This window comes from Mastigoproctus giganteus, chromosome 5 (genome assembly GCF_048544385.1).
Source record: "Mastigoproctus giganteus isolate SK-2022 chromosome 5, ASM4854438v1, whole genome shotgun sequence".
NCBI classification, from domain to species: domain Eukaryota; kingdom Metazoa; phylum Arthropoda; class Arachnida; order Uropygi; family Thelyphonidae; genus Mastigoproctus; species Mastigoproctus giganteus.
The window spans coordinates 15,202,167-15,490,524 of record NC_143579.1 but is presented as its reverse complement, the minus strand read 5'-3'; the positions used below and the strand labels follow the sequence as shown (position 1 = coordinate 15,490,524).

At 38.1% G+C, this 288,358-nt stretch overlaps 1 protein-coding gene across 3 annotated transcripts; it reads right to left on the bottom strand.

The window, feature by feature from the left end:
- Positions 1-76,668: 76,668 nt before the first annotated feature.
- On the bottom strand, positions 76,669-273,115 carry LOC150085198 (lipoma-preferred partner homolog). Of its 3 annotated transcripts, none has more exons than XM_090373083.1 (11): positions 273,006-273,115; positions 242,879-243,106; positions 181,581-181,810; positions 149,574-149,817; positions 141,770-141,805; positions 141,393-141,494; positions 136,393-136,460; positions 121,123-121,170; positions 102,411-102,541; positions 97,433-97,553; positions 76,669-77,114 (listed from the first exon to the last, which is right to left on the bottom strand). In XM_090373083.1, exons 2-11 carry the CDS (start codon positions 243,090-243,092, stop codon positions 76,983-76,985), a joined length of 1,326 nt encoding a protein of 441 aa, XP_090229209.1. In that variant the 5' UTR covers positions 243,093-243,106; positions 273,006-273,115; the 3' UTR covers positions 76,669-76,982. The 3 variants fall into 3 exon arrangements, with proteins under 3 accessions (XP_090229209.1, XP_090229210.1, XP_090229211.1); XM_090373084.1 differs by lacking the exon at positions 273,006-273,115 and adding an exon at positions 272,887-272,987; XM_090373085.1 differs by lacking the exon at positions 141,770-141,805.
- Between the last annotated feature and the right edge of the window lie 15,243 nt (positions 273,116-288,358).

Here is a 288,358-nt window from a genome sequence, read left to right as displayed (position 1 = left end):
ATCATTGACAAAACCCCATGACCTGCCCTGGCAGCCTGTCTGCATTGCTCAGAAAACTTCATATCTGACTGCACAATTACTCCCAAGTCTTTTTCATTTTCTACCACCTTAAGTGTAGTACCACACAGTTGGTACGTTTCTCTGGGGTTACTTCTACCCATATGCAGTACTTTGCATTTGTCAAGGTTAAACTTCAGTTGAGACTTCTTACCCCATCTGCCCAAATTATCTAGATCCTGTTGCAGTAGCACACTGCCATTACTGTCATTAACAACCCTGCCAACCTTTGTATCATCTGCAAACTTCGACATTAAGCCTGATATACTTTCATCAATATCATTGATAAATATACAAAACAACAGTGGACCTAACACCGAACTCTGTGGGCCTCCACTAATAACATTAGTCCACGAAGAGCAGCACCCATTGATTACCACCCTCTGTCTTCTTCCACTTAACCATCCTTTTATCCATTGTAGCAACTTACCCTTAATACCATTCTGCTCCAATTTGTACAATAGTCTTCCATGCGAAACAGTGCCAAGAGCTTTCCTGAAATCCAAATATATGATATCAAAATTATTTTTTTGCATCCAGTTCCTTTGTAACCACATCATAATAATAGTCTTGTCTTACAAATTTGATAATATCCTATCAAATTTGTAAGACAAGACTTTCCCTTAACAAACCCATGCTGCGTCTGAATTATTGCTGCAGTCTTGACTAGATGATCCTGCAATGCATCTTTAACCAGTGACTCCATTATTTTACCCGGAACAGAAGTTAAACTAACAGGTCTGCAATTACTTGTGTCACCCTTCGATCCCCCTGTTCATCTATATCAATTGGATGCACTTCTTTTGATTTTATGTTTTTCTTAATTAACAGCATAACACCTCCTCCCTTTCTATCCTTTCTGTACACATTGTACTCCCCAAATTCCAGTTCAGCCTTCCTTATATCTGTGTGACACCACGTCTCTGCTATCCCAACAATATCTGCCTTTGATGTCTTGACCAACACTTCAAATTCATCAAATTTATTTACTATACTTCTAGCATTGGTATACATGCAAGCATACATGCTCCTATTCCTATTCACCCTAACACATCCCATATACCCACCTATTTCAGGATGACTGCCATCCATCCCTGAAACCCCCAACACCCCTCGCTCCAAGTCGCTACTTATTCTAATAGAAGTTGTGCAAGGATCACCTTCACATCTGCCTATGGCTACTGTTAAACAATTAGTCCTTGTATCCCCCAAGCTATCAGTTTTCCGACCCACCTAACACTGCCTTGATAGCATCAGCAAATATTCTTGCACCCTATCTATTTAAGTGTATCCCATCCCTGTAGAAGCAGTCTCTCCTGTTAAAAAGTACAGTCCAGGCTGAAAAAAATTCTATCCCTTGAGCCTTGCACAATCTTTCCAGGGCCGAATTGATCAACAAGGCTCTCATCATATACTCCCTCCTATTGTGTCTGGGCAGAATTGCATATAGTGCTGGTCAACTGGTCAATAATGAATATAAAGTGACTCCATGATTCCTTTTGGCTGTGAGACGACAAATATAGCATGCTCTGGTGCATGTACATTTAAAATGTAAGAAATTAATTGTAGTAGGATATCTTTGGAATAGCCCCCAAACTTTATTTTGAGCCTTTTTTGCTGTGCATTCTGCATTCCACCATGGTTTGTGAAATGGCGGAAACCGATAGATGCTTTCAGAAATGTAATTGTAGCTGCATGGACAATATTTTCTGTGATGCACACCACTGCATCACTGATAGGCTCCTATCATAAAAACTAATTATAGTTTTGTCTTCCTTTAAAAAGAAGGCAATCAATAAAATTTTCTGTGTTCATTTTATATACTTTTACTTTGCATTTATACTCCTTTTTATTATGGTTCTGCACCACAACTGATTTAATCAGTGAGAAGCTACAACATTTTCATTAATTTTGCGGGATCTCTCCTGTTACTTTTGTAACAGGAGAGATCCCACGAAATTAATGAAATAATTCCCTGTCTCAATAACTAAATAAAAATTAGTTATGTTTCAAGATTTCTATACTGATATCTTTTTTGATGTAAGTTTATATATATTAAGATATGTCTTTCTATTTTATGTGTCGTTCTCTAATACCTGTCCTTGTGGGAAGTAAGTGTATGTTCTACCATAAATCAAATCAGACTTAAAAAACAAAAATTGACAAAAATTTGCAAAATATGAAAAAAAAAAAAATTTTTTTTTTTTATATATATATGCAGTATTTTCTACATCTACTTAGATGTCATATGATTCACTTTCATCAACTTATAGTTCAGAATTCCAAAGATTTTATTCAAGCTCAGCTTTTGCATAGCGAAATGGTCCTTGAGGCTGTCACAGATATTCTCTCAGATATGCCAGACAAGCTGTACTTGCTACTTGAGAGTCTAAAACGCTGATGGAACTGATATTGGGTGACACTCAAGTCAAGTGGACCCAATTTCAGCGAAGTCCGGACGGTCTGTGGCAGCTAAATCCTCTGCATGCACCTTCACGATGGTGGGACTGTTAGTAATCCTGGGTATAACCTCCATGCACAAGTACATGGTGGGTAACCACTCAGGTGTGAACCAACATAAGCAGGGGTCGAGGTGTGGCACCCACACCACATGCAGGAATGACGCCCCTCTATGTTACCAGGCTGTACTGGGTGGTAGATGACTCTCATCAACCGGTGCAATACCACCACTTTGCTTATTGGAGGCTTGAAGAGGTGGAACCCATGTTTAGTCTCTAGAGCTAAGTTCCGGTCAACCCTTTCCATCTGTTCCATCATGTAGTATGATTGACAACTTTTGATGTTATGATGAACATCATGGCAAGATCCAATATTCCTTACATTTCAAGGGTACAGCTCTAAAACGGTGTTCGCAAGCCAGCCGCTAGTTAGTATACCGGACCGAACCTATTGGTAACTCTCTAGAAGGCTTCCGGATCAGCTAGTGTATAATCTTGCAACTTCTACTCTGCCAGATAGTGACTGGAGGGAGTCCGAGTAGTGTGTATGCAGGGAGCATTGTCGAGGCCACATTATTAGCATTAGCATTAGTAGAGGCATTTGATGCAAGAAAGCAAGCTTATGCAGCATCAGCCAAAAAAAAAAAACAAAAAAAAACCCACTTCCACTTCACCCCTCTGTTCGTTCAAAATACCTGTCCAGCTGAGCCTTAAACTTATTTACGCTATCAACCTCCACGACAAGGGATGGAAGTCTGTTCCACCAACCAACCACCCGCTGGCCAAAGGCAAATTTCCGCACGACTATCCTACATCTGTCTTTCCTCATTTGAATTTATACCCTCTCAGGTGATTATTCTGAGCTAGAGGAAGAATCCCATCAGCACTGAGCATGCTCAAACCATTCAAGGCTTTATACACCTCTATCAGATCACCTCGCTGGTGCCTAGTCTCCAGACACTGTAATTTGCAAAACTTAAGCTTTTCTTCGTAAGAGCACCCGTTTGTTCAATTCACTAATCTTGTTGCCCTTCTCTGTACTCGTTCCAACAGCTCTATATCCTTCTTGAAATGAGGCCTCCAGACCTGTATACAGTACTCTAGGTGTGGAGTACTGTATACACCTCCTTATCCCTGACCATTGCCTTATACAAGGGAATAATCACCTCCTTATCCCTGCTGGAAAAATTCCTGTATATCATTGACAATACTCCATGAGCTACTCTTGCAGCCCGTCTGCACTGCTCAGAGAACTTCATATCTGCCTGCACAACCACCCCCAAGTCCCTTTCATTCTCTACCAATGTCAGTGTAGTACCACAGAGTTGATACGTTGCTCTGGGGTTGCTGTTTCCCGTGTGTAGTACTTTACATTTGTCAATGTTAAACTTCATTTGCCACCTCTCAGCCCATCTGCTCAACCTTTCCAGATCCTGTTGCAGCAGCATAGTGTCAGTAGTGTCCTTGACAACCCTGCCAACCTTTGTATCGTCTGCAAACTTGGACATTAAGCTTGATATACCATCATCAATATCATTTATAAATACAGAAAACAATAATGGACCCAACACTGAGCCCTGAGGAACTCCACTAATAACATTAGTCCACGATGAGCAGTGTCCATTGATTACCACTCTCTGTCTTCTCCCCCTCAACCACCCCTTTATCCATAGCAGCAATTTGCCTGCAATGTCACAATGCTCCAATTTGTGTAGCAGTCGTCCATGTGCAACAGTATCAAAAGCCTTTCTAAGATCCAAGTATATAATATCAAAGCTATTCCCTGCATCCAGTTCTTTTGTGACCGCATCATAGTATCCAATCAAATTGGTCAGGCAAGACTTCCCCTTAACAAAACCATGCTGTGTCCGAGCTATAACTGAAGTCTTGTCTAGATGAACCTGCTGTGCTTCTTTAACCAGTGCCTCCATTAATTTTCCGGGAACAGAAGTTAAACTAACAGGTCTATAATTACTTGTGTTGCCCTTTGATCCTCCTTTGTGAATTGGGGTCACATTTGCATATCTCCAGTCCATGGGTACCTCCCCTGAGTCCAAGGAAGCTCTCATAATTATGGCTAAGGGTTTGCTTACTTCCTTTGCTGCCTCCTTTAATATAACTGGATAGATCCCATCCACCCCATGTGCCTTTCTTGTGTTTATCTTCAACAATTTCTCCTCCACTTTACTCTCGGTTATTACAAGATTCTCTAGCTTACTGCCAGAGTTGAATACACCTCTGGCATTCCCCTCGCTGAATAACTCCTCATGTGTGAATGTCGATGCAAAATATTCATTTAGTTTGTTAGCTACCTGAGCAGGATCATCAACAGTTGACCCATCGATATCAAGTGGGCCGATCTGATTCATCCCCTTCCTTCTAGAGTTTACATAAGTAAAGAACTCTTTGCTGTTTTTCTTTGCATCCCTTGCCAAAGATTTCTCGTAATCTGCCTTCGCATGCCTAACCTCCTTTGTAACTTGGTTACAGATCAACTTGTATCTATCATAGGCTTCTGTGTCACGTGTTAATTTATATGTATCCCATGCATTTTTCTTCTCTGCCATATGTCTCATTAGTTCATCTGACATCCACTTAGGCCTAAACCTTGAACAATATTTGTTGTTGTTGTTTGTTTGGTTTTTAGGAGCATTAGCAACTAAGGCCATATTGCTCCGGGAATATGCGGTGGTCATTGCCTTGATCTTTCTGCATCCTCCGTATTTGGTGGTGACGGGCTCGAACCCCGGTCTAATCAAGAAGCGTGTGCTCCTTCCCACCTGGCTACGGAGGCGCCTTGAACAATATTTCTTAGTTGGTATGTAAAGCCTAGTAGCTTCCAAGATAAGTTCTTTGAATGCTTCCCATTTTGAATTTGCTGTTGGTAACATCATCAGTTGGTCCCACTGTATAGAATTTAAATACTGTCTCAGTCCATCGTAGTCGCCTTTACGAAAGCAATAATCCTTCCCTTTTCCTCTAATGGTAGTTACCTCTTTGAGTAAATCCCACTTCAGCACACTGTGATCACTGCCACCTAGTGATTCATTTACCTGCAGATTCTTAATGCATGAAGAATCACTACTGATAATCAAATCAAGAGTATTACTCCCTCTAGTTGCCTCCCGAACATGCTGATGTAGAAAACAATCATCCAATAAATCCACAAAAGCCTTGCTAGTGTGTGAGTGACCAGCCCCCAAATTCCAGTCAATATCTGGGAAATTAAAATCTCCCATTATAAGACTGTCTGATTTACTGGCCCATTCTATTTCCCTGTACAGTTTCTTATTATACTCATCAGAGTCATTAGGCCTATAGCACACTCCTACTCTCAATTTTGATCTCCCAATGCTTATGTCACACCAAACTGACTCGACACTGCACTGTCCAGCGATGTCGACTGGCTTCACTTCCTTGGATTTTATGTATTTCTTAACTAATAGCATAACCCCTCCTCCCTTCCTATCTGTAGACATTGTACTCCCCAAATTCCAGTTTTGCATTCCTTATATCTGTGTGACACCACGTCTCTGAAATCGCCACAATATCTGCCTTTGATGTTTTGAGCAATACTTCAAATTCATCAAATTTATTTACTAAACTCCTAGCATTGGTGTACACGCAAGTATACATGCACCTGTTCTTTTTCTTAGCTACCCTAACACAACCCATGTGTTTACTTGTACCCAAATGATTCCCAGCAGTCTCTGAAATATCCTGCATCTTATTTTCCAGAATATTATGTTCCCCATTTATGGACTAATTCAATGGAAATGTTTTATGACATTGCCCTAGTAATTTACCAGATTTGTGGCGAAATTTCCACTTCACTAACTATGCCATGTTACCTTTAGGATTCCATTCTTATTGAGATGGTCTTTTATGATGTCCTTAAACTAGAGATTCCATTATTTTACCCATTAGTCAAACTAGCCATGATTTCTACCTCCCCTCTTAATGATAATCTCATTAACATTACTAATGGTTTGATGCATTCATTATACCACTTCTTTTAGTACAACTGGATGGATATACACTGTCTACCCCTAAACTTTACTCTCTCTTATTTTATGACAACCTGACTCCTTTTCATTGTTTCCACCTGCTTTGAACATGCTCCAATTGAAAAGATCACTGCAAAATATTGCAACATGCTTGCTCAACTCATCTGCCACTTCATCTTGGTTCTCTATAACTCTGCCAAGTTACTGATTTATGGTAGAGTTGAGTATCTTAATGCTCTAAGTCTGAAAAAAATGCAACCAAAAACTGGAGATCCATCACCAGATAATTAGCACAGTAATTGGACAAAGTTAAAATTATAAATGTAATGTGAAAACTAAAAAAACATAGATATAAAATAAGAGGCACAATCAGAAACGTCAGAGAGAGAGAGTTGTTGTTATTTGGTTTTTAGGAGCATTAGCAACTTAGGCCATATTGCTCCGGGGATTTGCAGTGGTCATTCCCTGACCTATTTGCATCTTCTGTATTTGGTGGTCACGGGCTCGAACTCCAGTCTAATCAAGAAGGGTATGATACGCACTGCTGCTCCTGCCCACCTGGCTACGAAGGCACCTGAGAGAGGGAGAGAGAGAAAAAACAAAATCTCTCTCTCAACTTAAAAACATAGATAAAAATGAAAATTAATAACAAGGTATGCCATTTTGAAGATGGTTTTTGAAATACTGAAAAGCAATATAATGTCCCAACTTGGCATTGTAGGCTCCAGCTTTGAAAATATTTTACTCCAAGCCAGCCTGGTTTATGTGTTTCCCGTTTTACCACTTCAAATTTTACACAAATCAAATTTAATATGTACTGAACCCGGCATCCACCTAACTAGCATTAAAATAGAAATAAAGTAGATTTTCTCATCTACAACCTTTATTTATTTGTCAATTCTACCTCTTATCCTCTACGTCGAATTCCAACCGAGTCTTTGAGATGCTAAGATATACATATACACTGCCTGGTCATTTTATTAGGAACATGAGCATGACAAAATGCTGCTGGTCCAAATGACTGCTCTAACATAATGTAGTATGGAGCTAATAAGTACTGAAAAGTGGCACAAGAAATAAATATTGGGCTATTTGTGTAACAGAGTCCTCAGTTCCTAGGTTATACAGGCAGAGGACTGTGCAGATGGACATTTCCAGTTCATCCTACAGATGCTCAAATAAGATTGAGATTTGGGCTAATCAGGGCAACCACTTGAGTCCTTGTACTAAAACCACTTGTTCATACATTTGGAGAAAAGCATGGCTGCACTGTCATCCTGAAAGTAGCCCTAACTATAGGGAATTAAACATGCTATACTGCCAGATGTACTGTACCTGATTTCTAATAATGTTCAAATATATGCTGGCATTCACAGTGCCCTTTGACAGGATCAGAGGCCCCAAGGGTGTGCCACAAAAATATTCTTCACAACATTACACCTCCCCGCCTCCAGCAGGACAGTTCCAGTGGCACATGTGGTTTCCTCCATATGTGCACTCTTCCACCAGCACCTGGGTTGTTTCCAAGGTCATTGCTCCATTGCCAGTGTCCTATTCCCATAGCATGTTCTTTGGATGGTGCAGGTGCTGATGCCTTGTGATGTTCCTACATTAAATGCAGACATTAACTGTTCCATAGTTTGGCAATGATTACTTGAAAATCGGCCCCACATGTCAAGCACTTTTCTTTGCTAACATTTTCAGCTGCAGAAAAATGTTTTCTGGGCTTCTGTATTTATTAAAGACTGAAATGGCACTAGTCTTTGAATGGTCAACAAGTACAACTATCTAGCCTGTTTCCCATTGCTGGTAAACTGATTGAGTACTACTCAGGTCAGTGGCCTTATAATACTTTACTGCTTAATTTGATTATTTAATTATTTATATTTTACTTTAATGTACCGGTAAGTTGTCGATTTTTTCGTTTTTTCCGTTTTAATTTCTGGAGGGTATCATACGGAAGTGTTCCACATACTATATTGAGGTAAACTCCTCTTATTAATTTACTAATACTTTACTGCATAAGTCACATATACCATGTGACTTCTTCAACACATGTTTTACACAGATTGTTGCATATGGCCCAAATATTCGTGGTCCTAACAAAGTGGCTAAGCAGTGTACGAGAGAAAGTGGCAATTTGGACCACCTTTAATATTCTAAATAAATACATTCATAAATTGGCGGAAAATAATACCATGCTTTCTGGCAATTTCTTGATAGGTGCATAACACAACTGAAAGAGTGCAGCAAACAGATCTCCAACATGATGAGGAAAAATAAGACTTCCCAATGTCATCTGTTCATAAGAGGAAATAAGGCCAGCTACACATGCTACTAAGCAATAATACATCTTCCAAGGTGGATATTGTTTTTTTGAAAACTCAAGAAAATTATAATATTTTGATTTTTGCTGTTGAAGAATTCCAATGCCTTTTAAAAGGTTAGGTAGGATACCCAATCCAACAACAAACTGAATAACAGTTAAGATTATTTTCTGTTGCTTGATACTAAGTTCGCTGCCACTGTTGCTTGATAACGTAAGATGTTTCGCTGCCACTTTACACTGGGGATCCTGTTGATGTTCTGTAAACTTGCTCTTTCCTGAGATGCCAAGTTTAATGCACACTTCAATAACTCTATGAAACCAGACACATATCAAAAATTGCATTCTACATCGTCCGTCCTTGGTGGTGAAAATTGTGGAATACATCTTCTACAATGACTGAAGAGGAGGAATATTTAAAGAACTCTCTTGCCAGAGTCATTTTGACTTGCAAACTTGCTTCTCAGTGAAGACCCATACTAAGCATTCCGATACAGCTGATCTGTAAAAGAACAACAATATATTAAATGTTAATCAATAATTAGATTTCATAGAAATCAATTTGATTTCAAACAATAAAATAAACAAAATTTTAAATTAAGCTCATTATTACATAATTTCAATAATGACATCTCTAATAACTAACTGAATAATGCTTATGACTGTAATTTTCTAAGAATAGATTGTCCAAACTGTAATTTATTTGTAATACCTATAAGTATTTTATGATTAAATTTAAAAATAAAAAAAAAGACAGAATATCTTCATCAATATCACCAAAGAATATGTGATTGTATTCTTTACATACTGCAGGTACAGTTAAGGCTCCTGCACTTGGATAGACTATATTAAAATGGCAACTATATATGCATTTGCATATGCAAACATGCATATAGTGGTTTTAATCACTAATGCATATAAATTTAGGGGTAGATGACTCTTATCAACTGTGCAATACCACTACTATCTTATTGTAGTTTGATGTGTGGAACCCATGTGTAGTCTCCAGAGCAAGCTCCGGCAACTCCCCATCTCTTCCATCATGCATTACGATTGATGTCTTTTGAGGTTATGATGGACGTAATAGTGAGATTCAATTTCCTTACATTGAGTACAGCACCAAAAGTGTCACAGGCTGGCCAACTAGATAGTCCTCCAGACCAAAGCTTGTAACTCTAGAAGCTTCCAGATCAGCTATGTAGTAATCTCGCTGCCTCTACTCTGCCAGATAGTGACTGGAGGGGTTCAAGTAGAGTATATATGTGGATGGCATTGTCGAGGCCACATTATGTGGTTGGAACCACTGTGTTTATGCTGTATCCAAAAACTACATTACTTCATACAGTCCTCCTTACTACTATACATTATGAATAGTAAAACTAGTGAACAAACTTATCTGCAAAACGATCTAATCCTCCCAAACACTTTTTCATTCATTTTACAAATATACATGGTCTCAGTTCAAATCTCAATGATGTCCATTTTCACTTACAGTCTGCCAAGCCCCACATACTTTCTAACAGAATCTCAATTACCGGTTGATTCAACCACTGCTCATATCAGTTGTCCTATTATACGCTGTACGATTCCTTTTGCTTCTATTCAACATATGCATAAGGTGGTACTTGTGCATATGTCCACTGATATTCCTGTCAGAGACTTAGTAATTGGGTATCTCCTCTTTTCGATCTTCTTTGGCTTATCTTCTTTGGCTTAAAATCTCTCTCTCTCTCACTCTCTCTCTCTCTCTCTCTCTCTCTCCAAAAGTCTATCATTTTCCTAACTCCACTAATCACTTGGAACTCTTTGAAACTTGACTTTTCTCCAGTCCAACTTTCCCTAATAATCAGGTAATGTAATTTTCCTTGGTGATTTTAACGTTCACAACTCCAGATGGCTTTGAGGTGTATAAGGCCTTGAATGGGTTGAGCACGCTGAATTCTGATGGGATCCTTCCACTTGTTCAGATTACAAACCTAGGGGAACATATCAAATTAAGAAAGGACAGATGTAGAATAGATGTGCGGAAATTTGCCTTTAGCCAGCGGGTGGTTAATTACTGGAACAAACTTCCATCTGTCGTTGTGGAAGTTGATAGGTTGAATAAATTTAAGGAGGAACTGGACAGAATAGTGTGATTTTTTTGTAATTGATCATTAGTAAAGCCTCAGATGCTGAGGCTTTTGCAATTACTAATGATCTCACACTGATTGTTCATTTACCTACTAGAATACTAGACAATCCTAACTACACACAGCAAAACTCTTGATCTTTTTCTAACAAACAGGCCTTCTAAGTACACAGTCGAGGTGAGTGGTCCTGTAGGAATGGCAGATCACAACTTGGTGATAAGCTTTCTTGGCCTTTCCATCCTCGTAATGTTTGCCATTACAAGAATATGATGATATGCAAGATTTCTTTTCCTTGGTCTGATTACTGTTTCAAATTTTCTGATGTGAATATTTTCTCAGATCACGTCAGTGAAATTATTCTTTCATTTATTCCACAATCCATATTAAAATCTTGTCCTCTAACCAAAAAAAAAAAAAGAAAAAATTTTTTATTGGAAGGAAGCACTGGGCCAAACAAACCCTTAGCCATAATTATGAGAGCATCGCTGGATTCAGGGGAAATCTGATGGAGCTGTTTAAGGCCTCGAATAGGGTGTGTATACTCAATGATGGTGGACCATTTCTATTGCTTAGACTACTCGCATGAGGATATAAATTCAAATTAAAGAAGGATGGTTGCAGGATCAATGTGCAGAAATTTGCCTCAGCCAGCAATTAGATGACTGTTGGAACATACTTCTATCTGGTGTTGTAGAAGAGTGGATAAGTAATAGTAATATAGTAGTAGTAGTAGTAATAGTATTCACCATACAATGCAAGGAAACCACAGGCTTTTGCAGCACTGGCAAAAAAAAAAAAAAAAACCCCAAGCAGATAATAAAATGGAAATTACATGCTTCCCTCCTCACACAGGTAACTATCCAGTTGACCTTTGAATTTATTCAAACTGTCAGCCTCAACTACCTGCAAGGGCAACTTGTTTCAGCAATCAACAACTCAATAGCTAAAAGAAAACTTCCTAGAATCTAATCTAAACCTCAACTCCTGTAATTTGAATTTATGATCTTTAGTTCTGGAATTCTTTATAACAGGGAGAATTCCACCTTCATTCCACCTAATCCCTCTCAGAGCCTTATAAACCTCAAACAGGTCACCCCTCAAGTACCTGGATGCCAAGCTCTGTATGCCTACATAACTGGAGTCATTCCTCACACAGTAGTCCTTCTGCCGATCTCACCTTTTAAGAAATTGAATGTCTTTTTTTCAGGTCACATCTCCATACTTGAACAAAAGTATTCCAAATGCATCTCACAATTGCCTTATACAGTGGGATTGTGATCTCCCTATCTCTACAGAATAGCAGTTGATAAATCATTGATAGGACACATGAGCTTTCCTGGCTGCCTGTTTACCCCGTTCAGTAAACTTCTACTCATATTGTAACTCCCAGATCCTTTCCTCCTCCACTGTTTCAGTAATGACAGTATGCAACAGGATCTAGAAGACTTGGGAAGATGGACTGGGAAGTGGGAACTGAAGTTTAACATTTGACAAATGCAAAGTACTGCATATGGATAGCAGTTACCCCAGAGAAATGTGATTATCCTTTGTATAAGGCAATGGATAGGCCACACCTTGAGTACTGCATACAGGTCTGCAGGCCTCATTTTAGGAAGGATGTAGAGTTGCTAGAACGAGTACAGAGAAGGACAACAAGATTGGTGAGGGGAATAAAGGGGTGCTCTTACCAAGAAAGGCTTAAGTTCTGCAAACTACAGCATCTGGAGACTAGGCACCTGCAAGGTGATCTGATTGAGATGTATAAGGCCTTGAATGGTTCAAGTAGGCTCAATGCTGATGACATTCTTCCTCTTGCTCAGATTTATGAACCTGAGGGAGCATAAACTCAAATTGAGGAAATATTGTTGTAGACTAGATATGCAGAAATTTGCCTTTAGCCAGCAGGTAGTTGATTGCTGGAACTAACTTCCATCTGTTGTTGTGGAAGTTGATAGCTTAAATAAATTCAATGAAGAACTGGACAAACATTTGGAGCAAATGGATGGGTGAAATAAGAAGTTTTTTTGTTTTTTTTTGGCTGATGCTGCATAAGCTTGCTTTCTTGCATCACATGCCTCTACTAATGCTAATTCAACCCCACCAAGTGTATAATATATTTGTGGGTTGCTATTCCCCAAGTGAAAGACCTTGCATTTAGAAGCATAATACCAGATGTCTGTTTATCTGATAAACAGATAAACAGACAACTGGGATAATGGGATAATTTATGGGATAAATAGACATTCCACACCGTACTTCCCATCCTCAGCATACAAGACACCATACTCTCCATGCATTAAAATGCAGCATACGAAGCAGTCTGCCTCGATATGATCACCGGTTGTGGCCTGATGTAGGGTCTGCATGATCTCGTTAATCAAGAATTCATAGTGTATGACAACAACAAAACCTAGGCTAGTAAAACAGGTTGCAAACTTGATTGTGTCTTTCTCGATTGAGGACATCTTTCAGTGGGGAACACTTTTGGAAGATTTTGTTACTAAAAATGATGCATGTACCCTGTCTGAAATGTGCCATGGAGTATATCATGTCTTCGACTGGCATTTTAAATGGGATTTATTGCCCCTTTCCCTGGTGGAGGTTCCCTCCATTGAAAAATGGCATAGTTAATTCATAAAGCTGAGTAATTTCCGGCTGCTCCACCACCAGTTGTGCTATCCTGTCAACTGGTCAAATCTTAAATCCGACATTACCAAGGTTGAACATTCTAATGTCTATAGATTTTTAAAGACATTCAAAACCATTGTTTCTGCACTTATTTCCAGATAATGACTTAAAGGAATGCCTGCTCGTGGTAAGGCTCTTCCTGTACATCCATCTGGGATGCGAATTTGAAGATCCGTTTGAATGGTGACCCTCGACAATGGTGGCATGAGGTATACTCTAGGACTGTATCGATTGAATGCAGTGCTCTCTGGAGATTATCCTGGTAGGTGAGTATGCTATGGTTGATAACTTGGTTGATAATTAAGGAGGGGAAAAGAGGACATTTCCAAACTTCCTTTACCCCCTTTCTTTTCCCTAGAAGAAAAGAAGAGAAGATTTTTTTTCCTCATCTTGCCTCCTCATTTAGACGTTACTTTTGCGCCTTATTCTTGTTTCTTAACTTTAAGCATTTGCTTAACATGACAACTGGTCTTGATACAACCATCAGGAGGGATCACTTCAAGCAAAATTGCTGACGGATTTACCATTCCACACCTACAAGTGCTCTGCTCTACCTTGCAACCTTCCATGCTGGCATGGGTGATTACACCACAAATCACGTATACTGTAACCAGAAATGCACCTCCTGAACTGATCTTCATTTTTTTTTTTTTTTATTATCGTGACCTTGCTTTTCTCAGCATGTATGAGACAGAGGGGGATATATTAAGATAATAATTATAAATCACAGTTTATACAAAAACAAGCATTTCAAACATTAACAGTAACTAATTCACACTATAAACCTACCTTTCGAAATTATCAAAAAAAAAAAAAACCCACACATGCTAACAAACTAAGAGACAAAAATACTTTATAAAAATACTCATGCTAAGACCAGCTTAGCAACAAGCAGCAACTTAAATTCACCTTCAATAATTATGCAGAGAGAAACGAAACGCAAAAAAATTTATTTTTTTTTTTGCGTTTCGTTTCGCTCTGCATTATTGCCGTACTACTGGCTGATGTTTTTATTTTAAATATCATATTTATTTTAATTATCAGATATAATTAGGCATCATGTGGAGGATGTGCATTTGCTGCCTCTAATGATAGCTACATAGCCATATTTATTTATTTTTATTACTTTTGCCTAACTTTTACCTCACATAATATAAATTAATGGTAGTAGTGGGTTGATATGCTAAATAAGCAGCGCCTGTGCCGCCATCTATTCTTTTCCTTTCTATTATATAAGCTGGTTAAGCTTGCATTATGTCAGTGGTGTGGCTCTGATCAAGAGTGCTGTCTGTTCTATAGATTATTTTTCGCTGCATAAGGACCACCGCCATGCAAATCCTCTGCATTGGTTGATCTATCGGGGAATGGAGGGGTGGTTGGGTCCTTCGATATTTCTGCCTTTGCGATGATTTGTATGACGATTGAAATGCAGCGATTCCATGACCATTATTGGCCTCGTGGTCCTCTGTCGATATGGGGCATGATGGTTAGTCTATCATTTTGATATTTTAGTTTTTGGTAGTTTCTTTAACCCTTTTTTGGTGATATTTCACGTCTTTTGGAACTGGTACCTTCGAGGGGGGTACCGCTAAATTATTTATCATTGGCATTATTTTAAATTTACATCATTTTATTAATTGGGTTTAATGACTTAATTGACTAAATTATACAGGGGATTATCGACTACCTTTTTGTCCTATTATCTGTACTTTCCCTTCCCTGTTTGTTTATTTTATATTTTTTTTGCGTTTCGTTTCGCTCTGCATTATTGCCGTACTACTGGCTGATGTTTTTATTTTAAATATCATATTTATTTTAATTATCAGATATAATTAGGCATCATGTGGAGGATGTGCATTTGCTGCCTCTAATGATAGCTACATAGCCATATTTATTTATTTTTATTACTTTTGCCTAACTTTTACCTCACATAATATATATATATATATATATTAAAAAAAATTATTATAAAATATAAGAAAAAAAGTATAAAAATAGAATGCAAGTAGAGTGAGAATGCATACTATGAATGAAGTAAATGTCTGTCTCTCCCACTCCCCACTGTCAGTGAACATATCCTACCCCCGGAACAGGATGGGCAGTCTGACCATCGTACTGGAATTGACACAACATGCCATTTGGGGATCTGAACTGGGTACTCAAACCCAGTTCCCTTTAAAACCCCATCCACAGGCAGGGGAGGAGATGAGTCTCTGTCTCTTCCACTCCCTGCCTCCCCCATACTTTTCCTGGTGGGGCACATCCCCACTAACCTCTTTGGGGATGCCAACTCTATTGACCCCATCCTTCTACCTGTTTACCCCCAATCTTCAGTTTCTCCCCCAATATAACTAAATTGACCAAGAATGCCCCCTTAACAACGTCACCATATTCTAATCAACATCTAAATTCAACCATTGTCTCGAAAATCTCTTTTGGCCTTTCCAAACTCTATTCTTCAACCCCTTCCCCCTTTTTTTTATATAAATAGGTCTTGTTACTGAAATACTTGGAAATTAGGTGGCAGGGCCCACCAGAGTACTTAAATAATCTACTGGGTACCTGACCTGCCTCCTTGTGGCAAAGTGTGGGCAATGGTGGGTCCCAATAGGAGCTCAATGGCTAAATGGACAGAGAAACAACAGAACATAACACTACATGGCATTCCACTCCCCACACTTTTTAAATCTCTGGCCTCCAAAGAGTTCTGTGTCACAAAAACAGAATATACAATGCGGAGATGGGAGAAACCCCTGGTGCCGTCAGCCAATTAACACACTTTACTTTACTGGGTTGTCATGTTTGCAATGCCAGGGTGCCTGACCACCCAACGATGAAAGGCCAACAAGCCTTGAAACAGTGCCGTCTAGCTGGTGGTGCCCACTGAAAATAAGTAACAATAGTCTTCTCTATTAGTGAAGCACTACTTATTCGAGGTAGTGCAATACAGTAACTAGTTGTGAAGAATGAGCACAATATGAGATACAGTTAAAATGATGCCCTTTACACTACTATCGTAGTTTTTTCCTTTAAGAGTTGTCTATGGTGTTTTCACACCTATATTATGTAGATTCTTAATGTATGAATAATCACTGCTGATAATCAGATCAAGAATATTAAATGCTGCTGTAGAAACAGTCATCCAATATGCAGGTGACCAATCCACAAGTTTCAGTCAATATCTGGAAATTTAATAATTCCCTATTATAAGACATTCTGATTTACTGGCCCTCTCGATTTCTCTGTACTACTCTCATTCTTGCTTTCCTAGTGCTCATGTCTTTTTTTTTTTATGTTTTATTTAGTTGTTGGCGCATCGGCTTCTGTGGCCATAATGCACCTCCCATGGTTTTTTTTTGTAGTACAGTAAACCCCCGCTATTCGCGATCGCCGATTTAATATAAAATGAAACCTAAAAAAAATGTGAATTTTAAAGCGCCGTGAATATTTTCCGCCATAAAAACCATGGGCGTGGCTAAAATTATCTTTCCCGGTCAAAATAGCGCTCGGTGGGTGGGGGGGGAGACGGGCGACAAAATTGTGAGCGTGGATGTTTCTCGCTAATCCTTGTTCAATATGTGTTATGCATTTGTCATGGAAGGTTTCGTCGTTTGCTTTTAATTTATATGTTTATAAATTGAATAAATTTATCAATTTATAAATTGATATGCTTACAAAAATGATAAATCTACCGTTTTGCAGTGTAAAACAGACTTTTTCGTCAGATTATACTTTCAAACCCCTACAAAAATATGGCTATGAATAAAAAGAGAAATGTGAAAATATCAAAGAAGGTGATGACATTAGCGAATAAAATTGAGTTATTAGACAAAATTTCTAATGGTGAAAGTGTCTCCTCAGTGGCAAAACATTATAAAATCAATGAGTCAACGGTACGATCAATCAAAAAATCAGAAGAAAAAATCCACCGAAGTGTCCGTGAAAACGCGCTAATTGCTTCAAAAATTTTCTCTGTAACTCGTGATGTTAAATTAGAAAAAACGGAAAAAGCTTTAAATCTGTGGACAGAAGACCGAACTCAAAATAAAATTCCGTTAAGTTCACTCATCATTCGCAAAAAGGCAAAACTCCTTTATCAACACTTTAGCGAAACTGGTGATAGCACTGGCGGGATGTTTTTTTTGCTAGCAAGCAAAGGCACTGGTTTGAAAGATTTGTTTGAAATTTCTAATAAACATACATTTAATATTAAATTGTTTCCTATTTTCATTTCGATGCCATATGCTTGCATTTCACTATGTACTGTCTATGTACATAGTCATATTATGAAGGTACACATAATACATACATGGACAAAATTTTAGACAAGGTTTTCTTATATATTTCATATGTTGGAACGGAACCCCTTTATTACTATGGGAGCCATAACTCAGTATTCGCGTTTTTGGTATTCGCGACATTTCTCAGGAACATAATCCCCGCTATTCGCAGGGGCTTACTGTACTGTGATCCAAGCCCAAGGCGGGATTCGAACCCGCGACCTTTGGGTTGCCAGGCAGACACTTTACACACCCGGCTAGACCAGTCGGCAGTGCTTATGTCATACCAAACTGACTCTACATTGTGCCGGCCATATATATCTACTGGACAAACTGCCTTTGATTTTATGTGCTTCTTCACTAAGGCATAAACCCTTGCCTATCCTTTCTGTACAGATTATACTCATCATACTAAAATCCTGCATCCCTTATATCAGAGTAAACCATATCTCTGATATCCAAACAACGCATTTTATGTCTTAAACAATTCAAATTCATCAAATATTTTTATTATGCTCCCAGCATTGGTGTATGTATATGCAAATATACATGTACCTGTTCTTCCTTTGAATTAATTCACACCCATGTATTTACTTGTTCCATGATTAGCATTAGCATTAGTAGAGGCATTTGATGCAAGAAAGCAAGCTTATGCAGCATCAGCCAAAAAAAAAAAAAAAAAATCCACTTCACCCCTCTGTTTGTTCAAAATACCTGTCCAGCTGAGCCTTAAACTTTAGGCTATCAACCTCCATTAGCATTAGCATTAGCATTAGTAGAGGCATTTGATGCAAGAAAGCAAGCTTATGCAGCATCAGCCAAAAAAAAAAAAAAAAAAAAAGTAACATAAATAAATAAAAATAACCACTTCCACTTCACCCCTCTGTTCGTTCAAAATACCTGTCCAGCTGAGCCTTAAACTTATTAAGGCTATCAACTTCCACGACAAGGGATGGAAGTCTGTTCCACCCACCAACCACCCGCTGGCTAAAGGCAAATTTCCGCACATCTATCCTACATCTGTCTTTCCTCAATTTGAATTTATGCCCTCTCAGGTGATTTTTCTGAGCTAGAGGAAGAATCCCATCAGCATTGAGCATGCTCAAACCATTCAAGGCTTTGTACACCTCTATCAGATCACCCCGCTGGTGCCTAGTTTCCAGACACTGTAATTTGCAAAACTTAAGCCTTTCTTCGTAAGAGAACCCCTTTGTCCCATTCACCAATCTAGTTGCCCTTCTCTGTACTCGTTCCAGCAGCTCTACATCCTTCCTGAAATGAGGCCTCCAGGCCTGTATACAGTACTCTAGGTGTGGCCTGACCATTGCCTTATACAAGGGAATAATCACCTCCTTATCCCTGCTAGAAAAATTCCTATATATCATTGACAATACACCATGAGCTACACTTGCAGCTCGTCTGCACTGCTCAGAGAACTTCATATCTGCCTGCACCACCATCCCCAGGTCCCTTTCATTCTCTACCACTGTCAGTGTAGTACCACAGAGTTGATACGTTGCTCTGGGGTTGCTGTTTCCCATATGTAGTACTTTACATTTGTCAATGTTAAACTTCATTTGCCACCTCGAAGCCCATCTGCTCAACCTTTCCAAATCCTGTTGCAGCAGCATAGTGTCAGTAGTGTCCTTGACAACCCTGCCAACCTTCGTATCGTCTGCAAACTTGGACATTAAGCCTGATATACCATCATCAATATCATTTATAAATACAGAAAACAATAAAGGCCCCAATACTGAACCCTGAGGGACTCCACTAATAACATTAGTCCACGATGAGCAGTGTCCATTGATTACCACTCTCTGTCTTCTCCCCCTCAACCACCCCTTTATCCATAGCAGCAACTTGCCTCCAATGCCACACTGCTCCAATTTGTGCAGCAGTCTTCCATGTGCAACAGTATCAAAAGCCTTTCTAAGATCCAAGTATATAATATCAAAGTTATTCCCTGCATCCAGTTCTTTTGTAACTGCATCATAGTATCCAATCAAATTGGTCAGGCAAGACTTCCCCTTAACAAAACCATGCTGTGTCCTAGCTATAACTGAAGTCTTGTCTAGATGATCCTGCAGTGCTTCTTTCACCAGTGCCTCCATTAATTTTCCGGGAACAGAAGTTAAACTCACAGGTCTATAATTACTTGTGTCAGCCTTTGATCCCCCTTTGTGAATTGGGGTCACATTTGCACATCTCCAGTCAATGGGTACCTCCCCTGAGTCCAAGGAAGCTCTCATAATTATGGCTAAGGGTTTGCTTACCTCCTTTGCTGCCTCCTTTAATATAACTGGATAGATCCCATCCACCCCAGGTGCCTTTCTTGTGTTTATCTTCAACAATTTCTCCTCCACTTTGCTCTCAGTTATTACAAGATTCTCTAGCTTACTGCTAGAGTTGAATACACCTCTGGCATTCCCCTCGCTGAATAACTCCTCATGTGTGAATGTCGATGCAAAATATTCATTTAGTTTGTTAGCTACCCGAGCAGGGTCATCAACAGTTGACCCATCGATCTCAAGTGGACCAATCTGATTCATCCCCTTCCTTCTAGAGTTTACATAAGTAAAGAACTCTTTGCTGTTTTTCTTCGCATCCCTTGCCAAGGATCTCTCGTAATCTGCCTTCGCCTGCCTAACCTCCTTTGTAACTTGGTTACAGATCAACTTGTATCTATCATAGGCGTCCGTGTCACGTGTTAATTTGTATGTATCCCATGCATTTTTCTTCTCTGCCATATGCCTCATTAGTTCATCTGACAACCATTTAGGCCTAAACCTTGAACAATATTTCCATGACAAGGGATGGAAGTCTGTTCCACCAAACAACCACCCGCTGGCTAAAGGCAAATTTCCACACGTTTATCCTACATCTGTCTTTCCTCAATTTGAATTTATGCCCTCTCAGGTGATTATTCTGAGCTAGAGAAAGAATCCCATCAGCATTAAGCATGCTCAAACCATTCAAGGCTTTATACACCTCTATCAGATCACCTCGCTGGTGCCTAGTCTCCAAACACTATAATTTGCAAAACTTAAGTCTTTCTTCGTAAGAGCACCCCTTTGTTCCATTCACTAATCTTGTTGCCCTTCTCTGTACTCGTTCCAGCAGCTCTACATCCTTCTTGAAATGAGGTCTCCAGACCTGTATACAGTACTCTAGGTGTGGCCTGACCATTGCCTTATACAAGGGAATAATCACCTCCTTATCCCTGCTGGAAAAATTCCTGTATATCATTGACAATACTCCATGAGCTACTCTTGCAGCCCGTCTGCACTGCTCAGAGAACTTCATATCTGCCTGCACAACCACCCCCAAGTCCCTTTCATTCTCTACCAATGTCAGTGTAGTACCACAGAGTTGATACGTTGCTCTGGGGTTGCTGTTTCCCATGTGTAGTACTTTACATTCGTCAATGTTAACTTCATTTGCCACCTCTCAGCCCATCTGCTCAACCTTTCCAGATCCTGTTGCAGTAGCGTAGTGTCCTTGACAACCCTGCCAACCTTCGTATCGTCTGCAAACTTGGACATTAAGCTGGATATACAATCATCAATATCATTTATAAATACCGAAAACAATAATGGACCCAACACTGAACCCTGAGGGACTCCACTAATAACATTAGTCCACGATGAGCAGTGTCCATTGATTACCAATCTCTGTCTTCTCCCCCTCAACCACCCCTTTATCCATAGCAGCAATTTGCCTCCAATGTCACACTGCTCCAATTTGTGTAGCAGTCTTCCATGTGCAACAGTATCAAAAGCCTTTCTAAGATCCAAGTATATAATATCAAAGCTATTCCCTGCATCCAGTTCTTTTGTGACTGCATCATAGTATCCAATCAAATTGGTCAGGCAAGACTTCCCCTTAACAAAACCATGCTGTGTCTGAGCTATAACTGAAGTCTTGTCTAAATGATCCTGCAGTGCTTCTTTAACCAGTGCCTCCATTAATTTTCCTGGAACAGAAGTTAAGCTCACAGGTCTATAATTACTTGTGTCAGCCTTTGATCCTCCTTTGTGAATTGTGGTCACATTTGCACATTTCCAGTTTATGGGTACCTCCCCTGAGTCCAAGGAAGCTCTCATAATTATGGCTAAGGGTTTGCTTACTTCCTTTGCTGCCTCCTTTAATATAACTGGATAGATCCCATCTACCCCGGGTGCCTTTCTTGTGTTTATCTTCAAAAATTTCTCCTCCATTTTACTCCCAGTTATTTCAAGATTCTGTAGCTTACTGCTAGAGTTGAATACACCTCTGGCATTCCCCTCGCTGAATAACTCCTCATGTGTGAATGTCGATGCAAAATATTCATTTAGTTTGTTAGCTACCTGAGCAGGATCATCAACAGTTCACCGATCAATATCAAGTGGACCAATCTGATTCATCCCCTGCCTTCTAGAGTTTACATAAATAAAGAACTCTTTGCTGTTTTTCTTTGCATCCCTTGCCAAGGATTTCTCGTTATCTGCCTTCGCCTGCCTAAACTCCTTTGTAACTTGGTTGCATATCAACTTGTATCTATCATAGGCTTCTGTGTCATGTGTTAATTTGTAAGTATCCCATGCATTTTTCTTCTCTGCCATATGCCTCATTAGTTCATCTGACCTCCATTTTGGCCTAAACCTTGAACAATATTTCTTAGTTGGTATGTAAAGGCTAGTAGCTTCCAAAAGTAATTCTTTGAATGCTTCCCATTTTGAATTTGCTGTTGGTAACATCATCAGTTGGTCCCACTGTATAGAATTTAAATACTGTCTCAGTCCATCGTAGTCGCCTTTACGGAAGCAATAACCCTTCCCTTTACCCCTAATGGTAGTTAGCTCATTGAGTAAATCCCACTTCAGCACACTGTGATCACTGCCACCTAGTGGTTCATTTATCTGCAGATTCTTAATGCATGAAGAATCACTGCTGATAATCAAATCAAGAGTATTACTCCCTCTAGTTGCCTCCTGAACATGCTGATGTAGAAAACAATCATCCAATAAATCCACAAAAGCCCTGCTAGTGTGTGAGTGACCAGCCCCCAAATTCCAGTCAATATCTGGGAAATTAAAATCTCCCATTATAAGACTCTCTGATTTGCTGGCCCACTCTATTTCCCTGTACAGTTTCTTATTATACTCATCAGAATGATTAGGCCTATAGCACACTCCTACTCTCAATTTTGATCTCCCAATGCTTATGTCACACCAAACTGACTCAACACTGCACTGTCCAGCGATGTCGACTGGCTTCACTTCCTTGGTTTTTATGTGTTTCTTAACTAATAGCATAACCCCTCCCCCTTCCTATCCTGTCTATCCTTTCTGTAGACGTTGTACTCCCCAAATTCCAGTTCTGCATCCCTTATATCTGTGTGACACCACGTCTCTGATATCCTAACAATATCTGCCTTTGATGTTTTGAGCAATACCTCAAATTCATCAAATTTGTTTACTAAACTCCTAGCATTGGTGTACACGCAAGTATACCTGCACCCGTTTCTATTCTTAGCTACCCTAACACAACCCATGTGTTTACTTGTACCACAATGGCTCCCAGCAGACCCTGCTGGGAGCCATTAGACCCTGCTGTGGGTCAATGATGACCCACAGCAGGGTCCAAAATCCCAGACAACTTTCTTTCCAGGCTGCTGCATGTACCAATGACAACAGTGCAAGAATCACTTTCACCTCTGCCTGCTGGTCTAGTTGAACAATTATTCTGTGCATCTCCCAAGTTAGCAGTTCTCTGGCCCACCTAACACTGCCTCGAGAGCATCAGCAAATATTCTTGCACCTTTTCTATTTAAGTGTAATCCATCCCTGTAGAAACAGTCTCTCCTGCTAACAAGCACAGATCATGCCGAGAAAAAGTCTACTTAATAAGCCTTGCACAATCTCTCCAGAACTGAATTGAATGGCAAGGCTCTCATCATGTTGTCCCTCTAAACGTGTCAGGGAAGGATTGCAGACATTAAGTGATTCTTGCACTACTTCTATTTGAATGGGCAGCAACCTGTAAAACAAGATGCAGGGTATTTCAGAGACTGCTGGGAGGTCATTGCGGTACAAATAAACACATGGGTTGTGTTAGGGTAGGTAAGAATAAGAACAGGTGCATGTATACCTTCGAGTACACCAATGCTAGAAGTTTGGTAAATAAATTTGATGAATTTGAGGTGTTTGTCAAAATATCAAAGGCAGATATTGTTGGGATATCAGAGACATAGTGTCACACAGATATAAGGAATGCAGAACTGGAATTTGGGATGTACAATGTGTACAGAAAGGATAGGAAGGGAGGAGGGGTTATGCTATTAGTTAAGAAACACATAAAATCCAAGGAAGTGAAGCCAGTCGACATCGATGGACAGTGCAGTGTCGAGTCAGTTTGGTGTGACATAAGCACTGGTAGATATAAATTGAGAGTAGGAGTGTGTTATAGGCCTAATGACACTGATGAGTAGAGTAAAAAACTGTACAGGAAAATAGAGTGGACAAGTAAATCAGAGAGTCTTATAATGGGGGATTTTAATTTCCCAGATATCTATTGAATGGAATTTGTGGTTTGGTCACTCACACATTAGCGACACTTTTGTGGATTTATTGGACGACTGTTTTCTACATCAGCATGTTCAGGAGGCAACTAGAGGGTGTAATACTCTTGATTTGATTATCAGTAGTGATTCTTCAAGCATTAAGAATCTGCAGATAAAGGAACCACTAGGTGGCAGTGATCACAGTGTGCTGAAGTGGGATTTACTCAAAGTGGTAACTACCATGAGGGGTAAAGGGAAGCGTTTTTGCTTTCATAAAGGAGACTATGGATTTCTGAGATCGTATTTAAATTCTAAACAATGGGACCAACTGATGATGTTACCAACAGCAAATTCAAAATGAGAAGCATTCAGAGAATTACTTTTGGAAGCTACTAGGCTTTACATACCAACTAACAAATATTGTTCAAGGTTTAGGCCTAAATGGAAGTCAGATGAATTAATGAGACATGGGGCAGAGAAGAAAAATGCATGAGGTACATATAAATTAGCAGGTGACACAGAAGCCTATGATAGATACAAACTAGTCTGTAACTAAGTCACAAAGGAGGTTAGGCAGGCAAAGGCAGATTACGAGAAATCTTTGGCAAAGGATGCCAAAAAAAACAGTAAACCAATCTGAAGCACTACAGGATCGTCTAGACAAGCGGACACAGCATGGTTTTGTTAAGGGAAAGTCTTGTCTGATCAATTTAATGGGATACTGTGGAAACTGGAAGGAAGGGGATAAATCAGATTGGTCCACTTCATATCGATGGTTCAACTGTTGATGATCCTGCTCAGGTAGCTAACAAAAAACCAATATTTTGCATCTACATTCACACATGAGGAGTTATTCAAGGAGGGGAATGCTAGAGGTGAATTAAATTCTGGCAGTGAGTTAGATGATTTGGTAATAACTGAGAGGAAAGTGGAAGAGAAATTGTTGAAGATAAAAATAAAAAAGGCACCCAGAGTGGATGGGATCTATCCAGTTATATTAAAGGAGGCAGCAAAGGAAGTAAGGAAACCCTTAGCCATAATTATGAGAGCTAACTTGAGCTCAAGGGAGGTACCCATGGACTGGAGATGTGCAAATGTGATCCCAATTCATAAAGGAGGATCAAAGGGCAACACAAGTAATTATAGACCTGTTAGTTTAACTTAGGTTCCAGGGAAATTAATGGAGGCACTGGTTAAAGAAGCATTACAGGATCGTCAAGACAAGACTTCAGTTATAGCTCGGACAGCATGGTTTTGTTAAGGGAAAGTCCTGTCTGACCAATTTAATGGGATACTATGATGTGGTCACAAAGGAACTGGATGCAGAAAATAACTTTGATATCATATACAGTATTTGAATCTTAGAAAGGCTTTTGATACTGTTACACATGGAAGACTGCTGCAGAAATTGGAGCAGTGTGACATTGGAGGAAAATTGCTGCTATGGATAAAGGGAAGGTTGAGTGGGAGAAGACAGAGAGAGTGGTAATCAATGGACACTGCTCTTCGTGGACTAATGTTATTAGTGGAGTCCCTCAGGGTTCAGAGTGTTGGGTCCATTGTTGTTTTCTGTATTTAAAAATGATATTGATGATGGTATATCAGGGTTAATGTCCAAGTTTGCAGACGACACAAAGGTTGGCAGGGTTGTTAAGGACACTAATGACTGTACACTAACGACTGTACTTTTTTAGATACAAAATCTAACAGTCCATCAGCTCAACAAAAAAAGTTGAGCTGATGGGCTGAGAGGTGGCAAATGAAGTTTAACACTGACAAATGTAAAGTACTACATGTGGGAAGCAGTAGCCCCAGAGTAATGTATCAACTGTGGTACTACACTGACACGGGTAGAGAATGAAAAGGACATGGGGGTAATTATGCAGGCAGATATAAAGTTTTCTGAGTAGCACAGACGGTCTGCGAGAGTAGCTAATGGTGTCTTGTAAATGATATACAGGAATTTTTTTAGCAGGGATAAGGAAGTGATTATCCCCTTGTATAAGGCAATGGTCAGGCCACACCTTGAGTACTGTATATACAGGTCTGGAGGCCTCATTTTAAGAAGGATGTAGAGCTGTTGGAACGAGCACAGAGAAGGGCAACAAGATTAGTGAATGGAACGAAGGGTTGCTCTTAAGAAGAAAGGCTTAAGTTTTACAGATTTACAGTGTCTGGATACTAGGCACCTGCGAGGTGATCTGATTGAGGTGTATAAAACCTTGAATGGTTTGACCATGCTCAATGCTGATGAGATTCTTCTTCTTGCTCAGAATAATCACCTGAGAGGGCATAAATTCAAATTGAGGAAAGGCAGTTTTAGGATAGATGTGCGGAAGTTTGCCTTTAGCCAGTGGGTAGTTGATTGGTGGAACAGACTTCCATCTTTTGTTGTGGAAGTTGATAGCCTAAATAAATTTAAGACTGAGCTGGACAGGTATTTGGAACAAACAGAGGGGTGAAATGGGAGCGTTTTTTTTTTTTTTTTTTTTGCTGATGCTGCATAAGCTTGCTTTCTTGCATCGTATGCCTCTACTAATGCTAATGAACTCTTAATTTGCGACATTTTTCAACATTGCTCTGTACTTGTTACATATGTCTGCAGATCTCCTCTTAATTTCATCAGTCGCAATGTGAACAATATCACCTTTTGTGCCCTTAAAAGATGATATCTGCTCTACAACATCTCGTAGGTTGCCTCTGTGTTGTCTGATGATCAGACAACTAGTTGGCACTTAGTAAATGTATCCCCAATTCACAAACGGGGTTCAAAGGGTGAACAAATAATTATAGACCTGTTAGTTTAACTTCTGTTCCTGGAAAATTAATGGAGACACTGGTTAAAGAGGTGATACAGGATCACCTAGACAAGACTGCTTGTTTGTTTGTTATTTGGTTTTTAGGAGCATTAGCAACTAAGGCCATATTGCTCCGGGATATGCGGTGGTCATTCCCTGACCTTTCCGCATCCTCCGTATTTGGTGGTGACGGGCTCGAACCCCGGTCTAATCAAGAAGCGTGTGCTACACACTGCTGCTCCTTCCCACCTGGCTACGGAGGCGCGCAGACAAGACTGCAGTAATAGTTCAGACACAGCATGGGTTTGTTAAGGGGAGGTCTTGTCTGAACAATCTGAAAAAGTCTGGGTACGAGAGTAGCCTGTGCGGACGAGCTCTTTGAAGCTCTTGGAACAGAGAAGTTTTTCCTGATTTATTTTCTGATTTATTAGCTTAAATTGTCATATTAACTTATTTCTAGAGTAGCTTTATATTCCTAGTTACGATACTTAGTTTAAAGTTTAACTTAGAGATTTTGTAGGTATTACTTAGTATCGGTAACGGTATCAAATCCACGTGTTAAGTACCGTTCGTGAATTCCCGCCATTTTTACACGATAGCATAACCTTAGTGTAGTATAGTGCACAATATAATATTGATAAACTTTATTGTCAATTAAATTGTACTTTTAACTCTATACATAACGACTTAATCGTAACAAATAATTAATACATATAACTGTTTTGGGATATAACTTCAGGATTTAATTTTGTTTTGAAATTTTATTGAATTAAATCGGATTCATGACTCAGACCAGAGCAGCAAAGCAAAAGGCTCAAGCTAATGGGAGTGCTGTGACTCAGGGGAGAACTGAGGGGGAGAGTTGCCCTCTGAATCACAGTCTTTTTAAATGCACTGTTTGCTTGATGTTTGCGGAGCAGTCGGGTACGGGACATGATACTGCCAAGGGGGATGTCTTTGTGTGTGCACGATGTAAGGAGTGCAAGGAAATCAGGCGACAACTCAGCGTTGTTATGGGCCTTTATGAGAGCTTGAAGGACACGGTGGATACCCTCGAAGGAAATAAATTGAGGGGCCCATCAAGCTCTCAGCCGCCCACATCAACGCCAGAGCTTGCACTTGGTCATCAGGCAACACAGAGGCAGCCCCCTAGGCAGAATGCGCTGGTCCCACAGGAACTAGTAGTTGTTGGTGACTCTATTGTCAGGGAAGCGGGGAATATGCTTTGCAAAAAGGATAGGTGGAATAGGACCAGGGTACGTCTGCCAGGGGCAAAGGTTGATGACGTTGTACAGCGAATATCATCTTTTAAGGGCACAAAAGGTGATATAGTTGTACACGTTGGCACTAATGATATTAAGAGTAGGAGACCGGCGGAATTACTTAGCAAGTACAGGTCACTGTTGAAAAAAAGCCGTGAATTAGGGTTGAATTTGAAAGTGTATGCAATTCTGCCCAGACACGACAGGAGGGAGTATATGATGAGAGCCTTGTCGATCAATTCGGCCCTGGATGGATTGTGCAAGGCTCAAGGGGTAGAATTTTTTTCAGCCTGGACTGTACTTGTTAACAGGAGAGATTGCTTCTACAGGGATGGGATACACTTAAATAGAAAGGGTGCAAGAATTTTTGCTGATGCTGTCGAGGCAGAGTTAGGTGGGTCGGAAAACTGCTAGTTGGGGGGGGATACAAGGACTAATAGATTAACAGTAGCCACTGGCAGAGGTGGAAGTGATTCTTGCACTGCTTTTATTGAAATGAGCAGAAGCCTGAAAAACAAGATGCAGGATATTTCAGAGACTGCTGGGAGTCATTGCGGTACAAGTAAACACATGGGTTGTGTTAGGGTAGCCAAGAATAGAAACAGGTGCATGTATACCTGCGTGTACACCAATGCTAGGAGTTTAGTAAATAAATTTGATGAATTTGAGGTATTGCTAAAAACATCAAAGGCAGATATTGTTGGGATATCAGAGACGTGGTGTCACACAGATATAAGGAATGCGGAACTGGAATTTGGGGAATACAATGTGTATAGAAAGGATAGACAGGACAGGAGGGGAGGAGGGGTTATGCTATTAGTTAAGAAACACATAAAGTCCAAGGAAGTGAAGCCAGTCGACATCGTTGGACAGGGCAGTGTCGAGTCAGTTTGGTGTGACATAAGCATAGGGAAATCAAAATTGAGAGTAGGAGTGTGCTATAGGCCTAATGACTCTGATGAGTATAATAAGATATTGTACAGAGAAATAGAGTGGACAAGTAAATCAGAGAGTCTTATAATGGGGGATTTTAATTTCCCAGATATTGACTGGAATTTGTGGGTTGGTCACTCGCACACTAGCAAGGCTTTTGTGGATTTATTGGATGATTGTTTTCTACATCAGCATGTTCGTGAGGCAACAAGAGGGAGCAATACTCTTGATCTGATTATCAGTAGTGATTCTTCATGCATTAAGAATCTGCAGATAAATGAACCACTAGGTGGTAGTGATCACAGTGTGTTGAAGTGGGATTTACTCAAGGAGGTAACTACCATCAGAGGTAAAGGGAAGGGTTTTTGTTTTCGTAAAGGCGACTATGATGGTCTAAGACAGTATTTAAATTCTATACAGTGGCACCAACTGATGATGTTACCAACAGCAAACAAAATGGGAAGCATTCAAGGAACTAATCTTGGAGGCAACCAGGCTTTACATACCAACTAAGAAATATTGTTCAAGGTTTAGGCCTAAATGGTTGTCAGATGAACTAATGAGACATGTGGCAGAGAAGAAAAATGCATGGGATACATACAAATTAATGGGTAACATGGAAGCCTATGATAGATATAAGTTGGTCTGTAACCAAGTCACAAAGGAGATTAGGCAGGCAAAGGTAGACTACGAAAAATCCTTGGCAAAGGATGCAAAGAAAAACAGAAAAGAGTTCTTTACCTATTTAAACTCAAGAAGGAAAGGGATGAATCAGATTGGTCCAGTGGATATTGATGGTTCAACAGTTGAGGATCCTGCTCAGGTGGCTAACAATCTAAACGAGTATTTTGCATCTACATTCACGCATGAGGAGTTATTCAGTAAGGAGAATGATGTAGGTAAAGTAAACATTGGCAGTGAGCTGGATGATTTTGTAATAACTGAGAGGGAAGTGGAGGAGAGATTGTTGAGGATAAACATAAAAAAGGCACCTGGGGTGGATGGGAACTATCCAGTTATAATAAAGGAGGCAGCAAAGGAGGTAAGCAAACCCCTAGCCATAATTATGAGAGCTTCTTTGGACTCAGGGGAGGTACCCATAGACTGGAGATGTGCAAATGTAACCCCGATTCACAAAGGAGGATCAAAGGCTGACACAAGTAATTATAGACCTGTTAGTTTAGCTTCTGTTCCAGGTAAATTAATGGAGGCACTGGTTAAAGAAGCACTGCAGGATCATCTAGACAAGAATTCAGTTATAGCTCAGACACAGCATGGTTTTGTTAAGGGCAGGTCTTGCCTGACCAATTTGATTGGATACTATGATGTAGTCACAAAAGAACTGGATGCAGGGAATAACTTTGATATTATATATTTGGATCTTAGAAAGGCTTTTGATACTGTTGCACATGGAAGACTGCTGCACAAATTGGAGCAGTGTGGCATTGGAGGCAAATTGCTGATATGGATAAGGGGATGGTTGAGTGGCAGAAGACAGAGAGTGGTAATCAACGGACACTGCTCAACGTGGACTAATGTTATTAGTGGAGTTCCTCAGAGTTCAGTGTTGGGTCCGTTGTTGTTTTCGGTGTTTATGAATGATATTGATGATGGGATATCAAGTTTAATGTCCAAATTTGCAGATGATACAAAGGTTGGCAGGGTTGTTAAGGACACCACTGACACTATGCTGCTGCAACAGGATCTGGAAAGGTTGAACAGATGGGCTGAGAGGTGGCAAATGAAGTTTAACATTGACAAATGTAAAGTACTACATATGGGAAACAGTAACCCCAGAGCAACGTATCAACTCTGCGGTACTACACTGACAGTGGTGGAGAATGAAAAGGACCTGGGGGTAATTGTGCAGGCAGATATGAAGTTCTCTGAGCAGTGCAGACAAGCTGCAAGAGTAGCTCATGGTGTCTTGTCAATGATATACAGGAATTTTTCTAGCAGGGATAAGGAGGTGATTATTCCCTTGTATAAGGCAATGGTTAGGCCACATCTTGAGTACTGTATACAAGTCTGGAGGCCTCATTTCAAGAAGGATGTAGAGCTGCTGGAATGGGTACAGAGAAGGGCAACAAGATTAGTGAATGGAACAAAGGGTTGCTCTTATGAAGAAAGGCTTAAGTTCTGCAAATTATAGAGTCTGGAGACTAGGCACCGGTGAGGTGATCTGATAGAGGTGTATAAGGCTTTGAATGGTTTGAGCATGCTCAATGCCAATGGGATTCTTCATCTTGCTCAGAATAATCAGCTCAGAGGGCATAAATTCAAATTGAGGAAGGACGGATTTCGGATAGATGTGCGGAAATTTGCCTTTGGCCAGCGGGTGGTTGGTTGGTGGAACCGACTTCCATCACTGGTTGTTGAAGTTGATAGCCTAAACAAATTTAAGGCTCAACTGGACAGGTATTTCGAGCGAACGGAGGGGGGAAATGGGAGTGGTGTGTTTTTTTTTTTTTTTTGGCTGATGCTGAATAAGCTTGCTTTCTTGCATCATATGCCTCTACTAATGCTAATGCTAATTTGATTGGATACTATGATGCGGCCAGAAATAACTGGATGCAAAAAATAATTTTGATATCGTATATTTGGATTTCAGGAATGCTTTTGATACTGTTGCACAGGGAAGACAGCTGTTCAATTGGACCAGTATGATATGAAGGGCAAGTTGCTGTTGCTTTGGCTATAATGCACCTATTCATTTATGATAAAAAGAAATTAAAAAGTTTTATAAATTCAGAATTGATTAAAAAGTCCAGTTTGCTTTAAGAAGTTGAAAAATTCGGAAATATCTTCATCATCTCCAATGAGATTTTCTAAAGTTATTGGTCTACGAAGATTAACCAGTGATAGCAGGGTTGAAGTTCTGTCTTGTTCATAGTAAGGGCAGTCAATGAGAATGTGTTTAATACTCAGATTTATATTACAAAGTGGACATTGTGGCGGGTCATTCCCTGTGAGGAAATAAAGGTGGGTCAGGTAAGTATGTCCTATTTTTACCCTTGAAAGGACTACCTCTTCTCGTCTTGATGTGTGGACACTGGAGCGCCATATTTTTGGATCATGTTTAAATTGAAATAGTTTATTATTAATTTGAGAGTGCCATATTGCTGTCCATTTTGACAGGCATGCAGCCTGAATGGTTAATGCATAGTCTGATGGCGGAACAGGGATATCAGTTAAGTCGAAGCTAGTTGGATTTTTTGCAGCTTTATCAGCCAGTTCATTGCCCAAAATGCCAGAATGAGCTGGAATCCAGCAGAAGGTGACCAGTTGATGGCGTTTTTCAATTTTTAGTAATATGCTTTTTATTTCGTCTAGAACAGGGTGTACTTTATTTAAGGAGTTACATAAAGCCAAGATTGAGCTGAGGGAATCAGTGTAAATAACATATTTTAAAGCACAGTCAGAAGAGAGATTCTGTAAAGCTAGTTTGATAGCATATAATTCAGCTAAAGTGATGTTCTGAAAGCACCGAGTGAAAGTCTCAAGGCACTGTGCTGAATTGGATCAAGCCAGCGCAATGCACTCAGTCTGGCTGAATCATAGATGGGAGCTCCATAATCAAGACGGGATCTGATTAATGCCCGATATAGCCGAAGCAGAGATGTACGATCTGCGCTCCACATTTGGGAGGATAAAGCTCTGAGTATATTTAACTTTTTTAGACAGGAAGTACGTACATTTTTTATGTGGTCTATAAAATTTAACTTATTATCAAGTGTTAATCCTAGAAATCTGATGCTATTAGTGACCGGGATGGAGACATTATAAATTTGAAGTTCAGGATCCGGATGAAGTTTGCGCTGTCTACAAAAATGGATGGCAACTGTTTTCTGCTGTGAGAGTCGATAGCCATTGAGGCTGGCTCACTGTTGTATTTTATTAAGTGATATCTGGAGCTGCCGTTCAATAGACCTCATGTTTTGGGAATGGCAGGAGATGGAAAGATCATCTGCATAAAGGTAGGTCTCAACTGTATTTGGAAGCTGATTGGTGATGGAATCTATTCTAAGAGCAAACAAAGTGGCACTCAGTACTGATCCCTGTGGTACTCCTTCTTCCTGTATAAACGTTTTGGAGAGGGAATGTTGGTACTGAACTTGAAACGATCTAATATGTAGGAAGTTCTGAACAAATATAGGAAGGTTGCCTCTCAGACCAAGAGAGTAAAGATCACTAAGTATGCCATGCCGCCACATAGTGTCAAAAGCCTTCTCAATATCTATTGAAACCATTACAAGATGTTCACGTTTAACAAAGGCATTTCGAATGGCGAATTCAGCCTTGACCATAAGATCTAAGCACGACCTATTTTTACGAAAGCCATATTGGCTATGGCTCATTAGATGTTGTGACTCAATGATCCATACGAGTCTTCTGTGGACAATTTTTTCAAGGATTTTGCTCAGGCAGCTTGATAGAGAGATCGGTCTATAGCTATTTCCGGCCCCGCCACAGGGAGGCAGGAGCAGTGCCGCTAGGAGGCCAAGCGGTGCAAGTTGCTGCAATGGATAAAGGGATGATTGAGTGGGAGACAGCAAAGAGCTGTAATAAATGGACACTGCTCTATGTGAACTAATGTTATTAGTGGAGTCCCCCAGGGTTCAGTTTGTTTGTTTGTTATTTGGTTTTTAGGAGCATTAGCAACTAAAGCCATATTGCACTGGAATATGCGGTGGTCATTCCCTGACCTTTCCGCATCCGCCATATTTGGTGGTCACGGGTTCGAACCCCGGTCTAATCAAGAAGTGTGTGCTATGCATTCCTGCTCCTGCCCACCCGGCTACGGAGGCACCATGGGGTTCGGTGCTGGGCCCATTGTTGTTTTTGTGTATTCATCGATGATATCAATGGAGGTATATCAGGTTTAATGTCCAAGTTTGAAGATGATACAAAGGTTGGCAAGGTTGTTAATAGGTCTCACAATACCAGTCAAAATCTTAATACCAGTATTTTGGTATTTTTAATTTATGAAATCGGGATACCGGTATTCCAAAAAAATATTTTTCGCAATAAATTTTGATGACAATTAAGTGCAATAAAGTAAGGAAAAAACAAGTAATTACTTGAATTCACATTTTAAATCAAACTTTTATTACAATAATAAATATTCTAGCAAAAATTAGAATCATCCTTCTTCTTCGTTGGGCGGGAAAAACAGAATATTTTTCCCACAAAACAAAACGCTTTCACCTTTTACCTCAAGATCACCTGTTCGCAATACCTTTGAACTGCTCCATACCGACACCCTTTCCCAAAATGCACTAAGTGTCGCATCCTCAAGTAGCGGTATAATAGAGGGATTAAACTATTGTTCAGAAGCTTTTAATTTTAACCCTTCAGCACCTGCTATACCATTGTTCACCATATTCCTTAAGTGCTTTACTTCTACACACACGCACTCTACTTACTATGAGAAATATATTTGTAAGATTTTGTCTTACAGTTTCGTGACATTTTCAGGTTTCATTTGTACTGCGTATAAGAATCCTCATTTGCGAATTCAGCAGTATTAATGATTTACTGTTGTCAATTTTATAACCTTTATGTGAATAAATCATGGATAATTATTTTTTAAATTAGTACCGAAAAACCGGTATTTTTGTATCAATACCGGGATTTGAATACCATAAAAAAATTACCGAGATCCCGGTATTAAGGATCCCAGAATCTCGGTATTGTAAGCCCTAGTTGTTAATGGCACTAAAGACAGTATGCTACTGCAACAGGATTTAGAAAAGTGAGGGAGAGGGGCTGAGACGTGGCAACTGAAGTTTAACATTTACAAATGCAAAGTACCGCATATGGGTAGCAGTAACCTAAGAAAAATGTACCAACTGTGTGGTACTATACTCAAGGAGGTGGAGAATGAAAAGAACTGGGGGTCATTGTGCAGTCAGATATGAAGTTCTCTGAGCAGTGCAAATGGGCTGCCAGAACAGATCATGGAGTTTTGTAAATGATATATACGAATTTTGCTAGCAGAGACAAGGTGATTATCCCTTTGTATAAGGCAATGGTCAGGCTACACCTTGGGTACTGAGTACAGGTCTGGAAGCCTCACTTTAGGAAAGATGTAGAATTTCTAGAACGAGTACAAAGAAGAGCAACAATATTGGAGAGAGGAACAAAGGGGTGTGCTTACAAAGAAAGGCTTAAGTTCTGCAAGTTGCAGCATCTGGAGACTAGGCACCTGTGAGGTGATTGAGATGTATAAGGCCTTGAATGGTTTGAGAAGGCTCAATGCTGTTCAAAGGGATACTTCCATTCGCTCAGACTAAGAATCTGAATGGGCATAGATTTAAATTGAGGAAAGACAGTTGTAGAATAGATATGCAGAAGTTTGCCTTTAGCCAGGGGGTAGTTGATTGTTGGAACAAGACTTCCATTTGTTATTGTGGAAGTTGATAGCTTAAATAAACTTAAGGCAAAACTATACAAACGTTGGGAGTGACCGGATGGGCGAAATGGGAAGGTTGTTTTTTTTTTGGCTGATGCTGTATAAACTTGCTTTCTTGCATCATATGCCTCAATTAATGCTAATACTAATCAAGTGAAAGCTCTAGCACTGATGTGAGCAGCATCATGTATTAGGTCCTTGAGGTTGTCACAGACATTCTCTCAGATATGCCAGACAAGCTGTACTTGCAACCTGGGAGTCTAAAACGCTGATGGAACTGATATTTGGGTGACACTCAAATCAAGTGGATACAATTTCGGCGAAGTCCGGACGGTCTGTGACAGCCAAATCCTCTGCTTGCACCTTCACGATGGTGGGACTGTTAGTAATCCTGGGTATAACCTCCATGCACAAATACAGCCAAATCCTCTGCTTGCACCTTCACGATGGTGGGACTGTTAGTAATCCTGGGTATAACCTCCATGCACAAATACATGGTGGGTGACCACCCAGGTGTGAACCAACGTAAGCAGGGTCTAGGTGTGGTGCCCACACCACATGGAGGAACGCCGCCCCTCTATGTTACCAGGCAGTACAAGGTGGTAGATGACTCCCATTAAACCAGTGAAATACCACCACTTTGCTTGTTGGAGGCTCGAAGTGGTGGAACCCATGTTTAGTCTCTAGAGCTAAGGGGTAGTAGTAGTAGTAGTACTAGTAGTAGTGGCATGTGATGCAAGAAAGCAAATGTATGAGCTTATGCAGCATCAGCCAAAAAAAAATTTTTTTTTTTTTTTTGGCTGATGCTGCATAAGCTTGCTTTCTTGCATCAAATGCCTCTACTAATGCTAAAATGCTAATGATAAAAAAAAAAAAAAAAAAAATCACACCATTCCCTCCATATGCCTGTCCAGTTACGCCTTAAATTTATTCAACCTATCAACTTCCACAATGACAGATGGAAGTTTGTTCCAGCAATTAACCACCCGCTGGCTAAAGGCAAATTTCCGCACATCTATTCTACATCTGTCTTTTCTTAATTTGAATTTATGCCCCCTTAGGTTCGTAATCTGAACAAGTGGAAGGATCCCATCAGAATTCAGCGTGCTCAACCTATTCAAGGCCTTAAATACCTCAATCAGATCACCGCGCAGGTGCCTAGTCTCCAGCCACTGCAATTTGCAGAACTTAAGCCTCTCTTGGTAAGAGGATCCCTTCATTCCCCTCACCAATCTTGTTGCCCTTCTCTGTACACGCTCAAGTAAATCTACATCCTTCCTAAAATGAGGCCTCCAGACCTGTACGCAGTACTCAAGGCGTGGCCTGACCATTGCCTTATACAGAGGGATAATCACCTCCTTTTCCCTGCTAGCAAAATTCCTATATATCATTGACAAAACCCCATGACCTGCCCTGGCAGCCTGTCTGCATTGCTCAGAAAACTTCATATCTGCCTGCACAATTACTCCCAGGTCTTTTTCATTTTCTACCACACAGTTGGTAGGTTTCTCTGGGGTTACTTCTACCCATATGCAGTACTTTGCATTTGTCAAGGTTAAACTTCAGTTGCCACTTCTTAGCCCATATGCCCAAATTATCTAGATCCTGTTGCAGTAGCACACTGCCATTACTGTCATTAACAACCCTGCCAACCTTTGTATCATCTGCAAACTTCGACATTAAGCCTGATATACCTTCATCAATATCATTGATAAATATACAAAACAACAGTGGACCTAACACCGAACCCTGTGGGACTCCACTAATAACATTAGTCCAAGAAGAGCAGCACCCATTGATTACCACCATCAGTCTTCTAGCACTTAACCATCCTTTTATCCATTGTAAGCAACTTACCCTTAATACCATTCTGCTCCAATTTGTACAACTGTCTTCCTTGTGCAAGTGTCAAAAGCTTTCCTGAAATCCAAATATATGATATCAAAATTATTTTGATATCATATATAAGTTCCGGTCAACCCTTTCCTATCTCTCCCATCATGCAGTATGATTGATGACTTTTGAGGTTATGAAGAACGTCGTGGCGAGATCCAATATTCCTTACATTTCGAGGGTACAACTCTAAAACGGTGTTCGCAGGCCGGCCGCTAGTTAGTACACTGGACCGAACCTATTGGTAACTCTCTAGGAGGCTTCCGGATCAGCTAGTGTATAATCTTGCTACCTCTCCTCTGCCAGATAGTGACTGGAGGGAGTCCGAGTAGTGTGTATGCGGGGGAGCATTGTCGAGGCCACGTTATGTCAAGGATCTGGGTATATTCTTACCACATGTACGCCATATTCAAAAATTTCATTACTTCATACAGCATGTCCCACCCACTTTTTCTTACTATTGAATACACCATGAATTGTCAAACTAATAGAGCAAGCTTATCTGCGAAAAGATCTAAACCTCTCAAGGACTTCCTAATTCATTTCACAAATATACGGGGTCTCAATTCTAATCTCAACGACGTCCATTTCCACTTGCAGTCTGCCAAACCCCTTGTACTTTTTCTGACAGAATCTCAGTTATTGGTTGATTCAACTACTGCTCATCACAGATGCCCAAATTATTCACTGTGTGATTCCTTTCCCCTCAAATGTGGTACTTGTGCATATGTCCGTTCTGATATTTCCTGTCAGAGACTTGGCAATTTGGAATCTCCTCTCTTTGATCTTCTCTGGCTTAAAATCTCTTTACCTCATTGTGTCAAATTCATCTGTTGTCTCTACCATTCTCCCAACTCCACTAATCATTTGGAGCTAGCATTAGCATTATCATCAGCATTAGTAGAGGCATTTGATGCAAGAAAGCAAGCTTATGCAGCATCAGCCAAAAAAAAAAAAAAAAAAAAACACCACTTCCACTTCACCCCTCTGTTCGTTCAAAATACCTGTCCAGCTGAGCCTTAAACTTATTTAGGCTATCAACCTCCACCACAAGGGATGGAAGTCTGTTCCGCCAACCAACCACCCGCTGGCTAAAGGCAAATTTCCGCACGTCTATCCTACATCTGTCTTTCCTCAATTTGAATTTATGCCCTGTCAGGTGATTTTTCTGAGCTAGAGGAAGAATCCCATCAGCATTGAGCATGCTTAAACCATTCAAGGCTTTATACACCTCTATCAGATCACCTCGCTGGTGCCTAGTCTCCAGACACTGTAATTTGCAAAACTTAAGCCTTTCTTCGTAAGAGCACCCCTTTGTTCCATTCACTAATCTTGTTGCCCTTCTCTGTACTCGTTCCAGCAGCTCTACATCCTTCTTGAAATGAGGCCTCCAGACCTGTATACAGTACTCTAGGTGTGGCCTGACCATCGCCTTATACAATGGAATAATCACCTCCTTATCCCTGCTAGAAAAATTCCTGTATATCATTGACAATACTCCATGAGCTACTCTTGCAGCCCGTCTGCACTGCTCAGAGAACTTCATATCTGCCTGCACAACCACCCCCAAGTCCCTTTCATTCTCTACCACTGTCAGTGTTGTACCACAGAGTTGATACGTTGCTCTGGGGTTGCTGTTTCCCATGTGTAGTACTTTACATTTGTCAATGTTAAACTTCATTTGCCACCTCTCAGCCCATCTGCTCAACCTTTCCAGATCCTGTTGCAGCAGCATAGTGTCAGTAGTGTCCTTGACAACCCTGCCAACCTTTGTATCGTCTGCAAACTTGGACATTAAGCCCGATATACCATCATCAATATCATTTATAAATACAGAAAACAATAATGGACCCAACACTGAGCCCTGAGGGACTCCACTAATAAATAACATCAGTCCACGATGAGCAGTGTCCATTGATTACCACTCTCTGTCTTCTCCCCCTCAACCACCCCTTTATCCATAGCAGCAATTTGCCTCCAATGTCACACTGCTCCAATTTGTGTAGCAGTCTTCCATGTGCAACAGTATCAAAAGCCTTTCTAAGATCCAAATATATAATATCAAAGTTATTCCCTGCATCCAGTTCTTTTGTGACTGCATCATAGTATCCAATCAAGTTGGTCAGGCAAGACTTCCCCTTAACAAAACCATGCTGTGTCTGAGCTATAACTGAAGTCTTGTCTAAATGATCCTGTAGTGCTTCTTTAACCAGTGCCTCCATTAATTTTCCTGGAACAGAAGTTAAGCTCACAGGTCTATAATTACTTGTGTCAGCCTTTGATGCTCCTTTGTGAATTGGGGTCACATTTGCACATTTTCAGTCTATGGGTACCTCCCCTGAGTCCAAAGAAGCTCTCATAATTATGGCTAAGGGTTTGCTTACTTCCTTTGCTGCTTCCTTTAATATAACTGGATAGATCCCATCCACCCCGGGTGCCTTTCTTGTGTTTATCTTCAACAGTTTCTCCTCCACTTTACTCCCAGTTATTTCAAGATTCTGTAGCTTACTGCTAGAGTTGAATACACCTCTGGCATTCCCCTCGCTGAATAACTCCTCATGTGTGAATGTCGATGCAAAATATTCATTTAGTTTGTTAGCTACCTGAGCAGGATCATCAACACTTGACCCATCAATATCAAGTGGACCAATCTGATTCATCCCCTTCCTTCTAGAGTTTACATAAGTAAAGAACTCTTTGCTGTTTTTCTTTGCATCCCTTGCCAAGGATTTCTCGTAATCTGCCTTCGCCCGCCTAACCTCCTTTGCAACTTGGTTGCATATCAACTTGTATCTTTCATAGGCTTCTGTGTCATGTGTTAATTTGTATGTATGCCATGCATTTTTCTTCTCTGCCATATGCCTCATTAGTTCATCTGACATCCATTTTGGCCTAAACCTTGAACAATATTTCTTAGTTGGTATGTAAAGCCTAGTAGCTTCCAAGATAAGTTCTTTGAATGATTCCCATTTTGAATTTGCTGTTGGTAACATCATCAGTTGGTCCCACTGTATAGAATTTAAATACTGTCTAAGATCATCGTAGTCGCCTTTACGAAAGCAATAACCCTTCCCTTTGTTCCTGATGGTAGTTACCTCTTTGAGTAAATCCCACTTCAGCACACTGTGATCACTGCCACCTAGTGGTTCATTTATCTGCAGATTCTTAATGCATGAAGAATCACTGCTGATAATCAAATCAAGAGTATTACTCCCTCTAGTTGCCTCCCGAACATGCTGATGTAGAAAACAATCATCCAATAAATCCACAAAAGCCCTGCTAGTGTGTGAGTAACCAGCCCCCAAATTCCAGTCAATATCTGAGAAATTAAAATCTCCCATTATAAGACACCCTGATTTACTGGCCCACTCTATTTCCCTGTACAGTTCCTTATTATACTCATCAGAGTCATTAGGCCTATAGCACACTCCTACTCTCAATTTTGATCTCCCAATGTTTATGTCACACCAAACTGACTCCACACTGCACTGTCCAGCGATGTCGACTGGCTTCACTTCCTTGGTTTTTATGTGTTTCTTAACTAATAGCATAACACCTCCCCCCTTCCTATCCTGTCTATCCTTTCTGTAGATGTTGTACTCCCCAAATTGCAGTTCCGCATCCCTTATATCTGTGTGACACCACGTCTCTGATATCCCAACAATATCTGCCTTCGATGTTTTGAGCAATACCTCAAATTCATCAAATTTATTTACTAAACTCCTAGCATTGGTGTACACGCAAGTATACCTGCACCTGTTTCTATTCTTAGCTACCCTAACACAACCCATGTGTTTACTTGTACCGCAATGGCTCCCAGCAGTCTCTGAAATACCATGCATCTTGTTTTTCAGGCTTCTGCTCATTCTAATAGAAGCAGTGCAAGAATCTCTTTCACCTCTGCCAGTGGCTACTGTCTTTGACGCTCTTTGACTTCCTCTCTTTGCAACTTGACTTTCTTCAGTCCAACTTTCCTAACAGTGAGGTAATTTTCCTTGGTAATTTTAATGTTCCCAACTCAACCTAGCTTCCGTTTTCTAGTCACACCAACCCAGCTGGTCGAGATGCTGTGGCTTTTGCAATTACTAATGACTTTGCACAGATTGTTCATTTACCTATAAGAATACTGGACAATCCTAACCATACAGCCAATATGCTTGATCTTTTTCTCACAAACAACCCTTCTAAGTACACGGTCAAAGTGACAGGTCCTTTAGGCACTTCAGATCACAATTTGGTGATTGTCTCTTCTCCAATGGAACCTTTATCTCATGGCTATTCCCAACCTCGTGTTCTTTGGCATTACAAGAATGCAAAATGGGATGGCCTGCGAGACTTCTTTTCTTCTTTTCTTTGGTCGGATTACTGTTTCAAAACTTCTGATGTCAATGTTTGTTCAGATCGTGTCAGAGAAATTATTCTTGCAGGAATAGAATCCTTTATCCCACACTCCACTTTCAAATCTCGCCCTTTAAATAAACCTTGGTTTTCCAATAAATGTGCTAAGGCTCTTCAAGAGAAGAATGTTGCATATCGTAACTGGCTTGTTTCTAATTCTTCAGTTTCATTTTCTGCCTACACCAAAGCTCACAACAATTGTAAAGCAGTTATTAATCAGTTCAAACTAGAGTTTGAACAGGCTAAGAGTAGAAAACTTGCTTCTTTCCCTAATGGTAGCCGAGCATTCTGGTCTCTTGCCAAAGCTATTGGCCGCAACTTTTGCCCATCTCTGCTCCCACCTCTGTCCAAACCAGATGGTTCTGTTGTCACTTCAGCCAAGGATAAAGCTGACCTGCTAGCATCCCATTTTTCTTCCAGCTCATGTATTAATGATCTTGGTAAAACACCTCCCACCATTTTCAACACGCTCCATTCAATGCCTCCTGTGGTCTTCCGTCAAAAGGATATCAGAAGGATTTTGATGAATCTTGATGCTAAGAAAGCTCCAGGTCCTGATGGTATTTCTCCACTCGTTCTCAAAACCTGTGCTCCTGAACTTACTCCTATTCTTTGCCGCCTTTTTTCACTTTCTTATTCCAAAGGTGTTTTTCCTTCTGCTTGTAAATTTGCTCATATCCAGCCAGTTCCTAAAAAGGGTGACAAATCCCTCCCATCCAATTATGGTCCTATTGCAATTACTTCTACTCTTTCTAAAGTAATGGAGAAATCAATTAACTGCCAACTCTTAAACTACCTAGAAACCTTCCGTCTGATCAACGATCGCCAGTATGGATTGCCTCAGTGTCGATCCACTGGAGATATTCTGGCTTATGTTACCCATTTATGGACTAATTCAATGGAAAGGTTCGGCGAAACACAAGTAGTTGCTCTTCACATCTCAAAGGCTTTTGATCGCGCTTGGCATAAAGGTCTTCTAAACAAGCTTCCATCTTATGGTTTGCCAACCATTTTTAGTAATTGGTTATCCAGTTTTCTCTCTGATTGCTCACTGAGAGTGATGGTAGATGGCTCTCTGTCTTCTAACTTCTCCACTAATGCCGGTGTCTCCCAAGGTTCAGTTCTTTCCCCCACTCTTTTCCTCTTGTATATCAATGACCTTCTTCCATTGACTGGAAATCCTATCCATAGTTTTGCCGATGATAGCACATTGCATTCAACTTTCCATTTTGAGAAACCTCGTCCTGCTCAATCAGCTTCAACTTCTCGAAAATCTGCTACCAATTCCTTAAATGCCGATCTTCAGGTAATTCTCCAGTGGGGCAAAGACAACTTAGTTGATTTCAACCCTTCTAAAACTCAGTCTTGTCTTATATCTCGCAAAAAGGATTCTTCTGCTCCTATGCTTATCTTTAGTGACACTCCGAATTCTAGGCATTCCGATTTCCTGACTTCTAATCTCTCTTGACACAAGCACATTACAAATATTGCTTCCTCTGCATCTAAAAAACTTGGTTTTCTCTTTCGCACTCGGCGTTACTTTTCTTCCAAACAGCTGCTCACTCTGTATAAATTGCAAATCCGCCCTGCCATGGAATATTGTTCCCACATCTGGGGTGGTGCCCCCAAAACCTCTCTCAGGCTTCTTGATTCCATTCAGAAGAGGGCAGTTAGGTTAATTAATGATTCATCTCTAACAGAGTCTCTCCACTCGCTTTCTCATAGATGCACTGTTTCAGCTGCATGCCTCTTCTACAGATACTTCCATGGGCACTGTTCTTCTGAATTGGCTTCTATAATTCCCGCTCTCTCTTTCAAAACAGTCCGAACACATGCCGCCACCAGCCAACATCCATTTACTGTCCAACTTCAAACCCACAGAACCAACTTTTCATCTTCCTCATTTATTCATTCAACTGCCGTTTTCTGGAACAACCTTCCTTCATACGTATTTCCTGAAAATTACAATCTACAGAAGTTCAAGTCCAATATCAACAAATATCTTCTGTCGTCTTCTCAACCTCCAACCCAAGCACAGTACTAAGTACTATAGGTTCTAATACTTCTTGTGTTTGGGGTTCACATAAAAAAAAAAAAATGTATACAAGTTTAAGCTCTCATATATGCCCATAACAATACTGAGTTGGCACCTATTATCCTCCCACCACTTACATCGAACACACAAAAACCCTTGGTAATACATGTTCCATTTCATATCCACAAAACATGCAATGCATTTCAAGAGGCCATGATTCAGAGCCAACTGTTCCCTCAGTTCTCTCCCGAGCCATGCCACTACCTTCAGCTTTTTGCTTTGCTGCTCTGGTCTGAGGTTCATGATACACAATACTGTTCAATACATCAGATTTGTAAATTGCACATATTCTAAGAATGTGTCAGTGTGCAGAATTGAAAATTCCAGGGAAATAATCCTAGCCTTAAGTGTTTTCATGGTTGTAACCTCGTTAAATGTGTTTTGAACTAACAGTAAGTCAGCCTAGTCCACAGTTATACACTCAGTTGACAGGAAAATAACATAATACACTTAGAAGGGATTACGTGAGACTGATGCAAAACATTTTTATTTTTATATCCATCAAATATAGTTCTACCACTTAAATTACCTAGAAGCCAATTTCATATCAGCTGAGCTTTTACACTGATAAATGTAAATTTCAAATACATAATGAGTGGTCATTTTTCTACTCTAGCTGTGTTTGGATATGGCTAACTGTAGTGCAATCCAATTCTAAGGGAAGGGGGGAAGAGGGGATTACTTAAAAAAAGAAAAACTCTTCTGATTCCAATTAACAATCATTTCATCTATTAACAGGATGATGCATTTACTTCTTACCTGCACTTTCGTTAGAAACAAGTGATTCCAAACAACTGCAAATGGCTTGAATTAAATCAGTGGGAACAAGTGATGGCTTATTGACAATCTCCATCATGAATGTTTGCTATTATCTAAAAAAGCAAAATGAGTGGTCTTAATAAACTGTTACAATTTTAAATTTAAATAATATATATTGATAAAATAATATGTGTTGTTATGACCAATAATGTATAGTTAGGTAAGATAAGAAGTCAATATTTATTCTATAATATATATCAGAATGTGATATTCATTTCAAGATAAGGTTTAAGCAGTGTTTCCAACTTTACAGTTCAGGAAAACTGGATAGATATTGGTTTCCACAACTTCTGCTTTCACTTATTTGCAAGTTCTGGTTTTGTATGTTTCTATCAATTACTTCAAAATAGATTTTCTAAATTTAAAGCAAAATCGGTTTCAACTACAAGAGATTACTTTTTAAAGAGATTGGGTTGCTTTACACTGAGGCAAGTTGTTTAGACCTGTTAATGGCAAGTTGACATATTCAAAAGAATATACTACACAAATAAGTTATTACAACTTGAGCAACTTATAACATACATTTCAATGAATATTTCTTGCAGTCACATCTATGATCGTTTACATAATTCTGTGTTCACTGATAAGGTCATCAGCTTTGGTTTTTTAAGAAACTTAAGTCAATGTTAATGAAATTTAGTAGACCTCTTAATTGAATAATTTAATTTTTGATGGCATCATGTAGATATTTTTATGAATGACTGGAAAACAATACAGAGTAAAGTTGGAACAGAAGGTGCATTTGCTGAAGGGAAAAAAACCTTTTTTAAGAAAATAGGTTTATTCAAGAATGAAAAATTCCTGACAAATGAATTTTCACACTATAATGTCTTATTTTAAAAAAATAATAATAAAACAATTTATTTTCAACAAAATAAAATCTAAATAAAAGCTTAAATTCATCCAACAGTTTATATAACATATTTGCCTCCATAGCCGAGTGGTCAGGAGCGGGAGTGCAGTAGCACACGTTCCTTGAGTACATCGGGGTTCAAGCCCCTGACTGCTAAATACAGTCGATCTGGCAACCCGCACTGGACCAGCGTGGCAGATTATGGTCCATTTCCCTCAGCATGAATTGTTGACGAGGCTTCCATCCTGCAGTGGGTTGATAGTGGCTGCATTTTTTTTTTATTCATTTTATATAAAATAATATTTGCATATATAGTTATTTTTTTCCCTGCTTATGTTATACATAATAACAAAAATGGAAAAAATATGTTTATGCATATGGGAAAAAATGTTTATTATGAAGAATAAGAGTGGTCTGAAATTCCAAATTAATAAGCAACAATTATGTTTTCAGCAATGAATTTTGGCAGCAATCTTTCTAAAAAATCAGAGTGTGACTCTTATCTAACATCACTTCCAACAATCTGCTTGTGGCAAAAATGTATTACAAGTTCAATGTTATAAAAATCAGACAGAGTGCATCTACTCCAAGATATAAACTTGACATTTTGGTTGGAAACAGAACAGTTAGCAAATATAGGTTTAAGCCTAATCTTGTTTTTATTGATAATGCAAATACCTTAAAATATTTATGGATACAGGTTGTAATTCGCACTAGCTGTGTCTCCTATTTCAATTCATACAACTGATTAATGCACAGGGCATGTTTTTAAGTACTAAGACCACCAAATATTTGTCAACTATTGTCTAATTTTTTAAAGAAAAACACCAGACAATAACTGAGGGCTATATTTTGTTAAACTCTGTTTAATTTTTTTTTTAATTCACAACTTTCTAGGGGGTAGTGGATATACAAGTCTGACAGCCCATTCAGAGTCATCCAATAGATGTGTAATGGAGTTCAAGTTAGGGGGAAACAAGAGAATTTTTTTTTTTTTTTTTTGGTAGTTGTTGGTGCACCTGCTTCTGTGGCCATAATGCACCTCCCAAGTAAGCTGATCCAAGCCCAAGGTGGGATTTAAACCCGCGACCTTTGGATTGCCAGGCAGGCACTTTACCCACCTGGTTAGCCCAATCGGCACAAGAGAATCAGAGCATGAAGTCTTTAGAGTATTCAGCATGCCATTCTGGCACACCTCTGATCCAGTGGCATGGTGCATTATCCTATTGGAAGATACTGTTACCATCAAGGAGCTGCAGGAACATCAACCGTTATAGGTGATCATCAATGAAGGCACAAGTGGTCTTCTCCATCTAAGGTCTATGCAGGTATCAGATGATCTAGAATATCTCAGCAAAACATTATCCAGACAAGAAACTGATGCCACTGGTCTGATCTATTTTCCTTATGCATGTGGGTCACTTCTTGTTGTCACTGCCACACTCCTTCCATCTGTATCAAATGTTTGTGACATGGTACAATCAGATGTTGCACTGGCTTTCTACTCTGATACCCACATCTGAAGAAGAGTGCATCAAATAATCCTGCTGCAAAGTTCTCTAGACTTCTCACATTATACTTTGTGGTTAATTGTACCGGTTACTCAGTATGGATCACAATGACATGACTGCAGCTCGTGGGGACATGGTCTACATGAGCTTCTGGATCTCTCATCACATTTATACTAGTTCATATGTTTGTGACTGCTGGTTGCTTTGCCCCTTGTCTGGCACACTTGCACAGCTGTCAGGAACAGCTCACCAGATCTAGTTTCAGACATAGACATACCTCCTCCACCTTGCACCAACTGTACATTTAACCATGTATCAACTAATGATTGCATTCGTGCCTGGCTGAGTGTTCATTCCTTTAGTGCAGTCCACTTTCTCTCATTAGGATAAATGATCCTATTTCAATGTTCTTTCAGAATGTATATACAAATATAAAATACAACATTGAAATTTATCTATTTTACATAATCTGAAAATTATCTTTAATGCCACTGCAGTGGCTACTGGCAAATATTTTACGTAAATTGTATTGCTGTTTTTAATTCAGTGAGTTTATGGGGTCTGAGTGAAGAAAACAGTGGATAGCACTTTTTACATATACTGTATGTACTATTTGCCAATAAAGTGAATATCGTATGTCTAGTACTACTGCAATGAGACTTTCAATCACCCTGCAAAATTAAACATTTTCCAGTCATTAATCATTAAAGTAACTATAACTGTGGTGTGATTATAGGAAACCAAACCAATCAATACAGTATATGAAGTATTGTCAGTTAAAAGAAATGAAAAAAAAAAATAATAATGTTCTAGCAAAAGTGAAAGGAAATCATCAGTTAAGGAGACATAATAATATAAACATAACATCAAAGAAATACAAAATCAATAAAAATCCAATTACCAGTTCTGCACACAGGTACACTTTCTGTTGCTTCCCTTAATTATGCAAACGATGTTAGAAATAGCAAATGTTGCAAAAAAACCAAGCGGATTTTTTTTTTGTTTTCCTGATGGTATTTATACACCATCAGCAAAAAAAAAAAAAAAAAAAAACTTCCCACATCACCTGTCCAAATCTTCTAATAATTTGTCAAGTCCTTCATTAAACTTATCAAACTATCCACTTCCACAACACCAACTGGAAGTTTGTTCCATCAATTAACTACCCACTGGATGAGGGTCAATTTCTGCACATTTATCCAACTTCACTTTAAACTTACGTTCACTTGTGTGTTATCTGAGAAAGAGGAAGAATACCATCAGTAATCAGCTTATTAAATCCATTCAAAGGCTTAAACACCTCATTCAGATCTCCTTGCAGATCCCTGTTTACCAGATGCTGCAATTTGCAATACTAAAAACTTTCTTGATATGAATATCCAGCTAAGATAAAGAAAGCCAACACGAGAACGACAAGAAACATTGGATAACTTACACGGAAAATTAGTTTCCCAACACTGGACCCTAGCGCTGCTCGCTCGGTAAACAGATGGTAGGTGTTATTGGTCTGGATACAGGTAGGCATGGCAAACGATGAAATGATTGGTGGTGGGTGCGACAGAGGACAAGCTACTGTGTAGTCATTGGTTGGCATTGTGTATTACATAATAGTTTTGTAATTAACGGTAAGCAGGTAATAGTAGCGATGAATCTTTTAAAGATGGAAGATATTTGTAGGGAAAATAAAACATTGGTTAATTTTTTGATGAAAACTAAATTAATAAAAGTTTCATTCTGTTCATTTTTAGTTCTTCATTTATGTTTTTTTCTCATTATTAAAAGCAGACTTTTGGAGGTCATGAGTGTTTTTACTATACTGTTGTTTTAGGTTTGGTTATGAAAAAAGGAAAAGGTTTCTTTATTTTTCATAACCTGACCTTAAATGGTAGGCTAGGAAATAATAGAAACAGTTTCCTTATATTTATTGACCTAACCTTAAATGTTAGGTTGGGAAATAATATAAGAAAAGAAAGAAAGATTCTATATATATATATATATATATACCAATATATATATATATATATATATATATATGTGTATATATATATATATATATATACCAATATACATATATATATATATATACATATATATATACATAGCGAATAGCTGTTGAAGTGTTGATTGATGTTATGATACATGTGTATCCGCATGAGTTTCTTTAAAAATAAAAGTACAGTAATAAAAAAAATATTTTGCTAATAAACAATTTATGCGCTAGTCCACATGATTCTAAAGAAAAAAGGTTAGATTACCCCCTCCATTTCGGGAGGGGTTCAAGCTCCCACGGATTCAAGTGGAGGTAACCTGACCTTTTTTCACCATTAGGGCATATCATTATTATTATTAGCCATATGGTGCAAGGAAGCCCGAGGCTTATGCTGCACCAGCCGAAAAAAAAAATTTCTCAATTACCCTGAGATAGATAGAGTCAGAAGCAGAAGGGAATCATCAAGAAAGAGAATGATGATGATATCCAGCTCAGGATCCTGGGTGTGCTAAGCCCATACTCACCATACGTGAGCCCCTATATTGAACAAGAGAATAAAAATACAGTAAAAAAAAAAATTTATTTTTTTATGAATGTATTTCTAAATATGACTGATTCTAAAGAAAAATGTTAGGTTACCCCCTGCACTTTGGGAGGGGTTCAAGCTCCCATGGGATATAAAGTGGAAGTACCCTGACCTTTTTTCACCATTATGGAAAGTGTTCATTAGAGAAAGTTACCATTAGTGCTTCTGAGTGCTACTAAAATGATACTAACCCGATGTTATTGTGTGTTGTGTTCGTGCACCAATCAGCACATCGTTTGCCACGCCTACCTGTCAATCAATATATCGTTCTCGACTTTGCTCCAGACTGATAACACCTACCACCTGTTTACCAAGCGAGCAGTGCTAGAGTGTCGTATCGGGAAACTAATTTTCCGTGTAAGTTATCCAATGTTTCTCATCGTTCTCATGTTGGCTTTCTTTACCTTCACCGAATATCCTTTTATTTCCCTCAATAATCTTGGTGCTCTTCTCTACAACTGTTCCAACAAATACATCCTTCCTAATATGAGACTTCCATACTATGCACTCACGTGTGGCGTAACTAACTGATACAGCAGAATCAATTACTTCCTTACCGCTGCAGGTGAAGTTCTTGTATATCAAAAAAAAAATAAAAAACCTAATCAGCTGTCCTATACACCTGTTCAGAGAACATTACATCTGACTCCATAATTACCAACCCCCAAGGTATTTTTTCTTCTTCTACAACCTACTGTGGTGCCACACAATCAGTATGTATTTCTGGGATAGCTGCTACCAATATACAGTACCATACAGTTATCAATGTTAAAACTTCAATTGCCACTTCTTAGCCCATCTGCCTAATTTTCCTCAATCTCGCTGTAGAAGTATATCTTGATTACTATTATTAACCAACCTGCCAACCTTAGCACTACCTACAAAGTTAGACGTTAAGCCTGATATGCTTTCATCAATATCATTAATAAATATTTAAAACAACCATGAGCCCAGTACTGGGTGATTCCAGTAATAACAATAGTCCATAATGAGCAGTGTCAATTGATAACAGTCTTCTCTCACTCAACAATCCATTTAGCACAGTGTCTAATGCCATAATGCTCCAATTTATACAGCAGTCTTTTAACGTGGAACAGTATTAAATGCTTTTCTGAAATCTAAATATATGATATCAAAATTATTTTTTGCATCCAGTTCCTTTGTTATTGTACAATTAGATTGGTCAAATCCATGCTGTGACTGCAATATAACTATATTTCTCTCCAGATGGCCCTGCATTACTTCTTTAACTACTCCATTTTTTTTTAAGCGACTCCATTATTTTTGATGGAACAGAAGTCAAGCTTAAAGTCTGTCATTACTCACTTCACCATTTCATCCCCCATTTGTAAATCAGGGCTACATTTACACATCTCAAATCCATAAGGACAACCCCCTGAATCCAAGGATGTTCTTGCATTTATGGCTAAAGGTTTGGTGACATTTTTTTCTGCCTCTCTTAATATATTTGATAGATTCTATATGCACCAGATTACTTATTTGTGTTTAACCTGTGCAAGTTCTCATCCATTTTCCTGTCAGTTATCACAAAATCATTTAATCCCCTGTTAGAATTTGACGTACTCCTCATAATCCCAAAAATAGCAGGTTGATATGATTACATATGTAAAGAAGTCTTTGTGATTTTTCTTTGCATTCTTTGTCAGAGATTTCTTGCAATCTGCCATATTTTGCCTAACCTACTTTGTGACTTGACTGCAGACCAGTTTTACTGTAGGTTTCCATCCTGTGCTAATTTATAATCATCCCACACATTTTTTTTCCCTGTCATTAGTCTCATCAGTTCGTCTGACAGCCATTTAGGTCTAAACTTTTAACAGTATCTCTCTCTCTCTCTCTCTTGGTTAGTATAAAAAGCCTTGTAGCTTCTGTGATGACTTCCTTGATTTAGAATTTGCTGTGGGTAATGTCAACAGTTAGTCCTATTGCTGCACAGAATTTGAAAACTGAGTCCACTGTGGCAACCCTTATGAAAGTAAAAGCCCTTCCCTTTGGCCTTGACAGTGTCTTTAAGTAAATCTCACATCAATACACTATAATCACTGTTGCCTAGCGGTCTTTTTATCTTCAGATTCTTTATGCATGAAGAGTCACTGCTGATAATAATCAGATTAAGATTGCAGCTTTCTCTCATTGCCTCTGCAATGTGCAGAGGCAATGAGAGAAAGCTCGTTTTGCTACTCTGTGAGTAACCAATCTACAGAAGTTACAGTCAATATCTGGAAAGTTAAAAATCCTGCATTATAAGACATTCTGATTTACTAGCCCACCCTACTTCTCTGTATAGAAAATCAGGAAGAAATTTTTGAAACTGAATTTATTTATCACACAAGTAAAGTGTTTAAAATGGCCATGGAGTAACATTCATTGCTACCAACACACACATTCAAAGATTGAGCCTATAGCTGCCACAAAAAATACACAACCCATCATAATGATTATGGTCCATTCCAGGGTTTGGAATGGTCTAAAACCATGGTGATTTTGTCATAATGTGCATGGACACTTATTAGTATATTACCATATTGAACTTAAGCTGTGATGCCAAAAGGGGAAAAAAATGCACAGCCCACCATTATTCACCACAAGGTGTGCCAAGCTCACCACTGCTAGGGCAATCCAGAATACTCCCCACTCCCTGCTAACCCCTTCAGAGATAAGATAAATGAATATCTGTGCTACAGAAACTACTACAAACCCTTTATGGGGAGAATACATGCTAGCAGCCACTTTAGAGTGTGGGATCACTGCGGGCACTCAACTGGGTGAGGGATCAATACACAGAGTGCTTGGCCAATGGCATTTGCAGAGGGGTACCTCCTCCTGGGACTTTTAATCCCCTTCCCTACCCCAACTTCGGCTAAATCCATGGTGGACTGTTTTCACTATTGGTCCACCTTTTTTCACCCCTCCTCCTCTCTTATTCTTTGTGAACTCTCTTCAACAAAAAGTTCTTTTTTTTTTATTGTGGCCTCTGCCAGGAAGCTCAGGCAACACTGGTTGAGGCCAGTCAGAGTATGATGGGCAGCCTGACCCACCTCCAAACAGTGCTGCCAATTTAGCAGTTTTCCTAGATTTAGCGGAATTGCTTCAGGTTTGGCAGATTAAAATATGTAATAGCAGATAGCAGTTTTTTTTAGCGGAATGAGTTTAAATGTAAAAATTTTAAATATGTTTAGCATTTTATATATTTTGGCAATGTAACATTTAAATTAAGAAATATTTATTTAACAATATAAATATTTAATAATTGAAATGTTTTATTGATATACATCGTTAAAATAGTAGGGATATCTTATTTAATAGTTTTTTTTTTTTTTTATAAAGCGAAGAATCAGTTTTATATTATTCAGGGATCCCCCGAGGGGAACCACAACAATTTCAATACATAGTTACACTTGCAGTCAAACGATATGATGGTTGGTTCATAGTTTTAAATTGTTGAATCAAATCTAAAAATGTGGAAAATATTCTAATGAATTAGCCCCACATTTTTTTTGAAACCGCGAAGGAATGCCATTGGATTATTTTTATTCGTCGTAATTGAATCATCTGGAGAAACAAAATTATAGCGATGAATAACCTCATCGTGGGTATAATTAATGTCTCGGTACAGATCTTTATATGCAAGCCATCCATCACTGATGATTCTTGTACCTGACAATATTCTCTTTCTTATAATTGATAATAGAGTTGTTTTATCTCTATTTTCTACCAGAACTAAAAAAACATCGTTTGGTAATTCTTTCGAATGCACCAAAAATACATTGTGTTCCTATTAGTTTTCCTCTATTATTTTATTATTATTATTATACGGTGCAAAGAAGCCCGAGGATTATGCTGCACCAGAAGAAAAAAAAAAATCGCGAATTATTGAGAAAGAGAGAGAGAAGTAGAAGGGAATCACCAAGAAAGAGAAGAATGATGATGATATCCAGCTTAGAACCCTGGGTATCCCAAGCCCATACTCACCAGATGTGAGTCCCTGGGGTTATTATATGTTTTCTTTTGAAAAATGCTGATTTATCAATTTCAACTTCGATAGGTATTCCATTTTCTGAAATCCCCCTAGTTAACTATCTTAATCAATGTATATATTAAGTGCAATAGCATCTTAGTCTATCTTAATCAATTATTGATATCATGCAGATTTCCCTCAGATCTTTGCATTTTCCAATAACAGTGTTTTTTTTTTTTTTTTTGTATTGATATTTAAATCAAGAACAACGCGATCTTGAGACCAATCTTAGGACCAGAAGTATAGAAATAATAAATTTTGAGATAACACTAATGTACTATCATCAAAAAATGATTTATGTCTAATACTCTTTGTTTTACAGCAAGGTTTCTTACAACCCCTCTAAACATATCAGTTTTACATTTACTTTGTTAGCCGCATTTCAAGTTTGCAAACTCCACCAAAAGCTGTACTTTGCAAAATGTGATTTTTTGCCAACCAAGAAATCAAGTGATTAATATTGCCACTGCATAAATTCATCAACTCCATTAAACGGTAGTTGTTATTTTTGACTTCTTCTTCAGAATAAACTGCATTTGATATGCAATTTGGAGGTTTTTGTCTGGCCATAATGTAGGGTCTTAATTTTTTATGACACCCATTAATAGGATTTAACCCAAATAAAAATTTAAAAAAAGACAGAACCCAACACAATACTATACACATACAGATGGCGCAGTTGTAGGAGACCACTGGTGGCGCTTTACCCTAAACACTATGCAACTAGCGCATTAATTTTTGCACCGTATTTCCTGAAATCAAGCAGTAACGAAAGGGTAGTGAATTCTTCTGGTTACTAGTGCCGGAGTGAAGTATAAACGAAAAACGTAATGACATAATGGTTATATTAATTTCAAATTACGTTTATAAAATCAGAATTTTCAGTCTTAATTAACAATTCACTGCAAATTGTCTGATACGAAAGGCTTACATGTAATGCTTACCACTAGTGCAGAAGAGTTTAACTAAGGAAGAGGGAAATGTTTCAATGTAACTATCACTATTTTATTTTAATTGACATGAACCATGTGCACAGAGCATTAATATCATATACGGCTGTTTACATTTAATGACTGATGAAAATCAAAGAATCTGATTACTAAAGACTTAATAACTGTTACGCCAAATATCTTTTCCAGTTTCAACATTGAGAAAGTTGGGGGAAAACCAAATTAACACAAAACTAATAACTGTTGAAGGCATACACCGTTTCTACAAACAAGCAAAACCAGCACACCCGAAGCGCCGCCTATATTTCAGAAAACTGAAACAAGAATCTGGTGTTGAAAAACATTTGGTTTGTTGTTGTTATAATGCACCGATTCCTAAACTGTGTGCCACGGGATATTTTAAATTTTCCAGGAAAACATAGCAATACTCGACATCTGTCGGACATCTGTTGGTTGGCAGGGTTGTTAATGACGGTAATGGCAGTGTGCTACTGCAACAGGATCTAGATAATTTGGGCAGATGGGCTAAGAAGTGGCAACTGAAGTTTAACCTTGACAAATGCAAAGTACTGCATATGGGTAGAAGTAACTCCAGAGAAATGTACCAACTGTGTGGTACTAACTTAAGGTGGTAGAAAATGAAAAAGATCTGGGAGTAATTGTGCAGCCAGATATGAAGTTTTCTGAACAATACAGACAGGCTGCCAGGGCAGGTCATGGGGTTTTGTCAATGATATATAGCAATTTTGCTAGCAGGGAAAAGGAGGTGATTGTCCCTCTGTATAAGGCAATGGTCAGGCCACGCCTTGAGTACTGCGTACAGGTCTGGAGGCCTCATTTTAGGAAGGATGTAGATTTACTTGAGCGTGTACAGAGAAGGGCAACAAGATTGGTGAGGGGAATGAAGGGATCCTCTTACCAAGAGAGGCTTAAGTTCTGCAAATTGCAGTGGTTGGAGACTAGGCACCTGCGCGGTGATCTGATTGAGGTGCATAAGGCCTTGAATGGGTTGAGCACGGTGAATTCTGATGGGATCCATCCACTTGTTCAGATTACAAACCTAAGGGGGCATAAATTCAAATTAAGAAAAGACAGATGTAGAATAGATGTGTGGAAATTTGCCTTCAGCGGGTGGTTAATTGCTGGAACAAACTTCCATCTGTCGTTGTGGAAGTTGACAGGTTAAATAAATTTAAGGAGGAACTGTACAGGCATTTGGAGGGAATGGTTTGATTTTTTTTTTTTTTTTTTTTTTTTGGTTGATGCTGCATAAGCCCATACACTTGCTTTCTTGCATCACAACCACTACTACTACTACCGCGCGAACTACTAGCTCGAGGTAGTTCACAGTTTCAACATTATCACAGTTTCACATTATTTATTAAGTTGTTGTTTGGACCTAATTACTTAATAAACGGAACTGTTGTTATGTATTTCTTTAGGCCTAGGGGCGCCGTGAACCGAGAATGTTTGACCCCAGGGGCTCACATCTAGTGAGTATGGGCTTGTCCAAACACATATTCACATCTAGTGAGTATTTGCTTGGACCCAGGGTCCTCAGCTGGATATCATCATTATTCTCTCTCTCTCTCTCTCTCTCTCTCTCTCTCTCTCTCTCTCTCTCTCTCTCTCTCTCTCTCTCTCTCTCTCAGGGTAATTCAGAAATTTATTTTTTGATTGGTGTAGCATAAGCCTCAGGCTTCCTTGCGCCATATGGCTAATGATGATTATAATAATAATACTTCGAGGTCATAGATTGGACTAACACCGAGCTGGAAGATATCATGTGAAAGACAAGGACAATGATGCTCAAGAACCGCAAACACCAACCGAAATCTATCGTGGAGAGACTGACCGGGAAAGGAGGAAGGGGCCTGATAAACCTCATTGAGCAACAGAAGACAGTGATAGTTAACCTGAAGGACAACTTCCAGAAGCACACAGCAGCACTTCATCAGGCCAGAAAGCAGACAGACAGTATACCCCACTCAACCTAAGCGAGGAGTCCCCCCCAACCAGGAAGTTCAAACGAATCTAGAAAGATGAGCAGAGAAGACACTCCATGGCAGACACTACAATGCTCTCCATCAAGATCACGTAGATAAAATTGCTTCCAATGTAGGACTCACGAGCGGGACGCTCTTCTCCGTGACTGAAGGATTCATGCTCGCCATCCAAGACCAGGTAATCAACACCAGGAACTATAGAAAATACATGGCCAAGGAACCCTGAGTGTCCGATAACACATGTCGATGATGCCACCTGGCCTCCGAAATGATCCATCACATCACTGCGGGAGGCAAGGTAGTTACACGACCAGGTAGCTAGGATAATACATCAGAAGCTAACAAGGAAATACCAGTTGAACGAAGAAAGTGTACCGTACTACAAGTACGAACCCTAGGCAGTACTAGAGACCCCAACTCACACGCTCTATTGGTACCGCGCCATAATAATGGATAGGACAATCCCGCACAACAGACTGAACATAACCCTTGTGGACAAGAAGGAAAAGGCTACCTATCTGATTGACATAGACTGGTAACACTGGCAATCTGCAGAAAACCCATGGGGAAAAAATCAGGAAGTACACGAACCTAAGACAGGAGTTCAAAGAGATTTGGCAAATGCAACAAGTAACGACCATCCCGATTATTGTGTGAACCACAGGTATGGTTCCAAAGACCCTCCATAACAGCCTAGCAGAAACAGGTCTAGGTGGTAGATGACTTTCATCAACCGTTGAAATACCACCACTTTGCTTATTGGAGGCTTGAAGTGGTGAAACCCATGTTTAGTCTCTAGAGCAAAGTTTCCGGCATCCCCCTGCCCCCATACTTCTCCTTCAACCCATGCACGGTACTAAGTACTATAGGTTTTTATACCTTTGGTGTTTGGGGTTTTCATTAAAAAAAAAAAAAAAAAAATAGGCCTCCCAGCGAACACACACAAGGAACTCTAGAAAGTCGCAATCCTGAACACCTGTAGGATAGTCAGAGAGTTTCTCGACCAACAGTAACACCAGCATAACAACAACCACCCTGTGTAGTTGGTAGCAATACCCGTCACGAGGTGGAACCCGCAATCAGGCAGAAATAATGTAAGAGCAACAATAATAATAATAACCTCTGTTATAATGATTTAGACACATCGGTAACTAAGGCCATATTCCGCCGTATATAATGTTTGAAATTGCATATATTCGCTTTATTATTTGCGGGGAAAAAACCGAGGTTTCCCGGAGAAAAAACTATACTGTCCTCGCCTGAGACCGATTAACTCAGCAACGTTGTGAGAAAGTCCCATAAAAATTCCCGGAGTCATTGACAGAATTTGAACTCTCATCTTTTCCACATGATGTGGGGAGGACGGTGATTATACCAACTGTGATACCCGCAAGAGCAAAATTTTAAATAAATAAAATAAAAATTAGGGAAAGAAAGGTGTGAGATATAGATACTCAGCCTTTTTCGAAAATATATATAATATTTTGCAACAATAAAGAAAGGGACGTTATAAAAAAATTAAATCGAAACGTATTATCTTTTTATACATTAAAATAATTTTCGTCCTAGTGATATTTATTCAGCCAATTGGAAGCCAAGTGGGATGCAGGCACGTAACAAATACTAATATACGTAAGAGAAGCTTGTTTTACTGTGGTAAAACAAGCTTCTGTTTTAGCGTAGTCATGCTAGATAAACCTCGTGCACGCACTTTGTTTATTGAGCATGACAGCGCGGTACCATTCTTGATTTCCACATGTAACATATTAGAATTAGCATTAGCATTAGTAGAGGCATTTGATGCAAGAAAGCAAGCTAATGCCGCATCAGCCAAAAAAAAAAAAAAAAAAAACCCACTTCCACTTCACCCCTCTGTTCGTTCAAAATAACTGTCCAGCTGAGCCTTAAACTTATTCAGGCTATCAACCTCCACCACATGGGATGGAAGTCTGTTCCACCAACCAACCACCCGTTGGCTAAAGGCAAATTTCCGCACGTCTATCCTACATCTGTCTTTCCTCAATTTGAATTTATTCCATCTCAGGTGATTCTTCTGAGCTAGAGGAAGAATCCCATCAGCATTGAGCATGCTCAAACCATTCAAGGCTTCATACACCTCTATCAGATCACCTCGCTGGTGCCTAGTCTCCAGACACTGTAATTTGCAAAACTTAAGCCTTTCTTCATAAGAGCACCCCTTTGTTCCATTCACTAATCTTGTTGCCCTTCTCTGTACTCGTTCCAGCAGCTCTACATCCTTCTTGAAATGAGGCCTCCAGACCTGTATACAGTACTCTAGGTGTGGCCTGACCACAGAGTTTAACATTTGTCAATGTTAAACTTCATTTGCCACCTATCAGCCCATCTGCTCAACCTTTCCAGATCCTGTTGCAGCAGCATAGTGTCCGTAGTGTCCTTGACAACCCTGCCAACCTTTGTATCGTCTGCAAACTTGGACATTAAGCCGGATATACCATCATCAATATCATTTATAAATACAGAAAACAATAATGGACCCAACACTGAGCCCTGAGGGACTCCACTAATAACATCAGTTCACGATGAGCAGTGTCCATTGATTACCACTCTCTGTCTTCTCCTCCTCAACCACCCCTTTATCCATAGCAGCAATTTGCCTCCAATGTCACACTGCTCCAATTTGTGTAGCAGTCTTCCATGTGCAACAGTATCAAAAGCCTTTCTAAGATCCAAGTATATAATATCAAAGTTATTCCCTGCATCCAGTTCTTTTGTGACTGCATCATAGTATCCAATCAAGTTGGTCAGGCAAGACTTCCCCTTAACAAAACCATGCTGTGTCTGAGCTATAACTGAAGTCTTGTCTAAATGATCCTGCAGTGCTTCTTTAACCAGTGCCTCCATTAATTTTCCTGGAACAGAAGTTAAACTCACAGGTCTATAATTACTTGTATCAGCCTTTGATCCCCCTTTGTGAATATTTATGTATTCATATGAAATGAATATTTATGTATTCATAGCTGAGAAAGAGAAAGACACACACACACACACACACACACACACACACACACACACACACACACACACACGCGCGCGCGCGCGGTGTCAAAAGCTCCTGTAAGTATTTTATTTTATTTTATCAAAAGAAGCGACCGCAGCCAGCAGAGTGTGAAGCCTCCTAGTTATTATTAAATATATATTTGGTAACACGAAAAAGGAACAAAACAAGGTCCAAACATCTCCACATTATAAATTCACAAGAAACACACATTAGTAATCTGTAACAAGAAACACTGTCACCCAAGAAAAACTTTGTAAGAACCGGATAGACCACTGGGAAATGGAAAATTTCGCGAAGAACAAATTTCAGTATTTGTATCTTAGATTACCAGGCTAAGAATATTGTCTTTGACCAATCTCACTGGCTATTGAAATGCAGTAACAAAATAACTAGATGCAAAAATAATTTTGACAACACATACTTAGATTTCAGCAAAGCATTTGATACTATTCCACAAGAAAAACTGCTTTACAAATCGAAGGAGTGGAGACTTGGGACAGGTGTACGAACGGGAACGAGTACAGAGAAGGGCAACAAGATTAGTGAATGGAACAAAGGGGTGCTCTTATGAAGAAAGGCTTAAGTTTTGCAAATTACAGTGTCTGGAGACTAGGCACCAGCGAGGTGATCTGATAGAGGTGTATGAAGCCGTGAATGGTTTGAGCATGCTCAATGCTGATGGGATTCTTCCTCTAGCTCAGAAGAATCACCTGAGATGGAATAAATTCAAATTGAGGAAAGACAGATGTAGGAAAGACGTGCGGAAATTTGCCTTTAGCCAGCGAGTGGTTGGTTGGTGGAACAGACTTCCATCCCTTGTCGTGGAAGTTGATAGCCTAAATAAGTTTAAGGCTCAGCTGGACAGGTATTTTGAACGAACAGAGGGGTGAAGTGGGAGTGGTTTTTTTTTTTTTTTTTTTTTTTGGCTGATGCTGCATAAGCTTGCTTTCTTGCATCAAATGCCTCTACTAATGCTAATGCTAAAGGTGGATGAAGGGATGGACAGTTGAATAAAAGAAAACAGAGAAAGCTTATTAATGAGCACTGCTCTTCTTGGAATATTATTGGTAAAGTACCTCCGGGTTCAGTGTTAGACCCTATATCGTTTTCAATCTTTATTAATGAGGAACAAGTGACTACATGGCCTGTGCTACGGTAACTGAGAGTAATAACACATGTATGTGTATTTGCATGTATACCAGTGCTAGGAACATTGTAAACAAATCTTATGAATTTGAAGTATTGATTAAGTAATCACATGCAGACATTATGGATGGTGATATTGGAAACATGGTGACACTCGGACATAAGACATACTGAATTTGAATATGGGGAGTAAAATGTGTGCATAAAGGGCAAAACAGGACAGGAAGGAGGGGGGGGGTTATGCTTTTAGTTAAGAAGCATTTTTAATTCGAGGCTTTGCATCCGGTCGACATGGGTGACTAGTGTAAAGTTTATTCAGTTTGGTGTGACATGACCACTGGGAAAACGAAAATGAAAGCAGAAAATGTGTTTTAGGCCTAATCACTGTGATAAGTATAACAAATAACTATAAAAAGAAATAGAGTGGGCAAGTAAATCAGAAAGTTTTATAATGGGAGATTTTTACATTCCACATATTAGCATTAGGATTAGCATTAGTAGAGGCATATGATGCAAGAAAGCAAGCTTATGAAGCAACAGCCAAAAAAAACGCTCCCATTTCACCGCTCCATGGGTTTCAAACACATGTCCAGCTCACCCTTAAATTTAGTTAGGCTATCAACTTCCATAACAAAGGATGGAAGTCTGTTCCACCAACCAACTACCCGCTGGCTAAAGGCAAATTTCCGCACATCTTTTTTTTTTTTTTTTTTTTTATGTGAACCCCAAACACGAGAGGTATTAGAACCTATATTACATAGTACCGTGCTTGGGTTGGAGGTTGAGAAGACGAAAGAAGATATCTGTTGACATTGCACTTAAACTTCTGTAGATTGTAATTTTCAGGAAATACGTATGAATGAAGGTTGTTCCAGAAAACGGCAGTTGAATGAATAAATGAGGAAGATGAAAAGTTGGTTCTGTGGGTTTGAAGTTGGACAGTAAATGGATGTTGGCTGGTGGCGGCACGTGTTCGGACTGTTTTGAAAGAGAGAGCGGGAATTATAGAAGCCAATTCAAAAGAACAGTGCCCATGGAAGTACCTGTACAAGAGGCATGCAGCAGAAACTGTACATCTATGAGAAAGCGAGTGGACAGGCTTTGTTAGAGATGAATCATTAATTAACCTAACTGCCCTCTTCTGAATGGAATCAAGAAGACTGAGAGAGGTTTTGGGGGCTCCACCCCAGATGTGGGAACAATGTTCCATGACAGGGCGGTTTTGCGATTTATACAGAGTGAGCAGCTGTTTGGAAGAACAGTAACCCCGAGAGCGAAAGAGAAAACCAAATTTTTTAGATGCAGAGGAAGCAATATTTGTAATGTGCTTGTGCCAAGAGAGATTTGAAGTCAGGGTAATCCCCAAAAGAGATATATCATTTTGCCTAGAAATCGGAGTGTCACTAAAGATAAGCATAGGAGCAGAAGAGATATAAGACGAGACTAGTTTTAGAAGGGTTGAAATCAACTAAGTTGTATTTGCCCCACTGGAGAATTACCTGAAGATCGGCATTTAAGGAATTGGCAGCAGATTTTCGAGAAATTGAAGATAATTGAGGACAGGGTTTCTCAAAATGGAAAGTGGAATGCAATGTGCTATCATCGGCAAAACTATGGATAGGATTTCTAGTCAATGGAAGAAGGTCATTGATATACAAGAGGAAAAGAGTGGGGGAAAGAACTGAACCTTGGGAGACACCGGCATTAGTGGAGAAGTTAGAAGACAGAGAGCTATCTACTATTACCCTCAGTGAGCGATCAGAGAGAAAACTAGATAACCAATTACTAAAAACAGCTGGCAAACCATAAGATGGAAGCTTGTTTAGAAGACCTTTATACCAAACACGATCAAAAGCCTTTGAGATGTCATGAGCAACTATTTGTGTTTCACCGAACCTTTCCATTGAATTAGTCCATAAATGGGTAACATAAGCCAGAATATCACCAGTGGATCGACACTGACGGAATCCATACTGGCGATCGTTGATCAGACGCAAGGCTTTTAGGTAGTTTAAGAGTTGGCGGTTAATTGATTTCTCCATTACTTTAGAAAGAGTAGAAGTAATTGCAATGGGACGATAATTGGATGGGAGGGATTTGTCACCCTTTTTAGGAACTGGCTGAATATGAGCAAATTTACAAGCAGAAGGAAAAACACCTTTGGAATAAGAAAGTGAAAAAAGGCGGCAAAGAATAGGAGTAAGTTCAGGAGCACAGGTTTTGAGAACAAGTGGAGAAATACCATCAGGACCTGGAGCTTTCTTATTATCAAGATTCATCAAAATCCTTCTGATATCCTTTTGACGAAAGACCACAGGAGGCTTTGAATGGAGCGTGTTGGGAATGTTGGGAGGTGTTTTACCAAAATCATTAAAACATGAGCTGGAAGAAAATTCTAGCATGTCAGCTTTATCCTTGGCTGAAGTGACAACAGAACTATCTAGTTTGGAGCAGAGATGGGCAAAAGTTGCGGACAATAGCTTTCGCAAGAGACCAGAATGTTCGGCTACCATTAGGGCAAGAAGCAAGTTTTCTACTCTTAGCCTGTTCAAACTGTAGTTTGGACTGATTAATAACTGCTTTACAACTGTTGTGATGGGGTAGGCAGAAAATGAAACTGAAGAATTAGAAACAAGCCAATTACGATATGCAACATTCTTCTCTTGAAGAATGTTGCATATCGTAATTGAAGAATGTTGCATATCGTAATTGAAGAATGTTGCATATGAAATAGCCTTAGCACATTTATTGGAAAACCAAGGTTTAGATAAAGGACGAGATTTTAAACTGGAATGTGGGATAAAGGATTCCATTCCTGCAAGAATAATTTCACTGACACTACCTGAGCAAACGTTGACATTAGAACTTTTGAAACAGTAATCCGACAAAGGAAAAGAAGTCTCGCAGGTCATCCCATTTTCCATTCTTGTAATGCCAAATAATACGAGGTTGGGAATAGCCATGAGATAAATGCTCCATTGGAGAAGAGACAATGACAAGTTGTGATCTGAAGTGCCTAAAGGAGCTCTCACTTCGACCGTGTACTTAGAAGGGTTGTTGGTGACAAAAATATAAAGCGTGTTGGCTGTATGATTAGGATTATCCGGTATTCTTGTAGGTAAATGAACAATCTGTGCAAGGTCATTAGTAATTGCAAAAGCCTCAGCATCTCGACCAGCTGGGTTGGTGTGACTAGAAAACGGAAGCCAGGTTGAGTTGTGAACATTAAAATCACCAAGGAAAATTGCCTCACTGTTAGGAATGTTGGACTGGTGAAAGTCAAGTTGCAAAGAGAGGAAGTCAAAGAGCTCCAAGTGATTAGTGGAGCTGGGAGAACAGTAGAGACAACAGATGAATTTGACACAATGAGGTAAAGAGATTTTAAGCCAGAGAAGATCAAAGATAGATTCCAAATTGCCAAGTCTCCAACAGGGAATATCAGAACAGACATATTAGTTTGACAATTCATGGTAATGAAATTTTTGGATATGGTATATACCTGGTAAGAATATGCCCAGTTCTTTGACAATTCTCCCTGCATACAACTACTCGGACTCCCTCCAGTCACTATCTGGCAGAGTAGAGGGAGCAAGATTATACAGTAGCTGATCCAGAAGCCACCTAGAGAGTTACCAATAGGTTCGGTGTACTAACTAGCGACCAGCCTACGAATACCGTTTTAGAGCTGTACCCTCGAAATGTAAGGAACATTGGATCTCACCACGATGTTCATCCTAACCTCAAAGGTGATCAATCATACTGCATGATGGAAGAGATAGGGAAGGGTTGACCGGAACTTAGCTCTAAAGACTAAACATGGGTTCCACCACTTCAACCCTCCAATAAGCAAAGTGGTGGTGTTGATGAGTCATCTACCACCTAGTGCTGCCTGGTAACAGAGGGGCGGCATTCCTCTATGTGGTGTGGGTGCTACGCCTCGACGCATGTTCACACCTGGGTGGTCACCCACCATGTACTTGTGCATGGAGGTTATACCCGTGATTACTAATAGTCCCACCATCGTGAAGGTGCAAGCAGAGGATTAGGCTGTCACAGACCATCTGGACTTCGCCGAAATTGGGTCTACTTGACTTGAGTATCATCCGAATATCAATTCCATTAGTGTTTTAGAATGCCAGGTAGCAAGTACACCTTGTCCGGCATATCTGAGAGAATGTCTGTGGCAACCTCAAGGACCAAATGCTCATAGTATCTACGGAAAGTGGTACGATGGAAAACGCACGAACGATCAGTGAGGGGATGGATGACCACGGTTCAATGCTCAAGGTGAGCAAAGGCTCCCCCGGATGGTACGGAGGCAACAGAAGTGTAACTGTGACACTAATTGCCGGTAATTGGAATGCTGGTGATGGGAGTAGTGTGTCTCAACCCACGTACATCGAACCCTGTTGAAAACGGAGCTGTGAAACTGCAGGCTGCTCCGAGTGCTCATGCTAACCAAGGCTCACTGGCGACTGCCTAGAATTGGCACGCAAGCATCGAAACTGACTCGACCCTGGTCAATTGGAAGGTCGTCTGGTCCGATGAATCACGTTTTTGTTGTGCATATGGCCAGTTGTGTGCGTCGTTTACCTGGGGAAGTGATGACGCTTGGGTGCACCATGGAATGAAAACACGCAGGTGGTGGTGGCAGTCTTGCTTTGGGCGATGTTCTGCTGGGATACCCTGGGTCCATTCATCTATGTGCCAGGTACTCTGATGTCTACTACCTACCTAAACATCATTGCTGACCAGGTACACCCTTTCATGGCAATGGTCTTCCCCTCTGGCAGTGCTGTTTCAGCAGGATAATGCGCCATGCCACTGCCAGGATTGTTTGAGTCTGGTTGGTGGAAAATGAGTAAGACTTCCAGGTATTGTCCTGGCCACCAAATTTCTCAGACATCAATCCCATCGAGCATGTGTGTATTGGAACAGCAACTTCGATCTGCGGCATCTCAACCATGGACCTTACAGGCGTTAAAGGATCTGCTGGTTTTGTTGGTACCAGATACCACAAGACATTTAGAAACCTTGTGAGGTCCATGTCTCGCCAGGCTCGAGCTGTTTTGACTGCAGGTGGAGGACCAACATCATTTTAGGTAGGTGGTCATGTTTTGGCTCATCTATGTATTCTTGTACCCTGTCTATTTAAGGGTATCCCCTTAAATAGACAGGATACAAGAATAATGTAGAAGCAATCTCTCGTTAACAAGCACAGACCACGTTGAAAAAAAATTATACCAGACCTGTTTCCTTCTTGCTGTTAGAGCATGAGTGTTCTGTTCTAGTTGCTGTAACCCTATGCCAGCTCTCCTTGCAATGCTTCTGGTCTCCTGAAACTGCTTCCATAGTGCCAAGACACTGTTACACATTAAGCCATGCCACCTACACTTGCCTGCTTTAAGTCATCCAGTTTCACCATCTGAAAGAATCATGGAAAGGATGACTTACAATCCTGAGTACTGGAGATGTGGCTATCCTACTGAGCAAGCCAAAAAACAAGAATCTGGTCACAACCTGTTTTTTTATAAGCTTGAATAATTAGCATAATATGCGATTGTATGAGGTGGCAGATCAATTTTTATTGGATACTTGGGAATTGCATGTAGGATACCTATTATATCAAATATACGCTTTTGGTGACAGTGTTTACAAAAAATATTCATGATAAACATTTTGTTCTGTTAATTTTGTCAATCAGTGGTTTTATTTGCATCCTTTGCCAAAGATTTCTCATAATCTGCCGTAGCTTGCCTAAACATTCTTTGTGACTTGATTGCTGACCAGTTTATATCTACCATATGTTTCTGTATTACCTAATTATTTTTATGCATTTCTATTCTCTGGAAGAAATCTGATTAGTTCATGACATCCTGACATTTAGGTTTAAGCCTTGAAATATTTCTTGGTACGAATGGCCTAATAGCTTCTGATTATTTCCTTGAGTGCTTCCAATTTAGAATTTGCTGATAGTAACATCATCAGTTAGTCGTACTGCATAGAATTTTAACTGTCTGTAGTTGCTTTAAGAAAGCAAAAACGCTTCCCTTTACAGTAGTTATATCTTTAAGTAAAACCCAATCAATACACTGCAATCACTATCTAGTGGTTCTTATCTGCAAATTCTTAATGCATGAATAATCACTGCTGATAATTAGATCAAGAGTATTATTTCCTCATGTTGCCTCTAACATGCTGCTATAGAAAATAGCCATCCATTAAATCCACAAGTCTTGCTAGTCTTTGAGTGACTAACCCATTACAAGACACTGACACAACATTGCATTGCATTGCATTAATCACCCATTTCAACTGGATGTACTGCTCTAGACTTTAAGTGCTTCTTAACTAAGAGCATAAAAAAAAAGGTAAACTGCAAAAAAAAGTAAGAAAAGGTAAAAAAAGGTTATCAATCCATTGCAGGTTGGAAGCCTCCTAAACGATTCGTATTGAGGAAAATGGACCATAATCTGCCATGCTGGTCCAGTGTGGTGTGGCAGATTGACTGTATTTAGCAGTTGGTGGATTGAACCCCGGTATACTCTAAAGAGCATGTGCTACTGCACTCCCACTCCTGGTAAAAGGAGGCTGTGTCAACTAAGAGCAAATCCTTTCCTATCCTATCTGTCCACATTGTACAGGACTGGGCAACTTGAGGATGCAGTGAATGTGTCCACTAGTTTTGCACTACCTCCAGTGGATGCAATAAGACTGGAAACAGGTCTGGCTCCATGTGCCGAAGCCAGGCACTGGACAGAATTTGTCCAGGTGATGGCTGATCCCTGGTAGCAAAGAGGCCTGACACTCATAATGCATACAACAGCACATTCATTAACACTGCATATACATTTATTAACCACACATAGGACTATTTTAAATTTTTCCAGACTAATGTTGAATTCCAGTGGCACTAAGGTGGAGATGGACATTAGTCTGGGATCCACCAAAGACAGGGTCCCAACTTCAAATTCTGCATAGTTAAGTTACAAGAAAGTCTTCAGTTATAGCAGTTATTATTAACTGTCTCTTTTAGAAGTTAAGCTGATATAAATTTAAGGGAGGATTAAACAAATACATAGAGGGAACGAATAACTCTTCCCTTCTCTCTTTAAGGAAATGTTAAATAAGCCACACTTCCTTACACTGGTTTGCCATTACTACAGTAATCCCAATAGTGCTATAAGCAACCTTTGTCAAGGCATTATATACTATAGCCAAAACACAGGACGCAATTTAAAAACTTGTATATTATTGTATATACACAAGATCAACAAAACGAATGGTAAAACTTAATTTCAGAAATGCAATTGCAACAAAATAAGTATTTTAATGCTACTTGTATAAACTGTTGACAAATTATAAGTTTCTATGATTGTAACCAATGCGTATATGGTTAAAATCATGTGATTAACTATGATTAAACCAAATAATTTCTAATTTCTATAGTAATAATTTCATAATTTCTATAGCATAACATGAATTCTACTGTCATAGAATATTTACTTTCAGATTGCTAAAATAATAAAATTAACATTAAAATGTAAAATTATGTTTAGTAATTTTGAAACATGTAACAGAGTTGTTCTAAGGTTTGATAAAATAAAAGATGCAAAAGGATGATTCAGTCTTTAGCATTCAGCATGGAAGACATTCCATGTCTGTTTATTGTAATTTTCATTATACATTTTTAATACATACCTTTTTAAATATATTTCTTGCATTATATGTTTTTATATAATGCATCTAGCAAACAAATGGAAATAACTGACATTATATAAAATTTTTAAAAAATAAGGATGGTCTCTTTATTTCAAAAACTTAAATTAAATAAAACAGTTGGTTACGTAAAGTCGTACAAAATCACAGGGTGTTTTCAAGTTGTAGTTAATTAAAAGGCAAAACCATTATGCAGCCACTTCAAGCATTTTGGAGGTTCAAAACAACACCAATTTTCAAAGAAACAGTGATCCTCTTCTCTTTGATCTTCTGGTTTTGGGTCATAAGAATGAACTGAAAACTCATTTCAAATGAGAAATTATTGAGATTTTGTGGATAACTGTCAGAGGTTAACCTGGAAAATCACTCTAGTTGCTAGTAAAAAAAAAAAAATGCTTTAATGATAAACAGCATCAACACAAGAGAAGCAAATTTCTCATTAGATAAACTATTACAACAATAATTAAAATTTTTATCTTCCTCGTGCAGGTCTATAAATTTTTTTTTTAAAAACAACCAGCTGAGATTTGAACTGCAAGACAATCTAAATCAAAGCTTTCACTACATAGAATTTTTTAAATTCCTACCAAGACACTACCAACAAGGAACAAAATCACCCTTTTCTTTCCAAATGTTTTAATTCACATGTGCATTTCATTGCTTATTTTCTAACAACATAACAATGAACTTGATTCCCTGCACAAAAATAAAAATATTCTTTCTAATGATCATGACTGATGAGAGTCAATGCTAATTTAAGTACCACTTTTTAATACAATCCCAGTGACTTAAAATTTACCTCTCAACAGGCAAATAGTTCCCTTTCACTATTTACACAAAACAATCATTATTAAAAAAAAAATAATCTCAAAACATGACAGGCTGCTGAAATATCTATTACTCTTAGTGCTTTGAACAAGAGTTGGAAAGAGAAGCAGCTTGCTAACACTGGACTGGAATTTCTATAGGTTGTAATTTCATTATACATGAGGGTAGGTTGTTCCAAATATGGAAGAACAAATGAAGAAACAGAAAAGTTAAATTGGTCAGTCTGGAATGAAACTACATATTTTAACAGTTAAAAGAAAATGGTGCAATTACCAATATGAATTTGGAAAGAACAAGAAGTCCTTTGCAGGGCTGACCATTAATGGAACTGGGAACTTCAAATTTTTTCATATGATGCAACCATAATTAATACACTGCTCAACAAAATTAAGAGAACATTTTCACAAATATTTTATTGTGAAATGCTGCTGCTGAAGGAGAATATTTGACAATATAAGCATTATGGCATGCAAAGTCCATGTATTCAACAGAAATCAACCTACCATCTTAAAGAGCTGCACAGTATACAAATTATTCATGTCTAGAAAAACATGGGTTGCAACATCACTTCATTCCCTTTTTTGGCTTGCTCAGTGGGATAACGACATCTTCAGTACTCAGCACTGAAAGTAATCATTCGGATGATTCTTTGAGATAGCAGACTGTCGGATAACTTTAAGATGGGGAGTCGTGGCTTGTTGGCTTAATGTGTCATGCAGTGTTGTCTGCATTATGGAGATGCGTTTCAGGAGACAGGAACCATTACAAGAGCTGGCCAAGATTACCTGAGAGCTATGTCAACCAGAACAGACCCCTACCTGGCTCTTAACAGCAAGACGGGAACCCTATGGTGTCCTCTCATTAATTCTCTTGAGGTTGCTCAGCCATAGGAAAACATTTCACCCGGGACCATGCCGTTAAGAAGGCTCAATTCAAGTGAACTCTATATAAGGAAGCCAGTAGTTTGTATCCCATTAAACCCAAACCACCGGAGAGTTTGTCATAACTGGTGCTACGAACGTGTGACTTGGAGCCCTTGAGTCCCGTTTTAACCTACGTATTCTAGACATTTCATCTGAAGACAAAGAATGTGGCCACATCCCTCTAAAATCAGAAAAAGGGTTACAGTGGAGGCGGCCTTCTTGTGTGGGTAGAATAATGGGCTACACCCTTCATGTTTTTGATAGGGGTACCAAGAACAGATTCTTGAATCTGATGTGAAACTTTTTAGGGGTGCGGTTAGCCAAGATTTTCTTTCATGCATGACAGTGCACATTCGAGCATCTTGTATCAACTTACGTAATCTAACATTGTTGGAAATTCTTATGCAATTCTGATAAATGTCCCTTATACCTGTCTGAAGCTTCTCGCTCTCTCATTTCATCATTATTCTATGATACACCACCATACCAAATTTTGTCCTGCTTCAATGCAAGCTGCATGAATTATACCACGTTTTCTACAATTTAGTCACACAGTGTAGAACCTATCAATTTTGGCACTGAAAACAGCTGGAGAATTTTCATGTAAAACTACTGAAATTTACATTAATTGGGATAGAGGTCACTACTCATTCAGCTTTTGAGTGTGTTGTGCTCAGAAGAAATAAATAAATACTGACAGCTTAATACTCTTAAGTTACTTCTGGCTCAGACAAATATGCTAGTGTCTAATGTCTCATGGGACAGTGGATCCATGATCCATTGTACTTTATTCTGTAATGTAAAGCCTGCTTTATTTATATAAGTATTGTTATTAAGAAAGAAAACTGATGTCAGTGAAAAACTATAGCAGCTGTTTTTTTTTCCCTTTCAAGTGGAAAATGCAAATATGGTAGGTGTTAGAAGTTATAGTATAAATTTCCATTAAAACAAACTTCTCAGAAGTGCACAAAGCATTTTTGTTGTACCGAGTAAAATTTGAACTTTTATAACAGTGACATAGAAAAATCCATTTTATTTAAATATCAAATTTAACATCAATAATAAATAAAGTGACAAAATATGGAAACTACAAAAGTAAAGAGTATTTTTTTGTTAAAAAAAAGTATAATTTTTGAAAGCATCTTTTATTTTTAAAATGCTGCACATTCAGAAATACAGTACATACAACTTGTTCCTTATCATAAATTAATGATTTTTTTATTGTTTAATTTTTCCCTCACTTTTCTTTTATTTATAATTATTTTTATTTATTTTTCTTTTATCTTATTTATCTATATTTTATAGATAAAATATAGATATTTTATACTATATTTTATTTTTAAAAATTCTGCATATTCAGAAATACAACTTGTTCCTTCATATATTAATGGTTTTTTTAATTTTTTTCCACGTCAATAAGAAAATCCAACTTAAGTCCAACTGAAAATGCATAGGTGCAGCTTGCATAAATTTCATTTTTGTACATTTTTTGCAGATCAAGTGCACCACTTATGGGAATGTTACTAGAACAAAAGATTTAAAATCATAAAAACGTGCCATCTTTTGTCGATATCCCCCCATAACTGATTTTGCATGTTTCATTTGATTTGCACTCCCCCCCCCTGTACAAAGAGAAAGAAATTACTAATATCCAAATTCTTCACACATCTGATTTTCTCCTGTCTTTTTTGTGACAGTCATGGTACATTATACAAAAAACACACACAACAATAAAAAGTACATTCAAAAATGTGGAAAACAATGTGTGGCACTGAATTCTTCTGCTACATCTTTTAACCTACTCCCACCCACCCACCCACCCATCAAGTAAATGCTCCCATAAACATATTTACAATGTAGGTCCCACAGTGCCATTCATGATTTTCCAATAATTTTTTTTTTTTTTTTTTTTTGTCAAAAACATTTTAGTACAACTGGACTTTGAAGATTCACTGCTAATGAATTTTTTGTCAAAACTCTTTCATTCAAAGAATGACTTAGAAAGCATTGATAACAAAAGAAGTTGGCTAGGACCTACAAATATTTTCATTATAGTGAAATTTTCATTAAAACATCATTCACTGTAATAGGATTTTAACACACGATAGTGTGTATGTGGGGGGAAGGGATTGAAATTTTAGAAAACATAAGATACTCATTGACACTGGTCACGAATATCTGTAGATTGTAATTTTCTGACAATAAATGTGAAGAAAGGTTGTTCCAGGGAACAGAAAGGATAAACAAGGAAAAGGTTTACTTTTAGTGTGCTCTTCATTTATATAATTTAATGTAGTTTTAATTTTCTGCAGTAATTATTTTATTTCATTACTATTAATTCACATAAAAATTTTTTTAACCAGCATTCTGTAAAGGGAATATTTCCAACCTTTCAGATCTTAAATTCTTGCAGAAACATCTCTAGAAAAGGCACAGAGTAGAAACTTATTAAAATTTGTGTCCATAGGATATGAAGTGAACCTGTGAAATGGAGAAAAAGTTAAAGTCAACATGTAATAAACATACGGTTAAAATCAGTAAATATTTATATTTAATGGCACGATGACACTGGACAGATCTTCATTTGTATCCATAATATTCTTAATTTTCTCAAGAAAACTGCAATAATAATCTGTGTTTTAAGTAATACCCCACATTGGGGAAATAAATATTGAAAGAAAAAAAAAACAATGCAAAATGTTCGGAATATTATATGATGTCATAATGCACAAAGATTGTATGCCTAAGGATATCATGAATCAAGATGAAAGGACTGTCCTTTCAAAATGTTGGCATGTATTTATAAACAGCTGAACCCCCCCACTAGAAAAAATTCTCTATGGGATTTCTTGGATTGGATTTTAAATAAAAATGATTCTAGCATTCTCAAAGTTTTTCTATTTGCAGAAAGTAGGTATGCTAAGTATAGGTGATTACCCCTTTGTAACTTGTTAAGAAAGACTGTGAAAACTAACACTATTTTCCAGTTACTTATTAATCTGAATCACCCTGTCAATAAAATTAGCCTGGAATTTTATAGTCTGTTACAGCCACCTGTCAATCAGTTGGATTTATAAGCTTATTGACTGTCACAATACGTAACATTAGATTCTGCACTGAAGACATGAGTTGAGTAATAAATGAATCACATAAATTCAGTGAATTCATAAATTACCAAAAAAGAAATATCACACACTACTCTCATCAGCAGCAGGAATCACACTTCACAGCATAAAATCCAAAACTTATGGTCTAACTAATTTTTATCAATGACACAATGGGCCAGACGTCATAATAGCAGGGGTTCTCAAAACTCTGCTACACCCTCTAAAATGTTAAATGAATTTGTAGAGCCCCATATATAAAATTGATTTCACTTCAGTTTCCCAAGAAATAAATATATCACATTTGATAATTAAATTTAAATCTATATAATAAATAAAACAATGAGAGCTGTACTACTCTATAAAATAAAATTGTAGCATTGAAGATAAACAAAACAAACAAAAAAAAAAAAAAAAAAAAAAATCACATTCAAAACCTGAGGCAAAATTTTAAAAATTTTGTAACCCCCTTAAGTTGCTCACAATCTCTCCCTCGAGAGTGGTTGCAACCTACAGTTTGAGAACTCCTGCCTTAAGGAATTGTTTTATACTTTTAGATACAGGAAGGAATCCCCTTAGGCTGCTTTAAAAATATGAATGTGCTACATTAGAATGAGGTAATGAGTGCAAAAAGAAATGCGACACTTTTTTTCAAAAAAAGCAAGTTTTCTGTTTTATCAACCAATAAAAAAATTACAATTTTTTTTTTAAAAATTAGTATGCTCTGATTGTATATATGTAATTTAATAAAAGTTATACAAAACAAATTGTGTGTATACAACTAATTTTCTTAAAACAGTAGTTTTTTTCTAAATGCTCAAAAAACTAACAGTTTCGGTTTAGTGAAACTTCTCTATAACAAAATGTTTATGGTAATTTAGGCACTTCATTGGAGAGGATTTCATTTGTATGTACAGAGTGCCCACAAACCTCCTTTATAATACTATAATGTTACTGTGTGAATAGGATAATACATATACAAACCTAAAATATCATCCAGGCGTTAGAAGATATCTTCAAGTTTTCCTTCCCCAAGTTTCACAATCATGAAACTGTAATCATGGTGGAATTTACCAACAAAATTCCATCCTCTTAGTCTTGTCATCAATCAACAACAGCTTCAGTACAAGCTGTAACTTGTACAGTTTCATCCTCAGATAGCAGAGTGACATATTATACATGGCTGACTTTGATGTGAAGCTCACAACTGCCACATCATATGGATTTCACTGGGCTTTGTGTAAAACTTCTTTGAACCAGCTCCACTGTCTGTCCTCACTGACACTTTGTTCAGCCACCACCACAGCCAGGATGACTGCACAAACAAGTGCCCTTTTAAGAATTTTCCGCACTATTCAGAACTGTAAGTGGCACCTCCGTAGCCAGGTGGGCTGGAGCAGCAGTGCGTAGCACAAATACGGTAGGTCAGGGAATGACTACCGCAAATACCCAGCCCGGATAAAGGGTGAGGGATGGCGTCAGGAAGGGCATCCGGCCGTAAAAATTTCATGCCAAAACAGTAAAAACGCTGACCTCATATATATAATGGGAAAAAGGTGAGGACAAAAAAAAAAAAAAAAAAATTCAGAACTGTAAGTCTACCTGGTAGCATCTTTTTAATCAATTTTGAAGTTCATGTAGAACAGTGGCGGCAGACTGCAGCTCATCGAAAAAGACTATGCATTGTGCCTTGTTGGGGTTGGCATTTTCTGCAATGCACACATTTTCCAGGTAATGAATAAAAATCTGAAGATATCTATCACCTGGATGTGATTTCAGGTTTGTATAATATTTTCACATTTTAGTTTTGTAAAAGAGTTTGTGGAAACCCTGTATTTCATATATACATATATATGTATGCATGGAGGAATTAATGGGTTTGATAAAAGTGCAAAGAATATATATATTCTTATTTTATATGGATTACACCCATATAAATTATACTATTTTACTTTATTATATATTTATTAAGGAGAATATTTTCAGTTATTTAATTAATATATATTTTATTATTTAGGTAAATTCATTTATTTAAAATGTTTAAAACTTTAAAATATTATATAAAATAAAGTAACTGTGGTTCTTCATTTTATATAATATTAATAAAGTGGTTCTTGTTCCAGCTGTTCACATGACATTACTGACTGACATGTCACCTGTATAATTAGGTGTATGCATTTTTAATAAAAAGTCTATGATAATGAAGTAAAAGTAATGTATAAGTACTCATCTAACCTCCCATTTAGGACTAATTATTAGAATCAATACTTTATATATTTCCTTTCCACAAAAAACATATATAAAATACTTGTTACAATTATCCAGTTAAGAAATTAAAATACAACATAAATAATGAAATCATGTTTTTTTCCCCCTTTGGCACCTCTTAGACATTTCCCCAATCCAGTCACTCTAAACTATACAAATACAGAGTTCTTATTTTAACAGTCCAACAGAAAGTACACTAATAATAGAAAAAGGTAGCCAGTAAACTGTTTGAGGGGAGGAGGGACAAAACTAATGACATATAAACATCTACAAATTCTCTTTGAAACACTGAAGCTAATTTACAAAGGGAAAAAAAAAAAAAAAAAAAAAAAACACCTTTAACATATACAAAGGGCAGAATGCACTTAAACACATTCAGCTGTGAAAAGTGAAATACATATATTATGGCACAGCCAGCTGGCCTTGAAAATATTCTCACATAAAAATTACAGTACTGTAATACTTCGTGGCTACTTCTACACATTCTTTAATCAAGTACAAATTTCACAATATTGAATGTTAAAAACAATAAAAAATAGAGCTCAAAATAGTACATATAAAAAGTATTTTACTGCTTTATATAAATTGCCATACCAAACATCTTTGATTGTAAAATTAACTGAAAGTGCAATAAAGATATGCACCAAATTCCCATGTAATGTAGGAAATGTCAAGTTGAAGACTAGTATCACTCAAAACCAATACTGCACAACACATCTGCAGTAAAATTAGCTGCAAATAAGCATTTTTGTTTTTCTTACAGTGATTTCTTAATGTGGAATATATACTGCAGCTCTCAAGAAATACATTTCTGTTATAAACAAAAGGGGGTTTATTTCTTTATTGCAGTATATTAAAGCACTACCAAATAGGTCACACATTTAAAGGTTAGGGAAGGGAATACAAGTCACATCTAGAGCTCAGTGGTCATACGGGATGTCAAAGCTTGAACTCTTTTTGCATTGCAACTACGGCATAGAATGTGATCATCTAAAGGATAACATCCCCTGCCTTCTGCTTCTGAAGAGAGCAACATAGCACAGTCCTGAAATAAAAATAGAAAACAATGTACCATGTGCATATACAGAAGTATAAAATTTGAGAACTCAGTAATCTTCACAAGGAAACAGTTAATTTCATACCAGCAAAACTTTTTTGACTATGTACATAGAGTGAACCTTCAATATTTTTTAATACAATGGTGTTTAGTAATCATAAGTCACACACAGCTAAAAGTCACTAATAAGCATTATTACATGATTGCATAATTAATACTAAATAAATTTTATTACAATTCAGTGTGCTATATGAGTTTAAAGTGGAATGAACCAAAAGTTAGAACATACAAAGTTTTCGGAATTTTGTATTTATATAGGTTTATTTATTAATTTTTAATTGTATGTAATTTTTGTTTTATTTCATCACTGCTGATGGATCATTATCGGCAAAGTTCTATTATTCTTACTGGTGGTGATAGTAGTAGCAAATTATGCAAGAAAGCAAGCTTATATACTGCACCAGCCACAAAAAAAAAAAAAAAAGAAAAAAAAAAAAAAAAAAAGCAACACTGCTCATTTCACCTATCCATCCAGAGGTAACTACCATCAAGGGAAGGGTTTTTGCTTTCGTAAAGGTGACTACGGTGGTCTGAGACAGTATTTAAATTCTATACGGTGGAACCAACCGATGATGTTACCAACAGCAAATTCAAAGTGGGAAGCATTCACAGAATTAATCTTGGAAGCTACTAGGCTTTTCATACCAACAAAGAAATATTGTTCAAGATTTAGGCCTAAATGGATGTCAGAAAAATTAATTAGACATGTGACAGAGAAGAAAAATGCATGGGATACATATAAATTAACATGTGACACAGAAGCCTATGACTGATATAAGCTGGTCTGTAACCAAGTTACAAAGGAGGTTAGGCAGGCGAAGGAAGATTACGAGAAATCTTTGGCAAAGGATGCAAAGAAAAACATCAAAGAGTTCTTTACTTATGTAAACTCTAGAAGGAAGGGGATGAATCAGATTGGTCCACTTGATATCGATGGTTCGATGTTGATGATCCTGCTCAGGTAGCTAACAAACTAAATGAATATTTTGCATCGACATTCACACATGAGGAGTTATTCAGTGAGGGGAATGCCAGAGGTGTATTCAACTCTGGCAGTAAGCTAGAGAATCTTGCAATAACTGAGAGTAAAGTGGGGGAGAAATTGTTGAAGATAAACACAAGAAAGGCACCTGGGATGGATGGAATCTATCCAGTTATATTAAAGGAGGCGACAAAGGAAGTAAGCAAACCCTTAGCCATAATTATGAGAGCTTCCCTGGACTCAGAGGAGGTACCCATGGACTGCAGATGTGCAAATGTGATCCCAATCCACAAAGGATGATCAAAGGGAGACAAAGTTAATTTCAGACCTGTTAGTTTAACTTCTGTTCCAGGAAAATTAATGGAGGCACTGGTTAAACAAGCATTGCAGGATCATATAGACAAGACTTCATTTATAGCTTGAACACAGCATGGGTTTGTTAAGGCGAAGTCTTGTCCGACTAATTTGAAACTATGATGTAGTCACAAAAGAACTGGATGCAGGGAATAACTTTGATATTATATATTTGGATCTTAGAAAGGCTTTTGATACTGTTGCACATGGAAGACTGCTGCACAAATTGGAGCAGTGTGGCATTGGAGGCAAATTGCTGCTATGGATAAGGGGATGGTTGAGTGGCAGAAGACAGAGAGTGGTAATCAATGGACACTGCTCAACGTGGACTAATGTTATTAGTGGAATCCCTCAGGGTTCAGTGTTGGGTCCATTATTGTTTTCTGTATTTATAAATAATATTGATGATGGTATATCAGGCTTAATGTCCAAGTTTGAAGACAATACGAAGGTTGGCAGGGTTGTTAATGACACTAATGACAGTACACTGCTGCAACAGGATGTCGAAAAGTTGAGCAGATGGGCTGAGAGGTGGCAAATGAAGTTTAACATGACAAATGTAAAGTACTACACATGGGAAACAGCAACCCCAGAGTAACGTATCAACTCTGTGGTACCACACTGACAGTGGTAGAGAATGAAAAGGACCCGGGGGTAATTGTGCAGGGAGATGTGAAGTTTTCTGAGCAGTGCAGACGGTCTGCAAGAGTAGCTCATGGTGTCTTGTCAATGATATACAGGAATTTTTATAGCAGGGATAAGGAGGTGATTATCCCTTTGTATAAGGCAATGGTAGGGCCACCTTGAGTACTGTACACAGGTCTAGAGGCCTCATTTTAAGAAGGATGTAGAGCTGTTGGAACGAATACAGAGAAGGGCAACAAGATTAGTGAATGGAACAAAGGGTTGCTCTTATGAGGAAAGGCTTAAGTTTTGCAAATTACAGTCTGGAGACTAGGCACCTGCGAGGTGATCTCATTGAGGTGTATAAAGTCTTGAATGGTTTGAGCATGCTCAATGCTGATGGGATTCTTTCTCTTGCTCAGAATAATTGCCCGAGAGGGCATAAATTCAAATTGAGGAAAGATGGTTGTAGGATAGATGTGCGGAAGTTTGCCTTCAGCCAGCGGGTGGTTGATTGATGGAACAAACTTCCAGCTGTTGTTGTAGAAGTTGATAGCTTAAACAGAATCAAGGCAGAACTTGACAAACATTTGGAGCGAGTGGATGGGTGGAATAAGGGTGTTTTTTTTTTTTTTTTTTGGCTGATGCTATGTAAGCTTGCTTTCTTTCATCATGTGCCTTTGCTAATGCTAATCTCCTCTAACAGTTTGTCTAGTTCTTCCTTGAAGAACTCAAGGAAGAAATCAACTTGAAGAAAGTTGATTCCTCATTTACCTTATAATTAATAATTACTAATAATTATTGTTATTTATTACTAGTAATAGTAATCGTAATAATAATAATAATAATTATTACTAATTATGACTCATTATAGGTAGAGCATTTGTATCAGTGATTTGACCTCAATACCGTATGATTGATTGATTGAGTTTTATTGGCGCATCAGCAACTATGGCTATAATGCGCCAAACCCTTGTCATAAAAAGTAAATACTTTCAGTGACCTACTGAATTAGGTCACTACGTCAGATTATAAAAACAAGTATAAACTGTAACAGATCAAGTAACAATAGTAAATCTTAAAATAATAAGATTTTTTAAATATGAATAAAAAGGTTTACTAAATTTAGGAAATTAAAAATAGCAGACACATGGTCATTGTCGGATAAAATCTGACTGAGTGTATACGGCTCAGTCAGGTTAAAAGTGGTAAAACGAGCATTTCTAAAACTGGTACAGTCAACTGAAATGTGTCTGATTGTTAAGATTGTGCCACAGGACTCACACATAGGAGGGTCATCAGCCCTCAGCAAAAACGAATGTGTCAAATGACTATGTCCTATGCGGGTCCGGGCAAGAACAACTTCCTCCTTACGATTCCTGCGCAGACTAGACTGCCACGGTTCAATTACAGGCTTTATATGATATAGTTTATTCCCAGTCAGTCTATTCCACAAATCCTACCATTGGGAATGTATCTTCTCGTTTATTATTTGCCTGTAGTCTGTATAGGGGACTGACAGGCAGCGATTATTATTGGGGATTGCTGATTTGGCTGCGGTGTCAGCCAAATCATTTCCCCTAATCCCAATGTGGCTGGGAATCCAGCAGAAGCGGATATCATATTCACGTTCTCGGAGGAAGTGAATCTTCTGCTGAATGCTAGAGAGAACCGGATGAGGATTATATCTCACAGATATTAAAGCCTGTAACACACTGAGAGAGTCAGAATATAAAATGAACCATTGGTATTGGCATTTACTAATGTGATCCAAGGCTAACTCTACAGAGAGCAGCTCTGCAGTAAATATGCTGCATTCAGAGGGAATCTGCTCCGATGTAATGCTGTCTGTAAAGACAGCAGCAGATCCCACATATGATTCCGACTTCGAGCCGTCTGTGTAGACTGGTGCGAAGTCCGAATTTTAAGTTCGGTGTGCTGAATGAAGCTGCAGGTAGACCGATGATGGAGTGTCCGACTTTCCCCAATTTCTAAGGGAAAAGTCACATGCCGGGACATGAGCAAGCCAGGGTGGAAGGGGTTGCTTTGGTGTTTGGGCAACCTTGTCTACCTTGATATTAAGTTCTATGAGTAGCTCTTGGAGGCGAATACCAAAAGGGCGATTGGTAGTCTTACGGGTGTTGTATAAATTTTCCCATCGTGGCTCAAAAACGAATGGCCACATGGGATGGTCTGGCAGGGATTTCAGTTTTAAAACGTACTTTAAAGACAACTGCTTACGTCGAAGCGATAACGATGGTTCGTTTGCTTCGACGTACAAACTCTGGACAGGAGATGTGCGATATGCTCCAGTAGTGATACGGAGGGCCTGATGATGGACAGGGTCCAGCCATCGAAGGACACTGTCTCTGGCTGAGGAATATACCTGGGACCCATAATCTAATTTGGACCGCACAAGTGCACGGTAAAGCCGTAAAAGGGTGCATCGGTCTGCTCCCCAAGATGTAAAGGAGAGCGAGCGGAGAATATTTAGCCCTCGTGTGCACTTTGTGCGGAGTTGACGGATATGATCCAGAAAGGTCAACTTTTTGTCAAATACGAGTCCCAAGAATTTTGTGTCCGGTGCTACTGGAATAGCGTTTTGTCCGAGCCTTAATTCAGGTTCAGGATGAAGATTACGCTTGCGACAAAAATGTACGCAAACGGTCTTCTCCGGCGAGAACCTGAAGCCATTAACAAGTGGCCAGGAATTGAGACGATCAATGGCTTTCTGCAGTTGTCTTTCAATAACCCTCATGTTGCATGACTGACAAAATATGCTAAAGTCATCAACATAGAGGGCACTGTTTACAGTTGGAGGAAGTTGTTCTGTGATGGAATTTATTTTGATGGCGAAAAGCGTGACACTTAATACTGATCCTTGTGGTACTCCCTCCTCCTGGCTGAAGGAACGAGAGAGTGAGGATCCCACACGAACTTGGAAAGATCGATTGGCTACAAAGTTTTTAATAAAAATGGGGAGTTGCCCCCTAAGACCAAGGCTATGCAGATCTTTTAAAATGCCAAATCTCCAAGTTGTGTCATACGCTTTCTCCATATCAAAGAACACCGACACCAAGTGTTCGCGTTTTAGGAAAGCATCCCGGATGGATGTTTCCAATCTAATAAGATGGTCCAAAGTGGACCGGTTCCTTCGGAAGCTGCACTGGATGTTGGAGAGAAGGTCATTTGATTCTAAGTACCATATTAAACAAGAATTAACCATTCTCTCCAGGATTTTGCACAGACAGCTAGTCAGAGCAATAGGACGATAATTGGTGATGACTTTTGGATCCTTTCCTGGCTTAGGAAAAGCAAGGACGACTGCCTTCCGCCAGGAGTCCGGAAACTGCCCTTCAATAAACATTCTGTTAAATAGAAGGAGCAGATAATCCATAGATTTTGGTGAAAGACGTTTAATCATTTCATAATGGATGCCATCTGGTCCAACAGCACTTGCATTAGAAAGAGTGAGGGCTCTCTTCAGTTCTTGCATAGTGAATGCCCCGTTGTAGGGATAGAGGCCCTTGGATTTGAAATTAAGTGCCTGCTTTTCGATTTTATGTTTCAGGACCAGGAACTGTGGGGAATACGAAGATGTTGCGGAGATGTTAGAGAATGTTTCCCCAAGAGCATTGGCTATTGCAGTTGGATCTGCAATAGTGCATCCATTATAATCTAGGATTGAAGAAGGGTGGGATGTATATTTTCCCTTCATTTTCCGGATTTTATCCCAGACTACCTTAGAATTGGTAGCCTGGTTAATAGATGATGTAAAACAGATCCAAGATTCCTTTTGACTCTGACGGCGAATGTAACGTGCTTTGGCTCGTGAACGTTTGAAGGCTATTAGATTAACAGTGGTAGGATATCGGCGGAATATCCCCACACTTTGTTTTGAGCCTTTTTTGCTGCTGTGCATTGGGAATTCAACCAAGGTTTGGGAAATGGTGGAAACCGGGCAGATGTTTTTGGAACAGCGTTTGCAGCTGCTTGGACGATAACTTCTGTGATGTACGTTACTGCATCATTGATAGGCTCTTGGCTGACGGTACTGAGATCAAAATTTGCCTGATGTTGGAAGGCAATCCAGTCAGCCTGATCAATCTTCCACCGTGGTAACCTGAAAGGAAGACATGGTCTCCCACTGTGTAACAAGGTTATCACAGGGAAGTGATCGCTTCCGTATGGATTCTCCTCCACTTCCCAAGTAAGTGAAGGGAGTAGAGAAGGGGAGCATATAGAGGGATCAATGGCAGAAAAGGTACAGGTAGGCATGTGGAAGAAGGTGTTTGTTCCAGTATTTAGAAGGGAAAGGTCATTGTCATTGAGTATACGCTCTATGACTCGTCCCCTTCCATTGATGTTAGCACTACCCCACAGGGTGTTATGTCCATTAAAATCCCCGAGAAGTAAGAGAGGTGGAGGCAACTGTGTTAGAAGATCATCAAGGTCAGTGCCAGGTGTTAAATAGATAGAGCAGACTGTTAATAAAAATCCCACCGTAAAGCAAATTGCAACAGCTTCTATGCTAGTTGTAATTAGCAAGGGCTGCACTGGGGTCTGGTTGCCCACAAGGATAGCCACTCCCCCATGAGCAGGACCATCCGCAATTCTATCCTTACGAAAAATGGTGATGTTATGCATTGTGGGATCATCATTTGCCTTTAGATAAGTCTCCTGCAAGCAAAAGCAAACTGGCTCGTGCTTTTGCAGGAGAGCCTTGATGTCATTAGTATTTCGCCGGAATCCACGACAATTCCATTGTAGGAATTTAGCCATTATTTTGGCTTGGTGGGTCCATCAGGCGGCTTCCGAGGTGCTGAGGGCTTACTTTTATCAGTCCTGGCTTTATCTTTTTTGGGGAAGAATGGACGCTGTCCCGTGTCCATTTCTTCCTCCGCAAAGAGTTCCAAGACTGATTCATCTTGTACCTCCTTGTTCTCTACATCCATTGTTTCTGTTATTACTGGAGGCTCTTTACCACTTGGTTTTGGTAGTGGTGGAGCACTAGGAGGTACAGATATAGGAGTGGCAACTGTGTTTTTTTGGTGGGCTTTTGTGAACTCAATAAATAGCGTGCAATCGGGGTGAATGACTCTCTTGGTGGTATAGTCATCTCGGTTTGGGTCCCGACAGTGCACTTTGCAGAAACCTTCTGGGCATATGAAGGTTTCCCGCTATTTATTGGTTGCATACGTTTTCTAGCCTCTGGGTAGGAGATATTCAACTCTGTTTTCAGTTTTTGTATTTCTTTCTCATCCTTCCACCGCTGGCATGCTCTAGAGTAGGCAGGGTGCTCTCCTTGGCAGTTGACACAGATCGGTTTTGATGCTGAACATTCCTTGCTCTCGTGGTCTTTAACACCACATCGAGCACAGGCAAGGTTACCACGACAAGATGTTTGTGAGTGGCCGTATTTTTGACATCTAAAACACCGCAGTGGGTTTGGGATATAAATCCTCACTGGGCAGTTTAGATAGCCTGCCTTGATGGAACTTGGAGGCCGTGGGGTGTTGAAAGTGAGGATAAGAACTCGGGTAGGGACGAGATTCCCATCCTTGCGTATCGATATACGCTTGACAGCTGTCACTCCTTGTTCTTTTAATTCAGAGCAGATCTCTTCTTCAGAAACGTGAAGAAGATCCCACTCTGATATGACACCTCTTGAAGAATTCAAAGTTTTGTGTGGGGTTACGATGATGGGTATTCCCCCTATTGATGTAGCTTTCAGGATTTTTTCCGCCTGTTTAATAGAAGTAGCTTCGACCAAAAGGTCACCAGAACGCAGTCTTTTTACAGTTTTAGGTGAACCTGCCAACCCTTCTAATCCTTTCTGGATAAAGAAGGGTGACATCTTCCCAATGGACTGCTCTCCGATGGAATGGAGAATGAGGAAAAGCGGTGTCACTGATGGTGGTGGTGTATAATCAGTCCTGGCTCTTTTTGCAGAGGTGTTTTCTGCGTCTTCATTTCGATTAGGTAGGGCCTTGTTGGGGCCCCAGAAGAAAGGGGATTTAAATTACTCATATGAGTAAAGAGAAAATGTCTGATGCCTAAGTACCTCACCCACCACGGAGCCCTATGAGGGGACACCCACTCGTGAACTAGCAGGTACTGCGTACACGAATGGGACGCCGAGTTCGCTTAGAACACCATACCCACGTTACCAATAAGTCTTTATCCCGTCCCAGGACCATAGGGAGGGAGACTTATTGGAACGCAGTTGACCCTAGCAGTATAAAACCACCCGCCGATTAATCCCAGTCGAGCCGGTCCGGGACCACCTGTCTTGTCGAAGCAGGGGCCAAAGTGGTGTATTAAAGCTGGGTCCCTCAACCACCAGGATCCCCCTTTCCGCTTCCACGGGTCGCGGCGCACGGCTGCACACGCCGGATTCCAATGGTGTAACCCTGGAACCAAGGTATGGGCGTTGGATCCCAGTGATGCTAATCTGGAAAACCAGCAGCATCACTGGGAGGTCCCCTCACCACGTACAGGTGCCCACGTTGAGGGGCTCAATACCGTATCACATAATGTAGTTCATAGGGGAATTCTAGAGTACTAATTGTGGTATCTCAATAGTTCAAATCACATAGGTTGGCATTAGATAATTTTCTTATCTATTATAATTAACTTAACTTTACAAATGTAACATTATAGCATAATACATGTTTTTATTAAAAACTTGATAGTACATATGATTGTTGCATAACTAGTAAATTAGTGTAGTATTCAAAATTATATTGAATTTTTTAAGCAGAAATCATGTGCCAGACTACAGCAGCAAAGCAACGGGCTCATAGCAGCAAGAGTGTTGTGGCTCAGTGAACAGAAGGGCCTAAGAAACGGGGGCTTGAAGAAATTTGCTGTTTGTGCAATGTTTACAATTCTTTGTGGAACAGGATATGATATAGTCAAGAGTCACTGTGAGGAAATGAGTTTACAAGCTTAACTCAGTCTACTGTACAAGAAATCCAGTTTTGGCCATCTAAGCTTGATAGGAGGACGCAGTCTTTGATATTTCTGTTTTTATATATTTTTACAAAAAATAATCTATTTGTAAAACCTGTAAAAATACAAAACAAACTAGAAGCACCTCCATCTTTTTTTTTTTGTAGACTGGTGCTATCTTTGTTACATTTATTATGTAACAAAGCACTCTTACATAACACAAACAATTCAATTTAATTTTACTGAGTACTTATGACCTAATTAAGCTAAATTTAATACAATGATGACATTTCGAGACCCTTGCCATCCTATCATCAGACCAATGCATGAGTTGATAACGGCTCCTCATCCCATGGCTGTCAAGATGAGATTGCTACATGCAGCAGTCATGCTACTTTTTATTGGACAACTAATCAATTTGATCCATTTATAAACGTATTTTAAAATTTTCAAATCTATTGCTCAAAGCCACATTTGTTTTTTAAAGCTAAATTTTATTACCAAATTGTTTCAAGTGCCAAATCTATCCAATTGCATATATCTCTGGTTATACTTGCAAGAACAATGCATAATTTGGCTGCTTAAAGAAAGATGGCACTGCACGTTGTGTGCATACAAGAGTAAGCCACCGTGTTAAACTTACAACAGAAATGCTTTATTGTGGACCAATAACCCCAGGGTCCTGAGCTGGCTGGATATCATGATTCTTTTCTTTCTTGGCGATTCCCTTCTACTTGTGACTCTCTCTCTCAGGGTAATCCAGAATTTTTTTTTTTTTTGGTTGGAGCACCAAAAAGCCTCGGGCTTCCTCGCACCACATGGCTAATAATAATAATAATAATATTTCAAATAATTTCTTTGCAGAAGTCAGACATGAATACATACAATATATGGCAATACATACAAAATACATACAAAATTCAAGACATGCAAAAGATACCAAGTAAAGCCCACTATATGGAAAGTAATTAAAAAATCAACTCCCATATGGTGTCATACCAGGTTTAGCAACTCACGAGACCAGCTGCGTAACTGATAATCTGTGCAGCAGCACACCTGAAATGTTGAATGTATGATTGCAGACATCCAAGGATGACAAAAGTTAAGTCTAAACAAACTGCTTTGAAGGTTATTTCACAAGATGTGTATTTTCTATACAAGTCCTAACAAAGAGCTTCTATGGATTAGCAGTCAAATAGTAAAAAAAAAAAAAAAAAAAAAAAAAAAAGACGACAAACTGGAAGAACTAAATCTGTATTTAAAGACTGCATAATTTCTAAGGGACTCTGACTGTCACAATTATCATACCTGAGTCTCTCGACTTTTTTCTGAGGGAATAAAAAAGTGGAAATTTGGGAACAATCCACATTTTACTGAAGAACTAAAAGATACCACAACAGAGTTAAATGATGACATTCTCAGGGACATGCTTCACCACTTTCTGAAAACAAATGTCATCTAGTTCAATCATATTAGCACAGAATGACAGGCATTTTCGACATCTCTTATAATGCACTGTGACTTTATACCAGAGGTGTACAAGTCAATCAAATCACAGGCAGTTCTCGCTTTACGAGTTCCTGGGTTTACGTTTTTTCCCCCCCAAGTATCAATAAAATCGAAAATATGAACATTAATTGCAAAAAATGAATGTTAAACATTCATAAATACAGAATTCCAAACCATGTGCGTAGCTATACAATAGTGTACCCCACTACACAATATTAATCTGTTCCAGAGACACCACCGTATCGTTAAAATATCGTAATGTGAACTCAATAACACACTGTTTTTTGGTAATTTGTTTCAAGATCTCGGAAGTTGAAAGTTTCACCGTATAACTAAGCTATTTATCTCTCTAAAATGTCATTTTAAGGTCACGAGCGTGGCTAATACAATTTAAAATGTCATTTTAAATTGTATTAGCTACCAATTCAAATCATTAAAATGCACTACACTTTCATCGTTATCATATGTTCCATTATAAGAATCAATTTTAAATGCCTTTGTGATATTTTCCCCCACATTTCTGCATAAAACAATAAAAACAATTTGCACTTTCCAGTTTATTGACCTTTTCTGTTACTGCAAGCAATTATAAATAGGTAGTAAACTCGATCTTCATGCATTTGCAGAAATATCAATAGCTGGAATTGTATGTTTTTTTTTTTTCATTATTATGGTGAAATGTGTTTCCCCTTTACTGAAATCTTCAATCGTATAAAAACATAAATAAATTTTCAGAATCTTGTTGTTATTTGGTTTTTAGGAGCTAATAGCAACTAAGGCCATATTGCTCTGGGGATATGCGGTGGTAATTCCCTGACCTTTCCGCATCCTCCGTATTTGGTGATCACGGGCTCGAATCCCAGTCTAATCAAGAAGCGTGTGCTACGCACTGCTGCTCCTGCCCACTTGGCTACGGAGGCGCCTTCAGAATCTTCTCTTCATTCCTTTTTTTTATGCTTCGTAAACTTGTTACTCCACGCGAATCGTGTTAGTTGCAATTTGTGTGTCAGTTAAAAAATGCTTATGCACGCAATCGTAAAATTTATAATTAAAAGAGATTATCTTGGAAACAAATGCCTCTTGAAACATTTCTGAAGACGACGACTCCTTGTGCAACAAACCAATGAATGCCAAGCCAATAATGAGTTATCAATGAGTGTGCATTTAGTCGATGATGTAAGTAACATTTGCAAGTCGTAAATAATTTCTTTATTATTATAATTTGCTTGATTTTACAGGCTACATTTTCATTTCTTTGGATAAATCAATCATTGTTTAAACAAACTAATTAGCTAACTAATTTCATTGTTGAGAATGTAACCCCTATTTTTAACCTTATGTCTATGGGAAATAAATTCCCGCTTTACGAGTTTACACTTTACGAGCGCGCGCTAAGAATGAATTAACTCATAAAGTCGAGAACTACCTGTATATCTTGTTCCCATAAGTTTAACTGGCGATATACGCAAATGTGTCAGATCAACAACCTTAAAAACACATTAGGTATGTTTCAACAGTAATTCAGTTGTATTCATGAATTTTTTCATTTATAACTTGTTAATAAATATACAGGGTGTTTCAAAAGTGAAGGTCAATAATTTAAAGGTGAACTGTACAGACTACAATATGCAAAAAAGCCTAGTAAACATGGGTCCTTAAGTGAATTGTTTTCAAGATATTGCACATTTCTAGTTGGGATCCACAATTGACAAGGTGAACTGTAGAGAGTTGGGATCCACCTCTCTTGTTTGTTTAGGTTAGGTTATGCTCATTCTCTCCATTTCCCCTCTCTCAATGCTCTGAGACAAAGCAGACATACTAGTACTTGTCAAAGGATAGTCAACATGGAAAGAGGTTACAGCAACGAAGAGTATGCGGACATGCACTTCAAATATGGTAAAGAAAACGGCAGTGCACTCGAGGCTCCATGTTTGTATTAAGAAGCATTTCCCAGCCGAAGGCAACCCAACAGGTGCACATTCATCAGGTTACATCAAAGCCTTAGAGAACATGGGTGCTTCGCACATGGAGTACAAGCAGGTAGGCCCAGAAGCATACCTGATGTTGAGGAAAGGGTGTTAGAAAGAACGTCCTGTAACATGTAACATCTGGGAAATCCTGTTATGTTGAAACCAAAAATTAAAAATGTACTATCTTATGTTTAATAAAACCATCCTTAGCAAAGGATTCACAGCTTTTTGCTAAACTAGTCTTCCATAGTCAGTGGCGGATCTTAACGGAAAATGTGCATTATCTTGAAAATGGTTCATTTGTGGCTTGATGTTCACTGGGACTTTTTTTGTTTATTTTAGTTTGTACTTTTCAACTTTAAATTATTGACCATCATTTTTGAAACACCCTGTATATTGATTAATTATGAAATTAAAGAGGCCTGTGGTACTGGGTTCCATATATGAGAAAGAAATTCAGTGCGACTGGAAGAAGAGTAACTGGGTGTAGGACTAGGTGATTGTTGTGGATGCTAGCTGCATATATGGGCTGATTGCCAGCATTTGTCATGCTGCAACACTGCTTTGCAAGTTGTCATAGCAGTTTTTAAAAACTGCTATGATAACCAGATACTTGTAGTTACTCAAGTCACAGTCATTGATAGTAGTGGCAAGAATGGCCAACCACCTCAGTATCATATCTGCGATTGAGGTTGTGTTGCATCGACCAATAATGCTCTGAAACTGCAGAGTGTGCAGAGTCAGCTAATCGAATAGCCTTTTTGTGTTCTGAGAGGCAGTCCTGGAGCCTTCTGGCAGTTTCCCCACACAGCAGCTGCCACAGTTGTGGCATGTGACGCAGTATATTGCACCGCTGCGTAAAAGAAGGGGGACGGGTATCTTCACCCTCGAGACATGAGATCACAATCCTCTACCACGAACTTGCAGGCACTTTTATCTTGTACCCACATAAGATCTTAGAAACACGATCTGAAGCACCCAGGTGATATGGGGTGTAAGCGGTAGATATTGTCTCGTTGCTATGGGGTCGAGGGCTCAGATGTGTGGCGAGCTGTTGTTATTTGGTTTTTAGGCGCATTAACAACTAAGGCCATATTGCTCCGGGGATATGCGGTGGTCATAGGCTCGAACCCTGGTTTAATCAAGAAGTGTGTACTACTGCTCCTGCCCACCTGGCTATGGAGGCACCTGTATGGCAAGCTGACGGGCTTGTAGGCCACACTTGTTCAAGACATAGGTGGGATTAGCCACAGTTGGTGAGGTCAGCTCTTATTTTAGAAACTTCATTGCGCCTGGCGTCCATGGAGATGGAATGAGTCTAGGCTCGAGAGAGAATAGTGTGTGTGTGTGCGCGCAGTACTGAACAGATGACAAGAGCTGACCTGTACTTGGTAAATTGGCCAAACCACATGGGCTTTCAGTATACCAAAGTTTCCAGATGCCATCCTACCCGTTTCACCAGGAAGGAAAGGGTGTTACTCGACTCTAATTCTATTGTGAACCGGATAAAGGGAGATAGGGAGTTGAGATGTTGTAGTAATTGTGTTTCTGAACCTCGGGGGGATAATAGTGAACAACACCAGAGGGTGATGGGGACCTGCAGGTTCGGGAATGTGTGTTCTGCCAACTCCTCCATCGCAATGTTAGCAACGACACAACTGATGGGGCTACCCATAGCTGTGCCATATATTTGTCTGAAGAGAGAGAGAGTCACGAAACGTGACCATGCTGCCGGACAAGCACAAATTGAGGGCAGTACAGATACCCTCAGTGGTATCTGTATTGTTGCCCTCAATTTGCACCCGGACAGAACAGATACCATCAGTGGTATCTGTTCTGTCTGGTAAGCTGGTGTCTCTATTCAAAAGGTGCTTTGTATATATGATGGCTTGCTGCATAGGAATGGAAGTAAATAAAGAGACAACGTCAAATGACGCCATGATCTTGTCTTCAGGAACGGCGAGGTGTTTGATGAGGTGTAGGAATTCCTCACTGTTCGAAACAGTGTGACTGGTAGGAGTCTTACTAGACGGGCGACATACTTCGACAGTTCGTATGTTGGAGAATTGCAGCAAGAGACAATTAGTCTTAAAGGAATGCCTGGCTTGTGCACTTTCGGTAGGAAATAGAAATGGGGGAGCTGGCAGCCTGTGGCGTGTAATTGCCAATGTGTTGATTCGAAATCTTCCTGGACTTGAACCAATCATTAACTCATTTATTTACTTTGGATTCCAATCGCTCCAAGACTTTGATGGGAGGGGTCCTGCACCAGTTCACAGACGTTAGGATTAAGTAGAAGAGAGAGCTTTATGTAGATATTCAGGACAATCCATCACAACCATACGGCGTCCTTTTTTGGCAGCTAGAATGACGATGGAATTGTCGTTCCTGATAGAATTAAGGGTAGCATGTCAGCGACGGTTGGTTAAGGAGTTTATGGCGCATTAGCATCTAAGGCTATAATGCAACAAGTCAACGTCGGCGACGATTGAGATTGGAGGCAGTGGGGCCGACACGCTGAAGAATTGAGGCTGTCTTAAAGCGAATTTCATTCGCAGTATGTTCAGGAGATGGGTCAAGGATCTCTACTCCCATAGCAAGTTGTGTGATTGGAGGCCTACGCAGTAGAACAGCAAACTTCAAACCGAAGGAGAGGAGTCTGGTCATCAGATAAGATTAGAAACAAAATGCTTGTTGCTGAGTTTTAAGACAAAGTGAGAATTGTCCGCTGAGGGATCTTTGCGGGTATTGGAAGTATGAACCTCTCAGAGTAGACCAACAAACTTATGCTGCTGGCATGAGTGGTAAATATAAAATTTTCAGATGGCATGGGAACAAAGAGTGAATCAGGTTTCAAAAGGTTAATGGAGAAACCAAATCTCTGAGTTCCTGGATAAGTCTGGGCTTGTGGCTCTCTGCAGCTGTAGGTGTAAGTAGGCAATCCATACTCCCAAGGTTCAAATGCCAAAGTTGACACAGGCACGCTCCACATGGACATGGTTGAAGGTGTTTTATAACGGAAGCCTTTAAGTATGATGCGATGTGATTTGCATCGATGTGTGAAGGAGATGCTTTTTGTTTCTAGCTATTGAAATGGTTTTCTGCAGTTACAATGTAACACTGTAGGTATAAGGGCCATGAGTCGAACAAATGAAATTAAAGAGGCCCGTAGTACCGGGTTCCATATATGAGAAAAAAATTCAGTGTGATCGGAAGATGAGTTTAATAAGTAATTAACAAGCACTTTCGAGATTTAATTTTATCTTCATCAGCTGCATGAATAAATACATATACAGTAAACCCCCGCTATTCGCGGAGGTTACGTTCCTGAGAAATGCGGCGAATACTGAGTTATGGCTCCCATAGTAATAAAGGGGTTCCGTTTCAAAGTATGAAATATATAAGAAAAACTAGTCTAAAATTTTGTCTATGTATGTATTATAGGTAACTTCATAATATGACTATATACATAGTGAAATGCAAGCACATGGCATCGAAATGAAAGTAAGAAACAGTTTAATATTAAATGTAATATTTATTAGAAATTTCAAACAAATCTTTCAAACCAGCACCTTTGCAAGCTAAAACCTTATCCCGCCAGTGCTATCACCAGTTTTGGTAAAGTGTTGATAAAGGAGTTTTGCCCTTTCACAAATAATGAACTTAACTTAATAATGAACTGAATGAATGAACTTAACAAAATTTTATTTTGAGTTCGGTCTTCTATCCACAGATTTAAAGCTTTTCCATTTTTTCTAATTTAACATCACGAGTTACAGAGCAAATTTTTGAAGCAATTAGCCCGTTTTCACGAACACTATGGCGGCTTTTTTTCTTCCGATTTCTTGATTGATCGTACCGTTGACTCATTGATTTTATAATGTTTTGCCACTGAGGAGACACTTTCACCATTAGAAATTTTGTCTAATAACTCAATTTTATTCACCATTGTTATCACCTTCTTTGATAATTTCACATTCACATTTCCCTTGTTATTCGTAGCCATATTTTTGTATTGGTTAGAAAGAACTTGTCCAAATAAAGTCACTTTCTTCCGTTAACACACTCGAAAAAGTCTGTTTTACACTGCAAAATGGTAGATTTATCAATTTTCTAAGCATATCAATTTATAAATTGATAAATTTATTCAATTTTAAAAGCATATAAATTAAAAACAAACGACGAAACCTTCCATGGCAAGCGCATAACACATACCGAACAAGGATTAGCGAGAAACATCCATGCTCGCGATTTTGTCACCCCTCTCCCTCCACCCACTGAGCGCTGTTTTGACCGGGAAAGATAATTTTAGCAACGCCCATGTTTTTTATGGCGGAAAATGTTCACGGCACTTTAAGATTCACATTTTTTCAGGTTTCATTTTATGTTAAATCAACGGCCGCGAATACGCAAATAGCGGGAGTTTGCTATATATAAAAATTAAAATGTTACAAAGGAAATGGCAGAGATGGGCCATGTTGAATGAAAAGAGAGCGTGCACGAGGATATGCGAATGCTAAAGCATCACAGTGTAGGACTAGGTGATTGTTGTGAATGCTTGTTGTGAGGGATTTGTCATCCTTTTTAGGAAATGGCTGGATGAGCAAATTTCCAAGCCGAAGGAAAAACACCTTTGGAATAAGAAAGTGAAAAAAGGCGGCAAAGAACAGGAGTAAGTTCAGGAGCACAGGTTTGAGAACAAGTGGAGAAATGCAATTCATGACCTGGAGCTTTCTTAGCATCAAGATTCGTCAAAATCCTTCTGACACCTTTTTGAAGGAAGACCACAGGAGGCATTGAATGGGGCGTGTTGGGAATGGTGGGAAGTGTTTTACCAAGATCATTAATACAAGAGTTGGAAGAAAAATGGGATGCTAGCAGGTCAGCTTTAGTTGTTGTCACTGTTGTCACTTCTTGGCTGAAGTGACAACAGAACCATCTGATTTTGACAGAGGTGGGCAGAGATGGGCAAAATGCAGTCAATAGCTTTGGCAGGAGACCAGAATGCTCGGCTACCATTAGGGAAAGAAGCAAGTTTTCTACTCTTAGCCTGTTCAAAATCTAGTTTGGACTGATTAATAACTGCTTCACAATTGTTGCGAGCTTTGATGTAGGCAGAAAATAAAACTGAAGAATTGGAAACAAGCCAATTACGATATGCAACATTCTCTTCAACAGCCTTAGCACATTTATTGGAAAACCAAGGTTTAGATAAAGGACAAGATTTTAAAGTGGAGTGTGGAATAAAGGATTCCATTCCTACAAGAATAATTTCACTGACATGATCTGGGCAAACGTTGACATCAGAAGTTTTGAAACAGTAATTCGACCAAGGAAAAGAAATCTCACAGGTCATCCCATTTTGCATTCTTGTAATACCAAACAACACGAGGTTGGGAATAGCCATGAGATAAAGGCTCCATTGGAGAAGACACCATCACCAAGTTGTGATCTGAGGTGACTAAAGGCTCATTCACTTCGACCGTATACTTAGAAGGGTTGTTTGTGTGTAAAAGATCAAGCCCGTTGGCTGTATGGTTAGGATTGTCCAGTGTTCTTGTAGGTAAATGAACAATCTGTGCAAGGTCATTAGTAATTGCAAAAGCCTCAGCATCTTGACCAGTTGGGTAGGTGTGACTAGAAAATGGAAGCCAGCTGGAGTTGTGAACATTAAAATCACCAAGGAAAATTACCTCACTGTTAGGAAAGTTGGACTGAAGAAAGTCAAGTTGCAAAGAGAGGAAGTCAAAGAGCTCCAAGTGATTAGTGGAGCTGGGAGAATAGTAGAGACAACAGATGAATTTGACAGAATGAGGTAGAGAGATTTGAAGCCAGAGAATATCGAAAAGAGGAGATTGCAAATTACCAAGTCTCTGACAGGGAATATCGGAACGGACATATGCACAAGTACCACCTTTGAGGTGAAATGAATCATACAGTGAATAATTTGGGCAACTGAGATGAGCAGTAGTTGAATCAACCAATAACTGAGATTCTCTCAGTAAAAGTGAATGGGGTTTGGCAGACTGCAAGTGGAAATGTATATCGTCGAGATTGGAACTGAGACCACATATATTTGTGAAATTAGCATTAGCATTAGTAGAGGCATTTGATGCAAGAAAGCAAGCTTCAGCCAAAAAAAAAAAAAAACCCACTTCCACTTCACCCCTCTGTTCGTTCAAAATACCTGTCCAGCTGAGCCTTAAACTTATTTAGGCTATCAACCTCCACCACAAGGGATGGAAGTCTGTTCCACCAACCAACCACCCGCTGGCTAAAGGCAAATTTCCGCACGTCTATCATACATCTGTCTTTCCTCAATTTGAATTTATGCCCTCTCAGGTGATTTTTCTGAGCTAGAGGAAGAATCCCATCAGCAATGGGATTAGAATGAAATGAACTAGTAGTGTTTGGGAAGTTTAGATCCTTTTGCAGATAAGCTTACTCTATTAGTTTGACAATTCATGGTGTATTCAATAGTAAGAAAAAGTGGGTAGGCAGGGACATGCTGTATGAAGTAATGAAATTTTTGGATATGGCGTACACATGGTAAGAATATACCCAGATCCTTGACATAACGTGGCCTCCACGATGCCCCCCCGCATACACACTACTCGGACTTCCTCCAGTCACTATCTGGAGGGAGTCCAAGTAGTAGCAAGATTATACACTAGCTGATCTGGAAGCCTCCTAAAGAGTTACCAATAGGTTTGGTACGGTGTACTGACTAGCGGCTGTCCTACAAACAGCATTTTACAGCTGTACCCTCGAAATGTAAGGAAGACTGGATCTCGCCATGATGTTCATCACAACCTCAAAAGTCATCAGTCATACTGCACGATGGAAGAGATGGGGAAGGGTTGACCAGAACTTAGCTCTGATTGCCATCGTTTGAAATGCTGTAACACTACAGAATCCACGATTGGATGTAACCACATGCCTCTATTGCGGTTAAAAACGCTATGACAACCAGATGTGCAGTGACTCAGATCACAGTCGTTGATAGTAGGATTGGTCAACCACCTCAGTAACACGTCTGGGATTGAAGTTGTGTTGCATCGACCAATAATGATCTGCAACTGCAGAGTGTGCAGAGTCAGCTAATCAGATGGCCCTTTTGTGTTCAGAGGCGTGGTTTCCCCCATATAGAAGCTGCCGCTATTGTGGCATGTGATGTGGTATATCACACCGCTGATTAATTATAGTTGCACTGTATTCATAACTTTTTTGAATGGATATGCTATTTTTTTTTTTTTTTTTCTCTGCCAAAACTGTTCCTCTGGCATTCTTTAAATACCAACACTTTCATTTAGATATAAGCTACACTAGGCTTGTGACAATACTGAAGTTTCACAACAAATACTTGAGGGCTTCAAAGTTCTCCCTTCTCTATTACTGCAAGCAAGAGGAGGTTTGCTGTTATCTGTATGGACGTACTTTGTTTACTGCTTGTTTTCCTGAAGATATACACCTAATAACTGACAGCCATGGACACTTGGTAACTGTGATAATCTGTGGATTAGCCACAGGGTTATCGTCCCACCAACAACTTAGTCATATATCTTTGTTCCTCTGTAACTTGGAACATCCTGCAAGCAATCTGTTAAAAAAATAATAATAAAAAATTAGCAGTATCAATGATCCCTCCACCCACCAACTCAATAATACATCTTGGAACTGTAATGAAACTGTCATCTTTGTATCTCCTTTTATAAGGTGTCTCAGATGCACAAAATTACACAATACTGTTCAATGAGCTTGCTTTTTAATATGATGGTGGGATGCATAATATAAGAGAGTTCAAATTTATTTTAGCCAGTATTATCCATAATACTTGTCAAAATGACTCTTACCTCACACCTGTAGCAAGTTACGTGGAAGCTACGATCCAATGCAACCACTCTTACAGTTTCCTCTTGTCCAAGTTCTGGCATGATGGGCTGTTTACAAACACAGCAACGAGGAGCAAATTTTCTGAAAAACATTACAAAAGCCATGAAAATAATTAGATATAAAGGTCATCAAAAACAAATGTATGGTTATATTTCCATTAACTGATATTTAAATAAGCCACTGTCTTTCAAATTAGTAATTCTATAATAATATTTATTGTTGGACACTGACAATTTTATTCTACTTGACAACTGATCGAATGGCATATCCTTATAGAATTTCTCTAGGGCAGATTGTATATAATACCGTATGAGTGTAGTTTTTTTTTTTTTTTTGAGATAAAGATAACATATATGCATGGAAAACTACAGTAAATATTGCCCAGTAAACACAGTATACAGTAAAAATAAAATTACTGCGTATATTTTGAAATAGATAGTATGAATCAGCTGTAATACTCAATATGTTCTACGTTGATATTAATATCTGTAAAATAATTTGAGCCCAAAGCAGATTCCATCGTTGAATATTTATAGGCATTTAGAAATGCCTATAAATGTACTCTAATGTAAGTTTTCGATTTTTTCATTTTAATTTCTGGAGAGTATCACATGGAAGTTTTCTACGTACTATATTGAGGTAAACTCCTCTTATTATTTTACAAATATTAATATCAACGCAGAACGTATTGAGTATTACAGCTCTGATTCATACTATCTAATTCATTTTTTAAACTCTAATTGACTATTTCATTCACTTCCTGTCTCTCCAGGTGTAACCTATCGATACACACAATTATGGGAGATTTTTTGAATGGCTTGGTGCAAAATTACATTAAATCAAAACTAAGATACTCGGCCCAAAGTTACCATATTTATTTTCTAAAATATTGCCTTCAAAACAACATCATTCCGAAGTTTTCCAGAGTTAATTTAAATCAAAAAATTTCAGGCAGAAAACAACTAACAGTGGCCACATCGCGTAATATTGTTAAGCTTGCCTTAAAATCTCGATATTCGAATAAACAAAAATACCTTTCCCAGGTTATGAAGGTTCGCGATAAATTAAAAAAAATTATCTACATCCGAACGATTGGTCTGTATTGAAGACCTCCATAGATTTGCGACGGGAAGCACAGGCCTCAGAAATAAAAAAACAGACACGTTAATAAATTGCAAACATTATCGGATAGGTCAAGCCTTCATGCGAATTCTAACACATTGTCATGGGCTTGCGACGAAGTACATATGAGTTCGGTGACAACCCCCACACAGACACACAACATTCTACTACCACATTGTACTACCACAGAATACATCAGCTAGTTCACGAACACCGCCTCACCCAGTATTCAACGAACCGACATATCAACAGGTTACAAATCTTTCCTCATGTACGCTATCACAAGACCAGATTTCATTTTTATCCAAAGGACTAAATTATCATTTGCCGCCTCGAAAACTAACTAAAAAACAATGCGTAATTGAAAATGAATTTGATTTCGTAATGTTCCACAAAAAGATTTATTTATTCAACAAGTTAACCAAGTAGTGAATAACATAAAAGAAATGCGACTTCCTAAATTGAATACACAACTGTTCAGCTTTACGAGAACTTCGGGGAAATAAGGATATTATTATACAGAGGGCAGATAAAGGAGATACTGTGGTAATACTACATAAACCCGATTATATTAATAAGTTAGATTCAGTTGTTTCAGATACCTCCACTTATCTTGAAGTAGACCCGGCACTGTTTACCAATTTGGTCAATCAATACAATAAATCGTTAACCACGTATCGAAAAAAAAACGACTATATTACTATGGCTCAGTTAAAGGAATTGAAGGCCAGAACATACAATATTCCTGCACTTTTCAGTCAGGTAAAATTACACAAGACTGAATTTCCTATTCGACCTATTGTTTCCTACAGTAACTCGGCATTTTCATCCTTAGCCACACAGGTATATAGCATTATAAAACCTTTTAGACAGGTAATACAATTTGGGATTAAGAACTACGTTACATTATTTAATAATCTTAAAGACTATTAAATAATAAATAGAGTATCATATGGAAGTTTTCTTGTAGACTTGGCGACAATGACAATTTATTCTCACTAGATGTTACCTCGTTATATACGAATGTAAACGTTGAATACACATTAGATATTATTTGGGATATGTTAAATAAAAACTGGACACCAATTAATTATATGAAGCTACCTATTAAGGAAATTTTTCGCTTAATTAAACTGTTAGTTGAGGCCAACTATATCATCTTTTGAGGCAAGGTGTATAAACAAATTTTTGGACTGCCAATGGGTTTGAGCCTGAGCGGCTTACTGTCAGAGATCTATCTCTCAACGATTGAGCATATACATTTGACACCTTTTCGACCCTGTATCACATAATATGGGAGGTATTTAGACGATGTTCTAGTTATTACTGATAGTAGTACTATCCAAGACATTTTACAATTTTTGAATATTCATTCTAGACTCAAATTTACATTGGAAAGGGAGGATACGGATACAAAGTCATTAAACTTTATAAATTTCACGCTTACTCGGGACCCGAATAGAATCCAATTTAGCATCTATCGAAAACCTACAAACACCGGTATGCTTCTACGTTATAATAGCTATCACCCGTTCACCTACAAAAGAACAATTATCTTTAATCAATTTCTAAATACCTATAAATACTCAACGATGGAATCTGCTTTGGGCTCAGAAATACAAATATTAGGGTACAGGCTAAGGATAGGATACAAAATACTACACCAACCAACAATAGTAATATCAAAAAATACTTTATTTCTGTCCCATAGGTTGAACAGTGGCACAAACAGCTTAATAGATTCTTTAAAGATACCGAATTTAAAATTGTGGCCAGACCAATACGGAAATTACACACTATACTGAACAATCGCTCGGTTCTTTCCGCATTTGCAACACAAATTAATGATCTGGTATACATTTCTTGCGGTGATTGTGACTCGTCTTAACAAGGTTCGATGCAATTTTCTCTGAATATTTGTGTAAATCAACATGAAGCCTCAGTTCATGCTTCTCGTTCAGCAACATCAGAATTAGCCTCTCATGCCATTAACGAAAAACATACTTTTTTATTTAACGAGACCAAAATACTTAATATTCAACATAATTATACATGACTATTAATTGCAGAAACCGTAGAAATTAAATTACACAAGAATTCTGTTAATGTTCGGCGGCGATATTTGATCTCCGATGCGCGGACCTTTACGCACATGCGCGAAGACAAATAATCATTTCAGGTTCAACCCTATTCAGTAATTTTCATTTCTGTGATCACGACATAGGGTCGAAAAGTGTCGTCAGCTACGGGAAGGAAAATCGTTTTGAATATTTTCTTTAGATTCTTTTTAATTGCGTTAAATTGGTTTTTTAATTATTTATTTTTTACTCTAGTGTAAGTTTTCGATTTTTTCATTTTAATTTCTGGAGAGTATCATATGGAAATTTTCTACGTACTATATTGAGGTAAACTCCTCTTATTATTTTACAAGTACAATTTGAAAGGAAAAGTAAAATATTTAGCTTAAGTGGCTTCACAGAATTTATAATGTTGAGCATCTTGAACAATAAAACCGTTACCAAATTGGATAAGAAATCTGTGTATGCGTTGTGAAAGGCTATAATCCTCTGGGCCATTAAATTTTTTTTTAGTTGCCCAATAACGAAAACCTAGAAGTTCTAAAAACATTCAGTAAATGTTTTTAACTAAACACAGCCGGAAAACGGCTGGTACCAAGTAACGGTACTGCTAAATTTGGGAGGTGTGACTAAACCAACAATAAAATTACAAAAATGGTCTTTTTTTTTATTCTTTTTTTTTATGTAAAACCCAAACCGTGCTTGGGTTGGAGGTTGAGAAGACGAAAGAAGATATTTGTTGACATTGGACGAACTTCTGTAGACTGTAATTTTCAGGAAATATGTATGAAGGAAGGTTATTCCAGAAAATGGCAGTTGAATGAATAAACGAGGAAGATGAAAAGTTGGTTCTGTGAGTTTGAAGTTGGACAGTAAATGGACGTTGGCTGGTGGTGGCACATGTTCAGACCATTTCGAAAGAGAGAGCGGGAATTATAGAAGCCAATTCAGAAGAACAGTGCCCATGGAAATATCTATAGAAGAGGCATGCAGCAGAAACAGTATGTCTATGAGACAGCAAGTGGAGTGACTGTTAGAGATGAATCATTAATTAACCTAACTGCCCTCTTCTGAACGGAATCAAGAAGTCTGAGAGAGGTTTTGGGGGGCACCACCCCAGATGTGGGAACAATATTCCATGTTAGGGCAGATGTGCGATTTGTACAGAGTGAACAGCTGTTTGGAAGAAAAGTGACGCCAAGAACGAAAGAGAAAACAAAGTTTTTTAGATGCAGAGGAAGCAATATTTGTAATGTGCTTGTGCCAAGAGAGATTAGAAGTCAGGGTAATCCCTGACAAAAACTGATAGCAATAATGAAACTGTTTATTTGAAGTCCTAGAAAATCAACTCATTGAACTAATTGTGCACTTGCATTATTACAGCCTACCACAAAGTTGCTAGTATTCACGTAAAACTTAGCATGTTTGACAAGGTGTACCAGGACAGTAACTTGCGCGCGCGTGTGTGTGTGTGTGTGTAACCCGTGGTCGTCATGTTGAGATATTGTAATCATCAATAAACTTTAAGGCTATGGATTTAATCATGCAAAACTATAAATTTTGGTGCTTCATATGTTTTGATAAATTCAAAATTCATAAGGTTGTGAAGCTACTTTTGAATTAGCAATAGTTATCATAAAAGTAATACAACATAGTCACTATAACATTTGAACTGGGCATTACAAAATAAATCAGATTCTGATTTAATTTAAAAATACATATTACACACAAAACCTACTTGTGAAAGTCATCAATGCAGTGAATTTGGTTTGTTGCATCAACTGTAAAAGGAATACCATCCAGACATTTTCCACAAACTACACAAGTAAAACAAGCAGGATGATAGGGCTTCCCTGTGGCACGTAGGATCTGTATATTAAACAAATTTATTGTAAATAAAATAAACAAAAAATAAAAAAGCTGTTTATTTGTATGTGAATAAAATTTACCAGATATCCAGCCTTACATACCAGAAGGGTTCACAAAGATCTTAACATAATATACAAGGTATATATACCAGCCATTCTGAAACTTTTTGGTGTCAGGACCTCTTTATACTCTTAAAAATTATTGAGGACCCCAAAGTCTCAGTACAACGTCTTAGTATTATTATGAAAATAGTTCTGACTTCACGGACCCACTGAAAGGGTCTAGGGGACCCCCAGGGGTCTGTGGCCCACATTTTGAGAACTGCTGATATATACAATACATACATAACTATAGCATATGCCTATAATGACACAAACAAATATTACAGTGCAAACATTAAATACCAATGATAAACTATTAGGCACTAATACAAAGCAATGCAAAAAGCAGTAGCAGCAATTATTCCAGTGGAAAACTGTGAAGCATTTCACCTTTTATACTTTTTATCATTCATAAATAGTGAAAGATTAATCATTAAATGCATTAACAAGGTCCAAGGATAGTCCCAGAAAAGTTAACCTTCTAAACGGAGCATATCTAAAAGTCACACCATTTGTCACATATGAGTCCTCTATGATACCATGAAATATTTTGAATAAAGCATTTTTATGCTTTATATGCTGATGGGAAGACCAGACATTTGTTTCTGAACCTTTTTTGGCAAAGGTATACCCTTGGAAGTTTGGCAAGGTCCTCAGGTTCCCCTAAGATTACTATTGCCATTGAACACTAAGGGCAGTTTTTCGGTTTTTTGCATGTGTGTGGGGTGCATTATAGTAGATGCAAAAAAATAAACACTACTCTTAAAAGCTGTATTATAGTGGATCCAAAAAAAAATAATCACTACTCTTAAAATCTGAAACTAAAAAAAAAAAAAAAAAAAAAAAAATTATTACTAATATTCCAAATTCCTCACACAGGTCAACAGTGCATGGCAATATCACCATTAAAAAAGTCTTACTCAGTGAATCTAATGAGAGACCTGCTACGGCAGATCTTCGGCGATTTTGCTGAAGTTAGGTGTAAAAGCTGATAATTGACAGTGGATGTCTGCTGAAGAGTCAAGTTTGATTCTCTTGTTTTGGTTTTATGTCACAATATTTGGCAAACCCACCCACATTCACATAAATAAGTCGTCACAAATGGTAAAAGTTTACGAACTGCTTTGTCCAACAAACTAGCCCAGAATGAAGATAGTGGAACACTACATATCAATCGGTTCTTCTTCTTCTTCTTTTGTGGTCAGGTCAGAGGAGTTAACATTATTGAGTCAACTACTGAACAATTTTCTTCAATATTTGTTAAGTTCAGAGAATTAGAATAAACTGCAAAATTCATTAAGCTTGCAGACAGTGTAAAACTACCCGTACTGAACCTGAAAATGTTTCAGTGGATTGACCTGGATGATTTTGAGATGCAACTGATTGATTTTCAGACCAGTTTCAATTTGGAGCCAAAAATTTATTGACCTCAGAACTGATTTAGAACATACTGAAAGAGAATGATTAGTGATGGGATTAGCAAAGAAAACTGCAAAAAACGAGGTATTAAAAGTTTGGAATTCCATTCCTGAAACTTTTGTCTGTTTAAAAAATCTTGCAACAGCATTACTAACAATTTTCTCATCAACATATTCGTGTGAATTGTTGTTCTCAGTGATGAACTTTAAGTCTAGTCATATGGATGAAATTAGTGCTGCATGCATAGCTCTAAAAGTTACAAAGTATAAGCCTGATAAAAAGTATCTGTCGTCAATGATGCAGAAACAGAAGTCTCACTAATGATTAATATACTTACTTTCCTTTAGTTTTGATTTTTTTATATTTATAATATGAGAGGTTTATCATTTTATATTAAATTTGTTCTGTAAGCTAAAAGTTACATTTTTTATGAAGAATTTTCTTTTAATATCTTTATAAAAGCATCTTTGAAATAATGTCTATTATTTCTGTCTTTTTTTTGTTATGCTTTTGTCAAGTAAAACGTGTATGTGAAAAATAATGTATACTGTGCAAAATTCCAAGGGGCACGTGAGGGTAGTTTTTTAAAAGGATTTAGGGGATTGGCATGCACTCTTAAAAAGGCTTGCCACCCCTGCCCTAGACAAAGTCGATGAATCTCTGCAGTTTACTTGAGTTGTTTTTCTTGTAATTTCAGCTTTACAATCAGTAAGAAACATCACAATTTCAGAGCATAACTCAAAGAATCTCATCACACTTTACCTCAACTCAGACAGAGTGCTTCAGGGTAAAAAAAAAGTAAGCAGTCACATCTCTGCCAGAAAAGCCTTGTATTTAAGCCCCTTGATTTCACATAATTGACGATTTCTATTAGTGTCTTAAAAATATCTTTCAGATTTGTTGGAATGTTTTTCACAGCTAAATTTTCCCTGTGGAGCACACAGTGACTACTTGAACAGGTAGAGCGTGCTACTGCATTGATTCTTGTAACAAGCTGAAATGGGACCCTGCATAGCCTTGGCACAGTCAGTATTAGACATCAAAACAATGAAGTTCATGAGCACAAAAAAAGCTGTTAATATTTTATTAAGCTGTTTATTTTTTAAAACTATATCTGCTGTTGTAGTGGTTTTCAAATTGTCACAAGAATGCCTTTGCACAGTTCACCATTATACAGGTATCAAACAAATACTAACAGTACAGCTAGGCTACTGATATCAGTGCTCTCACCAAGTTACAAAATAAGGCGACAGCTTAAGTCTACAAATGAGCTCATTGCGAAGATCGACTGAGCTAAGTAAATTCTTATTTTTACAGTGTCATTAGAGAAAGGCACCTGTTTTATTTTTGCTGATTCAGTGGGTCCAAATATTGTCTCACACAGGTCAACAGTGCATGACATTATCAAATTTTCACCAATATTCTGGGCCTCTCCTTGACAAGCAATGAGACAGCTCACTTTCAGTGAGGCTTCTAATAATTCTTTTTTATGACTCAAATATAGAAATATAGATTTCACCAACAGTCTTTTTTATGTAATATTTCTTTTTCTCTTTGAAATAAGCAATGGACTTACCACTACTTATTTCAAAGAGAAAAAGAAGTATTACATAACTGAGATTTGAATGGACTTAACATTCAAATGTCAATCATTTCTTTAAAAATATTTCACGAACAGAGTTTCATAGTTATTGCCGAATTTCTGTTCACATATTACACACAGAAGGATTTGATCTTGCTCATCAGCAACAACAAAAGAAGCCATATTTCAAATATTCATTTTGATGTTTTTTTTTTTTTTTTTTTTTTTTTGTTCTTATCTGGGGTTGATCTTGCTCGTAGATGGACCTGGTGAATGGTCATGATTAAAGCTGCCACTTGGTCTGTCAATACTGAGGTGTTCTCTCGACTCATCACATCTTTTCTCAGGATTTTCTGCTGTCTCCAAAGAATCTAACCTTCCCTTTGTTTCTCTTACTAAAAATTTATTGTTGTTGTTGTTGTTGTTGTTTGGGGTTTAATGGCGCAAAAGCAACTTCGGCTATATTGCGCCTGTTCAAGTTTTGTTATTTCCTGTTATATTGTTACTGATTTAACACATTAGATATGATTAGTCAAGTTTATTAAGCTGAGGTATGATAAGAGTTCACTGATGTTTGACTTTTCTCCCACAATGAGTTCAAGGCTTAATGGCTCATTTGAATGCGATTTGAAAGCTGATTGGCGGGCAATTTGGTATCGTGGACATTCTATGATGATGTGCTTCACTGTTAGTGTGGTCAGACACTGAGGGCATTGTGGAGGATCGTCTTTCATTAGGAGGTAAGAGTGTGTTAAATATGTGTGTCCGATGCGAAGCCGGGCGAGGATAACTCTTCATGTCTGTTTGACTGAAAACTTGATTTCCAGGATTTCTGCTGTTGTTTGATTTGGTATAATTTATTGTTTGTTTGAGATTTCCAGGTCTGCGTCCATATATTTTCAGAGGCTTTTCGATTGATGTTTTTAAAGTCATTGAGCGGTATTTTATGCAAGTGAGAATTTTTGTTAGATGGATGTTTTGCAGCATCATCCGCACGTTCATTGCCGAGTATTCCAGAATGTCCAGGAATCCAAGTGAATCTGACTCTTTGTTTGTTTTCCCGAAGGTGTGATAAGGAGGAAAGAATTTTTCTTACATACGGATGAGATGGATGATCTTCTGTCTGTAAAGCATATATTGCACTTAATGAGTCTGTGAAAATAATACTTTTTACGAGGGAAGTTTTGGCAATGTGATCTAGGGCGAGACTTATTGCAAACAATTCAGCACTAAAGATACTGCACTCTATTGGAAGAGACTGTGAGATTATGTTGTTTGGCAATACAACAGCAGCACCAACGTGTGTGGCCGTCTTGGATCCATCAGTATACAGATGAGAATAGTCAGAGAATTGCGTTACATAAGAGGAATGGAGCTGTTTTATATGTTGGCTTGGGATATTGCTCTGTTTCCATTTTATGAGGAACATGTCACAGTCTACTGAACTGATTTTCCATGGTGGAAGGGCTGTGGGGGTATCTTGGTAGATTTTATCCATACTTAAGTTCAATTGTGAGAGTATTTCTTTTAGTCGGATACCTGCAGGTTTGCAGATATTAGGTTTGTTCGTATACAAATTTTCCCATTTCGGTTTATACAGATATTGCCATGTTGAATGTCCAGGAAGGCTTTGAACTTTCGCAGCATAGTTCATAAGAAGAACTTGTCTACGAAGACTGAGTGGGAGTTCATGGATCTCTGTATATAGGCTATACACAGGTGAGGTACGGAAGGCTCCTGAAATAACACGTAATGCATTGTGATGAATTGGATCTAACCAGTTTAACACACTTTTCCTAGCTGAGGAGTAAATGGGAGAACCATAATCTAATTTAGATCTTATCATTGCACGATAAACATGCAAAAGTGAATATCGATCTGCTCCCCATGTCATGGCTGATACAGCTCGTAGAATGTTTAATTTCTTTAAGCACATTGTACGCAGATATTTTATGTGTTCTAGGAAAATCTCCACGTGGTATCGAACGCCTTTTCAATATCAAGGCATATCATTACAAGGTGTTCGTTTCAGAGAAAGGCATTGCGAATATTTGATTCAGCTTTTGTCATTATGTCTATTGTGGATCTATTTTTCCGAAAACCATATTGACTAGGACTAAGGAGGTTATGGAAGTCAAGAAACCATGTTAACCGAGCGTTCACCATTTTTTCTAAAATTTTACCTAGACAGCTAGTGAGCGCGATGGGACGATAATTATATGGATTTGAATGGTCCTTCCCAGGTTTTGGAAAGGCCAGTACAAACGAATGTCGCCAAGAGTCTGGATATGTATCCTCAAGGTATATCCTATTATATAGCAGTAACAGCATGTATAAAGAATTTTTATGGAGGTGTTTGATCATTTGATAGTGGATTCCATCCGGACCTGCTGCACTTTCTTTAGATTTAGCTAGGGCTTTATGCAATTCATTTATAGTGAAGGATTGATTGTATGAAATCTCATGAGCTGCATGGAAATTAATTTTGTATTTTTCCATTTGAGCTTTATATGTTTGAAAGATTGGTCTGTATGACGTTGTTGCTGACAATTCCTCAAATGTTTCTCCTAGTAGATTTGCAATTTTTTCTGGATCAGTTATGTCATGACCTTTCCAGCTTATGATCGGTTTAGGGACAGTTGCATATTTGCCTGAAATTTGTCGAATTTTGTTCCATATTATTCTGCTGTCCATATTTCTATTAATTTTGCTTGCAAAAGATATCCAGGATTCTTTCTGAGATTTCCGGCGTATATAGCGTGCTTTTGCTCTGGCTTTCTTATATTTTATGAGATTAGTGGTGGTGGGATACTTTCTGAATTGATTCCAAGCCTTATTTTTTTCTTTCTTTGCTTCCAAGCATTCTTCACTCCACCACTGCTTGTAATGTTTATGAGACTGGTGAGCTGTCTTTGGTATTGCAATGTTTGCTGCAGAAATTATTTGATTTGTGATATGAGTAACAGCATTATTGATATCAGTATGTCTTATGATTTTCTCATCTAAGGAAGCAGCATATTGGTATTTTTCCCAGTTTGCTTTGCAAAATTTCCATTTTATACCTCTTATAGGTTGCTGTACATCATTTGCTAGTAGGTGACAAACAACTGGGTAATGATCACTGCTATAGGGATCATCGGAAACAGACCAGTCAAGGAGAGGAAAGAGAGCTGGGGAACAGATGGTGAGATCAATTGCAGAGGTAGTCCCTGTTGGTAAGTGGACATGGGTGTGAGTACCTGTGTTTAAGAGTGTTAGGTTCCTATTATTTATAAGTTTTTCAATCATCTGTCCTCTTTTGTCTGTACGAAGTGATCCCCAGATGATATGATGCCCATTAAGGTCCCCCATCAAACAAAAAGGAGATGGTAATTGTTCAATTAAATCCTCAAATTCTTGCAGTGTATATGCATGATTAGGTGGAAGGTAGAGAGAAATCATAGTCAAGGAAATTCCAGTCACGATGCATACTGCGACTGCTTCAAGGGGTGTTTGTAGCTGAATATGCTTGGATGGAACATTAGTCAACAAGAATGGCGACTCCTCCATGACCTGTATTGGTTTTTCGGTCTTGCCTATATAGATTGTAGTTCTTGATTGAAATACTTATGTGCGGAGTTAGGTTTGTTTCTTGCAAACAAATACTTGCAGGAGCATATACGGAAATTAGATCTTTGATATCGCTTAGATTACTTCGAAAGCCACGACAATTCCATTGTAGAAGTGTACGCATTATTTGGGTTTAGTACTTGATTCAGATGACTTACGATGAGCTGCTTGTTTTAATCGATCTGTTTTGATTTTTTCTTTTCTGGGGAAGCTTGGTCGGCCACCACTGTCCATGTCATCATTTGCGTAAAGTTCCAGAACTGGTTCATCTTCTTTCTCCTTCTCATCAATATCCATAGTGTCAGTATTTTTTTGTGTTTTTTCTACAGATTTGGTGGAATTTGTACTGCTTGTTGGTGTTGGATCTTCAGCATCTGGTGGGATTACAATGGGTGTATTAATTGCCTGGTCAACTTTTTGTTTTGTTTGTAGAAGAAGATTACGTGCCCAATCTGCTATTGAGATGTTAGGTGGGACTGTGATGTCAGTCTGTATTGCAATTACCTTTGTTTTCTGCACTGTAGTTGCTGGTGTTGCTGCTGTTGCTGTTGCTGCTGCTGCTGCTGCTGCTGCATATGATCTCACTGCTGGAAGTAGTGGTATCTGCTTTTTGGCTTCTTGATATGTTATCTTATGTTCAGTTTTATATTTTTGAACTTGCTTTTCTCTTTTCCATATATTACAGTCTCTGGAATAGGCAGGGTGGTCTCCTTTGCAGTTTGGGCAGCGAGGAGACTGTGTATTGCATTCTTTACAGGTATGTTCTTTTGAGCCACAAGTGGCACAAATAGCTTGTCCTCTGCATACTGTTTGGGAATGGCCATATTTTTGACATTTGAAGCATCTTAATGGATTGGGGATGTATGGTTTTACCTGGCAATTCAGGTACCCGGCTTTGACTGATGATGGTAGAGTTGGAGTACTGAAAGTAAGTATGATGGTGCGGGTTGGAATGAGGTTTCCATCCTTTTTAACAAGGATTCTTTTGGCATGTATGACATTCTGGTTTTGTAGCTCTTGTACGATTTCTTCTTCAGAGCTGTTTAGGAGGTCCCATTCCACGATAACCCCTTTAGATGAATTTAAAGTGGCGTGTGGAGTGACTTTGATGGGAATCCCTCCAAAAGTTTTGGTTTCAAGAAGAAGCTCAGAATGTCGATGATTTGTCGATTCTATCAGAAGGTCGCCTGATTTCAAGCGGCGAACCATTTTCGGTGGACCAGCTATATGTTCTAGACACCTTTGTATAACAAAGGGAGAAAGTTTAGTAACTGGTTGGTCTGATAGGGAATGAATAATTAGAAAGAGTGGCGAGATGGTTTGGGTCACATCTTTCTTTTGTCTTTTGGCAGTAGATGGATTAGGATCATCTTGCTGCCGATTATGATCAGTTTGATCCATAATTCCAGGAGAAGTCTGGTTTGTCAAGTCCATTTTTGCTCCTTTTAGCCCTGAAAGGATGATTTTTCCTTTCAGGTTTCCGGCCCCACCACGGGGAGGCAGGAGCAGTGCCACATAGTGACCAAGCGGCTGACGGATTAGTTTGTTAGTAAGAAAATGGATAAATATCCTAAAAAAGAAAGGTGACTTTCCTTCCTGGGTTCTACTTAAAATCTGCTAAGTGAAGAACCACTTACAATGAACTGAGAATAAGTGAGCGGCTAGAAATGAAACAGAACAAAATCACTTGGAAGGATCACTTTAGAATTCGCTTAAGAAAAATCGCTTGGTCCCTATCGCTTGGCACTTGGGGCCTAAAAATTTATTCACGATTGGACAGTGTGAAATAAAAATTAAAAAGTTACACAGGAAAATCACCACATTGCTCCAGCACTAACTCACAACACAGACCATTTTTGGGACTTGTATCTACTGTACATCCATATTTCTAAAAGGAGAAAATAGCTAAAAATTGGCTGTATATTTGCTCTGATATATTCAGTATTCAGTTGCCTAGTAATTTTTGTAAACAGGACTCATCAGTGAATAATGTTTATCCAGTTTTTCCCCTCAGCTGGAGATGCAATAAAAGACTATTTCAGTGGAACACTAATTAAAAACAGGGGGATACAGCTACTGTTCGTCAAGTGCAGTACATTAGTTACAAAGTAAATTTTTGCAAAAAAACAGCACGACATCCTTTTGTCCCCTATAAGTTAGTTAGACTGGCAAAACTGCTAAGGGCTAAACCAAATACAGCAGACTCTCAATTAACTGGAACATTTCAAGACTCCAAATTAAAAATAAAATAAATAATCAATCAGAAATCAAAAAAATTCAAGTAATAACTAGAATAGGTATAAACAGATATTTTGCAAGTTTTACATAAGCGACAAGCAGCACCTCCATAGCCAGGTAGGCAGGAGCAGCAGTGCGTAGCACACGCTTCTTGATTAGACCGAGTTCGAGCCCGTGACAACCAAATACGGAGGATGCAGAAAGGTCAGAGAATGACCACCGCATATCCTCGGAGCAATATGGCCTTAGTTCTTAATGCTCCTAAAAACCAAAATAACAACAACATAAGCGATAAGCGGCATTATAAGTCATCATTGGAAGATTATTAGTGTACCTATTAATCTTGCAATCCCTGCTGTCTTCACACCTGCTGCTCAAAAAAAAAAAAAAAAAAAAAAGAAAAGAAAAAGACCAAGCGTTTAGTTTGTTTTAGTGTGTCACATCGATTGTTGTGTTCCGCTGCAGCGCAAAAGGACAAATTTTGTTTCGTTATTTATGTCAGGGATGTCGGAATTATTTTTATATTTTTTTTTTTGTTTAGAAATCGCGAAAATGATGGGTAAACGCAAAAGAGTTGTGTTTTCAGTTAAACAAAAACTTGAAATTATTCAAAAGTTTGAAAACGGTGCATCTGTTAAATCTCTAAGGAATCATTATAATAAGGATGTATCAAAATGGCCAAACATTAACAAGTATCATGCGGAATTCAGATTTGTCAATAATAATACAGTAGCAATATGTTATTAGTCATTCCCGAGTTACGTAAAACTCGACGAAGTAAGAAGTCCTGGAATACATCTCTTGCATATGTCGGGGACTTTTGCATTTTTGGATTAACCAGGAAATCGATTATCCGGGATTTGTTTTTTGCCAGCTATCCAGGAAAATCGAGAGTCTACTGTAAAAATATACATGAACTGACAAGTGATTTATGGAGAAATCACATGACTTAACTTGGCACTATAATAGGCCAGGCATTTTGGTTTTGAATTAGTTTCCTCAAAACACTAAGTTCTAGGGCATTAAGAAATAAGCAACACAGTAAAATCAGAAAAATTTCTTAATTAGCTAATAAATATTTTACTAAAACTAAGCAAACGAAAATCTGCCATTTTGGATGCAATGCCCGCGGTACCTCCAGGGGGTATATGTGTACCCTACCCTAGTGAAAACCACAGGAATAATGGAAATAAATTATTTAAAACTGGGCACTTAATGTATTCAATATCTTGTATATCAACTATACTGGGGATATAAGAAAAACAATACAAAATTTTTAATTATTTTTTTAATTATTTTTAATTATTTAATTATTTTTTAATTAATTTTTTAAAAATTAACATTAAACCAGGATTAAAAACCATCACAAAAGCTATTAAATATTATCATAAGCATATAATGCACACAGAGGTAGCCTGTAGAATATCTTTTAAGCATATATAGCAAAAATATATTTTTAAACTTATTTTAAAATTTAAAAATAAAAGTTAAGAATAAAACTTTAAAATAAGCCTTTAATTTAAAACATTTCTAAAAATTTAAAGAAATTGAGAGCCAGATTTTATTCCTTCACTTTCTCCAACTTGATTGAATTTTTGCAATCAAGTTGGAGAAAGTGAAGTGAAGTGAAATCAAGTGATGATTCAAGATGATTCGTGTACATGAATCATTACAAATAAAAGTTAGGAATAAATCTGCAAATGAAATGATATATACTGATATAATAATAAAGCTTTAGTATCTTATTTTTTAGTACAGTAGAGTGTCGAGTTGAATTTGATTCTATTAAACGACAATTGTAATAAGTGAAAATCAGAGGTATATTATCCACAGGCTATAAAAATAAAGATATAAAGCACAAATTTATACTTTAATTTTACCTTACCAATTAACAAAATTAAATGATACGTGAAAATCGGAAGAATATTATCCACAGGTTAGCAATATAAAAATAAATTTATGCTTATGTACATAGCTTAATTAATATACATACAGTACTAACTAAACATAACACTGTAATCTGATATTTCTGTTCACTGACTTTTTTTTTTTTTTTTTTAGGGGAAGGGGGTTGTAAAATCTAAAACAAAACAAAACAAAAAAAAAAAACACAAGAGCGTCAATCAATAACAAAGAACATGGCAGATATTGCAACTAACACAATACGATCAAGTGAGATATGGAGTAAAATGTTTACGAAGTTTAGATATGGGAATGAAGAGATTCTGAACATTTACAGAGTTTTATTTTACTGTACTGAAGTTGGCTTCTTTTAAAAGGAAGTGGAAATTTTTAACAATTAAATTGAAGATTGAGATTTTGAACAGACTATCAAATGGAGAAAGCAGGTCTTCGTTAGCATAGCAAGATTTTATGAGGTTGGAAAGTCAACCATAACAGAAATTAAAAACAAGAAAAAATTTTAAAAGTTTGCACTGAAACTTGATTCAGATGATGATGCAAAAAAACTATGAAAACAGCTAATAATCCATTCCTTGAAGATGCTGTTTGGTGTTATTGTAGTTGGGTTCTGGAAGCATCAACAACTAAGGCCATACTGCTCCGTGTATACTGTCTGTAAATTGCATGTTCTATGGTCGATTTTCTGTTTGCTGGATGAAAAACGAGAGTTTTGGGGAGAAAAACAATGCTATCCTTGCCTGAGACCGACTAATTCAGCCATGTTATGAAAAAGGCCCATAAAAATTCCTCTCATCATTGACGTGACTCGAACTAAGGTCTTTTAAACCCATGGTGGGAATGACGGTATTGTACCAACTGTGCTACCCACGAGAGCTAGGTACAAGCAACAAGCTGAACGTAGTCTAACTCAACTACTCTTGCTGAAAAGAGTGAGATCTGGCAACAAAAAAACGAAACCAGTAGCAGGAAGTGATCGTGAAGTTCTACAGTGGACGATGAATACAGAGGTAGCAGTAGTTAAAGGCAAAGGAATGGATTATAACTTCAGGAAAGGAAATTACAATGGCTTAAGGTGCTACATGGCCTCTATTAAACTGGGTAGGTATCTCACAGAGAGTGAATACAATTGAACTGTGGTATACCTTTAAAACATACTCAACGAGAATTCCAAATTGGATGAATAACGAAGTTGCCAGTTACTTGAGCAGAAAAAGACAGCATGGAAAAGTTACAGAGCAATAAAAAGTACAGAAGCCTATAACAGCTACAAATTGATCTGTAATAGTGCCACAGAAAATGTTAGGCTGGTAAAGGCAGATTATGAGAAATCGCTGGCAAAAAGAACAAAGAGGAGGGAAAAGGAATTTTTCACATATATAAATGCAAAGAAGAGAAGAACAAACCAGATCGGACTCTTACGTAATGGACATGGGATAGTATTAGGTACCCCAGCTGAAGTTGCAGATGAACTCAACAGTTACTTTGCATCGATATTTACAAAAGAAAAACCCTTTACCTCAATGAGAAATTCTGAGAGTGAAGTTTAAAAAAAAATGTAATTAATGATGTTGAAATTTCACGTTTATTTAATGAAAACACTTTTGAGCCTACAGGCCAGTGAGGCTCCTGGGGTTGATGGCATATACCCTATAATCTTAAGGGAGGCAGCAAGTGAGTGCATTGAACCATTGAGGCTAATTATGCGAGCATCACTGGACTCGGGAGTGATTGGATTGGAAAAGTGCCAATGTGTCTCCAATACATAAGGGCGGTTCTAAGAGTGAAGTGGGAAATTACCAGCCAGTTAGACTAACTTCAGTAGTAGGGGAAAATCATGGAGACAGTGATCAAAGTTGGAATTCAGGATCATTTAGATATAAATGGAATTCTGAAGGATACTCAGCATGGATTTTAAAGGGAAAATCAAGTTTAACTAATCTAGTTAGCTATTTTGACAGGGTCACACAACAGCTGGACTTTGGGAATAATTTCAACATTGTTTATTTGAATTTCAGCAAAGCCTTTGACTCAGTCCCACATGAGCAGTTACTTTATAAGCTGGAACAGGTTGGAATCACAGGGAAAATCCTTACAAGATGGATAGCTGGATGGCTTCAGTATTAGAGGCAGAGGGTTGTGATAAATGGTTATTCCTCAGATTGGGTTGATATAAGAAGTGGGGTTCCCCAAGGATCAGTATTAGGACCACTGTTGTTTTTGATTTTCATAAATGACATCGATGAAGGGATAGAGGGCATGATGTCCAAATTTGCAGATGACGTAAAGATTGGTAGAGTTGTTAATGATCGCCACAAAGCAGAGCTTCTTCAGAATGACCTAGATAGACTTCACAGATGGTCAGAAAATGGCAGCTATGCTTTAATCCAGCAAAGTGTAAGGTATTGCAACTGGGGAACAGTAACCCCAAAATAACTTATACATTTGCCGGAGTTAAACTAAAGCTGGTAGGGGAGGAAAGGGACTCGGGTGTTATGATATGGTCAGACTAAGTTCTCTGAGCATTGTAGACAGGTTGCAAGGAAAGCCCATGGTGTCCTATCGATGATGTATCGAACAATTGCTAGTAGAGAAAAGGAGACATCATAATCACATTGTATAAGGCTATTGTAAGACCACAGTTGGATTACTGTGTTCAGGTATGGAGACCACACCTATAGAAAGTCATTGTGCTTCTTGAAAGGGTGCAGAGATGGGCAACTCGCCTGGTGAGATCGGCAAAAGGGCATCGATATGAGGAAAGACTTCGAATATGTGGATTGCAGAACTTGGAAACTAGACACCTTAGAGAAGACTTGATTGAGGTTTTTAAGGTTCTTCTAGAGTTTATCTAAGTAAATCCTTCTAGAGTTTATCTAAGTAAAAAAGTCATTACTGTTTTTTTTTTTTTGCATCCTTTGCCAAAGATTTCTCTTAATCTGCCTTTTCTTTCCTAACCTCCTTTGTGATTTGATTACAGACCAACTAATATTTACCATGGGCTTCTGTGTTGCCTTATAATTTATATGCATCCCTTGCATTTTTTTCTTCTCTGCCACGAGTCTCTTTAGTTCATCTGACATCCATTTAGGCCTAAACCTTGAACAGTATTTCTTAGTTGGTATGAAAAGCCAAGTAACTTCCAAGATTAAATCCTTGAATGCTTCCCATTTAGAATTTGCTGTTGGTAACATCATCAGTTGGTCCCACTGTACTGAATTTAAAAACTGCCTGATACCACTGTAGTCACCTTTATGAAAGACAAAACCCTTCCCTTTGGTAGGGTTTTGGCTTGATGGTAGTTACGTCTTTAAGTAAATCCCACATCAGTACACTGTGATCACTGCCACCTAGTGGTTCCTTTATCTGCAAATTCTTAATGCATGGATAATTAGTGCTGATAATCAGATCAAGAGTACATGAACATGCTGCTGTAGAAAACAATCATCCAATAAATCCACAAAAGTTTGACTAGTGAGTGAGTGAGTGACCAACCACAAGTTCCAGTCAATATCTAGGAAGATAAAATCTCCCATTATAAGACATTTTGATTTACTGGCCCACTCTATTCCTGTGCACAACTGTTCATTGTACTCATCAGTCATTAGGCCTAAGTAATATTCATACATCACTTTTATGGCAATTAAATTTTTTTTTTTTTTGGCATTTTGCTTTTGCTGTTAATTGGTTAATTACATAACAGATTTTTAATAGGCATGTTTTTTTAAAAGAGGAGATTTGAGTTTTTATAGATGAGTATTAAAAAGGAATTTCTCATCAAAGTAGATTTCCAAGTCTTTATACATAGGGACTTTTGAAATTGTTGGCCAGAAATATCTGGCGAAATTAAGAAGGAAGTCATCTTGTTGGAGATAGTAATATAGCATGACTTTTTGTGTGTTCACAGATAGATGAAAGACAAAAAAAAATACTTTTTCATGATTGCTAGATCTGGTTATTCACAGTGGCCTCCTCAAGGGTCGTAGAAATGGCCCAGACTTTCACATCATCTGCATAGGAAACAAAACTATTCTCAAATGGTGCTTATCTCCATGGTTAAGGAGGAGAAAAGTAAGGGTGAAGGGGTTCTTTCCTGTGAAATGCCAGTTAAAATAATTCTGTTATATATCTGTCCCAATGGACAAAAACACAAGCACAGTAACTGTCAAAAAAGATCTAATAAAGTGGAGGAGGTAACACAAAATTGCATTATATTGATAAGTCAATTTATTAAAGGATTTTTAATTTTTTAAACAGGAAACAGTTTGTACTGAAGTAGAGAGTGAGGAAGAATTCTCTTTTCAAGCACCTATAAAATTGGGACTAGTGGTTCAGGTTCCCTGGGGAAAAAATCATGCCTACCAAAAAGTTGAGCAACTTGGTGAGGTCAAGTGACTGCTGAGAAAAGGAGGATTATTTTTTGGTATAATATTCTTGCCTATACCCTAGAAGAAAGGAATTTTTCAATTTTGGTCCTTTTAGTCTCACAAATTCAGCTCTAGCCATCTTACAATGTCTAACATTGGAAACAGAGGAATGTGTAGTTTTAACTGTGGACAGTTTTAGTTTCGTTTTGATTGCTTCAGAAAATCAGGTACCTCACCATAATTTGGAATAGTTTTAAATTTTAGCCATTTTGAAAGATGCATTATTGGCAATACAGCCTAGCCACACAAAAAGGAGACAGCAAGCTCAATGGCAAAGGATAATGATTAAGTAACTGGTTATTCACAGCGACCTCCTCAAGGGTCTTAGAAATGGCCCGGACTTTCACATCATCTGCATAGGAGACAAAACTATTCTCAAATGGTGCTTATCTCATATGCCAAGGAAAGATTTTAAAAGTTCAAGCACAAAATTAACATTTTGCAGTTTAGCACCAGGAAACAATGACTGAATTTTTGATACAGTTGAAGCTCTTTATAGTGACCTTCTTTTTAATGTCCCAACACGTTATATAACCTCCAATGTGGTTGGTCCCAGCCAATTTCTCTTAACCTAATGCTATTTTACATTCAGTATAAAGACCCTGAAAATAAAACGATTTCTCCATGATGACCATAAATTTCTACCCCATAATCTGAATTTTTACCTTTTTATTACAATACTCACATGCAAAAATGACAAATGCTTGAAACATATTGAAGTAATTAACAAGTTTGCAACCTGACTGTGAGAAATCATTTAAGACTTCCCACACTCTTTTCTTGAGTGCAGTAATGAAATAACATTGGCTAGAAGTTCAATCCCCTAGTTAGAGTGTATAGTTATTCGTATGGTTCCAAGAAAGTGGATAGCTTTGCCAATCGCATATAAAATTAGGATTCTACAAGCTGTATGGTTCTGCATTCCTAAGAGTACTCTGTTCACTATTCTGAAAGGTTGGAAAAAGATTGAAAGTTTAGAGAAATCTGCTGCACTGGGTAGGATCTGAGCACGAAAGGCAAAGGACTTGGATCTTGAAAAGGTACTTTTGGAATGGCTAATGATGACGAGTGCAAAAAACATTCCCGTAGATGGTAATCTTTTAAAAGCTAGGGCTGAATTATTTACACATTGGATGGATATTGAAGAATTTAAAAGTTCATATGGATGATTACAGAAATTTAAGACTCATCATGGCCTGTCTTTCAAAAGAGTGTGTGGCAGCAATGGACATTGATGCTACAAAGGAATGGAAGGAAAATCGTTTAAAATAAGTTTTGCTAACATATGACCACAATGACATCAATACTGATGAAAAAATTGGACTCTTTTTTTAAAATTTCCAGATAAAACACTTACATTTCAGGGCGAGAAATGTTGAAGCAGAAAAAAGGCCAAACAATGGATTACTGTTTTCCTAGCAGCAAACATGTCTGACACAGAGAAGCTTCCTCTTTTAATCATTGGAAAAGCCCAGAAGCCTTGATGCTTTAAAGGTTTGAACACATTATCAAGCATACCAAAAGGCAAGAATGACATCACAAATCTACAAAAAATGGATGAGAGACTTAGATCGCACTATGAGTGAGAAGAATGTTGCTGTTTGTGTATAACTGCACGTCTCACTGTCAAGTAAATGACCTACATGCAATCACTGTCGAGCATCTAATACCAAATATGACGTCAGTTCATCAGTCACTTGATCAAGGTATTAGCATTAGTAGAGGCATATGATGCAAGAAAGCAAGCTTATTCAGCATCAGCCAAAAAAAAAAAAAAAAAAAAAAAAAAACACACACCACTCCCATTTCACCCCTCCGTTCGTTCGAAATACCTGTCCAGTTGAGCTTTAAATTTGTTTAGGCTATCAACTTCAACAACAAGTGATGGAAGTCGGTTCCACCAACCAACCACCCGCTGGCCAAAGGCAAATCTTTGCCTTTGGCCAGCGTTGTGTGATCCAGTGTTTTAAGAAAAACTACCGAAGAATGCTATTAAACAAAAAATTGTGCTGTCTTGAAAACAAAATTCAAAGTGAAATCAACGTCCTGCAGTCAATGTATTTATGTGTTTTAGCATGGGATGAAGTTGATAGAAAAGTAATCACCAACTGTTGGATTTACCACCTTGAATGATGCAATGTGAAGTTTCGCATGCTTCTTCCTCTATTAATTGCAAAGAACAGTCTGACAATAGGGAAGAAATATTTGAGCATATGCATCATCACCTAAATTTATAGGAAAACTTAAGCTTCAAAGATGATGCAGAAGTGGATACGGACACTAAATGTTCAGGATATGCAGGAATGATGAGGAACTCATTGCAGACATAATGGAATCTTCTAAAATTTGTAGTGATGAAGATGAGGAACCTACTGTGGTTGAACAAGAAGTTTCAGTGAAAGATTCTCATTAAGGATTAGAACTTGTACATAGATTTTTTTCAAGCACAAAATAATTGCTAGCACACACCTTCATAATTCTCTACCATTGAAACATCGTGTTTAGACAGATTATTTTAAAGTATGAAAAAATTCTCTTGTTAGGTCCTGATAGGTATATGTAGCCTATGTAGTGAAATTTACAATTTAATTGTAACCTTACTGCACTCTACAATCATAATTTTCTTGTTTAATACTCTAGTACATATTATAAATAAGATTATACTATATTGTATTAGTTGAATTACATAAAATGTTCAAGCTTTTACTTGTTTTGTTGCTGATTTTAGGAAATGATCGATATAACGTCCTTCCGCTTTAACAACCGTCTTTCTCATTCCCCTGGAAGGTCATTATATAGAGCTTCAACTATATATTAAACCTGAAAGTGGTACATGGCAGTGATCCAAGGATAAAACTGGGTCAAAAGTCATAGTAGCATAACCAGCAGTATTAGTAAAAAAAAAGGGGGGGGGGGGGTCAAGAATTTGATTACCATGTGTAGGAGAGAGAACAATTCGGACTATCCCTCGAGATAAACATTTCAATAACTTGCTTATTGAAATGTTTTATGTCTTGGTGCAAGCTTATGTAATTCTAAATAGGAGGAATAGGGAGATTAAAGTCTCCAAAAATGATTGCTGATACTTTGAAGTTGGCATTAAGGGTAATACAAGAGATAAACCACACATAAGATTCCTTCATGGTGGGGGTGGGGGAAGCAAACTAATTATACACCTACCATAGATTCAGTAATATAAAATAAGTTTTCACCATATATGAGATACTTATTTAAAGAAAAAAAAAAAAAACTATTTTTTAAGGGAAAACAAATGAACATACTTACCCGATCTAAAATTGATGTACCACATACACAGCACTTATCCAATGTGTTCTGAAAAACAGAAAGGTAAACTGCATGCCAACTAAAAATGAAACAACTTTTCAAATTGTAATGTCCCATCTAAACAGTTAAATGAAAATTTTCTACCACGTGATTTATTTAGGACAAAATTCATTCAATTTACTTTGAGAGTGTAAAATAATGCATATCTTAATAGTATCTTTACACAGTTTGCATCAATGAAAAAAGTACGCTCAACTAATACCTGGCTGTACTGCCTTTAACATGCACATGTCATGACATACTCACTCCAACAATGTGCTGGAGGATGTTCACAGATAGGGTAGACCATGCTGATCACACTGCATCCCACAATTTTTCAGGTATTTCATGGACTCTGCTGGACAGTCCATTCACATTTAAATGTGATTGTAGGCAAGTTTGGTAGCTATGGGATGATGGAAAACTTTTTAGAATGCTTGTCAAACCAGTCCAGCAATATTACACTGCCATGTGACACCAAGCATTATATCCTTGAACGATGTTTTGGTGGTCTCGGAGGACCATTACCTTATATATGGGGGAGGAGAAGACATCAATGCTGTCATCACTAGCTTGTAAACTCTCCCCCCCATGTAGTGGGGTTCGAGCCTTGTGTTAAGCATGCCACACCTGCATCCATTTACTTGCATGCAGTTATAAAAGCAATTCATTAGACCAGGAAACTTATTTTTTCTGTTACTCACTGTCAAATGTCTCCTCTTCTGTGCCCAATGGAGACACATTTGCATGCAACAGATAATCAAGAGTCAATATCTGGAAAGTTAAATTCCCATATTATAAGACATTCCAATCAATTGGCCTACTGTTGTGTCTGTATAACTGTTCATTATACTCCTCAGTCATGTGGCCTATAGAAATCCAAGAAAACAATAGCACTCTACTATTCTTATTTTAGTTTTCTCAGTGTTTATATCACACAAATTTGACTTGACATACTGGTCACCCATATCATCTGGGTTGTTTTGTTTGTTTGTTGTTTGGTTTTTAGGAGCATTAGCAACTAAGGCCATATTGCTCCGGGATATGCGGTGGTCATTCCCTGACCTTTCCGCATCCTCCATATTTGGTGGTGACGGGCTCGAACCCCGGTCTAATCAAGAAGCGTGTGCTGTGCACTGCTGCTCCTTCCCACCTGGCTACGGAGGCGCCTTATCATCTGGGTGCACTGCCCCAGATTCTATGTACTTCTTAACCAAGCACACAGCTCCCATTCCCCCTCCCTCCTCTCCTGTCTGTCCTTCTTGCACACATTGTTATCACTTAATTCAAATTCCACACATCCCTCATGTCTAAATAGTACCATTTGATAACTTAACGCATACTTCAAATTCATTAAATCTGTTTACTACACTCCTAGCTTTAGTGTGCAGCAAGTATACATGCACTCATTTTGTTTTTAGAGTAATATTAACACATCCTACATATTTACTTGTCCTCTGAAGATCCCCCAGCAGGCCTTGTAATCTCTGACACCTTACTTTTCACACTGCTGAATGTCCCAACAGAAACAGCACAAGAATCACATATTGCATCTCAAACTTGTGGAGAATTCATGGCAGTGGAGTGACTGGTGCATTTATGCCGCTACTGTTCTGAGATGGGGAAGCTTATAGGGTAGCTTCATATATTTCTGAATAAATTGACTGAGGAATGGTAAGAGCCTCCACCAGGTAGCACCTGGGACTGTTTGGACTTGAACACGTGCCCTTCATCAATATCATGAAAGGCATGTTCTGCCCACCCATAATGCTTTCCAGTCTAGTGTCACCCACATTCACAATTCAGCATCCCACTTTACAATTTGTCTTTCAACGAAATAACTGCAATACTGGCAATCAATAAGGTAAAGCATTTTAACTCTATTTGGGGGGGGGAGAAGCAATTTGTCTGAAAATTTGCTTCCATTCCTAATGTCAATGCACAGATGTACTTTGCACTGGCAATAGAAAATTGCAGCAATTGCTGATTTGGAGCACAGTTTACTGCAATGAGTTCCACCATAACAAGTGCTACATTGAGTACGTCTATTGCCAACTGAGGTTCCAAATGGGCAAACCAACTTGGTACCCTAGTTTACAGGAATGATACCAGGTGGGAAACAGAAGTAGGGAGAAGCAAATACTTCTTGTTATTGTTGGGAATTCTTGGCACATCAGCCACTCAAACCTTAATATACCCAATCTAGTGATATTCAATATTTCAGGGAAACCTAACATAACCTGACCTTGGTGATTCTATGACAAGGCATACACCGATGAGCCAAAACATTATGACCACCTATCTAATATGATGTTGGTCCTCCACATGCAGACAAAACAGCTCATACCTGGCAAGGCATGGATGCTAAAAGATTTCTAAATGTCTTGTGGTATCTGGTACTAGCACATAACCAACAGATCCTTTAACTCCTGTGAGGTCCATGGTTGAGATGCCACAGATCAGAGTTGCTGTTCCAACACAACCCACAGATGCTCGATGGGATTGATGTCTGGGGAATTTGGAAGACAGAGCACTACCTGGAAGTCTTCCTCATTTTCCACGAACAAGTCTCGAACAACCTGGGCAGTGCAGCATGGTGCATTATCCTGCTAAAAGACAGCACCGCCAGGAGGAAGACCATTGCCATGAAAGGGTGTACTTGGTCAACAATGATGTTTATGTAGGCAGTAGACAGAGTGCCTGGCACATGGATGACTGGACCTAGGGTATCCCAGCAGAACATCACCCAAAGCATGATACTGCTGCCACCAACCTGATTTTTTTCGTCCCGGTGCATCCAGGCATCATCACTTCCCTAGGAAAACGATGCACGCACGTACTCAGCCGTCCACATGGTGTAACAGGAAACATGATTCATCGGACCAGACAACCTTCTTCCAATCACTCAAGGTCCAGTTTCTATGCTCGCGTGCCCATTGTAGGCACTGTTGCCAATGAACCGTGATTAGCATGGGCACTCAGAGTGACCTGCAGCTACACAGCCTCATTTTCAGCAGGGTTCGATGTACTATGTGACACATTACTCCTGTCACCAGCATTCCAATTACCAGCGACCAATTCACATACCAACCAGGAGAGCCTTCGCTCACCTCGAGCATCGATGAGCCACGGTCATCCAACACCTCGCCAGTGGTTCGTAGGTTTTTTCTCCTTGGACCATTTTCAGTAAATACTCACCACAGCTGACAGTGAGCACCCCACCAGCCGTGCTGTTTCAGATATGCCCTGACCCAGTCATCTGGGTGTTACAATTTATCCTTTGTAAAACTTGCTTAAGTCCGCTGCCTTTCCCATCTGAAGAACAAGAGTAACGCTGATTAACGGAGCTCGGTATCAGGTGTTTTTTATACTGTGTCCCGACCCACGCAATAGTTCACCTGCAGCTGCTTCCATTTGCATAACAACTCGCTGGTCATAATGTTTTGGCTCATCGGTGTATATCTTTGCAAATAATATAGTTCCTATATAAGTTAGCTTCCTGTTGGGGAAAACCCTCTGAGGGTTTTCCCCAACAGTTGACTGTTTCATACACCAACCAGACTAAGTAAATATCCTTTAATATAGTATATCACTCTATAATAAATAAAACAATGAACATTATTAGATTCATTACTGATGTGAATGTCAACCATCTTCACATTCATTATGAGATTACATGGGCATTTCAAGTATCTTTCAGTATATTTAAAGATAAATCAGATGTAAGACATCAGATTTAAAGAGTAAGGTAATCATAATCAAGACAGACTATTCTCAAAAGCTACTTGGATCCTCACTTATTTTATATTTTTTAGTTTAATTTTAATTGTACATAGTTTCTATTTTTCAATTTTTATATTTTGTACAGCTTTATTTATTGCAGTGTACACAGTGATTGATCATATTAAAGGATAATTTAGCTTAGTCTGTTTAGTGCATGAAAGGATCAACATGTAAGTTAGCTTCATACTAATTTCAAATATTTTTCAGCAATAATTTTTAATTTGAAGATTTAAAAGCTTTTGTATGAATTCTGTTAAGCAGCACTTAAGAGTGCTTGATAACGCTAATAAAATATTTTTTTCCTTTCTAGGTCCTAACTTTGTGGAAAGCTTTGAAGCAGTGCTTCTGAAACATTCTCAGCTGTAGAACTCTTAGAAAACAATTTTCTGTGAAAATCTAATCTCTTTAAATAAAAATAAATAAATATACACAACCCTGCTGTTGATAACTTTAACACGAATTTTAAAAAAAATTACTGAATAGTATGTATAAAATTTAGTTAGTAGTATATAGCAATAATGCTGTTTGTAACCAATTAGCTGTATAAGCACAGGTTATGAACTACAATTTAGATGGATGTATACCTAAGAAATCTCTGATTTAGTATAAGATTGAAAGCATTGTCAAGTTGCATTTCAAGTGGGTTTATGACAGTTTATGTGGAATAATGAATTAATGGCTGATAGGCACAAATAGCTATTTTATGCCTAAGCATGTAATCTATAACTAATTTATTATCTAATTTAATAAATCTACAAGTTAGTGCAGATGCATCATTTTAGCATGGCAAACTACTAAAGTAGCTAAAGAATTGGCATCATTTAAGCATGTCTCATATTGTGAATACCTTCACGAGTTGCCATGATATTGCACTACCTCGAATAAGTAATGCTTCACCAATGGAGAAGACTTGTTACTTATTCTTGGCGGATACCACCACCCAGATGGCACCATTTCAAAACTTAGTGGCTTCTCATCAGTGGGTGGGCAGGTACCCTGGAGTTGCAATGATGACAACCCAGTTATGAAATATAACTCCACAATATGAGAGATGCTGATGGTGTGCAAATAGATCAGACTAAAAGCATTAAACTATTAGACTATAAAGTAGCTAAATGCTTTAGCTAATTTAGTAGTTTGCTGTGTACTGAAATAATGCATTTGCACAAACTTGTACATCAATTAACTTCTACACAACTTGAGGTTTTAGCCCTAAAATGCTTTAACAAAATAATGTAATATAAATGAATTAATCTTAGGTGGACATTCCTATGCTAATCAATGGGGTCCTTACACAGATAATATTCAATTAAAATGAAACCCCATTAACCTCACACAATTTTTCTGTGATGGTGGTTAATAGGGCCAAATTTGATGTTTTTGAGAATTAATTTAGCAAAATAGTAATTTTATAGCAATAACATTTTAATAACAATAAATACATACAGTAAACTGGCAGTGGAACGCTAAGCCTGATATATGTTACATATATATATAAAAAAAAAAAAAGAAAGAAAGAAAGATATACAACAGGAATAATAATAAAAGATATCACATATAAAAAAGACTTACCAAACTAGACATTCCTAAATAAGACCTTCACTCATTCAGTCAGCAAGAAATGAACATATTTTGTAATGGCTGCCAAATGAGTCGTTATTAAAATGAAGGATGTAGAGCTGCTGGAACGAGTACAGAGAAGGGCAACAAGATTAGTGAATGGAACAAAGGGGTGCTCTTACGAAGAAAGGCTTAAGTTTTGCAAATTACAGTGTCTGGAGACTAGGCACCAGCGAGGTGATCTGATAGAGGTGTATAAAGCCTTGAATGGTTTGAGCATGCTCAATGCTGATGGGATTCTTCCTCTAGCTCAGAAGAATCACCTGAGATGGCATAAATTCAAATTGAGGAAAGACAGATGTAGGATAGACGTGCGGAAATTTGCCTTTAGCCAGCGGGTGGTTGGTTGGTGGAACAGACTTCCATCCCTTGTAGTGGAGGTTGATAGCCTAAATAAGTTTAAGGCTCAGCTGGACAGGTATTTTGAACGAACAGAGGGGTGAAGTGGAAGTGGGTTTTTTTTTTTTTTTTTTTTTTGGCTGATGCTGCATAAGCTTGCTTTCTTGCATCAAATGCTTCTACTAATCCTAAAATGCTAATGCTAATTTGACAAAGTGTGACAAGAATCAAAAATAATAAAAATTATAAATGTAATGAAAAATTATTGAGAAATATGCTAAAACTAATAGAGTAAATGCCAATTAATGTTATTGATGATTACTGTTTTTAGTCCCTTACTCTAATCAAAAATGAAAATTCAAAACCATTTATAATACAATTATATAAATTCTGCCCACTTCATATGATCATATCATCACCATTTACTATTATCATTTTTCATTTCAATTAGGAGAGTTTTCCAGAACAGCTAAAAATTGTGCATAAGTCAGAAATTTGTCAATTATTTACAACCCGAACATGTCAAATAATGTTTATGACTTCATTCCTTTTCATGCAAAAGCAGTACCTTTTAACTTCTAATTCCAGCCTGTAGCCATCAAGAAAAGCCTGTAAACAGAAGCAAGTGAACGATCAAGAAAATGATGGATTTGCTATTGGAGTTTACAGTTGGGGAAAGGGGCAATCTAATCCACTGTAGTAAAGTTTTATAACTATGTACAATATTGGTGTTTAATTACACTGTCCAAGCATTTGAAGTTTTCCAACAAGTAATTATGTGATCTCATAGCACATATATGCAGTACTGTATCCACTGTCTGCTTTCCACGAATAGACTTAAGTTTAGTTTGCAACTGACATCCATCGAGAATTTAACTGTGATTTATTTTTGCTTAGAATAGAAACGTTGCAGAAACATAGAGATTTAAGTTTGAGTGTAAAGAACAAAATTCTTAATGCTTATGATGCCTAAGGACATAGCAAAAAGAATTAACCTATTAGAAGCCATGCATACGATGGCTAATGCTTAAGATTTAATTTCCAAACAAACAATCAAAATCTGTTTTCGTAAAACTGGATTTATTCAGCCAAGTGCTTTGGGATAAATACTGAAGAAAGTAGTGCAGTGCCAACAGAGTATACCAGTACAGACAACCCCCATACATGGTACTTCTACAACACGGTTTCGCTCTAACATGACTGATAAATTGCGGCAATCCTTGCACAACATGGTACTTATATAACAAGGTTTCACTCTAACACGGTTTGAGAATTGTTGGAAATCTCATAACACGGTATTTTTGAGCTTTTGTGCTGGGAAAACCCTGTACATCTTACATAATATATGTAAGATGTAATTTTCAACATTTCCATTCCTTTTTGTGAATCCCTGCTGTTAACTCACTAGTCATTATCGTCTTCATGGTATTTTTCTAAAGCACATTTCTGGAGTTCACTACCATAAAACAATAAAAACAATTTGCACTTTCTGGTTTATTGGGCTTTTCTGTTAGTTATTATTTGGTTTTTAGGAGCATTAGCAACTAAGGCCATATTGCTCCGAGGATATGCAGTGGTCATTCCTCTGACCTTTCCGCATCCTCCGTATTTGGTGGTTACGGGCTCGAACCCCGGTCTAATCAAGAAGCGTGTGCTACGCACTGCCGCTCCTGCCCACCTGGCTACGGAGGCGCCAATTTTCTGTTAGTGTAATCAATTATAAATGGGTAGTAAACTTGACCTTCTTGCATTTGTGATAGTACCGATAGCTGAAAGTCTGTGGGTTTTCACGTTATTATGGTGAAATGTGTTTCCCCTTCCATGATATATTCAATATATAATAAAAAACAAATAAATTTTCAGAAACTCATTACTCCATATCTCACTTGTGTGTATCGTGTTTGTTGCAACTTGTGCATGCTGTGTTCTTTGTTATTAATTGCTTATCATTTTTACTGTTTTAAATTTTACAACAAAAATAACTAATATGTACATATTAACAGTGCATATTAATTAAACTATGTATGAAAGCGTAAATTTATTGCTAACTGAAAAATATTCTTCCGATTTTCACGTATCATTTAAAGCGGGGTTCACTGTATTTTGTTGGGAGATCTCTGGGTTAGGGAGATTTCTGTGCTATTGAACTTGTGCTTGTTTGAGACTATAAAAAATTGTGACTTCAAAGAGTGCAGTTCGTGACTTAGACTAAGGTACACAAAATCTAGATGCTGCAGAAGAGATTATACTTGGCAGTGATGAAGAGGAAGAAAATTAAATGAATGTACATTATCTGATATAAGTATCACAGTTTGTAAGGTAAGATGTTTGTTCGGTTATTACTATTTAAGTTACTACTATTATAAAAAATAAAGTTAAAATATTATTACTACTATAAAAATTAAGTTTCCGAGAGTTATAAAAAACAATAATGGTGTATTTTTGTTAGCTTTTGGAATGTAACCCCCCTTTTTGCAGTGGTTCTTAGTCCCGTATTTCGCATTACGCAAGATTTTGTAGGAACCAAACTACTGTGTTATATGAGGGTTACCTGTAATTCACTTAATATTATTGGTTATAAATTGATGAAAATCTTCTGACGACAGGTGATCTTTCAGTAAGGGATATAGTCAATGGAATTATACCAGATAAACTTGACACTGAGGATGAAAATTCTAATAATGAAGATATCAAGATCCAGAGAGTTATTCCAATAACCAGAAAAATTAGGAAATCTTTTGAAGTGCATTAGAACTTAAGGGAGGAAAAAGTGGGGGCTACAAATTATTGTACAGGTTACAAGAATACAGGTAGCCCTCATTTACACTGAGGCTGGGTTCCTGGGGGGACAGGTGCAAATAGAACCCTTTATATAATGGAGTCAATGGGAAATCACAGGTTTAGGTTCCGGGCACCAAAAATTTTACCTAAAAAGAATAAAAAGTTTTATTTTTAATCTAGGTAAATACAGTACATATAATAAATAAAAAATAAATTAATACAGTAGTGTGTAGTATACATAAAACATTTTGCAGTGGCATAATGCCGAAGTTTTAGTTGACTTTTGAAGGTCCTGGTTGAGGATCTTTTGTTGACAGCCCTGGTTGAGAAGGTTGCCTTTTTTTTGAAGAAAGAAACAAGTGTTGATTGTTTGGATTTCTTCCTCCTTTCTTTAATAATTTCAAAATAAGGACTCAGGGTTAATATAACACCCCTTTTAACTGTGGCACTCCTCTCCCAGTCATGATCAATGTCACAGAGCTCATTAGTGAGGGATTATACACTTGCAAGAATCCGTTGTAGGTCACCGATCTTCATAATTTTTAGAGGGTCTCCTTTCTCTTCCTCCTGATGTTGGCTAAGTTCTGCAGCTTACTTTTCAAGGTTGTTGTTATTTGTCGTTATTTGGTTTTTAGGAGCAGTAGCAACTAAGGCCATATTGCTCCGGGATATGCGGTGGTCATTCCCTGACCTTTCCGCATCCTCCATATTTGGTGGTGACTGGCTCGAACCCCAGTCTAATCAAGAAGTGTGTGCTACGAACTGCTGCTCCTTCCCACCTGGCTACTGAGGCGCCTTCATTCTCAGTATGGAGCACTCAATCTAACCTCTGTCTTCAAACACCATACCACTACCAGCAAGGAAACCATTACATAGATTGACATTAAATTAAATTTTGACAGTCTAAAAAGCTTAATAAATATGGAGTGATTCTTCTCTTCGTTCCTGTAGATCAGGGTTGGCCAACTTAACTTGTGATGTGATCGACTTTTTTTCTTCAAAATGGGCCGCGATCTAAGATCTCACAAGAAGTTCATTGCACATGGTTAAAAAGGTTAATCAACGCATATTGAAAAATGTTGTTTATAAATTTTAAAATTCAATACAATTCAGAATTCTTATTTTAAAATCATACGTATTTAAATTTTTAATTTATGTGAAGTTTGTGTCTTCATGTCATCTGCCAAGCTTTAAAAATCGGGGACACACTGTGATGAGGCCAACCATAAAGAATCTTCTGTATACAAGTCCGTAAGAGTAGAGCGATTCTTCGTCTTTTTTTTGTTTGTTTTGTTTCAAATACAAAATGGCCAATTCACAGACACGTGGAACCAAAACAGGAATTTAAAAATTCACTGAATTTTTTTACAGTACTTTTCTCGGCAAACATATTTCCAAAAGTCTTTCTCTGATGATTTGGCTTTTAGGAAGATATCGATTTGCAATGTAATAATTTCATTTTCAAGTAATATTTTCTCCATGTGAAAAATCTCAGCGATTTTTTCTGCAATTTGTTTCGTATCTTAGTCGACCTTAAATGGACAAGAAATATACTGAACGATGTCTTCAATTGTTTTAAAATCACTGAATCTGGTTTCAAAATCGTCCACAACTTTCTCAATTTCAGAAACATATTTCTCACTATTAAATTCAAAAACAGGATACTTTTTCAAATGATCTTGCATATTTGCAAAATGACCGAACTTTTTTCTTTGAGATCCTTAGCTATTGCCAAAAATTGATATTTATGTGCAGAAATACTACTAATCATGTCACCCACATTTTTATTTTTTCCTTGTAATTCTAAATTCAGATCACTTCATTTACTGGTAAAATCTGCCAAAAAAAGCCAGATCAAACAACCACACCGTATCTTGCAACTGCTGATAATCATCACTTTGATCAATAATTTTTTTTAAAATTTCATTCAGCAAATTTCGAAATCTCTGTAGAAACCTACTCCGACTCAGGGCAGACCGACTAGCCAAGTGGATAAAGTGCCTGCCCGGCAACTTGAAGGTAGTGGGTTCATATTCCGCCTCGGGCTTGGATCAGAGTAGATAATGCAAAAACTTGGGGAGGTGCATTATGGTCACAGAAGCCGATGCGCCAACAACTAACAAAAAAAAAAAAAAAAAAAAACCGACTCAGCCACTTCACATCTGTGTGTAATATCAGATCTAGTTCTTTTTCATCGAGGTGCATTTTGAACAGTCTCCTTTGAAGAGATTGTCCTCTGATGGAATTCACGATTTTGAAAGCTATGTCCATAACACTTTCAGTATTTAATCTTTTGCTGGCTAACACTTGTTGGTGGATGATACAGTGGTAACTCAAAAAATCTGGGAATTCATCATCCTTTTGGCACAATGCGATGAATCCATTAAGATGCCATGTCATTGCTTTAGCTCCATCTGTTGGTGTTCATACGAGCTTAAATAATGGTAATTTAATTTTTTCAATAAAAGTTTTGAATGCGTTAAATATATCAAGACCTCTAGTTCTTTCTTTTAACAAAACCATACCCAGCAGTTCTTCTCTAGAGGCAGAATCATCAAAAATCATCATCATACGAATGAAAATGAGCAATTGAGCTATATCACTGACGTGTTGTAAAGAAAAGGACACGCAATTAGCAATATGAGCACACAATTGTTCGCTCACATTTCTACTCATTTTTTTGATGCATCGCATCACAGTATTTCAAGATAATTGCAGATCTTGAATGGCACTTTTAATTCCATTTTTGTTCTTAAAATTTTCAAAAAGAGAATCTGTTATTTCTAAATATGCGTCTTTGATGAACTGACCATCAGAAAATGGTTTCCACTTTTTTGCAAGAAATAACTCACTTTAAATGATGCTACAGTTACTGCTTTAGATTGTAAATTAGGTGTCACAAAGAAATTTTGTTGTGCGAATAATCTGGATTTAAGTTCTTTTAATTTATTTTTTCTAAGGTCACTATTAGGCAAAAAATCCGATTGGTATTTACCATGGAGCGCTTTGAAGTGCCTTTCGAAATTTCCTTTTTTGGGTCTAGCCACGGAAGGCACTGCAAATCAAATAACAACATTTTTCTTTTATCATTATAAAAAAGTATTCTAGTTACCACTCTTGATGAAAATGATACGTTTTACTCTTTTTCATAGTATTCATTTTAAATCAAAGGGTATTAAATTAACGTATAAGTACTGTCCAGTTATTAATATTAAATAAGCCAAATAAGAATTCGACACATACGCTATGCTCTCCTCAACATAACTGCGTGAATTTTCATTAGACAAGTCAAGCGGCTGCGCAGCGACAAGAGTGGTCATGTGGTTCAATGGATTTGTAATAAGCGTATGCAGTAGGGCACATAATAATACAGGTGACCCCCGCTTAATGCTGATAATATGTTCCAGAAAAACAGAGCGCTAAGTGAATCTGCGCTAAGCAAGTGCCGTATTCCCATAAGGTAACATATGTATTTGTGAATTGCGTTCGGTGCCATAGGATATTTCCTAATGAATAATAAATGGTAGTGAAAAGATACACAAATGTCGGTCAAAATATTTAATATAAAAAAATTTGTACATATAAAATATTCCATTACATACGTATATAATTATGTGGAACTACTTACATATCAAAATTAAACCCAAAAAAGTCCTGCTTCATATATGTTAAAAACTTGTTGAGAAGTATAACACATAATACCCCTCTTCAATAATTTTAATAAGTTCTTTTTTGAAAGTTTCGGCTCCTTAATCTGCACTTGCGGCTTCTCCCTGGATTTTAAATCTATTCAACCAGCCCTTACAAGTTTTAAACGGTTCCACATTTTTTTTTTAGGTGAGTTTTCTTCAGATCATCATATAGGCTAATCTCTCTCTCTCTCTCTCTCTCTCTTTTTTTTTTTTTTTTTATAATATTTAACTTAACTGAATTCTGCATTGGATATTATCTTCATTAAAATTATTTAGAAGTCTCTCCATTTCAATTATAATAGCCAGCCTAGTTGCTTGCAGTGGAACAGCCGTCTTTCCTGCTGCTAAAATTAATTTTTTATTTTTTATAATTGTTCTTACAGTTAAACTTGCCAGTCAATATGGCACACATCCACTTGTCGTTGACCGGAATCGATTTGCTTCAAAACGTCTAATTTAATTTTCAAATTCAGTCTTTTTCTTATATTTACAGTCCTTGTACTGCATCCAGATATTGTTGCTTTTTCATTCTTATCCACCATTATTAACTCTTCGGAAATGTAACTGTGTTGGTTGCATTAATTATGATACAATGTTTGAGTAAAGAGTCCGTCATGGACGATGTTTAACACTGTACCGAGTGATGACTAGACATCGGATAAATGCATATAATGCAAATATTACAAACAATATACTTGATCATTTTTTAAAATTTTCATCTCGGAACTACGTAACAAGTCACTGTACTGCAAGAAATTAGCGTGGGATAAATTTCACTGAGCGTGGGAAATTTCTCAAGTCGGCGTGGGAAACGTTTTAATGCTATTGATGCATTAAAACATTTTCAATGTTTTCAATTTAATGCATTTTCAAGCTATTGACCCCATCAAGTGAAACGATTTCGTTAAATATGCCAAAAATGCAATCTGTAAAAGTGTTATAGTGATTTGTGACAGCGTTATAGTCAGATATGGGTTATAATATAAGAACAGCATTGTAGCGAATCAGCGTAAAGCGAACCACATTATAACAAGGGCCTGCTGTAATAACATTTAGATTTTGACTAATCTATTTTTTATATATATTTAAAATCGTCGTGATCGACCGAAATTAAAGCCGCGATCGACTGGTAGATTGTGATCGAATTGTTGGTCACCCCTGCTGTACACTGACATTAAAATTAAAATTTAGGGGTCTAAAAAGCTTAATGAATATTGGGCGATTATTCTCTTCATTCCTTAAGTCAGATCGGAACTTTTCGAAGCGTCATGTTCACAGGAATAAGAGTAACACACAATTAATCCAAAACTTTTGCCTTATGTTGGAATGTTTGTTCTTCAGCATGTGTATAAGTGACCAATCGTCGGATAATAGGAATGGTCTACGGATATTGATTGAATTTTCACATAGTTTCATCTCTAGGGTTTCCGCAATAAGTAATTTGTGGTAGTTACGTGGAATATTTATTATTTTTGTTTCATTAAAGCCGAAAGAATGTCGTTCATTTATTGGGTGAAACAAAAGTTCCGAAGCATTTGAACAGCCCGCCCGAACCGAAGCTTCGTGTTGCTTTGCTCTAAGCTGTGCCACTCCCATGGTAGATCCTACATAAACAGCATCACAATTTTTGCATGGGATGCTATATACAAGATCATACTGTGATTGGAAAGTAGTGTTTGAAGGTCGATTTCTGAAGAATGTGCATAATTTATTCATGGGTTTTGCTATAATTTGGTACTGTACATACATTATAGTTATGTATGTACAGCGCACACGCACACACACACTGTACTGAATAACAAATAAAGATTGGTTTTAATATATAAAAATTAATTTTTATATTTCATCCAAAAAAAAAAAAAAAAAAAATTTCTCCTGTTTAATGTTACTAGCTTCTTAATGTTATCAATTACACTGTACTAATACTAAATGTTATCAGTTGGGAAAGGACCAGTATGATCTTTCTAGAAAGTATAACTACCAATTAGTTCTCAGTAAGATAACTTATTTACATCCTCCCAACTAAATATATGCCAAACCATAGCATACTGAGGGAATCACTTAACTTTTTTTTATTAATCTATTTTTTATAGATTTTATGCAGCAATTTGGATAATATTAAAATCAGTATAATTTTAGATAAATTTAAATTTTGGATGGAGTGGAAGTCTATATGTTAAAGTGCATTGGGCCACTGTGCAATGTCCCTGTGCAAAGAATCTAAATATTAGCAAAAAGGTGGAATTTTGTACTGTATCAACTCTTGCAGTGAAAATATGCACAGTATCAACTTTTCAGATACACTAATACTGTAATTGAGTCACTAAAACAATCATTAATTAATGACTGAATATATTAATTAATTAATTAATATAACTGAAATAAAATTACATAAAAGTGATAAAACAAATAAATTAAAATATAATAAAATGTTCTAAAAATAAAGATTCCAGAGTTTTCCAAGGTTAAGACTTTCTTCATCAGTGGATTATACATTCTGGTTTCAATATACATATATGCTCTATATAAGTACATGGTATAGTTTCCACTGTGCCAGCATATGACTCCAGCATAATCCTGCATCGGCACCAGAAGTATTGCTTCATCTGGATCGCTCCCAGAAAACATCCCAATTGAGCTAAAGATTAAATGGTGGAATGCATGCACCATCCCCAAAAGCAATTCATAAATGACTATGGTTCTCCTTTAGCATCACTGGTTTGCACAAAATGAAATGCAACTACACAATCCTTTCAATCTCATACTAAACCAGAGAGGTTTCTAAACATATATCCATGTAAAATATATGTAAATTAAATACAAAATTAATTAATAAATTATAATAAATTAATTTTGAAAAAGATTATGGCACAGTTTCAGAATGCCACTGTACTGCACAAAAACTCCAAACCACTCTTTAATGTCATTATATAAATGTTTTTTTTTTTGTTTTTTTTTTTTACATTGTCCATTTTAAGATTTTTTAAGAGCTAAGAAATTTACATTTTAAAATTACCAAATAATCTTCTTCACAAAATGGTTTACCATCCTTAGCATAAAAAGGCTTGCCTCGTAGTTCTTTATCTAAAAAATACAGATTTCTTAATTAATATACAGAAAATAATATATAAAACAGTATGAAGAAAATGTGTTCATTATATTGTTCTAATTAACTAATTAATTAAATTATAGTTAATTATCTTATTTCAATATGTGAATGTTTTTGCCGATTGGCATCCTGTTTCTGTTTATGATTATTAGTATATAACAGTAAAGATTTGTGGATATTCATTTTAGCTACAAACTCTGAAAATATCATTTTAATATACAATGAATTTCCCTTAGGTTATAGCATATTTTTATAAAATAACCAATATTTTGATTTCAATTACTGTTGCTCTCATCTTTTACAAGTACAGATTGCTGATTACTGGCTTTTGTGTTGAGATAAAATATTTGGATCAGGTGACTAGGCCAGTTAAAAAACTACAGCTACATGCTATAATCTATCCAGATATGATTCTTGAATAGTAGTAGTAGAGGCAGGTGATCCAAGAAAGCAGCTTATTTAGCATTAGCATTTATTTACCATTTCACACATCCATTCCCTCTAAAAGTTTGTCCAGTTCCTCCTTGAATTTAATGAGAATGGTGGGAAGCGTTGTTCCAAGATCATCAATACACAAGTTGAAAGAAAAGTAGGATACTAGAAGGTCAGTTTCATCCTTGGTTGAAGTTGCCATTTGGTTGAAGTGGCAACAGAACCATCTGGTTTTGAGAGAGGTGTGAATAGACATGGGCAAAAGTTTTGGCAATATCTTTGGCAGGAGACCAGAAAGCTCAACTACCATTTGACAAGAAGCAAGTTTTCTATTCTTAGCCTGTTTGAAAACTAGTTTGACTGATTAATAACTGCTTTACAACTGTTGCAAGTTTTGATGTAGGCAGAAAATGAAGCTAGAGATTTGGATACAAGCCAATTACTATATATAACATTCTTATCTTGAACAGCATTAGCACATTTATTTGAAAACCAAGGTTTAGATAAAGAATGAGTTCGAAATCTGATGCTAAGAAAGCTCCAGGTGCTTATGTTAATATAAGGTGAAGTGTGGAATAAAGGATTTCATTCCTACAATAATAATTTCACTGACACAATCTGGGCAAACGTTGACATCAAAAGATTTGAAACAGTAATCTGACCAAAGAAAAGAAATCTTGCAGATCATCCCATTTTGCAGTCTTGTAATTCCAGACAACATGAGGTTGAAAATGGCCACAAAATAAAGGCTCCATTGGAGAAGAGACCATCACCAAGTTGTGATCTGAGGTGGCTAGAGGACCACTCACCTCAATTGTGTACTTAGATGGGTTGTTTGTGAGAAAATGATCAAGCATGTTGGATGCATGGTATTAGGATTGTGTGGTATCAGTAGGCAGTGATTTTTTTTGGGATGGTACAGCGTACCGGCACCTTTATTAACAGTGACGTGTGATATTTGGATACAATGCACTTTGAAATTTGTAATATTCTGTAAATTTTTTTCACAGTTTACCTACTATTCAAATAAGCTTAAAATTATTTAACTAAATTTGCATTTTTTACTGTCTATTGTTAAGATATTTACTAGATAAAACTGTATAACCATTTTTATAATTCTAAATTACTCAGTCTGACCTCTGTTTAACAAATGTCCTTTTATAGCGAATTATTTTGAATTCCCCTTGGAAGTTACATTTAAAATAGTTTCAGTTGAGTGAGCAAAATTTTCATATAGCGAATGGATTAGGAGAGAATTAACTCGATATGCACTGTTCGCATTTCTGGCCTTCAGGAAATTTAGGCAATTAGTGCTGCTGCATGAATTAAGAGAGCTAAAGGGATTACCATTCTCCAACTTAGTGGTATCTGGTAAAACCTATCCAACCACCTGTCCCACATACGGAGAAGTCACACTGGTCAAGAGTGAGCAGTTCAAGGTTCAGTTCCACTGCACACACCTTCTACTGCAGTGGTGTCCAACCTTTTTCATGTACAGTGGCCATATTCAAAAAAATTCAAAGTTAGATTTCTTTAGTGTGTTACATTTTTCATATCTTGTTGCATGTAAAAGTAAAATTGAAAATATTCGAAACTTTTATTAAGTACAATACACAATTACATTTAATGAGAAAATTTTTTTGATAATTAACAAAATTTAAAATTCTGTTTTAGTTCACTTTTCTCATGGGCCGTAGGTTAGACACCTCTGTGAATCAACTGTAAGCATCCTGTTCGAGAATTAGAAAAGTGATTTTCTTTTACCCCGACAAATAATCATCTGTTGTTTCACGGAAGTGCATTATGCACATTTTTCCATAAATTTTCCCTATCTCTGTTTATATGGTCACAATACCTGAATATCCAAATCACACCGTCATTTTGGACAGTTTCAAAAAATAAAAAAATAAAAATTCAAATTTAAGAACTGGTGACAATAGAGATGACGAGAGAAAGAAAACGAGGACAACGAAGGTATTAATTCTTCTAAATTCTGGTAAAAATGAAGTTAGAAAATTGTCAATTAGGTTACAGTTAAATGCATTCGGGGATACCTAATTGATAAGAAGGTTTTGGAAGAATTGAAGCATTTGATAAACGCTCTGAGTACGATACAAATTTCACTGAGTGAATCTGAACGAGGATTTTCACAAATGAATCTGATCGCCAGTCCAACCAGTGCTTCGTTGATGACAAATACAGTTTCTTCACTACTATTTCTTAAAACTGTAGGCCCACTGCTAACCCGCTTCTATCCAGCAAAATATACCGATTCATGGCTGCTTCGGAAATGTCATTCAGCAAGAGAGACACAAAGAGGAAGAAAAGAAGTCGGCATAGGGTGTCCGGTGAGAACTTAATGAAAATTTGGAATATTCTACAAAAACTTTATTGTGAAATTATTTTTACTTATGTTATTATTTTTTACTTATTTTTTTATATACGTGAATAATAAATTTATGTTTAATAAACTGTGTTAATATGCTTAATTTGTTGTTATTATTCTAAAAACATTACTACTAAAGTAACAATATCAGGAACAAAAAAATTTTAGAGTACTTTTCATATCCTTTTAATTTTCGATTTTTCCTGATAGCAAAGAATCAGTACCGGCACCTATTTTTTTTTACAAAAAAAAAAAAAAAGCACTGCTAGTAGGTAAATCAACAATCTGTACAAGGTCACTAGTAATTGTAAAAGCCTCAGCATCTTGAACAGCTAGGTCCGTGTGACTAGAAAATGGAGGCCAATTGGACTTGCAAACATTAAAATCATCAAGGAAAGTTACCTCGCTGTTAAGAAAGTTAAGACTGGAGAAAGTCTAGTTTCAAAGAGAGGAAGTCAAAGAATTCTAAGTGATTAGTGGAGTTCGGAGAATGATAGAGGCAACAGATGAATCTGATAGAATGCGTTAGAGAGATTTTAAGCCATAGAAGATCGAAAAGAGGAGATTCCAAATTACCAAGTCTCTGACAGGCAGGGACGTCCCTAGGGTATGTGGTGTCTGGGTGCAAATTGAAATTTTGCTCCCCCCTTTAAAATTTTCTTCATAGGTGTATGAAGAAACAAGAAATGTAAGTTTCAGGTTTTCAGGTGCCCCTTGAACGTTGCCGCCCAGGTGCGGTGCACCCCTTGCACCCTCGGAATGGCCTGCTCCTGCTGACAGGGAATATCAGAACAGACATATGCACAAGTACCACCTTTGAAGCAAAAGGAATCATACAACGAATAATTTGGACAACCGAGATGAGCAGTGGTTGAATCAACTGATAAATGGAATTCTGTCAGAAAAAGTACACCAGGTTTAGCAGACTAAGTGAAAATGGACATCTCTGAGAGTAGAGCTGAGACCACATATATTTGTGAAATGAATGAGGAAGTGTTTGGGAGGTTTAGATCTTTTCACTAATAGAACTAATAGATAAGTTCATTCTATTAATCTGACAATTCATGATGCATTCAGTAGTAAGAAAAGGTGGGGAAGAGATGCTGTATGAATGAAATTTTTGGATGTGACATACACATGGTAAGAATATATCCAGTTCTCACTCTTTTAAAAAATCTGGATTTAATGAAGTTGACACAGGCAAGATAATTGAGCAATTTAATTCTAATGGAGATAGTTTAGGCACAGAAAAACTCAGGGTTTATAAACATTCATATGAAAAATGAAGGTGATCAAGTTGTTTCCCCCCTCCCTACCAAAAAAAATTTTTCTGATGATTTAAAGAAAATCTCAAATGCATTAGAAATTCTAACGCATCATGATCCCAATTTTTAGCAAAGGAATTCCACTTAATTTAGCAATTACACTGGGGGGGGGTGGGACTATTATGAATGTTATCAACACTATGTCATTCTTAAGAAATACAAAATGGCTACACACCTCGCCCTTCTTTAAAAACAAACCAGCCTTCCCAAAATGAGAAAAATTGCAGCTTATGTGTATCACCACTGATGGATTCTTTAAAGGAAGCATCTTGATCTTCATTGTGGCTCTCACTGAATTTCAACACTTCATTCTCTTAATAAAGTGGTGAGTGGACATATTTTTCAGAACAATGTACAGTGACAATTTATTTTCATTATAAATACATATTCGTTTCACATTTTTCTTACAAAAGTTGGGAATACACAGTTATATTTTTTCATATAATTAGTTATTCAACATGAAGTTTCTAAATAACAAGATTTCAGAAACACTACATCAAAGTGTTACTATATTTAGGCAGGTACTGAAAGTTTCAGAGATTAGCACCAACCCAACAATTAATGTGCAGTAGTTATTTTGGAGAGGTACTCATCACATCCTGCATAACCACTGCTGGGTTAAAGAGAATTTACCCATTCCTAAATTGTGCTTTGTAAGAATTATATGAGATTAGCAAACTTACTGCCAAACCAAGGTATAAAGTTTAATATCTATTTTATAATATCCTTTTAAACAAAGTTATGACAAACATGGCATTACTTACGACAAACGTGGCAAGTAAAACAAGCAATATGATACACCTGATCCATAGCAGTGCATCCGCTACCTTCACCAAGAACTTTCTCTCCACATTTAGAGCACATTCCTGTCAAAGGTACAGTGAACATGATTTAAAAATAAAATAAAAATAATAACATGATTTAAAAATAAAATAAAGACAATAAGGCATTCTGGAAACAGCGATAACTTTAGTTTCTGAACAGCTTATAAAAGCATGCAATTACACAAGTGTAAAAACATCCAAATGTCTTTTAGGAAGAATTTTTGTGCTAAAGAGAGTCTAATTCCCTCAGTGCTTATATATCACAGGCATATACAAATATGAATACAGTGTAAAGTGCATCAATGCAGGCAGCTTACCTATAACAGGTATTTCTTCCTCCTCCTCCTCCTCATCTGACAGCACAGTAACAAAGAAATTTTCCATTATAGCACACATGAAGTAAATATACTGGGCATTTAATCAGCATATTATCCATAAAATTTTATATCAGAAAAATGATTTAAAATGACAGAAAATATTTAGAAAACCCAAAGTGCAATAGGTTTCCAAAATAACTTCCAATTACCATGCTCAAAACATTATTTAAGCAACCATGTGGGAACATTGCATATCTATTTTTAATAAGAATTCTATTAATTATTAATAAAGCATTTATAACACAAAAATACAAACAATAAATTTAATAAAATGAAAGCAATGAGAGCAGCTATATAAATTAACAGATGTGATTATGTTTTTTTTTTAAAGATTAGCTAAAACATAAAGAATAAAAAAAAAAACACTTTAAAGAGTTATTAGTAAAAGTCCTAGATGGGGGTATGTAAAATATCCAGTACAGTAAAGGTTGAATGTAAGGATGAATTTAATCATTTTAAAAACTGATTGCAACTGACTTCTTTTTATTTATTCTCTCTCGCTCTCTCTATACACAGTAATCCTACTCAGAACTATACACAAAAAATAATATACTATTCCAAAGCAGTGAAGGTCATGAGACATCAATATAATGTGAATATAAACCATATATATTCTATGGCCAGTTTGCTTCTTTTCACTGGATAAAAACTAGCCTTTCAAAGAGAGATGGAATAACGTACAAATCAGCTGAGCCCAACTAACAGTGACAATGTGACAAAAGCTCATAAAAATTCCTCCTGCCCCTGGATTAGTGCATTCTCAAAAGATTTGTGATCTCTACACAAAAATGTTAATAATATAGAGCAGCGGTTCCCAAAGTGTGTTCCGCGGAACCCCAGGGTTCCGTGATAAAATTCAGGGGTTCCGCGAGACAAGGTGCCCTTTATATCTTTCTTGTTTCATAAAAATGGGTAGGTATTTTTAAAAAAAATGAAAGAATTTAAGTTATGTAAAAAGTTACTCAAGAAAAATACAAAAAAATTACGTTATTCATTATTTAAATGCATGAAATACATTTCGTTATAGAATCTGAAATATGTACTGCAAAATAAGTAAGATCAATTTTAATCAATTGAGAGGTAATGGAGAAAAATTTGACAAGACAGCTGAGGAAATGTGCATAAATACATTAAAAATTATTGTAGGCGGCCCATTTTTTACTAACTGTGACATCACTGTACCAGCAGCATGGCCTGTATATTATAGTGTGGCCTTGGCCTCACGCGATCCAGCCAATCAGGACGTATTATCTTTTTTATTTTTATATATATATATATATATAGTTAGGGTTCCGTAATTTTTTAAACAGCGTATAAGGGTTCCGCAACAAAAAAATTTTGGGAACTGCTGATATATAGAGTGTTCATAAAGTTCCTTTAGGGTTTTCAACAGCTGCTGTAAACAAATACAACTACAGACATGTTTTTTGTTGTAATTTGTAGTAAATATCTCAAAAGTTTCATTGCTTATCTCATTACTGTCAAACTTTTGACTTTCAAAAAAAAAAAAAAAAAAAAAAAAAGCAAATTTTATAATTTTTATCAGGAAAGCACATAGGGGGAAACAGGATAATTTTAAAATACAGACATGAAATTAAATTTCAAAGAAAATGTGCAGTACAGTACAGTACATTTACAAACATCAGTGTACCTATGATTTTTATAACTGAGAATTTGTTTGGATTGCTTGTTAGACAGTACTGGGTGATTATGCATGGTGCAAGGAAGATAAACTTGCAGTCTTTGCTTTCTTCAGAAATGTTGAATCAAAATACTGAATGAGTTTATAACAGCAGCCCTGCTGCCAAAACTTGGCTATAAAAAACACTCCCTAAGTTTCTCCAGAAAGAGATCTGGATCATGTTCTTCCCCCACCCCCCCATCAAGCTGATTAAATATCTCCTCACAGTAATCTTTGTTATACAATATTATTATATTATATATAATGTGGCATATATTGTTATAAAGAATTGTTAAAATTACAAGAATGATTTGAAATAATATTATATTTCAACTTTTCTTCTGCATTTGTCAATTTCCAAAACAAGGACCACTACAGAACAATCTTTCTTCTTTCATAAATAGCTTTTGGCTGATTATCAAACTGAAATTGTCTAAACTTATACTACAAAACATCTATTTCTTCAACTATTTCTTTATCTTCAATGATAATGAGCAGCACTGAAAACCTGAAAGGCCTCTGTAGGCGAGTGGTCAGGAGCGAGAGTGCAGTAGCTCATGCTCCTTGAGTAGACTGGGGTTCAAGCCCCTGACTACTAAATAAGGTCGATCTGCCAACCCACACCGGACCAGCGTGGCAGATTATGGCTCATTTACATGAAATGTTGAGGAGGCTTCCATCCTGCAGTGGGTTGATAATGGCTGCAGTTTAACTTTTTTTTTTTTTTTTTTTAACTGAAAACCTGTCCACAAAAAATTTCAAATCTAAAAAAAGATGCACCACCAATTGTGCTACTTCATTCAAAATAATAATATCATTTTTCAATGGGAACTTGTGCACCTGAAGTCACATACAGCAATAAAGTTCTTCCTCACTGAATAATAGAACAAAACCTTCTCCTCTTGTTTTAGACTCATTACAACCTTTGCAGAACTGCCCATTAATATATCAATCTTCCAGTTGGTGTAACAAACTTACGTGTCACACCAAATTTGATTGAAGAGCTATGATTGGATTTTCAAACTTTAGTTATAACATTTAAGAGGACAAGGAAAATGCTGTGTTGAAGCCAAAAGAAAAGAAAAGAACATCAACAGACTACAACACATGAAGATAACTAGCCTATAGAATCATCAGCTTGTCTGAACTGTTTTTAGGATATCTTGTATCAGAAGTCTGAGATTCAGAAGTTCTTTTTCCTCGAGTTTCTCAATTTTACTTCTTTTGGATCATGAAATGGATATGGACATAAGTCAGTGCTTTTCATTAGTGACTGTTTAATATAATTTCCAGTTTGGAACTGGAAAAGTGTTCATATGGCTTTTCTCACTATTTTCAACTTCTCAGTGGTTGCACTGTTCTGACAGCCTACTTAAAAGTTCTACTAGTAGTATTTCTAATATACTAGTTCCAACAGCCTAATTAAACCCAGAAACAACTGTGCAAACATATGCTTCAAAATCTTTTTTACTTCAGTGGCACACATTAATCAAAATAGTTTATTAAATTATTTACTAAACTATATTATTAATTCCAGATTTAAAAATACATGGAAAACCTTACATATGTGCCTTCTTAAATACAACGTTGTATTTATTTGACATCTTAATGAAGATTATTAGCTTTCTGTCAAAAAAGTATGGGGGGATGGAGGAACCCCCTTCTAACACAGATTGCAACTTATCCTGTTTTATGTATTCTACATATTTTATGCAACACAGACTAGAACACCTAAGTGCCAATTAACTAGAGACAAAGAATGAAATTAAAATTTTAATGGAAAAGTTTTTTTTTTTTTATAATGAAAACCCCAAGCATGAAAGGTATTAGAATCTATAGTACTTAGTACTATTCATGGCCTGAAGGTTGAGAAGATGAAAGAAAGAAGATACTTGTTGACATAACAATTGAATTTCTAAACATTGCAATTTTCAGAAAATACATGTGAAGCGAGGTTGTTCCAGAAAAAGTAAGTTGAAGGAATTAAAGAGGAAGAAGAAAAGTTGGTTCTGTGAGTTCAGAGCTGGACAGTAAAAGGATGCTAACCAATTGAAGCATGTGTTCAGACTGGTTTGGAAGAGAAAGGGCCCACTGAAATTCAAACCATGAACTGATTACTGAAATTACTTCATTACTACAACTGAATTTCAAGATAAACCAAAATTTATACATTATGCCACTATTACACTTCATATTGTGTGATTTTACAAAATGAGATATTATAGTATTGATGCTTAACATACAAACTTTGATTTGTCTTAAAATTAAACTATGTAGTAATGATGCAATTGCACTAAATAACGTCATAGTTTTTTTTGGCCGATGCTGCGTAAGCACAAAATCTAAGGCAGTGCATTCAGTTGACATCAGTGGCTAGTGCAATGTTGGGGTCAATTTAGTGTGACATAAGCACTGGGAAAGCAAATATGAGAGTAGGAGTGTGCTATAGGAATTGAATCATGAGTAGAATGAACAGTTGTACAGAGAAATATAGTGAGCCAGTAAATCAGAATGTCTTATAATGGGGATATTAACTTTCCAGATCATGACTGGAACCTGCGAGTTTGTCACTCACAGACTAGTAAGACTTTCATGGATTTATTGGATGACTGTTTTCTACAGCAGCATGTTTGAGAGGCAACCAGAGGGAGTAGTACTCTTGATCAGACCATCAGCAGTGATTTTTCATGCAATAAGAATCTGCAATAAAGTAACCACTAGGTGGTGGTAATCATAGTGTAGTGATGTGGGATTTACTTAAAGATGTAACTATCATCAGGGATAAAGGAAATGGTTATTGCTTTCATAAAGGTGACCACAGTGGTCTCAGACATTAAATTCTATACAGTGGAACCAACTCATGACGTTACAATAAGCAAATTCTAAATGGGAAGCATTCAAAGAATTAATCTTGAAAGCTACTAGGCTTTTCATACTACCTAAGAAATACTCTTTAAGGTATAAACCTAAATCGAAGTCAGATGAACTGATGAAACTTGTGGCAGAGAAGAAGTGCATGTGATGCATATAAATTATCAGGCAACACAGAAGACTATGGTAGATATAAACTAGTCTGTAATCAAGTCACAAAGAAGGTCAAGCAAGCAAAGGCAGATTACAAGAAATCTTTGGCAAAGACTTATTTACTTATAGAAACACCAGAAGGAAGGAGATGAAAAAAATTGGTCCAATCATTAATGACGGTTTGACTGTTGATGATCCTGCTCAGGCTGTTGACAAACAATGAATTTTTTGCATCTACATTCCTTCTGGTGTTTCTATAAGTAAATAGAACCATTATCCTCTGATTCTGGCATGAATTAACTCTTGAGCAAAATTTTTAAGTTTAATACCAAGGGCCCTCAAATTCGTTCATTCTTAAGCAGTCAACCAACAAGTGCCATAAATGTTAAGGAACGTGAAATTAATAGCTACTTAGTATTGGCACGCTGATTGAAATACAGACTTGGCACATACCAGTTTTTATTTTCTTTGCTCATTTTGATGTTAGTTTATGTACAAGAATAAACTTTTTTTAGAAAATTTTAAGATTTGTTCTGATTTACAGCTCAGCAGAAAAGTAAGTGTTTGCTTTTAGTATTCCAAACTTTTAATTTTTAACCTATTATGTACAAATTTTTGGAATGTGGGAATGTCAGAATGTTGATTTTTTTTTTAATATTGAAAAAATTATGATATAACAAATAAGTTCTCTCACATTTAGGTGGCAGAAAATGTGTTAAACAGTTTGGCAATATTTCACAGTCACTGTTTTCAATCATCCAGAGCTGTTTGAACGATGTTTTATTGAAAGTGTTACAAGCCCCTCTTTCAACAAAGCAGAAGCAGAAGCATTAAAAAAGTTACACAAGCAGACATGTAGCATATAAAAGAACAATTTTAACATATAAAATTTAAGGAAAGACAGATGTAAAATAGATGTGTGGAAATTTTCCTTTAGCCAGGGGTGGTTAATTACTGGAACAAACTTCCATCTGTCGTGGAAGTTGATAGGTTAAATAAATTTAAGGAGGAACTGGACAAACATTTAGAGGGAATGGCTGTGTGAATTTTTTTTGGCTTGCCTGTTTGATGGTCAACTATAATTATTCATGTGGTTCAAGGACTCTAACCATAGTGCTTTAATGGAAAAGGAAAATAGATTTGTCTAATTTCATTAGTTTTTTTAATGTGATATATCCATTGAAATACATATTGAAATTATATATCTCAGAAGAATCAGTTCAAATGCAATTATCTCAGAGGTTAATTTTATGTTGGTTAATTTTAATTTTATGTTGGAGAAAGCAATATTAGGTTAATTTTATGTTGGAGAAAGCAATATATTCATCGTGATCTATGTATTATAGAGATGTTCTATGCATCCTATGCAGTTTTTCTATGTTTTAGCAGTTTTTATATAAGTATATATATATATAATGTCTCCAATTAGATTGTTAGATTCCTCTGGATGCCTGTAACGGGAATCCTTGTAAAATTTGTAATCCTTGGACAAATTTTATGAATAAAGAATTTAATTATTATTATTAAATATATTGAAATATATATTGAAAGGTATATCCACTGAAGTCAGGTGTAAGTTAGCAAGCCTGGCCTAATGTGTTCTATCTCTAAACCACATTAGAAGAATTCAGCTAACAGACAGCTGTTCACCTATGCATCCTATCCCTCCACTGCATCATTCATCTTTTGTGCTGTGTGCCAGTTTGGTCAAGTTTGTTCAGCTAACATTTTTAATCCCCCCCCCCAGGATTTCTGGTATGGTGCAATCACCATAACATATCTGGCCAGTTTTAGATCAGCGAAACTGAATTTGAGGGCCCTTGGTATTAAACTTAAAAATTTTGCTCAAGAGTTAATTCATGCCAGAATCAGAGGATAATGGTTCCTTGCATCTTTATACCAAAATCAATCAACCATCTCTGAAATGTCTAGCACAACCACTGGAGCTTCCCCAAACTTTTTGAAGGAACCTTGACCAAAACTGAACCACATATGCCATAAAATCGCCCATTAGCATTGATGGAATCCATACCGATGATCATTAATCAGACTGGAGGTTTGGGGGTAAGCTACTACAACTACAGATATCAATTTCAGAAGCACAGCATTTAAGTTTATTTTTTCCTAATTATATACTTATAACAGTAAAAGAGAAAGGAATAGTTTTACCTTAATTCTACAAAAATTTGTACAATTCTCTCTCTCTCTTTTTTTTTTTTTTTTTTTTTTTTGCAATTAGTTTCCAAAATTTGTTATATTTTACATCACCATTAATTATATTTTGTTTCATTTATCAAAATAAATTCTTTCAGTTTAATATGTTGGCCACCTTCTGCTATCTCTACCAGTTATACAGACATCAGACTAATTTTTCCATAACTATACAGTAATCACTAGTAAACTTAAACATAATAATTAAATTTTGGAAGGATTATTAAGTTTTGGAACCTGGTTATTACCTAGTGTACTACCAAATAAGATTTAAAAGAAGGAACTTTTCCACACGAAGTATTTAATTAGTTTATTAGGATGTAAAGGACATTTGGTACAATTAGACCCTAAACAATTCCAACAACTAAATAAAATTAGACTTCAAACATTTCTCCAAGTGGCATTCCTCAGTGTGATACAGTCTAGTCTCTCCAGACAGTTTGGTCTCACAGGGTCAAGTTGTAGTACTCCTCCCAAAACCTAGCCTGAAGACAGAAACGTAGCTGATTTTATTTTGTTGTTGGAATTTTAACTGTATCTCACGTCCTTTGCATACCAGTAAATTAATTTAAATACTTCATGTGGAAAAGTGTCTTCTTTTTTAAATCTTACTTAAATATAATAAATTAATGGCAATATAAAGTATGATATTTTTATCGATAAATGGCATTATTTAAATATTATTGCTATTAATCCCTAAGTAATTTATACTTGAATGTCAGCACTGAAAGTGATTTATTACCTTGTATAGTCTTTTACTAGATCTAAATGCACCACTTTAAAATATCCAAGACTTGCTACATTAAAAGAAATGGATATTTAACTTACCAAAGAATTCTGGATCACTAGAATTCTCCATACTTTGTACTAAAAGATCAGTTAAATGGTCCACTTCTGCTTCCTTTCCTGTTGCACCTCGACTCATGTTGCCTTTCCCTCGCCCAACAGCTGGATAGTATGAAGAATACAGTGAAGAACCACCACTTCCAGTACTATATGTAGAACGAGTTGACATTTGGCTTGGTGGGCGGGGTGTAATTGGTTCATAGATAGAACTTGTATCATAAGTACTCTACATGAATAATAATGTAAATTAAATAAACATGAAGTCATGAGTAATCATTTCATCAAGTGTTTTCAAGAAATTATAATTTTTCATAATCAGAGACCAATCAATTTAAATTGGATGCACTAATGCATACTTAATTAACTATCATGGACTGAGACTGAGTAAATTTCCTATATATCTATCACAGAGCTTTTAATATACACATTATCCATTACACTGCACTGAATTAGAAGGAATGTTTTGGAAAGTACAAAAGCTTGTTGCAAACCATTTTGATTTCCTATGTGACTCAATTTTTCAGTATAGGCAAAATTTGTGGAACAGGATCAAATAAAATATAATAAAAAGATTTGTATATGACAGTGGTAAAATGCAATACAACACTTTTTCACAAGAACAAATTTATAGTTTATTTGAACCATAAAGAAAGTCCTCCCATCTACAAATTTCCTAACTCTGTGCAGTACCCACTAGCTGGCAGTGTTCTTGAAATCAAGTAATTTTAGAAAGCAGTTTCTAAATAAATTTAAATCAAAAACTAAAATTACTACCAAAAACTAGATCTTAATTTCCTATATACTGCTAATTATTAAATTCAACGATTTAATAATTTTAAGGTATACAGGAAAATGAAATTAAGGTAACTATTTCTAATTAGGTATAATTCTGAATTATGTTTAATGGAATTAAACTAAAGTCAAATCTTATCTAATTAATTGATGAACTACCTCTTTGTAATCTCACCAAACACATGTATATAAAACAAATTAATTAGTTATGTGCCTCTATAGTACTATTTTCACTGACTAGAGAAATTCCAGAAATGAGATTAACCTATGGGCTACTTAAAATTGTGAGTCATATAACGTATCACATTTTATCTCTAATATTATTTCTCCTGAGATAATATGGATTTACTGAATCTTCTGCAATGGGTACCCTGCTCTTCAGGATACGAAAAGACTATAATCCTGTACTCTGGCTGAACAAAGGAAAACTAATGATCTAAATGACTGTTCTACTGTTGTGGCTGGCTCTTTCAGAGTTGTTTCCTCTACTGGAAGTATTCTCCCGAGGAAATGGATATTTTAAGAAGTAAAAATCTGTTCTTCAAACAAGTCCAGGTATTACAGACTGAAAGTCACTGTTTAAGGAGTTCTGAAGGACTCCTTGAACAGATATCAATAGTACAACTGATCTTTGCTAAGACTTCTACTTTGGAATCTCAAGCGCACACAGTGGAGAGAGTTGAAAATTGCATCCAACCTTCAAACTGGACCCTGGAACATGCCAAAGTTGTTACAAGAGAGATCAAATGATGAGAGTCTTGTAAATCAATTCAGCCATGGAGATATTGTGCAAGGATCGAGGGGTAGAATTTTCTCAGCATGGTCTCAGCTTGTTAACGGGAGAGTCTATTTCTACAGGGATGGAATACTCTTATAAGAAAAGGTGCAAGAATATTTGCTGATGCTATAGAAGCAGTGTTAGGTGGGTCGGAAAACAGCTAGCATGGGGGGAGGGATACACAAACAGATTAACAATAGCCACAGGCAGTGGTGAAAGTGATTCTTGCACTGCTTCTATTGGAATGAGCAGCAGCCGGGAAAGCAAGGTGCCAGGATTTCAAGGACTGCTGGGAACCATCATTGAACAAGCAAATCCATAGGCTGTGTTAGGGTAACTAAGAGTAAGAACAGGTGTATGTATACAGTGGTACCTCGACATACGAGTTTAATTCGTTCCGTAACCTTGCTCGTATGTCAAATTGGTCGTATCTCAAAGCAATTTTCCCCACTGAAATTAATTGAAATGCCATTAATCCGTTCCAGCTCCCAAAAAACCACCTCAGTTGTTTTTGTTAAGTGTTTTTGAATAAGAAAAATGTATTTACAAGAAGAAACATTTATTTATAAATAATAAATACATATTCTATAGAAACATAATAAAAGAAAAGGTGAAGTGCTTACGGAAGCGTATAATTTTTGTCATTGGTCTTCGCTTTTTTTGTCACGCTTTGCTCATTTTCACCTGCAGATCGTTTAAAAAAACTGTCCAAGGAGGTTTGTTTCTTCCTCCCTTTCAGGATATTGCGGAAATGTGTTAGGCAAGTTTCGTTGAACAACTCCGATGCACGACCAGTTGCAACTTTTTCAGGGTGATTTTTATCCACGAACTCTACAACTTTCTCCACATTCCCAAGATCTCCTTTATATTTCTTGAACCTTCTTCATCTCTGGCTCCTCTTCAAAACTAATTTTTCGTTGAACCACCATATGCTGCTGCGAATGTAGATCGTGTAACTCCTCGGTTGTCAACTCCTGAGTCTGTTCCTCGACAAGTTCGTTCACATCTCTCTCATCCACCTCCAGACCCCCATGGATTTTCCCAGAGAAACAATCTCCTCTACCACTGACACTTCGGGTTCCAATCCTTCAAAAGCCCTTTCAGCTACAGCCTCAGGCCACAGCTTCTTCCATGCAGATATTAAGGTCCTCGTTGTAACACCCAGCCAGGCCTGATCAATAATTCTTAGGCATATCATGATGTTAAAGTGGTCCTTCCAGAACTCTCGAAGGGTAAGGTTTGTGTTCTCTGTCACTTCAAAGCAGCGCCGAAAAATGTGCTTGGTGTACAACTTCTTAAAATTAGAAATCACCTGCTGATCCATGGGCTGCAGGATAGGAGTGGTGTTGGGTGGTAGATAGAGAACCTTTATAAACTTGAACTCTTCGAGTAAATCATCTTCGAGATTTGTTGGGTGAGCAGGGGCATTGTCGAGGACGAGAAGGACTTGCATGGGTAGGTTGTTTTCCTGTAGATATTTTTTAACAGAAGGGCCAAACACCAGGTTTATCCACTCCACAAAAAATTTCCTGGTGACCCATGCCTTCGGATTTGCCCTCCACATAACTTGTAGTTTTTCTTTTAAAATCTTATGTGACTTAAAGGCTCTGGGATTTTCTGAATGGTATACTAGCAGAGGCTTGATTTTGCAGTCGCCACTCGCATTGGCGCAAAGTGCTAGAGTTAATCTATCCTTCATGGGTTTGTGACCTGGCATCGTCTTCTCCTCTGCCGTTATGTAAGTCCTATTCGGAATCCTTTTCCAGAAAAGCCCTGTCTCGTCACAGTTGAAGACTTGCTGAGGGATGTATCCTTTGGCTTCTATCAGTTCGGAAAACATTTTGATGTAAACCTCAGCTGCCTTCACATCCGAACTTGCTGCCTCACCATGCCTGACGACGGAGTGAATGCCGGTCCTTTTCCTAAAGTTGTCAAACCAGCCCCGACTGGCTTTAAACGAGTCTTCCGATTCCTCGTTTGTGGAAGTGTGTGGGATCTGCTTCAGCAAATGACCGTAAATCGCTCGTGCCTTCTCACATATGATACTTTGTGTTAAGAATCCTCCTTGAAGCTGCTTCTCTGTCACCCACACCATCAGTAGTTTCTCCATTTTCTCATGGAGAGAGGTCCGGAGCTTAGAAATTATTGTAACGCCCTTGGCTGGCGTTATACCCTTTATCAACTTCTTCTGTTTAAGCACAGTACATATCATTGATGTGCCACGCCCGTACATCCTCGCCAAGTCAATTACTCGCACACCTTGCTCATGTTTTTCTATGATTTCACGCTTTAATTCAATAGACATCATCTTCTTCTTCGGACCCATGGTTATAAAAATAAATTCGATAATGTTTTGTAAATGTACAAAAAGCAAAAAACGCGAACCCAACTTATCAAAAATGCTACGAAAACGAGGGAAACAAGCACACAGACTGAGGTCTAGTCTGAGGTGGGAGAAACTGTTAGACGCTGCACACAACCCCAACATGCGCCCCGCACGTTGGGGTCGTGTGCAGCGGTGTAGTGTGCGATTCCTCGTATCTCAAATCTTGCTCTCATCTCAAAGCAAAATATCGCTCGCTCGGCGGCTCGTATCTCAAAACACTCGTATATTAGGGCACTCGTATATCGAGGTACCACTGTACTTGCATTTACACCAATTCTAGGAGCACAGTAAATTAACTGGATGAATTTCAAGCATTTATTCTGAAGAATTTATATTTATATTTGAACAATTTGGTGATTTTATACTTGCACTTACACCAATGCCAGGAGCATAATAAATAAATTGGACGAATCTGAAGTGCTGGTCAAGACATCAAATGGGGACACTATTGGGACATCAGAGACGTGGTGTTACACAGATATAAGGAATGCAGAATTTGAATATGGAAAGTACAATGTACAAAGGGTACTAGGAAAGTTTGCAATACAGCTTTGTTTATTTAATTTTTTCAAAGTAATTTCCTCTACATTCAATACACCTCTCCATCCTCCGAAACCAATCTTTAAACCAGTTCTGCCAAGTTTCACTAGGGAGTAAAGCACACACTCGTTGTCCCAAGCCCGTAGAAGGTCCTCATCACTGGAAAACCGCCTCCCTTTTAGCTTCATTTTCACATGCGGGAACAGTGCAAAGTCGCAGGGAGCAAGGTCTGGACTGTAGGGAGGGTGCTCGAGAAGTTTCAGTTCTGTCGTGGTCAAATATTCGGTGCAGGCTTTGGCGCGGTGAGCTGGAGCATTTTCGTGATGGAGGTACCAGGTGTCCATTCTTGACTTTGGCCGCAGGTTCTTCATAGATCCAATGACTTTAGGCAGGCATTGTTCAGTATGCCACTTAGCTGTGACTGTCTTCTGCATGTCCAAAACAACACGTTCCACAATTCCACTCGATTTGAAAAATACAGCTATCATTTTCTTCTTTACAGATCGGGATTTTCTGACAATTACGGGTGTGTCGTCATCATCAAAGACCCAAACTTTGTTTTGAGCCTTGGTCGGCAGATCGTAATAGTACAGCCAAGTCTCGTCACCTGTCACGATGTTGTTCACATACCGAGATTGTCCCTTATCAAACTTTTTTAACATCTCCCGGCACCAAGTCACACGTCGTGTCATCTGCTCTTCAGTCAGTTGATGCGGCACCCAGAGAGAACAAAGTTTCATCACGTGCAAATGATCTTGCAGAATCGAACGAATTGCTGGTGCATTTAGGCCCAAAGTATCCTCTATCTGTTGGTAGGTCACTCGCCTGTTTTCGTCAAGCATTTTCCTCACAGCAGTAACGTTTTCCTCCGTAACTGACGTTCGTGGCCTTCCCGGCCTCTCAGAATCCCCAGAGTGAAATTTCCCCTTTGGAATTCTCTATACCACCTGAATATCGTTGTACGATGTGGACAATCATCATCTAGTGCAAGAGTCATTTCTTCTAAGCACTGGTCTATGGTTAAACCACGCACGAAATTATACCGCAAAACTGTCCTTATCTCATTTCGTGATCACGATGCCATCGCAAGCACTTTACAATCTCACTACTAATGAATAACTGAGCCCATCGACTTGGCGCGTCGGCTACTATGCACATATGAACATGTCTCAACATGCAGCAACAAGCAGTTTCCTGTGATTCATTGTTGCGTCATATTGCAAAACTTTCCTAGTACCCTTTGTATTGTTGCACATAAAACACTGCTGTACAAATTGTAGTGTGGCATTACTTGTAAGTTACTACTATAGATAGAGGGATGGTTAAGTGGGGGAAGACAAAGAGAAGTTATCAATGGGCATTGCTTTTCTTGGACTCATATTAATAGTGCTGGGCCCAGTGTTGTTTTTCTGTACTTGTTTATGTGTTTATGATATTGATGAAGGCATATCAGACTTAATATCTAAATCCGCAAATGATACAAAGGTTGGCAGTAATTAATTACAATTAATGTGGTTAATGACAGTAATCAGGATATGCTACTGCAACAAGACCTAAAAATATTAATGAGATGGGCTGAGGTTAACAGTTTATTAACAAGGACAAATGGCCATGTATTGCTATATGAGTAGCAGCAATATCAGAATAACATATAAACTGTGTAGTACACATGCAAAGGACAATACTACTCACTATTACCAGAGCGCTTCGCATTTGTTATTTGGTTTTTAGGAGCATTAGCAACTAAGGCCATATTGCTCCACGAATATGCGGTGGTAATTCCCTGACCTTTCCGCATCCTCCATATTTGGTGGTTCTAAACCACGCACGAAATTATACCGCAAAACTGTCCTTAGCTCATTTCGTGACCACGATGCCATCGCAAGCACTTTACACTCTCACTACTAATGAATAACTGAGCCCATCGACTTGGCGCAGCGGCTACTATGCACGTATGAACATGTCTCAACATGCAGCAACAAGCAGCTTCCTGTGATTCATTGTTGCGTCATATTGCAAAACTTTCCTAGTACCCTTTGTATACAGAAAGGACACATAGGTATAACGATTATGCTGATAGTTAAGAAACACAAAATCTAAGGCACAGCAGACATGGGTGGACAGTGCGATGCTGAGTCAATTTGGAGTGACAATGGGAAAGAGTGTGTTATGGGCCTATTGACTCTGATAAGTACAATGAACAAATGTACAGAGAAATACAGTGGACCAGTATATCAGAATGTCTTATAATGGGAGATTTTAACTTTCCAGATATTGACTAGAACTTGTGGATTGGTCACTTGCCCACGGCAAGACTTCTAAGTTTTATTGGATGACTGTTTTCTACAGCAGCATATTCGAGAAATAACCAGAGGGAGTACTAATCTTGATCTGGTCACCAACAGTGATTATTCATACATTAAGAACACTGCAGATCTAGGTGACATTGATCACAGTTTAATGACGTGGGATTTACTTGAAGATGTAACTACCATCAGAGGTAAAGCGAAGGATTTTTGTGTTCATGAAAGTGACTACAGTGGTCTCAGATAGTTTTTAAATTCTATACAGTGGGACCAATTGATGATGTTACCAACAGCAAATTTTAAATGAAGCATTCAAGGAATTAATCATGGATGCTACTAGGCTTTTTATACCAACTAAGAAATACTTTTCAAAGTTTAGGCCTAAATGGATGTCAGATGAACTAACGGCATGGCATGTCACAGCAGAGAATAAAAATGATAATCTATGGGATGCCTATAAATTATCAGGCAGCACAGGTTTCTGTGGTAGATATAAACTAGACTGTAATCAAGTAGTAGTGGCATGTGATGCAAGAAAGCAAATGTATGAGCTTATGCAGCATCAGCCAAAAAAAAAAAAAAAATTTATGAAACAATTCCCCCTAAATGTTTGTCCAGTTTCTCCTTAAATTTATTTAGCCTATCAACTTCCAAAACAACAGATGGAAGTTTGTTCCAGCAATTAACTATCCGCTGGCTAAACGCAAATTTCCACACATCTGTCTTTCCTCAATTTGAATTTATGCCCCCTTAGGTTCGTAATCTGAACAAGTGGAAGAATCCCATCAGAATTCAGCGTGCTCAACCCATTCAAGGCCTTATACACCTCAATCAGATCACTATGCAGGTGCCTAGTGTCCAGCCGCTGAAATTTGCAGAACTCAAGCCTCTCTTGGTAAGTGGATCCCTTCATTCCCCTCACCAATCTTGTTGCCCTTCTCTGTACACACTCAAGCAAATCTACATCCTTCCTAAAACGAGGCCTCTAGACCTGTACGCAGTACTCAAGGCATGGCCTGACCATTGCCCTATACAGAGGAACAATCACCTCCTTTTCCCTGCTAGCAAAATTTCTGTATTTCATTGACAAAACCCCATGACCTGCCCTGGTAGCCTGTCTGCATTGCTCAGAAAACTTCATATCTGCCTGCACAATTACTCCTAGGTCTTTTTTATTTTCTACCATCTTAAGTGTAGTACCACACAGTTGGTACATTTCTCTGGGGTTACTTGTACCCATAATATGCAGTACTTTGCATTTGTCAATGTTAAACTTCAGTTGCCACTTCTCAGCCCATCTGCCCAAATTTTCTAGATCCTGTTGCACTAGCACACTGCCATTACTGTCATTAACAATCCTGCCAGCCTTTGAATCATCTGTAAACTTTGCCACTAAGCCTGATATACCTTCATCAATATCACTGATAAATATACAAAACAACAGTGGACCCAACACCGAACCCTGTGGGACTCCACTAATAACATTAGTCCACGAAGAGCAGCACCCATTGATTACCACCCTCCGTCTTCTTCCACTCAACTATGCCTGTACCTATAACAGCAACTTACCCTTAAGCCATACTGCTCCAATTTATACAGTGGTCTTCTGTGTGCAACAGTATCAAATGCTTTCCTGATTCCAAGGATAATTTTGATACCAAGTATACGGTATCAAAATTATTTTTTGCATCTAGTTCCTTTGTGACCATACCATAGTATCCAATTCGAATGGGTCAGACAAGACTTCCCATTTAACAAATCCATGCTGCGTCTGAACTATAACTGCAGTCTGGTCTAGATGATCCTGCAATGCTTCTGTAACCAGTGATTCCATTATTTTCTCCGAAACGGAAGTTAAACTAACATCTATAATTACTCACATCATCCTTTTATCCCACCTCTGTGAATTGAGGATACATTTGCACATCTTCAGTCTGTGAGGAACTCCCCTGAATCCAAGGATGCTCTGCTCTTATAATTATGGCTAAAGGTTTGCTTACTTCCTTTGCTGCATCATTTAATATAACTGGATGGATTCCATCCACCCAAGGTGCCTTTCTTATGTTTAACTTCAACAATTTCTCTTCCACTTTGCTCTCAATTATTACAAAATCATTTAACTCAGTGTTAGAGTCTGATAAACTTCTGGCCTCCACTTCCATTTCTCCACTTGTACGTATAAAATACCAATTATTTACATAATTGGTATTTTATATGTAGTACGTGGTCTTAATACGTAGTCTTATAGTTATAATTACGCTGGTTATTTTTATTTTAATTTATATAAACAGTTTTTGTAGATATACGTAATACTTTATAAAACCGTTATTCGTTCGAATATTGCAGGCATTGTTTTTGTATATAGTGATAGGGAATTCAAATTTTTAATTGAGGTAGCTAGGTAGATCTAACGTATAATTATAGAAACAGTAATACGCTTCACTGTTTCTATTAGATAGAGTAGTATTGACATTTAATTAATTTAATTTATTGATTTTATTAATTTAAAGTATCATGCCCCAAACTAGAGCAGCAAAGCAACGGGCACAAAGTAGCAGGAGTGCTGTGACTCGTGGGAGAACTGAGGGGGGGCGATTCTCCAACGCATCACAGCCTAAAAAAATGTGCAGCTTGTGAAATGTTTGCCGAACTCTCTGGAACGGAACATGATATTGCCATGGGGGATGTCTTTGTGTGTGCACGATGTAAGGAGTGTAAGGAAATCAGGCGACAACTCAGCGTTGTTATGGGCCTATATGAAAGTTTGAAGGGCAGGGTGGATGCCCTCGAAAGATCTAAACTGAGGGGCCCATCAGGCTCTCAGCTGCCCACATCAATGCCAGAGCTTGCACTTGGTCATCACGCAACACAGCGGCAACCCCCAAGGCAGAATGCGCTGGGCCCACAGGAACTAGTAGTTGTTGGTGACTCTATTGTCAGGGAGACGGGGAATATATTGTGTAAAAAGGATAGGTGGAACAGGACCAGGGTATGTCTGCCAGGGGCAAAGGTTGATGACGTTGTAGAGCAGATATCATCTTTTAAGGGCACAAAAGGTGATATAGTTGTACACGTTGGCACTAATGATATCAAGAGTAGGAGACCGGCAGAACTGCTTAACAAGTACAGGTCACTGTTGAAAAAAAGCCGTGAAATAGGGTTGAATTTGAAAGTGTCTGCAATTCTGCCCAGACACGATAGGAGGGAGTACATGATGAGAGCCTTGTCGATCAATTCGGCCCTGGAAAGATTGTGCAAGGCTCAAGGGGTAGAATTTGTTTCAGCCTGGACTGTACTTGTTAACAGGAGAGAGAGACTGCTTCTACAGGGATGGGATACACTTAAATAGAAAGGGTGCAAGAATATTTGCTGATGCTATCGAGGCAGTGTTGGGTGGGTCGGAAAACTGATAGCTTGGGGGGATTCAAGGACTAATAGTTTAACAGTAGCTGTAGGCAGAGGTGAAGCTGATTCTTGCACAACTTCTATTAGAATAAGTAGCGACCTTGAGCGTGGGGTGTTGGGGGTTTCAGGGACGGGTGACGGTCATCGTGGAACGGGTAGGTATATGGGATGTGTTAGGGTAACAAAGAATAGAAGGAGCATGTATCCTTGCATGTATACCAATGCTAGAAGTATAGTAAATAAATTTGATGAATTTCAAGTGTTGGTCAAGATATCAAAGGCGGATATTGTTGGGATATCAGAGACGTGGTGTCACACAGATATAAGGAATGCCGAACTGGAATTTGTTGAGTACAATGTGTACAGAAAGGATAGACAGGATAGAAAGGGAGGAGGTGTTATGCTGTTAATTATGAAAAACATAAAATCAAAAGAAGTGCATCCAGTTGATATAGATGAACAGTGCACTGTTGAGTCAGTTTGGTGTGACATAAGCACTGCGAAAGCAAAAATAAGAGTAGGAGTGTGTTATAGGCCTAATGACTCAAATGAGTACAATGAACAATTGTACAGAGAAATAGAGTGGGCTAGTAAATCGGAATGTCTTATAATGGGGGATTTCAACTTCCCAGATATTGACTGGAACTTGTGGGTTGGTCACTCACACACTAATCAGACTTTTGTGGATTTATTGGATGATTGTTTTCTGCAGCAGCATGTTCGAGAGGCAACCAGAGAAAGTAATACTCTTGATCTGGTTATCAGCAGTGATCATTCATGTATTAGGAATTTGCAGTTAAAAGAACCACTAGGTGGCAGTGATCACAGTGTACTCACGTGGGATTTACTTAAAGATTTAATTTCCATCAGGGGTAAAGGAAAAGGTTTTTGCTTCCGTAAAGGCGAGTACAGTGGTCTCCGACAGTTTTTAAATTCTGTACAGTGGGATCAACTGATGATGTTACCAACAGTAAATTCTAAGTGGGAAGCATTCAAGGAATTAATCGTGGATGCTACTAAAAGTTTCATACCTATTAAGAAATATTGTTCAAGGTTTAGGCCTAAATGGTTGTCAAATGAACTAATGAGACTCGTAACAGAGAAGAAAAATGCATGGGATGCATACAAATTAACACGTGACACAGAAGCCTATGATAGCTACAAGCTGATCTGTAACCAAGTTACAAAGGAGGTTAGGCAGGCGAAAGCAGATTACGAGAAATCCTTGGCAAAAGATGCTAAGAAAAACAGCAAGGATTTCTTTACTTATATAAACTCTAAAAGGAAGGGGATGAATCTGATTGGTCCACTTGACATCGATGGTTCGACTGTTGATGATCCTGCTCAGACAGAAAACAAACTGAATGAGTATTTTGCATCTACATTCACACGTGAGGAATTATTAAGGTTTGAAAATGGCAGAAGATTATCAAATTGTAGCAGGGTACTTAATGATTTTGTAATAACTGAGAGCAAAGTGAAAGAGAAACTGTTGAAGTTAAACGTAAGAAAAGCACCTGGGGTGGATGGGATCTATCCAGTTATATTAAAGGAGGCAGCAAAGGAAGAAAGTAAACCCTTAGCCATAATTATGAGAGCATCCTTGGACTCAGGGGAGGTCCCCACGGACTGGAGATGTGCAAATGTATCCCCAATTCACAAAGGGGGATCGAAGGGTGACATGGGTAATTACAGACCAGTTAGTTTAACTTCTGTTCCGGGTAAAATAATGGAGTCGCTGGTTAAAGATGCATTGCAAGTTCATCTAGACAAGACTGCAGCAATAATTCAGACACAGCATGGGTTTGTTAAGGGAAAGTCTTGTCTGACAAATTTGATAGGATATTATGATGTGGTTACAAAGGAACTGGATGCAAAAAATAATTTTGATATCATATATTTGGATTGCAGGAAAGCTTTTGACACTGTTGCGCATGGAAGACTATTGTACAAATTGGAGCAGAATGGTATTAAGGGTAAGTTGCTACAATGGATAAAAGGATGATTAAGTGGGAGAAGACAGAGGGTGGTAATCAATGGGTGCTGCTCTTCTTGGACTAATGTTATTAGTGGAGTCCCACAGGGTTCGGTGTTGGGTCCACTGTTGTTTTGTATATTTATCAATGATATTGATGAAGGTATATCAGGCTTAGTGTCGAAGTTTGCAGATGATACAAAGGTTGGCAGGGCTGTTAATGACAGTAATGGCAGTGTGCTACTGCAACAGGATCTAGATAATTTGGGCAGATGGGCTAAGAAGTGGCAACTGAAGTTTAACCTTGACAAATGCAAAGTACTGCATATGGGTAGAAGTAACCCCAGAGAAACGTACCAACTGTGTGGTACTACACTTAAGGTGGTAGAAAATGAAAAAACCTGGGAGTAATTGTGCGGGCAGATATGAAGTTTTCTGAACAATGCAGACAGGCTGCCAGGGCAGGTCATGGGGTTTTGTCAATGATATATAGGAATTTTGCTAGCAGGGAAAAGGAGGTGATTATCCCTCTGTATAAGGCAATGGTCAGGCCACGCCTTGAGTACTGCGTACAGGTCTGCAAGCCTCATTTTAGGAAGGATGTAGATTTACTTGAGCATGTACAGAGAAGGGCAACAAGATTGGTGAGGGGAATGAAGGGATCCTCTTATCAAGAGAGGCTTAAGTTTTGCAAATTGCAGTGGCTGGAGACTAGGCACCTGCGCGGTGATCTGATTGAGGTGTATAAGGCCTTGAATGGGTTTAGCACGCTGAATTCTGATGGGATCCTTCCACTTGTTCAGATTATGAACCTAAGGGGGCATAAATTCAAATTAAGAAAAGACAGATGTAGATTAGATGTGCGGAAATTTGCCTTCAGCCAGCGGGTGGTTAATTGCTGGAACAAACTTCCATCTGTCGTTGTGGAAGTTGATAGGGTGAATAAATTTAAAGAGGAACTGGACAGGCATTTGGAGGGAATGGTGTGATTTTTTTTTTTTTTGGCTGATGCTGCATAAGCTCATACATTTGCTTTCTTGCATCACATGCCACTACTACTACTAATACAATTTAAACACTGCAATTACACCTTAGTCCATAGGCTGCAGCAATGAAGTTGTATTTGCAGGTCCTTGTACAAATCTCCTTGAATCTCCTTGTACAAACCAATCAGAGCTCTAGGATGGTCAGGGGCATTGTCTGCAAGAAGTAAAACCTTAAAAGGAATTTTCTTTTCCTTGCAATAAGTCTCAATTGTAGGCTTAAAATAGTCCGTGAACCAATTTGAGAAAAGATCTCCAATCATTAAAGCTTTTGAATTAGATTTATAATAAACAGGGAGGCTAGCTTTTGCATAGTTCTTTAGGGCCCTAGGATTTTCTGAGTGATAAATCATCATAGGTTTTAACTTGCAATCACCAGCTGCATTAGCCCACAACAAGAGAGTTAGCCTGTCTTTTGCAGCTTTGAAGCCAGGCATTGACTTCTCCTCTTAACAATAAAAGTCCTAGACAGCATCTTCTTCCAGTATAGGGCTGTTTGTCCACATTGAAAATCTGCACCATCTTCGATGATCTTAGAAAGCTCACATGGATAACTTTCTGCAGCTACTGTATCAGCACTAGCTGCTTCACCCTGCACTTGGATGTTGTGGAGATGGCTTCTTTCCTTAAACCTATTAAACCAGCCTCTGCTAGCTTCGAATTTATCCTCAGCAGCTTCCTCACCTCCTTAGCCGTCATAGCATTGAAGAGATTTAGGGCCTTGTCCTGGATGATGGCTCAGCTTAAAGGCAGGTTGCGACTGGTTTAATCTTCAATCCACATCAGTAAAAGTTTTTCCATGTCAGCAATAAGGCTATCACGTTTTCTTATAACTTTAGTGTTCACTGGTGTTGCACTTCTAATTTCCTTCAACACTTTCTCCTTAGCATTCACAATTGTACTAAATGTTTGGCTAGCCAAACCTAGCTTACGGCCTATCTCAGTCATAGCCATACCTTGCTCACTTAGTTTAATCATTTCTAACTTGGCATTTAAAGAAAGAGGCTTACAACTCCTTTTTTTATCACTAGTAAAAAAAAAGTACTACACTTAGATGCCATTGTAATTAACAAAAATATTATGTATAATACAATATAATAACTTTAAAAAGTTTGAAAGTTTGAAAGTTTGGAAAATTACCAGAATACAAAGAGATGTAGAGTGTACAAGTGCTGTAAACAAACTGAATCACTGACAATAAAATGGCACGCGACGGCATTCTTGGGCCATCTGCTGAGTGTGTCATGCAAAAATATTGAAAAACCAGAACAAGCACTGAACATAACAAACATAGATATAATTGGAAATCGCCGTATTAGCGGAATGCCGTAAAGCAGGACCCTAGTGTAAATCCCACGTCAGTACACTGTGATCACTGCAACCTAGTGGTTCCTTTATCTGTGGATTCTTAATGCATGAAAAATCATTACCAATAATCAGATCAAGAGTATTACTCCCTCTGTTTACCTGTCGAACATGCTGCTGTAGAAAACAATCGCCCAATAAATCCACACGAGCCTTGCTAGTGTGTGGGTGACCATCCATAAGTTCCAGTCAATATCTGGGAAGTAAAAATCCCCCATTATAAGACAATCTGAGTTACTAGCCCACTAATTCTCAGTACAGTTGTTCACTGTACACAACAGAGTCAATAGGCCTATAACCAGGGCTGCAGTGGAGGATATATGTGGGTATACCCTATGGATTTTTTAGGTGAATAGCGTATACCTTCTGGTTTTTGAAAGAATTGAAAAAACAAATATTAAAATATTTACTGAAAATTTTAAAAAAAATTTACTAGAATTTGATTCTTAGGAAATACTTATAGTTTTATTTTTAATATATATGCAGTATATATAAGTATATATGCCATATACCATCTGGAATTCTATTAATGGTGTCCTATGGATGATCTATCGAACTTTTGCAAGTAGAGATAGGGATGTGATAATCTCATTATATAAGGCTTTTGTTAGACCACTTGGAATACTTGGAATTTTGTTAGACCACTTGGAATACTGTGTTCAAATATGGAGACCACACCTAAAGAAAGATATTGAGTTTCTTGAAAGGGTGCAGAGACGGGTCACTCGCCTGGTGAGATCGGCAAAAGGGCGTCCTTATGAAGAAAGACTTCGAATATGTGGGTTGCAGAGTTTGGAAACTAGATACCTTAGAGGAGATTTGATTGAGGTGTTTAAGGCTGTGAGAGGCATCAGTAAAATGAATGAGGACAAAATTTTCAAGATTATAAATGATGCTAGAACTAGGGGACATAAATTCAAGTTACGGTGGGGGGGGGAATGTTTAGATTAGACTGCAGGAAGTTTTATTTTAGCCAGCGAGTTATAAATTACTGGAATAAGTTGCCTACATGGGTGGTAGAGGCTGACAGTTTGGGGAAATTCAAAGATCATTTGGATAGTACCTTCGGGTCAGGGAAACGCATAGGATGATAGGTTTAATTTCTTTTTTTTTTTTTTTTTATTAATTATTATTATTTTTTTTTTTGACTGGTGCAGCATAAGCCATAGGCTTTCTTGCACCATGCGGCCATTACTAATAAGCCTGATATGCACGGTATACTGTCTGCTTTTTGTAAAATTCATAGAGTATACCTTCTGCTAATTTTACGACTACAGCACTGCTTATAACACACTCCTACTCTCTCTTTTTGCTTTCCCAGCACTTATGTCACCACCAAACTGACTCAACACTGCACTGGCCATCCTATGTCAACTAGATATACTGCCTTAGATTTTGTTTCTAACAGTATAAACCCTTTCTCCTTTCCTATCCTCTCTATCCTTTCTGTACACAGTGTACTCCCCAAATCCCAATTTTGCATTCCTTATATTTGTATGAAACCTGATATCCCAACAATATCCTCCTTTGATGTCTTGACCAGCATTTCACATTCATCAAATTTATTTACTATACACCTAGCATTGGTGTACATGCAAGTATATATGCACCTGTTCTTACTCTTACCTTAATACTTCTTCAGGTTCCATGTTCAATTTGAATGTTGGAGACCAACATTTTCCAGCCAACTCTGTTTCTTGTTTTGTGAAATAGTTCTTGTGTCGTAAGACCCCCTGCCCATTCTTTGATGTTATCAAACCACTGTTTTCTTTATCTTCCTTTTGCTCTTTTGCCTTTAATCTTCCCTTGCAGGATTAGTCTCTGCAGATCATATGTGGGCCTCTTATAATATGCCCAAAGTAGGCGGTCTTTTTCTTTGCAATTGTAGTTAGTAGTGTCCTTGTGGTCCTTGCCCTCTTAAGGACCCACTCATTGGCGACCCATTCAGTCCATGGAATTTTGAGCATTCTTCTGAGTGTCCACATCTCGAAGGCTTCCAGTTTCCTGATTTCTGCATGACCTAGGTCTCACATCCATATAGGAGAGTGCTCCACATGTAGCATTTGGCCATTTGATATATTTTCTGGAAATCTAGTTTCATGTCTCAGAGGAAATTCTTAAGATTCTTAAATACCTCTTTGGCCATACCAATTCTGCTTCTAATTTCTGTGCCTTGGTCATTATTATTTGTAAAAATCTTCCCTAGATACTCACTTGTTCAATAGGGAAGTTGCCACAGTGTATTTTGATTCCAAGCAAGGTGTTTTTGCTTGTGACCGTAGTTTTAGTCTTTTTGGCATTGACTGCTAAGCCTATCTGCTCACTGGCTGTTACCACTTTGTTGAGGAGGTTTATAGCTTTTCCCCTGATGCTGCAATGAGGGCAGTATCATCTGTGTATCGCAGGTTACTGATATTTGAACCTTTAACAGTAATTCCTTCTTTAGATTCTTGTATTAGACTATAATGGTTTACGCATAAAGATTTTAGAGCATAGGAGACAATACACATCCTTACCTCATTCCTTTCTTGATTTGTACCCAGTTTGTGTTTTCTTTCTCTGCAGTGATTACTGCTTCTTGTTCAAGATATAGTAATATATATCCATAGTATCCTTAGTTTCTTGGAACTGATGTTTAGATTTTTCAAGAGCTGGAAGAGGATATTATATTTCGAGCAATCAAATGTTTTCTTAAAGTCAATGAAGCAGACAAATAGGTTCTGCTAGTGTTCAATTGCTCTTTCTGCCAGTATATTCAGAGCAAATATTGCTTCTCTTGTGCCAATCCCCCCTTTTAAAATCCATCTGGTCTTTTTCAATTTGTTCTTGAATCTTGCCTTTAATTCTGTGTAGAATCATCTTCAAGAGGACTTACATGGAGTGGCTTATGAGGCTTATTGTGAGGTGATCTGCATATTTTTGCTGCTCTTGCCTTATTTGGTATGGGAATAGATGGATCTCAGAAAGTCAAGGTGTAGTTTCCCTCCATTTAGAATATTATTGAAAATATTGAAGAGCAGTTGTTTTCCTTTTTTTCTGAAGTATTTGAGCATTTTGGCTGGTATGTTATCAATGCCAGTTGCTTTGTTATTGTTCATTGACTTACTCACTAGCTCCAGTTCTTCCATCAGAAAGTCTTGATGTTCGCCTTCTGTTTGGGTGTTGTCACTTCCTAGTTGTCTGTCATCCTTGCAGTAGAGTTCCCTCATATTCTTGCCATCTATGCTTTTTCCGTTGCTTGTCCACAATTTCCCTGTTGTTTTTATCCAGAATGTGGCCTCTTTCACCGTCTTTCCTGATGTTGCATAGTTCCTTCATTTCTTTGTGGACTAGATGTTCCTTATGCTCATTTTGCAGATATTCAATCCTTTTATATCTCTCCTCCATCCATGTCTGTTTTGTCTTCCTTATTTCCATTTTAATCAAACTGTCACACAACTTATATTTTTCTACATCTTTGTTGTTAAAGTTTTTCCTGCACTCCATAGATCTAGTATCTTGCTTGTCATCCACTGCTGTTTGGCTTTCCCTTGGGCTTGTCCAAAAATTGTATTTGCAGCATCTGTCATTATCTCCTTGAACAAGATCCACTCAGATTCTCTATCTAGTAGATTGAAATTACTATCCTCCATTCGTTCTTTGGTTGTACTTGTGAAATGTCTCCCATATACAGGCTGGCTAAGCTTTTCTTTGACCCAGCCTTTCTTTAGTTCTCTATTCTTGATTTTCTTTAATTTTATAACCAGCTTCCTATTAGTGGGCAGTGGTCTGAGCCAGGGGCTTAGAGGGGAACAGGCATTCTGTGTGTTATAAGACACTCTGTCTAAAACACTGATAGATCCAATATCTTTCTATTTCAGAAGATTTAGGAGAAGTCCGGTTGGCCTGCCTCCCTAAAATCCATTCATGCACACCTTCTCAATGGTAAACCCTGTTTTGTCACTGAGGTGGCAACGAACGTGTAGAGTGGTTCTCTTCAAGACACCTGGTCAGCATGAGGATGAAAAGACCAAACCCTCCAGCATATGACAGTACGACGAAACAAATGGCCCTCAGTCCCCAGTGGCTTTCAGTCTCCCCCTTATGGCAGCGAGAGGATCAGAGTGGAAGCAGAGGGTGCTAAGAATCTCTGGATACGACTAGGCTGCCATGCACGGAAACTGAACTTGGCCCGTTACAACATAAGATCACTCATCAGTGAAGACAGGATATTAGAGCTGGAAAAGGAATTAGAAAATGTGAATTGGAATATCATTGGTTTGGCTGAAACAAGAAGAAGAAATGAATCACTTAAAAGTTTATCAAGTGGAAATCTGCTGTACACCAATGGAAACAGTGAAAGAAGTGAATGTGGTGTTGGCTTTCTGGTCCATAAAGACATAAAAAACAACATTTTGGAATTCAAAAGTACATCACCAAGGGTGTCAAGACTACTACTCAGGATTTCTAAGAGGTATAAGCTAAAGGTTATAATGATTTATGCACCAACATTGAGCCATGATGGTGAAGAAATGTACACCGAAATTTAGTCTTCTAGATGAACAAAAAACTCACTACACTATCATTATGGGGAACTTCAATGCTAAGGAGGGGGAAAGAGACAAAAAGGCACAGAAAGTGGATCTATAGGAAATTTTGGAATTGGTGAAAGAAATGAAAGAGGTGAAAGACTTGTGGAATTTGCAGGATCTTGAGGAATGTCAGTAATGAACACTTTTTTTTCAAGAAAAGGGTGAACAGAAAGTGGACATGGAAGAGTCCAAATGGATTAACAACTAATGAAATCGACTTCATCCTCACTAACAGAAGATATATCATGAATGACGTTGCCGTCCTGAATACGGTAAGTGTTGGAAGTGATCACAGAATGGTAAGATGCACACTTGATATAGATGTAAGAAAAGAAAGGAAAAAACCGACTCGAGTAAATAATACAAAGGTCTTTGAGATAACAGAAGAGGAGAAAAAAGCAGTATGTACTGGAACTTAAAAACAAGTTTGAGCTTCTGCAGACTGCACAGGACCAAGATATCGACAAGGAATATTACAACTTTCTGAAAGTGATAAAGCCAAAGAAACCTATAGGTAAAAAGAAATCCAAAGAAGAAAAAATTAGTCAAGAAACACTTGTCACAATGAACTGAAAACGATAAATGAGGAGCAAGAAAAACACTGACAAGGAGAAAATTGAGTATACTGAGTTATGCAAAGCCATTAGAAAGAGACTCGGAGAGGGCATAAGAAAATTTTACACAAGAAAAGGAGAAAAAGCATTAAGGGAAAACAAAGGATTTAAACCAGCAGCCATGAGCACTAATACAGAAAGACAAATGATACTGAACCTAAAGAATAGTGATGGTGTATTTATAAATAGCAGAGAAGGCATAATTCAAATAGCAGAAGAATACTATAAAGAGTTATACAAGGAGAGAGGGAATGATGCCAGGAGTGGGAAAGATGGATTGTAAATTAGTAACACATACAACATACCTGATATAGGTATTCATGTCATCAAGTTCTTTTGTGACATTTTCTAATTTCCCTGCTTGATACAAACTTCTGACATTCCACATCGCAATTTTAAGTGGTTGATCTATGTTTATGAATTTAGTTCTGTAAGCATCTGGCTTATTGCTTGAGGAAATAAACCGGGGAATTCTTTGCACCCTCTGGCCATTTAAGACCTGCCCGGGACCGAGGGCCATTTTTGTTGTTTGGCTGGTTATGTTGTATTCTTGGGATGATCAATATGGCAGTTTCCCCTTACTTTCCATATTGCATAGTTGTATCCACAGGCTTGCCTAAGTCTTCAGGTTTCTAGTCTTGAACCTAGTTAAAGTTAATATTAACCGCCTTAGATTGGTAATAGTGAGTGCTGCTGTCCACCACTATAATATGTATCAGAGTTTTTCCTTCTCCGAGGTATCCCTGTTGGTCTGGCACCTATCCATGAGGACCTGTCCAGCATGGGTGTCCCTTCTGATAGCTAGGCTATTGCTGGCATAGCTCCCGGGGGTCATCTGAGCATGCAAGCTCCCTCACCACAACAAGGTGACGGTACTATCGAGGGCGTACCCTAATAACTCATCTGTTTACTTGTTCCATGATGCAGGGGCAGCTTCAGGGGCGATCAAACAGTGTGGCCAAACAGGGCACCAAAATGCCCCACAAATTAACTGATTTGTTGTAAATCTCAACTTTAATAGGAAGTTGGAGAGGATGTGCCAAAAAATCTAGCACAGGGTGCTGATAGACCTGGGGCTGGTTCTCCATGATGACTTCTGGCAGTTCTTAAAATTCCCAGCAGCTTGCTTTCCAGGCTGCAACAATCACATTCACCTCTGCTTGTGGTGTTAATCTATTATTATGTGAATCTCGCCAAGGTAGCAGTTTTCCAACCCATCTAACACTGCCTCGATAGAATCAGAAAATATTCTTGCACCCTTTCTATTTAAGTGTATCGCATCCCTGTAGAAGCAGTTGCTCTTGTTAACAAACACAGACCATGCTGGGAAAAATTCTACCCCATGAGTCTTGTATAATCTCTCCAGGTACAAATTGATTAACAAGGCTCTCATTATATACACCCTCCTATCGTATCTGAGCAGAATTGCAGACACTTTCAAATTTAACCCTAACTGATGACTTTTTTCCAACATTGACCTGTACCTGTCCAAGTAAATCCACAAATCTCCTACTCTTAATGTCATTAGTGCCAATATATATATACATCACCTTTTGTGCCCTTAAAAGATGATATCTGCTCTACAACATCAAAGTTTTGCCCCTGGCAGATATACCCTGAACCTATTCCACCTATCCTTTTTGCACAACTTCGGTTTGTCTAGAAACTTCAACTATGTAGTAATGATGCAAATGGACTAACGAATAACACAGTTTGAGGCTTTATCGCCTAAAATATCATTACCATCATTTTCTTGTTAATTTTTTCCTTGTTTTCCTATTTTAACTGCAAATAATGTATTTAAAATCAATTATCCAAAATATCCTTAGTCCCATGTGTTTCAAGTAACTGGGATTCTACTGTATTTAATAAAGGTCAATGTTGAAAAAAAAAGCCACAAGCTAGAGTTCAATTTGAAGGTGTCTGCAATTCTGCCCAGACACAATAGGAGGGAGCATATGATGAGAGCCTTGTCAATCAATTCAGCCCTGGAGATATTGTGCACGGCTTGTGGGGTAGAATTTTTCTCAGCCTGATCTGTGCTTAACAGGAAAGACTCCTTCTACAGGGATGGGATACACTTAAATAGAAAGGGTGCAAGAATATCTCCTGATGCTATCAAGGCAGTGTTAGGTGGTTCAGAAAACTGCTAGCTTATGGGGGCTACATGAACTAATAGATTAACAGTAGCCGCTGGCAGAGGTGCAAGTGATTCTTGCACTGCTACTACTGTAATGAGTAGCACCTTGGAAAACAAAGTGCTGGCGATTTCAGAGACTGCTGGGAGTCATTGCAAAACAAGTAAATACACGGGCTGTGTTAGGGTAGCTAAAAATAAGAACAGGTGCATATATATTTGCGTGAAAACACCAATGCTAGGAGTGTAGTAAATATATCTGATAAAGTTGAGGTGCTGGTCAAAACATCAGAGGCAGATATTCTTGGGATATCAGAGACATGGTGTCATACAGACATAAGGAATGCAGAATTGGAATTTGGGGAGTACAATATATACAGGAAGCATAGACAGGATAGGAAGCGAGGAGGGGTTATGTAATTAGTTAAGAAACACATAAAATCTAAGGAAGTGCATCCAGTTGACATGGGTGGACAGTGCAGTGTTGAATCAGTTTGGTATAATATAAGCACTGGGAAAGCAAAATTGAGAGTAGGGGTGTGTTATAGGCCTAATGACTCTGATAAGTATAATGAATAGCTGTACAGAGAAATATAGTGGGCCAGTAAGTCAGATTGTCTAATAATGGGGGATTTTAATTAACCAGATATTGACTGGATCTTGTGGGTTGGTAACTCACACACTAGCAAGGCTTTTGTGGATACTAGTGAAAGTGCTGTGGCTCAGGGGAGAATTGAGGGGGGCAGTTGTCCTCTGAACCACAGTCTATTGAAATGCACTGCATGTTTGATGTTTGTAGAGCAAGCAAGAACGGGACATGATATTGCCAACGGGAATGTCTTTGTGTGCGCGCGCGATGTAAGGAGTGCGAGAAAATCAGGCGCCAACTCGGCATTGTTATGGTCTTATATGAGAGCTTGAAGGACAGGGTGGATGCCCTCGAAGGATTTAAATTGAGGGACCCATCAAGCTCTCAGCTGCCCACATCAATGACAGAGCGTGAACTTGAACATCATGCAACACAGTGGCGACCCCCCAACACAGAATGCGCTGGTCCCAAAGGAACTAGTCGTTGTAGGTGACTATTGTCAGGGAAATGAGGAACATATTGTGCAAAAAGGATAGATGGAACAGGACCAGGTATGTCTGCCAGGGGCAAAGGTTGATGACGTTGTAGGGCAGATATCATCCTTTAAGGGCACAAAGGGTAATATTGTTGTACACGTTGGCACTAATGATATTAAGAGTAGGAGACTGGCAGAATTACTTAACAAGTACAAGACAATGCTGAAAAAAAGTCACGAGTTAGGGTTGAATTTGAAAGTGTCTGCAATTCTGCCCAGACACGAGAGGAGGGAGTATATGATGAGAGCCTTATCAATCTATTCTGCCGTGGAGAGACTGTGCAAGGCACAAGGGGTAGAAATTTTCTCAGCCTAGTCTGTGCTTGTTAACAGGAGAGACTGCTTCTATAGGGATGGGATACACATATAGAAAGAGTGCAAGTATATTTGCTGATGCTATCGAGGCAGAGTTAGGTGGTTAGGTGGGTCGGAAAACTGATAACTTGGGGGGATACACGAACTAATAGATCAACAGTAGCCGCTGGCAGAGGTAAAAGTGATTCTTGCACTACTTATATTGAAATGCAACTGAACAGCAGCCTGGAAAGCAAGTCAATGGGAATTTCCAGGACTACTGGGAGTCATAGTGGTTTGTTGTTTGTTATTTGGTTTTTAGGAGCATCAGCAACTAAGGCCATATTGCTCCGGGGATATGGCAGTGGTCATTCCATGACCTTTCTGCATCCTCCGTATTTAGTGGTCACGGGCTCGAACCCGGTCTAATCAAGAAGCGTGTGCTATGCACTGCTGCTCCTGCCCACCTGGCTACGGAGGTGCCAAGAGTCATAGTGGAACTAGTAAATACATAGGCTGTGTTAGGGTAACGAAGTGTAGAAACAGGTGCAGATATACTTGCATGTACACCAATGCTAGGAGTATAGTTAATAAATTCGATGAGCTTGAAGTGCTAGTCAAGACATCAAAGGCAGATACTGTTGGGATATCAGAGACATGGGGTCACATAGACATAAGCAGTGCAGAATTGGAATTTGGGGAGTACAATTTGTACAGAAAGGATAGACATGACAGGAAGGGAGGAGGGGTTATGCTGTTAGTTAAGAAACACATAAAATCTAAGGAAGTGCATCCAATTGATGTGGGTGGACAATGCAATGTTGAGTCTGTTTGGTGTGACATAAGCACTGGGAAAGGATAAATGAGAGTAGGTGTGTGTTATAGGAGTATAATGAGCAATTGTGCAGAGAAACAGAGTGGGCCAGCAAATTAGAGTATCTTATAATGGGCGATTTTAATTTCCTGGATATTGACTGGAATTTGTGGGTTGGTCACTCACACACTAGCAAGGCTTTTGTGGATTTATTGCATGATTGTTTTCTACAGCAGCAAGTTTGGGAGGCAACTAGAGGGAGTAATACTCTTGATCTGATTATCATTACTGATTCTTCATGCATCAAGAATCTGCAGATAAAGGAATCACTAGGTGGCAGTGATCACAGTGTGCTGAAGTGGGATTTACTCAAAGAGGTAACTACCGTCAAGGGTAAAGGGAAGGGTTTTTGCTTTCGTAAAGGTGACTACGGTGGTCTGAGACAGTATGTAACTTCTACACAGTGGAACCAAATGATGATGTTACCAACAGCAAATTCAAAATGGGAAGCATTCAAAGAATTAATCTTGGAAGCTACTAAGCTTTTCATACCAACAAAGAAACATTGTTCAAGATTTAGGCCTAAACGGATGTCAGATAAACTAATTAGACATATGACAGAGAAGAAAAATGCATGGGATACATATAAATTAACATGTGACACAGAAGCCTATGACAGACATAAGCTGGTCTGTAAGCAAGTTACAAAGGAGGTTAGGCAGGTGAAGGGAGATTACGAGAAATCTTTGGAAACGGATGCAAAGAAAAACAGCAAAGAGTTCTTTACTTATGTAAACTCTAGAAGGAAGGGGATGAATCAGGTTAGTCCAGTTGATATCGATGGTTCAACTGTTGATGGTCCTGCTCAGGTAGCTAACAAACTAAATGAATATTTTGCATCAACATTCACACATGATAAGTTATTCAGGGAGGGGAATGCCAGAAGTGTATTCAACCCTGGCAGTAAGACAGATAATCTTGTAATAACTGAGAGTAAAGTGGAGGGGAAATTGTTGAAGATAAACACAAGAAAGGCACATGGGGTGAATGGAATCTATCCAGTTATATTAAAGGAGGCTTTGGTTTTGGTTTTTTTTTTTTTTAGGAGCATTAGCAACTAAGGCCATATTGCTCCGGGAATACGCGGTGGTCATTCCCTTGACCTTTCCGCATCCTCCGTATTTGGTGGTGACGGGCTCGAACCCCGGTCTAATCAAGAAGTGTGTGCTACGCACTGCTACTCCTTCCCACCTGGCTACGGAGGTGCCTTAAAGGAGGCAGAAAAGGAAGTAAGTAAGCCCTTAGCCATAATTATGAGAACTTCCCTGGACTCACGGCAAGTACCCATGGACTGGAGATGTGCAAATGTTAACCCCAATCCACAAAGGAGGATCAAAGGCTGACACAAGTAATTATAGACCTGTGAGTTTAACTTCTGTTCCAGGAAAATTAATGGAGGCACTGGTTAAAGAAGCATTGCAGGATCATCTAGACAAGACTTCAGTTATAGCTCAGACACAGCATAGGTTTGTTAACGGGAAGTCTTGTGTGACTAATTTGATTGGATTCTATGATGTTGTCACAAAGGAACTGGATGCAAAGAATAACTTTGATATCATATATTTGGATCTTAAAAAAGCCTTTGATACTGTTGCACAGGGAAGACTGTTGCACAAATTGGAGAAGTGTGGCATTGGAGGCAAATTGCTGCTATGGATAAAGGGATGGTTGAGTGGGAGAAGACAGAGAGTGGTAATCAATTTTCATTACTCTTCGTGGACTAATGTTATTAGTGGAGTCCCTCAGGATCCAGTGTTGGGTCCATTGTTGTTTTCTGTATTTATAAATGATATTGATGATGGTATATCAGGCTTAATGTCCAAGTTTGCAGACGATACATACGAAGGTTGGCAGGGTTGTTAATGACACAGTACACTGCTGCAACAGGATCTCAAAAAGTTGAGCAGATGGGCTGAGAGGTGGCAAATGAAGTTTAACATTGACAAATGTAAAGTACTACATATGAGAAGCAGTAATCCCAGAGTAATGTATCAACTGTGTGGTACCACACTGACAGTGGTAGAGAATGAAAATGACCTGGGGGTAATTGTGCAGGCAGGTATGAAGTTTTCTGAGCAGTGCAGATGATCTGCAAGAGTAGCTCCTGGTGTCTTGTCAATGATATACAAGAATTTTTCTAGCAGGGATAAGGAGGTGATTATCCCCTTGTATAAGACAATTGTCAGGTCACACCTTGAGTACTATATACAGGTCTGGAGGCCTCATTTTAAGAAGGATGTAGAGCTGTTGGAACGAGTAAAGAGAAGGGCAACAAGATTACGCTCTTACGAAGAAAGGCTTTAGTTTTGCAAATTACAAATTACAGTGTCTGGAGACTAGACACCTATGAGGTGATCTGATTGAGGTGTATAAAGCGTTGAATGGTTTGAGCATGCTCAATGCTGATGGGATTCTTCCTCTTGCTCAGAATAATCGCCTGAGGGCATAAATTCAAATCGAGGAAAAAAGACTGTTGTAGGATAGATGTGTGGAAGTTTGCCTTTAGCCAGTGGGTGGTTGATTGCTTAATAGATTCAAGGCAGAACTTCACAAACGTTTGGAGCAAGTGGATGGGTGGAATAAGGGGTTTTTTTTTGGCTGATGCTATATAAGCTTGCTTTCCTGCATCATGTGCCTTTGCTAATGCTAATGGATTTATTGGATGATTGTTTTCTACAACAGCATGTTCGGAAGGCAACTAGAGGTAGCAATACTCACGATCTTAATATCAGTAGCGATTCTTCATGCATTAAGAAACTGCAGATAAAGGAACCACTAAGTGGCAGTGATCACAGTGTACTGATGTGGGATTTACTTAAAGACATTACTACCATCAGCAGTGGTCCCAGAGATTTTTTAGGTTCTATACAGTGGGACCAACTGATGATATTACCAACAGCAAATTCTAAATGGGAAGCATTCACAACCTAAATGGAAGTCAGATGAACTAATGAGACATGTGGCAGAGAAGAAAATTCATGGGATAATATAAATTAACAGGTGACACAGAAGCCTATGGAAGATACTTATGATACTTATACTTATGATAACAAAGTAAATGCAGAAAACAAAAACTTTAATATGAGGGATTACATTTGGAATGTTTCTGATTTGATTTCATCAAAATTGCGATTCAATTCACTAGTGGCTATTCGTAGAACTGCTCCTAAATTTTCGTCCGTTATTCTTGATCTAATTTTGCTCTTTGTACTTTTCATTAAAGAAAATGTAGTTTCGCATAGGTACGTCGATCCCAAAATGCCAAATATTTCTATGCATTATCCAGAATATTTTTAAACATTTCTGGATTTAACGAGGCATAAAAGTCCGTTATTGTTTTTTCAGCAAATTGATTCTTTAATATTAAATTTTATTGTAAATTTATCAGTTGCGACTGGATACAAGGTGGTGCATCATTGACATTAAAATTAAATGGTAGGCTTACTAAAGATAGATCTTTAGAAATTTTCTGAATATCATCAAATCTTCTTGTAGATTCATTAAATAAATCACTTATTATAGCCTCATATTTCTTAAAATCAGCACATTTCAAGTTTTTTTTCTCTCTTTTGTAAGATTGGAGAGTGAGTTAACTTATAGTTTGGAATTGTTGCGAAAATAACTTGAGCTTTTTCATAAACGATGTGACATTTGTATACATATCAAAAATAAATAGTGGTTTCCCTTGTAATAATAAATTTAATTCATTTTGATGCGAAAACATATCAACGGAGAAGAAAAAGTCGTTCACCCATTGTTCATCTTTTAATTCGCAAAATTCATTCAGCTTGTCCTTAGCATTTAAGAAGTTTACAATTTCATCCAACAAATCCTGAAATCATTTTAATGCTTTTGCAAGACTAAGCCATCTTATGTCCGTATGGTAAGGAATATCAGTAAAATCACATTCAATTTCTTTCAAAAATGTTATGAATTGCTAGTGGTTTAAAGTTCTTCCACGAATAAAATTAACTACGTTCGTTACAACCGATACGAGAAGCTTTGCAAAAGAGTTTCAGTTTTCAAACTCTTTTGCAAAGGGTTTCTTGATGAATTATATAATGTAAGAAAATTATTTCTTTTCCTGGAATATGCTTTATTTCGTCGCTTATTCTTTTTAATAATCCAATGTTTTTTCCTGTCAAACTAGGGCACACCCATTGGTTGTGATGTTGACAATTTTGTCCCACTTTATATTATGTTTTTGCAAAGCTTCTTGAAGAGCTATAAATAAATCTTCATCAGTCACTGTGTCTTTCATAGGATATGCAGAAAGTAATTCCTCCGTAATTTCAAATCTATGATTTATACCTTGAATAAAAATTAAAAGTTGACTCGTAACAGTAATGTCACATGACTCATCTAAAGCCAGTGCATGATAAGTACAATCTTCCAATTTTAATTTATCACATAAATTACTTGAAATATTATCAATTCATTTCATAAGAGTTCTTTGTGACAAAAATTTTTTCAAACGTCAGTTTTTTATCAGGGCATAATAATTCAGCAATACCTATCAAACATTCCTTCACAAATTCCCCGTCAGAAAATGATTTACATTGTTTTGCAACCTTATGTGCAACAATGTAACTAGCTTCTGTCAGAGCTCTATCTGTATTTGACAATTTTCAAAGTATTTTGTTGCTTACGCAAACCACATTTTAAATTTTCTGCTTCAATTTTCATTTGTTCCGGTGAAAATAGCTTATATTTTACGAAATGTTTTGTTGAAAAATGCCTTTTTAGATTATATTCTTTAAAAATGAAATAGTTTCGTTACAAACCAAACAAACAGCTTTATCATCTATATTTGCAATTAAATATTTGAATGTCCAATTATCATTGAAAATGCGGCATTCGGCATCAATTTTTCTTTTTTTTAATTGGCTCATTTTATGGACTATAAATTACATTAAATTAAAAATTGTAACAATTAGAAAAGGCATAAACTGGCTTATAAAATTTATTGCACCAATATTATTTTTTTCAATAAGAAGTCAAATCCAAAGGAACTTCGTTCGATCGATGCTACAATAATAATTAGGAAATAATACTCTTTGATGCAGCGTAGAATCACCTGGTTAACTGCACACTGCTTACTGCTGTATGTGATTCCCGATTGAACCGAATTAAGCCGAACGTTTACGGTTTATGGTGAGTGTAGTCAGGTATGGATTTTCTATATTTATGCATTTATGGAGGGGGCCAGATGTTGCCCACCCCTGCTCTAGAAGGAAGGGGATGAATCAGATTGGTCCACTTGATATCGATGGTTCAATTGTTGATCCTGCTCAGGTAAATAAACTGAATGAGTATTTTTCATGTACATTTACACATGAGGAGTAATGGAAGGAGGGGAATACCACAGGTATATTAAACTATGGTAGTGATTTAAATGATTTTTTAATAAGAGCAAAGTGGAGGAGAAATTTTTGAAGATAAACATAAAAAGGACACCTGGGTTGGATGGGATCTATTCAGTTATATTAAAGGAAAAAAGCTTTTTATACTGTTGCACATGGAAGGCTACTGTACAAATTGGAGCAATATGGCATTAAGTTCAAATGCTGCTATGGATAAAGGGATGGTTGAGTGGAAGGAGACAGGCAGTGGTAATCAATGGACACTGCTCTTCATGGACTAATATTATTAGTGGAGTCCCCCAGGGTTCAGTGTTGGGTCCATTGTTGTTTTCTGTATTTATTAATAATACTGATGACGGTATATCAAGCTTAATGTCTAAGTTTGCAGACGATATGAAGGTTGGCATGGTTGTTAAGGACACTAATGACAGTACACTACTGCAACAGGTGGCAACTGAAGTTTAACATTGACAAATGACACTGAAGTTTAACATTGACCCCAGAGTAAAATATCAACTGTGTGGTATTACACTCAGGGCGGTAGAGAATGAAAAGGACCTAGGGGCAATTGTGCAGTCAGATATGAAGTTTTCTGAGCAGTGATGACAGTCTGCAAGAGTAGTTCATGGTGTCTTATCAATGATATACAAGAATTTTTCTAGCAGGGATAAGGAGGTGATTATCCCCTTGTATAAGGCAATGGTCAGGTGATTATCCCCTTGTATAAGGCAATGGTCAGGTGAGTACTGTATACAGGCCTGGAGGCCTCATTTTAGGATGTATGTAGAGCTGCTGGAACAAGTACAGAGAAGGGCAACAAGATTAGTAAATGGAACAAAGGGTTGCTCTTATGAAGAAAAGCTTAAGATTTGCAAATTACAGTGTATGATGACTAGGCACCTGAGGGGTGATCTGATTCAGGTGTATAAGGTCAGCTCAATACTGATGAGATTCTTCCTCTTGCCCAGATTAATCACCTGAGGGGACATAAATTCAAATTGAAGAAAGACTGTTGTAGAATAGATGTGCAGAAATTTGCCTTTAGCCAGTGTGTGATTGATTGCTGGAACACACTTCCATCTGTTGTTGTAGTTGATAGCTTAAATAAATTCAAGGTAGAACTAGACAAGCATTTGGAGCGAATGGATAGGTGAAATGGGAAGGGGTTTTTTTTTTTTTTTTTGGCTGATGCTGTATAAGCTTGCTTTCTTGCATCATATGCCTCTACTAATTCTAATGCTAAAATGTATGGCTCTTAGTGCACACAATGGGGCTACCTTTAGGCTACCTTTAGTTATGTGAAACAAATGGGGATGCCATTTGTTTCACATAACAGATTAACCTTTTGGCATTACCAAGAGACAACCTGTGATGACACGTATTCTGATATAAGCATTAAATACACTTCGTATACTAGGAAGCTGAAACCTTGCCAGCCATAAACATACAAGTGAGAACAAAAATAGTTCTACTTTTCATAATTTTTAAAAGGACAAAATAACATTAATTACTTTAAAACAATGGTTCTCAAACTGGTGCCTGCAGGTACTCTCTGATGCATGCTTCTGTATTTCCAGACATGCACTAAGGAAACTTGCCTTTGATTTGCCAATGCTGGACATGTGGAAAAATGATTTATATGTATAATCTCTTATTCAGTGCAATTTCCATTATTAATTAATTAGTAAATTATAAAAAAAAAGTTTTTAAAATTTATCTTTAATGCAGGATTGCCTCACGAGTTAGAAGAATTTGAGTACAGTAACTGCAAACATTTTAACTCATTTTGTGACAAAACGAATTTGTACACGTAGAACTCTGTATTTGTAAGGCAATCATTTGGCTACAGTCAGGTCTGGTGCACTTCTTTTTAGTTTTGATTAAGTGGGGTTACTTAAGTCAGTAACTGTCAGAAATACAAAGATGTTAAAAATCTTATAACTGCACTTGTAAAACTGAATAGGATAAACAGTTTTATTTTGTTAATGTTAAGGGAATATCTGTTTACTGCATTCTAAGTGTGACAGTGCCAAAAGATACAATATTAATAAAAGACACGAATTAATTTCAATAACAGTTTGTTTTGCTTTGTGAAGACAAAAAGTGCAGAGAAAAGGACCATCGTGATATTATAAATTTTATTTACCAGAATACTACCTTCCCAGAATATGCTGTGCACTCAGTAGAGATAAAAGTTTGAGAACTACCATTATATAATTTAAGCTTTTACGTCATTTTTGCCAAACAATAAACTTTTGTGATGGAGAGTACAGCCATCTTTATTACTGAAGGTAAAAATAAAAATAATAACAACACCTGCATCTCTCCAAGAAATTTCTGCTGGTAAAAATGCAAGGATAGTTAAGTGGATGATAAATATGCACAGATGAACTAATCACAAACAGTGAATTGATTAACTTACTGCAGAAGATTGTGGTCGATAAGTAGCATAACTGGATTGTGTAGCATAAGTAGAACTAATAGGAGATGGAGGTGGTGGTGGCAGATTATCAGGAGGAGGAGGTGGAGGAAACATCTGATTTGAAGAATTGCTATAGGATGCCTGAGGTGGAGGTGGAGGTGGTGGTGGAGGTGGGGGAGGAGGAGGAAGATCATCATCTGCTAATGAGTAATTGCTGTAGATTGGATTACCTAAAGAAAGAAACACTATGCATGGTAACAAAGTTGTTTGTGATAATTTGAAATTAATGTCATAAGTCATACATGAGAAAATAACCTTAGTTATAACAGCACAATTAAATTTAAGTGCAATATTAAACAAATAAATCTGAACAAAATTCATTATTTATATAATGAAAGATATCAAGTTATGACATCATGATATTATCAATCACTATAATGGTGGAAATCACTGTCATTAATAACTTCATGCAATGGTATTCTAGCATTACAACAATATTATTATTATTTTTATTTTATTTTTTTAAAGAGAATGGGATATGATTTGCAGTACTAGGAAGGTAGGGGGCCAGCATCTCAGCAACAACAGTCACTGTTGGCTGTTCAAGGAGCATCACAGTGAAGATGTGATGGAAATGACCAAAGAGGGACTCACAATCAACCAACATGCCAGGATAGGGAGACCCACTGTTGACAGTCAAGGTGAACAGCAGTTGGCACATGCTGTCCAGTACCACAGACAGCTCATGATCCCTCAAATTAACAACAGACGATATCCAGGGTGCACAGAGAAAAGTTTCTGGGCACACCATCCAGTGGACATTCTTGCAGATAAGCCTACTGAGTAAGAGACTTATTCATGTGGTGATCATGACCAACCATCATCAACACCTCTAACTGCAGTACACACAGAAGATTGTACCTAGATGTTGGATGACTGAAAAAGAGGTGCCAGATCATGATGGATGTATATTTGACAGTGAGCAAATGAACATCTACAACCAACCAACCAGACTGCACACTCGGATGAAAACTGTTGGTGGTGGTGGTGGTATCGGTTGGAGAATATTTTCCCCATTGACTGAACCCAAACTGCCAGATGCTACCTTGGCACTGTTTCAGACCAAGTTTTGCCCTACATGGTGATTGTGTATCCAGACAGCACTGGACAATTTCAACAAGATAGCACACGTGTCACAAGGTCTGCATAATGCACGAATGGTTTGAGGACCACATTTAAGCATTTTGTGTGTTCACCTGGCAACCAAATTCCCCTGAAATCAATTCCATTGAATATCTGTGGGATGAGATGAAATGCAGCATTTACCAGTGCACTCCACTGGCAAACTCCAGGGCATCCTTCTGTCTAGCTGGTCCAGAATACCTGAGCACACTTTCCGCAGTCTCGTGGAATTGATGCCATGCTAGCTACAAGCAGTTATCACTGGTGAAAGGTGGTCAACATGCTTATTAGGTAGGTGGTCATAATGATTTGACTCATCGAAATTTTATAACAGACAATAATAGATTTTCATAAAATAATCATATAACTAGGGAATAGCACACTCAGTCTGTGTTAAAAAACCAGTTTAATGTGATATGGGTTTATAAAATTAACTCACATTACAAATATATAAAAATCTGATGGATTTCCAGGTGGAACTTGTAAGAAACAGGAACAAGGAGAATTAGAAATGTTAGAAATGAAAATGAGGTGGCGCTGGTGGCACCAGCTGTATGCTAGCTAAATTAGTGCGCTCTTAAAAATTAATAAATAAAGAAGGTTTTCGGGAGTGTTGCTCAAAAAGAAGTTATATTTTAAATAAAATAAGTGTGGGTGAGTGATAGGTTAAGATTTGGGACCTAAACGTGGTTTTATTTTTCGGACTGAACTTTTTTAAAATGGTTATCATTATTATGTTTGGACATAGGAAATTTCAAGGTCATTAAATTTTTAAGGAACTATAATCAGTCACTGGGAATTCTTAGTAGAATAGTTGTGCTACATGATAGCTTTGATGTAGGAGTTTCCAGGATACCAAATTGTATTTAAAAATACTCACGTTTTGCTGAGTTATACATTATTGGTATTTTCAAGGTCACAGTAATTTTACCGAGTCAGCCATTTGGCTGTTTCCAGGAGATAAAACTACAGCAGTGCCACCTGCTTGGTCAGTGGTGACTAGAAATTCGGCATAAATTGCGTAAAATTATGACATCACGAGGCAGCTTCATCACTGAATAAGAGCTACTCCATTTATATGGCTGCGGCAGGTTTAGTAGTTTAATTTGTTAAACTACTAAAGCACCGAAAGATATATGCTCCCAGAAGGGCCTCCCACGGCGGAAAGGTTTCAGTGGAGACGTCAGACGAAACCCGTTTCAAAAGGTCCACACACGACCTTTTCAACTAAATTGTGATCCAAGAAAGCAACGGGAAACTACTTGGATTATCCTTCCCTTGAAAACTTCAATGATAGCAAGCAAAATAAACCACGGCCCCGAGTCTCGGCGTCCCTTGAATGGGACAGGGGTGCTAAGAATCTCCGAGCTTGCGTCGAAGAATTTTCTGAAACTAGCTACATGGAACGTTAGAAGCCTACTACAACCAGGAAAACTAGCCAATGCTTTACAAGAAATGGAACGCATTAACATCAACATACTTGGGCTAAGTGAAACCAAATGGCCTAGAACAAAGAAGTTTATATCAAACGACCACCACGTCTTCTGTTCCGGAGGAGAAGAGAACACCAAGCAGACGTACGGCGTCGCTTTCGTTGTCCACAAACAACTGGCCAACAAAGTCACCAGTTTCACCCCAATATCGGAACGAATCGCACTACTACAGCTAGCAGGCAACAAGATCAACCTGAATGTGCTCCAGGTCTATGCACCAACAGCGGACAAAGACGATCAAGAAATTGAATTGTTCTACGACAAGCTAAGCAACACTTTAAAGTCGCTGAAGAAGCACGACATGACGGTCATCCTCGGTGACTTTAATGCCAAAATCGGTCAAGGAAAGTTACAAAACATAGTCGGAGAACATGGCTTGGGGACACGGAATGAACGAGGCGACAGACTCGTCCAGTTCTGCCAAGAAGAAAAATTTAGCATTGCCAACACTTGGTTCAAACTACCACCTCGACGACTAGACACCTGGACCTCACCACAAGACTCTGACAACAATATCGTCAGGAACCAAATTGACTACATCTTAATCAACATCAGATATAAGTCAAGTGTCCTCAAGGCAAAAACTTACCCCGGAGCTGACATATCATCAGACCATAACCCAGTAATAGCAACACTACGTCTCAAGTTACGAGCAGTCAAACGCACAAGCACAACAAAAAGAATCGACCAGGAGAAACTGAAGAACACCGCCAACAGACGACAAGTACAGCTTCATCTCAACACTACAATCCGATCGATCAAAGCAGTAACAACAGACGTGCAAGCATTCGGGCGTTCACTCAAACAGTGCATCAATGAAACAGCAGAAACCCTGCTAGGACATCAGGCGTCGAAAAAGAAACAACGGTGGATGACCCAGCACATACTAGACCTAATGGATGAACGGAGAATATTCAAAAGCAACAACAACCGGGAAAAATACAAAGAAATACAACAAAAGATCAAACAGGAAATCCGGAAGGCGAAGGAAAAATGGATGGAAGATCAGTGTGCAGAAATCGAAGACCTAATCAAGAAAAATGACAACTATAACCTGCACAAGAAGCTTAAAGAAGCTGGAAACATCTACAAACCGGCTCCTATCCCAAGTTTATATACGGACAACAATCAACCTATACTAAGCAAACAAGCCAAACTCGACACCTGGAAGAGCTATATATACAATCTGTTCGGCACCAACAGAAAACCGGCAGAAACGCAACAACAAACACAGGAAGACAATCTTCACATATTAACATCTGAAGTGGAACATGCCATCCGAATAACAAAGCCAGGCAAGGCCTGTGGACCTGATCAGATTCATGTGGAACTGCTGAAACAACTAGACTACAGCAACATCCAACAACTAACGAAATGGTTCAATCAAATCTACAACAACAACGACATTCCATCCGAATGGCTCCAATCCATCTTTGTGGCCCTACCAAAAAAGGCTACCAGCCGGAAATGCGAAGACTTCAGCCTGATCAGTCTAATGAGCCAGGTGCTAAAAGTCTTCCTCAAGGTGATTCAGCAAAGGATAAGATGTAAGTGCGAAAGTGCACTAGGAAACACACAGTTCGGATTCTGCAGGGGACTAGGCACCAGAGAAGCAATTTTTTGTTTACAAATATTGCTACAAAGGTGCTATGAACATCAAAAAGACGTGTATATATGTTTTATTGACTACGAGAAAGCCTTCGATTCAGTAGACCACGACCGCCTAATTGACCGACTGAAAAAACTTGGGCTTGAAAACAATGATATCAACTTTATTACAACTCTCTACTGGAATCAAACAGCCCGGCTTCGCTATGACAACGACCTGACAGACCCAATTCCAATAAAAAAAGGCGTCCGGCAAGGCTGTCCATTATCTCCCATTCTTTTTAACATCTATTCGGAAATGATCTTCGACCAAACACTGGCTGACAAGAACATCGGCATAAAAGTTAACGGACACTACATCAATAACTTAAGATATGCCGATGACACAGCACTAATAGCGGATTCAGAACAAGATTTACAGACCATCTTGAACGAAGTGGACATAGAAAGCCAAGCATGGGGGCTACGAATCAACAAAAAGAAAACAAAGGTGATGAAGGTCAGCAGGACTGCAAGCAAAATCACGATTAAACTAAACAACGAAAAATTAGAGCAAATACACCGCTTCAAGTATCTCGGAGTACTCATTGATGACCAGCTGAACCATGAGGCCGAAATCAAAAGCAGAATTGAACAAGCCAGGCAGGCATTCACCAAATGGAGAACCCTCCTCACCGACAGAAGCTTGAACATCATGCTCAAATTACGCACATTGAAATGCTACATCTGGCCAATACTGCTCTACGGTGTAGAAACCTGGACTCTAACATCAGCCACTACAAAAAAGCTCCAGGCCTTCGAAATGTGGCTCTACCGAAGAATGCTGAAAATTCCGTGGACAGCCAAGATAACCAACGCACAGGTCCTGCAGGACATGCACACGGAACGGGACCTGCTCAAAACCATCATCAGCAGGAAATGCAAATACCTAGGTCACATCGCTAGGAACCAACAAAAATATCACCTACTACCACTCATCCAAGATCGAAGGCAAGAAACGCCCAGGCAGACTGAAAATGGCATGGCTAGATAACATCAACACCTGGCTTCACATGACAACAGCACAAATTCTACACGCAGCGCTAGACAGAGAACAATATCAAAACGAAGTCGCAAACGCCATTCGGCAGCATTAAAGAAGAAGAAGAAGAAGAAGAAGAAATGAAAACCACAAACAAGGTCACAGGTTATTGGAAGTTTCTTCTCTTCCTTTTTGGCCACAACTCTGGCCAATTTATGAAGGGAGCAAGTGTTCTAATAGCAATATGTCACTGAAACACCTTGCTCCCTTCACAGATCAACCAGACTTGCAAAGATCAGCAAGCATTAGCATTAGCATTAGTAGAGGCATATGATGCAAGAAAGCAAGCTTATTCAGCATCAGCCAAAATAAAAGAAAAAAAAAAAAAAAAAAAACAACCACTACTCCCATTTCACCCCTCAATTCGTTCGAAATACCTGTCCAGCTGAGCCTTAAATTTGTTTAGGCTATCAACTTCAACAACAAGCGATGGAAGTCTATTCCACAAACCAACTGCCCGCTGGCTAAAGGCGAATTTCCGCACATCTATCCGACATCCGTCCTTCCTCAATTTGAATTTATGCCCTCTCAGGTGATTATTCTGAGCAAGAGGAAGAATTCCATCGGCATTGAGCATGCTCAAGCCATTCAAAGCCTTGTACACCTCTATCAGATCACCTCGGCGATGCCTAGTCTCCAGGCTCTGTAATTTGCAAAACTTAAGCCTTTCTTCGTAAGAGCAACCCTTTGTTCCATTCACTAATCTTGTTGCCCTTCTCTGTACTCGTTCCAGCAGCTCTACATCCTTCTTGAAATGAGGCCTCCAGACCTGTATACAGTACTCAAGGTGTGGCCTGACCAATGCCTTATACAAGGGAATAATCACATCCCTGTCCCTGCTAGAAAAATTCCTGTATATCATTGACAAGACACCATGAGCTACTCTTGCAGCTCGTCTGCACTGCTCAGAGAACTTCATATCTGCCTGCACAATTACCCCCAGGTCCTTTTCATTCTCTACCACTGTCAGCGTAGTACCACAGAGTTGATACGTTGATCTGGGGTTACTGTTTCCCATATGTAGTACTTTACATTTGTCAATGTTAAACTTCATTTGCCACCTCTCAGCCCATCTGCTCAACCTTTCCAGATCCTGTTGCAGCAGCATAGTATCAGTAGTGTCCTTAACAACCCTGCCAACCTTTGTATCGTCTGCAAACTTGGACATTAAGCCTGATACACCATCATCAATATCATTTATAAATACAGAAAACAACAATGGACCCAACACTGAACCCTGAGGAACTCCACTAATAACATTAGTCCACGTTGAGCAGTGTCCATTGATTACCACTCTCTGTCTTCTGCCACTCAACCATCCCTTTATCCATAGCAGCAATTTGCCTCCAATGCCACACTTCTCCAATTTGTGCAGCAGTCTTCCATGCGCAACAGTATCAAAAGCCTTTCTAAGATCCAAATATATAATATCAAAGTTATTCCCTGCATCCAGTTCTTTTGTGACTACATCATAGTATCCAATCAAATTGGTCAGACAAGACCTGCCCTTAACAAACCCATGCTGTGTCTGAGCTATAACTGAATTCTTGTCCAGATGATCCTGCAGTGCTTCTTTAACCAGTGCCTCCATTAATTTTCCTGGAACCGAAGTTAAACTAACAGGTCTATAATTACTTGTGTCAGCCTTTGATCCTCCTTTGTGAATTGGGGTTACATTTGCACATCTCCAGTCCATGGGTACCTCCCCTGAGTCCAAAGAAGCTCTCATAATTATGGCTAGGGGTTTGCTTACTTCCTTTGCTGCCTCCTTTAATATAACTGGATAGATCCCATCCACCCCGGGTGCCTTTTTTATGTTTATCCTCAACAATTTCTCCTCCACTTTCCTCTCAGTTATTAGAAAATCATCTAGCTCACTGCCAATGTTTACTTCACCTACGACATTCCCCTTCCTGAATAACTCCTCATGTGTGAATGTAGATGCAAAATACTCGTTTAGATTGTTAGCCACCTGAGCTGGATCCTCAACTGTTGAACCATCAACATCCAGTGGACCAATCTGATTCATCCCTTTCCTTCTTGAGTTTAAATGGGTAAAGAACTCTTTTCTGTTTTTCTTTGCATCCTTTGCCAAGGATTTCTCATAATCTGCCTTTGCCTGCCTAATCTCCTTTGTGACTTGGTTACAGACCAACTTATATCTATCATAGGCTTCCACGTCACCCATTAATTTGTATGTATCCCATGCATTTTTCTTCTCTGCCATATGTCTCATTAGTTCATCTGACAACCATTTAGGCCTGAACCTTGAACAATATTTCTTGGTTGGTATGTAAAGCCTGGTAGCTTCCAAGATTAGTTCCTTGAATGCTTCCCATTTTGAATTTGCTGTTGGTAACATCATCAGTTGGTCCCACTGTATAGAATTTAAATACTGTCTCAGACCAGCATAGTCTCCTTTACGAAAGCAAAAACCCTTCCCTTTACCTCTGATGGTAGTTACCTCCTTGAGTAAATCCCACTTCAGCACACTGTGATCACTGCCACCCAGTGGTTCATTTATCTGCAGATTCCTAATGCATGAAGAATCACTACTGATAATCAGATCAAGAGTATTACTCCCTCTAGTTGCCTCCCGAACATGCTGGTGTAGAAAACAATCATCCAATAAATCCACAAAAGCCTTGCTAGTGTGTGAGTGACCAACCCACAAATTCCAGTCAATATCTGGGAAATTAAAATCCCCCATTATAAGACTCTCTGATTTACTGGCCCACTCTATTTCCCTGTACAGTATCTTATTATACTCATCAGAGTCATTAGGCCTATAGCACACTCCTACTCTCAATTTTGATTTACCTATGCTTATGTCACACCAAACTGACTCAACACTGCACTGTCCAGCGATGTCAACTGGCTTCACTTCCTTGGATTTTATGTGTTTTTTAACTAATAGCATAACCCCTCCTCCCTTCCTATCCTGTCTATCCTTTCTGTAGACGTTGTACTCCCCAAATTCCAGTTCTGCATTCCTTATATCTGTGTGACACCATATCTCTGATATCCCAACAATATCTGCCTTTGATGTTTTGAGTAATACCTCAAATTCATCAAATTTATTTACTAAACTCCTAGCATTAGTGTACACGCAAGTATACATGCACCTGTTTCTATTCTTAGCTACCCTAACACAACCCATGTGTTTACTTGTACCGCAATGACTTCCAGCAGTCTCTGAAATATCCTGCATCTTGTTTTTCAGGCTTCTGCTCATTCCAATAGAAGCAGTGCAAGAATCTCTTTCACCTCTGCCCGTGGCTACTGTTAATCCATTAGTCTTTGTCTCCCCCCAAGCTAGCAGTTTTCCGACCCACCTAACACTGCCTCGATAGCATCAGCAAATATTCTTGCACCCTTTCTATTTAAGTGTATCCCATCCCTGTAGAAGCAATCTCTCCTGTTAACAAGTACAGTCCAGGCTGAAAAAAATTCTACCCCTTCAGCCTTGCACAATCTTTCCAGGGCCGAATTGATCGACAAGGCTCTCATCATATACTCCCTCCTATCGTGTCTGGGCAGAATTGCAGACACTTTCAAATTCAACCCTACTTCACGGCTTTTTTTCAACAGTGACCTGTACTTGTTAAGTAATTCCGCTGGTCTCCTACTCTTAATATCATTAGTGCCAACGTGTACAACTATATCACCTTTTGTGCCCTTAAAAGATGATATCTGCTCTACAACGTCATCAACCTTTGCCCCTGGCAGACATACTCTGGTCCTGTTCCACCTATCCTTTTTACAAAGCATGTTCCCCGTTTCCCTGACAATTGAGTCACCAACAACTACTAGTTCCTGTTGGACCAGCGCATTCTGCCTTGGGGGCTGCCTCTGTGTTGCAAGATGACCAAGTCCAAGCTCTGGTGTTGATGTGGGCAGCTGAGAGCTTGATGGGCCCCTCAATTTATTTCCTTCGAGGGCATCCACCCTGTCCTACAAGGTCTCATATAGGCCCATAACAACGCCGAGTTGTCGCCTAATTTCCTTGCACTCCTTGCATCGTGCACACACAAAGACATCCCCCATGGCAGTATCATGTCCCGTACCCGATTGCTCCGCAAACATCAAGCAAACAGTGCATCTTAAAAGGCCGTGATTCAGGGGGCAACTGCCCCCCTCAGTTCTTCCCTGAGTCACAGCACTCCCATTAGCTTGAGCCTTTTGCTTTGCTGCTCTGGTCAGAGTCATGATTTCGATTTAAATGTCAATAAAATTACAATTTCAGAACAAAATTAAAACCTTAAACTTGTATCTTAACACAGTTATAACGCTATATTTATTTTTCGGTATCGAGTGTTATCTACGAGTTCCCTTTATATAACTTCCGTATCAAGTATGTATTAATTATTTGCTACGTTTGTACTCTAAGTCGTTATATATATATAGTTAAAAGTACAATTTAATTGACAATGAAGTTTAACAAGATTAATAGATGTACTGATTAATTGACAATATTATATTATGCACTATACTATACAAAGCTAATGCTATCGAATTCCGGATATGCTGTATCGCGCTTCAGTAACGAGTGTTATCTCCAGCATACTACTAGTGCTAAGACACATCCTTAAGTAGCCGGTCCATGGCACTCATGCACGTGATCATCAGACACATGATCTACATTCTCCATGCGCGTATCGGAAATGGAAGTGGCTCGGGAGTGTGTCGGAGTCACGCTCCGAGCGTGATAAAACATAACAATAGGGCTTAAGCTGGATTTGAATTTGGTTATGATTACATTATGTGAATATTATAACAAAATTGTGAGCATCTTTTTGGTTGAAAATTGCAATCTTAGCTGATAAATGAATTTATTTTTTACTAATTTATTAATTGGTAAATAATTTAATAACTTACTTAACTGGTGGAAAAATTATAAGATTGAGTTTAATTTAAAATATAGTTAAAAACAATAAAATTAATTAAAATAAACTAGGTTAAAAGCGATAAAACAATGAAACCTGGAGCTTTCGGAGAACTGCCGTCTCCTTCTTCAACAGCATACTACTAGTGCTAAGACACATCCTTAAGTAGCCGGTCCATGGCACTCATGCACATGATCATCAGACACATGATCTACATTCTCCATGCGCGTATCGGAAATGGAAGTGGCTCGGGAGTGTGTCGGAGTCACGCTCCGAGCGTGATAAAAATAATTACAGACCTGTTAATTTAGCTTCTGTTCAGGGGAAAATAATGGAGTCACTGGTTAAGGAAGCATTGCAGGTTCATCTAGACGAGACTGCAGTTATAGTTCAGATATAGCTGTTTGGTTGTTTGTTTGCATACGAGTTTTATGGTACATTAGCATCTGTGGCTATAATGTGCCAGGTCAATCAGACACAGCATGCATTTGTTAAGGGGAAGCCTTCTCTGATCAATTTGACTGGATACTACGATGTGGTCAACAAGGAACTGTGTGGAAAAAATTAATTTTGATATCATATACAGTCGAACCTCTTCTTTAACAAACTTCCATATAGTGAATTTTTCTATTTAGCAAATTTTTTTTGATTTCCCCTTGGTCATTACAGTATAATGAAGAAAATTTCCCCGAACTGATTTTGAGAGCTCTGTGTGTGCACTGTTTGCACCTCTGGACTTTATGCAATAGAGATGCTGTAGAAAGCACAAATTAAGAGATAAAACATTCCACAATTTAGTGGTGTCTGTAAAACCTATACAACTGCCTCTATTGAACCAAGAAGTTGCACTGGTCAACTGCTATCTATGTGTCCACAACCACTGGGAAAGATTAAAGCATATTCCTGACATGAACGTTGCCTCTGGTCAACCTGTTTTCTACTGTAAGCATTCCATTAGAGAATTAGGAGGGAGTAATTTTCCATTATCCCAAAAATTCATCTGTTGTTTCACAGAAATGAGTCATCCACTAAATTTCGCTAAATTTCGCCTGTCTCTGTTTACAAGTGGTCCCTAAATCAGTTTTGTTTTAGCTGCTGTGCAAGTAACCTTACAATGTCTAAAAGGAAATCCTTGAGTGCAGTGGAAAAAGTGGAAGTGCTCAATAGTGTAGATTGGGGCATTAAAAAAAAAAAATCGCTTTAAAATTTGGTATCCGTGCCCATGCCTGTCAACCATTTTGAAAAACTGTGTTTCGATTCTCAAACTGTTTGAGGAAAAGAACCAATCAGAAGTGTGCGAAATTATGTCTGTATGAAGATGTATATGAAGCCATTTTTAAGTAGGTGAAGTTAATTCAAAGCCAAAACGTACCAATATCAGGGCCATTAATAAAAAAAAAGGCTACGCATCTTATCTGGGGCATAAAGCATTCCGAGCCAGTTCTGGTTGCCTGGACAAATTTAAAAAGTGCCATGGCTTACTTGAAAAAGTTATTTTTGGTGAAAGTGGAGTTGCAATCGAAGAAGGCTGCACCCATTGGAAAAAACAGTTTCGAAAAAAAATTATGGAGGATCACAAACTGAAAGACATATTCAATGTTGATGAAACAGGTCTATTTTTTTAAATGGTTGCTAAACATTTATCACTTTAAAAGGTGATAAATGTTTAGGTGGTAAAAATTGTAAGGAGAGAATTACAGTCTTGGTTGGTGCAAATATGGCTGGCAATGAAAAACTGAAGCTTTTGGTAATAGGCAAAAAGTAAACACCCCAATGTTTCAAAGGAGTTAAGTCATTAGAGTTGGACTACAACTACAGCAAAAAATCTTGGTTGACAAATGAAATTTTTGAACAGTGTATTTTAAATTTCGATAGAAAGATGAAAAAAAAAAAAAAAAAAAAAAAAACAGAAAATTGCATTGCTTATTGACAGCTGCCCTGCACACCCTCAACTCAGTAATTTCAAAACATAAAAGTATGAAAATCATTTTCTTCCCTCCAAATATCTTGTTTCAGCCAATAGACCAAGGCATTATAAGAATTTGAAAATGCACTGCCAAAGACAGATATTGAAAAAAAATTTATACTGAGAATAGAAACCAACCAACCTATAGATTTGCAGATCACAGTTTGTTAAAGTGTGGTGTGGAGTCAAGATGTGACAGAAACAACAATTAAGAATTGTTTTGCAAAAGCAGGTTTGCTAAACCGCCAATTAACAGCAATGAGAGGGATGAACTACTAAAAGATATTGAACAATCTTGGGAAGAATTCCAAGTGAGAGATTTGATCAGTGGAGAAATTGTTCTTGATGAAATTTTTAGGAATTGATTATGATGCCATAGTAGCTAAATATCCGAGTAAATATCCATTCATAAAAAAATATATATACATATATATATTTTCAGTGATTAAATGTAGTTTTAATACAGTATTGTTAGCTTTAGAAGTTACAATACATGCCCATTTTACATGTACTGTTATGAGAGACCCCTGAATGCTCGTGAACTTGAAGATACACAAATTTGCATTTCTTCTGTTAACTTTTTAGTTTACATTTTATCGTTCTTCATTTATAAGCCTATGCCTTTGTTCTATTTCTTGAATTGTTAGTTCAAGATTTATTTTAATTATATATATACATAGTAGTAAATTAACAGGTGGTAGATGACTCTCATCAACCGGTGCAATACCACACTTTGCTTCAACCCATGCACAGTACTAAGTACTATAAGTTTTGATACCTTTCGTGTTTGGGGTTTTCATAAAAAAAAAAAAAAAAAAATACAGTGTATATATATAGATTTATATATATATATATATATATATATATACTGTATATATATATATATATATATATAACTTTAAAGAAGCAAAATAAGCAGAACAAGGAAAATAACAAAAGTTATTGTATGTCTAATGCTCTGAAACACATAGTGCAGCAGTAAAGGAAGCAAAAGGATATAAATAATGTGTGGTTTGTAAAATAAAGTGTCTGTGAAAATGGAAATGAAAAATACACAAGATGCCTGAACTAAGAGAAGTTTAAGGGATAGTCAAAAGTGAAAGTGAAGTAGTGGTTAACCAGGTGAAAGAATTTGAATAACCTAGTACAAAAATGAACTGGGACTGAGGAAGCAAGCAATACACAAAACATTTTGTACAAAAAAAATAAAAATAAATAAAGCAATAAATAAGTAAATAGCACTGTATTCAGATAAAAAAAAAAAAAAAAAAAATTCAGATATTCTGATATTCAGATAACACTGTATTCAGATATGGCAGGGCGATTTTAGCAAGAGGTCGAATCGGAGGGGTGGCAAATATGCAAAATTAGCAGGAGGTCGAATCAGGGGATAAGCAAATATGCAAAATCTGAATATAGTAAACGAAAATATGATACATAGCCAAATATACTATATTCAGATTTTACATATTTGCCATCCCCTGATTCGAACTCTTGCTAAAATCGCTCTCACTGTATCTGAATACAGTGTTATTTACTTTTTTTTTTTTTTTTTTTTTTTTTTTTATGTGAACCCCAAACACGAGAGGTATTAAAACCTATAGTACTTAGTAACGTGCTTGGGTTGGAGGTTGAGAAGATGAAAGAAGAAATTTGTTGGCATTGGACTTGAACTTCTGTAGATTGTAATTTTCAGGAAATACATATGAAGGAAGGTTGTTCCAGAAAACGGCAGTTGAATGAATAAATGAGGAAGATGAAAAGTTGGTTCTGTGGGTTTGAAGTTGGACAGTAAATGGATGTTGGCTGGTGGCGGCATGTGTTCGGACTTTTTTTTTTAAAGAGAGAGAGCGGGAATTATAGAAGCCAATTCAGAAGAACAGTGCCCATGGAAGTATCTTTAGAAGAGGCATGCAGCAGAAACAGTGCATCTATGCGAAAGCGAGTGGAGAAACTCTGTTAGAGATGAATCATTAATTAACCTAACTGCCCTCTTCTGAATGGAATCAAGAAGCCTGAGAGAGGTTTTGGGGGCACCACCCCAGATGTGGGAACAATATTCCATGGCAGGGCGGATTTGCGATTTATACAGAGTGAGCAGCTGCTTGGAAGAAAAGTAACGCCGAGAGCGAAAGAGAAAACCAAGTTTTTTAGATGCAGAGGAAGCAATATTTGTAATGTGCTTGTGCCAAGAGAGATTAGAAGTCAGGGTAATCCCCAAAAGAGATATATCATTTTGCCTAGAAATCGGAGTGTCACTAAAGATAAGCATAGGAGCAGAAGAATCCTTTTTGCGAGATATAAGACAAGACTGAGTTTTAGAAGGGTTGAAATCAACTAGGTTGTCTTTGCCCCACTGGAGAATTACCTGAAGATCAGCATTTAAGGAATTGGTAGCAGATTTTAGAGAAGTTGAAGCTGATTGAGCAGGACAAGGTTTCTCAAAATGGAAAGTTGAATGCAATGTGCTATCATCGGCAAAACTATGGATAGGATTTCCAGTCAATGGAAGAAGGTCATTGATATACAAGAGGAAAAGAGTGGGGGAAAGAACTGAACCTTGGGAGACACCGGCATTAGTGGAGAAGTTAGAAGACAGAGAGCCATCTACCATCACCCTAAGTGAGCGATCAGTGAGAAAACTGGATAAGCAATTACTAAAAACAGTCGGCAAACCATAAGATGGAGGAAGCTTGTTTAGAAGACTTTTATGCCAAACACGATCAAAAGCCTTTGAGATGTCAAGAGCAACTACCTGTGTTTCACCGAACCTTTCCATTGAATTAGTCCATAAATGGGTAACATAAGCCAGAATATCACCAGTGGCTCGACACTGACGGAATCCATACTGGCGAGCGTTGATCAGACGGAAGGTTTCTAGGTGGTTTAAGAGTTTGCGGTTAATTGATTTTTCCATTACTTTAGAAAGAGTAGAAGTAATTGCAATGGGACGATAATTGGATGGGAGGAATTTTTCACCCTTTTTAGGAACTGGCTGGATATGAGCAAATTTCCAAGCAGAAGGAAAAACACCTTTGGAATAAGAAAGTGAAAAAAGGCGGCAAAGAATAGGAGTAAGTTCAGGAGCACAGGTTTTGAGAACAAGTGGAGAAATACCATCGCGGCCTGGAGCTTTCTTAGCATCAAGATTCATCAAAATCCTTCTAATATCCTTTTGACGGAAGACCACAGGAGGCATTGAATGGAGCGTGTTGGGAATGGTGGGAGGTGTTTTACCAAGATCATTAATACATGTTGGAAGAAAAATGGGATGCTAACAGGTCAGCTTCATCCTTGGCTGAAGTGACAACAGAACCATCTGGTTTGGACAGAGGTGGGAGCAGAGATGGGCAAAAGTTGCGGCCAATAGCTTTGGCAAGAGACCAGACTGCTCGGCTACCATTAGGGCAAGAAGCAAGTTTTCTACTCTTAGCCTGTTCAAACTCTAGTTTTGACTGATTAATAACTGTTTACAATTGTTGTGAGCTTTTGTGTATGCAGAAAATGAAACTGAAGAATTAGAAACAAGCCAATTACGATATGCAACGTTCTTCTCTTGGACAGCCTTAGCACATTTATTGGAAAACCAAGGTTTAGATAAAGGACGAGATTTTAAAGTGGAGTGTGGGATAAAGGATTCCATTCCTGCAAGAATAATTTCACTGACACGATCTGAGCAAACGTTGACATCAGAAGTTTTGAAACAGTAATCCGACCAAGGAAATGAAGAAAAGAAGTCTTGCAAGTCATCCCATTTTGCATTCTTGTAATACAAAACAACACGAGGTTGGGAATAGCCATGAGATAAAGGTTCCATTGGAGAAAAGACAATCACCAAGTTGTGATCTGAAGTGCCTAAAGGAGCTCTCACTTCGACCGTGTACTTAGAAGGGTTGTTTGTGAGAAAAAGATCAAGCGTATTGGCTGTATGATTAGGATTGTCCGGTATTCTTGTAGGTAAATGAACAATCTGTGCTAGGTCATTAGTAATTGCAAAAGCCTCAGCATCTCGACCAGCTGGGTCGGTGGGACTAGAAAACGGAAGCGAGCTGCAGTTGTGAACATTAAAATCACCAAGGAAAATTACTTCACTGTTAGGAACGTTCGACTGGAGAAAGTCAAGTTGCAAAGAGAGGAAGTCAAAGAGCTCCAAGTGATTAGTGAAGTTGGGAGAACGGTAGAGACAACAGATCAATTTTACACAATGAGGTAGAGAGATTTTAAGCCAGAGAAGATCAAAGAGAGGAGATTCCAAATTGCCAAGTCTCTGACAGGGAATATCAGAACGGACATATGCACAAGTACCACCTTTGAGGCGAAAGGAATCATACAGCGAATAATTTGGGCATCTGAGATGAGCAGTAGTTGAATCAACCGATAACTGAGATTCTGTCAGAAAAAGTACATGGGGTTTGGCAGACTGCAAGTGGAAATGGACATCGTTGAGATTAGAATTGAGACCACGTATATTTGTGAAATGAATTAGGAAGTCTTTGGGAGGTTTAAATCTTTTCAAGGCTTGCTCTATTAGTTTGACAATTCATTGTGTATTCAATAGTAAGAAAAAGTGGGTGGGACATGCTGTATGAAGTAATGAAACTTTTGGATATGGCATACATGTGGTAAGAATATACCCAGATCCTTGACATAACGTGGCCTCGACAATGCTCCCCGCATACTCACTACTCGGACTCCCTCCAGTCACTATCTGGCAGAGTAGAGGTAGCAAGATTATACACTAGCTGATCTGGAAGCCTTCTAGAGAGTTACCAATAGGTTCGGTCCGGTGTACTAACTAGAGGACGGCCTGCAAACACCGTTTTAGAGCCGTACCCTCGAATTGTAAGGAATATTGGATCTCGCCACGACGTTCATCATAACCTCAAAAGTCATCAATCATACTGCATGATGGAAGAGATAGGGAAGGGTTGATCGGAACTTAGCTCTAGAGACTAAACATGGGTTCCACCACTTCAAGCCTCCAATAAGCAAAGTGGTGGTATTTCACCGGTTGATGAGAGTCATCTACCACCTAGTACTTATTTATTGCTTTGTTATTTATTTTTTATTTTTATTTTTTGTACAAAATTTTTGTGTATTGCTTGCTTCCTCAGTCCCAGTTCACTTTTGTACTAGGTTTTTCAAATTTTCACTTCTTTAACCACTACTTCACTTCCACTTTCGACTATCCCTTAAACTTTAGCATTAGCATTAGTAGAGGCATTTGATGCAAGAAAGCAAGCTTATGCAGCATCAGCCAAAAAAAAAAAAAAAAAAAAAACCCCCTTCCACTTCACCCCTCTGTTCGTTCAAAATACCTGTCCAGCTGAGCCTTAAACTTATTTAGGCTATCAACCTCCACCACAAGGGATGGAAGTCTGTTCCACCAACCAACCACCCGCTGGCTAAAGGCAAATTTCCACACGTCTATCCTACATCTGTCTTTCCTCAATTTCAATTTATGCCCTCTCAGGTGATTTTTCTGAGCTAGAGGAAGAATCCCATCAGCATTGAGCATGCTTAAACCATTCAAGGCTTTATACACCTCTATCAGATCACCTCGCTGGTGCCTAGTCTCCAGACACTGTAATTTGCAAAACTTAAGCCTTTCTTCATAAGAGCACCCCTTTGTTCCATTCACTAATCTTGTTGCCCTTCTCTGTACTCGTTCCAGCAGCTCTACATCCTTCTTGAAATGAGGCCTCCAGACCTGTATACAGTACTCTAGGTGTGGCCTGACCATTGCCTTATACAATGGAATAATCACCTCCTTATCCCTGCTGGAAAAATTCCTGTATATCATTGACAATACTCCATGAGCTGCTCTTGCAGCCCGTCTGCACTGCTCAGAGAACTTCATATCTGCCTGCACAACCACCCCCAAGTCCCTTTCATTCTCTACCACTGTCAGTGTAGTACCACAGAGTTGATACGTTGCTCTGGGGTTGCTGTTTCCCATGTGTAGTACTTTACATTTGTCAATGTTAAACTTCATTTGGCACCTCTCAGCCCATCTGCTCAACCTTTCCAGATCCTGTTGCAGCAGCATAGTGTCAGTAGTGTCCTTGACAACCCTGCCTACCTTTGAATCGTCTGCAAACTTGGACATTAAGCTTGATATACCATCATCAATATCATTTTTAAATACAGAAAACAATAATGGACCCAACACTGAGCCCTGAGGGACTCCACTAATAACATTAGTCCACGATGAGCAGTGTCCATTGATTACCACTCTCTGTCTTCTCCCCCTCAACCACCCCTTTATCCATAGCAGCAATTTGCCTCCAATGTCACACTGCTCCAATTTGTGTAGCAGTCTTCCATGTGCAACAGTATCAAAAGCCTTTCTAAGATCCAAGTATATAATATCAAAGTTATTCCCTGCATCCAGTTCTTTTGTGACTGCATCATAGCATCCAATCAAGTTGGTCAGGCAAGACTTCCCCTTAACAAAACCATGCTGTGTCTGAGCTAAAACTGAAGTCTTGTCTAAATGATCCTGCAGTGCTTCTTTAACCAGTGCCTCCATTAATTTTGCTGGAACAGAAGGTAAGCTCACAGGTCCATAATTACTTGTGTCAGCCTTTGATCCTCCTTTGTGAATTGGGGTCACATTTGCACATTTCCAGTCAATGGGTACCTCCCCTGAGTCCAAGGAAGCTCTCATAATTATGGCTAAGGGTTTGCTTACTTCCTTTGCTGCCTCCTTTAATATAACTGGATAGATCCCATCCACCCCAGGTGCCTTTCTTGTGTTTATCTTCAACATTTTCTCCTCCACTTTACTTCCAGTTATTTCAAGATTCTGTAGCTTACTGCTAGAGTTGAATACACCTCTGGCATTCCCCTTGCTGAATAACTCCTCATGTGTGAATGTCGATGCAAAATATTCATTTAGTTTGTTAGCTATCTGAGCAGGATCATCAACACTTGACCCATCAATATCAAGTGGACCAATCTGATTCATTCCCTTCCTTCTAGAGTTTACATAAGTAAAGAACTCTTTGCTGTTTTTCTTTGCTTCCCTTGCCAAGGATTTCTCGTAATCTGCCTTCGCCTGCCTAACCTCCTTTGTAACTTGGTTGCATATCAACTTGTATCTGTCATAGGCTTCTGTGTCATGTGATAATTTGTAAGTATCCCATGCATTTTTCTTCTCTGCCATATGCCTCATTAGTTCTTCTGACATCCATTTTGGCCTAAACCTTGAACAATATTTCTTAGTTGGTATGTAAAGCCTAGTAGCTTCCAAGATAAGTTCTTTGAATGCTTCCCATTTTGAATTTGCTGTTGGTAACATCATCAGTTGGTCACACTGTATAGAATTTAAATACTGTCTCAGTCCATCATAGTCGCCTTTAGGAAAGCAAAAACCCTTCCCTTTACCTCTGATGGTAGTTACCTCCTTGAGTAAATCCCACTTCAGCACACTGTGATCACTGCCACCTAGTGGTTCATCTATCTGCAGATTCTTAATGCATGAAGAATCACTGCTGATAATCAAATCAAGAGTATTACTCCCTCTAGTTGCCTCCCGAACATGCTGATGTAGAAAACAATCATCCAATAAATCCACAAAAGCCCTGCTAGTGCGTGAGTAACCAGCCCCCAAATTCCAGTCAATATCCGGGAAATTAAAATCTCCCATTATAAGACTCTCTGATTTACTGGCCCACTCTATTTCCCTGTACAGTTCCTTATTATACTCATCAGAGTCATTAGGCCTATAGCACACTCCTACTCTCAATTTTGATCTCCCAATGCTTATGTCACACCAAACTGACTCAACACTGCACTGTCCAGCGATGTCGACTGGCTTCACTTCCTTGGTTTTTATGTGTTTCTTAACTAATAGCATAACCCCTCCCCCCCTTCCTATCCTGTCTATCCTTTCTGTAGACATTGTACTCCCCAAATTGCAGTTCTGCATCCCTTATATCTGTGTGACACCACGTCTCTGATATCCCAACAATATCTGCCTTTGATGTTTTGAGCAATACCTCAAATTCAAATTTATTTACTAAACTCCTAGCATTGGTGTACACACAAGTATACCTACACCTGTTTCTATTCTTAGCTACCCTAACACAACCCATGTGTTTACTTGTACTGCAATGGCTCCCAGCAGTCTCTGAAACACCATGCATCTTGTTTTTCAGGCTTCTGCTCATTCTAATAGAAGCAGTGCAAGAATCTCTTTCACCTCTGCCAGTGGCTACTGTCAATCTATTGGTCTTTGTCTCCCCCCAAGCTAGCAGTTTTCCGACCCACCTAACACTGCCTCGATAGCATCAGCAAATATTCTTGCACCCTTTCTATTTAAGTGTATCCCATCCCTGTAGAAGCAATCTCTCCTGTTAACAAGTACAGTCCAGGCCGAAAAAAATTCTACCCCTTGAGCCTTGCACAAAATTCTACCCCTCAATTTAGTTTCTTCGAGGGCATCTACCCTGTCCTCCAAGCTCTCATATAGGCCCACAAGAACGCCGAGTTGTTGCCTGATATCGATACACTCCTTGCATCGTGCACACACAAAGACATCCCCCATGGCAGTATCATGTCCCGTACCCGGTTGCTCTGCAAACATCAAGCAAACAGTGCATTTTATAAGGCTGTGAGTCAGAGGACAACTGCCCCCCTCAGTTCTGCTCTGAGCCACAGCACTTCCATTAGCTTGAGCCTTTTGCTTTGCTGCTCTTCTCTGAGTCATGATTCTATTAATTTATTAATTAATTATAATTAATTATGTTATGTTATTAATTATGTTAAATATAATTAATTATATTACGTTTGTAATCTAAGTCGTTATATGTATTTATTTAAACGTACAATTTAACTGCTAACGAAGTTCAACTAACGCTATCGTATCACAATGGCGGGAAATTTACGAACGGCAGCGGAGTTGAAACACGTGGAAACCCTTACCGATACTTTTATGCAATTACAAGGCCGAGTAAAGAATAAATACACCAAATTAATCAGAAAATCACAAAATAATGTTATACTACTAAATTTAAATCAAAAGTTTTAGAAAAACTTCTCTTAGTTCAGGCACCTTGTGTACTTTTCATTTCCATTTTCACAAACACATTATTTATTTTACAAACCACACATTATTTATATACAGTGGATTCCAGTTATTTGGGGCAAATCTCAAAAATCGGGGCAGGAGACCTCAGCACTCGAGATTACCCTACGATTGTCTGCGACCGTACCAAGCGGTTCAGTCGGATTTCTGGAGGTCATAACCATAAAACAAAAACAATTAGCAGTCACCTGTTTATTGGGCTTTTCTGTTAGTGAAATCTATCATAAACGGATAGTAAACTCAATCTTATTGAATTTGCGATAATACCGACAGCTGGAATTCTGTGGGTTATTATGGTGAAATGTGTTTACACTTCCATGGAATTTTCAATCATATAAAAAAATTAATTTTCAGAATCTTCTCTTCATTCCTATTTTTAAAGCTGCTAAACTTATTACTCCGTTCCCACTTGCACATATCGTGTTACATGCAATTTGTGTGTGCCGTGTTCTTTGTTATTGATTGCTTATCTTTTTACTGTTTTAAATTTTAACCGCCACCCACAAATGTCAGTGAACAGAAATGTCAACTTAGTATGTACATATTACAGTACGTATTAATTATTACGATTATCACGTATATTCTTTCGATTTTCATGTATGATTTAATTTTTCAATTGGAAAGGTAAAAGGCTAAATTTGTGCTTAATTTATCTTTACTTTTATAGCCTGTGGATAATATTCCTCCTATTTTCGCTAATTAGAATCACTGTTTAATAGAATTAAAATTCAATTCACAAACATGATCACAATGACCGACGCTTACTACACCGTATAGTGAACGGTACTTTATAATGGTGACTCCATCATAACATGATTTGATTGTACAGTGAACCAATTGTAAAGCGGGGGTCCATTGTATCTTTACCTTTTTTTTTACGTGAAATTTCGAATAATTGTGGCAGCTGCTTAATCAAGCCAAAATGCACTAGTCCCGATGTGTCCAAAATAACCAGAACCGACTGTATATATATATATATATATAATTTAATTTTCTTAAACTCATTTTGTAGCTTAAAAATAGACAATTATTTTTTTACAATAATTTAATATTTGTTTTATTTTATAGATACCTCTAAAATGATGGTGAGCACCCAATTAAGTTTTGAAGAAAGAAAGCCAATTATAAAATGGTATTGGAAATATGAAAATGTCAATTAAGTTCAGCATGCTTGGAAATCATGATATGGAACAAAAGCGCCCACACATTTAACAATTAATTACTTGTTTGCAGGATAAATTTGAGGAGCTTAAAACCATTCGTGGAACCATTCAGAACTTAGCATGTGGCAGGAGGAGGACATCAAGAAGTAATGAAAACATTGAAGATAGAAGGCGCTCGTGCATTAATGCTGATGGAGAGCATTTTGAAAAAAAAAGTAAAGTTTTATTTTTGTAAAAGAAAAAAAATTAAAGGTTTTTTGTCTTCCAAGTATCAAAAAAAAATTTATATTTGTATATCTATTGTTCATTAATATAAATTTTTAAAGTGTCTATACATGATTTTGAAACACAAAAAAAATTTATATTTGTATATCTATTGTTTATTAAATATAAATTTTTAAAGTGTCTATACATGATTTTGAAACACTCTGTATGTGTATATATATACACCTAATTCTGTTTTTACACGATAGATACGTTCCTGAAAAATACGTGTAAAAAAAATTCGTGTAAAAAAATACATTGTATTTATGGAAGAAAAGAGGATTGGTTCCGGATCTAAAAAAATCAGTAAAAATAATAAAAAAAAAACACATAAAAATATTCTTTTTAAGCTTATTATTTTATTTCAACAAAATACACATGTAATGAAAATGTATTAAAGTAAATTTGTATGCATATGAAATGAATTCTTCATGAACAAAGAAAATCTGTTTTACACATAAAATTTTATTCATTTTCACTTTCTGATAATAAACGGCGCATACGTTTGCGTACGACTGGAATATCACTGCTATCACTAGAAATGTTGTGGACATCGTCTTCTTCCTCTATTAATGAAATTCTTTCTGTGATCTCTTGAGCAAAATCAGCACGAGTCTCCTCTGGTGCTGATGTTTCACCGGTTTTACAAACGAATTCAGTTATTAATCGTTGTGTTCGTGTTTTGGTTAGGCCGTTATATAATTCTCTGTAATAGGCTGTCAACAATTTCAGTTCACGTTGAAACTTCTCAGCGCGTTCCTCATTAGGGTCATGTTTGACAAAATGATTACCTAATTTTCTGGCCAGTTCCAGACCTTTTTTTAAATCTGCATTTAGAACAGGATCATTTTCTTCATTATCACTACGTTCTGTGGGATAAGGAGTCCCAAGGACAATCTCTAATATTTCATCTTCGCTTAGGGCTTTGTCGGTTAACAATTCATCAATATCTTCAAACGATAGATCATCGAATCCTTCTCCACCAATTTTGTGTGTCAATTTAATGATGTTGGGAAATTCGGTCGTATTAAGGATGATGGGATCTTTGCTTTTTACACATTGTGGCCAAACCGCTTTCCAACACGCATTTAAAGGCGCTGGTTTTAATTCAGTTAACGCTAATCCAACTTGATTGATACAATCCATAATTGAGAATTTCTTCCACACATCAATGACTGTTAGTGTTTCATCATTCAGTTTGTCCAAAACTTGTTAGAATGTTCGTTTTACGTAGTATGTTTTAATTGTCGCAATTATACCTTGGTCTAGCGGTTGTATCAAAGATGTAGTATTAGGTGGCAGAAATAAAATTTGTACGTTTGGGTGTTCCAAGACAGGATGGCCGGGTGCATTGTCAAGAATCACAAGAACTTTAAATTCGAGACCTTTCAAATTCATATAACGTCTGACTTCTGGGACGAAACATTTGTTGAACCATTCTGTAAAGATAGCAGTAGTCACCCAGGCCTTCTTGTTTGCCATCCAGTGAACAGGCAGTTTATTGATATCTACACCTTTCATTGAACGTGGGTTTAGGGCTCGATTTACCAGCAGTGGTTTCAACATATGATCTCCTGAAGCGTTGGAGGAAAATAATAAGGTCACATGATCCTTAGCTACCTTAAAACCACCAGCAGTTTTCTGCGATTTGGCTACATACGTTCTGTTCGGCATTCGTTTCCAGAAGAAACCAGTTTCATCTGCATTCCACACTTGATCAGGAGTGTATCCTCCATCTTCAATAATTTTTGCAAGTTCCTGCGGGAATACTTTAGCAGCCGATTCATCTGCAGATGCAGTTTCACCTTTAATTTTCATATTATGAAGAGTATTCCTTTTAAGAAGCCCTGTCATCCAACCTGTACTCGCAGAAAATTCATACTTTCTGTTTAATTGAGATGAAGTGCTTGGCTCCTTTTCTTTAATCTGTCTGTAAATTCTTAGTGCTGTTTGCTTGATGGCATTTCCATCTACTGGTACTCTTTTTTGTGACTGGTCTTCTATCCATATTACCAGAGCCTTTTCCATTTTTTCCTTGATAATATCTCTTGTATATGATGATGAATTAACACTTACTTTTGTTCCAGAACATACCGACTTCCTAATTGCAGCTTCATTTTTCTTAATAGTTCTTACGGTAGCTTCATGTACACCAAAATGCTTTCCTACAGACGTAGCCCCTTGTCCAGTTGCAAGACGATCTAAAATTTGAATTTTAAGTTCCAAAGAAATCGCTTTCCTTTTCATTTTGGTAATAGGCGAATTATTCGACATTATATAAGGGCTACCGAAAAATATCTCAGTTATAATTAATAAAAAAAGGTATGAAAAATTTGTAAACTTACAATTTATTGACTATCGGCAAAATTAATAAATTTTTATGTGCACAAATTTCACTAAAGATTCTTTCACTTTGAAATAGAGCGTACTACTAAATGTCTTCCGAAGATACAATGCACGAATACCGTAGATGTGCACCAAATTCAATAAAAACGTTGACGATTCATAGATATCTAGACGTACACATTGGTAAACAAAAGCAAGCATTTCAAAACGCACACACTAGCCGTTATCCAATCCATTTGATACTAATATGCCACAAATTAAAAAAAAATTCTTAGAATTTAGGCAAAAAAAATTCATTGAAATCGTGTTAAATCAAAATGACTCACTTAAAAAAAAAAAAAATGAAATATTTATTTTAAATTCGTGTTAAATCAAATTCGTGTAAAAAAAGTTCGTGCAAAAACAGAATTAGGTGTATATATATATATATATACACACACACACACACACACACACACACACACAATTGTCACAAGCTTCATCTTACCCCAGGGTCCTGAGCTGGATATCATTCTTCTCTTTCTTGATGATTATTCCTTCTACTTCTGATTCTTGTTCTTCCCCCCACCCCTCTCTCTCTCTCAGGGTAATTCAGAATTTTTTTTTTTTTTTTTTTTTGGCTGGTGTTGCACAAGCCTCAGGCTTCCTTGCACCATATGGCTAATAATAATAATAAGAGAGAGAGAGAAAGAGAGGGGGGGAGACAAGGTATATAGGAGACGGGTAATATATTTTAGTTATAATTAAAGTGAATTAACCATTCAATTTAATTACAACTATATAGAATTTATTACTCTTCTCCCATATACTTTTACATAACGAAGTGTGCATGGAGTGTTTAAAGCTAACAATACTGCATTAACACCACATTTAATTTATTAATTTCTTTTTTTTTACATACACATTTAATTTCCACATTTAATTTATTAATTTCTTTTTTTTTACATACAAATTGGATGGGGGAAAAAATAAATACGTAATAATAGTTTACAGATTTCTATTTGTCCGATTTTAATGAAATTTGGAATGGCTCCACAGATATTTTTAAAAGGCCCAAATATAAAATTTCACGAAAATTCGTCCACTGGGAGTTGAGTTGTTACGTGCGGGCGGACATGGTAAAGATAATAGGGGCATATGCATAAAGATATACAAATGTGCCTAGAAAGAAATAATAATAATTGCTGGTTTTGTGTTAGTCCGATTTTAATGAAATCTGGGAAGATTCATCAAATCGTTCTAAAAGGGCCAAGTATAAAATTTCACGAAAATTCGTCCATTAGGAAGACGAGTTATTACATGTGGGTCCATTTAAATTTAAATAATTTAAATTTCGGGGATTTAAATCTATTTGTCCAATTTTAATGAAATTTGGGATGGTTCGACAAACTTTTCTAAAGGAGCCAAACATAATATTGTATGAAAATCATTCCACATTATATATGCGGATGGGTGGACAGTCATGGTGAAGATAATTGGCGCTTTAAGCACATGCATATATATATATATAAATAAATTTTCTGTTTATACTCTGGGACAACCAAACGGTCAGAGAAGTTCACAAGATAGAATACAAGAAACAGCACCGTATTCAACAGTCACAGGCTTGAACCCTGATCACTCAAGGCACGTATACTTACGCACCCACATGCCTGGCCACTAGGCTACGGCGGCAAAACTGTTAAGAAGCAGAAAAAGGGAAAAAACAAAAGTTATCGTATGTCTAATGCTCCAAAACGCATGTGCAGCAGTAAAGGAAGCAAAAGGATATAAATAATGTGTGGTTTGTAAAATAAAAAAAGAGTGTCTGTGAAAATGGAAATGAAAAGTACACACGGTGCCTGCACTAAGAAAACTGGGACTGAGGAAGCAAAAAAAAATTGTACAAAAATAAAAATGAAAAATAATAAATAACAAAGATATAATTAAGAAAATAACACTTTATTCAGATATGGGAGGGCAATTTTGGCAAGAGGTCGAATCAGGGGAAGGCAAATATGCAACATCTAAATATAGTAGATGAAAATAATGATACATAGCCAGGAAATTCATCAGGGAACTACTCCTGTCCATGTAATCAGGCACTACATTTCCATACTTGTCTATAGTATAAGAAAAGGGGAGAAGCAAATATAGGCGCCTCCGTAGCCAGGTGGGAAGGAGCAGCAGTGCATAGCACACGCTTCTTGATTAGACCGGCGTTTGAGCCCGTCACCACCAAATACGGAGGATGCGAAAAGGTCAGGGAATGACCACTGCTATATCCCCGAGCAATATGGCCTTAGTTGCTAATGCTTCTAAAAACCAAACAACAACAAAGCAAATATACGGCCTTTGTCGTAATACTAGTAGACAAGGTAATCCTTACGCAGTGTAAAATTAAAGTTAATAATGTAAATTAAAATAAATACAAATTTACAAAAGTGTAATGTGAAATATAATACAAATGTATATGAAGTGCAAAAGGGGTGAAAGGTAATTAAATTAACGTGGATGAATATTAAAATTCAAATATAAAGCAGACAAATTTGATCAAAAAAGTGTGGACAAGCAAATGGTATAGGGAATGGTAATTAGGGAGGGGAAGGGGAGAAAAAGATGGTCAAAAGAAGGCGAAAATAGAGATAGGATTGAGGATAGGCGGAGTGTTCGTATCACCCTCTTATTACAAATATGCGTATTACAAGTATTTTATTAAGGTACATATTATGATTTAATAGGTAATAAAATAGGTTTTATGTAAATTGCGATAGCCCTCTGGGATACAGCCACTGATAGTACCTAAATATCAATATATCAGTTGACGCTTGATGTTTTAAAAAGTTGTATAAAGTAACTGAACTAGATCAAATTTCATCGCATGCAATACCAAAGTCAGGAAGAGTGAATGGCCGTGAATAGATGTATTGCAATATTATCTACAGCTAGGAGAATAAGATTATTCACCTTTTTATAGAAAAATGAAGTATGAAAAAGACAGAATAAGAAGGGTTTGAGAATCAGTAGCGGAGTTGTGACTAGGAAAAAAAAAAAAAGTAGCATTCCCCCCCCCCACCACCCCCGATCACTCATATTTCAGCTGATCGTCATTATGAGCCCTCATGACTATTAATATGGTTAATGATTGTATTTTTGTCGAAATGATTATTTGTAAACTAATCATTCTGACCTATGTGGTCCTGGAGTATAACAAAACAAACAAAATATTCTCTACCGCTGGCCGTGATGGGTTTAAGTTGTATTGTACGAAGAGTGGTTTTAAAAAAAGAATTTTACTCAAGAAATATTTATTTGTTTAATACCTTAATCTCTATAGCAACTACACAAATTTTGGTTTCGATCGGACAATTCCTTTTTTCTTTCTCTCTCTCTCATCTCTCTGCAGCACTAAATGAAGAAGTATTACAAATTGGAGCAGAATTGTATTAAGGGTAAGTTGATACAATGGATAAAAGGATGGTTGAGTGGGAGAAGACAGAGGGTGGTAATCAATGGGTGCTGCTCTTCGTGGACTAATGTTATTAGTGGAGTCCCACAGGGTTTGGTGTTGGGTCCACTGTTGTTTTGTATATTCATCAATGATATTGATGAAGGTATATCAGGCTTAGTGTCGAAGTTTGCAGATGATACAAAGGTTGGCAGGGTTGTTATTGACAGTAATGGCAGTGAGCTACTGCAACAGGATATAGAAAATTTGGGCAGATGGGCTGAGAAGTGGCAACTGAAGTTTAACATTGACAAATGCAAAGTACTGCATATGGGTAGTAGTAACCCCAGAGAAACGTACCAACTGTGTGGTACTACACTTAAGGTGGTAGAAAATGAAAAAGACCTGGGAGTAATTGTGCAGTCAAATATGAAGTTTTCTAAGCAATGCAGACAGGCTGCCAGGGCAGGTCATGAGGTTTTGTGAATGATATACAGGAATTTTGCTCGCAGGGAAAAGAAGATGATTGTCCCTCTGTATAAGGCAATGGTCAGGCCAAGCCTTGAGTACTGCGTACAGGTCTGGAGGCCTCATTTTAGGAAGGATGTAGATTTGCTTGAGCGTGTACAGAGAAGGGCAACAAGATTGGCGAGGGGTATGAAGGAATCCTCTTACCACGAGAGGCTTAAGTTCTGCAAATTGCAGCAGCTGGAGACTAGACACCTGCAAGGTGATCTGATTGAGGTGTATAAGGCCTTGAATGGGTTGAGCATGCTGAATTCTGATGGGATTCTTCCACTTGTTCAGATTACGAACCTAAGGGGGCATAAATTCAAATTGAGGAAAGACAGATGTAGAATAGATGTGTGGAAATTTGCCTTTAAACAGTGGGTGGTTAATTGCTGGAACAAACTTCCATCTGTCATTGTGGAAGTTGATAGGTTAAATAAATTTAAGGAGGAACTGGACAAACATTTAGAGGGAATTGTTTTGTAAATTTTTTTTTTTTCGACTGATGCTGCATAAGCTCATAACACTTGCTTTCTTGCATCACATGCCACCACTACTACTACAATTAATAAGGTGGAATACAGATCAGTGATTCGGTTCCTCTTTCTGTAAGGGAAAACACCCAAAACAATCCACGAAGAAATAGTTGGTTTATGGAGAAGACTTCCCAGATTACGATGTTGTTGCATGTTGGTATAAAAAATTCAATTCAAATGTGGAAGAGCCTCAGAATGATGAAGAAATCCCAGGCTGCCCAGCAACTGCTGTAATGGAAGAGTGTTGCAAAAATTGAGGCATTAATTCTGGAAGATTATCGCCATATTATCATCAAAGAACCAGCTGCAGAGCTCCAAATTAGTGTAGGGTCTGTAGCGAACATCATCCATCAACAATTGCATATGAGTAAAGTGTCTGCTAGATGGGTTCCCAGACTTCTAACCCCCCTTACCAAAAGAAGAAGAAAAGGGCACAATGCACACATGACATGTCGATGTGTCAGGATAAGCAAGAGGAATTTTTCATGGCTAGTAGTCACCATGGATGAAACTTGGATCCATCACTATGATCCCGAAACTAAACAAATGTCAAAACAATGGAAATATGCAGAATCACCACTCCCTAGCAATCTCCCCTACCAAAACCCAATCAATCCTCCTGAAAGGCCATCTCGACTTCAACAGACCACCACAAAACAAAATTCACAATAAAACGATCAAACTTGTAGCACAGCTAAAATACCTTGGCATATACCTGGATAAAAACCTTTCCTTTCAACCTCACCTGCTCTACATACAAAAGAAGATGAAAATCTACACCTCATTAGTCAAAAAATAACAAGAAGGGACTGGGGGTTAAAAAGGAGAACCTTCACCCTATTCTAAACAGCAGTATTTATACCAACTGTCACCTACGCTGCTGTCATTTGGTACAGAAAAACAACCACTATAGTCAACCAAAGGAAGCTGGACAAGATATAGCATTCCATGCTGCTCACTACCACACGTGCATGCCCTCCCGGTCCTTGTGGGTGATCTCCCGCTGGACCTGGAGGTTGTTCAATGGGGCATGTTGGCAAACTTGTCCAATGGGAAGACAATTACTTTCCTAGACTATACCACAGACATAACTAACAGCCAGCCGACGGAAGAAAGATAACTAACCACCTACCTACAAAAGATTTGATAGCAGAGATGCGAGACCTCTGGAAAAGGGGCAATAACTAAGAAATTTATACCAGATGTAGGCAAAACCTTTCCGAAATCCTCACCCTGGTGAGGATTTCGGAAAGGTTTCGGAGGCCCGAGAACCAGCCACAGTGCAATTAATGAGAAACTTGCCAGACTGGGGCTCACTGACAAACCACACTGTTCATGTGTACAACTGGAGACATGGGATCATCTCATGCACCACTGCCCCCTCTACGAGGATCTCTGATCTATCCTGATTACAGAAATACAATTCATCCCCAGAGACCAAGAGCACTACCTTCTGGAGTCAGAAGAAAAATACACAGCTTTCTCAAAATTTGCCCAAAATCTCTTTGCGAGACGCTGGACTATCCCATCAAGACAACAGCAACAACCAACGTAAAACCCAACCTAATGCAAATGTATCACGGATCGACCGGCCCTAGCCAAAAACGAATGAGCAACGTCACTCTGCAAAAGTCATCAAACAAGCGCAAAGGACAGGACCGAAGACATCGCACATGACCACACTCGTGAATGACTATAAAAGAAACTAAAAAGAAGACATCAAGAACAAGAACTGGACTAGAAGACAGCATCCCAAGCTGAGACCTGCATCTTAAGCATGACAAAATACCGGACCAGACCATGAATGACAACGCAGCTACACTGCCCAACGCCACTACTGGCGATCTGAACCAGACTCTCTTGCCTGGTTCCCTTTCAAATCCCCTTTCCTTGGCAGGGAGAGGAAATGGGCCCCCATCTCCTCCCACCAGCTGTCCCCCTCCTTTCACCTGGTGAGACATGGGTCTGCCTCACTGACTCTCTGGGATCACCTTCTCTATCATACCCATATTTCTAACTCTTCCCCCCCAGCCTTTACCTTCCCCCCACTATTTGTATGCCAGCGAACGCCCTACACGTCCAAATTTAACTACACCCAAATTGCCTCGCTCACAAAACTTTCAGCCCCTCGAATTACAGCGCTATCCCTGCCATGATCATTCCACGTGTGTGCGAGCTTTTTTTTTTTTTTTTTTTTTAGGTCCTAGCCACTGAAATCTCAAGAAATTAGGTGGCAGGACCTGCCAGAGTGACTATCTTAAACTACTTGTGTACCTTATCTACCTCCACAGGGCGAAGTGCAGGCAACATCGGGCCTCACTAGGGGTCTGGCAGCTAAATGGCCAGAGGAACAACGGTACACAACACTATATGCTTTTAAATCTCTGGCCTTTACAGTGTTCTATATCACAAGACAATGTATAACACACGGAGATGGGGGAACCCCTGATGCGTTTGACCCTAAACACACTTTACACTTCACTTTACACCCCCTCTACTTCTGTTCCCTTCACTCAGGCGGATGCCTTGACTACTGTTCCCCCTCTATCCTTATACCACTTTCCCCCTCCCACTATCTTTCACTTTTTTTTTTAATTATTGGGCTCTCCCTGTCTGTAATTTTGGCTACCACAGGGTCTGCCCTGTCAGTGCTTTCATACTCCCCACTGGCCGGCCTGCCTCCTCGTGGTGATGGACAGCAAACTAGAGGTTTTTGTGTGAAAACACAGGTCTTTAGGCTAAGAAGCCGGGTGAATAACATAATCCCACACTGACTAACCTACATAAATCTGGCCTTTACAGAATTTTGTATTCATCACATTGCCTGACACGGAGTTGGGGGGAACCACGGAGCCACATTACAATTAACACTATATTAATCCTTCACCAAAAAAAGGCAAAGGTGCAACCAAGTTCTGGCAAGGTGATGCTGTCAGTTAAGTTTTTTGAGATCAGCATGGTGAGTTATTAACACATTACCTTCAAAAGGGCTGTACTGTGATGGAGAAGTATTATTCCAATCCCTCATCATAAAGCTACATGTTGAAATTAAAGGAAAAAAAAACAGATGAGGGGGAAAGCTGTCAAAAGGCATGCATTTGCATTCCTCGCATGCTGTAGTGAGGTATGCTCACGAATGTGGGTTTGAAATATTGCCGTATCCTGCCTATTTCCCCCGACTTTTCACCCTCGGATGTCTTCCTGTTTCCTGCCTGGAAGTCCTTTCTTCGTGAAAAACATTTTTCTACTGTTGATGAGATGATTTCTGCTGCCGAATTATGGTTGGAAGACAGTCACAGGACTTCTACAAAACTGGCCTGCGGAAGTGTATTGATAAGTGGCAAAAATGTGTTTTGTCTGGTGACTACATTGAAAAAAAAAAAAAAAAAAATGTATGTGCCATTAGTTTCAACCCTCTATCACAACACTTTCGGGTGAATACAAATTTTTAACCCCCCCCCCCCAATATATGGAAGTACATGTGATTTTCGTATGCACATACAATGCAGTAAAGATTATTTTTTCTATCAATACACAAGCACCAACTACAAGAGGGGGAAGGTATCGGTCCCCCTCATTCAAAATTAAAATTCCAGGCCTTAAGAATAAATGCAAAATTTCCATGGTTGTAAGGATAACAGGTCAATAAATATCTGCTTAAATTTCACAGTGTCATTATTTCACTCTGAAACTATTTTTCTACCACAACTTACATATCCTATGGTGTAGTTGAACCAAGGCTATCGGCTCAAGGGTGAGATCAAAAAGAAAATGAGGTTATATAAAAATAGTTCCCACAGCTCATGACAAAATTTCTGACTATATATGACAATTTACAAATATTACTTAAATGAAAACCAGAAACTAACAAAAAATGCATATTATGCAAAATATTGATGATAATCCTTGTGTCAGATTGAAGTTCGTTGACAACAATGAGGCCTACATGGCACCATCTGCTGGCATTATTTTGGAAACAGTCAATTTTCAAGATGGCAGCACCCATGCGATCATCATAAATTTCAACGTAAAACCTGTCCGAATTTGTTGCAGAATGTTCCATTAGTATGGTGCCGGATGCACAAGTCAACCAGCGTGTGAATAAGTTTAAGAACAGTACTGAATGAAAGTGTTGAGGATGCTCTTCAACCATGGCAAGCATATAGTGTCTCGACACCAAAAGTCACAAGCAGTGGAAGAACTCAGAGGAAGTAACCGTTAAGCTACGATGCACAAAATTAGTGTTAAGTGCATGCTATCATTTAGCGAGGAGCAGCAGTTTCGAAAGTGTGTGCTCGATAAATTCCTCTGCATTTAGCAACGTAACTGAAGTAATGATGACTTAATGCGTGTATGTGCTTTTTGGAAGATATGAGCAGGAGAACCTATAAATTCAGCAATTTGAAAGAAACATTCGGGGGGGGGGGGTCGGTTTTTCATTCTCAAGTGTGCACCTGAAGCAAGATAACACCAGTTCTCACACCCTTTCATGCCTTACAGTGAATTGGATACAGGAAATGTGAAGTTTGAGTTATTACACAATCCTTCATATTCGTTAGACTCGGCTCCATGTGATTATTACCTCTTTCACTTCTCATTAGATGAAGGTGGTCAAGACATGTCCGAATGGCTTTAAAAAAAAAAAATCAACTCCAAAATTCTCTCGAAGAATCCAGGAATTAGGGTAGCGTTGGATTAAGTCTGGCTAGAAATGGAGATTGCATTGAAGATCATGCACAGTTTCCTTGTTGACAGAGAAATAAACTTTTAACTTTTGCGGTGGTTTTCATTCGACTGAAAACCGGAAAAGTTGTCATTGCGTATTATGCCATTCCGATTTCCAGGTCAACAAGTTTCCCATCACAGTCGAACAAAAATACCATATACCCAGGCTAATCACAATCAGAATTTAATTGTGTGAACATAATTCATATAACAAGGTCAACTTAACTACATGTAATAATGTTGCATTGCTTTGGCAAATTTAAAGCAAATATTAATCTGTTAAAGTATTATTACTCAAGAAAGTAGCGCAGCAAATGCAAAGGTGCATTTGCACCCCAAAGAAATTCATATTTTACAATGATCATTTCAAATTATTACATATAAGGAACTGAATATAACACACAAAAACTGCTTAACAGCAAAACTTTTGCTGATTCTGGAAAGGTCAGAAAATAAAACACTGGCTTGTTTTTCAGAGTCGTACTGCGTACTGCGAAGAATTCTAGTTCACACAGATAAAAAGAAAAAACAAACTACAGTACAGTAAAATGATAGGAAGGACCATTACTGCCATTCACGTGTTATTTTTAACATATAATAAAAATACGTTTTTACGAGTAGTGTGGCTTATAACGAGTACAATTAATGTATTGCCAGTAAAAAATTAATCCTAGTCGCTGTTGGTTTCTTTCATTGTTAACTCTTTTTTAAACTTCAAATCACATGCTTTTTTTAAATTTGATGAAACAGACAAAATATCTTTTAGCTGTTTTTTTTTTTTTTTTTTTTTGTTTCATTTCGACTGTCTTTCAACCAGAGCCATTACAATACATTTACAGATCTTACTACAAATTTTGAAGTGAGATCTGTAAATGCACAACAGTTTCGAAATCTAATAATTACGTACTGTCAATTTAAAATACTGACATACGATTCAATTTCAAATTGAAAATGGTCTGTACTCTTGACTCATATACTTTATATATTTCTAAAATGTGAAATGCTTAAACTGAAATAATAGTGCATTGTCCAAGTTAAAAAAAAAACTTTAAACAAAAAAAATAATAATAATAATGAATTACTTATTGGTTTTAAATAATCTGATTTAAATGAAATGAAAGGAGGGATATTTGAATTAGCCCACAACTGAATTTTATGGCATCTAAAATAATCTAAAAATTAATAAGCAAAAACTTATTAGAATAGCATGAACAAAAAGTAATTTGTTTCAACAATACATACACACACACACAAACTAATTAAAGTAACATTATCGTTCTAATAAAAAGTGTAAAAACGAGAGGCATCACAACATACATTCTCCCGTGGAGGCCTGCATGCACAAAAACGAAAACAAGGTTTATAGCAGAAGACAATACCGACACACAGCGCATTACGCAAATCACTGCTAATTTTAAACACAGCAACCTGAAATATAGCTTACTCGCATCCAAGAACGACACATGCTTGCATTTACGGATAAAAAATGCCTACCTTGTTCAGATTATTAATCGACAAAAGCCAAAGGACCCAGAAAGTTTCACTTACTAAAGGTCGAATGCTAAGATAGGTTTCAAGCAAAACAGCTTAAGAATAATGCAATATAAAGAGATTAATTAATAATGAAGTGTGAAAAAAGTAATGGACAATGCACTGATTATTTTCTGGCTTTAATTATTTTCCTAACAAAACGATTTTGGGATACAGCAGTTATTTCCCTCATTTCTAATAATTTCATACTTTGCCAGGAACCCTAGATTAATCAAGAAATAATTTGCACCGTATTATTTTTCTTTAATTTTCTCCTTTTTTAGGCAAGTTGGCATATACGTATAAGCGACTTCTGTCTTCCCCATGTCCGTCCGCATGTAAAAACTACAGAGGTACTCGATTCTCAGTGGACGGATTTCCGTGTAATTTTATATGTGCTTCATATAGAAATATTTATTGAGCCATCCAAAATTTCAAAAAAATCGGAGAATTTTTTTTCTCATACAATTTATATGAAATAGAAATTCATAGATTATATGTAGTTCTAATACAGTATTGTTAGCTTCAGACAGTCAGTTTACTCTTCACGTGTGTTATTATCAGTGGCGGCTCGTAACTGATGTTTGCGGGTGCGTCTTAAAGTTACATTAAATTGCCTTTGTTATAAGACATGTAGACATACACAGTAATAATAATAAGCAAGTTAAAAATACAGTACTACAAAACATTAACTAGACATTTACCATTGACAGGCTTGAACTTTTATTTAAAAACAAAATCCATTCTTTGGTTTATTTGTTGAAAACAGACTAATAACTTTTTCATTCAAGTTTGAATTTTGAAGTTTGATCAAGCTTTTCTCTATTGAAAGCATTGCTTGAGCATTTAGCCTTTCCTGATTCACAGTACTTCTTAAAAATGTTTTTATTCTTTTTAATGTCGAATAGCAGCGTTCAGGCTCTGAAGTAGTCATCGGAATGGTCAAAAGAACTTTTATAAATTTTGTTAAGTTCACCAAGAACTTCAGCTAGATTATTTTCTGAGATAAATTTCAGCGAGTCAGTTAATTTGCAATAATTTTTAGACCATGTCTGCTATAGAAAATTCCGTAGGGAAGTTTTTCTCTTTCAATCATGGGATATGCCTCAGGTCTCCCGTACCTCTTTCCATGAGCATTTTCGTACGAAAAATAACAAAGTTCTCCTGGTTAAACAATTTAGCAGCAATTAATTGCTTTGTAAAAGAATATCTCTCACCTATATCAACACCTATATAGTCGCATACTTCCTGCGCTTTAATCATGATTGTTTTTGAAGGATTTTCACAGTACATTGAATTCCTGATTTTTATAATGGCATTCTTAAAGTTTCCTATATATTCATGTATTTTAACTGCCTCAATTTGTCGCGATTGCATTTGATTATAAATAACTTCCACGTGAGGCATTATCTGATGGAAAAGTTCTAACTTGAATCGAATTTTTCACAACTCGAATTTTTCATTACTCAAGATGTGCAAAATTTCAGTTGCTTCTGAAATCGTCTTGTCTGCGTTTGCTCTAGTTTGTAGTTCCTCCATGCACTTTTTTAAGGATTCAAAATTTTCATAAACGCTGTTCACGGTACGTATATTGAAGTTCCATCTTGTAGGGGAAGGGAAGGTCGGGCAACAGAGCTGTCCATATGCTTTGAGAACAGAGAGAGACGCTGGGGTGATCTCGAGAAAAATGTTGGTATCGACATGAGGTTCAAAAAGAATATTCTTGAATCTCGGGTACTACTTGCTGCATTTCTCATCATCAGATTCAGTTGGTGTGCATAGCATTGAATAAAATATGCATTTTTGTACACTTTTTATTTTAGCCTACACTCCCTCTTTCTTGCCGTTCATCACACTTGCGCCATCAAATGTCTGAGCAGCCAGTTTATGAGTACTGTATTTTCTTCGAGGATTAATTATGTCTGATCTAAAATGCACTTCGATATTCCGTCTGCCGTTTGGTTTTCCGGAGTGCAAAAACCCCAAAAACGCTCAAAAATGTCTCCATTCAGTTCATATCTCAAAAAATTACCATTTGTATATGTTCTGAAACATCTGTTGTGTCATGAGCCATGACAGCTACTAATGAAGCTTCTTTAATTTCTCTTTTTAATTCATCCCGGCATATTTGTAGCAAACAGTCAAGAATATCATTCTAATAGTTTTTGAAATGCCTTTAAATACTGCATTACTTTCTAAATGGTTCTTTAAATTGGAATCTGATGTACAGGCGAAATTTATTAATCCTCTCAATACTTCTGGATTTTTTGAATCGTCTTTTTCGTCATGTGGACATGACGTAAAGGAATTTCAAACTGTCCACAAAATTTAATGCAGTCTATTATTTTAGATAATACCTCACGATTCTTGGTAACTTTTCTGTTATGTTTGTAGAGCGAAAGTCTGTAGGCTTCACTAAGCTGTTCTTTAATATTTATGCTTCCTAAAAGCAATAGTGAAATCATATTATCAATATGTTTCTTCGAACTCTCCTGTTTTAGTTTTTTCTTTCATTCTGTTTATGTTTGTAAGGCCAGTTTTTGTCCACGTTAAGTCACCTCCAAACAGTAAACATGAAAAACAAATCAATGCATTTTTAACTTCATAATCACAAAGCCAACTTTTCCTTTGGTACCATTCAGTTTTAAAACTGCGAATATATTTCTTATTATTACTAATTCCCCGCTGAGAAATTTGATTCTGTGGTGTGGGGCGGCCTTCTTTTTTAATCGCATTTTTTTCTTGGAGAGATAATTGTGAAAAGCTAAGTTGCCGAAGTTTATTCATGTCATGCAATTTACTTCATGATAAGCATGGAGGCCATGCTCGAATCAAATTTCACAAAATCGTGTCGTAGAAATAATGTTTTACTTACACATCACCTCATAATATAATTTCAACTTACCAAGTTTAATTCAGTTGTAATCACATAATTACACTGTTGAACGTTGAGTATTGACTTAACACTGATATTATTTAGTTACTTAATGGGAATTCAGGCGAATAACAAAAATACACCGACATTGTGGCTACACACACACACACACCCATCATGGTCAACGATGAAATCCGTACTGCATGCTTTACAGTGAATTTGACTTGTTTCACCTATAAAAAAATGTATATTGGCAACTTGCATTCCATGGAAGTTGTTGGTAGTGTGTTTTTATTCGTTTATTATTGAAATGATTACTGGAAATAGAGGATGCGCATACTATATGCAGGTCCTGTTAATAAAAATATTCATTGTGTTGCATTTATCTTCACAAAATTTCATATAACTCCGTTCATTGTATATCTAGATTTAAATAATGGGGGTGCCACAGAACCTATGGATGAGCCGTTATAGCTCGGACACAGCATGGGTTTATTAAGTGGAAGTCTTGTCTGACCAATCTGATTGGATACTATGATGTAGTCAAAAAGGAAGTGGATGCAAAGAATAATTTTGATATCATATATTTGGATCTTAGAAAGGCTTTTGATACTGTTCCACATGGAAGACTGCTGCACAAATTGGAGCAGTGTGGCATTGGAGGCAAATTGCTGCTATGGATAAAGGGATGGTTGAGTGGGAGAAGACAGAGAGTAGTAATCAATGGGCACTGCTCTCCGTAGACTAATGTTATTAGTGGAGTCCATCAGGGTTCAGTGTTAGGTCCATTGTTGTTTTGATGATATTGATGATGGTATATCAGGTTTAATGTCCAAGTTTTCAGACGATACGAAGGTTGGCAGGGTTGTTAATAACACTAATGACAGTACGCTGCTGCAACAGGATCTAGAAAAGTTGAGCAGATGGGCTGAGAGGTGGCAACTGAAGTTTAACATTGGAAAATGTAAAGTATTGCATATAGGAAGAAGTAACCCCAGAGTAATGTATCAACTGTGTGGTATTACACTGACAGTGGTAGAGAGTGAAAAGGACCTGGGGATAATTGTATAGGCAGATATGAAGTTTTCTGAGCAGTGCAGACAGTCTGCAAGAGTAGCTCATGGTGTCTTGTCAATGATATACAGAAATTTTTCAGGCAGGGATAAGGAGGTGATTATCCCGTTGTATAAGGCAATGGTCAGGCCACACCTTGAGTACTGTATACAGGTCTGGAGGCCTCATTTTAAGAAGGATGTAGAGCTATTGGAACGAGTACAGAGAAGGGCAACAAGATTAGTGAATGGAACAAAGGGTTGCTCTTATGAAGATTGGAACGAGTACAGAGAAGGGCAACAAGATTAGTGAATGGAACAAAGGGTTGCTCTTATGAAGAAAGGCTTAAGTTTTGTAAATTACATTGTATGGAGACTAGGCACCTGTGAGGTGATTTGATTGAGGTGTATAAAGCCATGAATGGTTTGAGCATGCTCAATGCTGATGGCATTCTTTCTCTTGCTAAGAATAATCGCCTAAGAGGGCATAGATTCAAATTGAGAAAGACTGTTGTAGGATAGATGTGCGGAAGTTTAATCTTCCGCACATCTATCCTCACTGCCTTTAATCCAGTGGGTGGTTGATTGCTGGAACAAACTTCCTTCTGTCATTGTAGAAGTTGATAGCTTAAATAGATTCAAAGCAGAACTTGACAAACATTTGAAGGGCAACAAGATTAGTGAATGGAACAAAGGGGTTGCTCTTATGAATAAAGGCTCAAGTTTTGCAAATTACAGTGTCTGGAGAATAGGCACCTGCGAAATGATCTGATTGAGGTGTATAAAGCCTTGAATGGTTTCAGCATGGTCAATGCTGATGGGATTCTTCCTCTTGCTCAGAATAATTGCCTGAGAGGGCATAAATTCAAACTGAGGAAAGACAGTTGTAGGATAGATGTGCGGAAGTTTTCCTTTATCCAGCGGGTGGTTGATTGCTGGAACAAACTTCCATCTGTCTTTGTAGAAGTTGATAGCTTAAAGAGATTCAAGGATCTGCATTCAAAAAATAAGATTCTAATTGCTTGGCTAAGTTTATGCCTTCCCATATGCTTTTTTAGTGTAAAATATGAAACTTCAGAATTTTCATCTGCGCTAATCCTCTGAATTGATTTGGTTTAACTCCAATGCCATTTCCACCAAATCTGCTTTGCCAGCCTCTTTTACTACCAGTAATTCTTGAATGTCTTCAGTAGTCATATTATCAAAACCTTCCCCTCCTACCAACTTAGCAAGTTCTACTATTGCACCGATTCAGTTTTCTGCTGGTTAATAAATTTAACTGTCTATCACCAACCTACATGATTCAAACTCTCGAGCAACCTATTTGCAATACTGTATCTACACCAAATCAACGACACTAAAAGCTCTACGAATATTAATGTCATAAGTTACGAACTACGTAATAAATTTAAAACACATTTGTATGTGTTTTACACTTGAAGTTGACTGTGCTGTTTTAAGCAATTACAAGGGCCAAGTAAAGAACAAATACTCCAAATTAATCATGAAATCACAAGCAACTACTAATTTTAAATCAAAGTTAGAAAAAAACAATAATTTCAAATCAATAAATAAAGTTCCACTTAGTGGCTCACAAAAAAAATTGTAATCAGTAGCCTCATCAATTAACTCATTCAATTAACTATATTTACTTTTCACACAGTTAATCACAGAAAAAAAAATGAAAAAAAATTCAATTAATTTTAAGAAAAAAATATGTATTGCACCTGCAATACAAATGCATTGCATACATCACTTAATCTAGTATGTTAATAGATGTTTACACATTACTTAACAGGAAAAAGATCAATTGATATTACATTTTCAGCATATTTCGTTGTCCTTAGAAAAATTTTTAAGATCAACCATGGCCTTCCCCCCCCCAGTAATCTATTCACATATATGAAAGTATAATTCATTTATTACACAAGAGGGGTTTGAAAAGTTCATGGCCTCAGTATGAAAGAATAGTGGTACAGTGTTAAAAATTTATGTAATTTATAACACTTCAAATAGAAACTGACCAAGTTTCATGGCATCTTTTTTTTAGTAAAAAAAAAGTTGTGTTAATGACGAAAGATGGACAAAATCAGTCACTGTGCAGTCATCCAGTAGGAGAAAAAAGTGGCTGACCAAAGGCAATTAATAAGAATATGGTTACAACATTGGAGAGGTTGCCCTTTCCTATTCAATGGTCAAGAAGTGGGCAGCGAAATTTAAACGAGAGAGAGAGAGAGAGAGACAGCCTGTAAGATGACCAACGCTGTGGAAAACCTGTAACATCCAGCACTCCAGAAGTTGAGTGTGCATGATCTGGTGATCAGCAATTGCCAAGTGACACTTTTGTACATTGCTAGCACCTTGAGCAGCTCATCTGAATGTGTATACCACATAATAACGGAGGTTCTCGCTATGAAAAAGACATCAGCACGACAGGTCCCAAAGTAGATCAAAAATTCATAACAGTCGTCAAGTGAAAATTTGTTTTGTTTTCATGCAGATCCAGCAAATTTCCTTGCAACATTTGTGACCATGGATAAAACATGGAATCACTACTTTCAGCCAGAGACAAAGGAGCAATCCAAACTGGAAATGTAGCTCTTCTCCTCCTCCAAAGAAAGCCAAGTTGATTCCTTCTGCTGGCAAGGTGACAGCATAGATTTTTGGGGATGCTGATGGAGTGTTGCCAGTGGGATTACCTTCAGAAAGACCTGATAGTCACGAGGCATATTACATAGATCTTGTGAGGCATTTGTGTGAAAACATCAAGGGCAAATTCCAAGGAATACTTGGCAAAGGAGTCTTGTTCCACCAGGACAACACACCTCCTCACAAGTCTGTACTGCTATGGCTGTAGTGCATGAGTGCAGCTTTGAAATTTTGGACCATCCCCCATATTCACCAGATCTTTGAAATTTTGGACCATCCCCCATATTCACCAGATCTAGTACCAGCCTTTCACCTATTTTTTTCATTTTAGAAAAAAATACCTGGCTAGCATCCACTTTCCCACAGATAGTGACATCACTGCTGCATTGGATGCATTCCTGGAAACCCAAGGAAAAAATTTTCTTTGCAGCTGGAATCCACATATTGCAGCAATGGTCGCAAAAGTGTATTGACCCTAAAGGGGACTACACTGAAAAGTAACACATTACAAGACTCCTCAAATAAACCCATCATAATCAGTCCATGAATGTTTCAAATGTCCCTTGTAGAATGAAAAGTCTGATTGAGGTCAAATTTTCAACCAATGTTCTGTTGGTCGTTGTAAAAATTTCAGGCCCAGTTATGATTTTACAGCTCTCATTTTCTTCCCCCCACCCAAAGCGCGCATACACAAAAATTGGCATAAACGAAAGTATGTTTTTGCATTAACTGACAAGAAAAATGCAGATTGCTACCAAATTTTCGACATATATTCTGTGGCCCTCCCCTGGGATGGTTCTAAGTTCAGTTCTGATTTCAGGGCATTCCATCCCCATTTCCCCTATAGAAATATTACTATAAATTTTTAACAGGAGCTCTGACCATTTCAAAATTTCAATGCTTACTTAGAATATTTTAGGAATCTTTGTAACAAATTTTTATGTTGATGGGTTGACTTATTTTGTTATAAATCATGAATTATTACCATTTGTTAATATGCCTGAAATGTAATGCACTGCATACATTAACTAACTTGTTTCCATACTTTGTTAACCTTCCTTATTCCTAAAGTATCTCCCATACTACCATATACCTACACAACTGGAAACGACATCGTCAATTTCCTCTGTTCAACTTGTTTCCTGTAATGTGAAGGACCTCTATTTAGAGGTTGTGGTTTATACTCCCAGCAATGCCTGAATACTTGTCTTCATACCGTAATTATTTTACAGTCCTCCACAATTTTATTCTTTGTCCCATCCACCAACAATACAAATTTACAATTTAATGGAATACACAAATCTGTTATCCATTAAAAACTTAAGGCTGAGAGTCTCTCTCTCTCTCTCTCTCTCTCTCTCTCTCTCTCTCTCTCTCTCTCTCTCTCTCTCTCTCTCTCTCTCTCTCTCTCTCTCTCTCTCTCTCATAGTTGACTCCAAAAGTTAACACAGAAGTGTGATATATTTAAGCTGTTTCAAATATTGCAACTACACTAAATATTCTTTGAACAAGTCTAGAGATCAAGGCCTATTAAATCAGGTACACCAAGTAACCTGGTTATGAATTGCTGACTAATGGGCATAAAACAAGGAAAACAATTGCCACTCTTCAATAGGCTGTTTCATACCTCATTCGGTTCTCATCAGTGAAGAGATAGATGAAACAGAAAGACCAAATGAACACACAATCCTACACATCTTTATAAACAGTCTGGACAAATAATTTCAACTCCAGATAAGTTGCATACTAGAATAAGTATGAGAGAGGAAATCAAATGCAAAATAACTAAAATAACAAAGAAATTTGCATGCAAAAAAAAATAATAAAAAATAAACAAGAAACTTGATTACTTAAAGGAGAACCATAAATAAACAAAATACTTTGTTAAAAAATAAAATTATTTCTTTTTCAATGAAGATTTTTTTTTTTTTTTTACTTTTTTTTTTATCTGATCTAGAAATTGCATGGTTCTGCCCTATCAGTGATTAATGGGGGATGGGGGGGTTACAATACCAAGAGCAAAAAAAAAAAAAAAAAACGAAAATGCAGAAAGAAATTACTAAAATAAATTTCCCTCTCATACAGCATTAAGCAAAATAATAAAAAAATATATTTGTTAAAAAAATAAAAATATTTATTTTTCAATGAAGTTTTTTTTTCATTTTATTACTATTTTTTTGTTCTTGGTATTGTAATCCCTCCCTTCATTTTTCAATGAAGTTTTTTTTAATTTATTTATTTTTAAATCTGATGATCTGAAATTGCATGGCTCTGCCCTATCAGTGGTTAATGGAAAATGCAATAGTGGAGGGTGGGGAGGAGAAAGTTACAATACCAACAAAAATTTTAAAATGCAGAAAGAAATTGCTAAAATGATCACAAAAAATTCCTCATACAGTACTAGGCAAAATGTGGTTGTATAATCAAACAAATCATCATCAGCCATTTTCAATCCACTGCAGGATGAAGGCCTCTCCAGCAACTTTCCAGTTCCTTCTGTTTTTGAGCACTGGCCATCCATTTACTACCCACAAACTCATGAATTTCATCTATCCATCTCCACCTTTGTCTTCCAGGATTTCTTCTAGCTCCTCTTGGGTACCATTCTGTTATTTTTTTTAGTCCACCTGTCATCATGGTCTTCGAGCTATGTATCCTGCCCAAGACCATTTTAGTTCTTTAGTTTTGATAAGAATGTCCTTTACTTGAGTTTGCTGCCTAATCCATGTCTTTCTCTTCTTATGTAACAGTCTGATTCCCAATATAATTCGTTCCATTCTTCGCTGTGTAGTTCTCAGCTTCTCTTCCATTCTTTTGGTGAGTGCCCAAGTTTCACTTCCATAAGTCATGGTGGGGAGTATACATTGGTTTATTATTTTACGTTTCAGACAAACTGGGATACTGCTGTTCAGTAAGTGACTATATTTCCTCAATGCTATCCACCCAAAATTTATTCTTCTCTTGACTTCCAGCCATTTATCATTATTACAGCTAACTTGTCCCAAATAAGTATATGACTCCACCTTTTCAATTACTGCTCCTTCAATCATTATTTCCCTTTCTGTGGCATACTTGTTCATCATTACTTTTGTTTTAGCCATATTCATCTTTAGTCCTAAATCCTTACTAACTGTGCATAACTGATTAATATTTTCCTCTAATTCTTTGGGATCGTGGCTTATGACCACAATGTCATCTGCAAATCGTAAATGGTTTAGGTACTCTCCGTTCACATTGACTCATTTCTGCGACCAGTATAATCTTCTGAAAGCTTCCTCAAGGGCAGCAGTAAACAGCTTTGGAGAATTGTGTCTCCTTGTCGAACTCCTTTCTCGATTTTAAATTTGCTACTGTCTTTGTCTAGTCTAATAAAGGAGGTAGCACTCTCATATATTTTCTTCAAAATCATAATATGTGGGGTATCTATGCCTTGTCTTTCTAGTGCCCGAAACATTGCCTTATGCTGTATGGAGTCAAATGCCTTTTCATAATCCAAAAATGCCAGGCATAATGGTGTTTCATTTGCTTTCTCCATTAGCTGTGATATTACGTGAAGGTGATCCATAGTTGAAAATCCTGTCCTAAAGCCAGCTTGCTCTTTCGGTTGATTCTCGTCAAGTATTCTTTCTAATCTGTTAGTAATGACCCTTGTGAACAACTTATAGATGTGGGATAACAAGCTAATTGGTCTATAATTTCCAATTTCTGATTTATCTCCTTTCTTATGCAGCAAAACTATGATTGCATTATTCCACTGCTCAGGCGTCACACCTTTTCGAATGCACTTTGTGAAGAGCCTTGCCAGTTTTTGTGTTATGTCTCTTCCTCCCAATCTTAACAACTCTACGGTAACTTCATCTTCCCCCAGTGCTTTCTGATTCTTCATTTTCTTCAATGCATGTTCTACCTCATCAGGAAGAATATCGGGTATGTCATATGTGTTGCTACTTTGCAATCCATCTTCCTCACTGCTGGCATCATTCCCTCCCTCCTTTTATAATTCTCTATAGTAGTCTTCTACTATTTGAATTATGCCCTCTCTGCTGTTTATAAGTACACCATTGCTATTCTTCAGTTACAGTATCATTTGTCTTTCTGTATTACTGCTCATGGCTGCTGATTTAAATCCTTTGTTTTCCCTTAATGCTTGTTCTACTTTTCTTGTGTTAAATCTTCTTATGTCCTCTCTGAGTCTCTTTCTAATGGCTTTGCATAACTCAGTATACTCAATTTTCTCCCTGTCAGTGTTTTTCTTGCTCTTCATTTGTTGTCTTCGGTTCATCATGACAAGTGTTTCTTGACTAATTTATTCTTCTTTGGATTTCTTTTTCCCTATAGGTTTCTTGGGCTTTATCACTTTCAGAAAGTTGTAATATTCCTCGTCGATATCTTGGTCCTGAGCAGTCTGCAGAAGCTCAAACTTGTTCTTAAGTTCCAGTACATACTGCTTTTTCTCCTCTTCTGTTATCTCAAAGACCTTTGTATTATTTACTCGAGTCAGTTTTTTCCTTTCCTTTGCTACATCTATATCAAGTGTACATCTTACCATTCTGTGATCACTTGCAACATTTACCTTATTCAGGACGGTAACATCATTCACAATATATCTTCTGTTAGTGAGGATGAAGTCAAACAAATCATACCAGCTTACAATTTATTAATACATTTATTTATTATTTAATTTTTACTTTTATTAAAAAAGTAAGTTTGTATTCAAGTTAGTTGGAAATAGTGAAATATTGATTATTTGGAAGGTTTATTTGGTTTTTTTTAACCAAATAAATCTTCATGTTTTTATATCATTTAATATAATAAATTAATAAAATATAACAACACTGATTACACCAATGTGGTTCATTAATACAAGTAAAGAATTCTTTGATACTTTCTTTATGCTCTTAGCCAGACTTCTCATCTACTTTAGAATGCCATACCATTACTCTTGGTATGGCATGCTTATAGATGAATTTATACTTAAGATTCTGTGTCCCCCCCTCCCTAACAATTTTTAATCATCCCAGCATTTTTGTATCCTTTCCACTAAGTTTAATCCAAACATTTTCAAGTAAGTTTAAAGAGCGGTCAAGTTCTCTGTGATTGAAGACATAATTTGCCATTGGGTTTGCAGACGGTAGGATTAAGGTAAGAAACTTTATATCATTGGCATATATTAGAGCATCATCACGGGAACTCATGAAAGGAATTAGAATGGCTGAGAAGAGAAGGCCAGACAGGATGCCATCTTGTGGGATTGCATTGATTTTTCTTGTAAAGTGGGTCTTCTTCGTTGTGAGGTGAACACTTCTATTCCTCAATAAGGCAGTGAAGAAAGCTAGTAAGTCTCCAATAATCCTGAAGAAGAATTGCAGAAGACTGAGAAGGGCTGTGACGTCTAGGCTGTCAAAAGTAGCTTCAATATTGGCGTACACAATAGCTAATTGGATTTAGTTTCAAAGGCTTGAAGAACTGATGTCTGTGTGGCCATGAGGCTTGTTATGGTGGATCTATTTGTGACTATGAAATGGAACTGTTTCGGCTTCTGTGGCATCAGCTGTTTGTTTAATGCTGGAAGGAGTACCTTTTCAAGAAGTTTGAGGAGGATGGAAGAAGTTGAGATTGGTCTGAAATCTTTTAAGGCTTGTTGTCGCTTTAACCTTAGGCAGTGGCCTCACAGAGAATTCATTCTATTGAGCAGGGAAAACTCGTGTGGAAAGAACAGAGTTGTAGATTGAGAGCAATGCATCTAGGATATAGGGGCTAAGGCACTTAATTATGAAATGGGGCATCTTATCTCGGCCTGCGGTACTAGAGGGACGCACGGAGTTAATAGCATATATCAGTTGCTGTCTTGTGATGGAAATTATGGAAAGGTCATCAGTAGGAGCAAATTGAGAGTTCTGGAGAGGAATTTCAGCAGAAGCGGAATTGGCTTTGAATCTTGAAATGTAGTCCATCCAGTTATCAAGATCAAGATTTGAATTAGATTGTGTCTAGCACTTTTCCTTTAGACAAGGTAGCATCGGTGTATCTCTTTATTGCTGATGCCTTGAGTCTGTTGAAAATAGCTCTTGCTCTTGCTCTGGAGTATAGGATTCGATCTTGGGTTGTGCCATAGATTTTCCACTGCCTGTGAAGGTACTGCTTGTTGTGGAAACTGCATGCTAGATCTTTGGCCCACCAAGCTCTAGTTCTTGGAAAAATGTGTACGGTTTTGGTTGACGCATAGAGGGCGACTGCATTTATCCATCTTGTGATTAGATCAACTGCAAGGATTGGATCATATCCATCAAGCACATACCATGGAATAGACTGCGCTGCCTCGAGGCACTTTTTGGGATCCAGAAAAGTTGGAGAAAATATGATTTTATTTTCAACAGTATTATGGTAATTGAAGCTGGGCATAGGCAGAACAAGAAGTAATACAATTGGGTCGTGATCTGATTTGAAGGACGTTTCTGGTGGAATGTCAACTCTGCAAATTCCAGAACTTAGAATCAAATCGGGGCGACTGGTGCCTCTCGTTGGCTCCTCATTGATGATCGTAAACTTTAACGAACAGAGATTGTTCATTATTCGCTGAAGGAGAGGGCTGAGATGGGCTGGAAGGTTAAAATCACTGTAGAAAGAATGTGAGTAGCAGAAGGGTGTAACTTACTCATTATCCAGCCGGTAGCATCATCAATTGTTGCAATATCTGGAGCTGTGGGTAAGTAGATTGCTGCTAAATAGATTAAACAGGCATTAAACTTCACAGTCACGAGTATGCTTCAAAAAATAAGGAGTTGCTAGATGTGACGTGCACAAATTTCAGGTTGGAATCTTTGACAAAGATAACACCGCCACCTCTAGATTGAGATCTTGATGTGAAGAACGATGAAAATCCAGCGGTCGGAGCACAGGCTATTGACTCCTGGTCAGGTTCAAGCCATATTTCTGAGGTGCCTCCATAGCCAGGTGGGCAGGAGCAGCAGTGCATGGCACATGCTTCTTGATTAGACCGGGGTTCGAGCCGTGACAACCAAATACGGAGGATGCAGAAAGATCAGGGAATTACCACCGCATATCCCCGGGGCAATATGGCCTTATTGCTAATGCTCCTAAAAACCAAATAACAAACAAACAAACCATGTTTCTGATAGACAAATTATATCCATACTGCTGGACAACAAGAGTTGTTCGAGAGTTTCAAGCTTATTTCGGAGGCTCCAGACATTTTGGTAGAAAACTCTAAGGGTGAGCTGAAAGGGAATTTTTATAAGTGCTGATCTATTTGTTGATGCTATTGAACACCTCAACAGATTAGGCCTAGTGGAAATTATACTGTTAATTGAAAGTGATTGAAAAGCAGGGTTATGTGGTGTCACATCAGTATGTTTATAAGCAGTAGCTGGGGCAAAAAAGTGATTGGAGCTGGACATGTGGTGCAGTGGTTTTCAACAGTCGAGAGACACTAGTGCAGTTTCACAATTAGTTAGTCATGCAGGGGGGGGAGCCGTGTCATCCTTCGGTTTTCCTCACAAGATGAAGTTGAAGTGGATGGTTTTGGGTCTTTCGATTCATAAAAAGGCCTGATTAGGGTGCCAACTGGCCACACAGATGCAACAGATCTGAATACCCAACTTTCGCAACCTACTCTAACAAATGGCAAAAATTACTCTAGCAAATGAGTAATTTGGCATTTTCTTGAGTAAATTTGCAGATACAGCAGATTCTCGATTAACCAGGACACTTCAAGGCTCCAAATTTAAAAAAAAAAAAAAAATCAACCAGAAATCAAAAAAATTCAAGTAATAACTAGAATAGGTATAAACAGATATTTTGCAAGTCGCAAATAAGCGACATCATAAGTCGTCACTGGGAGATTAATGTACTTATTATCTTGCAATCCCCGCTGTCTTCAACCTGCCGCTCAAAAAAAAAAGAGACCAAATTTTTAGTTTGTTTTAGTGCATCGCATCAATAGTTGTGTTCCGTTGCAGCGCAAAAGGACAAATTGTTTCGTTTTTTATGTCAAGGATGTCAGAATTATTTTTATAGTAATTTTTTTTTTTTTGTTTTGTTTAGAAATCGCAAAAATGATGGGTAAACAAAAACTTGAAATGATTCAAAAATTTGAAAACGGTGCATCTGTTAAATCTCTAAGGAATTGTTATAATAAGGATGTATCAAAATGGCCAAACATTAACAAGTATCGCGTGGAATTCAGATTTAATTCAATAATAATAATTCAATAATAATATAGTAGCAATATGTTATTAGCCATTCCCAAGTTACGTAAACTCGACGAAGTAAGAAGTCCTGGAATGTATTTCTTACGTACATCGGGGACTTTTTTTGATTAACCGGGAAATCGATTATTCGGGATTTGTTTTTTACCATCTATCCCGGAAAATCGAGAGTTTTTTTTTTTTTTATGTGAACCCCAAACACGAGAGGTATTAGAACCTATAGTACTTAGTACCGTGCTTGGGTTAGGGTTGAAGGAGAAGTATGGGAGGAGGGGGATGTCGGAAACTTTGCTCTAGAGACTAAACATGGGTTTCACCACTTCAAGCCTCCAATAAGCAAAGTGGTGTACTTTGGTATGCAGTTCTTTACTCATTGCCACCTCAATATCCTCAGCAGTTGTTAGTGGCCCCAGTCGAGAAATAAAAAAGGTTCTGTGCTGGGAGGCTTGCTCATTGATCTCAGAATAGAGGGCGTGGAGGTACCATCCCAATCTGACACTTTTCCCTGAATTGGCAGGGTGACTTTTAATTTGAAAAGGTGACCTGGAAAAATGAGGATTCTCATTAGCTGTCAATTGAGGAGATGAATCTGGTTTGGTTTTGATCGCACCTCTGTTCAGCTGCTTGACATGAATTCATGACAGGGACTTCGCTGCTTGCTACATTAGGGAATTGAGGTTCATCTGAAAGGTGATTGGCTCCCTGAGTATTTGGGCAACATTCAAATTCAGCAGGATTGTGGGAGGTCAAAATATCTAACTCTGCTGATTGGGTGGTGAATTGAGTGTTGATTCTGTTAACTGATTCATTTTGTTTGGAAAACTTATGAGATTTTGAAGCATCCGGTTTTGATTTGCATATTAGTATACAGATCATTAAGAGCAGACAGTTTTATCTATTAACACAGGTAAGAAATTGCTTTGCAACTCATCTGTGACAGACTTACTTATTGACTCATTCTGGATTTCTGCCCTTGCGTTGTCCTGTGTGGACAGTGCAGCCTTTGACACTATTCCTGGCAAAGAGATATCAGTTTGGATTGTTGCATTGTTAGTGCTCCGGGCCTGGGAAACAGTTAATTTGTCTTTGGTACACAACGGTAGCAACACGCTTTGCGACAAAAAACTTCTCAACCCTGGTACACCTAGGTGTTTTTCAATTGATTAACATGGGTGCTTCGTTATGACAGTTATTGAGAGTATCCACAGGGATGATCAATTTAGCGGTATTACGCTTCTTTGAAATTACAACAGAAGGAACATCTCGCGACAGAAGTTGTTTACTGACCATGTTATTCATATCAGAATTTTCATTCATGTTGCTATGTTCAGATGGTCTGCTACTGAATGTGTCTACACCTTTTGATTTAAGTTTCATTTTGTGCACACTGCAAATTGATGCATGGTTGTTCCTTGACATACACATCACATTATAGATTGTGGCAACTTGTTCGCTGAGTTTTTCATTCCGCTGTTTTTCTTTTTCAGAACTCATTATGAGTTCTTGCTGAGTTGTCAATATCTTCCGAATTTGCTGTTTTAAAAGGTCCTGGTTGGTAATGACCGTATCTAGTTTGTTTTGTAACTCATCTATATGGGATTTCAAGTCGTGATGATCTGTGTTGCTTCGACTTATTGACGAGTTTTGCTCTGAACAAATCTGATTAATTAACTGCAGAGTACCTGTACAATTGGTTCTTGTAGATAGATTGAGTTTGGGTCCAAGGATCTCTATTTCTGATTCCTCAAAAGAGACTTCGTTATCTGATAATTCATCAATAATCTTAGAGAGCACTTCTTTTTGTTTTTTATCAGATATTTTCCCGGTTCGGTTTATCTCTGTTGCAGTACAGTCAGCACAAATCCATTCATTTTTATCTTGCTTCATTTTCTTAAATATATTATGTGACACTGAGGTACATTTGAGACAATATTCCATTTTGCAGCTTATACAGAAAAGCGTATTTTTTACTCGATTCTTGCAGATCAGGCATGTCTCTGTTCTCCTTATCCTCAGTTATGAAAAATGCTTGCTTCTTTCCTGAGAAACTCAAACACGCTAGAGTTCAATTTTCGTTGCTCTTCTAAGCCGATTTCAGCGTAATAATCAAACTAGGCCTGGTCTCCGAGTTTCTATAACTTTAACGGTGTTATTTGTGGCATTTGTTGAGGCAGGGAAACAATTGTCTGCTTACAATAATGTTTATGGTTCAAGTCTCTGTGGGAGTAACTTTGTCAAAACGACCTTGAAGTAGATACCAAACGACTCCCATTCAAAGGTCTTAGTGATTGCTTTGTATAAGCTTATGAGCAAGTATACGCCACGTACATTACATTGCATTAGCATTAGTAGAGGCATATGATGCAAGAAAGCAAGCTTATTCAGCATCAGCCAAAAAAAAAAAAAACAACCACTACTCCCATTTCACCCCTCCGTTCGTTCGAAATACCTGTCCAGCTGAACCTTAAATTTATTTAGGCTATCAACTTCAACAACAAGCGATGGGAGTCTATTCCACAAAACAACTGCCTGCTGGCTAAAGGCAAATTTCCGCACATCTATCCGACATCCGTCCTTCCTCAATTTGAATTTATGCCCTCTCAGGTGATTATTCTGAGCAAGAGGAAGAATCCCATCGGCATTGAGCATGCTCAAGCCATTCAAAGCCTTATGCACCTCTATCAGATCACCTCGCCGATGCCTAGTCTCCAGGCTCTGTAATTTGCAAAACTTAAGCCTTTCTTCGTAAGAGCAACCCTTTGTTCCATTCACTAATCTTGTTGCCCTTCTCTGTACTCGTTCGAGCAGCTCTACATCCTTCTTGAAATGAGGCCTCCAGACCTGTATCCAGTACTCAAGGTGTGGCCTGACCAATGCCTTATACAAGGGAATAATCACATCCTTATCCCTGCTAGAAAAATTCCTGTATATCATTGACAAGACACCATGAGCTACTCTTGCAGCTCGTCTGCACTGCTCAGAGAACTTCATATCTGCCTGCACAATTACCCCCAGGTCCTTTTCATTCTCTACCACTGTCAGCGTAGTACCACAGAGTTGATACGTTGATCTGGGGTTACTGTTTCCCATATGTAGTACTTTACATTTGTCAACGTTAAACTCCATTTGCCACCTCTCAGCCCATGTGCTCAACCTTTCCAGATCCTGCTGCAGCAGCATAGTATCAGTAGTGTCCTTAACAACCCTGCCAACCTTGGTATCGTCTGCAAACTTGGACATTAAGCCTGATACACCATAATCAATATCATTTATAAATACAGAAAACAACAATGGACCCAACACCGAACTCTGAGGAACTCCACTAATAACATTAGTCCACGTTGAGCAGTGTCCATTGATTACCACTCTCTGTCTTCTGCCACTCAACCATTCCTTTATCCATAGCAGCAATTTGCCTCCAATGCCACACTTCTCCAATTTGTGCAGCAGTCTTCCATGCGCAACAGTATCAAAAGCCTTTCTAAGATCCAAATATATAATATCAAAGTTATTCCCTGCATCCAGTTCTTTTGTGACAAAATCATAGTATCCAATCAAATTGGTCAGACAAGACCTGCCCTTAACAAAACCATGGCTGTGTCTGAGCTATAACTGAATTCTTGTCCAGATGATCCTGCAGTGCTTCTTTAACCAGTGCCACCATTAATTTTCCTGGAACCGAAGTTAAACTAACAGGTCTATAATTACTTGTGTCAGCCTTTGATCCTCCTTTGTGAATTGGGGTTACATTTGCACATCTCCAGTCCATGGGTACCTCCCCTGAGTCCAAAGAAGCTCTCATAATTATGGCTAGGGGTTTGCTTACTTCCTTTGCTGCCTCCTTTAATATAACTGGATAAATCCCATCCACCCCTGGTGCCTTTTTTATGTTTATCCTCAGCAATTTCTCCTCCACTTTCCTCTCAGTTATTAGAAAATAATCTAGCTCACTGCCAATGTTTACTTCACCTACGACATTCCCCTTCCTGAATAACTCCTCATGTGTGAATGTAGATGCAAAATACTCGTTTAGATTGTTAGCCACCTGAGCAGGATCCTCAACTGTTGAACCATCAACATCCAGTGGACCAATCTGATTCATCCCTTTCCTTCTTGAGTTTAAATAGGTAAAGAACTCTTTTCTGTTTTTCTTTGCTTCCTTTGCCAAGGATTTCTCATAATCTGCCTTTGCCTGCCTAATCTCCTTTGTGACTTGGTTACAGACCAACTTATATCTATCATAGGCTTCCATGTCACCCATTAATTTGTATGTATCCCATGCATTTTTCTTCTCTGCCACATGTCTCATTAGTCCATCTGACAACCATTTAGGCCTGAACCTTGAACAATATTTCTTGGTTGGTATGTAAAGCCTGGTAGCTTCCAAGATTAGTTCCTTGAATGCTTCCCATTTTGAATTTGCTGTTGGTAACATCATCAGTTGGTCCCACTGTATAGAATTTAAATACTGTCTCAGACCATCATAGTCGCCTTTACGAAAGCAAAAACCCTTCCCTTTACCTCTGATGGTAGTTACCTCCTTGAGTAAATCCCACTTCAGCACACTGTGATCACTGCCACCCAGTGGTTCCTTTATCTGCAGATTCCTAATGCATGAAGAATCACTACTGATAATCAGATCAAGAGTATTACTCCCTCTAGTTGCCTCCCGAACATGCTGGTGTAGAAAACAATCATCCAATAAATCCACAAAAGCCCTGCTAGTGTGTGAGTGACCAACCCACAAATTCCAGTCAATATCTGGGAAATTAAAATCCCCCATTATAAGACTCTCTGATTTACTGGCCCATTCTATTTCCCTGTACAGTATCTTATTATACTCATCAGAGTCATTAGGCCTATAGCACACTCCTACTCTCAATTTTGATTTACCTATGCTTATGTCACACCAAACTGACTCGACACTGCCCGGTCCATCAATGTCGACTGGCTTCACTTCCTTGGATTTTATGTGTTTTTTAACTAATAGCATAACCCCTCCTCCCCTCCTGTCCTGTCCTGTCTATTCTTCCTATACACATTGTACTCCCCAAAATCCAGTTCTGCATTCCTTATATCTGTGTGACACCACGTCTCTGATATCCCAACAATATCTGCCTTTGATGTTTTGAGCAATACCTCAAATTCATCAAATTTATTTACTAAACTCCTAGCATTGGTGTACACGCAAGTATACCTGCACTTGTTTCTATTCTTAGCTACCCTAACACAACCCATGTGTTTACTTGTATCACAATGACTTCCAGCAGTCTCTGAAATATCCTGCATCTTGTTTTTCAGGCTTCTGCTCATTCCAATAGAAGCAGTGCAAGAATCTCTTTCACCTCTGCCAGTGGCTACTGTTAATCCATTAGTCTTTGTCTCCCCCCAAGCTAGCAGTTTTCCGACCCACCTAACACTGCCTCGATAGCATCAGCAAATATTCTTGCACCCTTTCTATTTAAGTGTATCCCATCCCTGTAGAAGCAATCCCTCCTGTTAACAAGTACATTCCAGGCTGAAAAAAATTCGACCCCTTGAGCCTTGCACAATCTTTCCAGGGCCGAATTGATCGACAAGGCTCTCATCATATACTCCCTCCTATCGTGTCTGGGCAGAATTGCAGACACTTTCAAATTTAACCCTACTTCACAGCTTTTTTTCAACAGTGACCTGTACTTGTTAAGTAATTCCGCTGGTCTCCTACTCTTAATGTCATTAGTGCCAACGTGTACAACTATATCACCTTTTGTGCCCTTAAAAGATGATATCTGCTCTACAACGTCATCAACCCTTGCCCCTGGCAGACATACCCTGGTCCTGTTCCATTTATCCTTTTTACAAAGCATGTTCCCCGTTTCCCTGACAATAGAGTCACCAACAACTACTAGTTCCTGTGGGACCAGCGCATTCTGCCTTGGGGGCTGCCTCTGTGTTGCAAGATGACCAAGTGCAAGCTCTGGCGTTGATGTGGGCAGCTGAGAGCTTGATGGGCCCCTCAATTTATTTCCTTCGAGGGCATCCACCCTGTCCTTCAAGGTCTCATATAGGCCCATAACAACGCCGAGTTGTCGCCTAATTTCCTTGCACTCCTTGCATCGTGCACACACAAAGACATCCCCCATGGCAGTATCATGTCCCTGTACCCGATTGCTCCGCAAACATCAAGCAAACAGTGCATCTTAAAAGGCTGTGATTCAGAGGGCAACTGCCCCCCTCAGTTCTCCCCTGAGTCACAGCACTCCCATTAGCTTGAGCCTTTTGCTTTGCTGCTCTGGTCAGAGTCATGATTTCGATTTAAATGTCAGTAAAATTACAATTTCAGAACAAAATTAAAACCTTAAACTTGTATCTTAACACAGTTATAACACTATATTTATTTTTCAGTATCGAATGTTATCTATGAGTTCCCTTTATATAACTTCCGTATCAAGTATGTATTAATTATTTGTTACGTTTGTACTCTAAGTCGTTATATATATATATATAGTTAAAAGAACAATTTAATTGACAATGAAGTTTAACAAGATTAATAGATCTACTGATTAATTGACAATATTATATTATGCACTATACTATATACAAAGCTAATGCTATCGAATTCCGGATATGCTGTATCGGGTTTCAGTAACGAGTGTTATCTACGAAGTCCCTTTATATAACTTCCGTATCAAGTTTTGTATTAATTATTTATTTTTACTAATTAGCATTAGTATTAGTAGAGGCATTTGATGCAAGAAAGCAAGCTTATGCAGCATCAGCCAAAAAAAAAAAAAAAAAACCCACTTCCACTTCACCCCTCTGTTCGTTCAAAATACCTGTCCAGCTGAGCCTTAAACTTATTTAGGCTATCAACCTCCACCACAAGGGATGGAAGTCTGTTCCACCAACCAACCACCCGCTGGCTAAAGGCAAATTTCCGCACGTCTATCCTACATCTGTCTTTCCTCAATTTGAATTTATGCCTTCTCAGGTGATTTTTCTGAGCTAGAGGAAGAATCCCATCAGCATTGAGCATGCTTAAACCATTCAAGGCTTTATACACCTCTATCAGATCACCTCGCTGGTGCCTAGTCTCCAGACACTGTAATTTGCAAAACTTAAGCCTTTCTTCGTAAGAGCACCCCTTTGTTCCATTCACTAATCTTGTTGCCCTTCTCTGTACTCGTTCCAGCAGCTCTACATCCTTCTTGAAATGAGGCCTCCAGACCTGTATACAGTACTCTAGGTGTGGCCTGACCATCGCCTTATACAATGGAATAATCACCTCCTTATCCCTGCTGGAAAAATTCCTGTATATCATTGACAATACTCCATGAGCTACTCTTGCAGCCTGTCTGCACTGCTCAGAGAACTTCATATCTGCCTGCACAACCACCCCCAAGTCCCTTTCATTCTCTACCACTGTCAGTGTAGTACCACAGAGTTGATACGTTGCTCTGGGGTTGCTGTTTCCCATGTGTAGTACTTTACATTTGTCAATGTTAAACTTCATTTGCCACCTCTCAGCCCATCTGCTCAACCTTTCCAGATCCTGTTGCAGCAGCATAGTGTCAGTAGTGTCCTTGACAACCCTGCCAACCTTTGTATCGTCTGCAAACTTGGACATTAAGCTCGATATACCATCATCAATATCATTTATAAATACAGAAAACAATAATGGACCCAACACTGAGCCCTGAGGGACTCCACTAATAACATCAGTCCACGATGAGCAGTGTCCATTGATTACCACTCTCTGTCTTCTCCCCCTCAACCACCCCTTTATCCATAGCAGCAATTTGCCTCCAATGTCACACTGCTCCAATTTGTGTAGCAGTCTTCCATGTGCAACAGTATCAAAAGCCTTTCTAAGATCCAAGTATATAATATCAAAGTTATTCCCTGCATCCAGTTCTTTTGTGACTGCATCATAGTATCCAATCAAGTTGGTCAGGCAAGACCTCCCCTTAACAAAACCATGCTGTGTCTGAGCTATAACTGAAGTCTTGTCTAAATGATCCTGCAGTGCTTCTTTAACCAGTGCCTCCATTAATTTTCCTGGTACAGAAGTTAAGCTCACAGGTCTATAATTACTTGTGTCAGCCTTTGATCCTCCTTTGTGAATTGGGGTCACATTTGCACATTTCCAGTCTATGGGTACCTCCCCTGAGTCCAAGGAAGCTCTCATAATTATGGCTAAGGGTTTGCTTACTTCCTTTGCTGCCTCCTTTAATATAACTGGATAGATCCCATCCACCCCGGGTGCCTTTCTTGTGTTTATCTTCAACAGTTTCTCCTCCACTTTACTCCCAGTTATTTCAAGATTCTGTAGCTTACTGCTAGAGTTGAATACACCTCTGGCATTCCCCTCGCTGAATAACTCCTCATGTGTGAATGTCGATGCAAAATATTCATTTAGTTTGTTAGCTACCTGAGCAGGATCATCAACACTTGACCCATCAATATCAAGTGGACCAATCTGATTCATCCCCTTCCTTCTAGAGTTTACATAAGTAAAGAACTCTTTGCTGTTTTTCTTTGCATCCCTTGCCAAGGATTTCTCGTAATCTGCCTTCGCCTGCCTAACCTCCTTTGTAACGTGGTTGCATATCAACTTGTATCTATCATAGGCTTCTGTGTCATGTGTTAATTTGTATGTATCCCATGCATTTTTCTTCTCTGCCATATGCCTCATTAGTTCATCTGACATCCATTTTGGCCTAAACCTTGAACAATATTTCTTAGTTGGTATGTAAAGCCTAGTAGCTTCCAAGATAAGTTCTTTGAATGCTTCCCATTTTGAATTTGCTGTTGGTAACATCATCAGTTGGTCCCACTGTATAGAATTTAAATACTGTCTCAGTCCATCGTATTCGCCTTTACGGAAGCAATAACCCTTCCCTTTACCCCTAATGGTAGTTACCTCTTTGAGTAAATCCCACTTGAGCACACTGTGATCACTGCCACCTAGTGGTTCATTTATCTGCAGATTCTTAATGCATGAAGAATCACTGCTGATAATCAAATCAAGAGTATTACTCCCTCTAGTTGCCTCCCAAACATGCTGATGTAGAAAACAATCATCCAATAAATCCACAAAAGTCCTGCTAGTGTGTGAGTAACCAGCCCCCAAATTCCAGTCAATATCTGGGAAATTAAAATCTCCCATTATAAGACACTCTGATTTACTGGCCCACTCTATTTCCCTGTACAGTTCCTTATTATACTCATCAGAGTCATTAGGCCTACAGCACACTCCTACTCTCAATTTTGATCTCCCAATGTTTATGTCACACCAAACTGACTCCACACTGCACTGTCCAGCGATGTCGACTGGCTTCACTTCCTTGGTTTTTATGTGTTTCTTAACTAATAGCATAACCCCTCCTCCCTTCCTATCCTGTCTATCATTTATGTTCCGTAACCTAAGTGGTTATATGTATAGCTAAAAGTACAATTTAATTGCCAATGAAGTTCGACAAGATTAATAGATTTACTGATTAATTTTCACGTAACAATGGCGGCTGTTTATGAACGGTAAACACGTGTATTTGATACCCTTTCCGATACTAAGTAATACCTACAAATCTCTATCTAAGTTACTTTAACTTTAAGTACCGTAAATAGGAATATAAAGCTACTCTAGAAATAAGTTAATATGTCAATTTAAACTAATAAAGCAGAAAATAAATCAGAAAAAACTTCTCTGTTCCAGTAGCGGCAGAAAGGCACGTCCGCACAGGAAACTCTCGTCCTATAAATTTGGTGTAGCCAGCTTTAAATTGAAACTTGGTGTAGCCAGCATTAAATTATAAAATATAATTAAAAAGTTACCTTTTAACTTCATGGTGGAAACAATATGTTCATCCAAGATCTCACTAAATTCTGATTATGGACATACAAAAAATTATCATACTTTGAAAACTAACGCAAATTTTTGATTAAACATAGAGCACTAAAAATACACAACAGCATGGAACCCACGCACACAAAGTCGAAAAACTGCTGCTTATATTTATCATATTTTTTTTTTTGAAATTTTAAATTACATCTATCAACCATTAATGTCAATGTGAAGTGAGCATAATGATGTTTCTGAAGATCTTCACATGGATAAATTACTCTCGAAATAAATTAATTAATTTCTACTTTTTCTTGAAACAGATAAAGCAGAGTTCACATATTCACTATAAATATACATATCAAATTAATGGTAGCCAATCCAACCACCCCCTTCCCTTCCTGGTATGACAGCTAGGGGCTATGCATTTTTCATGACAGCATATAGTTTCAAATCCACAACCCCCTTACTTGTAGTCATGCAAGCTAACCACACAACCAACACAAGACTTCATTTCTGTTTCATTGAAAAAAGAAAAATTATCTTGAGATTTTTCCCCTTTTTTCTTTTTTTTTTATTGCCACTATGACTAAATATATCTTTACAGTTCTTAAGACAGTACTAACCAGAAAAAATTATGAAAATACAGAATGATCATAATGAAAACTAATGAAACACAGTAGCAGTAACATTAAAATCTTAGATTTACTTATATGAATATAATAGTACTCATATGGTTCTAATGATGGCATTTCTTGAATACCCAAGACACAATTTGCAGTGTAAACTAGCAAGTAAGTGCTCATTATTAACAAGGTTACTGAGTATTTTAATTACAAACGTTAAAAGTCTAATCAGCTTACCAGCAGTTCCTGCAGATGTAGCTGGTGAGCAATAACTTCCATTTAAATTATGTGACAAACCAGTTGAATTAAGGTTCTCAGTATTCTTTTTTGGTTTTGGAGGCACTACAGGTGCAATTTTTTTGCCATGGGATGGTGAATACTGTTGAGGAGTATAATTGGTTAAAGTCATATTACTAAAATCTCTTTCCAGCATATCTTGATGAGTGGTCATTTTGTTTCAGCAACCTAATGGGAAAGTAAAATAATTCAAATATATTGTAAAATTTATCATTTAAAAGTAAAAATATTAATATCATATTGAGAGAGCAATACATTAGCCTTTTTTATATTTTCCATTTATTCTACTTTGGATTTACTCCATAAATGAATAAATACAACTTAAAAAATCAAATACATTCAACACAGATGTTAAGCCTGGACTAGTTCTACAGGTAATCTGTAACTAAACCGTGAAGGAAATCCTGCCATACAACTGTTCTAGCTTACAATCATATATGCCAAATTTTAGAAATCAGTATCTGGAAAGCAAGTATAACCCCACAACCTTACTATACTGAATCTATAAAACTTAACACAGATCGAACTTTTGTTTGGAAAATTCCTTCTCAGTTAATAATAATAACTATTATTATTAGGGCTCGACAAATATGCTGTCGAGCCCTAATACCAGCTGGCGAGCAGCTACAGACTAGACAAAATAAAATGTTTTTTTAATGTTAATAATAAAATATTACAATAACATTCACAGAAGACCATGTCAACAAATGACAAACAATAACTGCTGCCATGATATTTTTATATATTTGATAACAGATGTGCAATCACAGTATCCAGTGGGACATGCTTGAGCAGTTGGGGTTACCTAAACCACACTGGCAGCATACTGGTCAATGTTGCTGTTCTTATTAGAACTTCATGCCATTAAAAAAAAAAAAACACACACTTTGGGAGGGGGATACTTCCCTTTCTTTGTGTGAGGAGTAGAATTTGCATAATTTGTAAAACCCTGATTATTATTATATAATTGCTTCATTTATTATTAGTATTAAGCAATTAATGCATGTCCACTTTGGGCACTCTGGTCACAGAAGAGAACAGTCAGTGCCTCCGTAGCCAGGTGAGCAAGAGCAGCAGTGCATAGTGCACACTTCTTGATTAGACCAAATATGGATGATGCAGAAAGGTCAGAGAATGACCACCACATATCCCCGGGAGCAATATGGCCTTAGTTGCTAATGCTCCTAAAAAACCAAATAACAACAACAAGAGAACAGTCAGTGGATTTTTGGCTACTCTAAAAATGATAAGTATTTTTGATAGTTTTACTATATTCTTCGTTAATTAACATACTACATTGTGTTTTACAAAGATATTAAATAGGTTTAGTAGCATTTGTTAGCTTCTTACTTTGAATTTAACTAGTGATTTTTGGAAGTTACAACTCCCGACGTTGGTGCCAATATTGTTGAACTAGCCGCCATATTGTAATCGATAAGAAATTGCATAACATATATATATAAATATACAGGCATACCTCGGTTAACGTTACCTCTGATAACGAAGCTTCGATATAACGAAGTCCGCAATTTCAAGCCCCATTTAACATAAAAAAAATATTCCAGTTTAATCACCTGAAATCTAAACAAACTGACGAAATTACGGAAACCTTTTGGGCTTCTCGTGGTTGGTTCGAGAAATTTAAAAAACGGGCCAGGGTTCATAGTGTAAAATTAACAGGAGAAGCCGCAAATAAGTTTTCTGAAAAACTAAAGGAAATAATTGAACGTGAAAATTTTCCACCAAATTTGGTGTTCAGTGTTGACGAAAGCGGTTTGTTCTGGAAACGGCTACCAACAAAAAGTTTCATTTCTTAGAAATTTATTGAATGCAGAAGATGATGGTTTTTCAGTGGAAGATTTAGAAAACTTTGTTAGCAACGAAGACAAAGATAATGAAGACGAAGTTAAAGAAGTTCCTGCCGAAAAAGTGTTAACAAACAAAGAAAAACCAGCTGCTGGGTTCAAAGCAGCCAAAGACCGTTTAACGTTACTCTTTGGATCAAATGCCTCTGGTGATTATAAATTAAAATTGTTATTAGTTTACCATTCAGAAAATCCGAGGGCGTTAAAAGGTAACATAAAAATGAATTTACCTGTAATATGGAAAGCAAATAGAAAAGCGTGGGTTACCAAGGAGTTATTTACTGATTGGTTTGTTAACCACTTTTGTCCTGAAGTAAAACGGTATTGTCAAAAAAAACAACTTTGAAGAAAAAGCTCTTTTGTTGTTAGACAATGCTCCGGGACATCCTACTGATCTTAACACGTTGGACACATGCATTCCTGTCAAAGTTGTGTTTCTTCCAGCAAACACAACTTCCCTGATTCAACCATTGGATCAGGGAGTAATAGCATCATTTAAAGCTTATTATCTGCGTCGAACATTAAGCAATTTAACTGAACTAGAGGATAAAGAGGAAATGACAGTTAAAACTTTTTGGAAAAACTACACCATTAAAAAGGCAATTGAAAACATTGATAGTTCTTGGAAAGAAGTCACTAAGAAATGCTTAAATGGAGTTTGGCGCAAAATATGGCCAGAAGTTGTACTAGAAGAAGAAAATAGCATCCAAGAAATTAGAAATGAAGTTATCCAGATGGCTCAATCAATAGGTTTCGAAAATGTCGATGAAGAGGATGTTAGAAATTTATTGAATGCAGAAGATGATGGTTTTTCAGTGGAAGATTTAGAAAACTTTGTTAGCAACGAAGACAAAGATAATGAAGACGAAGTTAAAGAAGTTCCTGCCGAAAAAGTGTTAACAAACAAAGATTTAAAAAGGTGCTTAAATGACATTGAAAACGTTTTAAATTTTTTTAGTGAAAATGATCCTGATTTAGGAAGAAGTTTTATTGTTAAGCGATCAGTGTTAAATGCAATAACTCCGTATAGGCAATTGTTAAATGAAAGAGAAAAAAAGCATAAGCATCAACTTTAGACTCATATTTTAAAATGTGATTTCACTTTGTATGTAAGTTGACTGTTTATTTAATAAAACTTTTCTTTGTTCGAAAAAAAAAGCTTTTCATTTTTTTTACGCGGGAACGTATCCCTATTCTGGCCATTGTACTTTTACCTCTGAAAACGAAGTTTCGCTTAACGAAGTAATTTCGTGGAACGCATCCTATTCGTTATTCGAGGTATGCCTGTATATATATATATCTCGAACTGATCACGTAAGGTATAATGTAAAACTAGATAATGTAATATTAGGAATATTATTAGGAATCTGTTAGCTTAGTATATTTATTATCAATTAATCAAAACTATTTATTAATCTTATTAAATTTTATTGTTAATTAAACTGTATTTAAATGGAAATCATGACCCAGACTAGAGCTGCGAAGGAAAGATCACAGACTAGCAAGAGTGGTGTGACACGAGGCAGAAATGAAGGGGACAATTCTCCAATGCATCACAGTCTCAAAAAATGTGCAAAATATGAAATGCTTGCTGAACTTTCTAAAACATGACATGATCTAACCAAGGAGGATTTGACCCTGGGGGCTCACATCTGGTGAGTATGGGCTTGGCACACCAAGGGTCCCGAGCTGAATATCATCATTCTTCTCTTTCTTGATGATTCCCTTTTGACCTCTCTCTCTTAGGGTAACTCGGGAATTTTTTTTTTTTTTTGGTTGGTGCAGCATACGCCTCAGGCTTCCTTCCACCATATAGCTAATAATAATAATGTCTTTGAGTGAGCTAGATGCCTAGACTGTCAAGAAATTAGGTGTCAACTCTGTATAACATATCAAATTAGGTTGATACGTTATACACTGACACTGGTAGAGAGTTGATACACTGAGAGTGAAAAGGACCTGGGGAGCAATTGTGCAGGCAGATATGAAATTTTCTGAGCAGTGCAGACAGTCTGCAAGAGTAGCTCATGGTGTCTTGTCAGTGATATACAGGAATTTTTCTAGCAGGGTAAGGAGGTGATTATCCCCTTGTATAAGGCAATGGTCAGGCCACACCGTGAGTACTGTACACAGGTCTGGAGGCCTCTTTTTAAAAGGATGTAGAGCTGTTGGAACGAGTACTGAGAAGGGCAACAAGATTAGTGAATGGAACAAAGGGTTGCTCTTACGAAGAAAAGCTTAAGTTTTGTAAATTACAGTGTCTGGATACTAGGCATCTGCGAGGTGATCTGATTGAGCATGCTCAATGCTGATAGGATTTTTCCTCTTGCTCAGAATAATCGCCTGAGAGGGCATAAATTCAAATTGACGAAGGACAATTGTAGGATGGATGTGCAGAAGTTTGCCTTTAGCCAGTGAATAGTTGATTGCTAGAACAAACTTCCATCTGTCTTGTGCAAGGCTCAAGGGGGTAGAAATTTTTTCAGCCTGGTCTGTGCTTGTTGACAGGAGAGACTGCTTCTACAAGGAAGGGTACACTTAAATAGAAAAGGTGCAAGAATATTTGCTGATGCTATGGAGGCAGTGTTAGGTGAGTCAGAAAACTGCTAGCTTGGGAGGATACACAGACTAAAAGGTTAGTCTGTGTATTCTTGCACTGCTTCTATTAGAATGAGCAGCAGCATGGAAAGAAAGGCAATGAAGATTTCCAGGACTGTTGGGAGTCATAATGGAACAAATAAATACATAGGCTGTGTTAGGGTGGCTAAGAATAGAAACAGGTGCATGTATACTTGCATATACACCAATGCTACGAGTATAGTTAATAAATTTGATGAGCTTGAAGTGCTAGTCAAGACATCAAAGGCAGATATTGTTGGGATATCAGAGACGTGGTGCCACACAGATATAAGCAATGCAGAATTGGAATTTATTGAGTACAATGTGTACAGAAAGGAGAGACAGGAGAGGAAGGGAGGAGAGGTTAAGCAGTTAGTTAAGAAACAAAAAATCTAAGGAAGTGCATCCAATTGATGTTGGTGGACAATGCAATATTGAGTCCGTTTGGTGTGACAAAAGCACTGGGAAAGGAAAAATGAAAGTAGGTGTGTGTTATAGGCCTAATGAATCTAATGAGTATAATCAGCAATTGTGCGGAGAAATAGTGGGCCAGAATGTCATATAATGGGGGATTTTAACTTTCCAGACAATGACTGGAACTTTTGAGTTGGTCGCTCCCACACTAGCAAGATCTTTTTGAATTTATTGGATGACTGTTTTCTACAGCTGCATGTTCGAGAGGCAACCAGAGAGGATAATACTCTTAATCTGGAAATCAGCAGTGATCATTCGTGTATTAAGAATTTGCAGATAAAGGAACCATTAGGTGGCAGTGATCACAGTGTACTGATGTGGAATTTACTTAAAGATATAATAACCATCAGGGGTAAAGGAAAGGGTTTTTACTTCTGTAAAGGTGAGTACAGTGGTCTCAGACAGTTTTTAAATTCTGTACAGTGGGATGAACTGATGATGTTACCAACAGCAAATTCTAAGTGGGAAGCATTCAAGAAATTAATCGTGGAAGCTACCAAAAGTTTCATACCTATTATTTCATTTAAATTATCAGGCGATATAGAAGCCCATGGAAGATATAAGCTAGTCTGTAATCAAGTCACAAAGGAGGTTAGGCAAGCGAAGGCAGATTACGAGAAATCTTTGGTAAAGGATGCTAAGAAAAATAGCAAGGATTTATATAAACTCTAAAAGGAAGGGGATGAATCTGATTGGTCCACTTGATATCGATGGTTCAACTGTTGATGATCCTGCTCAGATAGCAAACAAACTGAATAAGTATTTTGCATCTACATTCACACATGAGTTATTAAGGTTTTAAAATGCCAGAAGGTTATCAGATTGTAGTAGGGTGCTTAATGATTTTGTAATAACTGAGAGCAAAGGGGAGGAGAAATTGTTGAAGTTAAACATAAGAAAGGCACCTAGGGTGGATGGGTTCTATCCAGTTATATTAAAGGAGGTGGCAAAGGAAGTAAGCAGACCCTTAGCCATAATTATGAGAGCATCCTTGGACTCAGGGGGGGTCCCCACGGACTGGAGATGTGCAAATGTATCCCCAATTCACAAAGGGGGATCGAAGGGTGACATGAGTAATTACAGACCAGTTAGCATTAGTAGAGGCATTTGATGCAAGAAACCTTATGCAGCATTAGCCAAAAAAAAAAAAAAAAAAAAAAAAACACTTCCACTTCACCCCTCTGTTCGTTTGAAATACCTGTCCAACTGAGACTTAAACTTATTTAGGCTATCAACTTCCACGACAAGGGATGGAAGTCTGTTCCCGCAATCAACCACCCACTGGCTTAAAGGCGAATTTCCGCACATCTATCCTACATCTGTCTTTCCTCAATTTGAATTTATGCCCTCTTAGGTGATTATTCTGTGCAAGAGGAAGAATCCCATCAGCATTGAGCATGCTCAAACCATTTAAGGCTTTATACACCTATACCAGATCACCTCACTGGTGCCTAGTCTCCAGACAATGTAATTTACAAAACTTAAGCCTTTCTTCGTAAGAGCACCCCCTTTGTTCCATTCACTAATCTTGTTACCCTTCTATGTACTCGTTCCAGGAGCCCTACATCCTTCTTGAAATGAGGCCTCCAGACCTGTATACAGTACTCTAGGTGTGACCTGACCATTGCCTTATACAAAGGAATAATCACCTCCTTATCCCTGCTAGAAAAATTCCTATATATCATTGACAATACACCATGAGCTACTCTTACAGCCCATCTGCACTGCTCAGAGAACTTCATATCTGCCTGCACAACCACCCCCAGGTCATTTTCATTCTCTGGGGTTGCTGTTTCCCATATGTAGAACTTTATTTGTCAATGTTAAACTTCATTTGCCACCTCTCAGCCCATCTGCTCAACCTTCCCAGATCCTGTTGCAGCAGCATAGTGTCAGTAGTGTCCTTGACAACAATGCCAACCTTCGTATCATCTGCAAACTTGGACATTAAGCTTGATATACCATCATCAATATCATTTATAAATACAGAAAACAATAATGGACCCAACACTGAACCCTGAGGGACTCCACTAATAACATTAGTCCACAATGAGCAGTGTCCATTGATTACCACTCTCTGTCTTCTCCCAATCAACCACCCCTTTATCCATAGCAGCAATTTGCCCCAAATGCTACACTGCTCCAATTTGTGCAGCAGTCTTCCATGTGCAACAGTACAAAAGCGTTTCTAAGATCCAAGTATATAATATCAAAGTTATTCCCTGCAGCGAGTTCTTTTGTGACTGAATCATAGTATCCAATCAAATTGGTCAGGCAAGACTTCCCCTTAACAAACCCATGCTGTGTCTGAGCCATAACTGAAGTCTTGTCTACATGATCCTGCAATGCTTCTTTAATCAGTGCCTCCATTAATTTCTCCGGAACAGAAGTTAAACTAACAGGTCTGTAATTACCTGTGTCTCCCTTTGATCCTCCTTTGTGGATTGGGGTTAACATTTGCACATCTCCAGTCCATGGGTACCTCCCCTGAGTCCAAGGAAGCTCTCATAATTATGGCTAATGGTTTGTTTACTTCCTTTGCTACCTTCTTTAATATAACTGGAAAGATCCCATCCACCCCAGGTGCCTTTCTTGTGTTTATCTTCAACAATTTCTCCTCCACTTTACTTTCAGTTATTACAAGATTCTCTAGCTTACTGCCAGAGTTGAATACACCTCTGGCATTCCCCTCGCTGAATAACTCCTCAAGTATATGATATAAAAAAATAATTTTGATAACATATACTTGGATTTCAGGAAAGGTTTTGACACTGTTGTGCATGGGAGACCACTGTACAAATTGGAGCAGAATGATATTAAGGTTAAGTTTCTACAATGGATAAAAGGATGATTGAGTGGGAGAAGACAGGGGGTTGTAATCAATGTGTATATGTCGATGCAAAATATTCAATTAGTTTGTTAGCTACCTGAGCAGGATCATCAACAGTTGACCCATCGATATCAAGTGGATCAATCTGATTCATCTCCTTCCTTCTAGAGTTTACATAAGTAAAGAACTCTTTGCTGTTTTTCTTTGCATCCCTTGACAAAGATTTCTCGTAATTTGCCTTCGCCTGCCTAACCTGCTTTGTAACTTGGTTACAGATCAACTTGTATCTATTCATAGGCTTCTCTGTCACGTGTTAATTTGTATGTATCCCATGCATTTTTCTTCTCTGCCATATGTCTAATTAGTTCATCTGACATCCATTTAGGCCTAAACCTTGAACAATATTTCTTAGTTGGTATGTAAGGCTTAGTAGCTTCCAATATAAGTTCTTTGAATGCTTCCCATTTTAAATTTGCTGTTGGTAACATTCAGTTGGTCTCACTGTATAGAATTTAAATACTGTCTCAGTCCATCGTAGTCGCCTTTACGAAAGCAATAACCCTTCCCTTTACCCCTAATGGTAGTTACCTCTTTGAGTAAATCCCACTTCAGCACACTGTGATATCTGCCACCTAGTGGTTCATTTATCTGCAGATTCTTAATGCATGAAGAATCACTACTGATAATCAAATTAAGAATATTACTCCCTCTAGTTGCCTCCCGAACATGCTGATGTAGAAAACAATCATCCAATAAATCCACAAAAGCCTTGCTAGTGTATGAGGGTATGTCTGCCAGGGGCAAAGGTTGATGACGTTGTAGAGCAAATATCATCTTTTAAGGGCACAAAAGGTGATATAGTTGTACACGTTGGCACTAATAATATTAAGAGTAGGAGACCGGCAGAATTACTTAACAAGTACAGGTCACTGTTGAACAAAAGCCGAGAATTAGGGTTGAATTTGAAAGTGTCTGCAATTCTGCCCAGACACGATAGGAGGGAGTATATGATGAGAGCCTTGTCGATCAATTCGGCCCTGGAAAGATTGTGCAAGGCTCAAGGGGTAGAATTTTTTTCAGCCTGGACTGTACTTGTTAACAGGAGAGATTGCTTCTACAGGGATGGGATACACTTAAATAGAAAGGGTGCAAGAATGTTTGCTGATGCTATCGAGGCAGTGTTAGGTGGGTCGGAAAACTGCTAGCTTGGGGGGAGACAAAGACCAATAGATTGACAGTAGCCACTGGCAGAGGTGAAAGAGATTCTTGCACTGCTTCTATTAGAATGAGCAGAAGCCTGAAAAAAAAGATGCATGGTATTTCAGAGACTGCTGGGAGGCCATTGCGGTACAAATAAACACATGGGTTGTGTTAGGGTAGCTAAGAATAGAAACAGGTGCAGGTATACTTGCGTGTACACCAATGCTAGGAGTTTAGTAAATAAATTTGATGAATTTGAGGTATTGCTCAAAACATCAAAGGCAGATATTGTTGGGATATCAGAGACGTGGTGTCACACAGATATAAAGGATGCAGAACTGCAATTTGGGGAGTACAACGTCTACAGAAAGGATAGACAGGATAGGAAGGGGGGAGGGGTTATGCTATTAGTTAAGAAACACATAAAAACCAAGGAAGTGAAGCCAGTCGACATCGCTGGACAGTGCAGTGTTGAGTCAGTTTGGTGTGACATAAGCATTGGGAGATCAAAATTGAGAGTAGGAGTGCGCTATAAGCCTAATGACTCTGATGAGTATAATAAGGAACTGTACAGGGAAATAGAGTGGGCTAGTAAATCAGAGTCTTATAATGGGAGATTTTAATTTCCCAGATATTGACTGGAATTTGGGAGCTGGTTACTCACACACTAGCAGGGCTTTTGTGGATTTATTGGATGATTGTTTTCTACATCAGCATGTTCGGGAGGCAACTAGAGGGAGTAATACTCTTGATTTGATTATCAGCAGTGATTCTTCATGCATTAAGAATCTGCAGATAAATGAACCACTAGGTGGCAGTGATCACAGTGTGCTGAAGTGGGATTTACTCAAAGAGGTAACTACCATTAGGGGTAAAGGGAAGGGTTATTGCTTCCGTAAAGGCGACTACGATGGACTGAGACAGTATTTAAATTCTATACAGTGGGACCAACTGATGATGTTACCAACAGCAAATTCAAAATGGGAAGCATTCAAAGAACGTATCTTGGAAGCTACTAGGCTTTACATACCAACTAAGAAATATTGTTCAAGGTTTAGGCCAAAATGGATGTCAGATGAACTAATGAGGCATATGGCAGAGAAGAAAAATGCATGGGATACTTACAAATTAACACATGACACAGAAGCCTATGATAGATACAAGTTGATATGCAACCAAGTTACAAAGGAGGTTAGGCAGGCGAAGGCAGATTACGAAAAAATCCTTGGCAAGGGATGCAAAGAAAAACAGCAAAGAGTTCTTTACTTATGTAAACTCTAGAAGGAAGGGGATGAATCAGATTGGTCCACTTGATATTGATGGGTCAACTGTTGATGATCCTGCTCAGGTAGCTAACAAACTAAATGAATATTTTGCATCGACATTCACACATGAGGAGTTATTCAGCAAGGGGAATGCCAGAGGTGTATTCAACTCTAGCAGTAAGCTACAGAATCTTGAAATAACTGGGAGTAAAGTGGAGGAGAAACTGTTGAAGATAAACACAAGAAAGGCACCCGGGGTGGATGGGATCTATCCAATTATATTAAAGGAGGCAGCAAAGGAAGTAAGCAAACCCTTAGCCATAATTATGAGAGCTTCCTTGGACTCAGGGGAGGTACCCATAGACTGGAAATGTGCAAATGTGACCCCAATTCACAAAGGAGGATCAAAGGCTGACACAAGTAATTATAGACCTGTGAGCTTAACTTCTGTACCAGGAAAATTAATGGAGGCACTGGTTAAAGAAGCACTGCAGGATCATTTAGACAAGACTTCAGTTATAGCTCAGACACAGCATGGTTTTGTTAAGGGGAAGTCTTGACTGACCAACTTGATTGGATACTGTGATGCAGTCACAAAAGAACTGGATGCAGGGAATAACTTTGATATTATATACTTGGATCTTAGAAAGGCTTTTGATACTGTTGCACATGGAAGACTGCTACACAAATTGGAGCAGTGTGACATTGGAGGCAAATTGCTGCTATGGATAAAGGGGTGGTTGAGTGGGAATAGACAGAGAGTGGTAATCAATGGACACTGCTCATCGTGGACTAATGTTATTAGTGGAGTCCCTCAGGGCTCAGTGTTGGGTCCATTATTGTTTTCTGTATTTATAAATGATATTGATGATGGTATATCAAGCTTAATGTCCAAGTTTGCAGATGATACAAAGGTTGGCAGGGTTGTCAAGGACACTACTGACACTACACTGCTGCAACAGGATCTGGAAAGGTTGAACAGATGGGCTGAGAGGTGGCAAATGAAGTTTAACATTGACAAATGTAAAGTACTACACATGGGAAACAGCAACCCCAGAGCAACGTATCAACTCTGTGGTACTACACTGACAGTTGTAGAGAATGAAAGGGACTTGGGGGTGGTTGTGCAGGCAGATATGAAGTTCTCTGAGCAGTGCAGACACGCTGCAAGAGTAGCTCATGGAGTATTGTCAATGATATACAGGAATTTTTCCAGCAGGGATAAGGAGGTGATTATTCCATTGTACAAGGCAATGGTCAGGCCACACCTAGAGTACTGTATACAGGTCTGGAGGCCTCATTTCAAGAAGGATGTAGAGCTGCTGGAACGAGTACAGAGAAGGGCAACAAGATTAGTGAATGGAACAAAGGGGTGCTCTTACGAAGAAATGCTTAAGTTTTGCAAATTACAGTGTCTGGAGACTAGGCACCAGCGAGGTGATCTGATAGAGGTGTATAAAGCCTTGAATAGTTTAAGCATGCTCAATGCTGATGGGATTCTTCCTCTAGCTCAGAAAAATCACCTGAGAGGGCATAAATTCAAATTGAGGAAAGACAGATGTAGGATAGACGTGCGGAAATTTGCCTTTAGCCAGTGGGTGGTTGGTTGGTGGAACAGACTGCCATCCCTTGTGGTGGAGGTTGATAGCCTAAATAAGTTTAAGGCTCAGCTGGACAGGTATTTTGAACGAACAGAGGGGTGAAGTGGAAGTGGGTTTTTTTTTTGGCTGATGCTGCATAAGCTTGCTTTCTTGCATCAAATGCCTCTACTAATGCTAATGCTAATGAGCGACCAGACCCCAAATTCCAGTTAATATCAGGGAAATTAAAATCCCCCATTGTAAGACTCTCTGATTTACTGGCCCACTCTATTTCCTTGTACAGTTTCTTATTATACTCATCAGAGTCATTAGGCCTATAGCACACTCCTACTCTCATCTCTCAGTGCTAGGCCTCATATCCCAATGCTTATGTCACACCAAACTGACTCGACACTGCACTGTCCAGCGATGTCGACTGGCTTCACTTCCTTGGATTTTATGTATTTCTTAACTAATAGCATAACCCCTCCTCCCTTCCTATCCTATCTGTAGACGTTGTACTCCCCAAATTCCAGTTCTGCATCCCTTATACCCGTGTGATACCATGTCTCTCAAATCCCAACAATATCTGCCTTTGATGTTTTCAGCAATACCTCAAATTCATCAAATTTATTTAATAAACTCCTAGCATTGGTGTACACGCAAGTATACATGCACCTGTTTCTATTCTTAGCTACTCTAACACAACCCATGTCTTTACTTGTACTGCAATGACTCCCAGCAGTCTCTTAAATATCCTGCATCTTGTTTTTCAGGCTTCTGCTCATTCCAATAGAAGCAGTGCAAGAGTCTCTTTCACCTCTGCCAGTGGCTACTGTTAATCTATTATTCTTTGTCACCCCCAAGCTGGTAGTTTTCCGACCCACCTAACACTGCCTCAATAGCATCAGCAAATATTCTTGCACCCTTTCTATTTAAGTGTATTCCATTTTAACTTCTGTTCTGGGTAAAGTAATGGAGTCACTGGTTAAAGATTAATTGCAGGATTATCTAGACAAGACTGCAACAATAATTAAGACACAGTATGGGTTTGTTAAGGGAAAGTCTTGTCTGACAAATTTGATAGGATATTTTGATGTGGTTACAAAGGAACTGGATGCAAAAAATAATTTTGATATCATATACTTGGATTTCAGGAAAGCTTTTGACACTGTTGCACACGGTAGACCACTGAACAAATTGGAGCAGAATGGTATTAAGGGTAAGTTTCTACAATGGATAAAAGGATGGTTGAGTGGGAGAAGACAGAGGGTTGTAATCAATGGGTGCTGCTCTTCGTGGACTAATGTTATTAGTGGAGTCCCACAGGGTTCGGTGTTGGATCCACTGTTGTTTTGTATATTTATCAATGATATTGGTCAGGCTTAGTGTTGAAGTTTGCAAATGATACAAAGGTTGGCAGTATTGTTAATGACAGTAACGGCAGTGTGCTACTGCAACGGTGGAAAATTTGGGCAGATGGGCTGAGAAGTGGCAACTGAAGGTTAACCTTGACAAATGCAAAGTACTGCATGTGGGTAGAAGTAACCCCAGAGAAACGTACCAACTGTGTGGTACTACACTTAAGGTGGTAGAAAATGAAAAAGACCTGGGAGTAATTGTGCAATCAGATATGAAGTTTTCTGAGCAATGCAGACAGGCGCCAGGGCAGGTCATGGGGTTTTGTCAATGATATATAGAAATTTTGGTAGCACGGAAAAGGAGGTGATTATCCCTCTGTATAAGGCAATGGTCAGGCCATGCCTTGAGTACTACATAAAATGAGGCCTCCAGACCTCAAGGTATCCAGTACTGTGTACTTCAAAGTCTGGAGGCCTCATTTTAGGAAGGATGTAAATTTGCTTGAGCGTGTACAGAGAAGGGCAACAAGATTGGTGAGGGGAATGAAGGGATCCTCTTACCAAGAGAGGCTTAAGTTCTGCAAATTGCAGCGGCCAGTGATCTGATTGAGGTGTATAAGTCCTTGAATAGGTTGAGCACGCTGAATTCTGAAGGGATTCTTCCACTTGTTCAGATTACGAACCTAGGGGGGCATAAATTCAAATTAAGGAAAGACAGATGTAGAATAGATGTGTAGAAATTTACCTTTAGCCAGTGGGTGGGTAATTAGTGGAACAAACTTCCATCTGTCGTTGTGGAAGTTGATAGGTTAAATAAAGTTAAGGAGGAACTGGACAAACATTTAGAGGGAATGGTTGTGTGAATTTTTTTTTTTTTTTGGCTGATGCTGTATAAGCTCACTTGCTTTCTTGCAATACATGCTAATACTACTACAACATGGAAGACTGCTGTACAAATTGGAGAGGTGTAGCATTAAGGGTAAGCTGCTACAATGGATAAAGGGACGGTTTAGTGAGAGAAGACAGAGTGGTAATCAATGAACTGCTCTTCATGAACAAATGTTATTAGTGGAGTTCCCCAGGATTCGGTGCTGGGCCCATTGTTGCTTTGAGCATTCATCAATGATAATGATGAGGGTACATCAGAATTAATGTCCAAGTTTGCAGATGATACAAAAGTTGTCAGGGTTGTTGGGGACCCTGTAAAAACATTAAAGATAGTATGCTACTCCAACTGGATCTAGATAAGTTGGGCAAATAGGCTGAGAATTGGCAACTGAAGTTTAACATTGACAAATGCAAAGTACTGCATATGGGTACTGCAATAACCCAAGAGAAACATGCCAACTGTGTGGTACTACACTCAGGAAGTGGAAAGTGAAAAATACTTGGGGGTAATTGTGTAGTCAAATATGAAGTTCACTGAGCAGTGCAAATGGGCTGCCAGGGCAGGTCAATGATATATAGGAATTTTGCTAGCAGGGACAGGGAGGTGATTATCCCGTTGTACAAGGCAATGGTCAGGCCTCATTTTAGGAAGGATGCAGTGTTGTTAGAACAAGTATAAAGTAGGGCAACAAGATTGGTGAGGGGGAGAAAGGGGTGCACTTACGATGAAATGCTTAAGTTCTGCAAGTTGCAGCATCTGGAGACTAGGCACTTGCGATGTGATCTGATTGAGGTGTATAAGGCCTTGAATGGTTTGAGCAAGCTCAATGCTGACTGGATACTTCTGCTTGCTCAGATTAAGAACCTGAGGGGGCATAGATTCAAACTGAGGAAAGACAGTTGTAGAATTGATGTGTGGAAATTTGCCTTTAGCCAGCAGGTGGTTAAGTGGAACAGACTTCCATCTTTTGTTGTGGAAGTTGATAGCCTAAATAAATTTAAGGCTGTGCTGGATAGGCATTTGGAACGAAAATGGAGGGGTGAAATGGGAGGGATTTTTTTTTTTTGGCTGACGTTGCATAAGCCTGCTTTCTTGACATCATTGTATGCCTCTACTAATGCTAAAATGAGAGATATCACCATTTCCTGACCTAAAAAAGATTGTTGGGAGTGGGGAGGGATAGCCAAACCAATGTAAAATGTACAAATTATTATTGATCATTTTTCAGCTTAAAAAAAATAAAAAATGTATTTGTTAAATATTATTTATTAGGGAAAAAATATATTTTAAAGAACTTTTGCGCTAATTATTTACTTGTACAGAATCAGGGTAATTCAGTGTAGGATCTTTTTAGTGCCATAGTTAAAAACAGAAGTCAGAAAATAGTCAATAGCAGTGCACAGAAATAAAAATATAATTTTCTAGAAAATGCCAATACCATGGATATCATTAATTACTTGCCCAATTTGGATTTAAAATTTTTATGTATCTACCTACTTAATGCATCTCTTATAATAAAAAAAAATTCTACAACCGAAGTATTTTATTTAAGAGATATACTTGTTAAAAATTATGATAAATTGATCTAATAGCTTTAAAGGAACTAACGGTGCAGAAGGCTGCAGGCTCCTGGTTTGAAACTTTTTGGTTTACATTATACAAGTATTAAATAGCTTTGCGAGTTATACATATTCTAAAAAAAGCACACAATAACAAATTAATATCACATTTAAATTAAAACAAAGTTTTAATTTTTCCTCTACCAGTCTACATTCTAATGAAATTACAACACAACCAAGCGTGCCGTGTTTAAGCATTTGATTATTAATATTATTCTCGGGATCTTGATCAAACCCAAAGATAGACTACCTACAATGCAAGCAATGGAGAGAGTCACACACATTTATGAAATACTAATAAACTGCATTTTGTTTCATTTATATACTAAATCAGTTTATTAGTATTAACCATAGTGCAAGGAAGCCCAAGCTTTTGCTGCACTGCCTTCCTGCTCAAAAACAACAATGCTTCTATGTGTTACCCTCCTTACAGGTATTGATCCAAGGTGACCTTTGAATTAGTATTCGTAATGACAAATGATGAAAGAAAGTAAGCTCATACTACTATAGCCAAAAAAATAAAATTAATCCCATTTCACCTATCCATCCCCAACTATTAGAGGGGGATGGATAGGTGAAATGGGATTATTTTTTATTTGGCTAGTCTTCCTTGAATTTATTCAAATTACCCACTTCCAAAATAATAAATAGAAGCTTGTTCTGGCAATCAACCACCCATTGGCTGAAGGCAAACTTCTGCACATAAAATATTTTTTTTATTGTTTTTGGTTGATGCTCTATAAGCTTGCTTTCTTTCATCATTGCCACTACTAATACTAAAATTTTGTGATATTCTTTACAGCAAACCGTCTGCTACTATCCTCTCACAACCGTGGAGTTTTTAGAAAACTGTCTTAAATAAAGTGGATTCCGGTTATTTGGGCCACCGGTTAATCAGGGCAGCCGTTTATTTGGGGCAAATCTTAAAAAACAGAAACCAATCGAGAAAATAGCCAGGGTTTACTTCACTTAATTGGGACAAAATGCAGTTTAATCGGGGCAGGAGACTGCAGCACTGGAAATTAACCTACGATTGTCTCCGACGGTACCACGTGGTTCAGTCGAAATTCTGGAGGTCACAACCATAAAAACAATTAGCAGTCACCTGTTTATTGGGATTTTCTGTTAGTGAAATCTATCATAAACAGACAGTAAACCCGATCTTACTGAATTTGCGATAATACCGACACCTGGAATTCTGTGGGTTATTATGGTGAAACGAATTTACACTTCCATGAAATCTTCAATCATATAAAAAATTAATTTTCAGATCTTCTCTTCATTCCTATTTTTAAAGCTTTGTAACTCGTTACTCTGTTCTCACTTGTCTCACTTGCGCGTATCGTGTTACTTGCAATTTGTGTGTGCCGTGTTTTTGTTATTGATTACTTATCTTTTTACTGTTTTAAATTTTAACCCCCGCCCACAAATGTCAGTGAACAGAAATGTCAACTAGTTCATATTTACATATTACAGTACATATTAATTATTCCAATTATCACGTATATTCTTCCGATTTTTACGTATTTTTTAATTGGTAAGGTAATAAAGGTAAGGTAAGGTAATCTGTGCTTAATATATCTTTACTTTTATAGCTTGTGGATAATATTCCTCATATTTTCTCTAATTAGAATCGCTGTTTAATAGAATTAAAATTCAATTCACAAATGTGATCATAATGACTGGCGCTTACTACACAAAATATATGTTTGTTTGTTATTTGGTTTTTAGGAGCATTAGCAACTAAGGCCATATTGCTCCGGGATATGCGGTGGTCATTCCCTGACCTTTCCGCATCCTCCGTATTTGGTGGTGATGGGCTCGAACCCGGTCTAATCAAGAAGCGTGTGCTACGCACTGCTGCTCCTTCCCACCTGGCTACGGAGGCGCCACACAAAGTATAGTGAACGGTACTTTACTATGGTGAGTTCGTTGTAACGTGATTTGATTGTACAATGAACTAATTGTAAATGGGGGGGTACATTGTATTTTTAATTATTTACATGAAACGTCGGATAATTGGGGTAGCCGCTTAATAGGGCCAAAATGCACTAGTCCCGATGTGTCTCAAATAACCACAATGGACTGTATATGGTACATTCAAATGGCACCTCTTCATAGACTCCTTGCAGTGAAGGTTTAAATCTGTTCTCTTGCATAACGAGAATTTAAAGCCATCCATCCCCGTTGCCCATTCATCTAAAATAAGTATACTATAACATGAAGACACTACTTGGTGCAATTCCATACAGAATTTGTTCAATGGAATATCTGCGATGACTTCAAAGTCATTATGTTAATAAGCATGCAAAGCGGTTACAAAATATTGCTTCCTATGTCATAGTGGTATGCAATATGGACATTGTATTGCATACCATTACATCAGATATGACTGGCTTCGAAGAAGCACAGTATGGGTCAGGAACAGAATAGCATGCTGTATATTAGTGTATCCAATTCTAATCTTCATTAGTGTATCTAATGAAGATTTTCATTACATTCATCCCTACATTAAACTTGGCCTAATGAAGAGTTTTTTGTGTTTTGTAGAAGTGATAAATAAGATGAATTCATGAGGATTTTGTTACTTAAGTGAGCAGCAGCTTTGAAATAGCTTTGTGAAAATGTTTTGGGTAACATACAAGGCACACAGCAATGTACAAAGATGGAGTCCAGAAACTGCTCATTACATGCAAAGAAATAGGATGTAGCATGTTACTAAAACCTCATTTCTTGCATTGGCATCATAACAGCTTTTCCAAAACCTTCTCACGGTGAGCGATGAGCATAGGGAAAGATTCAGTCAAGATGTTAAGTTGATGGAAAATAGCTGCCAGGTTTTCTGGAACAATCAGTATGTTGGCATACTACTACTGCTTGTTAGTATACTTTAACCATGATATTCCAGATAAAGCATGCCAGAGAAAATCATCCATACAGTGTTTTTTAAATTGTGCACATTGTTTTTATAATAGTGTTCTGTATTATTTTCACTGTGCATAAAGGCGCCTCCATAGCCAGGTGGGCAAGAGCAGCAGTGCGTAGCACACGCTTCTTGAATAGACCAGGGTTCGAGCCTGTGATCACCAAACATGGAGGATGCGGAAAGGTCAGGGAATGACCACCGCATATCCCCGGAGTTGCTAATGCTCCTAAAAACCAAATAACAAACAAACAAACTGTGCATAAAGTATATTATGTTTAAACTGTGAAAGTGATAAAAATTGTAACCAGTCTCATGTTTCATTTTGTAATGATAATGTGGTGGTTGAATGAGACCAAATGAAACTGACTGAATTGGTCAAAAAAAAAAAAAAAAAGTTTCATTCTGTTGACCAATGAAATTTCTTTCTTTCTTTCTTAAATTTATTCAAACTGCCTACTTTGTAGCATCAGATGGAAATGTTTTCCAACAATATCACTCTTAGCTGAAAAGAAATTTTCACATATCTGTCCTGCAACCTAAGTTTATTCCCTTCTGTGCATTACCCAAGAGAGAGTAAGGATGCCATCAGCATTAAGTTTACCTGATCCATTTAAACCCAGTGGTTTTCAACCGGGGTGCCACAACTTTATTTTGTGGTGATCTATATTTGATGTTTATTTAGTAACTCTATATAAAGAATAAAATTATTACATATATACAGTGGATTCTGTTTATTTGGGCCACCGGTTAATCAGGGCAGCCATTTATTTGGGGCAAATCTTAAAAACCAGAACCCAATCGAGAAAATAGCCAGGGTTTACTTCCCTTAATTGGCACATGCTGTTTAATCGGGGCAGGAGTCCACAGCACTGGAGATTACCCTACGATTGTCTCTGACCATACCATGTGGTTCGGTCAGATTTCTGGAAGTCACAACCATAAAACAATAAAAACAATTAGCTGTTTATTGGACTTTTCTGTTAGTGCAATCTATTATAATCTGATGGTAAACTCGATCTTATTGAATTTGCAATAATACCGACAGCTGGAATTCTGTGGGTTATTATGGTGAACTATGTTTATACTTCCATGGAATCTTCAATCATATAAAAAAATTAATTTTCAGAATCTTCTCTTCATTCCTATTTTTAAAGCTTCGTAACTTGTTACTCCATTCTCACTTGCACATATCGTGTTACACGCAATTTGTGTGTGACGTGTTCTTTGTTATTGACTGCTTATTTTTTTTACTGTTTTAAATTTTAACCCCACCTACAAATGTCAGTGAACAAAAATGTCAACTAGTTAGTATGTACATATTACAGTATGTATTAATTATTCCGATTTTCACATATCGTTTAATTTTTTAATTGGTAAGGTAATAAAGGGTAAATGTGTGCTTAATATATCTTTACTTTTATAGCCTTTGGATAATATTCCTCCTATTTTCACTAAATAGAATTAAAAATCAATTGACAAACGTGATCACAACGACCGGCACTTACTACACATTGTATAGTGAACAGTACTTTACTATGGTGACTCCATTGTAATGTGATCTGATTGTACAGTGAACCAATTGTAAAGCGGGGGTCCATTGTATTTTTAACTTTTTTTACGTGAAACTTCGGATAATTGTGGCAGCCGCTTAATCAGGCCAAAATGCACTAGTCCCGATGTGTCCCAAATAACAGGAATCGACTGTATATAATTTGTATTATGAATTGTTTATACTTATATTATTCTAATAACTATCAAATAACATTTTTTTAATATTAGATACACACACGTGTTCAAAGAGAGTGCATCACCCCTTAAAATTGTAATTGTCGTCCGAATAACATAAGTATATGGCAATATTTCTTACAGATTGCATCAGATAAGATTGACACACGTAGGTAATGACATAAGATTGCATCTGCTGTTACTTTCAGCTATATAAGCACATTCTGCAAGAGTTGCAGCCATTCCTTGCTTGTGTCAGGATGGAGAGTTACTTCGTAGCAGTTGACGCCACGAAGAAAGAGTACTATTGTTGCTTTACATGACGAAGGATGTTCTTCCCGTCATATTGCTTATAGAGTGTATTGTAATCAGTCGACAGTAAGTAGATTTCTTTCCGAACTCAAGAATATTGGTTCTGCTGATAGGAAAAAAGGAACCGGACACAAACGAATCTCTACACTAAAACAAGACTGCATTTTGAAGAGCTTATGCCTTACAAACCGTAAAGCTTATTCATCTGAGCTGAAAAGAGAATGGGAAGAACATACTGGAGTGGTAGCAAGTGCAGTAACAGTCAAAAGATGGCACTTCGAAAATAGACTTGTAGCCCGTTGTCCTAAAAAGAAGCCCTTCCTCAAACAAAAAATGAAAAAGGCCCAATTAATTTGGTGTAAGCAGCATGTCAAATGGACCCTCAAGCAGTGAAAGTCAGTTATTTTTCTCGGATGAGAAGAAATTCAACATGCATGGCTCTAATGGAAGACAAACGATTTGCCGTAGACGTGGTGAAGATACCATCCAGAAATTACCTACCAGCCAAATGATATAAGGGTGCATTTCGTATTGCGGAGTAGGTCACCTGCAGTTTATAAAAGGTTCCGTAATTGCCAATGGATATCTGGCTATATTGGAAGGCGAATTGCTGCCAACCATTAGTCCATTTCAACCTGCCAAGTAACTGCATCTTTAAGGATGACTCTGCTCCTTGTGATGGGGTGAAAAGTGTTATTATTGTTATTTTTGGTTTTTAGGAGCATTAGCAACTAAGGCCATATTGCTACGGGGACATGCGGTGGTCATTCCCTGACCTTTCTGCATCCTCCATATTTGGTGGTCACAGGGCCGAACCCTGGTCTAATCAAGAAGCGTATACTACGCACTGCTGCTCCTGCCCACCTGGCTACGGAGGTGCCCGGCGAAAAGACTTTAAAAGGGTTAAGCAAACTAAATGCTGATGGCATCTTACTCTGTACTTTTATCTCTATTCACACTATCCTGGTATGTTCGAAAACTTTTTTCTGCCACCAATCACTGTGTTATAACTTAGGCATAAAAATCACTAAAAACCATTAACACAGTAGCTTTCGGCAGCAGCGGCTGCCTTCATCAGCAATAATGGTTACAGGTTATCCTGTAACCATTATTGTTCGTGACACGAACTATGGCATCTGTGCAGATGCCATACGTATGTGGCATCTGCTGAGACGTATGTGTTAAATAAATTGTCGGATAACCTGTAATCATTATTGCTGATGAAGGTGGTCGCTGCTGCCGAAAGCTACTGTGTTAATGGTTTTTAGTGATTTTTAACGCTTTTAACTTTATATTTTATTGGATTTTATTCTTGTTATACACTATTTATTTGTTTTATTTTATTATACAGTCAGTATGCATATATTTTATTTTATTATAATAAAGGCATTTTATAAATACAAGTCAGTGTTTTTTAATAGCATTACAGATGAATGCTATTAAAAAACACTGACTAGCATTACAGATGAATCTTTTTTGAGAAGCCTATGGCAGATATAAACTGCCATAGGCTTCTCAATCAAGTCACATAGGAGGTTAAGTCAAGCCAAGGCAGATTATGAGAAATCTTTGGCAAAAGATGCAAAGAAAAATAGCAAAGACTTCTTTTCTTATGTAAACACTAGAAGGAAAGGGACAAATCACATAGATCCACTTGATGGTTGAACTGTTGATGATCCTGCTCAGGTTGCTGACAAGCTAAATAAGAAATTTGCATCTACATTCACACGTGAGGAAGTTTAAGGGAGCGGATGCCAGATGTTTATCGAACTCTACCAGGGAGCTAAAGGATTTTGTAATAACCGAGAAGAGGAAGAGAACTGAAGTTAAATGTAAGAAAGACACGGGGGGTGTATGGGATCTATCCAATTATATTAAGGGAGACAACAAAAGAGGTAAGCAGGCAATTAGACATAATTATGAGAGCATCCTTGGATTTGGGGGAAGTTTGCATGGACCGAAAATATGGGAATGTGTCCCCAAATCACAAAGGGGGGGGGGATCAAAAAAGCTTAACTTCTGTTACAGGAAAAACAATTGAGTCACTGGTTAAAGAAGACAGGATTGCATTTATACTTCAGTCACAGCATGGATCTGTCAAGGGGTGATCTTGACTGACCAATTTGATTGGATATTATGATACAGTAACAAAGCAAAAAATTAATTTTGATAATATATACCAGGCCTTGCCAACATTATTTTTTATGGCCCAACAGATGATTTTTATACTACTGACTATCAGTGGGAAATCATTCCCTAGCTGCACTAGGCATGATAAATAATGAGAAATATAATACTAGACCAGCTGTACTTCCCCGAATCCCCGCCATTCCTTCCCTTCTTCGAACGAGAAACGCTGCAGATGGAAGTAATTGATTTACAGTGCAACAATGAATTATAACACATTCTTGCCACAACGTCAAAAATCAACTTTTACAACACATATATGACAGTGGAAAAGTATCCCAAATTAAGATCTTTTGCACAAAAAATTGTGAGCACCTTCGAATCAGCATACATTTGTGAAACTTTCTTTTCACAAATGTATACCGAATCTTTTCACTTTTAATAAATGAAATTTATTAAAAGTAAATCTCAAGCTTCAATAACAAATCAATTAAGATGTGCACCTACCAATACTGATATTGAAGTAGATTTTAAAAAACTGAGTGATCGCAAAGCAAATATCTCATTGATGTAGATATATAATAAAAATGAATGAATAAAATAAAATTTTATGGCATTTGAATTTTTAAAAGACTGTTTTATTTTATGTGCGGCCCACAGAAAATTTGTAGTTTGTCAAGGTGGCCCACAGAACAATTTGGGTTTACCAGGCCTCATATATACTTAGATTTCAGGAAAGCTTTTGATAGCTGCACATAATAGACTGCTACATAAACTGGAGCACTGTGGCATTAATGGCAAGTTATTGCTATGAATAAAGGGATGGTTGAGTGGGAGAAGACAGACAGTTGTTATTAATGGAGCTGCTCATCATGGACTAATATTATCAGTGGAGTCCCCAGGATTTGATGCCAGGCTCATTGTTATTTTCTGTATTTGTTAACGATATTGATGAAGGTATATCAGGCTTAATATCTAAGTTTGCAAATGATACAAAGTTGGCAGGGTTGTTAATGACAATAATGATGGTATGCTACTGCAATAAGATTTAGAAAAATTAGGCAGTTGGGCCTGAGAAATGGCAATTGAGGTTTAACAATGACAAACGGAAAGTACGGCATATAGTTAGCAGTAATCCCAGCTTACCGTACCAACTGTGTGATACTACACTCAGATTAGTGGAAAGAAAAAAGACTTGGGGGTAATTGTGCAGTCGAATATGAAATTCTCTGAGCAATTCAGACAGGCTGCTAGGACAGCTCATGGGGAGTCAATGATACACAGGAATTTTGATAGCAGGAATAAGGTGATTATCCCATTGTTAGGCAATTGTCAGGCCACATCTTAAATACTGCATACAATTTGGTCCTTGAAGTTGTCGCAGACATTCTCTCAGATATGCCAGACAAGCTGTACTTGCTACCTGAGAGTCTAAAACGCTGATGAAACTGATATTCGGGTGACACTCAAGTCAAGTGGACCCAATTTCAGCAAAATCCGGATGGTCTGTGACAGCCAAATCCTCTGCTTGCACCTTCACGATGGTGGGACTGTTAGTAATAATGTGGATATAACCCCCATGCGCAAGCACACTGTGGTTGACCACCCAGGTGTGAACCAACAAGCAGGGGTCGAGGTGTGGCTCCCACACCACATGGAGGAATACCACCCCTGTGTGTTACTAGACAATACTAGGTGGTAGATGATTTTCATCAACCGGTGCATTACCACCACTTTGCTTATTGGAGGCTTGAAGTGGTGGAACCCATGTTTAGTCTCCAGAGCTAAGTTCCGGTGAACCCTTCCCATCTGTTCCATCATGCAGTATGACTTTTGAGATTATGATGGACATCATGGCGAGATCCGATCTTCCTTACATTTTTTTTTTTTTTTTTTTTTATGAAAACCCCAAACACGAAAGGTATCAAAACCTATAGTACTTATTACCGTGCATGGGTTGAAGGAGAAGTATGGGGGGAGGGGGATGCCAGAAACTTTGCTCTAGAGACTAAACATGGGTTTCATCACTTCAAGCCTCCAATAAGCAAAGTGGTGGTATTTCACCGGTTGATGAAAGACAACTCTAAAACGGTGTTCACAGGCTGGCCACTAGTTAGTACACAGGACCGAACCTACTGGTAACTCTCCAGGAGACTTCCGAATCAGCTAGTGTATAATCTTGCTACCTCTACGCTGAAAGATAGTGACTGGAGACAGTGAGAGTAGTGTGAATGCAGGGAACATTCGAGGCCACGTTATGTCAAGGATTTGGGTATATTCTTAACACGTGTACACCATATCCAAAAATTTCATTACTTCATACAGAATGTACCCCCTCCCCCACTTTTTCTTACTATTGAATACACAACGAATTGTCAAACTAATAGGGTAAGCTTATCTGCGAAAAGATCTAAACCTTCCCAAATGCTTCCTAGTTCATTTCACAAATAAGCAGTCTCAGTTTTAATCTCAACGATGTCCGTTTCCACTTGCAATCTGCCAAACCCCATGTACATTTTCTGACAGAATCTCAGTTATCGGTTGATTCAACTGCTGCTCATCTCAGTTGCCCAAATTATTCGCCATATGATTCTTTTCGCCTCAAAGGTGATATTTGTGCATATGTCCGTTCCGATATTCCCTGTCAGAGACTTGGTAATTTGGAATCTCCTCTTTTCAATCTTCTCTGGCTTAAAATCTCCCTACCTCATTCTGTCAAATTCATTCTCCAGTCCAACTTTCCTGTTGTTTGTTTGTTATTTGGTTTTTAGGAGCATTAGCAACTAAGGCCATATTGCTCCGGGATATGCGGTGGTCCTTCCCTGACCTTTCCGCATCCTCCGTATTTGGTGGTGAAGGGCATGAACCCCGGTCTCATCAAGAAGCGTGTGCTACGCACTGCTGCTCCTTCCCACCTGGCTACAGAGGCGCCAACCCCAACTTTCCTAACAGTGAGGTAATTTTCCTTGGCTAGACAATCTTAACCATACAGCCACATGCTTCATCTTTTTCTCACAAACAACCCTTTTAAGTATACGGTTGAAGTGAGTGGTGCTTTAGGCACCTCAGATCACAACTTGGTGATTGTCTCTTGTCCAATGGAGCCTTTATCTCATGGCTATTCCCAACCTCGCATTGTTTAGCATTACAAGGATGCAAAATGGGATGACCTGCGGGATTTCTTTTCCTTGGTCAGATTACTGTTTCAAAACTTCTGATGTCAATGTTTGCTCGGATCGTAGTAGCAGTGAAATTATACTTGTAGGAATAGAATCCTTTATTCCACACTCCACTTTAAAATCTCATCCTCTATCTAAACCTTGATTTTCCAATAAATGTGCTAAAGCTGTTCAAGAGAAGAATGTTGCATATATTGTAATTGGCTTTTTCCAATTCTTCAGTTTCATTTTATGTCTATACCAAAGCTCACAACAATTGTAAAGCATTCATTAATCAGTCCAAACTAGATTTTGAACAGGCTAAGAGTAGAAAACTTGATTCTCACCCTAATGGTAGCCGAGCATTCTGGTCTCTTGCCAAAGCTATTGGCTGCAACTTTTGCCCATCTCTGCTCCCACCCCTGTCAAAACCAGATGGTTCTGTTGTCACTTCAGCCAAAGATAAAGCTGATCTGCTAGCATCCCATTTTTCTTCCAACTCATATATTAATGATCTTGGTAAAACACCTCCCACCAACACGCTCCATTCAATGCCTCCTGTGGTCTTCTGTCAAAAGGATGTCAGAAGGATTTTGATGAAACTTGATGCTCAGAAAGCTCCTGATGGTATTTCTTCACTTTTTCTCAAAACCTGTGCTTCTGAACATACTCCTGTTCTTTGCCGCCTTCTTTCACTTTCTTATTCCGAAGGTGTTTTTCCTTCTGCTTGGAAATTTCCTCACATCCAATCAGTTCCTAAAAAGGGTGACAAATCCCTCCCATCCAATTTTCATCCCATTGCAATTACTTCTACTCTTTCTAAAGTAATGGAAAAATTCATTAACCGCCAACTCTTAAACTACCTAGAAACCTGCCGTCTGATCAACAATCGCCAGTATGGATTCCGTCAGTGTCGATCCACTGGTGATATTCTGGCTTATGTTACCCCTTTATGGACAAATTCAATGGAAAAGTTAGGTGAAACACAAGCAGTTGCTCTTGACATCTCAAAGGCTTTCAATCTTGTTTGAAATCTAAACAAGCTTCTATCTTATGGTTTGTCAACTGTTTTTTGTAATTGGTTATCTGATTTTCTCTCTAATCGCTCACTGAGGGTGATGGTAAATGGCTCTCTGTCTTTTAAGTTCTCCATTTATGCTGGTGTCCCCCAAGGTTCAGTTCTTTCCCCCACTCTTTTCCTCTTTTATATTAATGACCTTCTTCCATTGACTGGAAATCTTATCCATAGTTTTGCCGACAATAGCACATTGCATTCCACTTTCCAGTTTGAGAAACCTTGCCCTGCTCAATCAACTTCTCGAAAATCCGCTACCAATTCCTTAAATGCTGATCTCCAGATAATTCTGCTGTTCTGCTATCATCCATTCTCATACCATGTCCCAACCAGGCAAGTCTCTGGCTCTTCACAAAAACACAAAACTGACAATGTCCACACTCTGAATAAGATGGTCAAGTTCATGGTTCATCCTTATCCTCCAGTATCCATTAATGTCTTGTATGAGCCCAAAAACTATTTGGAAAATTCTACACTCAAGCACTGCTCATCTTTACACGTTAACGTCCAAGCTTCACAACCATACATCACAACTGGTCTAATGAGGCTTTTGTATATTCTTAATTTTAAATGTCTGTTCAGCTGAACTCCAGATTATGGACTTGATTTCATTAGTAAAAGAGTTGGACTGATTTATTGCAAACCTTGGTAGGTAAAATTCTGAGCATGCTCAAACGAGAAGCCGCTGGTTCTTAAATTTTCAAAGCTATCTGCAGTTTTCTGGACTACCACATATTTTGTTTTCACTATCCAGTCTTATCTCTAAATAGGCCCACGAGGCTGGGAAAACTCATTATATAATTAAACTTCACATCAACCAGTACTTGAAAATATTTTAATACTGTAACTAAAAACACTGTATTTACAATAAAATAATTAAAACTAGTTTAAAATATAGAAATAAAAACAATTAAAATATGACTGAAAATAGATATTAAAGAATGTTAAAAATTTAAAATATACCGTAACAACTGTAGCTTTCGGAGCCTGCAGTCTCCGACACTGTTGAGAAAGGAGACTGCAGTCTCCGAAAGCTACAGTTGTTACGGTATATTTAAAATTTTTAACATTCTTTAATATCTATTTTCAGTCATATTTTAATTGTTTTTATTTATATATTTTAAATATTTTAAACTAGTTTTAATTATTTTATTGTAAATACAGTGTTTTTAGTTACTGTATTAAGATATTTTCGAGTACTGGTTGGTGTGAAGTTTAATTATTTAATACTAACCAGTCTTGCCACTGATTCTTCTAGTGCTCCTTTAGTCCTAGTGATAATAGCAATATCATCAGCATATGCACAGACTGCACTATCTTCATGCCTGTGTCAAGTCACTTTTAATTTTCTGACAACTGCCTCCAAAACCAATCTAAATAATACAGTACAGAGTGTATCACCTTGTCTAACACCAGCATTAACGTCAAAGACTCGTCAATTCTTAACACTGCTTTAGAGCCAGCTAGGGTTGCTTTTATGAGCCTAATAATCTTTGCAAGTGTGCCCAAGAGAAGGTGATCATTTATCATCTCCTCTCTGTTGAGGCAATCAAAAGCACACGAACATGACTATGCACATGAGGGGGCATAAATTAAAACTGATTATGGGTGGTTGCTGAAAAGATGTGCTAAAGTTAACCTTTAGCCAATGGGTGGTTGATTGCTGGAACAAACTTTCATCTGATGTTGTGGAAGGTTTTTTTTTTTTTTTTTTTGGCAATGATGCTATATAAGCTTGCTTTCTTGCATCATTTGTGACTACTAAAACTAATACTAAAAGATTATCTACCACAGTAGCAAAAAAACAATACAACTTTTTTCTTTTTATTAATATGTCTGCTCTATTTTTAGGGCAAGAGGTAATACCTTTAAACCAGAGAAAAAAGAAAGGGGAAACTCTGGTCTCTAGTAACTTTTCCTTACAAATTTGAGCACTGCAGCTTCTGAAGAGTTGCAAGCATTTGTGACACCCTGCTAGAACTGATCTTTAACACAGCCAAGTGTTCATAGCAGATAGTACCACCCTCTCAGAAATACTACAATCTCTGGAAATACAATCACTTTAATACATCTATCCTGTATATAACTAGGTCTTCAATTTTGTGAAACATTTCTGGAGAGTCAGTTCCATTGGTTGTCCAAGCAGGGATCATTTTCTATGGATTCTCAACCATGTTTAAACTGTTTAGACCAAAATTTTTATATTGTATTCAAAATTAAAGGGCAATATCACCATATATGTGTTCAAGAATAACTTCTGGACCATTTTCTTCCCTTTTAAAAAAATCTGAAAATGGCGAAATGCTGCAATTTCATATCCATTTTTTTTTTCCTTTGAACTGGCTACTACTTTTAATCTCTTCTGTTCTTCCCAACTTCAATGCTAGACCTGCGCATTATAAGATAAGGATAGTCATGAAAGTATTATAAAACTTAGGTTTTATACATCAAGTATATTTAGAGTTAAGGCAGATAACTTAAAAAATACCCCTCGCAGAAATATGATCGACTTTCATTTACACGTAATACAGAAGCATAATACGCAAGAACATGAATTCAGGTTAATCTGATGACAAAATTATAATACTGACTGATTTCATATCTACTCTTGCAAGTACAGAATAACAAAAGTGTGGATTTTGAAATGAGTTTAAGCTAATTTTCATCATATGCATTGCCTCCAAAAAATTGTAAAACTAAATTGCGATGTATTTTATAGTTGCAACGATAACTAATGATTCGCCTTGTAAATATCTCAACTTACAAATGTAAAATCACAGTAATTAGGTATTATTTAAAATGTAGGCCTAATTAAATACAAACGTTGGAGCAACATCAAAAGTTTTTAAAATATGCAGCATGATATGCATCAACATTTCTAACTGCAAAATACAGAAATAACAATATATATATCATTACTTACTGTGATAAATTACTGGAATATTAAATACAGATTTTTAAAAATTACGAGTTGTTTAGATAAAAGCCTGGAATAAATTTATTTTGGTATCAATAAGCTCATATGTGACAAAAAGCACCTACAGCCACTAATAAACACAGTAAGTTATTTGTTTAGCAACGGTGGATGCCACACTGATGTTTACGTCAGCAGAAATTCAAGAAAATGTGGACTTCACAACTCAGCCACTGGATTGATTTTTTGGACTGCTTGTTATGTTTTCAGTATATGATAAATATAACAAGCACGCGTACAAAAAAAAAAAAAAAATCGTTGTATGCCATTTACAATCGGTATTTAAAAAAAAAAAAGTAAGTTATTTTACGCAATTTATTCCTTTTCACACAAACGCAAAACAACGATTTCATAACCAATGCGGACTGATTTCTTTTTTATTGATTTTCATGCATTCGATACTTTCCATATGGCCTTTCCTAAAAATCCCAAACAGAAATATGGAAAGAATGGAGATATTACCCAAAGATAATATTTCTCTCTCTCTCTCAGGCAAGAAAAATATACAATTAAAAAAAAAAAAAAAAGCTAACCTCCCCTTCCGACAGCCTAGAACCCCTCACAGGTGGTACAGTGGAGAACATTCTCACGTCTTGCGAGCCGAGGTTTGATTCTATATCCAGGCAGAGTGGAGAAATACTTCCTTGAAGTACAAGAAAAACGGCTTTTTTACACCATAGCAAGCTTACATCTCCGTCGAGAATTGCATGAATTTTCTGCCAGAAACTGCAATTTATCATACCATACTGACAAACCGATTGTAAAATACAGGCAATTTCGAAGGAAGCCTAATACCATGGTTGGCTGGGAGCAGTAGCAAATGCACCATGCTGCCAGGTCCACCACTGTAGAACACCCAAAGCAATATAGGGTTCTGAGGCTTCAGTGTGTTCTGCCTTTAAATGATTCTGTTCTTTGTTAATTCGTAGTATCGAAAAACCTGAGTTTCAGAAAATGTATGCCTCGCCCGATCAGCTCAGCCACGTTTTAAAAACCTATATACGTTCTTTCAGTCAAGGACTTTTTTATGCGGCATGAAAGAACGGTGTCATAGACATGGGGTAATTGTTTAGGTAGATATGAAGTTTTTTCTGAGCAGTGCAGGTCTGCAAGAGTCTGCTCATGGTGCCTTGTCAGTGATATATAGGGTCTCCGCAAGTGGGTAGGCGAGGTAAGCGTCGCTTAGGGGCGGCAGTTCAGGAGGGCGCCGAAAAAAATTGACATATACAAGTCGGACCTCTGTTTAGCGAACTTCTTTATAGAGAAATATTCTATTTAGCATTTTTTTTTAAATCCCCCGGTTAATTGCATTTATAATAGTTTCAATAGAACGAATAAAATTTCCATAAAAAGAAGGGATTACGAGAGACTTTACTGGGAACGCATTGTTAGCACCTCTGGCCTTTAGGCAATTAGTGCTGCTCTAAGCACGAATGAAGAGCCAAGGGATTACCATTCTGCAGTTTAGTGTTATTCTTAAAACCGATCCAATTGCCTATCCCACATGCCCCGAAGTCGCCCTGGTCATCTGATTGGTTAAAACCAATGGAAGTCACGTTGATCATCTGATTGGTTAAAATTAATCAGATGATCAACGCGACTTCCATCGTTTCATAGTATTCAACACTGCAGGGAAATAATTCATTTGAAATAAATACAGTATATGAAATTGCAGACATGTTAATTTTCTGATCTGGATCTGTGTTTCATATTTATATTTTGCAGTTACAAAATCTTTTTATTTTTTTTCAAGTTGTCTGCCCTCAGGCAGGACTCCATTGACGCCATACTTCTCTATATTGTGCTATCCTTTTAATTCCTGCATAATTTCTTCTCCAATAAGTCATTCCAATTTTCCTTCTCCTAACAGTTCTCTTCCCACACATCTACCCCTCAATCCCTTTCCTGTACATGCTTTCTATTCACAATACATGTCGTATAAATTTATTTTGTCTCTTCTTTAATTCTTTACTAACCTTCTCTTATCTACTTTCCTCTAAACTTCCTCATTACTCACTCTGTCGACCCATTTTACCCTTTCCGTTCTCCTCCACACCCACAACTCGAAAGCTTATAGCTGTCTAATCTCCTCTTTTTCAGTGTTCATGTCTTGGAGCCATATAGTACAACAGTTCATATTAATGTTTTCACCATTTGCTTTCTTAATTCCTTCTTAAAACTTCTTCTCAATAGTTCTTTTCTATTACTAAATGCCTATTTGCCCATTGCAATTCTTGTTTTTATTTCTTCAGGCTTTTTCCATTTTCTTTCATTATGCTTCCCAATTATTTGTATCTGTTGAACTGTTCCAATATTATTCCATATAAGTTTATATTGATTCTTCTTCCTGGCCTCTTTGAATTTAACATTACCTTGGTTTTATTGCTGTTAAGCTTCATATTGTACTCCATTATTATGCTGTTCAAGGTGTCGAAGAAGCTCCGTAATTCTTCATTATTAGCAATCAATATCTAGTCATCTTCAAATCTTATTGTCTTTATCTTCTCCCCTCCTATTTTTGATCTGTTTTTCTTCAGTGCTTCTGCGTATGAATCAAATAGTATTGGAGGACATGGCTTACACTCCTATCAATGGAAAATCACAGAATATTTTAAAGAAAAGAGAAAAAAGGAAGCATTTCAAAAATTTCTCGATTCCGCTACTGATATGGCTACTATCATTGGCATTGACCCTTCGTTTCCAGAAGTAAGTGATTGAAAAGACATCATTTCGATTATGAAAGTAGAGAGGAAGCTATACAGGATCCGCAAAAAAATTTCAAAATTAATTTTTTCTTTCAAATTTTGGACACAACAATTTTCTTGTTAACTTGAGAGGTTTAGAAATATGAAAGAACATGCAGAAATATGGAAAACATTTTATAATGTTTCTGAATTTTAAAAAAAATGGTCATATGACGATTTAATTAAATCATTGCAAAGATTTGTGTTAAATTAAGTGATATTGATCGTAATCAGTCTGATACTGATGGTTTAGCATTATTTGAAGAACCTAGAGAACTTCAAATTTATTTTTAAGACAATTTTACTCCAATTGAAGTGTTACAATATTTTTTTAAAAACGATTTTATAGTTATTTTTCCAAATGTAGCAGTCGCATTAAGAATTTATACAAATGAGAAGAACAAAGGGGTGATATTACAAAGAAAGGCTTAAGTTCTGCAAATTTCAGCATCTGGATACTAGACTCCTGCGAGGTGATCTGATTGAGGTGTATAAGGCCTCGAATGGGTTAAGTAGACTCAATTCTAACGATTCTTCTTCTTGCCCAATTTAATCGCCTGAGGGGAGACATACATTCAAATTGAGGAAAGACACTTGCAGAATACATGTTAAACATGTATTCTGCAATTTGCATTTAGCTCTGGAGTTGTTGTTGTATGCTGGAACAACAACTCCCTAGCTAAATGCAATGTTGTATGCTGTCATTGTGGAAGTTGACAGCTTCAATAAATTCAAGGCAGAACTAAACAAACATTTGAGCGAGAGGATAGGTGAAATGAGATGTTTTTTTTTTTTTTTTTTTTGGCTGATGCTGATAACCTTGCTATCTTGAATCATATGCCGCCACTAATGCTAATGCCAATTTTTCTAACTTTATCAGTTTCAGATGCCTCAGGTGAACAGAATTTTTCAAAATTAAACTTAATCATTTACGATCGACAATGTCTTAACAACGACTCTCTAATTTTCCAATAATTTCAATAGAAAATGATCGTTTCGAACAAATAAACATAAATAAAATAATTAACAAATTCACATCACAAAAAAGGTAACATAAATTCTTATAATTTTTTTTATGTGATAGAGTAAGATTACTGTGATTAAGAATTTAAAGTTTCTTTCCAGATTTTCAGAATCATTTTGTTATTTTTCTTTGTTTTTTCATTACATTATATGTGAAATAAATTGTAATTCTTCTCTTTTTCAATAAATTAATAATAATCATTTACACCTTATTTTAGTTTTTAAACGAATTATTTTGGGGCCACATATTTGATTTCGCCTACTGGCGGCACATACGGTCGCAACAGCCCTGATGATATAGAGGAATTTTTCTAGCAGGGATAAGGAGGTGATTATCCCCTTGTATAAGGCAATGGTCAGGCAACAACTTCAGAACTGTATACAGGTCTGGAGGCCTCATTTTAAGAAGGATGTAGAGCTGTTGGAACGAGTACAGAAAAAGGAAACAAGATTAGTGAATGGAACAAAGGGTTGCCCTTACGAAGAAAGGCTTAAGTTTTGCAAATTACAGTCTCTGGAGACTAGGCACCTATGATGTGATCTGGTTGAGGTGTATAAAGCCTTGAATGGTTTGAGCATGCTCAATGCTGATGGGATTCTTCCTCTTGCTCAGAATAATCGCCTGAGAGGGCATAAATTCAAATTGAGGAAAGACAGTTGTAGGATAGATGTGCGGAAGTTTGCCTTTAGTCAGAGGGTGGTTAATTGCTGAAACAAACTTCCATCTGTCGTTGTAGAAGTTGATAGTTTAAACAGATTCAAGGCAGAACTAGACAAACATTGAGAGCGAGTGAATGGGTGAAATGAGAAGGTGGTGTATGTGTGTTTTTTGGGGGGAGGGGGACTGACGCTACATAAGCTTGCTTTCTTGCCTTGCAAATGCTAAATGTTTGGAGTATAGTTAATTAATTTGATGAGCTTAAAGTGCTAATCAAGAATTCAAAGACAGATGTTTTTAGGATATCCGACATGTGGTGTCGCACAGACATAAGTAGTGCAGAATTGGAATTTGAGGAGTACAATGTGTACGAAAAGGATAGGCAGGACGGGAAGGGAGGAGGTGTTAGGCTGTTAGTTAAGAAAGTGCATCAAATCGATTTGGTGGACAATGCAATGATGAGCCTGTTTGGTGTGACATGATTACTGGGAAAGGAAAAATGAGTATAAGTGTTTGTTGTAGGACTAATGAATCTAAAGAGTATAATTAGTAATTGTGAAGAGAAATAGAGTGGGCGAGTAAATCAGAATGTCTTATAATGGGGGATTTTAACTTTCCAGATATTAACGGGAAATTGTGTATTGGTCACTTGCACACTAGCAAGACTTTTGTGGATTTATTGGATGACTGTTTTCTACAGAAAGGTGTTCGAGAGACACCACAGGGAGTAATACTCTTGATCTGATTATCAGCAGTGATTATTCATTCATTAAGAATTTGCAGATAAAGGTACCACTGGGTGACAGTGATCACAATGTACCGATATGGGAATTACTTAAAGATGCAACTACCATCAAAGCTAAAGCAAAGGGTTTACTTTCGTGGAGGTGACTACAGGGGTCTCACTCAGTTTTTAAATCCTGTACAGTGGGATCAACTGATGATGTTACCAACGTTGAATTCTAAATGGGAAGCCTTCAGGAATTTAATTTTGGAGGCTATTAGGCTTTTTATTCCAACTAAGAAATACTGTTCAAAGTTAGCATTAGTATTAGCATTAGTAAAGGCATATGATGCAAGAAAGCAAGCTTATACAGCATTAGCAAAAAAACTTTCCCATTTCACCCATCCATTTGCTCCAAAAGTTTGTCTACAGTGACGGACAAAAAAACTGCATCACATTAAATAAAGGAACAATTGTAGTGAAATGTATAAGATATCGTTTGATTACTGTCATTTTGTTTGTTGCAAAGGTATTGCATCAGACAGTAATTGCAAGGTATTGCATCAGCAATTTCTATAAATACAACATTGGAAGGGTATACTCACTCATTAGTATCCTGTTTTGCAGAGGTGCATGCATGGCTCGATACATCCAGTTGACACCAAGAAAAAAAGTGTAACTGTTGTTCTGTCCCAGGAAGGGCTTTCTACGCGTGCTATCGCTGATAAAATAGGCTGCCATCAGTCAACAGTATCCCGGTTGCCAAAACTAAAGTGTGAAACTGGTAATATGAAGAGAAGACCTGGATAAGGCTGTAAGAGAGTGACTACCCCTTCCCAAGATTGATACTTGAAAATGCTATGCCTTCGTAATCGTCATGCTAGTGCTCCTGATCTAAAACTGGATTTTGAGGTGGCCTCTGGAAGTTTAGGCCTAAATGGATGCCAGATGAACTAATCAGGCTCGATGCAGAGAAAAAAAAATGTATGGGATGCGTATAAAGTATTAGGTGACACAGAAGGCTAGGGCAGATATAAACTAGTCTGAAATCAAGTCTCAAAGGAGGTTAGGCAGGCGAAGGCACATTACGAGAAATCCTTGACAAAGGATGCAAAGAAAAACCGCAAGGAGTTCTTTACTTTTGTAAACGCTAGACGGAAATCGATTAATTAGATCGGACCATTTAACATAGATAGGTTGACTATTGATGATCATGCTCAGGTAGCTGATAAACTGAATGAGTATTTTGCATCTATATTCATTCATGAGGAGTTATTCAATGAGGGGAGTGTCGGAAGTTTATCAAACTCTAACAGGGATCTACCTGATTTTGTAATATATGAGAGCAAAGTGGAGGAGAAATTGTTGAAGTTAAGCATAAAAAGGGACCTGGGGCAGATGGAATCTATCCAGTTATATTGAAGGAGGCAGCAATGGAAATAAGCAAACCCTTCGCCATAATTATGAGAGTTTCCTTGGACTCAGGGGAGGTCCCCATGGACTGCAGGTGTGCAAATGTATCACCAACTCCCAAAGGGGGACCAAATATGACACAGGTAACTATAGTCCTGTTAGTTCATCTTGTGCTCAGGGGAAAATAATGGAATCACTGGCTAAAGAAGCATTCCAGAATCATCTAGACAAGACTGCACTAATAGTTAAGGAACGGCATGGGCTTTTTAAATGGGGTCTTGTCTGACCAATTTGATTGGATGCTATGATGTAGTCACAAAAGAACTGAATGCCAAAAATAATTTTGATATCATACATTTGGATTTCAGGAAATCTTTTGATACTGTTGCACAGGAAAGACTACTGTACAAATTGGAGAGGTAAGTTGCTAAAATGGATAAAGGGATGGTTGAGTGAGAGACGACAGAGAGTGGTAATCAATGGACACTACTCTTCGTGGACAAATGTTTTTAGTGGAGTTCCCCAGAGTTCGGTGTTAGGCCCATTATTGTTTTCTATATTTATCAATGATATTGATGAAGGTATATCAGATTTAATGTACAAGTTTGCAGATTATACAAAGGTTGGCAGGTTTGTTAACGACAGTAAAGACAGAATGCTACTCCAACTGGATCTAGATAAGTTGGGAAGATGTGCTGAAAAGTGACAATTGAAGTTTAACATTGACAACTACAAAGTACTGCATATGGGTAGCAATAACCGTAAAGTGTAAAGTAAAGTGTAAAGTGTGTTTAGGGTCAAGCGGCACCAGGGGTTTCCCCCATCTCCGCGTAGTTTACATTGTGGGTGAACCAGTTGACTGGAAAAGCCAGAGATTTAAAATTGTATGGACTTTGTATATATTTGATGCCTTGTACCGTTGTTCATCTGGTCATTTAGCCGCCAGACCCCTACTGAGGCCCGACGTTGTCCCACTTTAGCCCCGTGGAGGCAGACCAGGTACTCACTAGTATATAGTTCACTCTGGCAGGTCCTGCCACCTAATTTCCTAAGGTTTCAGTGGCTAGGACCTTTAAAAAAAAAAATCGCGTACGCGTCGCGGGGAGCGCTAGAAGTCCAAAATGTTGGGCAAAATTAATTTAGATTGGTGATTTTAGATTGTGTGGGGCGTGTTCACGTTGCTATCAGATGGAGTGGGGTGAAGGCTGAAGACTGGGGGGGCAAATAGACAGAAATATGGAGCCGAAAGGGAAGGCAACTCCAGTTTACAGTGGGACATGCCCATGCCCCCACCAGAGGGAAGAAATAGGGTGGCAGGGTGGGGAGGGGACAGTTTACTGTCCCCTCCCCACCTGCCAGGAAGAGGTGAGACAGTGAGCCAGACAAGAGAGCTGGTTCAGGTTGCCAATGTGGCCTGTGTGCATGGGTGGGAGCAAACCAGACCGCAGGGTCAGGTCCGCACCATCCAGAAAAACTTGAGGCCCAGCAGAGGCGATCCAATGTTGGTTTGGCTGAACAGGTTGTGCAAAATGTCACAGTTGGGAGTCATTCATGGGACTGTTGTCCCGTCCGGTAGTCAATGTTCTGGGAAGTGGAGTTTTCTCACTTCTCATAAGAGTTCCAGTTTTGTCTTGCATGAAGGATCAAGCAGTCAAACCTGACATCTGGTTGGGGGTCTCTGAGAAGCTTTGTTTGACACATCTATTCGAAGTTTGCAGGCAGAGGAATGGTCAAGCGTCTAGCATACAGGTTCTGGGCAAACTTGGTGAACGCTATATATGAGGCTTCATCTTCCAGTAAATAGTGTTCCCGGTTTTTGGGATTAAGGCGCACTTGGATGATTAATTCAACACGAAGATCTTCATAAAATTCGCAGTCATACATCTGGTGTCCCTAGGGCTCCACAGAGCCACATGCACACATTGGGTTGTTTTCGAGTCCGAGAAGGTGTAATTTGTGGCGGATCGCTCCATGTCCTGTTAGGAGATACATGCTGTACAATCCAGGGCAAAGCCATACCGGATACTGTGGGTATATTTGTTGTAGATCGGGGAGGAACCTCCGCGTGACTTCCCCTTTTGTGGAGGTCGTCCAGCGCTGCTGCCATATCGATCGCAAATAGATCTGGAGTCTTTTCTTCTCAAACGTACGAACTGTGTGGTGCTCAGGGAAGTGGAAAGTAATAAAGACCTGGAGGTAATTGTGCAGTCAAACAGGAAGTTCGCTGAGCAGTGGAGAGGGTCTGCCAGGGCAGGTCGTGGAGTCTTGTCAATGATATATAGGAATTTTGTTAGCAGGGACAGGCAGGTGATGGCACAGTTATAGAAGGCAATGGTCAGACCACACCTAGAGTACTGTGTACTCTAGGTGTGGCCTGATCTGGAGGTTAAAATAAAGCCTCCAGGTCTGGAGGCTTTATTTTAGGAAGGCTGTAGAGTTGCAAGAACGGATACAAAGAAGGAAACCAAGATGGTTTTGTAGATTGCAGCGCCTGGAGAGTAGTCATCTGCGAGGTGTTTAAGGCCTTGAATGGGTTAAGAAAGCTGAATGCTGATGGGATTCTTCCTCTTGCTTAGATTAAGAACCTGAGGGTGCACAGATTCAAATTGAGAAAAGTCAGTTGTAGAACAGATGTGCGGAAATTTGCCTTTAGCGAACGGTTATTTGATTGGTGGAACAGACTTCCATCTTTTGTTGTGGAAGTTGATAGCCTAAATAAATTAAAGGTTGAGCTGGACTGGCATTTGATACGAATGGAGGGGTGAAATAGTTGTTTTTTTTTTTGTTTGTTTGTTTTGGCTGATGCTGCATAAGCTTGCTTTCTTGTATCGTATGCCGCTATTAATGCTAATGCTTATTCTTCTGAACGCGAAGGTAGAACAGAATCAGTGGAGCAACAGGAGTCGAGAAATTACCATACTGCCAAGTCTACAACTACAGAAGCACGGTCTGTTAGTTCGAAGTGACTTCTAAAAAGCATGGGGGAGAGTTCGTCGTTATAGCAGGTAGGGGTAGGAATTTGTAATTTCGCCAATGTCAAACAATATGATTTTTATGGTTGCAGAACTAGCATTGGCACATGAAACGAGTTAAGCTGCACGGAGTTTCGCGGTTTCAATTAGGCTATGTCAAATCAAATTTTCCTGTTGTGTAATGCAAATACGGTGACCCCCAAATTAGAAACAGTAGTAAATACAAACAAAGAAGGATGTGAAACTGCGTAACCGATGCAGAGAAGATCACCCATATTAGTGGGGAGAAGAAATGTGCTCTTGTTATTCTTACCAAGAGAGAGTTCAGTTCTATCAATTTCAACTTCTGGAAACTAGGCACCTGCCAGAAGATCTGTATGATGTGTTTAAGGCTGTGACTGGATTGAGTAAGCCAAATGTTAATGGCATCATTACCCTTCCAGACTACAAGAGTCCCATAAATTTAAATTGAGAAAAGATAGTCTCAGAATATATATGCAGATATTTACCTTCATCCAACGGTAGTTGGATGAAGGCAGTAGGGAAAACTTTCTGTTGAAAAATATAATGGAAGGAAAAACCAAGGGGAAGAGGTGCAGAGGAAGACCTGCAACGAGGTGGAAGGGTGGGATCAGTGAACTTCTGGGAATGACACTTTGCGTTGCTGCTCGTATAGCACGCGATCGATGCAGTTGGAGGAATTTGTTGGTGGCCACAACAGCTCCTCATGAGACTGAAGAAGAAGAACGGTAGTTGCTTGTTCGAAAGAAATTCCATTTGGCGGCGTTGTGGTAGTGGGTAGTTAAAATAAATTTAAGAAATTTATTAATTCATTTATATTATTTTATTTATATTTTTAAGAGCCAAACAAATCATTAGAGAGGATGGGCAGGCGATGATTGTTTTTTTTTTTTTTTTTTTTGCTTTTGTTATATAACCCACTGATTAATGGAAGTAATCTGTGATATAACTGTCACCTACAAAACTAATAGCATTCTGATTCCCGAGTTATTTGGTTTTTAGAAGCATTAGCAACTAAGGCCATATTGCTCAGAGGATATGCAGTGGTCATTCTCTGACCTTTGCGCATCCTCCGTATTTGGTGGTCACGGGCTCGAATCCCGGTCTAATCAACAAGCGTGTGATACGCACTGCTGTTCCTGCCCACCTGACTACGGAGACGCCAGAAATCTGATTGCGGCATCAATTCTTATCTACTATGGTCTGTTTATGCTAAAAACATTTTAGCTCCTCTTCAGGTTTTAAGGACAGACTCGCTTGCCATCGAAGGCTTGCGTTCCTTCTTGCAAAGACAGGTCTAAAGGTTCATTGTGTTTATTTCCCTAGGGACTAGGTTGTTTGAGGTGGTTCTTCCCGTTCTCTATTCAGTTAATCGTGGTAGTCATAACAGTCATTAGGCCTATAACCCACTCGAACTCTCAATTTTGTTTTCACACTGCTTATATCACACAAAACTGACCCAACATTGCATTAGTCACCTATATCGACTAGATGCACTTCCTTAGATTTAATATGGTTCTTAACTAAGAACAAAATCCCTCCACCCTCCTGTTCTGTATGTTCTTCCTGTATACATTATACTACCCATATTCAAATTCAGCGTCTCATATGTCTGAGTGATAGCATGTCTCTGCTATCCTTACAATGTATGAATTTGATTACTTAATCAGAACTTCAAATTCGTCGAATTTTATTATTATTTATTATTATCATCTGTTTATTCACCTTAGGTTCACCCCCTGAACAGCCAGTGGGCTAGGAGGGTGTACAAATATATATTTGTCATACCAATCTGCTTTTCTTTTACAATATACAGTATTTTTACATTAAATTATTTACATACTATACACCGAAGAGTCAAAACATTATGACCAGTCGAGTCGTTATGCAAATCGAAGCAACTGCAGGTGAACTACGGCACTTGCTGGCGGGATGCTCACGGTCAGCCGTAGTCAGTACCTACCGAAAGTAGTCCGAGGAGGGGGAACCCACGAACTGCCGGCGAGGTGTTGGACGACCAGGGCTCATCGATGCTCGAGGTAAGTGAAGGCTCTCCAGGATGGCACATGGAAACAAAAGGGCGACTGTGGCGCAACTCGACTCTAATTGGAATGCAGGTGACAGGCGTAATGTGTCACAACACACAGTACATCGAACCCTGCTGAGAATGGGGCTGCGTAGCCGCAGGCCGCTCCGAGTGCCCATGCCACGGTTCAAGGGCTACAGCGCTTACAATGGGCACGCGAACATCGAAACGGGGTCTTGAGTGATTAGAAGCCGGTCGTCTCGTCCGATGAATCACGTTTCCTGTTGTACAAGGTGGATGGCTGGGTACGTGTGCGTCGTTTACTCGGGGAAGTGATGTCGTCTGGATGCACTGTTGGATGAAAACAAGCCAGTTCCGGCGGTGTCATGCTTTGGGCGATGTTCTGATGGGATATCCTGAGTCCAGTCATCCATGTGCTGGCACTCTGTCGTCTACCACCTAACTAAACATCATTGCTGACCATGTACGCCCTTTCATGGTAACGGTCTTCCCCTCTGGCGGTGCCGTCTTTCAGCAGGAAAATGCGCCATCCCACATCGCCGGGATTGTTCGAGACTGGTTCGCGGAACATGAGGAAGACTTTCAGGTTTTGCCCTGACGTCCAAATTCCCCAGACATCAATCCCATCGATCATCTGTTGTTTGTGTTCGAACGGTAACTCCGATCTGCGACGTGTCAACCATGGACCTTACAGGAGTTAAAGCAACTGTTGGTTATGTGTTGGTACCAGATACCACAAGACACATTTAGAAATCTTGTAGCGTCCATGCCTCGCCGGATATTAGCTGTTTTGAGTGCACGTGGAGGACCAACATCATATTAGGTAGGTGGTCATGATGTTTTCGCTTATCGGTGTACATTTCTGATATAAAAGAAGCTCAGATTTTATAGTAGTTCTGGTGATTTGTCCCAGATTTCGTCCATAACTTGGCTTCTATATGTTCTATTTTCTACAAACTTATTTGGATCTATGGAGGTGTTGAAGCGTTGGATGTTACACGGGACCATTCCTTTTAAGGAGTCCAGGATAGTGAGCTTCATCCTAAGTGGATGTGTCCCACTCTGGTGGTTTCTATTTCTTGCTTTTGGAAGTAAAATCCATTTTGGAAGTGAAATAACATCTTCTATCGACGGGGTATCAATCTTACGGGTTAGCAGCTTAGAGAATGTGGACAGATTGTTTTTGAGAACAGGAGGGGGGGGTCACACCTAGATTGACTAGAAGAATAGATTTCGAGATCGTTAACGGGTTCCCTCCCAGATGGTTCAGCCACCGTAGAATCCAGTATTCCATCGTCAGGAATCTGTTACACAGAGGGGCAGGTGCTGAGGATCAGATTTCAGATGCATATAAAAGGCATAGGAGTGAGAAACCTATCAATGTATTGACAAATCAAATTGATGTTGTGGCAGCCTACGAGCTTCTAGCAGACAGCCCAGAATGCAGGAAGCGATCTTTGTAATTTAATTCTTCATCCCACATTAGTCCTAGGTCAATATGCGATGAAAATTTTGGTATCGTCTCGCCTTTACCTATAACTCGGATGTCATTCCTGAACTTCCTCTTCGTAATTATCATGTGGGCTGACTTCTCACTGTTTAGTTGGAGTCTAGCTAGCTGTAAATAATCTATTGATTATTGAATTTGATTGCAGGTTTGAATATTAATTTCTTGAGTCTCTTTGGGGTGTTTTGAAATAATAAAATATTTTAAATCATCGGTGAAGAAGCAGAAATTTGGATGTGCTGCAAGGAATAGTTCAAGTAGAATTGCAAAGAGGGTGGTCGAAATCACCCCACCCTGAGGCATTCCCCTCGTTGCATAGATAGTTTTTTGGTGAGATCCATTTTCAATAATTAACTCTCTCTCCGTTGTAGTAAAGACTCCGGAATGATTACTATTTGGTTTGATGCCTTGAAATATTCTTTTAGGATGTATAAAAGAGTAGGAATTGACAAAGTATCATAAGCAGATTTAATGTCGAAAAAGATAATGTCCAGTTGAGCTCTGTCATTCAGAGCTTTTTGTGCTGTGAAGAGATTATCAAAGAGATTTGAGGTAGTGGACCTGTGTTGTATGATTGTGTGGAGGTAAGGTGGTCGGTGAGAAAAACAGTGTTTGTTAATTACTGGATGTATTAGTTTTTCAACAATTTTTAATAAAGTACATCCTATGACATTTGGACGGAAGTCTTTAGTAGTCTTGGGGTTTCCAATTTTAGGAACTGGTTTTACATTTTTTTTTTTCTGGCTGATGTTGCATAAGCTGATACACTTGCTCTCTACATCACATGCCACTACTACTACTACTACATAATAAGATTTCCAAAGTTCAGGTATGGCGCCTGTCTTTAGAATATTCCAGAAGATGTTAAGAAGGAGATCCACAAGGTACATAAAGCACAACTTGATCATAAACAGTGGAAAGCCGTCAGGTGCAGTTGTAGCCTTGCTCGGCAGGCCATTTATCACGTCAATGTGCTGTTGCTTATTAATTATTATATTATCCATAGCAGTTAGGCTTTTCCCAGTTAGACTCGGCAGGATTGCAGTTTCTGGGTCGCATCTGGATGATCAAAAGATATGCGCATCCACTCCTCAAATAGCTTTCCTTCCACGATAAAGTGATTATTGCATTTCAGCAAAATTTCCGGGGCTTCTTAATTTGGGACATGATGTACTGTTGATGTGCTGCTCTCTTGAGGCGCAGGAAGTGAGCTCTCTCCCTTTAAAGGTTTCGTGGCCTGTACTGTTTCTGGATCTTATTCATTTTCTATATGCCCTCTGCTTACGTCTAAAGGCAGTTTTCATGTCCGGATGAAACCAACGCTGAGTTCTCTCGCTAATTCTGATTTCTTTAGATGCTCCAATCATGGACATATGTCGCAACTGCTCAGCTACGGATTGGATTGCCTCTTCAGTAGATAATAAAAATAAATTATCCCAATTAATGTTGGAGAGATGGTTGATGACTATTTCAGGTTTCAAGAATTTTGTAGAAAATATCAGTTGAGAGTGGGTATCTGAATTGTAATTTCCAACTTGAGTTCCTGATACCGTTGATATTGAGAAGGTACAGGTAATAAGTGAATGCTCTAAAGAGAATGCGAAAGAATGGCGAAAAAGCAAGGTCTAAAGCTTGTCGTCGTCGGCGGTGTGATATGTCTTCTGAGGTCAAAAGAGTTCAAACTTAAAGTTAAGTGTTGCAGAGCTTTAACATGTCTTGGGACAGGCATATAGAAGTCTCCTCCCACAACTGTTTCTTGATATTTTCTACAAATCCTATCAGCTAGCCAGGTCTGAAGTTCAATCTGTGTATCTTCAGTGTGGTCAAGAGGGAGGTAGACCAAACAGAGTTGTATCTTCACTTGTCTGTTCACCCGTGTTACACATAAAACTTCAAAGTTGTTAGATTGGCTTAAAATAACTCTTCTCGCCTGCCATTGTATTGGGAAGAATATTTGAACACCCCGTCCTCTTCTCAATCCCCTACAGTTTCCGATACCTTTGAAAGCGATACCTTGAAGAAGTATGGGGCTTAGAGGGGAACAGGTATCCTGTGTGTTATCAGACACTCAGTCTAAAACACTTATGGATCCAATATATTTCTATTACAGAAGATTTATGAGAAGTCCGGTTGGCCTGTCCCCCTAAAATCCACTCATACACACCTTCTCGATGGTAAGTCCTGTTACGTCACCTAGGTGGCAACGAATGTGTAGAGTGGGTCTCTTCAAGACGCCTCGTCAGCGTGAAGAGGAAAAGACCAAATCCTCCAGCATATGACAGCACGACAAAACAAATGGCCCTCAGTCCCCA

Excerpts from the sequence above, each read along its gene's own strand:
- LOC150085198 (XM_090373083.1), bottom strand. The coding sequence starts at position 243,092 with ATGACCACTCATCAAGATATGCTGGAAAGAGATTTTAGTAATATGACT. Across the intron at positions 102,542-121,122 it reads GTACATCAATTTTAGATCGG|ATCCTACGTGCCACAGGGAA; the intron begins GTAAGTATGTTC and ends TTTAATATACAG. Across the intron at positions 97,554-102,410 it reads TGCATTGATGACTTTCACAA|AAAATTTGCTCCTCGTTGCT; the intron begins GTAGGTTTTGTG and ends AATGTTTTTCAG.